Below are 288,358 nucleotides of genomic sequence, written 5' to 3'. Positions count from 1 at the left end.
AACACAGGAAAGTGCTTTGAAAACATTGCCGGGTTCCATTTAGGGATTTTTGATCTGGTGTAGCAAAGAAAAACTGGCTTTTGGGGGTTGCGTGCAAAGTGATAACGGCTGCTCGACAATGAGTGACAGCAGTGCAAAAAACCTGACCTAGCATGCCGACATTCAAGGGTGTGAAAATGAGCACTTTTCTGGCTCCCAAGCATTGTTGCTGAACTATATATATTTGTAAAAACATTAATATTGGAATGTGTTCTTTTTGAAAAAAAGAAAGACATTTTGTATTTAAAAAAAAATACACGGTATTATGAAATGAAATGTTACTTGTTAGAATCGCAAGTATTTTCCCGTATAGAGGCAGATTCTTTCCTGCCTGGAACTGGGTGAATCACTTCTGTAGCTACGTCAAGACCCAGGGTTTGTCATGACCTTCTCTCTTAGTCTTCCTCAGCATAACAGCATGGTTCATCTGGTGTTCCTGAAGGGCTCTCAGAAAAGCTGAAGCAGCCTTAATTTTGCTCACAATTGTACACCGATATTCTCCAAGCTGAAACTATGGGTAGGTCAGCCGTGCTAACTCGACTGATGTTTCTATTCTTCTGAGTCCTTTCATGTTTTTTAAGAATTGAGAAGTTGTCTCTGCAGCTATTAGTCTCAGTCCATGCTTCCCAGTTTTCCTCACAGTCACGAAAAGGAGACAGTTTTTTAAAGCAAAGATTTCAGTAAGTTTCTCTAAACTCAGGAACTGCGAGAAGACACGTACGTTTGAAATCCGTAGGTTTTATTTCTCCTTGGTGAAGCTGATGTAATTTCAGGATTGCTTGCTGCTCATATTCCCCAGGATGTTTAAAAAAAAAATTACATTTTTTCTTTATAAAGTATATCCTGTGAAACATATGAGATCTGCTTAAATACTTTTGTGCAATGCAATTTTCATAGCATATGTTTAGGAAGAAGGTTTACACATTGATTCTCCTCTGAGTCAGACAGGCGTGAATACATGATGTAGATTTAGCCGAACACAGGAAAAGCATCTTTATATGTAGCATGGCTTTACATTTTTGCAGAAGAGATCTCTGAAAGATTTCCATCAGAACAGGTGCCCCTGTGCACAAAAGCAGCTGAAAGATGTTTCTTCAGTCCGTGAATTCACCAGCTGAAAAACAGCAGAGTCCAGAGTTGGGACAAGAAGAAAGCACGCAAGCAAGCAAATCTCATGTTGAACTAGCACAGCTTTATTGTTTACAGGGTCTATTATTAATGATTTGGGGAGAATATTTATTAAATAAATTAAAATACTTTAGTTACAGACTTTATACTATTATGTTTCCTTTGGGTGTGTTTTCTAAATAAGCACACATAAAAATGAAAACTGTAGTACGACAGCTATATAAGAAAGAACTTTTTTGTCCCCAAATGCTCTTTATTTTGATAACAATAAAATAATAATAAATCTCTCTTACCACCATCAGTCACACTTAAATCACTGTGAGTATTTTTATTAAAAGGAAAGACTGCAACAAAGTAAATTTAAGGCAGCAGAATTTAAGTCAGTTCTTGAGGGAATGGACTACTGTTCTTTCCTTCAGTCTGTGATTAATTTTTAAATAAATGAAACTACACAGGCATGAGACCTTAGAGGCTTCTGATTCTATACTCTCTGAAATGTTCAGATTAAATAGTAAGACAGAAGGTTTCCAAGAAGCCAAATTTGAAAACTATTGTAAATATTGCAGTTTGTTTTCCACTAGCAACTTCTGATGTAACGGACAAATGCCGTGATGTATATTTTATTCCGTGCTATTATCAGGACTGGCGTGATACAAGTGATCTGAACCAGGGAGGATCTCTTAAGTGCGTGCTGCAGAGTGAAGTCGGGGGACTGTAATGGCATTGTTGACAGCTATATGCAGCAACTCTATAGCCTGTATCCTATATACCCACGACTCGGCTCCTTTGCTCACGCAAAAGGACAGCTAATCAACAGATTCAGCTCCAAATCTTCAGAATAACCTTTATTTTTCTGCTATTTTATGACACATGGCAGGCAAAGAAAAGAAAATGTGGAAGTGTGGCTAATATCGCCTCACTGTGCGACATCTCGCTGTTATGCAGTTTAGCAGGAGCTATTTGTCATGATCAGGCGTACAATAATACTGGTAGGGTAGCATTCATTAGGGTGGCTTTATGTATTCATTTGGGGGGGCAGTTGAAGCTTTGATTTAAGCTCAAAGTCAGGTCTTGGTGAATCAAATTGGTATCCAAGCACTATAAATTTAGAAAATACAGTCCATGATCCTTAAACCAGCAGATGTTTACTATATCTGATGAGAGTCTACGGTGCACAGGCTGGAACAGCATATATAAAAAAAACTCCCAGCCTTAAGTGGCTTAGGTAATTGTGCCAAATCTTGTTTGATTAATGCCGTTCATCTCGCCATTACTTCACTTACAGCTTTGGACCATTCTCAACAACAAAAAAAGTCTCAATAGAAACTAATTTTAGTGTGTATGCAACACCTCCTGACAGGAGGTTCATAACAGCCTGATAAAGCTTAATTTACTTTCCTGTCTTAGAATGCTTATGAAATCTGAAGACCCAAAGTTGTCATAGCGGACTTTTTTTCCCAGGAAACAATTATTGTACATGACTAATTCAATCATATTGTTTTTAAAATTCTGATGCAAATACGTAAAGCAAAATTGAGCAAAGCCTTTTGATTTATTGCAGTTGCCAACTGTCTGTGATATTTTTCATCCTTAATCATCACTGCATGAAATCAGGAATAGCATGTAACTGATCTGCTAAATGAGTCAAAGTGGTGCAGTGCTCCTGGACACTGGATGAAAGCAGTGTTATGTGACAGCTGATCTATTTTAGCAGACTTTCTTTGTGGATTATAGACTATAAATCTGTTATATGGTATGTTTTGTTCTGTTCAATATGCTTTGCATCTAGACTGTATTATTCAATGTGCCTTCTATCACAGATGGTATCTGATTCATTCAGCCTAATGTGGTTTGTAGCCATTTGGCTATCTATTCAGTATAGATTTTTTTTAAAAAATATTATAATTTGTCATTTTACGGGATTAATTAGATTCAGACAATTTGTCTATTGAATTATGTGGTGGCTTTGTGTAACTGTGATAAGAACTGAGTTGGCTCAATATTAAGAAAATTTAAATATCTACCCCTTAGGCGGCAGAAACAATACAAACTTCTAAGGGCTCCCTACATGGATTTCGTGCTTTAGACATCTGCTCTGATAGCAGAAAAGCCTGGATAAGTGATTAATACTGTGTCAAGGATTTGGAAAGTTTCTGCTTAGAGTAGAGCACTTGTGACAATGAACCCACTAATCTGTTTGCTATGTTGGAAATAGTAGAACAACCTGGAAAAAGGGTAATGCTCATAAACCCCAACCTCAAACCCCAAAACTGTGCTACTTGAGAAGTTACTTACAAAAACTTCTTAGTTTTTACCTCTTTGGAGGCTTGGAATGGCATGAAATATGTGATGTTGATGGACAATAGTTCCACCACGCGCAGGCTGTGAGTTAGACTTTCTGGTGTCTCAAGTAGGAGTAATGGCTTCGAGATTTCTTATCTTAAGATATACAAAATGTTTCAGATAAATCTCACTGTGCATTAAGTACATTACTAACAGATCATTTCAGCTGTTGATAGATGGGCAGTTCTGCATTGCGAATGGGAGGCACTGACCCATATATCACACGGGATTGCAGTAGCATCTCTGGTAGTTACTTGCGTAACTCAGGAAAATGGGATTGTCAAACTACAGTCTGTTGATAATGTTGCAACAGGTTGCACATAATAAAAAGGAAAATGGAGTTAAGAAAGGTATTTGAATTAAGAAACAGTGGTATCAAACTGGACATATCTGTATTACCCTCTTTTAGGTAGCATCTGAGAACTTCTGCACAGAAGGCATCATCTGTTGGAGCATCATCTCTGCGGGCTGCAGGTTTGTCTCCAAACCACCCCACTAATGTCGACTCTGCGTTGCACATGGGTGCCATGAGTACAACGGCTACCACAGAAATAGCGTAGGTGATAAGTCAAACTTTCACTAAATGGCGAAAAAAGTGGGAAAAGTTGGGTTGTGTATAATAGGTGCGTATAATAAGGCTGTGTGGATGGGGGCAGCCAGGAGAGGGGGGTACCTGGGTGTGGCCAACAGCGATGCTGCAGGCAGACTGGAGCTATGCACCAAAATACAGCTCAGAGACAGCAAAATCAAAGAAGCGAAGCCATTGATGACTGCAGTGATATTTGTAACTAAAAAAAAAAAACCAAAACCAAAACAAATCTACAAATCTACTTGATATAAGCCTTTATTATGTTTACCAGTAGCTGTTAAGCAAATACCATCAGAGAATATACAAACTGTGCAGGCTATTCAAGTGCTTTTTTGCCAGCATTCGATGAGAGACAAATCGAATCCAAGAATCTCCAGTTGAGAAAATGATATGCCATCTGCTCGTCATTCATTTGTGAAGTCTTTTCATACTGGGATGGGAGAGATAGAATTCAAATGATTATGATGCTATGGACAGAGAAATACTCGTGTGTATTTTTATCCTTTTAGGAAATCACATGGAAAGCCTCGTACTTTGAACTTTGTATAAATATAGATTTCAGATTCTGAAATACAGTATTTCTGTTTAAGGTGATGAATCTTAAAAGGAAAAAAGGCCATTTTTCTTCCTTGCAAAGTCTCTCAAGTTAATCAGCTGGATCCCTCTACTGAATCTGGGAGTATTTGCCGTTGACCAGCAGTGTGTTGGCATTGACAGCAAAGGACTGGTTGCCTAAAAGAGAAGCAAGCGGATGAGTCAAGGGAATTAAGTTAAACACAGACTGCTAATGAAAGGGACAAGCACTTTCCTCCTCCCCACAGCTCTTCCTTGAAGCGCCTCTAGAGACAACTTCCAAAGCAGCAAAAATTCAACCAGCATAATGAAGAAGAGTGATTTTGTAGAAATCATTAATATGCACAAGGAAATGCTACATAATGCTTTTTGTAAGGCTGTTGATTCGAAGGCAGTAAATTACAGTTGTGGAGATGCATACATTTGCCTTTGCTCAAGCTTGGTAAGTACCATGAGGCATTAGAAATAATTTCATAGTTGTTACATCTGAAATTTTATTATAGTTCTGATTTTGTTCCTTTCTAAAACATATCCAAAACCAGAAGAGATACCAGCTTTCAGCATAAATTTTGAAGGATTAAGTCTTATTGCGATCAGATTTGAAATAAAATAGGTAAAGAGTTTCTGAACTCCTGGTAAATCCCATCATAATTAAAAAAAGGAAATTTACTTTAAGCCTAGTTCGAAAGATTTCTTTAGGATGATACTGTTGTAGTTTACTATCCGCTTCTATTGCAATTAATAATGTAATTACAATCAAAAGGGATCTGAAGTAGGAATACTGGTAAGAAGTGGTGACTCTGAAAAGCACCGTGTATCATGGCAAAACCTGTTGGCATATGACAGTATCAAAGACTTTTGTCTCTCGCTTTTGACATTGTTTGACCAGATCCGGGAGGTGCAAGGCCAAGAGGTTAGAATAAATGCCCTTGTTTTATAGAAAGTGAAGTAACCAAGTGACTTTACAGTTCACGTCAGGGCTGCCAACTCCAACAATGAACCAAATTTAGAAACTGTTGCACGAAGAATCTACAGGAAATTAAATTTAAATGGTTTCCATGAATAAATATCTTCTAAACCAGGTATGTATATAGCTTGCTGAATTGGTTTTATGATACCATTGCCCTGACTTCCTTCTGTTTTACAGAAATAGCCTTTTTTAAGGAAGGTTTCTGTTCAGTGATTACTATGAGCCCTGGTCTCCAAAGAACACAAATTGCAAGGTCCAAGTGCATCTCTGCAAATCAGGATTGATGGACAAGGGAATAAACTCGAGCCCCCACCCTCAGTAGGGATAACAGCTGAAATCTTGAAAGGTGAATTGTTTGCTTTTGGAGACAGGACGGATACAATATGTCAAATGGACCAGCTACCTTGTTTTCCCTGATTTTTGTGAATGTTTGCCGTGCCTATGTGTTTGAACGTAGCTGGTGGATTTCGGTGAATTATCGAAGTCTTGCTCAAGTACTGAATTCAACAGAAAAGATAATTTGTGTTAGTAAGGAATCACAAAATAAAATATATATACCTACGTGACCAGAAAAGTCAGCAGTGGTGGAAAGCTGCTCCTTTAGATAAAAGAATTGGGCCGGGTGAGAGAGAACTAGAGAAAACAAAGTCTTGAGCAAAACGGCACATTTATCGGTAAAAAGGAGCTCTGTTGGTGGTCAGAAGAGTAAGAAAACAAGATTAGAAGAGAAAATGGCATGGCCTTTTCCTGTACCTCAGCTGGGTATCCTTCTGAATTTATATTGGCATTATCTTGGGACAACTATGAGTTACTGTAAATTAGAGGTGATATTTAATTGTTGGTAAATTTGGCACAAAATATGAAATGAAATCTAATTCGCAAGCTTTCTTTGTAATCCATATCTTGCTGTTTGTTTTTTTTTTTTTTCTTCTAAATAAGCTCATAATTTGTTCAACATAGATCTATGAATTTATTACAAACTAGTAAACTTTTCACTGGATAATTTCTTTAGCAAATAGGTTTTAGCAGTATTGGACCAGCTGTCCAACTAGTAGAATAATAAACAAAAGCAAATTCTGTCTTAATTGGAATTAAATGCTATGGGATTTGTTTGTCGCAACTGCCCCATGAGTAAAATATTTGAAGTAACTAAGATTGTTACATACGAAAGTAAATATGAATACAAATCTGTTACCTATACATTCCCGTGCTCTGCTCCCAAGGCAGCTGCTGTATTTGTTAGATACAAGATCTGTATGCAAAAGAAAGAAAGAAAAAATCAATGACACAGTTATCCTTACAATAACTCCAGGCAGGAGCTGTTACACAGAAGGGCATTGCATTGTGAGGGAAAGAACACCGAGGACAGATGCAGTGAATTAAGACCCATTTACAAACCCCCAAAATGCCATTTAATGATGTCAAAATATTCCATCAGCACACATTCCAAAAAACGTCTAAAGGACTTAGGTGCTGTATAATATTTTGTGCTCCCGAGTAAGGCAGGAATCTACCAAAATATTATTTTCACCTTTGTAACGCCACAGAAGGGATCTCACTCAGATATGCAGAATCTGGTTTAGATACAATACTCTATAAAGATATTTCCCTTGTATCAACTCTCTGATAAGTTTGTCTAAACTATGGTTCTGTAGTTCTAAGGTACGTGTTAATGTATGTACATGTGCAGACATATATGGGAAAGCTGATGAAACTCAAGTCTAAACTGGAAAGCGTCAGGTAGAAAACCCTGCCATTGGCCAGTTACTGGAAATTATTAGAAACTTGTGGTATGAATTGCAGCATTGTCTAACACAAAACTTGTGCTATCAAATAATATTCAGTTCAGAACAAAATTCTTTTCTGTTAGCATAGCCATGTAGAGCGTGTACAGAGTATCTGGGCTTTGCAAAGTGCTGACTGGCGAATTAGGAGGAGTGCAAAGTACGTCCTCAGTTTCACCGATTCCTTGTCTGTATTGCTAGCAATCTGACGGTAAATCTAATGCTGGAAATGTGGTGATACCTGCAGAAAAGAAGTGCTTGTAAGACAAATTCTGATAAATTCTGCTTGACAACGCAATATGAGACAGGAGAGGGAACGGTCTCTCTCGCTCTGGCAGCAATAAGCAAGCGTGGCCCTTGCCACGGAATCGAGGCACTATTAACCGGAGTACGAGACGAAATGGGTCCTCTGAAAAAAAGGTTATATAGGAATTCTTCATTACAGAGCTGTGTCTAGAGCCAGTCACGTTATAGATTTCCATTACAGCTTAATGCACATGGCTAGAAGGGAAGTCAGAGTAAAACAGGGCTGGCAGGTCACAGGCTGAAGTGACCCAAGCGGACCGTGGTACGGTCAGTACTGCGCAGGAGGACGGGGCTGGGCAGGTGCATCCGAATGCTGTGTTGGCCAAATGGAGACAAGCAAAGAACCCAAAAGTGAGTTTTTCAGTGATCACCAGCCCTGTTCCCAGCCAGCCCTGCAGCTGGGGCAATGAGAGTAAATACAGTGCCCGAGGAAATGCCGCAGGGTTAAGTCTTCTTCTGGACAGACCTCACCAACGGATGGGTGAAACGGGCCAGCAGATTCATTCTTCTGTATGTACAGCACCTGCATGAAACATCAAAAGGAACAGAAGGACTTCTGTAAGCAGTATTATTTTTTTCAATTAATTTAAACCCTTAGAAAACTTTATAAATTCGTAAATGCGTGTATCTATAAGGCTAGGAAAGTTATAATAATCAGGAAAACGTGTTTTCTATTACTATAGAAATAAGGCCGATATCTAACATTCATGTCCAGATGTTAAATGTGTCTTCTGTGTTGCTGTAACGCTGGTCAGAATGTCAAGGGAATTTTATAGGATTTATTAAAATGTTGTGTTTCAATACAGATCGCGTTTTTGGCATCTGGGGGAGATGTCACGTGGAAATCTTTCCCTGTGAATCTCCTGTGCCCCGTTGCCACTCTTAAATGAATCTCTCTCACAGGCAGAGGAGATGCTGCCTCCCAAAATATTTAACGGTAAAGAGAAATTCGTAACTACGCAAAGAGAAGGAAGCAGTGAGCTGGACCGTGGAGTTCAAACCGTGCTTATAGAACCCTAGCAGGCAGAAACAGCGGGACAGGAATACGCTGACAACCTTGAAAGAAAAGACTTTGCTTTTATGAGGTCAGCTGAAGCCATTCTGCTCTTTATGGGTTAGAGTGATCTGAGGGAGGGTTTGGGAAGAGCAAAGATTGCCTCATGGTGTTCACTGTCCTTTGATCTGCACAAAATGTTCCCACTGATATCAGTGACGATTTCCCTGGCAGGTTTCTCGCCCGTGCTATTCGGCGGGCCGCCGGCGCGCAGCCCCCGCGAGCCCGGTGGCCCGAGCCCCCTTGGCTGGCTCCTTCTGCTCCGATTTAACCGGCGTCCGCTGAGATCTGTGAACCGCAGAAGATCAAATAAGCTATTTTTGTATTTATGCTATTATTATGGATGTTATCGGAGACCCGGGAGGTCCTCACAAGTCTCCCAATTTGATTTTATGGTAATCTTTTCTAAATGATAATTTATGTGAGAAGTCCTTTATCCGTGCCAGTAATAAAGCGTTGGCACCACATGCTCCTCTACTACATTTGCCCAGAGAGATGAGGCTCAGAGTGGTTTCCTGGGGAAACCATAGAGACGATTTATAGTTTCCAAATTTGCGTGAGAAGCGTTTTGCCCTCAAGTGCAATGCATTCATTATTAAAAATGAACTGCAAAGGTTCTGCTCGCATGGAAATGTTCCTTTTAGTATCACAAATACAATGGGGTGGGAGGGGGGGCTGTATTGTAATTCCCAGATAGAATTATTATTATACTTTAGAATAATTTGGGATACAAATCAGGTCCTAAATAGTCAAAACTGCAAACTTGCCATCTCTTCTGTCAGAGGAAATATCATTATAGCTTTTTTTTAAAAGTCAGCAGAAGTCCGGGTGTTCTAAATCTCCTCTCGCACCTCTAGGTAACTTTAAAAATAAATAAATAAATAAATAAAATCCTTGTATTGTGTAGCATCTCACACTTAATTTTAGCACAAAAATGAACTTTTGGGAAAGGTCTACAGATTTGGTTCAGCCACTTTTTTATTATCTTCAGAATATGGAAAATACATTCCATTTTATATTTGAAAGAGGTTATTTTAGGGACTCCAGTAACTCAAAAAATGGGCAGTTTTTACACTATCTAGGTTGTACTACATTTAGACCATTTTATTCTCACAGGTGAATAACTATGACAGATTTGAAACTAAAAATAGTGGCACAATAACTATAACAATACAAAAATTATAAGAGGGCCCTGACACGGATCTTTCTGGACGTTGACAATACCTCGTATCTGTAATTGTGGAGGAAGATGTTTCAAAGGACTAATGCCAAGTCCCACTGATTTTAAACTCCACAGGCATATAAAGCCCTCACTGTAGTAAAAGGGCGGTCAGTTTTCAGCCTAGCTGAAAACTTTTCTGCTTCATCTGAATTATTGCTTCATACTTTGAGATTTTGTTTAGCCTAAATTGTACCCTGATTTTTTTTTCTGTGCAAACATTTAAAAATCATGTATTTTGACTAAAGGTAATTAACATATATGGATTAAAAATCTCCTAAACAAAAATCAAAAGGCTTTTTTTTGTCTTGTAATCAGTATCACCTGCCTGTTAATATTAGGTAGAGCTTCTTGTTCAGGAATTCTCTGACCCAGAAATTGGTGGAGTTTATTTTACACAAGTTTAATGATAAGGCTATTCCTTACATTTTTTCATTGGCATCTGCTGTTAGCTGCATGGATAGACGGCACATTCAGTCTGAGCCAATGCATTCTTTTTCTTGTAATAGTATCCCTTTTTATGATCTGTTTTTCTTAATGTGCAGGCATTAAATCTGATTCTGGATAATTTTAGCACATTTATATGTATGAAATTTTACTATAAGTGAAATATGAAATTACATTGTACAGACAAACATGGCCCATTTTTTCTGTAGGGCAAGTGTTGCTTTACACTGCGAAGAGCATTTTTTTTGGCAAAATTTGATGAATTCTCCTCTCGTTTCCAAGAGAAGAATAAGGTAAGTGGGCAAACTAGTATGGGACCTTCTAGTAATGAGATTGTTTTCCTCTTCCACTCAGCCTTATTGGCTGTTCCACCGTACAGTTCACCTGTCCAATTGCCAGATTGAATGAATAATGCAAAATTTGATACAAACACTGTACATTGCTTAATCTAGCTCTTACATTCCTAATTCCTGGAGACTAGAGATGCCCTGTTTATTGCTTAGTTTGGAATGGCCCCAATTTAACCCTGTAAGGATCAACTGGGTGAAATATCTGAACTGTGGACAAACGAATCAAAATTCCTCCCTATACTGGGTTTTCTACGAAAATGTACTGCTGTACCTTGCAATATATCTCCTGCACCCAGATGGCAGTAACATGCTCTTTATAATAGAGGATAGTGCTTTGGCTAGCAGGTTCAATATTCCCACGTATGTTTATTATGATTATGCAAACCACTTAAACCCAAGCACCACCCACAAACTAATAACTGTAAGGCAGCTTAATGGTCTTGTAAAGGCTCGGTTAAATGCAGCTGTATATTTTCCCACCACAAAAATCTATACAGAAGTAGAATAGTTTTGTGAGTCCAATTTATTTTTTTAAAGAGGAGGAAGTATCTTAATGGTTAGGGCGGTAATATATCCTTGTGGGATTTAGGTTCAATTATCTGCTTTTCAGGAGGATTTCTTATATCTTTGCAGGTAATTTAGCTCATATCCACACTTTGCTCATGTCTGTTTAGTTATGGAGACCTTGATCTTAATGGACGGTGTAGTTGCCCAGGCAAGGACAAAGGTATTGTTGAGCCTTAAAGGTGCTGAGTATCAGCTAACTACTGGTTGTGTCAGTAGGATCTTGGCCTTTGGGAGGTGTTTAAATAGCTTCTAATGGAAATCTGAAATTCCGTGTTAACTATATAGTATAAACTATAGGAAAATTCCTTGCCGTTGGCTCCTCTGTAACATGAAATTAGGTAATGCGCTGTTTGGTTTACAAAATCTTTTTCAGGGGGTTGGGTGTTGGCGATAGGAACAACTGTTAATATTATGTGCACATATATTCCCTGAACTGTCTGCTTTGGGAGCCATTTTGACTCTGAGCCCAATATCATGTTGACCAACCCTTTAAAATTCAGCTGTGTTTGTGTATTTTAATACATTTTCAGAGCACAAAGAAATGATTGTTGTTCCCTGTTGGGGACTGCGATTTACAATGGTCATTTCAGGTAACCATAAATGTATGCTAAAGCTCCTTAAAAAACCCCGTATATTGTGCCAGTTCAGTTAGGTACTTCTAAAATTGAAGTATAGGATCTTCTCTTTCATATGTTCAGCACCAAAACCACCAAAATTACTTTTAAAAAATTTGAATATTACTGCTTGAATATTAACTTTCCCAACAGGAACGTAATGAAGATTCAAGAAGAATTTGGACAAGGCAGTAAGAAGCTTAAAAAGGATGTGTAAGATGGGTAAAAATGATCAAAGCAGACTTTTTTTTCTTAGCTAACGTAGTCTCTGATAAAAACACAGCACAGTCTTCCTAGCAAGAAAGAATGCAACGTGGGTGTTTGGTGCACGGGCTGAGAAACCATATCAGAAATGTCACCTCCTGCTACCACGCTGTGATTCATGGCAGAGCTAGTCAGTGCTAAGTATTATGGACAAGGGGAGCGATGGCTTTTTTTTTTCCTCACTGGCTGATAGGGTCCTTTTAGGGCATGGAGAGACCGTCTGCTACAGGGCAGCGAGACGCCTTCCTCCTTCCCACCATTGCACTAGACGTGACAAGACAACTTTGCTTGAGCTTCGTGTGCAAGGAAAGCATGACTGCTTGAGCACCAAAGAGGTCCAAAGCATTGCAGAGGGTTGCCTTGTATTTCTTTTCAAATTAATGACCCGAATATTGATGTGAAGATGAATTCTTTCCTACATACTATTATTATATTGTGGCATAATAACTGCGTCTATTTTGCATTCAGATTCTATTTATGCTTCTAGCCTTCTTATCTACTGGACTTCTTATCTCACTGTATAATTTTTTTAGGATTTAAATGTATGAGTGACAAGGGGCGTGAGATGTCTGAGGCTTAGTTTGCCCCGTTGCATCTGAATTTTTGCAAGAGGAACTGGTCTTTATGGGATGGTACCAGGGTCTGCGCTGTTGCAGACAGCGTGGGATAGCTGGAAGGAGCCAGGAAGGGCAGCTCCTCTTCCTTCACCTGGTTGGGGAAGAAAGTCACTTCCTCATGAAGTGAATTATCTCACCTGCTAAAGGTTTAAAAAGTTTCAAGGCCACTATTAAAAAACCAGAAGCATAAGTAATAAAGGCATATTTGGAGAGCAGCACTGAGATGATCAATCATTGATGACAAATCCAAGTTTTCATGTTAGGATGTGCAAAAGCGCATAGTAGACATCTGTTCTGTGTGCAAAGCGAATAGCAAACGCTTATTTTCTCAGCTCTTTTCAAGTGAGTAATCTGCTAGAAATTGAGCTGAATTACATGGAATATAGTCATTTTAGTGTACATAATCTGGAAAAGAATAGATCTCTAAACAGACGAATTCATAAATTATGTATTTTTTTACATTTAGATACATCACAGGGACCCTATAAATCAGGCTCTCTTTGAAGTTATAGTGCATGCAAAACACTTTCAGACCTTGCTGATGTTATTAAACCAACATGTCTTGCATTCCACCACTGAAAACCACACTCCAAAACTTCAACCTGCCACACTGCCCTTAACACCATTTAACTTTCAGCAGTCTTTCAGACTTGCACCTATCTACCTGACCTGCTGCTATGCTGCTAAAGCATTTTACCGTTGAATTCTTTTTATAAGCCAGCATTCCTAGTTAGGTCTCCTATTTTTAGATGCTGAAGTTCGGTGCGTATTCAGTAGTCAGAATAGTTCTCTCTATATAAGCTATATATAGTTTATTCACTACATATGTATTCTTATATTCTCTCTGTGTGTATTTATATATGATTTATATAGATATTCTTTCTATATATAAACTATTTTTATAAGTGTGATATCTATACGTTTATCTATCGGTGTAGAAATATGTAACATTTATATCGATCGTATTTTTATATGAAGGTAGGATGGTAAGATCGATGGTATGGCTCTCGGGAAGGACGGTCTCAGCTCCCGGCCAGAAGAGTGTCACCTGCGACCCGTGGCCGGGCGCATCTGGCGACGCGCTCACCTGGCACACGCAGGATCCCGGCCGGTCTTTGAGTCTTCGTGTCCATACAAAAGGCAAGTCTGGTCCTGGAGATAATTTCAACCGGTTCAGGATTTTATTCGGTTTTCATTAAAGGTCTGAGTGCGGTGGGGATTTGATTTCCTTTTCCGCAGCCATCTGTAAGACGTGTGAGAACAGCTGCTCCTACAGCGGGTGCCAACTCCTCGATTTCCTGGGAGAGAAGCTAACAAGGTTTTCGGAGGTCTGTCTTTTAGACCAACCGAGGCTGTCATTGGATATTGCTGGTTTTGCTTTATTAAACAGGTACTATATTTATTAAAAATGAGTAGATAAGCACCTGGAACAAAATACCTTCCTCAAAAAAAAGTCTGTGTAGAGACTGGAATTTGCCACGGAGAAGAACCTGTACTGAAAGACTGTGTCATGACAACAGAGTTTCTGATTGTATTTTTACTAGTTTATTCATAATTTCATCTCGGAAGCAAGAGCAAAAGCAAATTGAATATACAAAAATAGATAAACACAAATAAGCATGAATATTCAAAACCAGTCTAAAATGAATGGAAACCCAGCTCTGTTAATATAAAGCATGAGCATGTATCATTTTACATGATAGAATCCAGTATCATCATTCAAATACTGCAATTACGTATTCAGGCAAGTCCCAATAGTCCTGTGTATGTGAACAATTTAACAACTTCTAGAGTTAAATTTCCAGTGTTGACCCACTGCTTCAGATCAGAGCAGCCTTGTGATGTGAACAGGACAGCCCATCATCTGACGGTCCTCACAGTGGCTTAAGATCTCCATCCCTAACATGCTGTTGATGGTTTTTTTTTTTTAAATAAACTTTCTGACAAAGTGCTTTGCTTCATAATGCTTCTGTTTATTAATGTATTCAGTATTCTATTTATGTTTTCTTTTCTTTTGTAGAGGCAAACTTTTGTTATGGCTTTCTCTAATTCAGGTATTATTCCAGTTGTCTTCCAGGTTGAAGCGATCACCCTGACCAGTGTTTCAGATCACAACCAGGTAACTGAGGTTATCAATTTCCACTACATGCAATGCTCCAAACTATGGAGTTCAAAGACGAAATGGCAAAATAGCATATTTTATCTCCAAAAATTGTCCAGACTGCAGTGAAATAAGATGGTGGTTTGCACAGAGAAATTCTAGGCTGATTGTTTCACAGTTAATGGACTCCCCAGTCATAGAAATCTCATTAATTCTGAAGGCACTTCCAGTTTTCATTCTTACATGTTTAAGTAGTAATGACAATAAATATATTAATTTGCTATCATAGTAATTCACTGAATCGTTGTATAATTTTACTAGGTCAAATCAAAGTTACTGTGCTGAAAAGAACACGTGTATTAAAATTTGACATTTAAGTGTTGTTGATCTTATGAGAAATATATAGATGGTAAACATTGATGAATATTCTGTCTATTTTAATCATTGTACTCAGCTAGCTTGGACGAATATTTCAATGACTACCATAGCTGAAATGCAGATACCAGAAAAAAAATTAATAATCTCTCTGGGGGTTCATAACCCAATTGCTTAGGGCTTGGAACTCACAAGACCTTCCCATTGAGCTCTTCTAGTTTCCATAACAGAAATCATGCAAAGCTGAAGGTCTGTATCAAATGAGTTATACTTGTATTATATGATATATGTTGCAAGAGATTTTCTGTATATTTTTACCATCCTTTTTAGACATTAGGGCTAATTTCTCTTGTAGTTCACTTATAAAATTATCTTAGAAATAGTTGTAACAACAGTGTATTTGATACTGAAAGTTGCCTGGAGGCTTGGAAATGATTCAGTGGAGGCAGTTTCCCAAAAGAAAAGAAGCCTTTTTTCAAATAGAATCTAAAGGTCAGACTATTTCTGAAATATTTTAGCTATTAGTAGAGATGCTTAAAAGCTTGAAGAAAAAATCTGAACCTGTCATTCCCAGTTTATAGTTGTCCTACAGTTCATTTGATTTTAAGATGGTCTCGCTTTCATTAACATATTATTCTACAGAAGACTTGAAGATAGAAATGTTGCAGCCAAAGAAGTTAATTATCTATAACCTTAAATTTGAGAAGGATTCCATGCATTTTTGCATTCTAAGTAGGGACTATTTGAACACCGCTTTATCTGGTGAGAACATTTGAACAAGTAAATATGAGATCAAAATATAGCTTTTGGGAAAAACAGTTCGTATTCCTATGTAAGAAACTACTGCTGCAGTGTATTGTGATATATCAAGGTCATTGTTTTTTCATAATTTGTAAGAAATTCAGCAGAGCGCTAATTACACACGTGTGATGAGCCTGAACATACACTTTTCCACAGCTGGTGTTCTGTAACTCCATTTTCTCTAGAGACATTTGAAATTATGCCGTACTTGAGGTTGAATTAGAAGCCCTCTGGGGAATACAGACACATTGTCTGAGAGTAAATGAGACTATGGCGAGGGTTTCTTCTCCAAGAGCAATAGTCTGAGGCGGTGTCAGATAGGCTCTTGAGTTCACTGGGCTGTGGTTAAGAATTAATTTCTTAAGAAATAATACTTAAAAAGCAATGCAAATAAACAACTAACTGAAAAAATGTTTTACCTGTAACTAGAATTATATCTGCTTCAGTGAACCCGAACAGGTTCTTTTGTTATTAATGCCTACTAATTTAGTTGCTAATACCTGCTAATTCCATTTTTATCAGCTCAGAAGAAAAACCAAAACCCATCACGAAAACACTGCCCGTAGCCAAATAAACTCTCTTATGACACATTTAAAAGTGGTTACATAAAACTTCAGCCTTGATGGATATTAAAAAGAAATAGGAAAACTGTATGACAGTCAGGAAAGGTTTCAGCTGCTCACTGCTTAGCTGCACTCAGCCAAACAAAGCTTCTGGAATAAATTTTGAAGATTAAGGCCAGAGGACGATGGAAATCTCTGATAGTCAAGCATGACTGTAAAGACTCCGAGTACAAAGGACAGCCACGTGTATGGAGTTACCTGCCAAGCCTGTCTCTTCAGTGCAAACCAAGAAGTGTCTTCGCAGCAGAGAAGCACACGGCAGCTCTACTGCAGGAATCGCAACTGGAAAGTTAGCGAGCGGTCAGCTTGGTGTTGGGGAGCTTGTACACAGGCAGTCAACACGTGAGTACGTGTTGTCACTGAGCCATCTCTCTGGGCAGGGCTGTAACTGAGCAAACGGAGGACTTTGATTGCGGTGGCCCTTCTGACACAGGGATGCTTGCCTCCTTGTGGTTTGGATGAGGATGATTGATTAAAAACCTCCATCTAATTAGTTCATGAAGGCAAAAGAGAAATCTTTATCCACATCAACATCTTCTGCAGTTGAAGAACTGTATTCACTGCCTTTTGAAAGCCACTACAGAGCCAAGAATTCAAAATCAGCAACCTACTGTTCTGATCTCTTCTGTTTCTTGAAGTGTAGCATGCAAGTAATACGATTTGGTCTTGGAAAAGGATGAACAGACCATGGAGCTCTCATAATTTTACTGTTGTTTTTTTTTTTAAATTGTTCTTTTATTTCCAGAGAACCATGCAGCCTATGTGTTGACACAACCTGAACAGGTGGTTCTGAACAAGATTCTGCTGGATTTCTTGTGAATGCTGCAATATAGATTTCGGTTTCATGTTTTCTGTATTCACTTCATTGATTTGCTTTATCTTGTTCCAAGGAAATGCAATTACCTGCCAAAAGCATGCATCTGGGAGTGTTTTCAGATGATCCAATGCTATCTCCTTTACATTTTTTTCTGCTAATGCCAGGCACTAAAACCAAAGCTGGCTCTTTTCAAAAGCAGTGCCTATATCCCTATCCACACGCACTCAACCGTAGTTTTAAGATCACGAAGGCAGGGATGGTGTTATCATGTCCCAGTTTTACTTGTCTCACAATCTCTGTGTAAATTCCTTTGGCATTTCCACAGCTGGGCAAGCTCCGCTCTTCTCAAACTGAGGTGCGGAACGACCTTGGCCAGGCTTGAGCTTCTTCTTGCAGCAAAACACCAAATGTGTGCTTGCAAACGTGGCTTGGCAGAAAGAACGATTTCCAAAATACAGTGTGACTTTTACACAGGAAGGCTTGAGACCAGCATGGTCACTGAGCTACCGAGATCATCGGGGTTGCGGATAAAAACCTCCGTACCATCGGCAGGAACGAGACAGTGTGGTTTTGCTGAAATGACTTTTCACAACTTTTTCCCACTGTAGATAATTCCTCTGTAATATATTCTGTGCTACTTATTGGCACGAAGCAAAAAATGTTAAGTGGGAAACTTAAAGAAAAAAGATGTCGGGAAGACGTCAGGCCTTTCCCGACTTTTCCACATGATGCTGTCATAGCTATTCAGAGAGACCATGGCTAGTCTTCTAAAAAGTAAGTTTTTCAAAAGTCAAATCAGGCAGCTGTGTTTATAGCCTGCAATTACCTTACTTCAGGACCCATAAATTTGAATGGAATTATGTGTTAATATCTGTCTATATGAGTAGTGCAACAGGATATCAACAGTGGGTGTTATTTTTTGAAGGTAATTGTTGACACAAGCCTTTAGCTAGATCTTAACGTATTTACTAAAATTTCTTTTTACAATCACTGTTGGTCTCCAATGACTATAATTTTGTTCCTTATTCAGCTGGTGGACTATAACCTTAGAAAAGATACTTAAAATAACATACTTGTCACATTGTTTTTTAAATACGTTACACACATTTAAAACATGTCTTATTAATCCTAGCACTCATCAATATAGATTTTTCTATGAAAGATAAGTAATTTCCCTCATCTGATAGTACAGGAATAAGAGGTGAAAAAGGGACTGGATATTTTTTAGACATTTCTGTGTCACTCAGGAAATTATCACGTTTTCTTCATTCCATATAATCAGAAATGAAAGTGCACAGAGTTTGCTAACAGCTAAGTAGCGAAGGTTATAATAATTTCTTTGGAAGCTTGACTTGTAAAAAAAAGGACTTGGTGTCAGAGAAGCACCCTATCATGAGACAAATAAAGCCTTTTTGCTGAAAACCAGAGCTGAGGAAGCGAAATCGCACAATAAACTTCCCACAGTCAATAAACAATAAGTAACCTGTCAAACGTAAGTAAAAGGGGGAAAAAATTAGGCAATGTTGGCATCTACAAACATCTACCGGAGCAACAAGGCATAACAGCAAGAAAATTAATGCCAACACCTCTTATAGAAATTACCAGCCGCTTCGGTTTGGTTTCTCGCAAGTAAATGTCAACTGAGTCAAAGACAGCAAACACCTTTGTAGCTGGAATATTAAAATAACTTTGAAGGCAAATGCCTCAAACATGGAAAGGAAGGTGCTAGACTTTAGTATCAGTGAGGCAAACACTAATGAGTAACATCTGCTGAGAGGCAAACTATAAGCCTAGGAGTTCTTTATGCTTATGTGCAGACCCCTGGGTTATTATATTACTCTCATTTTAGGCAAATTCCTTGTTGATGGCTGGATCCACCTCTGCTATACATTGGTGGGACACAGATGAGAGCAAGATGGAAATCCACAGTAGGATGACCAAGCACGGTGGAATTAGTTTGTGTTTACTCTCCTGTAACTAAGTTAGGGATTTGGGTTCCAGCATTACATGAAACAAGATTTAATTTTCATTAAGTTCCGTGTTGACAGAAACAAATCCTCACTAGGAGTCCTTTCTAATTCATATTTTGTTAAGGCAGGCTAGGGCCCACAAAATAAATTTTTCCTAATTCATGTGCTCATTGTAAAGCTTTTATTATGTTTAAAAAAATATATTTCAGTATTTTCATCTGTATTGTCAACCTTCTTCCCCCCAAAGTTGTTTTCCTGGAAAATGTAGGTGATGAATATTCACAAACCCTGGTAAGAGCTGTGCCAAAGACGTGGTTCAAAACAATAAAGCTATAGCCAGAAAGCTAAACAGTGTGTGAACAGCTTGTTCACCATTTATATGCCTCTCCTCCATCTCAGACCTACTCAAACCTTTGTGTTTAATTGCCATTGTTTTCTTTTCCAGATTCTGTTCGTTTTGCTGGATAAAACCAAAAGGGAAAGGGTAAGACAGCAGCTTCTATGCTCATTCTCAGCAAGAGATAACAACCAACCTCTCCATTTTTTCTGGAAATCAAATGTGGAGGAGTTAAAGGAAGAAAAACAGAGTGGTTTAAGCCATCTAGAAGGTGCAAACCAGGACCTAGTTACACGTTGCCCCATAAGAAGGGATAAAAGCCATCGTCTCATGGAAAAACTCTGGATGTCTGAAAATCTACAAACACGATAAACTTTTGTGACTAGTTTGGGCGTCTGCTTTCTGGTAAGATTGGCTGGGTGTGAATATGTGGGAAAGAAAAAGTAGATATTTTTCCACTGCCAGAAAAGGCTGGGGTTGAGCTTTCTCCATTTAAAGATTGATGTATATAGGACTTGAAGGGTAGAAATGCCATTAAGATTATACTAAACAAATAATAAGTATATGTTTTAGTCCTGCATCTACAGCAAGGTGAGTTGGAGGACCAATTTTATGCTAATTCCTACAATACTGTGTCTTTAATTATTGTGGGCCAGCATCATCCACACTATAATCAATCAAAATCATTGGAAATATGACGCAAATTAATATGCTACTGTGGCTGCCACTTTTCACTTGTCTGTATGTATGAGTTTATATAACAGAATTCTCATAATACCTTAAAGGAAAAAAAAAAATAGCAGGCAAGAAATAGATGTGTCTTCCTCTTTCATCTAAATTTAACTAGAAAAATAGTTGCAATGAAATTAGAGATGTGCTGAACTATCCATAGGAGATTCCAATCCATTATTAGCCTACTCACCCTGCTACTTATCTTCAAATGCACACACCACGAGCAGAAAGGATTTAGGTTACATTTTAGTAATCCAAATCTTGTAGGTAGTGGGTTTTAGTGAAACTGGAGCACTTGTTACTATAATTTAACTACAAAAACTCCAGCATTTAGTAAAGTAAGAGGTCTGATTTTAATGCACAAAAGCAAGGAGTTTTGTGGCAGTATCAGTAAGGTTGGAGTGTCAGTCTGGATTTTCAGCCTTAAATCTGAATTTCCTTGCGTTTGTGGATTTGTCAAATATTTAAGAGTGCTTAAATGTAAACTTTCCTCTCAATGATATTCAAACGTCCATAATACAGCCTTTTAAAGAAGAAAAAAAAAAACAAACAAGAAGAATAAGTAAAATCAGTAACATTGGTGCAGCTGTGGTAAGGAATAGGTCCTTGTCTTGTGGTTGTATGTACTTTATGTAGTTGAAGTCAGACAGACGCGTTCCTTCCTAGGCATTGAGTGAGGAGGAGCTGGGACCTCTCGGGAGGGCTTTCGCCTCTCTCTGCCTCAGTTTCCCGAACGATCAACTGAAGATCATATCTCCAAGTCTCAGAAGACCTTCTAACTAATCAGTCAGTATGTAATATGCGTAAAGTGGTTTAACATGCTTGGATGGAAAGTGTTATGGACCATTTCACATGGGATTTTAATGGCCGGTGACCGGACAGGACCCTGATGCAGAGTATGTGTCAGCAGAATTTGCCCTTTCCGAATATCTTCAATTAAAATTGTCCAAGGATGCAACTCTGAGATTCTTATTCTTGCCAGTGTGTTATGGAAAAGGTGGATCACGCTTCTGCAAAATGCATATTGGATTGGAGGGAACATATCTTGTTTTGCAAATACATTGCAAAATATATGTGTGCATGTTTTCTGATATTCTGGTGCCTCTTGAAACAGCTGTTGGGTTTTGGTCTTGGTTCATGCATAACCAAAATATAAGTGCAAATGTTGCCAGCTTTGGGGCTCTCTGAGTTTTTCATCTTCAGCATAAATTTAAAAAAGGAAAATATACAGGCCTACTTGTCTGGTGGTAAAATTGCCATTTAACTGAAATGAAGCTATATGAATAATATGATAAATATGGCCCAGTATGTCTGAATCTGACTGATAAAAACTAATAACTGTGATGGAATATTTAATTGGAAAATTCATTATCAGCGATACAAAAACTATATTTATTTCTCTACTTAATCTGTGGCCTCTGTTTTCCAAGTAATCCACATTATTCTCGGTACAATTTCTTCTATTAATGGTGCTATATGGATGGAGGAAACATCACTATGTGCAACACAAACGTGTTATGAAACGTTGTAAAATTACACCGTGTGGTGTGTGAAAATGTTCAGGCCTGGCTTTAATTCTGTAAAATTCAACAAATACTGGACAACAGCATACTTTTACATATATGGCTTTAAGTGAATGCAGAGTCCTCATTTGTATGTGTCCTCTTGACAGTGTGCTGTGAGTTGCTCAGGCACTGATTAACAGAGGTTACTGTAAGGGTCTCCCAATTAATAAAAATAAAAATCAAAATTCAGTGGTCCGGCTGTCAAACATGGAGCTGCATTTCTGATGGCATATTCATTAGTTAAAGCACCGTCAGTTACTACTTTCTATGTTATATCACGCTTGCTTGCTGAGCTAGATTATGAAGACAAAGTTCACTCGTTGGTGGAATAAGTTACTCTAATTTGAATTTGAAATGGATGACATCCCATTATTCAGCTTAATCTAAATTCAGAAGAATATGCAATTAAAAGTGCTATGTTACCTAGAAAATTTAAATCCTGAGCTGCCTCTAAATATCTAGCTCTGCAAGGTAATATTTGGACCATATATGAGAATATGCGAAATAATCACTGAGGGCGGTTAGACGGTAATTGTTACAGAGGATAGTAAAAAGCATGAGAAAGTCTTTTATTACACTTCCACCAGGATAAACAAGTCCTCAGAAGGGGTAGGTCTAATAAGAAATGATGTAGGCTTTGAAATATATCACCATAATTAACTGACATGCAAACCCTTTTTTTTATTTATTTATCATTGTTCATCAAAAAAGCTATAGCGAGGAAGTCTCGAGACACCGCTAAGGTGATGATGTGCTGTGAGATGCGTGACCCCTGCGTGTTCTTCAGAGCCACTACAATTTCCATACGGGTGTGCTAGTGTCAGAAGTAAAGAGGACAACTACGGCAATGCCTGACTTTTGGTGTGTATGATGACAAATTATGTTATAAATACTTCTTTGGGAAGCTTTTCGCAGATTTATATCCTATGTACAGACTTATTTCTTCAGGTCAGGATCTTATTAGTTGCCTGAGACTCAAGATTTATATTATTTTTTTCTCCAAAGTTAACCACTTTTGGCTAAATTAAATCTGTACTTCTTAATTGAAGCTTGTATACCTAATGACATAATAAACCTGTTTGTTATCAATAGGTGCATGTTTTTTCTCCTCCTTCATGTACTGTGATGAACCACAAAGACTCGCTGTGTTACATTTCTTCTAGAGAAAGTATAATTTTGAGTATCTTTGAGCAGGTAGAAACTTGTGTGCGTACTCCGTGGACAGGCACAACACCACAGGGTAATGGTAACATTCACTTCGTGGACCTTTAAGACCTGTTACTTGCTGCATATCTGGATATGCAAGAACTGGCTCGGTGGACTCTAATTTGAAATCATTGCTCTCAATTTTCTAACAGTAAGCTTCACAAACGTCAGCCTTTGCAGAAATCTCCCATATATTTCCACACCAAACCAAGAGTTTAATAAGCAATTAATTGCTGAAACGATGCATAGCTATCTGCAATAACCATTTATAGACATTGCAACAAATTCACTTCAGAAGAAGAATAAAGTTGAGCTGGCGGATGTTTCTAAGTGTACCTGTTTAAAAAACAATAATAATAAAAAGCTAGCGAGAGAGATTATTTGTAGGAGGTCCAGAAGTGATAGTAAAAAGGGCAAGCCGTCACTTTTTAAAGTTAACTTTTATAACTCCCATTTGTAAACTTTCTGCACCTGAACAAGCTGTAACTGAAGGCCTGGGGAAGCTTTTCTGGAGCGGAGTGGATCGCCTCGCCATGAAGGCACCGAGGGCAGCGGCAACTGCCTCCGCAGCTCCCCAAATCCATCCGCCACTGAGACTTTCCTAGGTCGTTCCCACGGAGACCAAGCGATAACACCCGAGCAGCTTCTCGAAAGTAAATGACCAAAACAGGCCGCTAATAAACCATCGATATGTAATGGCACACTATACGTATGATATTTTCCTTTAGATACGTATTTATGTAAGAGATTATTGAATAAGCCCATTGGCATCTGCTGCAGCTTAGCATGCCAAGGAATTTGCAAGGAATTTTGTCTTCAGACAGCAGTGTCAGAAATCAGTTAAAAGCCCCAAACAAGTATATTTTTAGAGAGAAATGGCAGCTAGCCCTTTGTTGGGAAGGACAGGAACAGAACTTTTCCCACCATATTTGTGTGCGAGAGGATGGTGGGAGACAACTGATGCCCACCACTAGATGCAGGACAGCATCTGTTGCCCCTGGAACATCCTCTCCGGTTCCCAGCAACTGGGAAGAGGCAAATGACTGTCACCACCCTGCACTGCCATCTGCGATATATTTGCTTATAGACGTTTAGCCGTGTTAGAAGCTAAGGAAGTTTGCAGTCAGTGTTTGCAGGTTCAGAAGCAGACGGAGGGTTTCTATTTGTTTTGGCTTGAGTTTAACCCAAAGAAACAAAACACATTTTTCTTCCTCTACAGCTGAAAAAGAGCTGAAGTCCAGGAAAGGTGTGCCTTTGCAATAAATCCACCGACTCATAAATCTTTCCTGATCTTGCTTGAAAAATTTTAATAGCTTTGGAAAACATTTTTATTGCTTTAAAATTGCCAGAGGTGTGCATTTTCCTCTCATTGCTCAGCCTTTGCTCCGTGAGATATGGTAGCAACTTATACCTTTAGTTTATACACAACTTGTTAGTAAGCAGAAAGCCTTTGATTTGTTTCAGATGGCCAAGAAATAATGGAAACTCTCCATTGATAATTACAAATTGGTCATTAAAAGGTAGTCTTGTATGTATTCACGTTCAAATCTCTAACTGCCCTCAATTAGGCTTATCAGCACCGACTAATCCGCCAGCCCATTCTGCAGTGTAAGTGTGTAGATTTTGAAAACAAAGCCAAAGTATTTAAAATAAACTGTCCAGAAAGGTTTGGAGCGTGTTTATACACAAAGGGAATGCTAAGTAGCTCTTACGGTAGATGCTTTATAGCTAAAGGCATATTATCTAACAGACCTATTAGGCACTTGTTGATGTAAATTGCTATGGTCTTTAATGCTACTTGTAGTTCTGGAAAAGTTCATTAAAATTAAGGTACTGGCTTTATCTAATTAAGCAACCAATATCCATCTCTTTCCTTCAGTTTGTCTCCTGTGAATCTGGCTTTAAAACAAAGATTTTTTTTTTTTTTTTTTGAAAACTGTTGATGACATTTTTATATTTTTACTCACGTCTCTAACTATATTTATCTGATCTTCTGGTAAATCCTTTAGGGCTGAATCTAGTAAATCCATTATCTAGTCTACACTACTAGAATACAATTCAATAATTCAATACCATTCAAAAAAATTAAACCTATTTTTAGACACCCAGTTCCTCATTCAGCTTTTTCTGTATAGCAAGTACAACTAACTGCAGCTGTGGCTAATTCTTCATATTTTCCCTGTCAATGTTTTAGTAGCTATTTCAGTTTGGATTTTAATTGAACTGAATTAATTCTTACCAACATACTGGGAACAAAAAGATAAAAATTACGCCCAGAGTTTTATAAATGTTACTTCTATAATAAGTGCCATTTTTAATGAATACGTGCCATCCTGGATATAATGCTTGACCTCTAAACTAAAAAGAAAAAAGTAGGTATTCAGGAGGGATTCATGTGGTACGAGAAAATATACTTTAGTAATACAGCGGGAAAATGATACTGATAATTTGTTAGAAAGTGTTTGCACATGAAATGTGCTATGTAAGTTAATTTTATTACTAAATTGGTATACAGAACTGAAAGGCTGAATCCCCAAAGGAGAACTCAGCTCTCAATTTTTCAAGCATAATGCTACAACTGAAAATAATAAATTCAATGTTCGCATGAATTTTCTTGGCTTAAAATGTGCAGAGCAGATTGTGCTACCCTTCTTGCTACTGAATACTAATTTTACATGTAAACATTTCACTAATCTGGGTGGGATTTTTTGCAATGCAACTACTACTTAGTGTGACTCCTGAGGTCACAAATACCTCACAATCACTTAAAACCTAGAAATTACAAAATTGTACTTCCTTGCAAAGGAGATCTGAAAATAGAATAGATATGAAACTATAGATGAAACAGTCTTAGAAGTAAATCATGTGCACAATGATGACTATCAACATCCCTAGTTATCCTTTGCCAGTGATTCCTGTTACCATGGCATTGCCTGCACTTCTTACGATAGCTATAAAGTCCTCCTGCAGTAAAGTTAACCCTGGGTGAACTGGGTCCATGTGGAAAAATATTGTAAGTTCATCTGTGTTGTGCATCAATCTAAAAATAAAAATGCCCACGCAATCAGTAAGATTAAAAAAGGAGATTGTCAGAGCAGAAGTAGGTAGGTTTATTTTCCCATCTGCTACAGGAAAGATCAGCCTCTCACTAAGGGTGATCTTTTCCATCAACAGGTTACGAATGAAAACATGCTAGTTGTGTATAAGATTTGGGGGAGAGAAAAAAAAAAGATTTTTATTAGTAAAGTACCTCTAGTATAGTGTCCTTCCCATGGATAAGAATTACAGTTTTCTTTTGGCATACTGTGGGGCTGTATGAAGGTTTCCCAGAGACTACAGTATGTCACAAGCAGGTACTGCTCTATGCAAGTCCCTTTAAATTCTGGGGCCCAAAAGAAAAAAAAAAAAAAAAGGTCTTGTCACTCTCTAAGAAGGGGCATTCATTCACCTTGCAAAGTTCTGTGACTCCCAGCCAAGTCTATATACTCACTGCATTAGATATCCTTGCCTAACAGCAACAGCCATGAAGAACCCTGCAGCTCGTAGTTGCTTCAGGCTGACACATGTGATTTAGATTGTCAGAGAAAGACTTTTTCTTTGCTGTTACCCTCTGCAAAAAATGACGTCTTCATGCAGCCATCCTTTATTAAATCAGATGGATCTCCAAAGTCACCTCCTATCGGGTGTATGCATCTCTGCTGGTTGGGTTTTCCTTCCCATTAAAAAATAAACTTCACTATTTTCAGTTCAGAATTTATGGTTGATTTGATGCGGGTGCACATGTATTTGTGTAAATGAAATTGTGCGTTAGCTGGTGGGAGTGGTCAGCATACTACATGCATATTAAATCACATACTATGGGGACTGTTCTATATGCAAAGGCACTTGGTGTGGTATATAGCTTACATCCACCAACCACCAGCTCCACTTCCCTGCCTCTTCTTGAACACCGTCCTGTTGTGTGCAAAAGTGGTGTTTCAGGTGAGATTTTTGGGTTTGAAGGGTGCAGGAGGACTTTGCTGAACACACGGCCATATTTTTAGATGAATTTATGAGTCTCCCTCCCAGCTTTTGGAAGAATAATTCAGATTAATAACTGTTTCAGTTTTTCACGGGATGCGGAAGTCGGGGAGATGTTTCATATGGCAGTTGAAAACAGAAGCAGGTGCTGCACATCCAAAGAACATCACAACACAAACAGCAAAATGTTCTTTCCTTGCATTTTAAGGTCTAGCGAGCAAACTTCTTTGGTGGCTTATCAGACACCATGAGTTTAGCATTTGAGCATTTGTAAGAGAGAATTTAATAGGAGAAACAGCATCTTTCCACAGTGTCATTAGGAGATGACATTTAGAAAAGAGAGTCAAAAACTTATTAAAGTTTGATGTGTGCTTCAGGATCTTTTTTAAAGTGAATCATTCACCCTTCCAGCGAGGCTTTGTGCAGACTCCCAGGCTGGCACACATATTCCCGAATCCTCAAAGCTTTATGAATTCACGATTACAGAATGTCAGGAATTCAAGGACCAGCTTGCAACAGAGCATGATTTGGAGGGAAACATTTTAAATTCCTGCCTGTACATTGTTCTGTGCCCACCAGTTTGCAGCAGACATGCTGGTGGCTGGTGGAGTAGAAAGCAATTAGAGAAGCGACTGCTGCTAAGAGCTCTTGCCATAGCTGAACTTGGTAGTTGCAGGTTGCAGGCGTGCTGAGGACTGTTTATTTGAGAAGAGGCTTACTAAAGGGAATGATATTCATACATTTGGTTTGGTGACGATTTTATGAAGAGCTGTGAAACACTGCTTTTTTTTTTTTTTTTTTTTCCCTCTCCCTGGAAACATGGTCTGTAGCAAAAATAAAACCCTGCAAACAGAAGAGGCTGCCGGAAAAGTCAAAGAGTAATTTCTATGACCAGATATGATCAAGTAGGGTTGACAAAAAGCTGGGTAAGGAAGGAACTTGTGCAGTCCCTTTGTTTCCACAAGAAGAGCTGATTAAGACATCAGCTTATTCTGCTTCCGTCTTCATTTATTAAATTGTCAGATTCTATCTACCCCATGAGATCTCCCCGTAGTGAATCTTCACTACAGAGGGAGATTCCTGGAGCCGTGCATGATATTTCAGGATTAACTTCCCATTAAAATCATATTAATTTCAGGGGCTTAAAAATTTATGGTAGAAAACACATTCAATCTCAACTTTTGTCATTCATCATATATGATTTTTCTGGGTCAAAGTTTAGAGACTAGTCCTTTGACTTCATGTTCCATCTGCACTCACACTGTCATGTGCAAAAATGTACCTCAGCAACTTTTAAGTGACTTTGGCTTCCCTCTGAGCAGCTTAGGCTGACCTGGGGTCTGGGAGGAATGAGGAGATTCATGTTCATGTTGGAGCCCTTCCTCCTTCTCCAGGCTGAGCTGGACCCACTCTTCTTACAGGCACACACCATGGGTGACCATATCCTACCTTGCCCTAAATTAGCCTCAAAGTGTTCTCCTGGTGCACCCTGTGATTTCTAGCTACCTAGGAGGGTTGTACATAGATGAAAAATGACTTATCGTGTGAAGATCAAATATGGAGTCACTGGGTCTCATGGTACTAGAAGTGTCAACGACAGCACTTGAACTGAAGGAGAGTTTCCCTTCGCTTTCTTTTTAGTTGACCTGCTTACTCCTTTCAAGGTGAGATCACAGCAAATGTATATAAAGTCTAATGAACCTGGATGCGTGAAAAGGTGCAAATCCTGATTTAGTTTATTGAATAGTCTTCAGTTTGTTAACACCTTTATTGCATTCAACAGAAGCCAGATTCAAGCCCACATTCTGGAAATAAAAGGCCCTAATTTGTGTTACCTGCCCCCTAAGACATATTTGAATCTGTAGCTGTCTGGTGAGGGAGGTTTCGCAGTAGACCTTTTCAAAATAATACTACAGTGTGCTCAAAGTCACAGCATCCTTGAGCTTTCATTGCCTCACTGTTATTATTGTTGTTATTGTTACTGTTATTAGACTTTGTAATGCATTGAACTCCCAAGTGCTCCCTGCTATTGCTAAGATTACACAATACTTCAAGGAATTTTAAAGACAGCTGTTTCGTGCAGGCTCCAAAGAAACAGGGGAGGGGGGAGAAGTTGCTTTTTACACTGACACGCAGCATTACTAGACACAGAATTAAACTGTGAGGGTAGATGAGCCCTCCCATCATATGTAAGTGATGGCGAAAAAGCCTGCAAGACCCCCAACTTCAACGGGAGAAGGTAGGGACAACTGTTCACGGTAAGTCTGTCCTTTGTGGCACAGCTGACATTTTGATAGAGATTGAATGAGTTGATGCTTTGGGTCAGAAACCCGACTGGAGAGTACAGAGTCGCAGTAACATGGCCAGAAAGGTCTCAAAAGGTCAAGTGGGCCATCCCGGTCCCTGTCCCACAGCAGAACCACGCTCACAACATTTCTCGCTAGAAGCGCTTAAATAGTGGAGGTTGGAAAGAGGATGGACTAGCAAATAATGGAGACCAGAAGAGGAGTAAAATGAGGAATAATTTTAGCTACAAGTTTTTGAGAGGAGGGAATTAAAGACCTGAATTAAAGACCTTTATGTTTGCAAACCTCCTTTGCATTTTAAAAAGTTGCTCTGCCTGTAACCTGAATTGTGTAGCAGGATACATCATTGATATTACTACTAAAATTTTCAAATTCATTTGAATTCCCAGGGGAAGGTAGTTTATAACACCCAAATGCTCCCTTTCTGTCTTGAGCAGTACGTCCCTAATTTCTGCCAGGAGTTTTGCTTAAGGCTGAGTCTGGGCTTGGACAGGCTGTTGCAGCCTGGGACACCTTTCCTGCATTTGCTTTTGGAAGAAATCTAACAGAGCAATACACAAATTTTCTGTGTATTCATGAAGTCTGAAGGCTCAGAACAATTTCCACAGCTGGGATATTCCAAGAAGAGTTTACATGAAGAAAAAACCCTCTGACTCATTATAAAAATAGTAACCTAATACAATATTCAAACAATTCAGTTAAATATTTAAGGCTGAAGAGCAACTCGCTTAATTTTCTGCCTAGTACATCTAATAGCACGGTTAACATACAAATAGGCTTACTTAAGAAGGAAAGGGTGTGGTGGTGAGAAGAGCTCCCTGTGAGCCCGGGGAGGTGGGTACATGGATGAGTTATTGGTCACACCTGCAAGGTAGCCCTGAAAAGGTGCTGCAAAGCCCAGGTGAAGGGTTGCAAAGCTGTAGTTGTAAGGGTAGTGACAGCAGCAACCAACCCTGCCCGGGAAGAGTAGTTCAAAAACGTTGCACAAGAAGGAAGATGAGAAATGTGAGCCACAGGTAGGGAAAATATGTTTAAATCAAGTTGCATTTCCTTGGATTTCTGCTGAGAAGATTGCTGCTCGAAGAGGGGAATTGAGGAGCATATGCTTGGTGGAAACCATGCGGAGTAGGACTGCAGAGAGTAGAAGGAAGCAGAACGAGCACATCTGTTAAGCTATAGTCCGTTTAAAAGAAAGAAGCTCTTGTAATATTGTAGTGGGTAATGTGAAGTGATTTAATCACAAAAAATGACAATCAAACTGAGCACGGTGAAACCCCAAGGCCACAAGGGCCTACATGGGTCTATCTCAAATGAATGACTTTTGTTATTTCGTTTTAAGCGGCTGTCTGCAAGTACCGCTGGCACCTCCTCTTGAGGTGGGAAGACCCTGGGTGTGGGAGAGGGCACCGAGCTCAGGAACCTTGAGTGAGAGCCTCCGAAAAGCTTCTGCCTGGGGTGTTTCAGGGGAGGAGCGGTCCGACGTTACAAAAAGCAAGTAGACAACTCCAAGTAGGTGTCGACATCCAGCCTTGAGAAAAAGGCAGGTAAAGTGAATTACGATGGAGAATTACGGATGCTTCTGAGCAGACACCTGAATACCAAAACTTACACGAGTGCTTCTGCTTTCCTCTTGACAAATCTGGTCCTTAGAAATCGGTAATCATTGATAGTCATTATTTTATAGGCATGTTCTGCTCTGTCAGAACAGACTGTGAGATATCAGCGGGGGGGGAAACAACTAAAAGCCCTCTCTTTGTGCATGGCAGAAGCAAATTGAGGTCTGAGAGCTGCTGTCGTTTTATGTTTCTAAGCTTAAATTTTCCAAAAAGCATCAGGAGGCTGAATGGTAAAGAGGGATCATAAACCAGGGATGAAGGGGTGGTGATCGCAGAGGCTAGGATGAGATAGCAGTCTCCCAATAAATAAATAAATAAAGGTAAAGAGTGTCAAGGAGAACAAAGGATTATTTATTGTGATACTTGGGGCATTATGAGAGGTGATAGGCTGAAAAAAATGAGAAGAAAAATGTAAGCTTTATAGCAGGGGAAAAAAAAAACCAAACCCTTGACAGAGAAATTTATTAGGCTGTGGAACAGCTCTCCGAAGGAAGAGAGACTGACCTTCTGGTTTGGGAAGCTAAAAACTATACTGGGTAAAATACTAGTAAAATGCACAGCAGGGAATGACCTTTCACAGTCAGAAATATAGTAGAGATGATGTATATGGTTGGGGGTTTTTTGTTGTTGTTGGGTTTGGTTTTTCTTCTGAAATTCCTATGGAGAAAGGACTTGGACTTCATAAACGAGGACTTTTCCAAGCTGAGCCCTGCCCTCATTGCGATGCAGTCGGAGAACAGCAGGCAGACGCTGCATGGCGGCGTTTAATGCAACGGTGGCAGAACTTTGTCTGCACTGTTCTGATTTACCTCCCGCCGTACAGAGCAGAAACCGCACGGCTCCTTGCTCTTGGGGCTTTCGGCTGTCGTACTTTACTCTCAGCCACCAGATCAGGCTGAAGTCCAGCTGATTGACTAGTATTTGGGTGTAGGATGCTGATGTGGGTGTCGGTGTCATGTCAGGGACGATGTGCCAGGATCAGTGGAGCAGTTTTAACGCTGCAGTGCCTTCAGCTTCTATTCTTGTGTCCAGTGGCAGTTAGGCAAAGAGACTCACTCGTTCCCGCTGTTTGGCGTTTCCTTTATTCCTCTTAGTATCTTAGAACTCAAAACAGTTGGTAAATGACATATAATCAAGTAAATCAGTGCGTTTTGGTGCTCGTGCTATGTTTTCTTGGATAATAATAATTCCCCTTTCTTCGCTGTAGTTCCTCATGTAATCATTTGTATCATCATCATGTACCATGATACAGATTTGGGTACTTTGTAGAAAATCCGACCAATGATAGGGCATCTATCATTAATAAAACTATACATAAAATGTACATACCTGTATATTTAAATAACAGTAATAAAGAAAATTTTTCAAAATTTTGTACATTAACAAGAATTAAAAAACAAAACAACAACAAAAAAAACCCAAAACCCTGAAAAATAAACATCTTGTTCAGCATAACTTTTTGTTCTGCTACTACTGAGTTTAGTGTAGCACAACAGTAGGAGATTGGCTAGTACTGGTTTGCATTTTAACAATGTGTATTTTTCTAAGATGCAAACTGAAATAAGGTCATAGTCTTAGTTTGAAAGTCAATTAACTCGGGGAGCAGAATGAAAGTTCATACTAATCCACTAATGTGCATCTCGGTGGTAATTAATTCAGGTCTTTGTAGTGGCTTCAGGAAAGCAAATTACTATTCTATAGGAAGAATTTACAAAATGTTTTCTTTGGTTCTAGGGCTTTCAATTATGATGAATAAATAATTGGCATAGTTTTGTTTTACAAAACCATTATATAGTCTTGGAAGACTGGAATTGATTGCTGTTGTGAATGCCCTCCTGCACAGCAAGGGAAGCAAGAGGCAAAGAAGGATCAGGCACTTTTTAAGCTGTGTACTACCATTTAATTTAGCTATGATAATCGCTTACCTAGATTTACTACCTTACAAAGCAAGGTCAGTTGCCCAGCTGACTTGAAGACACAGTAAATGTTTTAAATATCTTAAAAGATATTAAGATGCTCCTTCCCTTTATGTTAAAGAGAATATTGTTGACGACATACTTAATTTCAGCATGAAATATTTACTTTGGCTCAAGAATGCCTTTCAGGCGCTAGAAAGGACTGTACAGTCAAGGGTAAACTCCGAGGGTGCAGGGGGTTCACCTCCCTTGTAAAGGAGCAGGGAGACTCAAAGTGGGATAAGGATTTTTCCTACAGTAGTAGGTATTATCAACAAAAATATAGTGACAAATTAGATCATTTACAGAAAAAATCTTGAATGGGACATAGAATAAGAGCTGTGACTCAGTCACCCAAATGTACAAACTATATGTCACTTAACACAACTTGCTTTTTTTTTTTTACATACTTATGGTCTACTGAGTTCATAGCTGACTTAGGTTATTAAAAAGATGGCATAATGACATGAAATCCCTGCAGAGAAACTAAATGTTTCCATTATATGGTTTGCATGTTTTGATTTGAAGTTGATATCCTATTTCACAAATGTTAATCCATTTTTTTGTAAATTAGCCTATTTTTTTAGTAGAAATCCACTTTGAAATACCGATTAAATATTACATAAAAACAGAATGTAAGAGTTCTACTCTTTTCATGGTTCAAAGAATGGAAGATTTACAGGTTGCACAGTTCTGAGCCCACCAGCCTGTAATGAAGGTACACAGCCTTACGGCTTGACAATAAGCCTTCCAAAGAGGGTGTAGAGAAGATGGTGCCAGTCTCTTCTTGAATGTGCCCGGTGCTATGACAAGAGGTGACAGACACACGGTAGAACACATGAAATGCAACTAGGTATAAGGATTTAGTTTTTTTAACCATGAGCGTGGTCAGATATTGGAAGAGGTGCCCAGAGATGTTGTGAGAGCCCTACCTTATGAAGCAGCTAAGAAAATTCAGAGTGTAAGTCTTCCGGAACAAACATTTGTTTTGCAAACGCTAGTAGAATACATTAGGCTATTATATTGGGCCTTACGTCTAAAGGCAATCAAAGAGAGAAAGGAACTAAAACCATCCGCTATGGCTCACTGCCAACCAACCTGAATCCTGGCTCTGTACTAACAGAGGAAGATAATAATACCAATTGGCTCATTGTCTTTTTTAAAAAGCCATTTCCATTCATTCTTTTCTCTAATTGCTACCCAAGCTAGCTTTTCATTTACATGTTACTGTGTTTGGGCTGCACATCTGAATTCTGCATTGCTATCTGTTTCAACTACTGGTTTGAATATCAACATGTAGGACCTGTAAGTCTAAGCGCAGCAGTACACCATCCATGAAAAACCACAATAGCAGCATGATGGTTTTGTACGTAGTGTTTTGCTAACGCGAAAATCTGCAGCAAATTATAAAAAGGAGCATCTAAACTAATGATTGGAAGTGATCTTCAAACAAAGGTGATCCAAGAAGCATTGCGGTGCACAGTATGTGGGGCGATAAACCGGGCATCTCGGTGGAAGACTCTTCTTTCCTCTCTAGGCTCTGAAGAGTTGCCTTGCAGCTACTGCTGCCGTTTCAGAGGATGCTCACATCCTCGTGTCATTGTCTCTAGCATGCATCTCATCTAATAAGAACAGTTAAATGTGCAATGAAGGGGTTTTGACTAGGCCACTCTCATCTTTTGAAGACCAAGTATTAATTCCCACAATCTCTCTGACCTGAGCTTTGATTTCACTTCTCTTTTGCTTTGTAAGACTAGATATTTAGTCTTTAGATATTTATTACAAATTAATTATCTGGATGTTGTTTAAAATCAGCGGATATATGAAACGATCAGAAATGAGTTCTGCATAGTCAGTTCAGGGTGGTTTGAATGACCCACTGGATAACATGGCTCTGTGTTAACTACAGGGGTGAACTAGACCACTGGGTTATCTTAAGTATTTAAAGTTAGGCGAAGACTAAGCCATCACTAGTGTCTTAGCCTAACAAGTTTTGACACCATGAAATTAAAGTTGGGTGTGAAATCAGGGTTACATGGTTGCTTACCTCTTGTTTGTGAAACCCACAAAAACACTACTAAATGTTACTCTCCATTCTGGACCCTGAATGGATGTTGTGGTCAAATTTGGCTTCACGAATGGTATATGCAACCCAAATATTTCATAGATAAAGGTAGCGTGAATCTACTATTTGTCACAGAATACTGCAGTACTTGAATATTTCCAGATATGTCTGATCTCTATGTTCCCCTCCCGTCTGCAAATAGCCATTTATAAAATAGGGATATGGTATGTCTAGAATGACTCAGTTCATTATTAAAGGATACTGAGCCTGAGAGACTGGAGATAATTACTTTTGCATAGTATTAAAAGTGCTCATAAAACCGTGGCATTATTTTAAGGTTCAATGAGAGGTATATGACTAAAAATAGCATTAAAATTTTATTTTTTACATTCTACAAATATAATGACATTTAAAATATGACATTTAGAAGCTAGAACTTCTAATATCAAATAATGTCAGCGTATGTGGCCGTATTTCTTTCCTGGAGACAAATGGCTGTCAATGTCACCTTCAGCACCTGCCATTACTTATTATCAGTTGCAAAATTCTATTTGTAAAAGTTTTGTAGCATTTTATAGCCATCAGCAAAGTCAATTAATTACAGTCTCCACTGCTACGTGAACAGTGCAATTACTTCACCATTTGCTTTGATTTTGTTGACCAGCAGAGTTTTCAGGCAAATGCTTGGAGTCCAATTAACATGTTGTAAGACTGCACAGAAGCTGCAGCTCCCATTCCTGTGTGGTTTAGGTTCAGTATGTAACATGTGTAACTCTTATTTTTCCATCTACTTTATTTTTGTTCTCACGTGCTACCATCTGCATTGCTCTTTAAGAAAATTCCTTCTTTTGGGTGCTCTTCCTTTTAAATCTGGCACGCACAGATTTTGAAACACAAAGAGCAATTTGGAAAGTGAAGGGCTTCAGAGTCAAATCTTGCAGAGTTCTTATTTAAAAATTATTTCACCTAATTATCCAGTTGTAAAAATCTAGATTTTACTGTGTTTACACATATTTTTTTTTCTCTTTTCATCAGCTATCTGCAATCATGATTGCATATCAGACCAAACTCTGAAATTCTAGTTAGCGTTTAGTCAGGGCCCCATTCGACAAAAGTCCATATAAATAAGCTAAGTGAAGAAAGTTGTTTGGTTTTGGGGGGTTTCTTTTTGTTTTGGTGTTTTGGTTTGGTTTTTGTTTGTTTTTTTTTTTTTTTTTAGTTCTGACCAGCCCTATGCTGAGTTCTCATGAAGCTCAGGCAAGTCCTTACTCGGTTTTTAAAATGATTGCTGAAGATCATGTCAGGACCCTCGCTGAAGAAGCTAATACTGCTATTCACAGCGTCTCCATCTTTCAGGAGCTATTCTTTTCCCAATGTGCAAACTATGACTAAAATACATTTTTCTGCATGAATTAGATCTCTCAATGGTGCTAAGTAAGATACCAAAGCTTTCTGTTCCTTTGTAGGGTTTTTTGGGGGGGTGAAAAACCCTACAAAATGTCAGTAATATTTTTCTACTGTTATTGTAGCGATCAATGAGAACTTAATGGGAGGGTAGAGAGAAGTGACAGAATCATATGTTTGGGGAACTGCATATATTTAGAATGCATGGATTGAATATAGTAAAGAAAAAATAAAAAATCATCAGCTGTACAACAGAACTGCTAAATATAGAAACGCTGTTATCTAAATAAGGGAAGAACTAGGGCTAGGTCTGTTACCTAAATGCCTGGTGAAAAGATCATGGAAATTAGAAATACAGTGAAGTTAAAAAGCAACAGCAATGAAAGGCTTCGATTACCCCAACAGAGCGTGGGCAAGGGTCAGAGAAGACCAAGAAGCAAAAATTACATTTTTTGATGCAATGACTACTACTTCAGTCTTTTTGCTCCAAAGTGGCAGATCATCTAAACTGAACCAACTAAATCTAGTGATTTCTTTTCCTAGGACTAGCATGGGGTGGCGGGGGTGGGGAGGGGGAGAATTGTTCGTGTTTTTGCAGCCTCTGTGGTTCTTCTAAGTTTTGTGGAAATTCAAGTAAGCAATAGAGAATTAGTATTTTTCAATAAGTGTCACAGCCCTGACAAAATACCATTTCTTTTCTTTTTCTCTAGAAAGTTAACTGTGTGTGAACAAAGAATAATAAAAATCCCTGTTGTTCTTCAATAAGGAAATTAAATCAGTAAAAAAAAAAAAAAAATAGTAAAAATTAAAATATACCAATAACTGGCAAGTTAAAAATCCCATTGAAGATCAACATCTTTCTTCTCAGGTGAATGCCATGCAGATCATCATTTTTGCAGGAGTCACATGGCCCACAAAACTCTTCTTTTGCTTGCTCAGGAGATACCACGAGTGGAAGTACTCACAGCCTATGACACAACTTTATTTTTCCATTATTCACTAACCACCTTGTTTTCAGTGGCACGCCATTTTAATATGCTTCCTATAGAAATTCTGTGATACTTTACAGGTTGATGCAATCCAAACGGGGTAGCAGGGAACAAACGGTTACTGCGAGTTACTGATCAAACTTCTTCTGTTCCAAATTGGTACCAGCAGGCACTGAAGTGTTTCTTGGGGTCATTCTCACTAGTCTGAGTTTAGTCTCCTCTCACCACATGAGGAAATAATGCAAATATTGCAAGAGCAAATACTGAAATATTGCAAATTTGGTAGTAAAGGGAACTCTGAGCTACAGCAGTGATCAATCAGTCATCACAGCACGCCTTTAGCATCACTTTCCCAAACTTGCTTTGAGTTGATTCTTTCTCTCCTCATCACATGTTCCTCTTTAAGTCAGTTTAGTGGTACAGTTCCTACTTACTGTAGTTTTGTAAAAAATTTTGCTATCAGATATTTGTAACTCCAGATGTGAATGCAGCCTGGTTCATCATACTGTTCCCTGGGTCACCTGTTCTTCCTAGGAAAAGGTTTGTTGTAGAAGGCGGCAGATTTAGCAGCAAAGGGGGTTTACAGACCAAAATACTCTTCTCTTTATTAAAGCAGCACTCACAGTTACTTTTTGTCTGTTTTAAGAGCGAAACAGCTCCCTGAATGTATCAGGTGGCCCCAAATCATGTGTGCTATCTATCTGTGAAAGGAGACTCTCCCTGGGAGAGCTGAGACATTCACCATTTAAAGGTTCTAACAGTCAAAGCCAATGCATTCAATATTGCAGTGCAGATGACCATAGCAAATTCAGAAAAAGGAAAAAGAGGCAAAAACTTTGTCTTTATAGTACCCTTCATGTGCACATCAAAACAGCTTTACACCTAAACTCCTTTACTGCACGCAACAGTCTCCGCCATGTGTTTACTGAGCTTGGGAGTACCCAGGCTTTATTGGAAGATTGGCTATCAATTACGAGTCAAAGTCTGCTTTACCCTAAGCTGAAACCAGTTCAGCAAGAAGAGTACAAAGACAATAATTTAAATGCTGTTGTCCTTCCATATCTTTTGCACAATATCCCTCTGGCCATGCATCAGCAGCAGTTACCCAGACAAAAAAAGATGCTGTTTGCAACATCTGTTGAGCATTATGTACTATATCTATTCAAACACCTTTTCATGGATCTTATCCTTTGAAACTAAAACTTTTCTGTTTTCCTGATATTGCAAGAAATAGCATATATTATAAAATAGGAAAACAACAACAACAAAACCCCTGTTTGTTGTTAATTTCTTTTTTAATTGTTCTGAATTGTTTTGCTGAAGTTTTTTCTTGGTTTTGGAGGTTTTTTTTTCACTACAGAGCAGGCAGTTGTACGAAAGAAGAAAGAAGGCAGCACCTTCCTTCAGATCAAGGAAAAAAAAACAACTCAAGTGGTTATGTTTTGTTGGTTGATTATAAACATTCTGCTGCTTCCCATACTAACGTGAATGTTGAAACATATTCTCGAGGGAATACGCTTTTGAGGGATTTGTGTGGGAAATGTGAATTCTAATGCCTCAAAAATTACGCATTGAAAAGTAGAGTTAATATTTTTACCAGCTGTGGAAAATAAGAGACATTTTGCCAAAGTTATGAGAATGGGAGAATTTTTAACAAAATGTCATGAAAGTGGCTCCTCTTTCATTTTCTTGAGTTTTGGTGGGGGCTTGTTTGTTTGTTTTCTTTATATACATCTGACTTTTATTCCCAGTGAGGGAACTCCAGTGAGGGAGAGCAGCTCCTAGACTGATGCCACAGTGGCTCATCAAGGGAGATAGATGGACGTAGCATTAGTGAAAAGCATCGTTATGAAAACAATGAAAACTTCAAGGACTGATAATTAGCTTTAAAGTTACAATAGACTTAGACTTCAGAAAGGGAAGCCAGTTTATTTTAAGATTGGCTGCAGTCTAGAAGCATAAAATAAAAACAGAGGAACCATGTTCAGATGTGTCTTAGGAGATATGGTCCTCATATATAATCTCTGAAGTTGGGCAGACCCAAATTTTGGGAGGTAGCAGCTGGGCTCACTCATAAAGGAATTATGACTTGGCTTTTGAAAAACAATATACAGGGCTGGAGTCCCAAAGAAGACTTGGAACGTCTATTCTATTGGTCTCGCTTCCTTCTTAATTTTATATGTACGATTATCCCGTGGTTTTAGGCATAAATATCCTGTGCGTGTACAGGTATGGTATCACATTTTCATTTCCCTTCTTATATCTTTAATTGCTGCTGGATTTGTGCACATTTGAGTTAGTTAGTCTGAAAGCAAGATATGGCACAGGAAAGCAAATTAACTTCTTTCCAATTAACTCACCGAGACATTATCCTTCCCTGTTTTCAAGCACTTGTTTTCTGTCTATATGATGAAACCTGGTGTCTTGGAGGCACATGGGGAATTATTTAAAATATACAAATAGAAAGTCACATGTCATATATTTTGACAATTGAATTGCAAAAATTAAAAAAGGATAACCAAAAACCCAGCTCAGTATCGCAGAATTTTGTAAAACAGAAGGCTAAAACAAGTTTGGAATAGCCATGAAAATGTGCTTGAAACAGCAAAAAGGAAATCACAAAGATCTTTAGAGAAATGCTATTGCAAGTGAGAAGGTAGCATTTTCAAAAGCAAAGTTCTGTTGGTAAATGCTGATTTCTGGGCTTCTAAATAAGCAGGCTGATTTTCTAAAGTAATTGCACATAAAGATTTTCCAGTTAAACTACTGCTTTGTGCTCAGCAGTTTTGCAGAGAGCCCTACTTCTATTTAAGACCATGGATGCCAAATCTGGAAGGCACTTGGGCACATGCTCCCTCCCCACTGAAATCAGCAGTCCTGAATGTGCAATGAGCTGACGCCTACGTCAGGAGTTAGGAGGCTAAAGCCAGGCTCCTCTTTTAGGGGAAAAAAGTTGCTGATTGCTGCATTTTGTCACAGGAGGAAATATTGGCTAGCAAGGAATAAACTATATTTCTCTTTGAATTCTTTTAACTGAAATTTTTAAAAGGAAAGCGGTGTTTTCCACAAAACTAAGCAAATTAATTGTGAACTTCATATACATACCCATCTAATTCCTTCTAATCCAGCTTTTTAACCTGGGAGACTTCAAGACCCAAATTCTGTACTCCAGTAAATGGAAAAGCAGGCTTGAACTGCTGGCAGATCTTCTGCGGCTGTGGGAGGTTGCTGTAAAAAAGGTGAAATTTGGTATATTGGAATATTGAGACCTGAGCTCTGCAGGGACCTGCCTGCGTGTGGCCTTTGGGCGCCTTTCTGTGACTACAAAATCATGTGGCTATTTTTTAAGCATTTATGATCAATATGGGATATAGATAGATAGATAAAAATAAATAAAATGGCCTGTAAACTATGCCAGGACACTTTCACTTGCAGACACGACTTCAGTTTTACTGCTTTCCAGATTTAGGGTCCGAGACTGTTTCTGGGAGCGTATTTCTGGTGTGAGGGAGGATTAACCAGAAGGAGAGTTAGGAAATGCAGAGCAAAATGCAGAATCATCCCTGAGGAGTTTAGGCAAAACTTTTTGACTTGCAAGAAACTCTTTTTCGCCCACCTTCCATAAACCAGCATATCCTGTTGTCCCAGTCCATCCCAGTGCAGAATCCAGACCTTTTGCCTACTTTCTCGGACAACTTTAGTATCGTCTTTTGCAAATCCCATCCTGTCAACGCAGATTGCGTTACCAAGTGCCTCGTCATTCAAACAGGCCCGTTCCTTCTTGATTAACGAAGGTGGTGTGCCCTCCTGTAACAGCAACCAAGTTTTAACTCGGATCGTTTTGTCTTCAGTACCGTCCTACAGTTTCTCTTCTCTCCTGGTTATGGCAGTCCACTGGTAGATCCATCATTTGAACTCACTGAGCTGACAACCCAGCAAGCAATTAAGCGAATATTGAAATGCTTTCCTGTGTTGAAATGCTTTGGCAGATGCTGAGTTTGCTTTGTAATCAGACTCGGAACATGCAAGTTTTGTCTAAGGACACCTTCCTGAAAAAGTGCCTATAAAAGCTTCTTTGTGTCTCTGATGCTGACGGTATGGGTAGCACGCCACACTTCCCTGTCGTTTCAAACAGAAAAATAACTAGCTGAGCATTTTACATGGCATTTTTGGAAGACAACAGAAACACTTTCCTCTGTAGGTGGAAAGCCCGTCACCGAGCATTTGAAGATTATACAAATTCAGTCGCAAAACCAGATACCGCTTCAATTGTCTTTCTCTGCCCTTGGTTTGGACCCAGGTCAGGAAGAGTGTGAAGCTTAAATAAATTAATTCATTCCCATCGCAAGACTGCAGCAACAATTACTTTGTTGTAAGACATTCAGCATGTTAGATGGATGCTGGTTTCTGTGATTACTCATCTCTCTGCACAAACTAACAATAGTGGCACCTTCAGAGCATAATAGCACACATCCGAGGATGTTCAAGACATCCTTCCTCCACGGCATATGTAATTGAGGTATTGAGCTGCAGACAGGCAGGAGGCACAGCAATTGTTCAAGGTATTTAATGTGGATGTTCTTGGGAACAGTTATCCTGCATTCAAATAAGGATAATACACTTCATTGTGTAGGTGTTTGGTTGTTGGGGTTTTTTTTCTGTTCAGAAATCTTATAGCTGGGTGAAATCAATGCTGTCATTTTATTTTGTAGCCTTGAAGCTTGAGAATGTCAGTGGATTTATTTATTTCTGCAGACAGTGCAGTTACACACTGGAAATGAGCAATAAAGTTCTACATGCCTTAAAATTTTAAAGTATGAGCAATCAAAACAGTGCAGAAAGTGAGTACAAAATAGAAAATTCAAGCTAATTTATATTCATAGCAAAATAAAATTTAAAAAAATCCATGCATACGTGGGTCAGCTAGAACAGCTGCACCAACTCACCTCCTCACAGCGGTCGGGGATGCTTTTCCCGTTTGTATTTCCCACATGCTGGAGATCAGCGAAACACCGATTTTCTTTGCAGGAGATTTGGCCACCTGTATGTTTTAGCTGGCGTCTCAGCATCGTGATTCCACACTGCAAAAACACTTGGAAATCTGCGTGATCCCTCCCCGGCCTGGAAAGCGTTGCAACACCTTTGGTGGGAAAACTGCGGAGATGTGATCTCTGCCATGCTGAGACAGAAGCTGAAGGACTCCTCCAGGGACCAGCCAGGCAAGGTTAGGCAGAGAAGCATTCAAGAAATGATAGGAGAGGGAAATAAATGGAAAGGAGGAATAAATGAGCACCCATTTCTGCAGAAAATCAAGATAGTGGAAAGCAAAATGTACAAGCGAAGGATCAGAAAAGGGGAAAAAATCAAATAGATTATGTTGAGAAAGTAATGAGGAAGGGTAATAGGAATGACTCACTTATAAGTCTAAATTCGACCTACTTCATCTTACTGGGACCTAGCAGGAAGGCTGGCATGGCTGGGATGATAAAATCAATAGAGAGCACCTATTTAAGGTGAATCAGTTAGGGGAGGAAAAGCAAGAAGAGTGGCATTTTATGTAAAATTGATATTAGTTATTTCCTATCTCAGGAGTAAACTATTTTCAATGTTTATGAATCGGTGACCTCAAAGAGAAAGTCAAAATCGCTGCGTGCAACAGGTCCCCAGACCACACCTGAATAGCCTGAATCTTTTCTTTACACCAGAGGCAATAGTGCTGGGAAAGATGGAAATATAAACCAAGAGCCAATGCATCTTCCATCATCATGTGAGGCTTCAGAGCGAGTGGTACAAGGCGGGGAACATCACTCTGCCCATATTCCACTGAATTCAGTCAGCTGATAAGGAAAAGTCCCAACTCAAAGCATGCTGCATCTTCAAATTGAATAGCAGAGTGTTTCTTGGCATATAGAATGAAGTACACCAAGGAAATGAAAAGTTACCTCTTAAGTTTACAAGTCATCTTCAGCTGATTACATTTACGATGCAAAACCAGAATGAAGTCCAAGAGCTTGATACTTTAAAAATTTTACAAAGCTGGAAAAAAATATGAGCCAAACAAACTGTGAGAAAGAATTTATACTGAGAAAGATGTGAATGCTGTTTGCCGTCATAAACAACAAAGAGGACTTCACCGGATTGATTGGTAAGCTGGGCTCAAACAACACTTACTTCAGTGTCATTGAATGTGGTCCTACAGCTGAAAAGAGGAAGGTGCCTGATCCCATGAGATGGGGAGCTCGCTCCTGGGAATAAGAAACTCAGAGGACTTGCATCTCGTGGTGTGAGCTGGACGAGAGCCCCCAAAGAAAAAAAAATCCCCCCCAAAAGGATAGTGTTAGTCATATCGGACAGAGTGCAGAATTTAACTATGGAGAAAAATACAATGTGGTCGATGGGCCAGCAATTGATCCAGCCACCATCATACACAGCAGATGCAACTGTGAACAAAAGGGGCAGTTAACCTGTGGAGTAACTTTTCAGGGATCGTTTTGTATTTCTTCTCACTGTGAATGTTTTGTACAAGACAATACATATTCTAAGAAAGAATATTCTCACTCAGTAAGCATTACGTCTTGTGTTGTAGATGATTTGATACCGTAATCCAAATCTTGTTTCTATTCAGGACATGTTTTTTTAAAAAAATGAAAAAAAAATGATGCAACTGCACAAGACACTGAATAGTGAATCCAACCTTTCATCAGGAAGCAGAACGTGATTCACATATAAACTCAAATTCATTCACATGAAACACATTACTCAAACAAAAGTCATTTCAACCTATTCTAAAAATGGAACACATAAATAACACCCAAATAATAATGAATACCTTTTAATGCCTAGAGCAAAGGCAGTGCAAAAATTGCTCTATGGCAGAAAACTGTTCCAACCTCTATAGGTTTTTGTTTTCACCAAGTTGTATACCCAAGGTTGTGCTTCTTTAAGTGCATGTGGTTCAAAGAGTGTATTCTTGTGAGGTGTGCTGGTTTTGGCTGGGAGAGAGTTAATTTTCTTCATAGTAGCTGGTATGAGGCTGTGTTTTGGATGTGTGCTGAAGAACGTTGATAACACACTGATGTTTCCAGTTGTTGCTAAGTAGCATTTACACTAAGTCAAGGATTTTTCAGCCTCTGATGCCCAGCCAGCAAGAAGGCTGGAGGGGCACAAGAAGCTGGGAGGGGACACAGCCAGGGCAGCTGACCCAAACTGGCCAAAGGGGTATTCCAGACCATATGACGTCATGCCCAGTATATAAAGTTGGGGGAAGAAGAAGGGAGGGGGGAATGTTCGGAGCGATGGCGTTTGTCTTCCCAAGTCCCCGTTAGGCGTGCTGGAGCCCTGCTGTCCTGGAGATGGCTGAGCACCTGCCTGCCCATGGGAAGAGGGGAATGAATTCCTGGTTTTGCTTTGCTTGTGTGCGCGGCTTTTGCTTTCCCTATTAAACTGTCTTTACCTCAACCCATGAGTTTTCTCACTTTCACCCTTCTGATTCTCTCCCCCATCCCACTGTGAGGGAGGTGAGTGAGCGGCTGCGTGGGGCTCAGTTGCCAGCTGGGGTTAAACCACGACACGAGGCAAGTGAAAGATAGATGTTTCTGGACTCGGATTTCCACTGAATAGTGAATTAATTTGAGGACTTGATAAGATAGGGTAGGATACTGGTCTCCATCTGCACTGTCTGACCCAAATTAGATCAGAAATCAGTGGGCTGTCAAGAATGAATCACACTGAAGTACCTAATAATATAACTGGGTCCCTGACAAGGAGAGGTAGGAGGGGTTTTCATATTTGAAATGCTGAAAGGACACCAAAAATGAAGAGGAGATTGTCACACTGAGACAATTCCTGTGGCAGTTTGGCCAAAATCAGCCTAATTACAAGACTAGCATCTCTGGCTAAGTAATTACCTAGATTTTAGATCTTGTATGGCTGAATGCCACTTATTTTTTATTTCATTTGCACTTGTGTTCGTTTCCTAATAAATGTTTTAAGGAATTTTTAGGAAGGGTTTGAGTTGTCTCCAGCTGAGCACTCTCAGAGCAAGGGAATGAGCTAAGGGCAGCGGTGGGATTCTGCAGGCAGCCGTCCAGCTGGAGCACCGCGGACAAGTCCCAGAGGAGAAATGCACTTGCTCCTGCAAGCAGATGACAGCCTTCACTCCATCACTACAGGGACTTACAAGGGTCCCCCTCCTCCTCCGCATCTGCTCCTTCCCTCCAGGTGTCGGTGGCACTACGCGCTCTGGCCCGTCAATGCCAGTCCTGGTTTGACAGGGTGTTGAATTACTCTTAGACCACCTCTCTAAGGGGTTTTGGGGGGTTTTTTGTTTTTAAATTTCATCGGGTAGGGTCATATTCATTAAATCCAGACATTGAAGCTATTCAAAGTGCCTGGATCCCCTGCCATACAAATCCAATAGGAACAGTCTGTTGTAAAGCTACCAGGGAGGAATTTCAATTCAATGGAAGCAAACAGGCTGTATTATTTCAGGCGGTTCTGTTGTCAATAGGTGGCAATAATAGCCTTCACTGCAGCTACTTAATATATGTTACAGTTTTCCTCTGCCCCAGTTGGAAATTTTATAACTGAGTCTCAAGTTATTTATATCTGCAAAGTTCTGCATTTCCACCATTATAATTTTTCATGTCAGTATAGGCCAGCTATGGGGGAGGTACAGCATGACATTACTTTATTAAAGCTGACACTTTGCCTTGGATTGAATGAGTTTTCATCTTCTGTATATGCAGCCAAAAATCATTAGCATTCCAGCTCTGTTTTGCTATCAACTAATCTGCTCCAAAATATTTGCATGAAATCAAATTTATATACCGGTCAGATACGTACAAAAAATAGAATTTCAAGGCCCAGGTTCACGTTGCTGTTGTTTAGGTATTTAGAGCATCGAGGAGTTACTGCTCAGCCTCATTACTGGGAAGAGGCAGGCGATGCTTTCCGCAAGAGCTGTCACTGTTTCTCTCTCTGGTGCTGATTTATACAGTACGATTCCCAAGCGTTTTAAAACACGTGTTTTCTTGTGGCTTATCAGAAAGGGTGACGACATTAAGGCTTCTTGCAAATTTGTCATCTTTGAAGTTTATGGAGTGAAAATGCATCTTTTTATTTGCTGAATCTATTTAAACACGCTCACACAAAATACGATTGAGTCTGTAAAACATTCAGACAAATACAAAAATGAAACAGGCTGGACACTGTCAAGTGCTTTTTACAGTGGTTAATCTGCTTTCCCCCAGTCTGTTTTTTTTAATCTCTTAAAAGATGAGAACACTATTTTCATAACAGTTTTGTCCTGCTTCAGCTTGACAGCTGTGGATGTACAATATTAGTGGTTACTCATGAAACACTTTCCCTATGGAGGGTTTTAGAGATTCTGGCATTTTAAGGTTACATCCAGATCATAGTCACAAAGGTCCAGTTTCTAAAGTTGATACACAACATTCACTAATATTTTCCTGACATCCTTCTGCTACGAGAAACCATGATCTTGCCCACGCTGCATATGACTATCTATTTATGTTCAGAATGAAGTTATCCTGAGATTTGGGAGGAGGGCACCAAGGCCAGGGTAATATTAGAAGATGCATATCACTCTGTCTGTAGTCCTCATGCTGTTTACTTGATTTTGCTGTGACATTTCCAGAGGAAGATTCAAAAAAAGGTTTCTCCCAGAGTATCCTCACAGCGATTTCTTTCATCACAAGGTGAAAGGATTTTTATTTTTTTTTAAACGAACAAAAAAAAATCCCCTAGATGACATTATCAGATGAATCATACCTCTTTCTAGAAATAAATGTAATCAGTTTGCACCCAACTTTTGCCTCGAAAGAAAAAAAACATCTTATTTCTGGAGACTGTAACTGTTTTTTAGAGCCTTAACATGGGCGCTTTGGAAGCACAGAGTGTAGACACTGGTTTGTGCCACATGAGCAATTTCTCGGTGCTATGAAGAAAAGGTACTGGTGATCATTACCTATCTTTATTTTACTTTGTGCTCTCTTTTATCATTGAAATATAAAATTAAAAAACAAATAAACCCTCAACTTGCTAATATTGGTAGAAATAAATCAGAATTAGGATCGTATAGCAACTAGTAAAAGAGGAAAGAGAGATTAAGAAAATAGCTTCGTCAGGGCTCTTTCTCTTCACTCGTTCCTGCTCATGATGATTTAATTCTTATATCACTGATGTGAACATGGCAGGGCAACATAGTGACTAGTCTTGAGTCTTTCCACACTACAAATTATTTCTTTTATAAAAAAATCCCTCAAGTAAGGGAAGATGAGTAAGGATGTGATAGATACTTTTAAGACTTCTAGCAGTATCTGAGAAATTTTATTTCCTCTATATATATAAAAAAATAACTGCCTGATTTTATAATGTGGAATCCTTCATCTACATTTGCTATTAAACTCACAGCTTGTAAAGTAAATGAAATTAATTCCAGGAATGACTTAAACACTACACACTTACAATCCGTCTGCAAACTCTCTCCTCCTCCCCAGCGGAGCAGCAGGGCGGCCGTTGGGCGCTGGGATGGTGCGCAGGGAGCCCAGTGCAGCCCACTGGTCCCTGATGGGCCATAACCTCCTCCTTCCCCCCACACCCACCTGGGCTCTGCTCCCTTCCCGCCTCTAACTGACAATCCAAAAGCTGAAATTACTTTCAAAGAGCAGGATTTCCAAAGAAGGGGCAGAGATTTAGTTAGTAGGCCGGCGGTTATGCCTACGGAAGTAGAGCAGATATTTCGTAATTTTTATAATTTATCCTTAAGATCTGTAATAACCATAGTACATTTTTCTCATTATTTTTATTAGGGAAAATACAACAGATTCCTACAAATATTTAAGTCCACAACTATAAAACGTAAAGTACCACATTACTACACGCTCTTATTTTCCTCCCGTTGTCACGTGCGATAGAGTTAGATCTTTATCTATCAATATTATCCATGCTAACCTTGCCAGATTGAGTTTGTGAAAACTTTTTGGTATTGATCTCTTCTGGTTTCATCACATCTTCTCGAGCAGATTGCTTTTGGGCTCGGCAGCGAGGGAATGCTGATTAGGGAGGCCTGTTTATTGTAATACCGATGAAGAATGACAACGAAGCTCCTGTTAGAAATGTCCTGCCTGGAGAATTACGGTTACGAGAGAAGCGAAGGTTAAATGCAGATAACAATATTGGCAAGCTGGTGCAATAAATCTAATTGTATCGTGGGAATCAGACTAACCCTTTGGTTTGTGATTGCTGTTTTCCACATGAGGGCTCTAGGGCTGGATATTTAGGGCTGGACCCAAAGGAGTAGGGGACTCCTTCCTTGCTTTCTGCAAGGTGGGAGACAGGGGTTTGGGCAGAGACAGAAGTTGAGCCTGCTGCCTGCCCGCTCCTCTGACACCCAACTCCTGTCCAAGAGGTGCAAACAGCCCCTTCCTTACAAAGTATATGGAGTCCGGAATAATTTCGTTGTTTCCATGGTAATGCAGCTGAGCAGAGATTTTCAGGATTTGGCTTGTAGATTTAGGTGTGTAAATTCTGCCTAAATCCATTTCAGACTTCAGGGCTAGAAAATTTATTTTTAAAAGCACCGATAGTCCACGCATCCTGGGAGCTAACCCTTTGCTTCGTTTTGGAGTTACCAGTGCAGACTGTGACTATGAGATTGTACTCGTTTCTTATTGCTTGTTCTCCTTTCCTCTTGGAGAAAGAGTTTTTTGGGAAGTTTGGGCTGTCCCTTCCCTGCGGCAGAGCCTCTGGGACCGGCTGCCCAGAGGAGCTGTGCCGTCTCCATCCCCCGAGGTTTTCCAAGACCTGGTCTTGAGCAACCTGGTTGGATCCAGTAATTCTCCGTGCCTTGAGCAGAAGGATGGGCGTAACAAAATACAGGTAACACCGTGCTGCTCCGATGGGTGAAGCACGGTGGCAGCTCTCTGAATTTTACTTTTTGGTTACGCAGAAGTATATCAACAAGCGGAGAACTGAGGAGCTTTGGTAGAGGGAACGATCCCCAAAAGCGGAGGGCGGCGTTCCCCGGCCCCTGCCCTCCACCCCCCGCTGCGTGGCACACGCCAGGCTCCCAGCACAATCCATCTGTGCAGGCTGGTGCTGCTGCAGCATAAATGCAATGTGAAGAACGAGACCAAAATTCTCCTTTTTTTCAGCTGGAAAAAAATAGAGAAAAGATTTTACTACTCTCTGAAATAGTCCTTTGGAAAAATTGCTGTTTATCTATAACAACTGAGTAAGGAAAACTGAAAACACAGGTGGTACTTTTTTTTTTTTAAAACTTTAGATCTTTCCACATGGGCCCAAATCTCCCTGAAGGTGCCAGATTAGCACAGCTGTGGAAGAAGAACAGTTCTGCTGTTCTTATGCTCATAATAAGTGATAGATAGGAAGCGGAAGAATTACGTACGAATGTGGAGGTAATTACATGGAAAATAGTAGCACAGGAAAAATAGAATGAGAAAGGCAGCAGCAATTAAGAATTGATAAGAGAGCTACAACACAGAGATGAGTGTATTAGTGCAATAGATTTTAAGTTTTAGGTAAACAGCGATGATATTTCAGGAAGAGTGTAGACAGCACGATACGACAAAATGAGAATACAGTAGGAAAAGAAAAATGCAGCGAATGAATGAATGTTAATTACTAATTGTAGAGCAGCAGCACATAAAATATGTACAGCTTGGTACATAGCTTAGCAAATATATATAGCTTAGCTTTGTACAGAGCTATTTCCATTACCAGCTTTGCTCCCCAAACAAACCAGAAACCATTTGCCACACACTCACAGACTGAACTTTAAAGAAATGGTGCAATTTAGTGCAGAATCAGGGTCAATCACCGTTGCTGCTTTTTAACCCCAGTAAAGGAATGTCTTTGCACTTGCTACGTCAAAAGTATTGTGACTAAAGGAAACACTGACGTTCAGAAAGTACCATTGGATTTCTTAAAAGGGCAGGGATAAGAAATGATGACAGCGGGTAGAAGAAAGGCAAAAAAGTGATACGATGAGATGTGGAATGTAATAGAGGATGCAATGGTCGACTGCAAATCACAAGAAGGCATCGTTGTTTGGTTTGTAAGAGCAGTAAACCCCGCTGCTGCGATCGGCTCCTGGGAAAAATGTGGTAGAACACGGCGTGTACCTGGCGGCTGGAGATGTCAGGATGTCGCTCATCCACTTTGGCTTAACGAAACCTCAGGCAGCCTCCAGTCTCTTGCCTTGCCGGAGCACTCTGATCTCCATCCACCCCCACCCCACGCCTGGGGACCCCCCCCAGTCCCACCAGCACGTCCCAGTGCAGGTGGCTGCAGCCCAGGCTGCTCCCGAACCACCACCTCCCTCTGCAACCTGCCCTGCACCCGGGCACCTCTCCCCTGCAGCGAAACACAATATTCCCACAGGTTTTATGTGCTACAAGAGAACAGTTTCTGGTAGATTAATTCAGGTAATTGTTAAAGAGCAATCCCATGCACTCTGCATAGGAAATGGCTTCTTTCCAGCTTGCACACTACTTCAGATATATCGTTACTGCTACCAATGTAAAATGAAATTAGTGTGCAAGATGTTCCTGTGTCTCATGGAAACCGATTTGGTCACTTCGGTGCTCTGCAGTCCTCACGGAACCTGTTGAGCTCTTGGGTTAAATAAATGTTTAACGATTCATCGGAGGAGAAACACTTTAGAAGCTTGACTGTACAGTCCACTACAGGCATGGGTGCATCTGCTCACTTTTGCATCCACTAATATATTAATGTCACTAAAAGTGGCAGCAGAAGTGGAAGAGTAGAGGCCACATTGCAGATTTTCCAAGGAGAGGTCTGACTATTGTTGAAAGAAATTCTAAGTTCTATTTTGTTTAAAAAAAAAAGAAATCACTGTAATTTCCATTAATTTCTATCTTCCCGTGACATTCGTAATATGGGAGGATTATTCTGTGATACTTTTTGTCTAACTCTACGTTTTGCTTGTCAAAACAACAAAAAAAATCACTTTTCAAACCAAAACAGCAGGTAACTGTGGCTGCTTTTACATTTATACTATCATCTATTGCGGTTTTGTTAAGCTATGATGTTATTTAGCAAAGTAAAGGTAGTGTTTCCAGTAGAAGAAGATGATATCCCACTTCAGTAGAATGGCTGTGCAGACAACAAAATCCCCATACTTTCATTTACCGAACCTCCAAAAAGCCACACCAATAGCACAGCTGCTAAGGGAATGTGAATAATATCTCACTAGACACCTTGAGCTTGGAGACTTCAGCAAACAGTTACTTATAGGTCAGCTCATTCCCTGCAAAAAGAAGAGTGCACGACAAAAATTTTTCAAATGCGTTGTACAACTGGTGCTGTCAGGCTTCATAAAGATTAATTAAGCTGGAGTTCATGATTTGTGTGGTAATGACACAAAACTCTGTAATCCAGTGTTTTAAAACTTAAATGTTTTCAGAAACTGGTCACGGCACCTAAAATATATCTAGATGATGAAACAAAGATTCCAGAGTAAATACAAACAGCCCCCCCCAGTGCACATCCATAAATGGGTCTATTTTGGAGCTATGCGTTTTATTCTTGAGTTTAACTCCTGTGACTCTGCCCAAACTTCTTGCAATCGATGGGAATCAGAAAAAGAGAAAAACATTTTAAAAATCAGCAAAAGCAACTTATACCATAAAACCCCTCTTCCCTCTGTTTTCTAAAGCACCTGTTGAATTAGTGGCTCCCTTCTCTGCATGTCCAAGTTAAAGCACTTCAAAGCAAGCTAGTTTTCAAAACCTGCGTACTCAGTACGGCTGGCTCAAGGGCTTCGCGAGGTGCTGCAAATGAAAGCACCAGAAATTAGAAAATGCCACTCCATTTGATTTGAATGAGATTCATCTTGTATGTCTTTGATATCTCCAGGTGCTGAAAATCTCATGTGCTATGTGACGCGCAGAGATTTAAATGCTGCTCAGAAACCTCTCAAAACTGTGGAATTTGAATGAAACAAAACAAATAAAACTGAGGTTCATACTTTCTTTATTGTCATTTATCTTGGAAGGAGCAGATCTGACTCCGCATATGTTCTCTTGACACATATTCTCTAGCCATCCCTAACTTCAACAAACCTTCGCTGAACCTGCTGAAAGAATACGTTTGGGAACGAAACGCTACCCTTTGTTTTCCCCCTTGCTTAAATCACCATTTCTGCAGCTGAACGTGTGGCCGGGGGATGTGGAAATCCTGGGGACTCTTGCCAAACTGGCGCTCGGCCCGCGGTGTGCTGTAACATGAGGTGCCAGCTGATCCATTTGCTCCGTTTGCAAACATCACTTTTCTGATGTGGAATCAGGCTAGGTCTGAGAACTTAATTAAGGGGGAAATATGTTGTGCTGGCTGTGGCAAAGAAAACAATTGGCTTTTACAGTTTTTGGGCTGCAAGTGCTAGACATTTGTTGCTTCTCACGTCAAAACCTACACAAAAGGCAAATCTGTCTGCGGGTCGCTGCTTTTCCTACCCTGGGCATTCGACATAATGGATGGAAAACTGGGGTTACTGGCACCGATGAAAGCGGCACTTTGTCAAGGATGCCAAGCTCCAAGATGGTTTCGTTCTGATGTTTTGGATACTTAGAAACCTGCCAGCCAGCTGGTAGAGACTAGTTTCGTGGGTTTAGTTTGTGTCGTGTCCTGCTTGACCGCAGGGACCCCAGCGAGTGACCTGCACCAGGCAGGCAGCACAGCTGGGGGGAACCCAGAGCAGATGCACACTCCTCACAATCAACTTAAGGGTTTCTAATTAGCCTTAACGAGGCAAATGCACGGACTCCACTCCATTTTCAGCTGCCCCTCTCCCTGAGCAGCTGAAAACAGTTAGAGGAGGGAAAAAACATTCAGGTGGAAGCAGCCGCTGGGTTTTCTAAAAGGAGGAAGAGAAGGAGGTTTGGCTTTTTGTCTCCTGGTAGCATCATAGCTTTGGGGTGTGGGTTGGTTTGGGGCATTTCCATCCTTCAGCATCTGTCTTAGAGAAGAGAGTGCCTTCTGCTATGAGCGAGGAACACAAATGTTTGTGGGGTTGTGTCTGTTCCCCTCCTTTCCCCTCTCCAACCCATCCAACTGCTGGAACTAAGAGAGGAAATCTTACTTCTCTCTATTCCCCCGTTGTACAACAGGTAAGATTTGCTACCAGGACACTACTTGGCTCAATACAGCTTATGGGAACTAAAAGAAACTTTAAAGTCTGTAACTTACTCTTTTCTACTTCTGCTAAAGGGAGGGTAAATAACTCACTAATACAGTTATTTTTTAATGACAAAAGTTATTTTTTGTTTTAGTTGGCTTTGCAGCTATTGCAAAGCTTTGACTTTTTAAACTATTGCGTTTATAATGTATGTGCATTGGAGTATTGATGTTAGAAATTTGTTTTTAACATATAAATTGCCTTCCAAGTGTGGGTTTTTTTTAAATTGGCTTTGAAAAATCTAACACCCCCCCCCTTTTTTAAAAAGTATTTAATTTGTCCACTTTCCTTGTCAGACCCACCAATACTTATTTCTTATAAAAAAAATTAAATGATTTCATGGCGCAACTTTTGCCTCTAAGTAAACAAGAGCATAACAACAGTGTTGAATGAGGCGGGCGCGGGCGATGAGTAATTACTAGACAAGGCAGATGCTGTGTTTGATTCCTGAAGAATTTTCTTCAGCAATAAAATGCACATTTCTTTCTCATCAAGGCATAAGGCCCCAAAACTCTGCTGCTTTGAGATTGCATAGCTACAAAGAAAACACGTTCATCCTTTTCTCATCTTTTTCTGACTTGGGCTGCAGGAGCAGCATAAAGATATTCCAATTATCGTATTCAAACCACACCTCCTTAGGAAAGGACAAAGAAAAGAGGCTCTGATAAAGCATGCTGTAGGCACGGCTGCTTCTTGTGTGCCTAATCTGCAAAGAGGACAGGGCGAAGTCTGCAGAACAAAACCCCCTTAGAGCGGGGAGCTTGCACGCTCTGTTTGTAGTCCGTCGGCGGGACCCGCTGCAGCCAGGGTACCAGAAGCAATACCTCACTCTGAAGATAAACTTGCATTTATGGTAGTTTGCTCTTTGGTATTATTGACATCCAGGCTACCAGATGTTTTCTTAAATTGGCGTGTGCAAGACCTATTTATGCTGGCTGAGGACTAGGTGTGCTGTATATGATGGGGTAGCCAAGCAAATGCATATAAGGAATAGATGTCATTTTGTAACAGTGCTTAAGCCAACCAAAAGCTTTATTTATTTTTTTCTTCAGGAGGTTTTAATGTAGCTTTCTTTATACTTCTGTGCTCAATGAAAGAGAATTAAAAAAAAAAACATAAACAACTTACCAACTAATCAACAATGTGTGTTTTCCTGTTTGATCTGTTAAAAGAAAATATTGGCTAAACAAAATTCTGTCTCTTTTACCACACTGTTTACTAGGAATATATGGCCTTCAGTAGAACAGTGTTCTATTAAATTAATACTCCTCAAAACTTCGAGCTGCCACATGTGAAGGGGTAATTACCAGCTCTGGTACAATCTACACTGTGCAATATATGGGCTATTCTCCAAGATTTACTGCGAGCGCAGTGAATGAACAATGAAAGCTGCCTGAGCTCTAATCTTAAACAAGAAGTAGAAACACAGTGCTGCTTACTTCAGAGTTCGTTAGGTACTACCTTTTCCAAGACGTCACTAATCTTAACTCTGAAGTGGCTAGAGATGGCAGTTGAAGGTTTAACTATTTAAATACTCAATCCAGATAACCTTTTTTGCTTTTTCCTTCCTTTCCCCACCCACAAAATATTAACTGGAGTTCAAAGAGAATATGTAATTTGATCAAATTCAGGGAGGGACTAGTAACTGAAGTGATGTGACCTGTGGGCTACATGATCTTACCCAACAAGTCATGGGCAGATTTGTAAAGGACTTTGTTATTGCTTCCTATTCTACTACTTATTTTCTGTAGCAACCACCATTTAGGCTAAAATCTACACTGAGCTATAAAGTGCCTGGTTTTTTTACATGGAAAAGTTGACTTGCCATTGTCAAGCGTTTGCATTGTAATCATGGCATGGGAATTTAAAAACAAACAAAAACCCCGCCCACCACCGCCAAAACCCCTTTTCAATATTACATTTGTCTTGGAAAAATTGAGATGATTACCAAAAGGTACTGACTTAGCAATACTGACATATTGTGCTTCATTGGCTGTGCTCCTTCCCTGCAGAGGTTTGTCCATGTGGCTCCAGGCTGCTGTGCCCACGCTGTCCCCTGAGGGGGTCCCTGGAGGGCAAGCACTGTGTGAGACCCACCTTTCAGCAAATAATGCGGAAAGACTGAGTAGTTAGAGAGGGTAAATACTTCTTATTTGTCATAGGAAAGTGCATGGACTCATTGTGCATTAGTTGCTGTAAGTTTTTACTTCGGTGGCTTTGGGGTTCTTTTCCTTATTTATGTTGTAGCATCTTATTCACGTTCTCAATTCCTCAGGCTCTAACTTTCTACTATTTTTCTTTCAAACTCAGGAAAAGGAAAGGCATATAACTTTGTATTCTCCTTCCCGGTTCCCTCTCAAACGTATCATCCAAGGAAGCTGCATGGGTGAACTAAATTGAAATATAAATTCTCCTTGTCCCATGTGACCACCTTCAGGACATAAAAATGGTTGCAACTTGCTTCTTGAAGAGTGAATGAATGAATGCATCTTTTTCTGAATAGGTGAAAATAGTGCAGAAAACTTTCAAGTGTGTGTCCCAGGAGAAAAACTATTTAGCCTGTGTTTTAAGGTGATCTAGAAGAGTAACAGATGAATATGGGAAAACCTAGGGGTTTGATACCTGCCAATCCCTCCAAAGAGACAGGCTGTGCTTATTCTGTACACTGATGTCTTCAAGGAGGCAGTGGGAGAAAGCAATTTCAGACATAGTTTAAAACTAATGTGAATGAAAGCACCGGGAAACAAATGATATTACTTCTTTTCCTTTTCTTGTAGGCCCATTTTATAATATTTTAGAGGCATTTTTATTCTTTACAGAACTACTAGATAATCCTTCTGGTCTGTTAGCCACATTTAGGTAACTTTTATGTGCTCCCAGTTTGCTTGAGCATGGGAAGAGCATACATGCCATACACACTGAAAAGATAAATGGGAAAGGATGAGCACTTTTTTTCAAGTTCTTTTAATATTCAGGAAAGTTGTACTCTAGAAAAGTGAGGATGTTCTCTGTTTAACTTCACACTAATGTATCAACTTATACTAATGTATCAAATGTATGAACTTCCTGAGCATTAGCAGGGTATTGCAGCATTTCACTTAAATTTAAATATTGATTATGCAGCTACTAGAGCACTAACTAGTCAAAAACCATAAAAACTGGGTACAAGGTGAAGGTATCTAACCACTAGAGAGTAAGAATAAGGATGGACAGGTAAGTGTTGGAAGGCAGAGCTTTTAAAAAACTATAAAAGAATTAAATAAATTATTGCACTGATTTAATCCTCATATTTAGTGAAAGATTCTGCACCAGTGAGTCCAAGATCTCTGCTGAAGTTATCTGATATGGAACTGCTTGATGCTACTGACTGCAACGTCAGAAGCTGAGGATGTTCTCGGCACGTAACTGACTTTCTTATTTCATATTTTAAAACCGTCTTTCACAAGAAGTAATGTGTGCTGTAGGACTTGGGGTCAGTAGAGCTGAAATGATACACAACACGAGTGGCTGTAGTGAAAGAACTGGGGGGAAAAACATTCCACCTTCCCTGGGGGTTTTGAATGTAATTTCTGACTCTTCTGTCTTGGAAAGCAAATCCTGCTGTGTGAAATCAGGAGGTGTAGTCTCTTTTCTTTCAGGCCATCAATTACTAATGCCTAAATAATCTCTTAGGCAGTACAAAATCCCATGTACTGCTGTTTAACCCTTTGGGTTTATACCTTCTAGACACTGAAGTATGGTGTAACTTTGATAATTTTCCTTAACTGGCTCGTTAAATTGAGAGTGGATCCCAGGTCTGAGAAGTTAAGTTGGCACAGATAGGTCTTGGGTATCTTCATCCTTTAGTTATATTTGCTTACCCCAGAGGAATCCAAAAAGGAGACGATCCCAGTTTCTTCAAAAGTCTGGATTTTGGAGTCTGCCAACCCCAGCTGCAATCTTTAGGTCTTTATTATTCCACAGGCACATCTTGGTGGACAGAACAGACCATCTGTACGTGTTTTGCCATGCGGTTTACAAGGTGCATCCAATTATTCACTGCAGGAACTGCTGGGACTTACCCTAGAAGAGAAAGTGAAATCCAATGTTTCTAGCCAACCCGGAATAGCTCGTCTGTTGTCTTGGACATACCTTCATTGGGAATATATATGCCTAATCACATTTAAATGTGTTTGGTTGCTCATTTTAAACAAGGAATTAATCTTAATATTTTTAAATAAATAAATAGGGATACTTTTATGCTGTATATCCCAAAGAGATGTGGTAGTTCTTCTCTCTACCTAATGACAGTGCCTGCTGAGGAGACCAGCCCACCCTGGACAGAGGGTGTCTTGATACCTGCCAGGTCTAGATACCTCGGAGCGAGTCCCCAAACAGCCACGTCCCGCGGGCAGGAGCCACCGTGGACTGTGGAAAATGCTGAGCTCGGTGGCACGTTTGGGGCTGAACAGGGCAGGATGCTCCCGTGGTCTCGGTCAGGCAGCTGCAGCCCTCCAGGGACAGGAGGAGCAGGACCTCCGTGTTGGCTATCAAGTTCTGACAGTTTTATATACCAGGCATTAATAACTTTTCTCCCCCTCCTTTACCTTGGCCCTTCAACAGTTCAAGCATTTAAACAGTTTAAGGTAATTTTCTGCCTACGTAACTATTTAGAGGCTAGCTGCACCACCTCCTGTATGTCTCTCAGCAAGCAGGCACAATTATACTGAAAATGTGTATAGAGTACTAGCAAAGCTTGAAATTACAGTGTGCGTGTCTACTAAAATACTTGAACTGATTAATCCGGTTTCCAGATTAATTAATTACTTTCCCATTGGTAAGAATAAAGAATGCCTCCCATTAAAGGGTAAAAATTCAGAGAAAGAATAGCAGCAGGAGAACCTACACTAAGCCAGGCCATAAAAGATACTTAGGTAAAACAGTTTGTTTCTTTGTCTGATTTTTACCTTGCCAGGTTTCCATGGCTCGGGACCAAACAGAAATTGGCTGTTAAATCCTGCAATATAAGTTATTCCTTTGGTGAAATGCTGTAGGTTCGGTCTCTGCCTGCAATGGCTTTTTCTTTCAAACAGCCAGACCATAAAGTGCAGAAAGTAGGGGTTTAGAGTGGTCCACAGTCCCCTCGATGTGGTACTCGGTGTGCTCGTTCTGCTGTAATGTGCTCCTGGACACACTCTCTAAAGCACTCTTGGACACATACTTTTCAGGCTGTTTCTTTTTCCAGGAGTACATTATTAGAAGAGCAATGGCAGAGGATATATCACCAGAAGAATGCTATTGTCCTGAAGTAAACTTGGAATGGAAGGATCAAGGCTTTCAGCCCATTTATGAATAATAATATGAAATAATTTTCTTTAACGTTATAACATAGCACGGTAAAATCACCTTGCCTATTCTATTACTAAAAAGGAAACATGGAGATAATTTATTTTACCGAACAGTTAAAGCCATGTTATAAATTTCATACATCTATTATTTGTAGGAGTCAACCACTTTGCATTTTAATTATACAAAATGCAATAACACAGCTATATAAATTATCGAGCTTTTTTTTTGACTGTCTTAAATTAATGCAGCACTTACCTCTTCTGCAGTTCAGTTGCTTTATGCCCTTTTAGGACTGGTCACTTTAAGCACTGTAATTTTTTTAGCATTTAAACTGAAACCCGGTGTGTACCCAGCCAATCATTTGAGCACCCCTCCGGTAGGATGGTCTGAACAGGTACCAAACTCCATTTGCAATGTATAGAAGAGGAAAGAAGGAGGATAGTGGCTCTGGGGTTTGGAGCAAGATCATGGCTTGGTGAACAAGATGCTTACTTTGCCTGGGACTGCCTTCCAAAGTATGACACTAACTTTAAAGAAATTGTTGAAGATGTTGCAGAAGTTATTACATCTTGAGTTCTGCCTATATAGTGCCTTGTTTTACTTAGTTCTTGGCACTCTGCTTGAGGAAGATCTCATGGCAAAGCCAGCATTTAAAGCATACTGGTATGGGAAATGTCTGAGAAGAAAGGGGAGAATAGCATGGTTTAGATAATTAAAAAAACCAAAACAACCAAACAAGAGGAATAGCAGAGTCCTACAAAACAACTAATAGTGGGAGGAAGGCTTATCAGATGCTCCCACTTATGCTTTTAGATGGGAACATGCAGTTTAATGGAAAGGTAACAGGCTTTGAATACACTGAAATAGTTACTGCACACAATGCGCAATTAACCTTTGGAGCTTTTTGTCACTAGATAACTTTAAGACCAAGAGCTTAGAAGGATAAAAAAGGGATTATATGATATTCATGTGGATAATGAGAAGATCAAAATTTATTACAGAAAATCAGAATGCGTAAGAGAAATCCTCGTGTTTTTAGGATTTAAACTGACAGGATCGCTAAACGTTAACTGACAGGAGTAGGTAAGAGACTTCCCTGAGGGCAGGTTTTTCACCATTAGGATTTTTGCACCCTTGTTTTAAATTTTTTATTATTACACTTGCTACCACTAGCCCAGATAGGATTTAAGATTGAGTAGTCTGTGAGACTAAGATATACACCAGAATTTTCAAATCCCTAGTAGCTTTTAAGAGCAAAGAGTTGTTCTGGGCATTGATTTGGAAGTATTTACAACACTGTGAAGGTTTCTTTGAAGTATTTTTAAAGATGCGGTAAAATTGAAGTTCAACCTTTTCAAGATGGAAAACGCACACTTTGGGAGGGGAGGGGGATTTTTCTACAAAACTTATTGCCCTTGCTCTCAGCACAGAGCCGTGGGCATGTATCTGAGTACTTTGACTCCTAAACACCGGCAGTAACTGCCACGTCTTCTTCAGGGGGCTGCTTTTCACCTGAGACTCCAGCACCGTGAGAAATGCCTGCAGCGTGGAAACGCTTCAGGTCTTGTCTCTGAAGCTTCCTCCAGACATTTTTACACCTATTTTTGCATGTTCTTACATCTGTTCTAGTCCTGACGGGCTTTGGGAGTTCAGCAAATATCTCTCAACTTCAGGCGTTCAATTAACCAGCAGGTAGTGACCAAGCCAGTGAAGCACCGAAAGAACATTTGGCCAGGGTGGGATCCAGGCTGGCACCGTCGCTGATGGAGCCCTAAATGTCCAAGGTCTTCTCCTTTACAGCCTCCCTTGTCTTTCCGAGCCTTCACAAAGGATAACCCTCCATTAAGCGTTTTGCTAAATGAGCTTTACAAGACTACGTTTGCAACCTGCAGAAGATTTAAGAAAGAAGTCAAGAGTTCCCGACTGCTTGTGAAAATCCAAAGATCTCACTTAAAGCTCTTATGCCGTTATGTTTGTCATTGAAAATATTTCATGCTATTTTGGAGGTTTTTTTAATCATGGATCATGATTATTCATCATAATGAATGATTATTATTTTTTTTAAATGAGGAATAAGTGAAATCAGACCGTAATCTTAAAAAAATGAAATCTCTATCTTGTGAATTGCTGTCATCTGGGCTGGCAAAAGGGGAGGAATACCCCAGAAACAAAGGATTTTATAGGAAACTAATGTACAGGCGTGGCTTTCCAAGTCCAGTTTTGTTTTTTTTTTTTACAGTTCTAAGTCTAGGATTTTGAGATAGAGTAATAACAATATAACAAAAAAGATGCAGTGTTAATTGTGGGACAAAGTAGGGAATATTTGCTTTTAGTCATATTTTTTTGCCAATCAAAACACACATTCTGAAGTAATGAATAAATAATCTATTCAATGATTTAGCTCTATTTATTTCCTTCAATATTATATTGTCTTATGAGGCAATTTACAAACTTGGTGAGAAACTGTGCAACATAGTGTGAAATGATATTAGTAACTGTGCCTAGGACCCAATCAAAATTGATAGATTTCTGCTGGGCAGATCATAAATTCAGTGCTCCCTTTAATACAGTCCTTTTATTATTACTTGCATATTGGTTGTTGCTATGCCACTGAAAACTAATTTAAGAGTATATAAGAAATTTTGCTGCTAGAATGGGGAGATCAACACATGAAGCAGTAAACACTGAATTATTATTATCATTCACTTGTAAGCTTTACTGGTCTGATTTAGGTTGCAGTAGATTCCAACAGAGTTAAGAAGGACAATCCTTTAAAAAAAAAAAAAAAGAGATAAATTGTGAAAGGCTAAACAGCGAACACGAGTTTAGTTCAATAAAACTCTTTATGTATAAATAACAGCAAAGAGCCACTGATTCTTGCCAAGGGCTGTTATTGACTTAAAGAGAAATCTCACCTATATCAATCAATAGGTAGGTTTGGCCATAAGATATTTACTACTAAGTGAAATGAACTGAAAAAATGACCTGAAGTTAACTATCTTAACATGCTATGTTTTACAAAACTGTGTTTCAACGAGAAAGTGGAGTTGCAATAAAAATGAAGGTTTCCTTGAAACTGGAAATACTCAGTGGTACAAAAATTAGAAAGAATATATTTGTATATTACTTGGATACCACAACTAAGCGGTGTAGATTGTATTACTGCTGCTGCTCCTGGCCTCTGTAACCAAATTAATCGAGATCCCATCTATAGTGAAAGATGTAAGGACAAAAAAGACTTACCCAGGTTTCAAGAAACTGAATGAGAATGAAATGGCGTGGACTTAAAGCAGGTAAAATACAGGCTAAGAAGGAAAGGGAAGCAGAAGAAATGTGGGATGATATAAAAGCCCTGACTGAGGGCTTATTGTGTATTTGTAACCCTTTATTATAGGGCATAAACATGGTCATATCTTACACCAGAGCATTTGGCCTTGCAGGAGATGCTGATAACTCCTGAATGCCCACGTAATGATTCCCACACCTTCCTTTTTTCTTTAACTCTTCTGGCGCAGTTTGAATGCTGATTATATTTATAGAAAGAGTCGCTGAAGTGAGACGGACTAAATCCCCCTGTGGACTGGGGGTTTGTGCCTCTGACTACAAGAGGGGGACGGTCATGGCTCTGCCAAGGTTGACTTTGTGCTCCTCTGGGGAGGAGAGCTGTTCATTCAATACAGAACAAATGTCCTTGTTTTTCCCTTTTATTAGCTAGAAGCTGGCTACAATCTAGTCATTTCTATGACCTGTTTCTTCTAGAACAAAAGGTTAATTCTGAACACTTAAGTTTCTAAGAGAAGTTCTGGTATCTGTTTATTTTTACTTTGGGAGAGCAAATTCTCATCTGTAAGAGAGCTCTAAAGGACCTGTTCAGAAAATACGCTTGATGTTAAACACCTTTGAATAAACAGAGCTAAAACAATTAGAAATGTCAGCTTAAAAGTTTTCCTACTTAATAGCATACGCAGTAAATCAATCTAGCAAACGAGATCCTGTTCAGAAGAACACCAAAATCTAACTGCTTCTAGAGGGGCAGAGCAGCTACTACCTTTTATAAAATATATGAGAAACTGCTTTTTGAATTTGTTGGCATTTTCCCCATGATTCTTGGCAATTTTAGGTCATTGAGAAATATTAAAAAGGAGTTTTTAATGCTGTCTGCATGTAACTAAAAAAAATATGCCTTTTATGTATTATTTTAAAGGATTGAAGAGTAATAACAAAATGGTCTTACACGAGGAGGTGTTAAATTCTGTTTGCTTTCATACACTTAAGGTGATTCAGTAGTTCAATCCACGTATCAAAATATGGTCTGTTTTACTGATAGTAATATTCAATACAGTTTAAATTTTCTGACCACTTCTTTCCAAGCAGTCCTTCTGCAAGGGCAGAACCGAAAAAACGTCCAAAATGGATTATCCTATTGACTCCTGATTTGTTGGTTCTTTTTGGTTGGTTGGTTGGTTGGTTTTGGTTTTTTGTCATTTTATTCCTTCCTATTACTGAGGTGTAAAGATCCATCTTTATACAAAATTAATTTCAAATCAATTATTTTATCTCTTTGATCAGTCCCAAACCTTCCACTAAGTACTATTAGTTTATACACAAATGTCTTCTGTAACACAATATAATCATATTACCAGAAGTTCTACAGAAACAGTAGAAGATAAACAAATTTCAGGATCAAAACCCAAAGAACCGATCTTTTAGTAGTCTAGTGCCAGGCAACAATAACTTCTTCTCATTGGGGATTTTCTTTGTCAGTGATGATTATTATTTTTTTTCTTTAGTTCTGTGTAAATACCAAGATGTTCGTTTTTAACCAGTAGGGTTCATTTATACTTATCCAATGCCTGTTGCAAGGAGCCAGACTCTGTATTTGCAGATGGAGCTCTCGTTCGCCTTCCTTGCCCGTACTCCACGGTATTTGCACATTTCTAAATCACCGTTAAATACACAACCGTATGAGTGACCTCTCATAAAAGTAACTACCGTTTGTAGCGTCAGATGCAAAAGCCCTGCTGAGCCTGCGTCTACAAATCTGGGATGGGATCCCGAAGGAGCCGGACAAGCCCCCTTCCCCGTGCTCGTGCCATTTAGCCCTGGCTTTTCTGGGGTCCCAGGCTGTGTTGCTGTGCCCCTTGTAATTATTGTCTGTGCCTTTTCACTTCAGAACGCCTGCAAAACTGATGCTGTCGCAAGCTGCTGGGATGGTTTTTTTGCAGCGTGAGAGTGAGGTGGTGGGAATATTCGAAGGCACGGGGCTCGCTGGAGGTGTTGGTAGGCTGTGTAAAGCAGTCCTGATGATATTCCTTGTGCAGACTGATCTCTAGAAGGCAATACCACCTTCTCGGTTTGCTCCAAAAGTGTGGAACTTTAACTAATAAATGTTTATTGTGGATGATCAGGGACCAGACTGGAAGGTAAGGCATTTTACAGGGTTACCATAGTACCTTCTAAAAGCTTACTGTAGTTAAGCTGTTAAGACACAAACTAGAGCTCTATGGCTATGCCAAGTAACAAAAATAACAGTAATAGTGATCAAATTGATGAATAGCAATTTCCAATTCAGGTTTTCACACTCTCGGCCTGTCCCGAAGCAAAGTAACAACAGTAAAGAGTACATGGGCCTATTAGGCACCTGTCTTCCATTGCTAGAGTAGTTTAAATACTCAGTGTTACTTTAAGGTTTTCAGGTGTTTTGTTTTTTTTTTTTTAAATTGAGATGGAATCATGTTGCCCTGCCTTGCAATGGCAGAGGTGTAGTGAACTGCTATGGTATTTCACACAGTACGATTTACTTATGGTGACCTATCAACTGAGTATAAAAAGACACGGAGCAGGTAAGCTAATGTTTTATAGCTCTTTAGTTTTATTGTGCTGTGATTCAAAGCTATAACAATGTATATGGAAAAATATCACTGCAAACACGGCTACAGTGTACGCAGTCTAAATAATAGATCGGATTATCTGAAAACAGGTACTGCTCTATAGAAATAATGTCGTTGTAATTAAGTCATTGTAGGTGACGTGAGAATCTAGCGCAAACTAACTGCCAGGTCCTTCCCAGGAAGATCATCTCGGAGAGGACGAGCCCACCACGTACCGCGGCTCATTGCAAAGGCTGCTTGGCCACGTACGGAGGAGAGGAGATGTCCCGAGGGATGAGCCGCTCCCTGCAGCTCGATTTGGTCGGAGTAGTAGCACATTGATCTTGTTTCCTGCAGCGGTTCGGCTTTGCAGATAGCACAGCGGCTTCGCTCCTTCTGATTTTCCTTGTGTTACCGTTCAATGCTATGGTAAATAATTAAATATTAAAGGGACGTTAAACTTCAGGAAATAGGTAAGAGCCTAAAATTATTAGCAATTCCTGTCCCTAATGGCTTCCCAATCAGGTTGTTATTGTTGTGTCTCTGCCTTGCCTCCTCCTCTGTCACACAATGCAGTACGACGGGGATCTATGCTGGCTTTGGGAGCTAGCTCAGGCGAACGGGGCTCGGCTTGAGCCACAGGCTTAAGTGAAAATCAAATATAACGTTGCATTGTCCAAAGGGCAGACCAGGAGGAAGAAAATCATGGTAGTGGATTGATGTTTGACCTCTCTGAGGGTGCTGATAGACATGGAAACATAAGCAAATGCCCACTCCCATTCATGCATGCAGAAGAGCTTGGGGCCATTCAGGGAGGCTCTTTCCTTGCAATTGATCCCACAGCTGGTAGTCAGCAGAAAGAAATAAGAAACATCTCATCTCACACTCTCTCTTGTGCCCTGATACGGGGCAAGCCATGCTCCAGTCCAAAATACACAACCAGAATAATTATGGACACTCATGGAAAGAATGGATAATTTTTTTCTTAGGTATACTGTAGTATTTGTAATGCCTTCTCCAGGAAATGTAGTGAAAATGTAGAAAAATGTTGTTACAAAGTCACTGTGAAATCCCGTTTTCAGTTGTACACGTTCTGAATTTTTCCCTGATGATTCTGTTTCAAGAGTAGCCTTTTCTGTACAGTGAAGCATGACCTTTCTCTTCAACATGAACTTTACAGTATGCTTGTTTCCCTGGTAAGCTAATAAGGAAATAGATAGACATAAAAACCTCCACAAGCCTCACTTGTAAATTCCTAGCATGTTCCTGTTTTATTCCCTGTCCTCCAAAATGACCTTTCATCATCCATGTTAGGGAAAATCTCTTAATGTTGTAACACGTCTGTGGATGAAATTATGGTTTTAGCTAGACATGTTCTACAGATATGCTTAAGACAAGCAAAAAATAGAAAGTGCTCATTTCTGTTTGTGCCTTGCCCGCTAAGCACGGGTTTTCCATCTAATGGGCACTGAAGCATACTATTGACCTCTGCAATTCGCTGCCAAGTCACTGAAGTGGTAATGAGCCATCTCTGAAGGGTGAAAGATTCCCACCCATGGTTTTGCATGTCTTAAGTGTGTTGTAACTTTTGAGGAGTAATTTTTGAGTGTGTCCCAATTTACGCACAAAACTAGAAATTTGAAAGTAGCTTTTATTTCCTTCAGACCCTGCTGGAATACCAGACTCTTAGAAATCCTTTCAAAACAATTTCATCACTATTACTGTAATCACCGCACAAGTGGGAAATCCTGCGCAGGATGCCTCTTGTCGCTATGGGACGTTGTGGTGGCAGTTCTGCTCACAAATTGATATTATCCATCACAATTTAGTCATTATAGGTTTGCAGTAAGATTGCCGGCCTGCAAATTTTTGCTACTTTTACTACAAAAGACCAATGATCTACAGCACTGCAGAGTTTGAAAACACTGGGTCTTTTTTTAGGAATTGCAGGAATGTTTGGATTATTTGACTCTACAGGGCATTTTTTTTAATAGAAGTGTTTCCTTGCTGGGTCCCTATAAGGAGAGATATGAAAATGCCCTTTACTTTACAAGGCCTTCTTGAATTAGAGGACTCTGTGCAACTGAGGCAGAAGGTGCATTTCAAGGGAAATCTGAAATGTTTTATTAAGCTGAGTGCTATTTTCATTGCAAATTACTAGTTGTTTCCACTGAAAACAGGGGCATAGTCTGTTGACATATTAGCAGACATGTGCTGATTCGGCCCAGTGTCAGATGGAGGATGACAGCTCCATGCAGAAGCTGTAAAGTTCCTGCTTTATTTCTGAGTTGAGTTGGGAATTGCATCTCGGTGCATTCAGAAAGACAAGAAAATCATAATCCAGCTCAGACAAACCTCCAGCACCAAATCCTTCTTTATCCTCTACCTCTGCCCCAGCACGAGTGCCATGCAAGCAGTTGGAGGAAAGCACAGAAAGTCTCGCTTTACAAGCCTGGATAGTAAGGAATCTTGTGGGACCCAGCAGCACTAGTCTATATTAGGATTTTCCAGCAGGAATGTTAGAGGATTGTCTTCATATCTGGCCTTCCTGAGCCCTCTGGTGATTCCACCTTTGTTTGTATGCATGTGACTAATAGGAGAGCTACACAGAAAAACTCCACTGCTATGCAAATCCCACCTTTAGGCATGAATTTCCAATTATAAATTACTGGTGACACAGGATGGTTACAGTAGAGACTTTAATAATGGCTAATTAATTGTATAAAGACTTTTAACTTTTAGTAAGGAGAGAGAAAGACTGGCTTGTGTGAGTAACAATTAAAGATAAATTATCAGCCATGACTCTGTAAGCGTACCCAAATTGAGAAATACTGATTTTGTCTAATGAAACACCTCTGCTGAGATATACCTGTACACCCTGTCACAGCCTGCCTTGCAAAACTTGTGGGGAAACTTATGCAGAACTGAATGCAGAAACAGTTCTGAGTTGGTTTTCATCCTGTTTTTCATATCACTGATTGCTCTAATTCTTGTTTTAAAACTAGAACAAAAAAACCATTATCAGTTATCATGTAGAAGAGAGCTCCTCTTGTCACAGAAAGATGCTTTGTGATTATGTATTGCACATCCCTCACATTTATTTAGCTCAATAAACAATACAAAGACAGCTTGTAGGAAATGAATCCTCTCTGCATTACCTTGTTATCTGAAACTGCATGCATTTCCTCTGGAAGAAAGAGTGCTGGAGTTATTGTGTTTATACTTTGAATTATAATATAAATCAACTCACAAGAGGAAAATAATTGGCTTCCCCACACCAAAATCCCACATTTCTAGGTTCTGTATTTAGGTTGCAGTATTCAGTACAACTATCGAATTTCCTTGTACACAGTGTTAAAAGCTGACTTTATGGCCAGACGTGATGAGTGGTATCTCTCAGATAGTGGGGAATTTATCAGCTCTTTCCATAAAAAAATCAGATCCTGAAGAACAGATTAGTAAAAATGTTCATGTGATGTTTCCCCTGCTGAAGCAAGATGCTACTGGCTTTTTCTTTTTTTTTTACAGGTGGCTCATTCCTGAGCATGACACCAAAGTCTTCTCGGTATGAAAGTACTCATGGGCTATCATGAAGGATAGGATTGGTGTATAGAAAGCGTCACATTACAGCAGAATGAACACTTTGTCCTTTTACAAGTGCCTCAATTTCCTCAACCTTGAAACTCTTTGGAGAAGAGATTGTTGGGAAATATGAAAATCATCCCGTCCCTGGCTTGTGACTGTGCTGCTTGTCAAGAGCGCAAAGAAGAAATACAAACTGATACCTGGAGGCTTGGACATATTCGGTGGTAGGCAGTGTGTGTGTATGGGTGGGTTTATTGCCTTTTCAGGGAGGTGGGCTAAGATAAACAAGGGTAGGATTTTTTTTTTTTTTCTTTAGGAAAATGCTCTGGGAAGTCATTTAAGATTTTATTTTAAAAACAGAAGTCCTTCTTGGGAAATTACCGAAAGCCTCAGTGTCACTACAACTCTGTTCGCTTTGTTATTGAACCTGAGGGCAGGAAGGATTTTGGGATCCATCTCCTTAAGCCTTCGCCTTGCTGGGGAAGCCGACAGCCCATCGTGCTTCACCAACTCCCTGTGCACCCTGGTGGCAGGCAGGACTTGGCAAAAGGGACAATCTGTGCACCCAGCCGCTGCGGACAGGGACCCCAAACCCCCCCTCTGCGAAGTCACCTCTTTACGTCGCAACAGTAATGTCCACCGCCGATGTACGGATTCATTTTGTCACATTTGCTGGCCTAAGGCAATGTGTTACTGTGGAAGGAGCCAGGGTTAAAACAGCCATAAGTTATCCTCGGTGAAAGGACAGTGAATATCGCACACAGAGCTTTTAATCTAATGGCTGTTTTATTTATTGTGGAGGGAGGGTTTTATAGTTTAAGTGCTAACCTGTGCTCTTTCTGATACGAAAAATCAGAAGAGTGTCTGCTTTCAAAGAAAGTTTTGCCTGGCTGAGAAACAGAAATGGACCGAATAAAAATTGAGGCGGTTTCTCAAGACTTGGCACTTATTTACTTCATCTTCTAACTAATAATTACTACACCGTGAAGGTTTGTATGCAGGTAAACATATAAAGGTGACAAGAATAAACTCATCAAAACAAAGGTACATGAAACATTTGCATCATATCAAATGGGCTCAATGTTTGTTTTATGCACCCTGGCAGAGGGAGTATTTAATATCTGAGCAACCGCTTACAGGGAAACACTGGGACTAATAAAGAGTCTAATTCTCAAAGTGCCTTAGCACTTCTAAATGTCATTAAAAGTCACTCCACAAGATAAGAGCTAAATATATATTCTAGCTATCAAACCCAGATTGCTGTGGGATGTGTATGAAACTGTGCATATATAATGTCCTACACCTAACATTAGAGGGTAAGTTACATTTATCACTAGAGGATGCTTCTGCGGATGCTTGATTTTTATTGTTTCCAATTCTCATGAAGACATGTGTTTCTTTTAACCGTTTTCAGAAGCCATGCCCAGCCATTTTCATTTGAGGATGCAGGGAGGCGTTCTTGCCCTGCCGTGCCTCGGCACAGCCGGCGTAACAACCGCAAAATACGTCTGTCTGCGTGAGCTGGGGAGCACCTCAGGGTTTTCCTTCCCTGGCCTGGTGTGGCTGGGAAAACCAGTGCTGGGTTAATCACAAAAGTTAAAATTTGATGCTTACCTGAAACTCGGGTTTAGCCTTTGCAGTGCTTTGTCTGGAAAGTGAGGCACCAGAAGACTTAAGAAACTCCAGATGAGAAAATGTTTGGGGAAACAGGCCTAACCTCTCATATCTAAATTACTATTTATGCCTAGATCAGCTTGATGGATTAACGCTCCGTATATATAATTTCTTTGCCGTGAGAATAGTGCATAGCTGAAAACCGAGAGGTGAAATCTGCAGCAGGGCTCTCCCAGCACAGTCTCGGCTGATGGGGGGCACGGGTCAAGCATCCCCCGAGTGCGGTCCATCGGTCTCTGCCCTGGCCGGGGGGGACAGGCTGCCCTTGGGGGTCCTCTGCCCGTTTTCCCCATGCTCCTGGCTGCCAGGGCTGGGATTAACTGGTTAAAGATAGGAAAGTGGAAGGGAGGATCCTCCATCCTTCCTTTTTTCTTGGAATCTTCCTATTAATAAACAGGGACGATCTAACTTCATAGCTTATTGATTTGCTAAGAGGGCAATCTGGATCTTGTTTTATTTTGAGGAGAAAATAATGATTCTAAAATAGATATTTTTATCCAGATACGTGTAATCATTTCAAGATTTAAAAGTACAATTAACTTCAGTAAGGAAAAAAGAAATCAAAGCATTGAGGCGCTTTCTGTTAATCAAATATGATGTCTGACCGGGGTACAGTGACAACAGCTCACCACACCGGCGCGGTGTGATCAGATCAATGACTAATGCATGTGTTAACGCAGAGGAAGTTTTCAAATGAAATATTTGCTATCTAATCCATTACTTCTCTCGTCAATTTGCAGGGTCTTTCTTGAAGTTAATGCATATTCACTGCAATTATTGCCTCCTCAAGATCATTTATGTGAGAGCACAAATAACTAATTAGCCATACTTCACTCTATGAAGGCCATACAAGCGATTTAATTCACTTAGTCGTATTGAGAATACTAAGAAAATACTCCCATTAACAGTAACAGGAAGAGAAACAGGCACAGCACATCTTTGGTTTGCAGTTGTGATAGTTTACACAGATTTCACTGTGAAACTGCTCAGACCGTAAAAAGAAAGAACTGCTTTTGTAATATGAAATTGCATTAAACTATGATTAAAAATTAATCCAACTTCTAATTGGAAATACTCTGAAATTAATGGTTAAATCATTATAGCAATATATTAAAAGGTTACCCCTGTCAATTTTTAATGAATTAATTTTAATTATCAGATAAGGACATCGAATCAACTGGTTTTAAAGATGTAAATTTCTGTCTTCCAGAGTCTGGCCATAACTTTTTCTACTTTGTTTATTCCTTGATGTTTAATGTTGATCGGTCAACCTATGTTTGCCTTTGCAAAAGTCTTTGAAGATGCTGCTTCCTCCTGTCCTTTTCCCAATCCTTTTTAATTGTTGCTTTCCTTGATCTTTTTTCTTCTTTCTTTTTTTACTCCCTAACTTTTCTGTTCCTCGGATGCAATTTTTTAAATACTTGTTCTGCATTTGCCAGGCTTCTATTTAACTTGTTCAGAGTTCACTCGGAAAGTTTACTGAAGCAAAATCTTTTGATTTTTATATGTTGTTTCATCTGACCAAACAAATACTAAAATGTACTTAAATGTAAGCTCTTGTTTCAGTACAGTACACTATTGAGGTCATGAGGATTAGGTGACAGTTCTTCCAGATCAATATATAGTATGGCTTTAAAGATATGCGTATTTGTTTTACAATAGATTAAATATAATGTCAGAGGTATGGGTGTGTATATATATTAAAAATATAGGGCATAAAACTTGGGCAAATAACCTACTGCATATTTTAATTGCATCGTTCCCTCAACCCCTGTTATTAATAACAATCCCTGTTGCACTATTTTATAGATGAGTTTTGCACCTGCTATGCTGAATGCCGCTTTCCTACTAAGAAATCTATAAATAATAGTCCTACCAATATGCTTATGAAAATTACAAATGAGAGAGACTTGAGCCTAACATATACTTTACTAGAAATATACTGTAGAAATCCATGATGATGTGAGTGAGGCTTCTCCCCAAGTTTCTGCTTCTTTGTCAGGAGCAAGGGATGTTGCAGAGGAAGCGTGAAGGCAGAGCCGAAGCTGGCAGTCTATGGTTGAGAGGGATTTTTAATGTTTTGGTTTTTTTTTTTTCAAATTTGTCATGACTGTGTGTGTGCGTGTGTTTATGGTGGGATAGGAGAACGTGTTCTCAATCTTAGCTATTCATAACCTTAGCATAAGTAAGTAAAATACAAATCTATGGTGGTGTACATAACGCATTGGGTTTTGTAGAAGAATTTTACCGGGCTAACGTTAAATGGTATTTTAGGTTTGTGTACTTCGGCTGTCTTCCTGACTAATTAATTGGCATTCAGGAATACAATAAGACATTTTTAAAAACATATTGTCTTCAAGCATATCTCAAACTTCTCCACTTAACAGAAGAAAACATGTTAAAATTCCCAACAGCCATATAGTGTAAGCTCTAACTTATCTATCTCAACAATGCCAGAATTACCACCATCAGTGTTGTTGTCTGTGCTTCAATTATATTTAGAATAATAGTACAATTACATTTGAAGTAACTGTTTCCTCCTCTCTGAATGAAAACAATCCTTGATATATGTCTCCTATGTATATTGAAAAATACCAATTTTTACAGCAATCGTTCCCAGGCCTGTGATGTAGTTGTGTGAGGAGGAACCCTTTAGATGGTGTGCTCATGCAGAAACTGAGTAATTTCTCTGTTTTTCTTTTTTTTTTTTTTTTTTTTTTTTTAGTTTAGGTGTATTTTTTAAATTATTTTATAGGGTATTTAAAAAACATTTAAGAAACATAAGGAGTAGCACTTGAAACAAATAGCTGAGCCTAGCCAAAATATTTTTTGGACTATTAATGAGATATACAAGATGCAAAGGTTTGCTGTGCTATGAATCTTGAAAGTGTTTATAATAATAGCATGTATTTGTCTCTCAATTTCTCCTGAATCAGCATTTTATGGTAATTAACACCGAGTAATGGTGACTTGCTGAGTTAACTTTCAAATTTTTCAAATTTCAAGTTACATAAAACTAAATTTTAGTTACTGATATTCTTTTCTCCTGAACTATTTACATGTAGAATCTCACAGTGTTATCCCAAATCCCTGATGACTCTTTGAAAACCACACAGACAGACTGCCAGAGTGAGGGAGTTCTTGCTGTCGGATCAAAGCGAAGGATTTACGAAGAAGCTTAAGAGTTCTCTGTAAAAGATGGGATGGAGGAATCTAGCTGTTGTTACAGAAATATCAATAATTAAAATAGGGTTTTTTGAATTGTTTCTGTAAGCCCTGGGAACCCAAGTTACAAATTTAAATTTTAATGACATTATGTGCCTTCACTGGTTTATTACTGTAAGGTGTTGTCTTCATCTTACAGGATGCAGGATATGCTAAAAATCTGCATGAGTTCAAAAAGTGACTGGAAGAAAAAAAAAAAAACCACTACACTGAAGAAAATCCCTAGAGGAAAAAATCTGTCACATGCAAAGATTTCACCTCAGTTTTAGGAAATCCTTGAACCACAAATAGCTGCAGGCTGGGAAGGTATTGTGGGAAATATCGTTGAGTTCTTGGCCTTTGCTTGTGTTCTTCTCTAAACAGTGGCTGTGGGCAACGTTGGAGGGCGCTGGACTTAACATGCACGTTCAGTTTGAGCAGGTCCAGCTGTTCTTATTTTTCTATGTTATCTCCTCATGTGTGTTTTTGTAAAAATCCCTAAAAGACTCTAACCTGTACTTTTTCTACCAACTCGGTCTCTTTTCTGCATCAAACTGGGGAGGGAAATGCTGGAACACCTTAGTGCTGGTGAGGTTTTCCGAAGTCAGCCGGCTGCTGGCAGCCGAGGGGAGGAGAGCCCGTGGGTCCCACACCGGCGGGTCTCTCCTCCGGACCGATGTAATCCAGCCACCTGCAGCTGGGAAAGGCACAGAGCTCATTAGCGAGGTAAGTGGGGCAGAAAATAATGAACAGCGTTAGTGTAAATAACATGGAATTGAAAAGAATTTATTTAGGGGATGTTCAAAATTATATGGAAAAAATCCTAAAAGGCCATAACAGGGAGACAACGTATCATGACCAGTAATATATTAAATAAATTTGAGTTTATAATGATCCTTCCAGCCTTTGGTAGCTTCCAACGTGACAAATAATGGTGACCTGGATATACTAAGGGTGGTACAGGCATGGCTCCTGACTTCTCCTGCAAACTGAGCTTTGTATTTTTCTTCTCATGGTGGGGCTATCTGTGAAGCACTCTCACTCCTTTGGGAAGGAAAGTTGCAGGAACGAGCTGTATTTCCCCCAGCAGATCAATTCTTATAACTTAGAACAATAAAAGAAGCAGTAACATATTATAAATTTAAATATCTCGCATGGTCTTAACTGTACAGATGCAAAGGTCATTAAATAATGTCATTTTTAGCCATACACCATGGGGAGCTATCTATCATATATTATCTAGCATTCTAGTGGAAGTAAAAATGATTAATTTTTACTGTGTCTTGTATAATTTACTTATTAATGTTCCTTGCGGGACAATCTGGGCTTGATTATTTTGCTAATGCATACTGAAATGGAGCTCTGTATATTTCATTGAAGAGAAACTGGTTCCAGCTAATACACGATGCTAATATATTTTAGATGTAAAAACTTGCTTTCAGCTAACTGTTTAGAGAGGCTGTTGTTTTCTGTGAAGTGTGTGTATTCAATATACCGAGTAACAAAACAGCTACTGAATAGCATCCTGTAGGAAAGAAAGAAAAACTAGAGGCTGAAGCGGGTCATAACTAATGAGGATACTGATGAGTTCCCCAAACGTCCCATCTCAAAGAGCACACAGTATCCTTCCACCAAAGACTAAGCTGAAATGTGCAGCTGCTCCACATGGAAAACAACCAACAAATTCCAACAGCATGAAGAAGTTATCTGAAGAATATGTTTATGCTATTAATGGTTATTTTTAAAGGGGTAATGAAAAAGCAATACTACACCCATAACTATGTTTACTTGAGAACTTTGTGATGTACAGAGTTAGAACTGGAGAGTGATGAAAGCTTCTGCCCCAAACTTTTTTTGCAGTAGAAAAATACACTCAGCCCAATTCCTTGTTCCCAGTTTCACCTGCCAGGCTGCTCTGGGTTGTCTTGGGGGAATTCGAGTTCCTCACCGTCCCCTCCTGCCCCTTTCTGTGGGCATTTCCCTGGGCAAGGCTTTTCCCTTCTTCCATCTTCTGGGAGTTCAGAGCCGGACTTTTCTGGCCCTGACCGATGCCGATGTCAGTCAGGTGTTCTCCCTGAATGTGTCTGATTTTTTTGTTTCTAAAGCAATGTAACAGCTCACTTCCGATCCTCTTTTTTGACTTCTTTTCATACCTTATCGCCAGTGCAGTCAAGCCAGTGTAGGACTGGTTATGCACCTCTTACAGCAGAGACATTTTTTTTCTGTTAGTTCAGTATTGGGCTATTTGCAAGGAAGACCCTTTCGGGGACAGCCATCAGGCTTTTCTTGTCTTTTTAGCCCCAAAAGTATCTCTGCGAAGAAGTTTATGCATCCTGACTGCATATAGCTCAATCCTGTAACGGGCAAGGTAAATGGAATCACATCATTTCCGTACAAATCTTGCAGATGCTTCCACAAAAGCCCATTCCTACGCATGCATTAAGTTTATGACTCCAGATTTAGAAATATGAGTGGTGGGGGCCAGCTCGCAGTAGCAGCATAGGGGACCTCGGCGAAGCAATTTTAGCAAGGTGGGCAGCATACGCAGATCAATTCTGCTGCAGACCTAATGGAGAGAAAGGAAATTGGGAGTTTGCAGATTCAATGATTTCTTCTTTTCTTGCCAGAAAATGGCTTCTGTGTTCCCAAACTGATTCAGCCATAATCAGGCTGTGTTTTATTTTGCTTATTTCCAAACAGTGCACATACCTAAATACACATACGTTTCTGTCTAAAATGTTTTAATAAAAGCAAATGGGTTATAAAATTTTTCTAATAGGTAATTTCAAGCCACCCGATGAGATACTAGCAAAGCAGAAAGCAAAGTAAGCAGCTTCTGATACCAAGGCAGAAATGTTTGGCTAGACCTAAAGTGAACAGACATAGGACTAGTGGTTTAAAGTCACCTTTTGGCCCTGAATGTTTATGTCCATTCTCATACCTTGTATTTTCCTAGCAGATAGGAGGACTTTGATAGTATTAAAGATATTTTTTTTTATCCTGAGCTTGAATACTCTAAAGTAATAGATTCAGCAGCCTAGAAATATGTTGCAATTAGGCCACCTGTACAGCAAAAGACATTTAGAGAAACAATGTTTTCTACACTTCATTAATGTTCAGGTAGTTTGTGGCAAAAAGATCTTAATTAAAATTCCTTTCGACAATTATCCTGTGATGTGAAAATGCACACGAGAACTTTATTTGGTGCCGGTGCTATCAGAAATGAATTTAAAATAGAAACAAATGTTCTGTTGGACTTTCTGTATATTGCTAATGCTTTGAATTGGAAAGCCCGACTTTTTTCCCCCCCTCTAAAGGTTTGGGAATATCCCTTTTCTTTGAGGTCTCATCTTGCTACCCCCCACTACCCCTAGAAGAGCTAGGTTGACTTTTCTGTGGAATTGTAAACAATTTATTTAGGGTATATTCAAATTTCTGTTGAAAAATGTCAGGTTGCCGTAATGTATCGTGACTGACAAAATAGAAAATAAAATTTGTATTAAAACTGAAACTGAGTGGAAAAAAAACAGCGTAACATATTAAACATAGGTATGGGATCACGTTTACACTAACCCATGAACGGCATCTTTAAAAACACTCACATTAACGTGTCTCAAATCAACATGTAAACTTCTCCAGCTCACTTAAAACAGTGCCCAGTATCTGAAATCATACTCGGAGTACTGGACCTCAGGTTGAGCTCAGGGTGTCACCACCCCTACCTTGTGTTATGTGCAGGAATCAATAAACCCAAGCAGGATTATCTCCTAAACAGTTTCTGCTCATCTGGAAGATGGGTCTGCAAGCCAGCCTATTTTCACTAAGCCCATGGACAGCTTCAGCACACAGGTACTTATACATCACAGATACAATTTATTTTATCCTTGAACAGTTAACGGGAACCTTAGAGTCGTATAGGACTATTAATAAGGTCTTTGATTGCAAGATCTGATGCTTGCAGAGAATACTTCTTTGAGTGAGATGAGTTGACCTTTTACAGTGCAAATCATTGCCTTATGTGAGGAATCTTGCTAATTTTGTGAGCAAATATTGATAGTAATAAATATAAGGTGATGATAAATATTTAGCAATTGGCAAGCTACTGTCAGGTAAGGGAGGAGCAAAAAACCCCACCCTGATCTAATTAATATTTTTTCTTTTTTTCTGATAATACAAAAAACAGAACAAAAAAATCATTTTTAAATTACTCTATTACAGAGCTGTAATTTACAAGTGTCGTCTTAAGCCAGATAGTTATGCACCTGAATATTTCCTATGATTTTGACAATGGTACATTCCCACGCACTAGAAGCATTGTTTATCTCTCCTTCCTTAGATAAACATGTGTTACAGGAGCCTAAGTTAAATTTTATTTAGTACCTTTTCCTTGAAAACAAAAGAAATTAATATTTTCAATGAAAATCAAAATTCAGTAGGATTGTTTACCATAGTACTTGCTAATCGATCTGCTAAGGAGGCTGAGCCTCTTGATCAAAGGTGAGAGACCATTGTATTATAGAACTGTGAAGTAGATTTAATGTTTTTTATTTTGTAAGTATCATTTGAATTAGCGATGAGGATGAATTTGTTCAGAGCAGAATTTGAGCTCCTTATTGGTACCACTAATACAGATACCCTTTTCATCAGTTTTGCAAAGGTCTTTGCCTTTCCTTTTTATGTATTCTCTTTTCAAGGTGAAAACCACTTCATTTTAAGCTTCATTCTTAGCCATGATTTTGTCAGATTACATGAATTTTGCATCAAAATGAGCCCATAGTCCTTTTCATCTTAAAGCCTGAAACATAGCCTGGGTAATATAAGGATTATATAGTTTGCTGAGATATCTTCTCAGTTTTTTGCCTTCTTCAAGGTCTAATTTCATTCCGAGTTAAATGCTGCTCTTTGAATTACTCATTTTAATGAGTACTGCGAGTTCCATATTGTTTCAGTTAGAATCTATTTGTAAAAAACAGGAAATGTCTTAAATTTAGTACTGCTTATTGAATTATAGCTAAAATAATCATAATGCAGCTTTTGGGGTCATATTGAAGGTTCTTCTGAGCTCTGAGCTAAATTTCTAACCCATAAACCAGAAAACATTTTATTTTTATTTCTTACATTTACACTGTAATAAAATTTACTGGAAAATTAGAAGAAACACATCTGTAAATGAGTAAATATGTGACCTCATATCAATACCACTGGTGCACAATTTGTCTCATTCTGTTTCATATTTTCATCTTTCAGTTTTGTAATTATATGGGCCTTCTGTCAAGCCTGGCAGATCATGCTGCTTGTCCATGAGGTTTAACTTTGACTTCCACCCAAAGTTACCAAGTTTTTATATTTGTTTAGCACTTTGCCTAATTCTTGATCTCACTACTAGTAAAGCAATGAATATCATGCTCCTTTTGTTTTAATTACCACTTTTGGATCTCTAACCCTTAAACTGAAAAAAATAGTCTTTCTGCTGGATTGCTGTTCTAATAAATGTATCTAGTTCTGTGTCAGTAAAAATATATTTTCACAGCTATACTGCATAATCACTAATGCCAGCTTGTTTGGAGAAGAATCAAAATTATGTCCCTCCAAATAACACAAATCAGCAATGCTTCAAAACCAGAATGTGTTGAATTTCTACCAAGTTGCTTCATGTGTCTTTTGAAATACTTCCCATTCCTTAAATCAAATATTAGCACAACACCAAGTTATGTCAGCCCCAGCAAGTCCCTAAGATGAAATAAAAAGCATAGTTATTTGCAGAACCTTCAAAACACATGAAACAAATGTTGTGGCTGAGATTGTTCAAAGGAGGCTGAAGGAAACAAGCACTGAGGCAGAAGCAGGTGGATACATCATGCTCTGAAGATTCTCATCTACAGATTATAGTACTTTTAATAATAATATTTCTCCTTCTCCAGGAACCGACCAACCGTGTGTATTTTCTGTAATTATTCCTTACTGCATCCTGGAAAAAAGTTTGAGTCATTGGATACACTGTGGTCATCTGATTTTTATCAATGTGCAAAGAATATTTTGTACTAGGAGCAGTGCTTATCTGAAAAAAAATGCAGTGTATAAAAATGCATTAGATTCCATCTTTTATTGCTCTGTATTTATAAAAGGAAATCTTGAATCTCTTAGTGTTGCTATGAATGTTTTCAAGTAAAATTATGTTTATCCTCAATTTTTTACCGATAACTGTCATAAACTGCGCATGCAGAACAGGTTAGATAATATAGAATTCTGGAAATTTTTGTGGGTGTGAAAACTTTATTTCTGTGGCCCAACATTTTAGTCTTTATCTCATTTAGCTGAGCACTGACCTCCTTTTGCTGCCATAGAGTTCTTATCCTTGCTATTGTAACTAAGGAATATTCAATCAGTGATTGCTCACCGCTCCAGCACATCTACATTTACACATCTTTCCTTCCCATTAATGTTTTTTTCAATTATTTTTTTCCAAAGATGTTATTTTCAAGCATTTGAAGTTCAATCTCATTAACATTTCTAATGTCTCTTGGTTGCTCCTCGCTGTATTTGATTTCCTAATTTCAGCTGGGTGACATTCGCCATTTGTTCCTTTTTCCCATATCATTACTGGAGATACTAGAACTGGAAATAACTTATCTGTCTCGAGTACTATATTGCAGTAGTTGTGTTTGTGACATGTACATATGTGATGTTTTTGTCTCCCTTTTGGGGCCCAGGGAAGGTAAGGCTCTTAGAACAAAAAGCCTGGAGAATAATTTGTAACTTGTGGGCTGCTTTTGGGGCTTGAGGAATGAGGATTTTAGTCCCAGTTGACCGCGCGTATTTGTAGTTAACAGTGTGAGTACTGTCTAAAATATCCAGGGTGTTACAGATCCATTAAAAAAATCCATTCCTTGTCATTGTTATATGTAATTGCATTCCTGCTTTAGTATATATAATTACCTCTTAGGTACATCCCGTTGTAGGATATTTTTATTACCGACACAGAGAAACAACAGCAACCAGTGGCAGCAAAACAGGATATGAAAGCCTCATAGCCTGATCCTCACTAGAAGGAGACTTAATTATAGGCTGACATCATAACATCAGAAAACAGTATTTTCACGAATGAACCACAAACATTTAATTAAAAATGTTCCCAATTCATATTTATTTAATACATGCTCCTGAAGAAAGTCCATCACCCTATAATACTGACATCCTACTTGCCATTTCTCAGCTTTGTAAGGCAGCTCCTGTTAAGGCTCGGCTGGAGCCTACAGCCATATTATACAGAGCACCATCACATCATTAGTGATGTGAACCTGTACGAACATTATTTTAGTTACCATGTTGATAATGACCTTAGTGTATAGAACTATGTATATCCCACAGGTCCTACAGAGTCAGAAAACATCTGCTGAGCATCTGGATGGCAATCCAGTGTGATGCCTCCTGAAAGATGAAAACATAATAGATATGTTTTATTCAAAAGGTAGATACTAGATGTTTAATTTCTTGTAACTGGTCAAAGTGCTGGAATTTGGGACTTAAGGATGAGAATTGGAAATGGGTCATGAGAAAAAAAGTTTGTCTGTAATGAGCAGCCTGCTGAACTGCCTTGATGCCTAGGAGGAATTTGCAACTTTGGAAAGCGCTAAAGCCATGGTTTAATCTTTTGCACAGAAAACTGTGATCACAGTGATAAATCTGAGTTATTGTTATATAACTGTATATTTTGCTTAGAAAGGATAAAAAAGAGGAAAGAGGTGCTGCACCGGAGATTAAGACTGCACATGCAGTGCGCTTAAGGAAGTTGCTAAATCCAGACTTATATTGGTAACTTATTCCATGTTATCTTTTAGAACTTATGAATAGAAAAGATTTCTCTTTAGTTTACTACAAAATGGGTATGCATCCTTGGAAAAAAAACCCAAACAAAACCCCCAAAACCCTTAAGAGTGAATATCCATTATTGGTTGTAAAAATACATTATGTCTACAGTCTGTTCTGATGGGATGTGTCAGAAGAACTTTGTCCATTTATGAATTATTTCTGGAAAGCCTCTAGTGCATTAGGCCTGTTGCTCAGGAGGGACTTGGTGGAGCTCTGATCTCCCCGATCAGTGTGTGCTCCGGGGCTTTGGTGCATGTGGTGTCTTTCTGCCAGGTACACTTATTTTGTATTTGAACCAGTTTTCTCTTGGCCTTATAACGTGTGTGGTGGGAACCATTTATGTCAGTACCGAGTCTGCAGTGTCTCTCAGAAAAGTATATACGTGAGGAACTCACTGATAGCTCTGAACAGCAGGCAGTTTAGGTTATGAGTCTCGTCTGCTTTAGTTATAAGGTTGCTGTATTTTATTTTTGCTCGTTACCTTCAAATCTTTTTTTTTTTTTCTTCACTTTCTCCTTCTGTCTTTCTCCCCCCCCCCCCCCCAACAGAATTGCTGTTTTATTAGTATTCTCTTCTTCTCAAATGTCATTGTAAATCAGCCCTCCAGCTGTCTTCATTCCTTTTTTCTCTGGCTGCTTCTACAATATACTTATTAAATATAATTGCAATAATAATAACAATAAATTATCTCCATTTCTCTGTTTAAAGCAGAAACACTTGTATTGGGCAGGTTTTGCCCACAAGCCCTGCAGCCTCTTCTATTCTGCTCTCCAAAATGCCACTGCTGCTATCACCTTTCTCATCTCCCTTTCCACCAAACATTAGACCTACATGACATCCCTGCTTCAGTCTCCTCCTCCTACCGCTTGTTTTCCTTCTTTACATTCAGCCTTTAGTGATTTAACCTGTATTTCAGGCTCCATGTCATCTACAGTAAAACTTTTTTAAAATTCAGACCTTCTACTGTGGCTTAAAATTGCTCTCCTCTTGAAAATCTTCTGGTGACATTAATGAGAAATGTTGGTAGCTATGTGGTTGCAGTCCGAAATATGAAAAAGTTGCTATCGTAAGTTGTCATGAGTTCTAGTGAATAACCATGATTAAATTTAAAGAAAGATAAATCCAGCTCAGATATCCCATTTTCTTTATCTCAGCAGAGCAAAAACCTAAAGAAAAGACAGCAACCTAGGCTAACAAACAAAAACAATGGCATTAATTAGAATAATTCACTGGAATAAGAAATTCAATGCACATTTTGTATGAAAAAGGAAACAAAGTCAAAAGCAATGCTATTTTCATTCTGAAATGCAATAAATGCAAAGAAAAAGTAGTGTATAAAATTTAAATCACAACATTCTTAAGAAACTCCAAAACCCCAACTTCCTGCAGTGCTCTGTGCGTGTTGCAAAGGATGGCTCGTTACATCTCCCAGTTTGATTCAGGTATTTGCTAGACTACTTTTGACTGCTGATGTTTAGGCTTTAATTTTAATACAGACTGCTGTTCTGGAAGTGCCACTCCGAATCTCTCTGTAGTTTCTTCAAAAGGAGCTGACACCAACACCAGTAAGTATTGGCTTAAGTCTGAGAAAATCATCTGCTTTTTTACTTTTGCCAGTCTTATTTTTACATCGGCTTCTGAGTTGAAAAAAACCCACAAACTAACAAAAACCCAGTTTGTTCTCTGTCTGCCTCTGTCTTTCATGTGTGGACACAGCCCTTCCTTCTGATCAGCGTTTGTGAGTTGGTGATGGATAGAAGAGGTAGACTGAAGTGACAGTCTGTAACTTTGTGTCCTACATATCCTTCCACTATTCTCATTTAACTAAGTTCAGTGTGAAGCTCCCGCCACCAAGATGAGACCCGTGGATAAATCTGCTTCATCATATGCATAGGAGTTTGTCCAGTTTTTATCGGGACCCAGCTGGCGCCTTGAGTTCAAATTTCCTTGCATGGTTTGTAAACATCTATGTCTCTCTTCCACTTGTTCCTGGGCACTGCCCAGCTTAATTTCATCAGTCAATGGCTGAGATAGGCGCTGGTCCTTGGGCTTACGCATCTCCGATCTGGGGACCGGGATCCCTGGACTGGCCGTGGATAGCAGCTGCCGCGTGGTATAGAGGCAGCCAGCGGTGCTGGCAGTAACCAGGTCTGCACGTGCCCCTTGTTTCTTCCTATTTCAGTTATAGCAGTAGTGCAGATTCATCTAAGACACCTTTGCCTCTAATTAATGAACTCTTGCCTCAGGTTTATTGAGTTGAATCAGTTGATGAACAGGCCAAGGCAATACTGGGTTATCAGAGGAGATTAACCACTCCAAAAGCCAGGTGTGGGGATTTTCCAGTGTGCAGTATAGCCTGGAAGTTAAAAGCTACCTCAGAAAAGCCTCTGCTACTTAGCAATCGCGGCAGTGAATGTAGCACAGACATGCTATCAGGTATTTACTTTTCATGTTTTACCATGTTTTAAAGCTAAATGCAGTGGATTTAAGAGGAAAATGGCCTTCTGGAGTGCTAGGAATTAAGCACTTGCGTTGAATTAGTTAAAAGCAAAGGATCTTCTTCCCTATTGCTTTGCATTTGTGTGGCTCTTTAGACCAAGAACATCTTAAAGCAAACCGTGTATAAAATGCTACAGAATTAAGATACTAATGTTTATTTCCTTTTCGTGCTGATATAAACTATCCTTCAGTGCTAAAGGTAATGAAGTAGCAACTTATGAATTATAAACAGGAGGGGAATGGAAACTTATTTTCACTGTGTGTATTTATTCAGGCCATATTACTGTCATGTCTGAGAATCTCTTGAGGTACAGTTGTATCCTCACAGTCTCTCTTAGCAGGTTGTGTTCTTCCCATGATGCAGATGGGACTTGAGATACCATGAGGTTAAATGACTTGCCTGACATGACACAAGCAGTCTGGAGCAAAACTGAGAGCTGAACTGAACTCATTTGCCTCTCAGTTCAGTGCCTCAATTGCAAAATGATCCTGTAAAATAACTTTGCCAGGGAGCCATGAAAATTGGAAGAAATACCAAATGCTTTTTGTTGAAATTATGAGATTATTGGAAACTAGAAGGAGAAATCGCTAGACCAATGTGTGAGTATGTCCTTTCATCTGCTGCTTTGTGGCTGCATCGTTCCCGTGGGTCGCTGAGGTCCTGACCCACACACTGCTGTGTGCATAAAATCCTATGCTCACATGCTCGGTCAGGTAATTGAAAGTGCAAACAGGCTATTAAGTTCAAAATTATCCCATTAGTAAGTGCATACCAAGGATCAGACCTACATTCCTGCATGCCTAAGTCTGAAGGGCTGGCCTGTAGGAACATCTAGCTCTATCACATACTAAAGCTGCTGCCATCGTTTTTGCCAGCATTTCAACTTTAGAGACTATAGTTGAACTATAAATTTGCTAGAGATTTAAAAATGTTCTACGTTCAAAGCTGGCACGGAAAGCCATGCCAAAATACTGTATCTATTATATATGTAAATAATTTGCATTTAAGTGACCCTTTAGAACAATATAACTTTAAAGAAATCATGTTTAAAATGCTTCCAAATTGAGATACTAATGTTTCTATCCTCCTTGTGCTGCTACGATTTACCCTTCAGAGCTCAAGCTAATGAAGTATTAACCCATGAAGTGTGAGTAGGATAGACATAGGAAAACTATTTTCACTGTTGGTATTTACATAGCTTGTATTTTTGCTATTTCAAAGTTAAAACTATGACTAAAAATAGAAATCACAGATGTGTCATCTTTTATGCTGAAGGAAGGAGCTGTAACCAAAAGTAAAAATGCTTTAGGTTCATAGTTCATTGGAACAGGCTCGATCAATTATCTTATTTTAATGTATGAGGTAATGGGATATTCAAAGTGCCTTACAGCCATTTTAAGAACTGTTATTATGTATTTTACAAAACTGGATGCATCCATTTAGAGAAAATGGAGCATAACACACATCTTCAAGGTTTTTGACTTCTAAAGCGTAACCACAACTACAGAAGTACAGGATTCACTCCCGTAAGATGTGTCAGATGTGCAAAACAAGGGTCTATCTACATGTTTAACCTCGGCTGGTACTTAGGATGGTCTACTGCTACAGTATGAGTACTTATTTAAATCGGGCTAGTCCAGCCACAGGACAGAGACGACTGCAGCAGCTTGTAAACAGGGTACAGCAAACAGCAATTCCGGCAGCCGTGGGGAGAGCCCCAGCTCAGGCAAGCTGGCACTAGAAAGCAGCAAGGCAAGACGCGCGAGATCCACGCGTATGTCAAACCTAACACAGATTTTACTGCTGCGAGTACGTGGCAGAAGCAACGCAGCCTTTGACCTGTCTGTGTGTTTTGGAGATCGGGGCTCTGCTTTGCCTGCCCCTGCTCAGTTCTTTTGTAAAAAACCTGCTTCCACAGCCTGACCCAGGGGGAATGACTTTGACCTTTAGATGACAATTTAGAGTGCTGGGGCTTCAGCTGCAGCACATATTAAATGCACAAACAGCCCTTATAACCATTATATCAGCAATTCATTTTCAAGCAATTCTTTCCACTTGCTCCATCATTCATTGGATATAGTCCAGCTGATCACCTAAATCAGGCAGTCTGTCTTTCCTCTCGTGCGTATTTTCAGGCTCCCATTCACACAGGAGGCCAGATTCCCCAGATCTCGCAACGTTGACAGCTTGGTTCTGGGTGGTGATCCCTGGTCAGAAGCGGGGCTTGAAGTGGAGCCGTGCCGATGAGGGGCAGAAGCTGGCCCAGGGCAGGCAGAGGGATGAGCAACAGGCCTGATGGCAATGGAGACGGGGACAGCTGGATGAAAGGTGGGGAAGGAAAGCAGTGTGGAGCTGGGGCATCGCGCCCGCAGCCAGCACTAATGCATCCAGTTGAGGAGGAAGGAGGCTGTACAAGCAGGACAGAGGAGAAGTACAAGCAACGCCTATAAAGTACATCCCTAACAGAAAAAATCAATGACCATCACACGGCCTGGGCTCCGTGCTGCACAAGCCAAACTACAGCAGTTACCAGTTTTAATAATTCAGACTGTTTTCTGTAAGTGCCGATGGCTCTCCCTTGGCACTGGAAAAGCAGCTGTGGAACGTGGGCATCTGCATGGAGCTGGGGCTGCGGCATGGCCAGCCTGACCACACAGTTGGGTTTGGAGGGAAACTGCCATTATTTCGGCAAACACAGACCGGGAGCCCAAGACGGGCAATTGTAAGTTATGATACTGGCTTTTTAGCTTCAAGTCGAACTTCGATATGTCTACGTGGCACAGCGGAGGTAGGTAGCCAAGGGTAGCGGGAGAAGTCATAGCCATCCTGGAGGAAGTCAAACTAACTTAGTCCTCTTCAGGAGGGTCAGTTAGCCCAGCGAGCGCTAAGGTGGGCTCCATCGCAATACCTGCGGTAGCCAGGTTGCTCCCTTGGGGCTAGCTTGGGTACCTTTGCGTGCAGCTGTGTCGTGCTGGACGGGTGTCATTGCATGGAAGCAGCGAAACTCACAGTGTGCAGGCCATCAAGAAAGGTTTGAGCCACTGAACAAATAGAGAGCTATCAGAGAGGTCACAGTACTGTTACTTCAAACCAATTTACTATTCATTATGAAAAATTAAATACTTCTTGTATGTTAGTCGGTCTTCATGAGACTTGTTCCTCCTAATTTTGGCAAATTGTGAATATGCTGCTCTGCTATTTACGTTATGTAGTCTCATGTCATTATTTTTTATTAAAACAAAGATTTTTTTTTATGGCAAGAAATTTGTATATTCTCTTGGGGTTTTATTTAAATATTTTTAACCCGTATTAGGTTAAAAATTACTGCTCCAATGTGCCATGCAGCTAGTACTTAGAATTTCAAACCTCAAACTTTATTGTCCAGATGAAATGAGGACCAAGCAGAGAAGAAAAGCTTATTCTTGACACGCTAAAAAAAAGGAAAAAGGACTAAGCATTTTTTAGTTGCTTGATCTTCCAATGATCTCCTCTGACCTCAGCAAACCTAAAATGATTTAGAGCCCACATTTTAACATCTTTTCTAAAAAGCTCAGACTTTGTTTTGGAGGAGTTGTGCCACAGTGCTTTCAAAGGGATTAATCACTTCTTTCAGTGAGAACAGGAAAAGACTTGCATTTCTAAAAATTTGACCATATATACTTCTTTTCATTTGCAGTGCAGGAACAGGAGTATTACCTGCCCTCGCTCTAGCCTGGCATTTTAAAGTGTGACTTTTATGTTTGTCTCTATGTCTTTTTACAGGACCTTGTAAAATGGGGCTCTTATCCCCGCTAAACTTTCATTACTGAAATACTGTACAATTAGTACATGTTTGGAATTAAAAATAATTTCAAATGAAATTTTAAAAATCTAAATGTTAATTGAGACTTACTGTACAGCTTCCAATAATATGTGAAAATTAAGATTATGAAAAATAGCTATGTGTTTAGTCAATAATATTGTTTTTTAATGTGTTTTTCATCAGGTCACAGCATAAAACACTGAAATGGTAATGAGTACTCTTCATTATTAATGCAATTCTATATGTGGTTTTCAGCAAGTTTATTAATTCCAGTGAGCAGTTTATGCAACTGTAAGCTAACATGCAATGTTTCTTCCTGTGACATTTGAAAAAATCAGGAACTGAATCCCAATAACAGCTGTCTCCTCTAAAATAAACAGCTGTTTGGCACAAATTTAGTATACACATCCATATATTATGTATAATAAATATACACTTTTGTGCACAACAGTCTGACTCTTGCAATTAACCGCTCAGGTGGATAATTGTATTGTCCTCATTGGGATTGTAATGGGGCTACCAGATGAATATCCAGCTGTTTCCATTCCTTTTAAGTAAAGAAACACAAACCTTCAGCCTTAGCTCCCACTTCTGCAGTTGTGGCCAGGTTTCCAGAAGGGGGTTAGCATCCTGTGTGGTAAATACTATTTATTTACCCATTTAACCTGGTGCACCAAGGGATGCTAAACATTTTTTCTGAAAGTGGACCCTACTCTACAGTTCCTGGAAAACCTCCCAAGATGCTGCCTGAGGAAACTGGCTTTCTCACTGAGGAGATGAACTGTGTTCTAGCTTAAGTTTGGGTGCTGAAAACTTGTGAAAAATCAGTCATTGCTCGAGCTCCATACCTGCATATGTGACAGGGCTGTATTACGTGCAGATGCCGGAGTGGCAGCAGGGATGCGGTGAAGAAAGGAGGTGATTGCACCATCTTCTCTCCCAGAGAGCTGACGAAAATAAAGGGCAAGAGCTCTGTCCTTTCTTCCCTCATTCTTGTCCAAATTATGAGCATATCGGCTCTGGTGCTAAGCTAATACAATTCTCAGAGTGACTTCAAATAAAAGAAAAAGTGAAGGCACTGAAGTGAAAGAGGGTGAAATTTGAGTTAGGAGGACAGTATGTTTATACCTTGCTGCCGTTCCTATGTAAAGTAGTGTCATGAGACAGATTCTGTTTCCTGCTAAATTACATAAAAGAGCCTAATTTAGTTCTTATTATTGTTAACTTAATTAAAGAAAGAAAGAAACTTCACAAAGTTTCCTGATTTTTTTTTTTTTCAACTTTACTTTCAAGATGGGAGATCTATCACGTGGGAGAGAATCCCGTCATTTCAAGACAGACTTTCCTTTTAAGAAGAGATGACCCCAGAAACAGGACTATAACAAATGTGCTCCATCCCATCCATTTAGGAGTGGTGATCTAAGGCGTTATTACCCCAGCTGCCAGCGCAGTTGTCTGCTGGAGAGACGGCACAAATCATCCTAATTGCGCATTGACCAATATAAATCACCATCCTCCCCCAACGAGGCATTTCAACAAGGAATCAGTCCTATCTATGTTTTAAACTAAAACACTGGATGGTCAGCTGGATAATAGGTATACAAGTGTGTCCAGTTTTCTGGTGTTTGCTATAATGGAGGTAAACGTTAAAAGCGTTGCAGAAGGACCGCTGGGTTAAAAAAAAATTCTCGATGGTCACAGCAAAATCTTCCTCAGATCTCCCGTACCACCTTCGCATACGTGATTTAAGGTACCAGCTGACAATTTTAGGCATTTTGTCTCTTTCTGTTACTTAGAAGGTAATAAATAAAACTTGTGTATGTCTTTATTTCAGGCCAAGGGTATTTCATGACATTTATAAGGGAGCAATATCTGGTTTTTAGAAAATAATTTTTTAAAAAGGCTTCGTTCAGACTTCCTTTTGCTTGCAGAACAATTAATATAAGGCTAGTTTTTCATCATCATCCATAGTTCATGATACCTATGAAAAGAGCATTTCCCTTCTTTGTATATGCAAGGTTCACTAGTTTCCAGTATTTAAAAAACCTGCTGCTTCAGTATATCATTCCTAAATGAAAATTAAGTGTATGTAGTATTCAGAAAATCAGGACGCTATTGTTTTGAGGCCATGTTATATCATTTATGCAAAGTGGTTTCAGGAGGAACAGGAGTAATAAATAGCCAGTTCTTCTAAGGATTTTTTTTCACTGAAAAAAAAAATCATACTAAAAGATGTGGGGTTTCCCACTGGAATTAAACTAATTTCATAAGCAAAGAAGTAAAGGCTTTCTTACATGCAAGTATAATGAATTTGAGTGATATGCCTGTAATTGATTGCTTGTTCTGCATTCCTGGTAGGTGTAGCAGCAGATTGGCAAGGTGACATAACAAGTATTTGCAAGTCTACATGCTGTCTGATGTTACTAAGGTAACTAAATTGCACAGCGATCTGCCTGAAGTCCCTATGAAGATAAAGTGGTCAGCGCTGCTGCGCTTTGAAAATGTCAGGTACCGACCCTTTTCCATATTACTTGGGATCTAACGTGAAGCAGAAATCATTTGGTCGCAATATTACAGATAGCTTGCAGAAAAACTATAATATTCTATATTTCTCCCCCTCCTCCCAGCCCTGCTTTTTTACAGAATATTCCTGACCAGCCGAAATGTTACACAAGCAAAATTCGGTCTTCACTTGTACTTCTCCTTCATTTGAAGCTGCTCAGAGGAACAAGGCAGAGGAAGGTATCTCGAAACCCCTTTTGCAGTCTCCCAGTCCTAGGCTAGCCTAGAGGCAAAACAACTCCCTGTAATGTAGGATTTGTGCACCATGATGTGAAGAAGAGTCTGCCCTAGCAGCCCCTCATCCTGACCTGGGCACTGGAAGAAGAAAGAAACATCCCAGTGTGAGTGGTAATGTCTGCAGCTGGCATAGCTGTAACTGGGAAAAGGCTTTGAACAAGCCTCATGCAAGTGAAAAAAAATGTCAGGTAAAGTGAACTGAAGCCTTTCTCTTTCAAATGGGTTTTATACTGTGTGCCATGCTGCGCCATGCATTGAACATCAGTCCTTGAAGACTATCTGTACTATATATTGAGTTGGAGATCAAGGCTAGTTTAGCAGACTGTAGTCCTGGATTGGGCATCAAGGGAATTTTGCCTATATATGTGATGCCTCCTGCCTTCCGTTGGGAGAGCCATCTCTCTTCTCCATGTCCTGACTCTTTTGGGAGCACCGCAGCAGTTCTCGGCCATAAAGACGAATTCAACATCTGATAATTTCAGCAGACAGGGAGCCAGTTCACAAGCTCCTACCAAGCCAATTTGAGTAACGTGCTATAGGAAGGACTAGAGCGGCTGCGGTGCCAGCTAACCAGCTACAGCCATGGTGACACCGAGTGCTCTGAATGTGCTTCTGCCTTGCCCCGGCACTTGTGGTGCCCCCTCTTCTCTGTTCTTGGTCAGTAGCTAATATGCCATTGATCTGCCATCTAGGATCCCTGTGTGAAGGGTTGAGTCGAAATCAGTCGAATTAGCAGAAAGTGCTTAAAAAATCGTAGCTAACCTGGCCGGGGGTAGACTAAAAAATGCTGGAGAGCCCTGGCAGAAGGTGCTTGGCTGCTCAACTGGGGAGGGAGGTCATGATGGCAGCTCAGAGCAGCTGCAGCAGCGTTGCTGTGGCACAAAGTCAGGAGAAGAAGCCCTAAGTGAGCACGAGATGTCAGGCCAGATCAATCCTCCTTCCCTTTTAAAGCATGTTTCCCATGAAAAGTCCCATGCTGCTCCAGAGATTTTCTCTCGGGGTGTCTGTGATGTTTACGCAGGGGTCGGTGTCACTTCGCCTGTCCGTGAGATCTGCTGTCATTAATGGCGGCTGCTTACAGGGTTCAGAAACCCAGCAGGAGTCTGAAAAGACATGAGAAACCACCTCGTAAATGATTATGTAATAGCGAAGATGAAAATCTGAACAGCAGTCATTTAAATAATGACCAAAGTCATTACGTTTTGAAAAAGTCACCGTGTTAATGCAATGCACTTTATCTGGGCAGATTGCACATCCCAAGTGTTCGGCTTTATGGCATCTTTCAGTGCAACAACTGTTAGTACCCACAGAAAATCCTCTACGGGCACGTTTTATGGATAGTGGTATAAAATGGTCCAGTGACATTATTTACGCAGGCTGATACCCAGTAACAAACTCCAAATGGGAGTGGGAAAACCAGCAAGTGTACGCATGCATTTGCTAATTTTTCACCCAGAAACAGATTCTCTGGGGAAAAAATTGGGGAAAAATGGGGATTTCTAAAGAAACACAGGATATTTCTCTAGAAGAACAGCCACGACGCAAAAAAAAAGATGATCTTAAAGGGATCTGGGGGAATATTAAACTTTTGGGTTGTTGTCTCTGACTGTGCAAAATACCTGGCAAGCTGTTTGTCCCTTGAGCTGCCTCTGCGTGCTGTGATCGGCCGAGGTAAATCTGGTTTTGGGTCGGTATCGGCGATGTCCCTGACTCTGACAGGCCACAAACTTCCCTCCAAACACGCGTCCTGCCCGCTTGGTTTTTCCTTTGCTGTCTTTTACGAGTATATAAAACCCAGCAGATGTGCAAGGGGGCAATTCTTGCCTCTGCCACCACCACAAGAGCAAAGGGGTTGTTAAATTTGGGTGGTAATTTACTTAAATGGAATATTGCCAGGCAAAAAAAAAAAAAAATAAAAGGAGCTGCCATTTGGTTCTTGGAGGGGTAATGCAGGGGGTGAGGAAAGGGAGGCAAGGCCCAGCTGGGGGGTACCTGGCAGCGGGGGGGGGTGGCAAAGAAAGGGCTGACTGGGTCTTAATGGTGGAAGGAGAAATTAAAAAGGGACGGGCCTGCTTCACGGCGAGGTGAGGGGCTGCCCCACCGGGCCCGCCTCAGCCCTTAATGAGCTCGTTAGCAGCTGCCGCCTCCCTCAGCCACCCCCCCGGGAAAGCGGAGCGGCAGCGTGCTGTCCTCCTCTGAGGGAGAAGGAGCAGCCCTGAGGGGAGAAGGTGCGGTGTCTGAGGGGAGACATGGCGGGAAGCCGTGCCCAGGAGCCCAGGTAGGCTTGCCCCGGGGCCTGCCAGCCGGCGGGGGGGTTCCCGCGTGTTTTGGGGTTTGCTGAGAAATCGGATCGTTTCGGCTTTTGAACCCGAGTAGGGTTAGTACAACAAAGGGAAGAAAGTAAATAAACCCTGAGCGTGAAAGAAGGGCGAGTCTGCTCCGCGGGCGCCGCGCTGTTTCCCTCTCAGCTCCTGCGTCACCAAGTGCCTCGTCTTAATATTGGAAAATAAAAAGAACAACACGCTTATCTGAAAAGGACAAATGAAGGGAAAACAACTCCTAGGACGCTCGAGTAGGAAGATGTTACAAGGCATTATGTGGCGTGTCTGAACTCCCTCCTACGCGGAGGAGAGCGTGTTGGTGTAGTGGTGCAAAACAAGTCAATAAAAACCACACGAACAGGAGGTACTTGCTCCAGCGTGCTGTTACTAAGCAGGGTAATTTGCATAGTGCCTCTTTTAGAAACCCTAAAGTACCGTGAAAACCTAAATAAGTCACAACTCCTGTATGAAAACAAGTTAGGATCATTATTCACATGGATTACTCCTAAAGGATGTGCTCATTTAAATTAGCTCTTGCTTACTAAATTAGCTAGGAAGAACAACCTCGTGTTAATATTTAGCTGCCCAAGAGAGGTAATCAACGGGAGGATAAAGTTATCATTAGCATTCTGCTTAATAAATATTTTAAGCTACATAATGCGCGAGTATATGGAGATGTAGATGCTCCTCTGTGGTACGGCTCCTCTGGACTCAGGGCGGTTTGGGCTTAGGCCTGTCCTTTCCTCACTAAAACTGATAGTTGACCATCTTCTTGGCAAGGTGTGGTTGGTTTGTTTTGGTGTTTGTGTTTGTTTTTTTTCTTTTTTTGGTCAGTTTTGTGCGTTTGCATGAAAATAAGGCTTGTAGCCTTGCAGGTATGCTGGGCAAGTGGCTTCCTCAGGATGGAGGCCAGCTTTCCTTCTCTTGGGTTTTTGGAGCAATCCGAGTGCTCTGTCCAGCTGGTGAAGCAGCAGGCGTAGCTAGAGACGACAAGCTTTTACCCTGGCTGTTTTGCTTGCATCTCCTTCCTCTCAACTTCTGAATGTTTTCTGTAGTCTTATGAAAGAGGTGGAAATGACTCCTTTCTCCCTTTAGTCCTTCAGAGTTGCTCTTGCCCTTTGCACAACGATTTCAGCTCCTCATTTCTTTCTTATTTGACTTTTATTTTCATCTCTTAAAAAGCAAGTTTCCAGAGCCCTCGGGCTCCCCCCCCTCAAGCCTACTTGCTTAGGCTCTCAGTAGATGATCATCTGCTTAAGGCTTTGTTTTTTAGCAACTGCCTTCCCTGGGGATTTCCATCTTTATAAAGATGTTTGGATCTCTGCTATTGAAAATGGGTAAATGCCAAGCTTAACAGCTCATTGATTGGTAGTTAGGTGCTAAATGCACCTAACCCATTACCTCAGCTTTACCACAGGATGGAGCAGAAAAGCAGGGAAGAAATCCGCTGCGCTTGGATTGTGTTTAGCAGTCTGATACGGATGTGCAGAGTATTTCTGATGTCCCCCAAATCCTCTTAAGTTCCGCATAGGTGGCTTTTTGCAATGCTGATTTGGACAAGAGTAAAGCATGGGAAATAGAATGAAAGGACACCTTAAAAATAAAAGTATGTATTTTAGAGGCTAAGAGGGTTTGGAGGTAAGCTTTAATCTTAACCACTGCTGTTAAGTCTTTGTCGTAATTTTTTTTTTTTCTTTTTTTCCCCTATATGGAGGCAGACTAATGAGTAAGCTGACTTTTCCACTGACAACTGGCTGCTCGGTGTATAAATCTGTTTGGCTTCTACAGGCCCTTTCTTGCGCTTAGAAATTTTTGCATGCTCTTCTACAAGAGACAGCCTATGAACTACTGCTTGAGTGCAGGCTTGGAGGAGAAACTCAGAGGCAGTCTTACTGATTTATAGTTGTCCGTGCATATGCAAGTCAAAGTATTTCTCTCTATTGCTTCCCAACCGAAGGGAGCTGCTGAGCTCTGTCCTTTATGGTGTGTGAGCCACAACTATCCATTTATTCATGAAACCTTTGTAAGCACCTCAGTAGATCTGCATGATGAGCAGCTGGTTGGTTTTTATAGTAAAGGTTTAGCGCATCTTGAAGGGTCACTGTCTCCTGAAATCACTTGGAGCTATTTAACTCACAGAGGTTTTCAGGAAGGCTGTTGCTGGGAGATGATGATAAAGCATATCCTTCTGGTCTGATCTACTGACAGGCTGAATTATTTACCCCCTTTTAACGATGCTGGATAGTAATCGTGATGTGATTATAAGTCATGGGTGTCTAGGATGTTGATATTTTTCTTTCTGTGTCTCTACTTCAGCTGTAGTTCTATACTTCTCTGCCTCTCCTGTATGCTTTAAAAAGTGCTCTTCAGAAAGTCATGGAGTGCTTTACAGAGAAACACAGTTGAAATGTTCAATAGTTAACAGTTGAAAGAACAGGAAGTATTTTTGTTTTGAATAGAAGAACAGTTTGGTCTTTCCATATGTCAACTGTGGAACTTGCTTCCTACTGAGGAATATAATTATGAAATGCTTTGAGCTCCTGTTGTCTCAAGGTTATGTTTAGGACATATTAAACAGCCATCAGTGTCTCATAACAAATGATAAACTATACGAATTGGATCAGTGGTCACTGAAATGCACTGGCTTATAACTGTAAAATAATTCAAGTGCAAGTATAATTTACTTGAAAGTGATTGTAAAAAATCAACTGGAAATTAAAGTTCACTTTTTCCTCAGTACTGTGAGAGATCAAAATGTTACAGTGCAGTTGTGGACAGCTGGAGAGCTGGATTACTGCACGCTAGCACAGTGCAGTTGGAGGTTTGAGCTTGACTGCAGTTGTGATCCCCTTCAGAGGGAACAAAGCTGACCTGCTGCACCCCAGATATGTTGAAGATGTAATGAATTAAAAAAACCCAAACGAACCAACCTGAACCCCAAAAAACTCAACCATTAATCTGATCTTGGTTTAAAAACTTTGGATTTTATTATGCACTGTTTGGCAGAGTTGCTTGTGTATTGAACAGAGCATCTGCTTAGGTACTGTTAGGTCTGGTGAAGTTTTACCATACGAAGTTGTAAGTGCTAATGATGTAATCAGAATATTATCAAACGTAACTCTTGGCAGGAAAACTACCTTTCTCTCAAAAAATAAAGTCCTAGTAAATTCTGTGTATTTGTTTTACTGATTGATTACTGGTTTGAATTACTGATAGCAAAGGCCTGTTGACTGTGGCTGTTCCTCCTGTCCCTAACAGCCCTGTGATGCTTGCTCAGGCAAATATCCCTCTGTTCAAACAACTTCACATGCCCCTCTGTAAAGCACTGATTTTCAGCATTGTAGTACCCTGAAAACTCTTTCCTACTGTCACAGTCTGTGCCAGCACCAATAAAAAGCTTGTGATCCGGAGTTAGGAATGAACGTTCAGCTTGTGACCAGCCATCAAGTGTGTAAGTAGTCGTTTGGCATATTTACGCAAATAGGCAATTTACTTCATGTGGCTCACTTAAGTGTGAGTGTCTTTGTCCAAGAGCAGCAGCGTTTGGGGAATACATGTTTTCAGCCAGTCCATTATTCCATTGCTTCTTTTTGACAGAAGTGAAATGTTTTTTGCCCCCTGCTATTCAGAGCCTATTATGAAAAATGGTTGTAAATCAATATTGAGGAGAAAGAAATATACTTTGTACAAATGCTTAACTTCTGGATGCCGAGGAGATGGTTTGAAAACATGGAAAGAGCAAAAAGATAGGACTGTTGGAGTTCCTCTTCCAGACTTCTGTGCTGCCTGTCATATTACTACTTCAGGGGAAAATCACCCCAGAAATGCTTCTGAAACTTGCGTTGCAGGTCTTTTTCTGATTATCCACTGCTCCACTTTGTGGAGCAGAAAAATAGAAGAGAAGACTTCTGCACTTGCAGTGGGTTCAGCAGGTGAATGCTGACAGGCAAAGTATTTCTGATGCCTGAAAAGATCTCCTAAGTTCAGCATAGTTGCATCCTGCAATACTGACTTGAAACAGAGTCAAGTTTGGGAAACAGGATGAAAGAGCACTTTAAAAATAAAGAGTATCTGGCTTAGCACACTTTTTTTCACTCCTTCAAAAATCCTTTTAAATGCAGTTTACTTTTTTTTTCCTTGTTGCTCCAGTGTCTGGGTTTTGACTGTTTTTACTCCTTGAATTAAAATGAAACCATTGAGTGGTCAGGGGACAGCTGAGGTTCATACCTTTTATATATATATATATATATGTGTGTGTTTTGTAGATTCTGATACCATTGTAGCAACATAAAACACTGTAGGAGTGTGAGATGAAGGCTGAGAGGTAGACAGCTGTCTTAAGTGTACCTCTTTTTTCCCTGGTAACATATGGAAGTTAGAAGTCAACATATGGATGTTAGAAGTCATCTGAGTTTTTCTACAGATAGTCTACTGTTATGTCCATGCAATGTGCTACGTTTATCCTCTGAGGAAAAATTTGAAATGCAAATCTCTCTTTTTTTGTGTTAATGAATGTTTGGACAGGTAGAAGACTTGCCTGAGGAGTCTGTTTGTGGTTTTTGTTGGTTTTTTTCCTCACTGGAAATTGTCATCTTTTGGTAAAAGGGGAAGGGGAAAGTTTTAATCTGTTTTTGAAACACTGATTAATAACAAAAGTGAAAGCAGATGTTAGATTAACAGGAAGGCACAGTAATAAAGGATTACCAGCCTTTATTCCAGTTGTTATGAATTTCTTCAGCTAGGATGAGCCGACACGATGCTGTGCCTCAAAGCAGAAAAATATTGCAATATTAGATTGCTTAAGTTTCCCTTCAATATAAAGAAATATTGGAAACATATATTGTCCTCTTCTTTTTTTTTTTTTTTTTTTTGGCTTCTTGATATCCAGTGGTCAGTCTGCTGTATTTGTGAGTTATTAAAGTTCAATTAGAGCCGTAAAGGAAGTATGTTTATTTCAAAATGCTGTATGAAGACAGACGGTGTGGGTACTACAGCTGCATTCTTGGTTGCTCAATAGTAGCTCCTCCTGCAACTTGGGGGCATTTTTGCCAAGTGCATAATGCCAAGCAAATCCCCTTGCTTCAAGAGGCCTGGCAAAGCTAAAAGCTCGTTCAGGGATTCACGAGAGTGTGGCAGATGTGCTGGCTATCTTTGTGATCCAGCTGTTCTTGTGCTGGCGTATGCTAGTGCGTGTCCCAGCGTAATGCGTAATGCCCGTAAACACACACTCTGTGAATTGGCAACAGGAATGCATAGGCAGCAGTACTGCATTAGAAAGGAGCTAATTTATGTTGATGAAAATATCTTTACAAACTCTTTGTTGTGTTTAGTATTTAAAGACTGGGCTATCTGAGTGTAGTTCATCCTCCTTAAATATCACAGGTCTCCCAGATGCTGCACGAACTGGTGAACTATTCAGACTGAAGGTGCACCGAAGTCACCCAAGAACAGCTAAATTAAGAGTTCCTATACATCATGATCGGGTAAGAAAGAAAACCAAAATACATGTCAGCATCAGCAGAAAGCAGATATTTGACTGTGCCAGGCAGTTCCCACTCTGCCCAGTAACAGGGGGAAGGGGAAAAAGCAGACATCGAGAAGAAACATCATACCTGGGTTTGCCTTTTTGTTGTTGTTTGTTTAGTTCTGAACTACTGATAAAAATTTTGTAAGGGGAAAAATATGGCAAAGTTAGAACTCCCTCTAGAGTCTGTATATGTTTTATCCAACTCTGCACAGAAGTTTCACCTCTGTGTAACTGCATTTCAGTGACAGCAGTCCTGAGATACTTCAGGAGTCCAGGAAGCTCACACTGGTAGCTCTGATGTGTGTAAGAGACCACAACCTGCAGCTGTTTCTTACGATTAGGCAAATAAGATCTTTAGTACTATATTTAAAATTCCTTTCTATTTTGCCTGAAAATAGTTAAATAGAGAAGTTTAAATCGTTGGAATCGTAATACAGCTTTCTGAAATTGTTTGAAGGTGTTTAGTATCACATGTAGTGAAGAGGGGAATATGTTTCTATGTTTTTTCCATATAGACTATCATTATTTTTCTTGATTTCACGGGTGAAAATGTGTAATGTTTGAGAAGTGTGACTGAAAGCAGCAGGGACACTGTTTTCCAAGTCGTGATGGACTGTTCTCTATGTGGTGTAATGGCAAATATTTAAAAGGTTTTGAATCAGTTTAAGTTGGAAGAAAAATAGTCCTATTAACCTCTAAATCTTTACTTCTGAAATGTTTGGTTTTTTTTTTTTTTTAATTTTCTGCTTTTAGTATCTCCTTTCTACTCCTTCATAATGTCTTTATTAAAAGGGCAAGCTTCTTTATGGCAGCCTATACTGACTTGGGAGAAAAAGGTCATGGAGTTAAAATAGCATTGTGGTGGGAAGAATGGCATATTATTGGTGGGAAATCATGAATAGATTTCTCAAAGTCCAGTCTTGCCCGTGTGAACTTAGTTTACAAAAGAAAAGTTCATTGCTTTCTGGAAAAGTACCAGGTAGACAGAAGCAAATCACGACGGCTAAGCTTTGTCAGTTTAGTTTAAGCGTAGATTAGATCTGCATCCAGCAGAAATTCAAACCCTGCAAAGAATTTGAGACTAAAACTCTACAGTTCACTTTGTTCCATCATACTTGTCTTTATTCACAGAAGAACTGCATCTTTTTATGTCTGCATGAGTTTGTAAGCGGTTCCTTTTTCTTTGATTTTTTTTCTTTTTTTTAAATTTCGTAAAATACGATTGGGCAGTTGCACATAACTTATCTTCCTGTCTTTGGCACCTTTATGACCAAATAGGCATCTGTGCATGTAGAGAAGCACAAAAATGTCTGGTTACATAAATCAGGATGCAGTATCCAAAACACTGATGACAAGAAACTTAGTTGCAACTGGATTCTAAAAGATCTAAAATCACAGCAGGCAAGTTAAATGTGTTAAATTGCTTAGTATTCCTGAAAAATAGCCATAGGTTGTAGTCAACTACATCGAATATTTGTAGGTTAAAAGGAACTTGGTATACATGTTAAAGCTTTTCAGCTTTGAATCATTTGAAAAATCAGAACATCTGAAATGGACAGCATATATTTGTCTTGTCAGGCATACGCGAATGAAATGTTTGGACTCAAATAGTAGTATCTGATAATGTGTATATACTTACCACTGTAGCTGTTTCTGACAACTAGTGTACAATTTTAGTTCCTTTCCTGCGTGCGCCTAGAATACCTCTTAATCTGTCATCAGGTGACCTACTGAGGTTCACACTGAAGTTGTATGGCATGACTTAGTTACCAGGTAGCTTGAAATATTCCCATGTATATTTTACCCAGTTTTCAACATCACTTATGCTCTTTTCCCTTTTTTTGTTTTGCTGCTCTCCAAGTTATTCTACTGTTCAGGTGAAATAACAAAAGGACCTTATTGTTGCTGTGAAATTGCTTCTGTCTCTTACTTCAATAATATGGCTTTGTTTTTCCATCTCTGAAATACATTCTAACAGCCTAGAGAAATGTGGCACATATGTGAGTTGATGGTGACCCTGGCAATGAGGTGGTTTTGGGAGACGCTTGTGTGGAGTCTGTGAGGTTTTTTTTCATCCCCTAATAATCTCTCTTAGTAATGTATTATGTAATGAGACCTGGAATGAAAACAAAGCAATATACAGGAAATCTGTAATCTGTTAAGGTATAACTTACTCTAAGCAAATTTGAACTGTGAGAAATATTTTTTGTATTTCTTTATCAGAGAACAGATCCTCTCAGTACAGACTGGGGAATGCAGGCACTAAAAATACTTCCTTTTGTTAATGTGTAATCCTTGTAGATCAAAACTCTTCCTTTACTGGCTTCATCTCGGTAGCACGCAAAGCTATTATGCTCTTTTCCTCTTGTTGTGGCACAATTTTCTTTGTCTAGTATTTACTACAATGTGTACCCCAAATGCATTCCAAAGGTGATGCAATTAGAATGAAATAACTAGTAGCAGTAGATAGGAAAGTTGGGGGTTGTTAAGAAGTGAGAAGAGATTTTAGGAGAGATGGAGGGGAGAGATGCTGCAGCTGTATTAAATCAGCATGAGCTGAGGAGAGAAGGCTGTCAACCTAAGCCTGCAATGAGGGTATAAAGGGGTAGAGAGATTTGTAGTAGGCAAGTAGCAAGAGTAAGGAGACAACTGAATTATGGGTATTTATCTTGCTGTTCTGCTACCAGAATTCATACGTGTACATAAAATACAATCTGAAGTATGGAGCAGATGTGCAGTTTTTAAAATAACACCTTTCTGCCCTCATTTTGCATACATGCAACTTTGCTAAAATCAATCCGGTCAGTGAGAGAAGAAAATAAAACCTGAAATATCTTCTGAATTAAGAGAAGTGGTGCATGAGCGTATGTTACTTTTGTTTTATGTTTTCTGAATAATGCGTTTCTATGTAGAAAAAAACTTCTGCTTGCCTGATTTTTCTTGGCACTTCATAAGATGAATTGCAGAATATTGGTGTTTGACGTGAATGGTTCTATAATGGCCACTAGAGTCAGAAAATAATAATCTTCAGTGCAATCACCTTGTAAAGCTTTCTCTTTGGTCAGATTTTATAACAGTCCTTACTGGTATACCCTCTGAAGAACAGCAAGGGTTTTGTAATCAAGTCTCTCATTCTGACTCATTGTTTGTATTCCTGGTTGTTTTCTCTCAGCTAGTTGATGCGCTCTGCTGTGCATATTTTCATGTCCTCCAGCTGAATCATAGTTAAATTAAAATGTTTGCGGCTTTTTTAAGGGTTTTCTTTTTCTGTTTTTTGGGTGTTTTTTTTTTGTCTTGAAATCTTAGTTCTTCTGCAGTATTTGAAAGCAGAGCTGTGAAGACTGAGAAGCATAAGTCTAATCAATATTTGCTGGAGCAATTTCCTATAGTTATGTTAAATCATGTGGTGTATGTTCTTACTTTCCCAAGCATTGAATATTATTTGTTTGCTTGTATTTTTTTACTAAAAGTACATGTGAGTTATGCGTGCTTTTTCAGCAACTTTTTTTCTGTGTCTGTTCATAATTTCAGGCTTTCCTTAGAAATAGGTTTAGAAGCCCCATATATTGTCTTTTGTCTTCTAGGTTTAATGAAAACTTTCCTTTTTGAGAGCAACACAAAAAACTTAAATATTTAATATCTGGATTAGAACTGCAACTCCATAGGTATATACCCTAGTATTTCAGTGTTGGTAAATAACCCTAATAAAGATTGATGTTCCTGAACTTCTTGTAAAGCTAGTGCCTTGTAAACATTTTGATCAAAGTACGCTCTGAAGAGTGCTTTGAAAGTTGTGTTATGAAGACCTGTGTGATCATGGTGTTTTATCATCATGCTTTACAGATGACAGATGACCTCAGCTGCTAAGTACCAAAAGAAACCAGATACCGTTTTTTACAGAAAAGTTGTTTGACTGTTGTGGTGATATTTCTAAACACTAGAGGTTTACTTTTAATCACCCATCTGGGAAAATGCTGCAAAAATCTCCAATGTTCATTTGAAGCCATACACAAATGCTTTCTGCTAATATAATAAATGTGCATTCATAAAAATCTTTACAGAGAAAGAGACTGCAAAATATTCCCACTGGTGGGACCCCAGTCCAAGCATGCATCTGGTCAGACCTGACCTGTGCTGTTTTATCAAGAAACTCATTCAAAGCAGCCTCAAACTTTACCTTGTGGTTTCTCACCTGGCATTTGTTGGCGTTGTAATGACATGGCAAAGATTATTCAGTTGCTGTTTTTTTGGCTGTCTTCCATCTGTTTTCAGCTAATATGCAGATAGGAGGAGGAAGGATTTATCATAAATTATTATCAGTTTGCTCAGCTGCAGTCATGAGGATTGCCTGTTTCAAGTTGCTGAGTGGGTTATAATGGATTTCCTCCTGCTTGTTTGGTTAAGATCCTTAAAATGCTGAAAATCTTGGAGAAAGTGATTTGCTTTTGATTATTTCAGGCAAGAATTAAAATAAATTTGAATACTAGTGCTTTTTTACTAATTATAGAAATAGAAACCTAAGATCCATGTTCCCTGTAGAAATCAAGAATGTGTCTGTTTATACTGAATAAGAGGTGGAAAGGATGTCTTAGGTGCTAGGAATGTAGAGTAGCTGTGCAGGGAGACAAAACCAGGGGAAGACATCCTTAAAATAACGATGGTCTGATCTTAAAAATGCAGCTGGCTACTGAGATACCTTATGTCAAATGTTAAGAGTGTCTGGTTGTGTTACATAGTTATTTGAATTTATTCCTGTCCTCAAGTCTGTTCTAAATCGGTCTCCCCATTACAGAATACCTTACACCTTGGTTCCTGCTTTCTGTATTGGAAGGCAGAATCCTAACCCAAACTGAACTCTCAGACTGGCTGAAGCGGTGTCCTCTTTGGGACATCGGGGGCAGGATGGTTGATGAAAAATGTTGTTGGGGTGCAAGGCTGTGAAGTTGGGCATGACGGGCCTGAGGCGCGCAACCTGCGAGGCTGGGGGAGCTGGGCGCGTTTTGTCTGGGGAAGCCTTAAACCTTGGCTGAACGAATCCCCTCGTGAACATCTCTCTTGGCGATGGCCTCGTTTCTGCCAGGAGGCTCTGCTGGGTGGTTGCCAGAGACATTTCCAGCTAACACCTCTATGATCTTGTCATCTGGGAAAATTCTTGTTAGTGTGAGTAGCTGGATACACAGTGCCGCTTAACAATGTTTATCGTCTTCTTCCACTGGCTCTCAACCATGGAAGCGAAGGCGACGTTCTAAAACGTTCTCCAAACTTGGCAGCTGGCATAAGTTAATGCTTCTTTTAACGTCTCTTGGGGGTCCATAGGTTCCTAGTAGTCTATGAATCTTGAGCTGAGAATCTGTCTTTTGAAAGAATCACTTTCAAGGGAGAAAGCTTTAAGGCAAAATAACAAAAGCAGGGCTTTCCCCATTTCTATTGATAATGACTGTTAAAACAATTATTTTTCCCAGTATATGTATGACTGTTGAACAGTCTTTAACTTCAGATGATGGTTGATCCTGTCTGAAGAGAAATAAAGGTGTCTGCATGTTCTTTTGCAATGCCTGTGAATATACAGTTACATTCTCCTATGTGGTTCCAAATTACAAAATGGAAAAAGGAAACTTTTAAATATGAATAAATAATCAAGAAAAGATTAATGCACTAATTGGAATGTAAAATGCAGAAGATGTTTTCCTGCAAAGGTGGCTCAGTGGGGGATACAGCTTTAAAAAATCAAAAGCATAGCACTTCATTTCTTGCTTGTTTTGATCTTGCCTTAATTTCGAAAAGCTCAATTAGGCTTTTCTCTTTAAAATATTTTCTTTCTGTTGAGAGTCAGCCTAATTATTTTTTCCTCACTTTTCAAACCCTCCAATGGAATATTATTTTGGTGGTGTGGTTTCTACATCTAGGAGCTAACAGGAAGGTATACAATTTTCTTTCTTGCAATAATTCTTTAGGAGAAACAGGTTATGGGAAATTTTGTGTGTGGGTTTTTTTTTTTTTTTTTTACACTCAGCTTATCTGTGCTGTAGGCAGGCAGGGTCAAACATGCTAAAAATCTATTAACAGTGCTCTGAAACTCTACAGCTGTTACAGGAGAGATTTATGCTGACTTTACCTTTTTCGGTCTGTGGATGGGGTTCTTGTATACAAATATGCATTTACAATGCTTCTTGCTTCTGCCTTCAGCAGACTTAAAAGTCTGACACAAGCATGGGATTCTGTTAATTGAGCTGGAAAGTAAGCTTTTATTCTTGCCTGTGTTATGAGAGTAGGATATTCTGTAGGCTCCATGCCATCAAGGTAGCTCATATGCAGGGCTTTTCTTGGGCACTTGTAGCCTATGTTAACTAACACGGAAGAGGACCTAAACTATGAAATTATCTTTGCTTCGTAGACAACAAGCCACTTTCTGGTTTATGTTACCTGACACTTGCAGTCTATTAGAGAAAAATACATCAACTCCTTTCTCCTTTCCCCTTCTTCAACCCACCCCAGCCCCCAAACCTTTCTGGAAGTTGGAGGAAAATTTTCTCTGCAACTTTTACTCTCCAAGAATTTGTGGCATCTGAACATAAAGAGGCATCCTGGTATTGTTTTATCAGCAGGGATAAAACAGAGAAGAACAAATGGATGTTTACAGAAACTACCCCCCCCCGCCCTTCACATCAGAAGCACTTAAGTGAATTTGGAGGGAGCTTCTAATTAACTTAGTCAAAATTAACTCCCCTCTCTTTTTTCCTTGTTCTTGCTTATTGAACTGGGATAAGGTTGTTTGTTATCTTTCAAAATCTAAATTATTTTTAATATACTGCCATATAACTTTTTTTTTTTGAGCATGTTTTGGAGTTTCTCCTTAGCTTCTATGATTGAGAGCTGGAGGAAGAGGAGGATAAACCTCATGTTGTGAGAACTTCCGGATGAAAAGCAGTTCTATGAATTACAGAAATGTAATTTCTGTTGCAGGATTGTCATCCGATGCAGGATTAGTAATACCAAAGGAGCTTTATTGACATTGTCACTAATTAAAAATTCTAGATCTTTCTTTGCAATTGGAAGGTGTGATGTGTTAGCTGTTGTGTAACTTTATTAAGAAATTCACAGTGACTTTAGCCAACCAATCTGCCTTACTTCACCATGAGTTACTCAAGAGTGGTAACACTTCTCTTCACACTTGTTAGGCTGATTCAGTCATGTAACCAGGCATTTTCATTTGTACACAATCAGTAGGTAAGTGATAATTTTCCAATCTTTTAAAGATAAATGTAGGATAAATGAACACAATATTAGTTTTTGTATTACGTTACTTTCACGAATATTGAATGTGAAAACCATAGTTTATTGGATGTATTGAGACCAAAGGCTTTGCAGTGAATTAAAGTAGAAAGAAGAATTACTTCCAAGAAAATGTGAGCATCATAAATCCAGTTGTTCTTTTTTTGTGCTTAAATCAGATCTGATTCACTCAGATTGGTTCAGGCAAATGTAATTGTTCTTTCTGGGCTTCCTGGGGCTTGCCAAATTATAGAAAAAGGAGCTAATAGTAAGTCAGGGCTGGCCCTGAACTCTTCAGCTATTGTATTGTTTCAGATTTAATTCTCTTTTCTTCACTTAAAATATATGCTTCTACCGTGGTCTTACCACAGCTATTGAAAGGAGTATCAAATATTGAGAATTTGGGATTACTGTCTCTCATTTTATCTTCTAGGATACAATAAAATCCCGAAGAACTTAAAACCAATTCATTTCTAGGTGCTGTGTCTTTCTCAATTACTGCAGTCTTGTGTTAGTTTTCTAATGGTTGATTATACTGTGACTCCTTGGGGGTGAGCAAAAATTGCTGTTGAATAATTGTTCCTCATATAGCTGTCACAGTAATGTCTTGATATTTACCAGTAAAAAAAAGTATAGAGGAGCAGTTGACTTGTGATAGAAGGGAGTAGTTATGGCATTTGAAAGTACAGTTCATTAAGTTGCATTTTCCTGCAGTGATGCCTAGTGACTGACACTTGTGGATGTGTGGGGCTGAAGGGGCTCTGTTTATATGAAGCTTACTCCCAAACTTCTGAAGTTTTTAACATCTTTAGGCCTTTTTTTCCCCAAGAGCTAGGAAATGAACTTTGAGGCTACTAAACTATCATGTTTCACTTCTTTAACAGGAAAAAGAACTTCGGTACATTTTTTGCCAGTTGTCGCTATTTTGCAGTTGGGTATAGTATTTGGTATTGTGTGGATGCTGTATGTAGAATTTTGATGTTAGCAGATTTTTTATTTTTTTAATTTATTTTCTTTTTTTTCCTAGCCTGTCTGTCTGCAGACTTGGCTGTGTACTGTGTATTGCAGTACAGGAAGCTAGTTGAGCTCCTAAAGAACTAGAACTGTGTTTTGGTGACCTTCTAGAAATGTGCTCTGTGTGCTACTGCTGTAAAAGATGAAACTTTAGCTACTGGGAGTAAAGGTGGCTCAGTGACTGCAAAATGTGAAACACAATTCTTCATTATATTGGCTTTTGAGCTTTTTTATTTATATAAATACGCACACATATATGTAATATTTATATTATAAAGTGAAAGGTAACATTGCAGAAGCAAACCAAAAAACTCTTCCCTGCCCCTCTAAAACTCCAGGCAGTTTGTTATAGAGGTGGTTACATGGAAAACAATGCTGTACAGGTAACTTAAGTAATAAGATCTACATATAAATGTAACATAGGAATGATAATTAAAAATAATTCGAAAACCAAACCTATTTTAATTATTTTTAGTCCAGAGTGAGGATTAAAGGGTGTTTTAAGTAGATGTCAAACAACCATTACTTTTGCAAATTCATTATTCTTTGTTAAGATAACAATTAACATGTATATAATGGGACTGAAACAAGTTCACCACTCATAAGAACAAAGCTAATTAGAATTGTGCTGAAAGTGTGTGAGCTTGTTTGAAATTGCCTCAAGCAGCAGGGAATGATCGAGAATTCCCTTTGAACTGAAATTACAAAAAAAAAAAAAAAAAGGCAAGCAAGCCATGTGAAGCAGCCAAGGCTAACTTCTGTTTCCAAGGAAAAGGCAAGAAAAACTAGTAATTTGAAAGAAGCAAATTTGGTTTACCATATCCGGTCTCATTTATTTATTGAACAAGAGGTGTTTAAATGTGCCGTTGAAATCTGTATTCAAGCTCATGGGTGTCTAAAAAAAACCCCTTGCCTATCACTGCCAAGGTATGTGTGGATTTTTTTTTTTTTTCTTTTCCCAACCTGGTTTAACTTCCTTCATAAAGCAGCTTTCCATAGGTAAGGAAGCAGGCTTCTTCCTCATGTTTGTGCTTAAAACTTGTTAAGTAGTAAGAACTGCAGTTATAGTGCCTGTGAGCTCAGAAGAATCAGTAGTTTTTCTCTGGTCTGCTTCATTTATTACAGTAGTAGTGAATGGATAGAGCTGTACTTGGAGGATGAGTTGTTGTTCCTTTCCAAGTCGTGTGTAAATAGAATTAGTCCTAAAGAAACAAGGTAGCCAAAATCAGTGTTTTCTATCTGTAGTGTCACACATTACAAACACAGTGCTTCTGCTGTAAGAATACTTCAAGAGATGATATCAGATGTCTTTTAGGGAGGCATAATGGGGTTGTTAAAACAGACCTGGGAGTAAAGTATACAGAAATTTGATCGAATAATAAAAATGTTCAAGACATTTAAATAAAGTGTTAATATCTACTAGGAATTAGTAAGATGGTACCATGACAAACTGTGAGGAAGGGCTGTTCATTAGGAAGTTTTCTGATTAATTCTATTAATATGGTAAAGGATTGGTCACTTGGATTTTCGCATCTTTGAAAATTCCAGGAGTACAGGCACTAGTATAAACAATAATAAGAGGATAAGATGATGGTGTAAAAAATAAGATTAAAAACCCCTCCTTTGGTCTGGATGAGGAAATATTCAAAGCAGTATTTGGCCTTCCATATTTGCCTTCTGGTTGCTATTAACTTAAGGTTTTAGCTTTTTAGAACTTGAGGTAATACTAGCTGGGGTGTGGGAGGCAGGAGGCTCTTAATCACAGATTGTAGAAAGACATTATTGATTAAAACTTAGAATAAATATGACTTCTCATGTTAGAATCTTTATGAAATTGCTAGGCAATATTATGGATATTTCAAAGCTTTCTGGGTTGAAAATTTTTTGGACCCCCATTTTTGGGCACAATTATGAGGACACATTTCTTGTGTGTGTATTAAATTCTGTGGAAGGGGGCCCTGTGGGGGTTGGTCTCTCGGGCTGGTCCCAGCACAGTGGTCTTGCTGGTGAGCCTGCAATGCTGCCCTGGCCTAGCAGCTCCATAAATGAAAGTTTTATTAAGAGATCTATGGTTCAAATTCAGTGAATGTTTTCTTTTTTTTATATTCATAGTGAATACTTTGACTGAAGTAAAGTAGACGAATTCTAATGTAGTACTAATCCATTTAAACTGGTAGACCACATAGAGCCTACATATAATTTTTTTTTTAATATATCTGCGCTTCAGTCAAGCATTGCAATTTGCTGACAGATTTTCTTTCTGCATATTGACTTCAATTATTTTTGTGCCAAATTGCCCCTTAAACTTCACAGTAGACACATTTCTTCATCTGGACCTACATCTGCTTCTTATCTTTTATGTCAAGCTCACAGACTGCATATATTGAAATATAGATTGTTTTCTGTATTATAACATTGAACCTGCTTTTAAAATAGGAATATCTGAATCTACAGAACTGAAGACACTGTAAATGGACCAATGAATGTTTGAAGAAAAAAACCACAACAAACAAGAAAGCCCCACAATACAATATATAAAACCAGTTCTCTTGTCTGCAGTCCTTGTACATAGAACGCAATATTTAATAGTAACCTCATACCTCCAAACTCTGAAACGCCATATGGGCAATTAAATGAAACACTTTATTTTAAAAAAAAAAAAAAGAAAATCTTCAGTGAAACACTATTCTAAAGAAAGTTTATTACAATAAAATCAGGATCAAATCTTGATTTATGTAGTTTACCACAGTTTTTCCTGCATTCCCAACTTTTGTTACTGAAGTATTAATGCTAGATTCCCTTGATGTAATACAATGTAGAAACCATCTTCTAAGCATATTTGAGCTGAACAAAGAAACGATTTGCTCTAATTCACTTTATGGAGACCTCTTAGCAGCATCTTGTGTTACACAAATTGCAGCAGCTGAAGAGTCTGATCTCAAAGTTAAAATGCTTAAATTGATTTTTCAAGTCTTTAATAATTTCTTACTGTTCTACATCTTAGTAATAAATGAAACTGACATTAAGAAATCTGTTTTTGTGCTGGAAATGGAAGCAGGTATGTATACACAAAGCACTGGCTGGTTGCTAGTTCTTGCAGAAAAGCATTAACTGGTCTTACGTGGCACAGTGAGGTTAAACTGTTATTTTATAGTTGTGTTTCTAACGCAAACTGGGTGAGGAGATGCTGCCTGGACCTCATGTTAACTCTTGGAGAATGCTACAGGTGGAAGCCTGCTTCAGCACTGTGGGGATTTGGAGAGGAGGTCTGAGGAGCATGTACTGTGGAATAGAGACGAGTTACTTAATATGAGTTTTGAATATTTTCTGGACCTATTAATACATTCTTGACTCGACATGGCTGCCAAGTCATCACCCTTATTTAATGCGTCTCAGTAATAAATTTAGCTATCTTGATTCAGTAAGGCACTTAATCATGCAGGAAATGTGAGTGGAAGAGCTCATTCAACAGATTTGTCCAAAGTTTGGCATATAAATCCTTGGAGCTTTAAGGACAGACCCACAAAAGGCAGAGGTCCTGCTGAACCCTTCCAGTGGGCACATGAATCTCCAGAGACTTCTGTAATAATCTGTCATACCCAAACTTGTAGCTAGTTGCTGCTTGACCCTGAATGGGCCAATGTTATTAAACTTGCTGGTAAAATTCTTGTGTTTTTAAAACCCTGCCTCTTGGCTTTTGGAGATGTTCCTGTAGTACGTGGCCTCTGGGAGCCAAGTGCTGCTTGTCAGGGTGCTCCGCTCCTGCCTACTCCGTGCTCGCTGCGTCGGTCAGGGGTGCATCGGGGAGTCCCTGGGCAGAGATGGTATCGCTGCCTTCGCCAAGTCCCTCTGCTCTTCCAAATCTCAGTGCTCAGAGCATTCATCTGCACTCAAGTATGGTTCTCGGTGTCCCCCAGGTTGTTCATCTGATCGGAAAATTCATGGAGAAGTTTTCTCGGTTTTGCCTTCTGAAGATTTTTACTCTCAGTATGGAAAAACTGAATATTTGTTGTCTCAGCACAATAAAAAAAAATGACCTTGTAGTCTGGCAGTCTTGTCTAAAAATTGTAAGAGTTTAGGATTTAGGTGCTTACTGCAAGTAGCATTTCAATACTTGGCATTCCCTGGAGTAGAACCAAAATGCAGTGATCTTTTACTCGTTCTCCCCGCCCCCCCCCCCCCCCCCCAGCTTTTCCCCTCCCCCCTGAAGATTTGGGATGTGATTAAAAATTGGAGGAAGGTGTCTGACTAGGCTGAAAATTGTGTCTAAGCTTCTGGGAAAAATTTCTTTGTGGCTGTGCCTCACTGTGTATATAATCAAGGTCCAGCTTGTGGTTTTCTCTGGACAGGGACATGTCCAAAGCCCTGGGAGCAACACTGATCCTGACCTGCCTTCTGGAATCGTGAGTCCAGGGTGGGCTTGCTTCCCACCTGGGGCTTGCAGGTACTGCTCTAAGATGGAGACCTGGGAAGAGGGAACTCTTCTGAGAAGCTTTAGTTAAAAGAATAGTAAAATAACCATGTTCAGTCTATAGTTTTTTAGATGTTGGTGGCAATATAATTACAAACAGAACAATTTGGAGCTATTACTGGTCAGTGTCTCAGATTAATCCATCATTTCATACCCTGAACTCACTGGTATTTTACATCCATATTATGATTTGAAGAATCCAGGTCTCATTTTCCACGGGAGTTAATGAAAACTTCATGGAACAAGAAAGATAAAGTAATACGAAGAAAAAAATTGCTATGAAGAATTTGTCTAAATTAAGTCTGTAACTGATCTCCTCAGATGTCGTGTCTTGAGAAGTCGGCCAAATTTTATTGTGCATTTATTGCTAAATGACTGATTACCAGATAGATGGAACATAGCAAGCACCATATGTTTTGTTTACCTAAAGGCTCATAAATTCAATGTCTGTTGGGTCTCTCCAACATGATATGTTAGCAGATTCCTTCCAGGAAAACAAAACCCAACTACAAAGTCATCAGGTTGAAGTATTATCCTTTCAGTTGCTTTTTCAACCCAATTCATTCTTTGGCTGTAAATACAAGCCAGATGCAGTACTGAGTTCTGATTAATTGTTTGTCAAAATATGTGTAGCACGCTGAGCATGGAGGGATCGTGGGCATCTTGGGTTGCTAATGAACTATACCCAACAGTCTGCACAAAGTCTGTGTGTGGATAAACAAACTCTCAAGAAGAGCGTATTGTTTGATAAACTGTGTTCTCTTAGAGTTAGCAATGTGAACATCACAGGGATGTCAGGTCAAGAATTTTATAGAAGAATGTATATGTATTAAATTGTTTGAGTATTTATTTTAAGCTAGTTTGTCAAAGGTTAGGAGAGGAGAGTGGGGTTATTGTGCTGCTTCTGCTTAGAGCAGGCCCTGGAAAATGAGAATGAATGAATTCTTATTGTAACAATGTCGCTGCAACCTTCTGAGGCAAACAAATAACTCTTCAGGTAGATAACTTGAAGCATATATAATGACTCGAGGCTGTATGTCAGATCACTAATAGAGCACAATGAATCACTTGCTCAGGCAGTGCCTGTGTTTGGACCAGCAATCCACTTCTGCTTAATGTACTTATTCTGAATGTAACATGTATGTAATTTCTCTGTCTGTAGCAGTTACCTCTTCTATTTCATCTTGTTTGATGCGTTCTGTTGCAAATAAAACATGAGCCTATGTTGTGCCCTTTTGGGGCCCTATGGCAGTATATACTCCCCACCATTCCAACTTCCCTGCTCTACTGGGGAATCTTTCTGCAGAGCTGACAGCAGCTGTATGAGAGCTTTGCATCCTAGAGAAATAAGCAATGATCCAAATAAGCAAATGATGTCTCCTAATTTATATAAATCTTTGAATTGCAAAGTGTTAACACCATTCAGATGAGATGATATGAAGATTTTTTGTTACGCTAGCTGAAAATCAGATGAAATCTGAACTTGTAGAGTACTGCAGTGTAAACATACATGATGTTTGTATACCTATGCTTATTTTCACAGTCCTGTTTTATTTGCATTGAAGTTGGGGGGGGCAGAGGGGAGAATGTTGCTGCTTTTTTCCCCTTACAGGTAATTACTTGGAAAAAGTGTTCCCCCCTGCTCCCTTCTGTGTGTCCCCATGCCTCTTAGCCAAGGATTAGCACATTGTTCCGAACCTCATTATAGATCCAGTCTGCTCTTAAAAGTTGTAACTTAACAAGGATTTCCATGCATGGTGAGGGTGCCACAGCTGTGCAAACCTGATGAAGTTCCCTGTAACAGCCATCACCTTATAGACTCCTGTAGTCATTTTTCTGACCAGAGAATATGGAGGAGGGAAGGAACTCCCAAGTATTTGACCTGCTGCCTTGTTTGTTTAACAAACAGTCCTCACTTGTGGTAAAGTGAGATTTCAGAAAGGCTGTGTGGCTTAAAATTTCCTGCAGAGAAGGATGGCTTTTTCCGTGGTTTACTGAAACTTTTGCACATATCACTCCCATTTACTCTTACCACTGTTAGAGAGGTGAACGAGGTGAAATATCTATTCCTCTCCACTCTTTGAAGCTTTTTTTAGAGACAACGTTGTATCCCTTCTGAATGAATAACTCACTGCCAGGTCAAGCGGAGTGTGGGGTTTTTTGTGTGTGCGCGCAGATAAATCGTAGGATTGGATCCCTGCTTTCAAATAAAACCAGTGATGTTAAACCTTTCATGAGTCTGATTCAGTTCTTGCTAAGCTCAGTGGGAGTTTTGCCTAGGGGAAAAACTGAGAACATTCACATTAACTTTGATTTCATTCAAGCTCATTTTTGGAAAAAACAGCTGATCCACCAGAATACTGTGAATACCACATCTGTGAATGCTAACGGCTGTTTCTACTGTGTGTGATTACTGCAAAACAGCTTTGAAAAATCTTAACAGTAGAGAGTATGAGCCCCTGATTCCTCTCACTGGAATTAATGCAGTTCACACTATTAATTGCAGCTGTTCCTAACATCCTGAGTGCTCTCCTGTCACTGGCATGGTGTGAAGGGGAAGTATTTGGACTGCAACAATTGGAAATCAGGAGTTCAACCTAACTCCTTACAAGTTGCTGTGTTAATGGGGTGAGAGGAAGAAATAAATGACTTCTAGGAAAATCAGCGATGGCATACTTGATTAGCAGAAGCTCCATTTGGACATAGCAAGGTTAACTTGGATACGTCCTGTAGAACCACCTTTCCCACCAGCATGCAGCAGTGAAGAAATCTCGGTGCTGCTGCTGCAGAGAGTCATGATCTCCTGGCTTGTGTGATTATTCAGAAAGTAGCTGAAAGTGATTGTCCAAAACTTGTTCATAGAAATAAATGACTCTGCAGTGAGCAGCATCATTTTTGCTCATTCTGGTCCTTTGATATATTGGACTGTGTCTCTTGCAGAAGAGATGAGGCAGCCAGGCTAGGAGGTAAGTCTCTGCAGGCTCCAGACAGTGGTGAAGAAAGGGGGATGAGAGTGCAGTTCAGATCAGGCGTCTAATTCAGATGTTCTAAAAAATCCTCTGAAAGAAACTTTTTTTTCCCAGTGATTATGTAAGAAGTGCGAGTTAGGGAATGTGAGTCCTCCTCAGAGTATTAGTCATAACACAGACACTGTCTTGAAACATCTCCAGTTGATACATCTGTACTTTTAACTTTAAAAAGGAATTGTTTGGCTGTGGTGGGACTTGTGAGGACTGTAGATCCTCACTGGCTTTTCTGGATTTTTCTTATGTGAAATGTTTTCAGTCCTGTGTTACGTATTTCTCCTAATTGCTCAGTATTGGAAAACCTGGTCAGTGGGGACTTGTTTTTATCTCTCTGAAATGACAACTACAAACTTAATTGAAAGGGAAATGATTTTTCAGATTTATAGATTTCTAGGGCTAAGAGTCTGCATGAGTAACTTTAATTAAATTCATTTTCCTGCAGAGCTGCTCATTGTTTCAGTTACTCAAATCTCTACACATGTTGCTTCTCCTAGCTTTTCAATTTGCTTGCAAGATGTTATTTAAATGCTTGTCAGCTGCTTGAGAGAACCTAGAGGTGCAGGTATAATTCAAATGTTGCATGGGGGAGGGGAAAAAAATTGCGGCCTTTCCTATTTTTGTTCTACTTCATGTGGGCAAATGTAAGTCAACACCTATGTCTGTGAGTTGAGTGATAAATCAAAACAAATAACTGTCCTGTTATTTTTCTTCAATTGTCTTCTCTTTGGCATTTGGCTGTGTAACCAGGACACTACAAGGTAGTGACAAGAACACTTTGAATACTGTTAAATAGGTAATTAAGAATCCCTTGAGAAGATTTTTCAGATATATAAGGTTAATGTGAGGGCTTCATGTATGGGGAGTAACGTGGCCAAAACCAATGGAGAGGAAATGTCGTATGGCTACTGAGAAATAGTTTAGCTGGAGAGAGAAAGGTGAGTGGCAGGTTTTCTATCAGGGCTACAGAGTACTTTCACAAAGTGGAGAAAAATGGCTTGGAAATTGTGTAGACTGACTGTTTTATGGAAAGGAGACGTGACATGAGTTGTCTAACTATGACGTTAGTGCAACAGAAAACAGTCAAACACAAAGAATTGTTTTATCAAAGAAGCAGCAGGATCCCTATGGAGATTAAAGAAGGAATTATGATCTCTGAGCTACTGGAGATTAAGAGGCAGATGCATGAAACTTGCGCGAAGAGAAAAGCAGTTTTGTTCTTGCACAAAGGGTGTGCGGGGTACTTTCATTTCAGTCAGCAGTGGCTCCTTTTTGATCCAGGAAAAATGCAAGAATGAGGGAAATTAAAGTTCTTAATGTATTTTCTTGTTTCCTTGTTAGGCTATTCTTAGAAAACTTGTAATGAAAATATTGTAGCTGTGTGTATAAAGCAAGAGGGTGCCTCACAGAGAGTTGGAGATCTTACCCATAGTCGCTGAAAGGAAGAGAATGAGTTCCTGAAGCTGAGGCGCTGAGGAGGGCAACAGGTTTGGTGGTGTTGCATCAATGAAAACAGCCAAAATGGTGCTGATGCTACTGTGTTTAAATAGGGGGGGTGTTTGTACTCTTAGGCCTTTACTGCTGAGCCCTCACTTTAAAATAGGAGACTTGGTCCAATTTTGGTGAAAATGTGCTGTGTGAGAGTGTGCATATCGCTTGTCCCAAATGCCAGTGGACAGATTGCTGGAAGAAAGCCCTCTTTCTCAGTACATGGAGTTTCAAAACTGGCAGCAGGTCAAAGCTGTGAGTTAAAGTGTACAGGAGTCATGGCAAGGATTGTTTGCTTTTCTTTCTTTTTTTTTTTTTTTAAATTATTTTACTTTGAAATGAGTTTTTTTTTTTTTTTCTGGTTAAATGCCTCTAAAATTTCTGCTCCATCTGGTATGAAAATTTGAGGGGAGACCAACAACAAAACACTGGGTGGAGGTGATTTTTATTTAAAAACAAACAAACAAAACCCCCTTAGTTAAGTTCCTGAATAAGTCAAAGGACAGTTATCACTGATGTGATATGCAGACTATTTATCTAAGGAAGGACAAAGACATCAAACTGTGAAGATAAGCTCTGAATTATCATAAACTCCATTTCACATGAGAAACCGGTATTTTAATTCAAAAGAAAATATTCATAAGCCATCTTAGTTTATAATTTGAATATAATACGATGAAACCTGTTAATAAGAGACTAGCGGGATTTCTTTTTTTTGCCGTCACAACAGGTGGCTGTGTAATACAGTCTTAACAAAGTAGCCCTTCAGAAATAATAACCTCATGAATTTTAAGTGGAAATTCAAATGCACATCAAGGATACAGAAACAGGATCTTACCTTGCATGGTGAAGAAGTAAGAGTTTGTTCCAAAGGCCAGAGAAGCTTGTGAGGAAACTTGTATTGACTTTGGTCGATGGGTTAGTTTAGTATTGAGTAAAGCTGCAAAATTCGTGCAGTTTTAAGCTATGGGTGTTTGCATCTTGATCAGTGAAAATGAACGTTTATGTTGTGAGAAGATGATTTGAACTCTTGTGGTATGCATCTGGTGGGAAAATCAGTGTTTATTGGTGGGGTGGTGGGAAGTCAGATACTAAGTAATGTCATGAAACTGTGTTTTAATTGCAAGAATTTACCGTATGCTTTTATCTAAGCTTTATCATACAGAGCCAAAATGAAAGAGTAAACAACTAGCTGCACAATGAGCATAAACTTTGGATGAGAAATAGGTATTCTCATTCAATTTTGCATAAATATTTACAGAAAACCTTGCCTGAGTTATGACTTTCTGACTGCATTTTATTTCAGTGAAGTTCTTTCTAAATTTGTGGCTGGTGAAAGAAACTCTGTCCCTTGATCTTCAATTCCTGGTTCATCTTGCTTCATTTAATTAGGTGATTCACCCACAGGGTAATGCCACAGTTGTCCTTGTTGAGATGCCCATTAAACACATGGCACAGCCGCTCCTTTTATGCTTTTCAAAATAATGATGCATTCAGATGTGGTGCATCAGATGGTCAAGGTTTATGTAATGTCTTTTTAAGTGAGATATTCAGGTTGGAGCAATCTAGGGGAAAGAACACTTTTCAAAACAATTTTTTTAGCCGTTTTGCCAAATCTCTGATTGAAAGTGAAAATTTGAGTTTAAAACTGGGATTTATATTCACCTTTGTCTTTCAAAGAAGTTTCAAGTCTCTCTGTGATATCTCAGTTTCTGCTATGTTGGTAAATACACTGATGAAGCCATTCTGCTGCATCTGATCTACAGTCAGTTAAACTTGGCGTGGGAGGTAATAGGCTTTTTTAAATTTCATTCTGCAATATATAGCAGTGCTGTTGGAGAGGGCTAGTGAGTAATGAGTAATAGTAAGAAACAATCTGTGCTTTTGACTGTTGGGGAAGGAATATTGAGTTTTGAAGAGGCTTAATGGCTTTGGTGGTGGTTTGGGAATGGTCAGTATGTTGGACCTAAGTACTGAGGAGGAAAGGTCAGCAAAGTTACAGGGCAAACTATGATTTGGATAAACAAATGGTAGGAGGAAGCATCTGCTGCCTTTGTCTCTGCTGGGTTCCTGTTTGAGCCCAAGCCCTGTAGAGCTCGTTCCTGTATGGGCTTTACCCAGCACCCACCAAAGTCAGCTGGGAAGTCCTCCAGCCTTCTTCAGATCATGTCCAAGGTAGTCTTCCATGGTTGCCCTATGGCTTAGCTGCCACTTCTGATCAACCAAATTCCGAGTTGTACATCACCCACTAAAGCTATAACCGTATATTCCAAGGCTTTGAGAGTTACTTTTAAATGATGTAAACAATCACTATGTGGAAGACTTTTCCAGATCCTGTTCTTCTTAATTTCGGTGTTGATTCAGTGATTTTTCCAGTGTTGTTCAGTGTAATTCCAGTGTAATGGTTTTGCTAATGTGTTAGTATGCCTCAGCAGCAAGCTATTTGATGTATCTTGAAATAGTGTATTTTTTTGGTATTACAGAGGACATGGAATTCTATACATTATTCAGTATGTCCCCTGTTATTCCCTAAAGAGTATAAAAATAGAAATGAATAAAAAGTGGTTTAAGTGGATGTCTGGTTATGAATGAGATTAAGACTGTGTGTACACACAGGTTTGTCTTTTTCCCGCTGTGACTTTGCTTTCTGTGACGTAAATGAATGAGATGACCTTCCCCTTGCAGAATAAAGACAAAGTGGGTTAGGAAATTTGTATAATTTATAAGGTATTCTCTATAGATAAGAATGAATATCCTATATAAATCACATCATTGCAGAAGTCAGGAAGAATTTTCAGTGCTGTGAGATGATGCAAACCACAGACTGTCAGTTTTGTATCTTCTCAGAAGATGTGTGTTGGATGAAAAATAGATCTGCCACAAAATGAAGATATCGCAACATATTTTATTGGTTTTGGGGCCAGAGAAACACTGTGGGGGGAAGTGATCCAGCTCAACAAGCAGCACAGAAATCCGTAGTTTTCCTTTCCTCCTGAATTGTTTCTAAAGCCTCTTTGTGTCTCTTATTATGCAACTTGATGTTTAGATGCTGACTTTCTTATTTCAGTGCAGGTCACTGAAGTATATAATTTTATTTTTAATGCTCACAGTTGGCATCAAACCTCACAGATTTTCAGCACAGGCCAGATATGTCCTGTTTCTCTAGAAGCTGTGGGCTTTAAGCAGTGCTGTAGGTAGGGCATAGGAAGTGAGATGCAATTTCAGGGGAACACACCTGAATGGGACTAGTCGTAGCACTTGTGTTGCTGGCTGCTGTCAAAGAGTGCAGACAGTTGCGGGAACTGGGCAGGGAAAGCAGCAGCTGAAGGACCCCAGAGGTATACGTGAAGGAACGATGTGCTTCAAGCACTGGGATGTCTTGCTAAATATGTTTAAGTCTAACCCATATTCTTCAGAGGCAGGAAAATAAATGCAAATCTAGGACAGGCTTATAAACGTGAACAATGGGAAAACTGGTGCTGGGCCATCTCATGCAGTTTACAGAGGTGCAAACTGTTTTATTGATATTAGCAGGGGGCCTGTTGGCTGTAATTACATAGCCACAGAATATAGAATATTTTTCCAAGATGCCATAGCACTTGCTGGTTTGCTCCAACCCACTGGCATTCTTTTCTTCCTTATTCCCACAGAACCTGTCTGGTGCTGTTTCTTGCTCCATAGAAGTAAGCAAAAGGAGTTAATTGAATTAAATCCTGGATCTGGGCAGGTAGGAGTAAGGCAGACTGAAATCTGAAGCCTAAACTGCATTGGAGCTTGAAGAGAGGCACTAGGAAAGTCTTGGAGTGCAAATCTATTTAGGCTGCTTGGAGACCAAGAGGGCTCATGAGAGGTAAGGATTCAAAGGGCTGCGGTGGAGGCCACAAAAGACTGAACAAAACAATTGAGGGGTGATCCTGTAGTGCACAGGGTTTTGCAAGTGGTTTCACCACTGATAACTTAAAAGAACCCCTCCCCGCCCCCCTCATTCCCAGTTGTGTATGATGAATTGTGTTACAGTAAAAATCTTGTAAGCCAGAAATAATTACCATATTCATACTTTGCCATTTGATGGTTTCTTTTGCAGAAATGTTTTATTAACAAATTTTGTGCTAGAAAATCTTTGTCGAGGAAGTAATTATCTAAAACCGAGTGTGAAAATCTGTTGCTTGTAACGAATTGGCTTAATTCTGAGCAAATTAACTAAATGGTCAAAATGGAGTATCTTGGACTTTGCAGTTATTTTGTAAAGTACTGAACGCTTTTTCTGTGTTTTGTTCTACCATGCGTACTTTTAAGGCAGTGAGTATGTTCCCATTAGAGTGATAAGAAAATAAAAGCCTGGCAAGACAAGTGGGCTATATAACTTTTATAAATCATGACCATTGAATATGGTGAAATATATTCATACAACAGCAAGTGAGAGAACAACGTCAAGGACAAAAAAATTGTACAAACCACAGAGAAGTTGAGAATTAGGTCACGGACAAATGGTGTTTACTGGCAAAGCAAGCATGGGCGGGATTAAGTACTAGAAAATAAGGAAGTAAATCATTGCATCATTATCAGTAGTTCTTCATATTTTCAATACCTGAATATATACCTTTTTTTTTGGTGACAAACAGTATTTTAATACATGTTTTTCAGTATACTCTTATTTCTCTTGATTATCCCCAGCAGGGCAAGAATTTAGATAAAACAGTGACCAGAGGAAAAAAATCATGAGGCTTGTCACTAAATGTTTCTTAAATTGCTAGGGACACAAACTATCAGTGTGTTAGTAATGAGTGGGGTTTTTGTTTATCTGTAGTCTTATGTTTATGCTGCATTGGTAACATAGTTTCAGTGTTTGCCCTCCTCACCTAAACATTCAAGATCCTATTACTTCAACTAAAACAGAAGCAACTGATTAAAATTTGACTTGCTGGCTGTGGGGAATACAGTCTGTGCATAGGTCTTTATCGCTACAGGTAAAAGGCTGAAGAATTTGCTTCGCTGCATGCAAGTTACTCGGTATTGCTTATGGTTCCTTCCCAAATTTGACACTTAAATATGTTGTATTGGTTTTATGACAGTTCTGACCTAAACTCAGATTTTTATGGTCACTTTGGAAACAACAGCCTTCTACTTAAAGCCTGCAGTTCTGTGCTGGATGTTATACAAAAACCACATACGTGCCAACTCTGATTTAAAGACTGTGTTTTTAGCTTGGGCAGACACTAAATAGATAATTGCTAGCTGCTGTGAAATAGAATATGTTGTTATTTAATGTATGCAGATTTGTAAAAAAAAAAAAAGCTTGATGAATAACTTCATTTTCAGGAACAAAATGCACCTTAATTTGGGACTGAGCTTTTAAAAATGCATATTACTACAACCCTGCGTATTAGTGTTGTGATGGTACTCTTTCTCTGGTTTCTCGTTCTTTCTCATTCAGCTGGTAAAACAGGAGGCTTGCTTGCTTGCTTTTGGTTACAGGAAGAGTGTTGGGGTTTTTTCCATTTTTTCTTTTTCTTTGTTTATTTTTTTTAAATCAGTTTAGCAACAAGTTTGTTTTTCTCCTGAAGTTTTGTCCTTTAACTTCGTAAGGGCTTCAGAAGGATTCTTCATCTGATATCAGATTCCGTGTTTTACACATGACCTTCCTTTCTCCTCATCTCTGCTGCTAGGCAGTGGATATTGCACATTCTCTCTTAACTCTGCACAAAGTTGGCAGCTGAATGGAAAAAGGCCATGGGTATTTTTCTGATTTTATTAATTCATACCATTTTATCACTCTGTCTGAAAAGTGTCCCATCATTGTGCTGCTATCTGTTTTTCAAAACTTAGCAAGATGTATTTCTGAGGTAGGGTGGTTCAGAGTGTGTTTTATTTACACGGTGTCACTGTGGAGAATTTCAGATGTTGGATAAGGAACAAGGTACACCCCCTCACTTCCCATCTGTTACACGGTTGCTGTTTTGCTCAAGATGTTGTCTTAAAGAAAAATTATGGTAGCTTCTGATATTGGTATCGGCTTGTACCTCTTGGAGTTTTAAAGTTTGGTATCACTTTACCCTTGTTGCTTGATCTCTGCCGGCTTTTTGTAAGCGCAGTGCATGTGGCAAATGTTTTCTTTTTCTGGTACTGATTTCTGTGTGTAGGTTGAGTACTTAAGACGTTTGAGATCATGGTACGCTGCAGAGGTTGGCTTTTTTCTAGACAGTAGGAATGGGAAGTACAAAGGGTAAAGACATACTGGGTTTACCAAAACTTGGGAGATTTTTCCTATCATTGAGGAGAGACACACCCTTCTCTTCCAGGCTCTTGCCTAGCTTCCCACCTCACCTCCCAGCTTGACCCCTGAAAGCAATAGTGCGTGTGGCAGGTGCCAAGAGGTAAATCAGAACTGCACAGCGCAAAGTGATTTATGTGCGAGAACATTGTTGGGTTTCTGGAAATCCACAATTATCTCAGTTCTTGAGCATCCATGAGGTATTTTCCTTCAGTATCATGATCTTTGTTTCCAGAAGGTGGAGAGAGCTTTAGGTTTTTCTAAATCGTTAGGAAGCCAGCACCCACTTTGGAGTATCAGCTCAACTGCTGAGGGCTGCATGCTTTCCTTTCGGTGTCCCTGGACTGCTCCCAAATCTCCTGCCCGTTGCTTCTTAGTAGCTGGTGCCTGCAAGCTCCATTCTGCGTGGTTTCTGCTGCCTGCTCTTGGCCTGTGTCTCTGGCACCAAGAGCCTCTTCTGCTCCCCTTCATGGTGCCGTGCTTCCCGAGGCCCTTGGAAGATCCTTCTCACAGCTGTCCCTGCGTGGCAGAGCTGGCCGAGACCTTTAAAATGAACACTGATGGCAATGTCTCAGGCCATTCATGAGATGGTGTGCAGAGGGGATTGCGTGAGTTTTGTAAATCTGGCGAATGCTTAATTTTGTTTTGACCCTTATGTCTTAAAGTTCACATACCTGAAACACCACTGGTTTTTGGGGAGGGGATCGTATCCCAAAATGTCAACAGATTGTCTTAAGTAGTGACTGAGGCAAACTTGTAGTGCTGTTGAGAGGAGGTTTTAATCTTCATGCTGGGAAGTATTGTCCCTCTTAGCTAAGAGTTCCTGGCACAACCTATTGAATAATTTCAAATACCATTTTCTCATCATCTTGTGATATTGTAGCAGTGTTTTCCTGTATAACTTTGGCAAATGAAATGCTGTGGCAAAATAAAACTGTCGCTTCTGGTTATTGTTGTCTTCTGTGAAGCAGATAGCTTCCTCATACGTGGGCTGGTACTGGGTGTCAGGCAAAATTAGAGTCTAAATCCTAGCAGCCCCAAAAGAAAGTATGTGTGGAAAAGCAGGGCAGAAACAGCTCCTATAAATCACTGGCTTCAGTGGAGGTTTGTGCCAGGTGAGGAGCTGGGCTCTACATCTGTTTTCCATGCTTAACTAAATAGGCCTTGAGAGGTACTGATACAAGTTTTTAAACTATAACCTCTGTTTCCAGCTGTCATCTTCAACCTGTGGTTTGGCTCGTTCTTCCTCTCACTTGACTATGTGGTGGGGAATCTGAGAAACTATTTTCAAGGATCCTGGGGTTTCCCTAATCTGCTGCTGAGTCACAAAGTTGTCCCCTGCAGTGAGGAAACCTTATTTACGTCTAGGAGCTAGCCCTGTGGCCATGTGCAGATCTGGGGGAGCTGAGAGCTGTGTTTCGGCTGTGGTTGTCTCTGTCCCGTTGGGTTTGTGGCAGTATCCTGGCACCACAATGCCATCGTTACTGCCTGGGGAGCCCGGGCTGTGACTGGAGAGGTGCCCCAGGCTGTGTTGGGGAGGGATGATGGTACCACCAAAGGAGCAGTGCCTCCAGGCCAGGATGGTGGTGGGTGCCATTGCACCCCCGGTGCAAATCACTGCTCTGCACCAGGTGGCAGGGGCTTATGTGTACCTACCTGTTCTGGTCTTTCTAAATAAAATAGGAGTATTGCCTAGAAACAGGTAAAAATTGCAAGCTACTGTTTGGATTGATTAATTTGTGGAGCTTGTAAATCATTTTCTGTAATAATTACACAGGCTGAAAATGATTAAAATTCATCATCAGCTGCTTCTTACAGTCAAGCTTGTGCTGTTTTATGTGGTAGGTGGAATAATTTATTTTAAAAGCCCATTTAAAAGCTTTCTTGAAGAGATTAGCGACTGTCGTCTTTATTTCTACTATTCTACTTTTCTAATATTTGTATTTCTACTCCTACTTCTACGTATTTGGACTATGATACTTTGTAGGGAGTGAAATCGGATATAAAGACTGTGAGCACAGCTGGCTTGTTCCAGGAACTCCAGGCCACTGCATGACCTTGAAGCGTTCTGCAAATGCAGACTCTTTGAACTAATTCAAATAGCTGTGATTCATTATTACACCTGAAATTTGGGGATGGTGTAGATAATTTTGTGGGGTCAAGGTTTTAATCCTGGATTTTGTAAAGAAGGGGCCGCTAGCAAATTCAGAATTGTTTTGTCACAACAGAAGAATTATAATGTTGTTCTCAGTCAGCAACCTGAAGATAAACAAAAAGGAGTACTCTTATTACAAATCAATCTAATTTGTGAAGCTACTTGTTATAGGATGACCTAGAGGCCCTGCATGTGGACCTGTGGACTAACCCTTTGCTGGCAGTCCTCGTGTTTTGAAGTCAAACTTTTGACTAAAGATCAGCACCGAGCTTGAAAAAAAAGACAACATCCCCAACTTTCTACATCATGTGTTTCCAACTTCAAAACGTAGAAGAATAAAAGGAGGGTGAGGGCTGGACCTGCAGAGAACTTGCATTTTTATATTTGTTTTCTTGAAATATAAGTAGGTTTGTTCAAATAGTTGTTTCGTGCTTCTTGCTGTATTTTCTTTAGATGCTATACTAAGCAGTACTTTCCTTTTCCACCTTGTCACCTGCATACCTGGAATAAATCAGCCTCCTGACTGAAGAAAATGCTGGAATGGGGGAAAGTGACTGACACAATTCCAGTGTGGTGGTTCAGCTGATCTCTGCGACAGCTTTTACTGTCTCTTGCAGAATTAAAAGCAGTGACTCTGTATTTTTCATTTGCCTTGCGATTACAGCTCTCGTTCTTAAAGAACCAGAGATCTGCTTCTGCTTGCTGTTGTTGATGTTGCATTTTATGTATAGCACAGACACTCACTTTTTATTGCCGGGGGGTGGGCGAGGTACCAACTCAAAATCCAGTCAAATTCTCCAAGTGAGGTGTCTGAGGATGTGGGAACTTACACGCTGACCTATTAAAATAATTTAACAGTGTGCTGTCTACAAATGCGGGCTCAAACTGAACTTGGAGCAAATTTAACTATTTGCCAGAGCACACAACATCTATTATTACTAGAGAAGCTTAACTCTCCTGAGCTTTAATTAGAAAGACCCTATTGTAGGTTGTCACAAGAATGCCAAAGTAGCCGTAATGAGAGTTGCTGCCATTCATCATTGTTCTAACTTCTCCGAACAACGAACAGTAGTGGAGCACAAAATTATAGCTAACCAAGCAATGAGAAATGGCAAGATGATTCACAAGTACTATCCCCATGCTTGGAGATTAATTGAGTGAAAGATACTCTCTGTGCAGCTTGAGTTAATGAATATAACCAATCATTCCAGGAAAACTCATAACACGCACACATCTTGATTGCTTTCCAGGGATGAAGAAAATCTCAGACAGCTTTTGTTATGCCTCAGCTAGTTACCTACTGCTAGCTAGTTGTCTGTGTGCTCAGAGGCGAGGTAGATTACACAGACTTAAGGAATTTGGGCTTTTTATAATTATGAACAGTATTACTTGAATAACCCGGTAAACAATCTGGTGGCATCTGATTGTTATTCTGTCGAGTGATTTCTAAATCAAATGGGTAAGTTTGTGAGTAACATAATTTTTCTTACCCCACTGATTAAACTGAATAAAACTTAAAATTCATGCTAACATTCTCCTTTTAATAATGAAAAAGAAGTGAACTTGACATATTCAAGTTTCTTCTGCTGCTTTCAAATTTTATTGTGTCTAAAAGTTTCATTAGAACAGATGTTATCCTCGAGTCTGGTTGTTAATCCTTTTTTTATTATTATTTTATTTTTAATAAGGAAGTACTGAAGAGTGCAACAGGAGTGTTAGGTGTGCTTCGACAATGCAGCAAACAGGCTTAGTTGGCTTCAAACATGGATGAATGGTCAGGTAGGATTCTGTTTTATCCAAACAGCTTTGTTTGTATTTCTAGGGGTGTTTTCAGTTGCTAAAAAAAAAAAAAAAAAAAACAACAAACCCAAACCCTATCCAGTGTTTTAAATCTTTCCTCTGAGGTCCAAGGCAGGGTATATTGTCTCTGCAGAGACATTTTTTAAATGAGAAAAAAAAAAAAAAAAATTTCAGTCTCCATCAGACCTGAGGATTCCCAGTTGAAGAGCACTCCTTGTTTGAATGTGCCTTCCACGGCTTTTAGAGTCATAGCAAAAGCCCTTTGCTTTGGTTTGATATATTGGACCCTGTTACCCCATCTGCTCAACTCTTTTTGCTTTTTTTAATTTTTATTGTTGAATAATGTGTTGAATAGATTGGGAGGGAAAGATTTATTAATTTTCAAAATAGCAGGGTGTTCCAGGCTCCTGTAATTACTTCAGAAAACAGTGAAGTAATACAAAATTGGGAGGATGTAATCCAGGTTTCTTTGATCAGTTGGCTAAGGAAGAGCTGTGAAGATACTGCTTCTATGAAATTAGTCAACTGATAGTGCTGTCGGTTCCTGGGGGAAAAGGCAGCGGCCCAGCAGTAAGTGGTGCGGGGCAGGGAGAGGGGACTGCTGTCATAATTTCGGGGGGGGGGGGGTGTTGTTGTTTTGTAGCCAGGTATAGAACAAAGGAAGAAAAATGATTTAAGATAGAGGCTATAAAATTGTATGTCAGTAGAGACACTTGCCTGTTCTAAATGTAGGTGTGCTTCTTCCTGCCAGTTCCTTTTTGTTTGAAAGGGGGTGGTTTGTGTCCTGGCATTTGGCTTTTGTCTTCTCCAGGTTTGTGGATGTGGCACAGTGAGGGGGTACCGCTGTGATCATGTCGGCTGTCCTGTGAATGCAGCAGGCAGGACTACCCTGAGTTACTCATATTTACTTCTTACCACATTTGGGGTTTTTTTGGGGTGGGGATTTTGATTTTTAGGCTGTTCTGTCATTAGAGCATCCATCACTATCTTTGGTAACTATTAAAAATGAGTTTGCTGTTTAAAAATCAAACCCCCAAAACTTTAGTGATGTTTATTGGCACACAGTCCTTTCATGTCAGTGTCAGAGGTGTGCACTATTTCAACCTTTTGAAGGTAAGGATTACATTTGGTGACAAACTTGAGTCTTTTTAGGACTCCTCTTTTTCCAGAGCTCTGCTTTTCTTCCCGTTTATATGAAAGGCAGTCATTTTCCTCAGATGAGTGTGGTAGGCTTCTCTTAGTACTCATGGTAAAAGAGCTTTCTTCAAAGGACCATATGAAAAAGCCATTTTCACAGTGCTAGGAGGAGAAGAGTGAAAGAAGCTACAAAAAACCCCAACAAAACCAAACAAACCAGATACCTTTTTAATATGTTGGTTCCATGCCACAGATGAAGTTTACACTAATTAGAAATCATCTGGAGGCACTGTAGCAGATTGAGTCTTCGGCTGGAAGTGCTTCCTGACAGGTGGTTTACCACAAAGCAACATTACAATTACCTAACACACTGTTTGATTTGTGTAAACCCTCATTACTACTCACATTATTTAATGAACTATGTGCATTCTCTCGCCTCCCTGCAGAACACAATGCTCCCTTCCAAATCTGCAGTGCACGCGCGCACTCCTGGTTTAACCCTTCTCTTCCAAGGTAAAGAAATGTCACCATTAATGAGGAGGTGAAAATTGAAATTTAAATGCAAAAACATGTCACGTTAAAAAGGTGTGTGATACTTGGAAATTTTAACTGTATAATCTGCGGTTTCATTTTAGTGAAGCAGGTAGATTGATGGTGTTTTAGTTATGCTTCATTGCAAACCTTTTTGTGAACTGTAAAAAGTACTTAAATGTCTAATACAAAAATCGAGATGATCCCTTTGAGATTTTTTTCTAATATTTTTTAAGAAGTCCAACACAGATTTCATGGTTACTATAACCACACACAATCAAAAAGAGAAAGATAAGGGTTCTGCTGGTCACGAAGGAATTCCTCAGCTTATCAGAACTTCATGTATCTCTGCAGGTTTTGTATAAAATACCCTCAAGGTTATGGACTCTCTGTGTATTTGCAGTCCTCATCTTGCTGTTTTAGCCCCACGGGGAGGTATTTCATAAACTGAATGTATGTGGAGTAACACAGCTGCAGAATGGTCTGTGACCCATAGAAATATCCTCTTTCATGTAGTTCAGAGACTGATGTGATTACACTCTCCAGCAAACCCGTATATTGAAAATCTCCCTCTAAGTGAACTTGGCTGTTTCCTGTTTATTACGGGAAGACCTCTTAGTGAAGCAAATGAAGTAAAAATCTTAACCCCCAGGCATGGGGAGATATGTATTTTGTGCTGTTTGTTTACCTCACAGACTTAGGTTAATCAGTCACTATTTCAGTTTGGTTCCTTTTGCAAATAACTTGAACCTTAAATTTTTCATAAAAAAAAAAAAAAAATCAGAATACTGTCAACAATTCCAGAGTTATGATCTCCCTCTTGACTACAAATGATGCACTATACAAAATAATACAGAAAGGTGTTTGTTTAAAAGCAGTTATTATCACTGGGTGGGGTTAACTAAATGTGCATATGTGTTACTTGCTGTGTTATAAAACTCCTGGGTTATAGTTTTTCTTACGGAACACATTTGCTGCCTCAGCTCCCGGTAGAAATACATTTTAACAGATTAAGTAAAAAGGAAAACAACTGCACCACCTCACAAAATAATGTCAACTAAGTTTATAGTTTTGTGCTGTATGATATAGATGATAATTAGCAGGTGTCCAGGGCACACTTAGGACTGAATACTGGTGTTGGACTAACTTGGAAGTGTCTATCATAAGGGAAGAATAAAGTGTAAATGAGCAGGAGAGGCTGAGTATGAATTGCACAGGGAAGAAAATAGGTCTGTGAAAATAAGAGAGGCAGCCTTGTCGTCAGTCGGCTGACAGGTCAGTGCCAAGGGTAGGAAATCATGGCACCACCCAGGCGCATCTCTGCCTCTCCCGAGCAAAATCCCAGTCCCTGAGTTACGGTGCTGACGTCCCCACCGGGAAGCTGTGCAGGCAGGCACAGGAAAAGAGGCGAAACCCTAGTGTCACGGAAATAGAATTTTAGTAAACATCATCATCCGTAACGCATGTCAAGCAGTGATGGTCCGTGGAAAACAAATGGCTTCCCCTTGTAATCCTCTCTACAGAAATGTTCCTGTTGCAGACATTTTGGCTACCTCTAAGTAATTGTCCTGTCTTCAGTGAAAGATTTCAGGGGCTCTTGACCCAAGGAGGAGTTTGGGAGACTGGGGAGACCTGATCAAGACACTGTGCTTGAAGCAAGCCGCTGAAGCTGAGCTGCAGCTGGGAAGGGCCACGGCTCGGAAGGAGCATTGAAATGATCTTTCCAGGATAACAAAGCCTGTGAGGAGGGAAAATATTGTTTATCTTTAGTGATTTTTACCAAGTCCTGGTGAACTTGGTCAGAGGAGGACTATGACAGAGCTCTCCTTGCAGCAGGCAGAAAGGGACGTGGTGGTCTCCCTGGGCTGAGACTGCTCAGGTAGTGTTTTTATTCCAGGTCTGTGCCCTCGCACCCCTTGCCCAGCTGGGGCTCAGGTACACGTTTTCCTCACACATTTCACTGATGTTAGCAAAGTTGCCACTGCAATTTTTAAGGCCAGTTAGGAACACTCAAGCTTTGAAATATGAACAGTCTCAGACTGTCCCTGAGCTATCAGAGGGATGTGTATTTTGAGGCCCTGAATCTGTGCATCTGTTTAGCAATATTGTCTGAGCCACCCCTGTGAGTCAGTGAAATTACTCATAGTGCACACAAGTACATTTATAGACCTCTGCCAGATTGGAGCCTGACAGTGTGGTGGGATGAGCAGCTTCTCAGATGCTGGCTATAACTTTTATTGTTTAAAAAAGACCATGGCATCTTTAATTATTTTCCAAATCTAAGTCAATTGCATTCCTAAAGTAAAAAGATATTTTATAGCATTAAATTACCTTTTTAATGTATAGTCTTTCCAATAAGAGATGCATATATCCATATTTCCCATGAAATAGTAGTAGTCTATTTTAGGGCAACAAACACTCAAGGTGTGGTGATACAGAGCTTACATTCTCAATCAGTCTTTCCTGTGCATGTTGCAGTGGAGACTGAATGAATTCATGGAAAGCTGATCTCTTCCAGTATTTTTTTCTGATGGGTTGTATTGTGGAGGAAATTGCTCTTTGATTTTTGCCCTCTTTAGCAGCTGCTTTTCTCACTGAAGAACTACTGCCCATGAAGTGCCAACACCAGCACAAGATCAGGTTCAAGGGCAGCACTGCTGTTAATCAAGCTCAGTTAATTTGTCTCACATGGAGCCTAATCCACTGCCTATTGAAGTCATTGGAAAAATTCTCTTTGACCTAGGTAGGCTCTGTAAAAACTTAAGTCTGGCTTTCATAACTAAAGCGACTTACAAAATCCACAGTGGACATAAAAACTATGTGGAATTATGCAGCTGGCAAATCTACTTGCATTTGCTTCCACAAAATGAATGATTTTCAAGAATAGTGAGGTTTAAATGCTGGCAGTGTTTGCTGTCACTTTGAAATTTACAGTCAGCTGGTTAGAGCGTGTTTTATTTTAAAAATCATAAAAAGGTGAGGCTTTCTTATGCCAATAGGAATGGGATATAACTTGTCTGATCAGGGAAAAAATGACACTGGAAAAATGAGAGGAGTTTGCATACTGTGTCAAATGGATCTGCATAAGGCTGGGCTTTTTTTTTTTTTTTTTAATGCTTTCTTACTTATTCATGCTTATGTGAGCTTTGTGTTTGGAGGCAGGTGAGCAGCTGAGGGGGTGGGAAGGCACCTGTGGGCTGGAAATGAAGTACACAGGTGGAAATTTCCTGACAACATAATGCACAGCGGCTGAGCTATGGCAGTTAGCTGCAGAAAGACCAGGGGAGGCAGGTCTGTGATCAGAACCTACCCTCCATGGTGGCTGAGCCTTCTGAAGACAGGCTCTCGCTGAATCCAGAGAACATTTGAAAGAAATGCCAGAACAAAATGTTAACTGTGCTCTGCAGATTGCACATAGCTCATGGTACTGAGATGAACTGTTCAAACCATAATAAAAAAAAAAAAAATCCCAGCCTGTGATGTGTTAGGAAGGTATAAGTAATCGTAACCATCTAAAAAATTGTGGCGTTCTACAAAAATGTTGCTATTTCTACAGGTTGCTGCTGGTCTATTACACAAAGTTTTGAAACAGAAGTAGATACTGTGAAATGCCCAACATGCATTGTCATATAGGCTTTCAGTAATACCTGATAGATATAGCAGGGAGTTAGCATCAGCAAATATCCATGCAAAGCACATTCAGTCTTTCTGAACCTGTAGTTTATGCAAACTGGTGCCGAGTCCTGAAATGTCATCCTCCCTTCTTTAATGTGGCATTTAAGTGACTAGCTCATCAGAGAAGCTTCTCAGCTGCAATATTAAAGGGAGGCCTGTCAACAAGATGCCAGCTAAAACAAGCTACTTTAGTATTTTTTATCATTACTCATTGAAGAACCTGTGCAATCAGATGGACAAGTAGTGACTGAGGAAATCCACTTTTTGGGCTATGTGGCTATACATGCTATACCACTCTGCTCATTCAAATTTTTACAGCTACCTGTTTGAGGATTAATTTTGTCCCGCTCTGTTCCCTATGGCAGGACTGTTTCCCACTTAAGACTCACAATTTTTTCAGTTCTGAAGAGAAATACATTACTATGTCTATGCTTTTATTGTTAGGTCAGTAGTTTGATTTGTCTATAGAGTTGTAAGTGCTGAGAAGCTCTGGTTCTTTTCCCACCCAGTGATTAACTGGGAAGGCAATTTTGAATTAAGCACCAAACTCTCTGTACTTCTGAATCTCTTCACCTTTTGACTATTTAAATGAAAACAACAACAACAAAAAAACTTTTTCAGTGTGGGTAATTTACCAAGAAATACTTTGTTAGTAAACTTAAAAAAAAATGTTTGTGAAAACCGGTGCATTCCATGTACTTCAGTGTGTTTCTGCAATACCATTTTGGGGTTTGTATCTTCTTTGAGGCTTGGTAGGAAAAGCGTTTTGGTGAAAACGTGATTCTATACCAGGTTTTATGATGCTATATTATAAAATCATGCAACGTGTGGACAATTTAGGAAAATCTTGATTTAGCTGCCCTGCCAGTATAGAATGCTATTTCAGAAGAAGTTCTTAAGAGGAAAAAAAGAAAACCCAGTGGTGTATTACTAAGTTCTTGCAAAAATAACTTTCGTAGAATTTTCATGCAGATACCAAAAGCATGAAGTCAGTGACTGCAGAATAGCATGTTTTATTCAGTTTGTCTTCGTCTGCCATCTGAGACAGAGGAAGGAAGTCAGAGTTGGTATTTTGAGCTTTAGTTAAGAGATTGCCCTTATCAGAAACTCACACCTTTAGCCCAGAAGTGAACACAATCTGAATGTAAAGGTGGTGCTGCTGCAGCAGTCTTGACAGACAGCATGACTGACGCTGGCCAGGCTCCAGTATCGGGGAAATGTGTGACAAGCAAAGGTTTGTAGTGGTAAAAACCTTCTTGCTCCAGGCTGAGGGTAAAAAAAAATCAGAATTTCAGATGCTGTAAGAAGTATTATTGGACTCTTAAAATATGGTCGTCAGAGACAAAATTAGTAATGAATGCTTCTGCGTTAACTAAGATGCAAGCAAATAATCTCAAGGCGGTTTCTGGCAAAAAAGCTTACCAGTTGAGTGCAAAAGAAAGGGAAGGAACCAACACCTGTAGAAAGAGCAGTCTGCAGAGCGTGGGTCCCTGCAGACGGCCCGGCACACAGCACGCTTCTGCACAAGGCTTCGTCGTGGAGCATGGCAGCCCTGTGCTGCCTCCCTTCCAGCAGGCAGATATCTGAATGATGGAGGGTCAATGATTCAGTGACCCTTTAATGTAATGAGAGCTGAGAAACCAGCTGTGTATCCAGCTCTGGAAAAATTGCCTTAGACTATTCAATTGCTGTATGTAATAAAAATTTAGTACGTGCTTTGTGCTGGATAGCATGAGGAGTCCTGCTTAGTATTTAATATAGGGCATTGTGCTGTTTTCATACAAATTGATAAAATACTCCATGAAGCATTTTCTTGGCAGAAGTAGTAGAATAGGAGGGCATGAAGGAGAACTGTAGCTATGGACTGTTTTTGGGTTTGGTTGGTTTTTTTTGTTTTTTTTTTGTCTTTTATATCTTTGTGATTTACTTCAAAACAGCTTGGAGAGCCCATTTTCATTATCTGGTCCATTTAAAGGTGGTGTTTGGTTCTCCAGCTCTGGATAGGGATATTCTGCTGAAACAGCAAATGGCCATGTAGGAATGTGTGGTGCAATGGGAGTCTTTCTTTACAAGCTGTCAACATATCACAGCTAAAAGCAGCAGAGTGCAGGGCAGTTTAGTCTGTCATATAAAGGCAGCATGCATTCAGGAATAATGGAAAATATGTCTTAAAAAACCATATATTCATGACAGTCAAAAGGTGTATCTTTGATTTTCACCCTCCCCAATGCTGCACCTTGCTGGTTTTGTAGGTCGATTCTAGAATTGGCACATCCATGTTTATTCTGTCCTGGGGCTGAGTTACTGCAAGGGTTAATACGCTTGCTTGGCAACAAGCAGATCTGGTCTTTTTCCAGCAAAAGCATAAGATAACATTGTAGGATTCCAGATATCAGTGCAATTTTCAGGTTCAGTAGCTGTGCCAGTACAAGCCAGATGTCAGGGACAACTCGCACTTTACTGTAGTAGTAGCAGTAAAGACAACGTAGTTAAGCTGCATTTAACTGTGAAAGTTTCATGCCCTCAGAACTGTAACTGTCACTGTTTAGATTGCTGTGAATCGATGGGAATGCCCCAAATAGATGGAGTGGAGGGATGGACTTTCTCATTAAAAATCAATGGCAAAATTTTAACTTGCATTAGGAACTCTCTGGAGCAAATGTGAGTACTAACAGATTTTTGGGATGTATTATATATTTCTAATAGTTTTAAGAGATTATTTCTAAGAATTTATGCATTTGATGTCTCTAGTTTTATATGATTCAGTTCTTAAGTCACATTCCGTTTCTTTTATACTAAACTTTTATGTATTTCCAAGTGATGGAATTTTTTTCTGTAATAATTTCAAAAATTCTCTATAGTCTTTAACATTACCACAACAACTTGCATCACAAGTTTGGTAACGAGCTTGAGAATGGCTCATCAATTAGAACTATTATTTGGCATACTAGATGAGAAAATTAGTAAATCTTGCATGCGTGATACCTTGAAAAAATTCATGTTTAACAAGATCAGCTTGCTAACCCTAAATGTCACAATTTGCAGGCCCACTTTATGTAGTTGCAACTACATATATACCCGAAGGATTCTCCAATAAAGCATAGCTTCATCTGGTTCTTGAAAAAGGCGTTTGTATAAGAATTTGATACAAAGTAATATAATGTGTTTACAAACCCACTCCCCCCAGCAAATATCTTACAAAAATAAACAGAAGGGGGCTATACAGAATGTAGTGCAGATGCTGAACCAGGCTTACTCTTGCAATCTGGATGTAAGGGCAAGATTTACTCACTTTTAAGACATGAGGTGCCATTTGCTTTCAGGGCTCTGCTGTCCTGGAGTGCAGAAAGAGCTGAGTTTGGCCAACAGTTTCTGATACAGGTACCCATGGGACTGATAAATGGATTTACTCTTGGTGAGATGAAAACAATGATAAATTAACTGGGCATGTAATGTCTGCTGGGCTAGACTATTTCTGTATGACTTGTTGATAAAAAAAATTACTGTATTTCAGTGTCGTAGTGCTGAACTAAAACACTATTTTGTTCATACCACCGAATGACAATATTAGAGAGGCAAGCTTGGTGTCAGCATCTTCTGTTGAAATTAAGTTGTCTTACTTGGTACCCACAAGCTAGAAAAGAAGACAACAGTAGATCATGGAGTAGCAAGTAATTATTTCCAGTATATGCACATGCAGTGTAGACTTAAAGGATAGCATTGCTTTGCGCGCTTAAATTTCTGAAGAACATGTCTATTATTGTCTTGGATTGTCTTGACACCCACCACCAATTTCCTTTCCTGAAGAATTCCCTGCACCTGAAATTCCTGTTGTCAATTACTGATTAGTAAAAGTGAGGCTTCTTGTTTTGGAAAGCAAAGGGAGAGGGGTGGGGGGGAAAGAGATTATTTCTTTCAGGAACTTTTGCCTACAGAGTAAGGCTGTTTTGGTTCAAAATCTTGCTTTGGGCCATGCGGTACTCAAAAGTTGGCTGAGCTTGTTTGTAGTTTTGTTGACTTTGCTCATCTTTCTTTCTTTGCCATGCTTCATTTAAAATAAATAAATAAAAATGCTAATTTGTGGGGGTAGATTGTGACTCACATCTCAGTGACTGAGGATGGTAGTGCAGGCAGCAGTGTGAATGGAGCAGGATGCTTCTGAATAGATCCGACTGGCCATGCAAGTAGGATTTAAAAAAATACCCTTGGAAAGACATTCCCTTGCTCTTGACCCAAAGTGCAGCCAGTACCATCTCTAGTTTGCTCCCAAATGAGGTGCTTTTTCAGAAGCAAAATTTTATGCAACGTTTCACAACAGGCGATCGTTCTTCCTATTCCTTGCTCAGTTGCTCAATAGAAAACTTGCTGCCATTCATGGGTTTGGAAGGGTTTTTCATCACACTGTTCAAAGTGACTGCTTTTGCCACTGCTAAGTACGACCCTAAGGAAGCGGTGGCATCATGTCATGAGGCTGCTGTTGCTGCTTTTCTGGTGGCTTTGGGGCAAATTGGGCTGGTTTTACCATGTAGTAGGACTTGGTGTTGAGTAACTGCAGTTGTCCAGGTAAGCCAGGACTTTCTTCCAGCTGGTGGGACCAGAGGAGAGGTTGCCACGGCAGGGTTGTGGCTTTTGTTTGTCTGTCTTAAGTTTTTTGGGTTTTTTGCTTGTTTTTCATCTTCTTTAAAAAATATTCTGGAGATTCTCCTTCACCAGAAGACATATTCTCTTTCAAGACTGGTATGTTCTGAGAATTATGACTTGAAGCTGAATCTGTGTTGGCATGATGCAGTTACTTGTATTCACTGAAACAGTGTTTGATATGTGAGCTCACGTTCCTTCCCAAGGTCATGTTTTTAAATTGCTTAATATTTGAAGAAAAAACAAGTTCAGAGGTATGCAACTGAGTGTCTGTGCTTCATGAATATCAGGGTAGGATGGCTAAGATACTGTAGCACCACCTTCTAAACTTTTAATTTTTGTTTCTTTTTCAATTAATAAAGTATAGCTAGATGGATGTGTTTGTTTCTCTCTGGGATAGATCGTCTGATACAGATGGAAAGAAGGGGAATTAGTATTCTATTACTTATGTAAGTGATCTTTGACAGGAATTAATATTTATCAATGAAAGATAAATTTAGAGAGCTCACTGTCTTCAACCGTTGAACAGATGTGGGCGAGGAGAGTTTTGCCTCCTTGACTCATTCTAAAATTGTTTGAGATCTGTAAATTCAGCCTATAATCTTACTACAGGGAAATATTACTGTTAATATCCAAAGCCTATTAAAAAAGGATTTCACATCTTTGGAATTTATTATCAAATCTCAAAGATGTGAAACCCCCTTTTAATAGGTTTTGGACTTTATAATCTCGCTGTCAGGAAATAACATTGTTGATGTGGTTTAAAGATTGTGACATAAATTTTTCTTCACTTTCATGACAATTGTTTTAAATTAGTGTTCTACCAGTTGTTTGAGGAGGTTGGTTGTGTTCTCCCCCCCCCCCCCTTTTTTTTTTTTTAAATGAACAGATTTTTATGCAACAAAAATTTCGTAAGCACTTGGGAGCCCGGAGATCACCTAATTCGTTAGAGAGATCTGCTGTTTCCGTAAGAATAACTTTTTTTTTTTTCTCCCTGCCAGTCCCATGAGTGTTCAATGGCATTGGCACCCTGTTTTCCTTACTGTCTCTTCATAATAAATTCTGTAATACCAGTAATGTACTTAGAAATACACTAAATGTACTTATTATAGCAACTGCAACTACGATTCATACAGTTTCAGTAATTAGCCATGCTAATTACAGTTGGGATGTACGATGGGAGATTGCGTGCTACATTAAAACTAGAGAAATTAAAACAGAGCCATTTTATGGAACTATTATGTTCTTTTGGGGACTGCAGATCTTAGTGAAGCATTAGCTAATTAAAAACACCAGGATAGTTCCTGAATAAACCATTAAAGCTAAAGGTTACTTTCACACTTGAGTGGTATATGTCAAAACATTTTTTTTCCCCATTTGTAGCCTTTGTGGAATATAGATTTAAAAATACTGTGCACAAAAATCCTTCAGTATTATAACAGCACAAATCTATGCTGGTTAAGGGGTCTTGAAAAGACTTTTTCTGTGTTGTCAATTCTCGGCTTCTGTTCCTGAAGGGTGGAGATACCTTTCAGGCATTGGCCCTGCAGTTCTGTCCCCTTCCTGCTTGCTTCACCGCTCTCCAGCCAGGCTGAAGGACTGGATCCCCAACCTAGTAAGCAGGGCTGCCGTCCATAAACGTGGTCCTGAGAAGCTGCTCTGAGATACTTGCCAGGGTTTTGCTGCTCTACAGCTCGTTCTCCTTAGCCTTCCTGAATCCTGGATACAGTCGCTTATCCTCTATTACTGGATTAATCCTCTCCTCGGCAACAGGAGGCAAGCAGAGAAATTCAGGTCTTTGCGGAGGATTTTTAAAGCTACGATGATGACGTTGACTCTTAGGAGAGGACTGCGATGTGCAAGCCGTAGTGTTTAACAGCTCGTTGCAGAACAAAATTCTTTTGCCTTTACAAGACAATACATCAGTGCTGGGACTGTGTTTCTAATATACATGATTAAAAAGCATCAGATTTAGGAGACGAAGTGTACATGCAACAGATTTTTTTCACTGGCATCACGTAGGGGTTTAAAAAAACAGATATCTGCCAAGATGAGGTCTGCTGCTTCCTGCTTATGGCCTGACTGATGATGTGCCTTTCCCTATGTAATCAGTAGGCAGTAATCAAATCCCACCTTGAAAGGTTTGAGTTTGCTTCTATTTGAGCAGTACAAGTGATCATCTGTTCAAAGGTTTGGGGAAATCATTGATACGTGACTCAGGCATGTTTTAGACCTCTGTAAAATGAACATCCCTCAAATGCTGATTTATCTGCAGAAGTTCCATGACTTTATTGTTCACATTGTGGAAAAATCTGTTCCTACAATCTGGATACTAAAATACTCCTGCCTATTTTCATTGCTAATTCTTCTGTTCTTGCTTTAAATTTTACTCGGGCATAAATTTCCAACTGAGCACAATGTGGATGAGTGAGTAGGAGGGGCAGAGTGAAGGCTGTGCAGGTGGGGGAGTTATTTAGTTGCCAAACTGTCTTTCATGTCTTTAAGATTTCTCCACCTTTTTCAAAAGGACAAGTATATCTTTAAGAAAAGTAGAAGGGACTTTGCATTTGGAAGGGAAAGGTAACAATTAAAAGCATTAAGAAGAGGTGTATTGCAGCAAAAGAGATCAGAGCAGAGGTATCTGGAGATTCATGTTATAGGAGAGAAGAATCTGTTACCAGAAAGACTTTTCAGAAACTTACTCTTCCATCATTCCAGTGAATATTCTCTTTAGAAAATACATGCTACAGATTACTTAAATTTACAAACCAGTGTAATTGACGCAGAGATGCTATTTCCACATTGCTGAAAAGTCTTTTGTTTAATTAGCCTTAATACTTTTTAATGCCCTTTCCAGCAATGGTAATGTTGTTAGAGGTCATATTGCTAACTTCTTCGATCTAAGAACAAGTCTTCTCACATGCAGAAGTTGTAGTTCGTGATTAATCAGCTTTGCAACTTTTCAGGGTTTCAGCATGGAAGATTTAGTTTTCTCTGACAATAGTTATTTTCTGTTAGAACTGGAAAACTGGCAAGAGGTCAAACTAGTTCTTTGAATGTTTTATGAATAGAGATAGCAAAAGCAGCGTTAGCCATCTCACAAGATACTTGCCTGCCCAGCAACTGACCAGAGCAGGGCACAATTTTCCATCCTTCCAAAAATGTACAGAAAAAGCTTTTGCAAGTCGTGTCTGCTACTGATAGCTTATGGTATTCAGAAAGCTGACAACTTACGCCTGGAGAAAAAGCATTCATGTTATGAGACAGCATACAAAGAGCATGAATTTCAGTTGTCTTAATTCGGATTTGTGTAATTAGGTGTTATGTATTTTTCAAATCATGTTTATAGAAGGAACACTCCAAGGAAGAATATTAATGATTGATCAGATTAATATACCAAGTCTATTAAAATAATGGGTGAAAATTCTATGGAAAATATTCCAAAGGGTTTGAATAGAGTGCTGTAGTGGAAACCTTTGGAAAACTTTGTTTTATTCTGAAGAAATTGTTGGAGGAGCACATCCATGGTACTCATTAGGGTGTTTTGATTTTCAGCCAAACCTTGTACCCAAAAACATAACCCCTCAGCTTCTGACGCTGCCTGGCAGGTAAGGAATTGCAGTCTTCTGATGAGAGAATTTCGTTATCTTGGGATAGGAGATGAGATTGCTTGCTGGAGCAGTGGCTCTGAGTAGGAGCAAAACATCGTGAGAGGGGATTTACAATGACATTTGTGCGTGGGGAGGTCACGATCAGCATGGCTGTGTAATTGTGAGGTTTTTGTCCGTAGGGTCTTCTGTCTGCAGGTCAGCTGGCATCTCTAAGAGAAAGAGTCAGAGTTGAGAGATGAGCAAGAATGTTTAAAAAAGGCAGGCGGAAAAGAAACGTAATAAATCTATAATAGTCATAGCTGATGAAACAGGTCGATGTTATTTCTGAGCTGCAAGCTGGTTGTATTTTTCTTTACTTTTTTCCTTTGTTTGTTTGTTTGAGGAGATAAGTAAGCAAAGACTGTTTGAGGAGGGGAAGCAATTTCTTGTTTGAAAAAGAGAAGTGATATAAAAATACAGATCTGAAGTGCAATCCTCCTCCCACGCTATTTGAATAGCAATTTTGGAGTGGGTTTCCACGAGGAGCTGTAGATGGGTATTAGTATTTCCCGGTTACTGTCTTTCATGTGTTGGGCAAATGAACGTTAAGAAAGGTAATACACTCAAATAATCAAGAAACTTAAATTTGGGGTTTGAGCCACAAAATTTCAATCGGCCTGTAACTCTGAGGCAAACTCATGATCTTGTTTCCGGTCAGTCTCTGTAAAGAAACACCCGAAAATTATCAAAGAAGTATCACATATTGTTGACTGACTCAGCATTATGAAGCAGAAATTTCATTGCTGTCATCTGAGACCTGCCACTTGGTATTTTTAAGACAGATCACTTAGCTGAACTGAATTAACTTTCTGCTCCATGCCTTCCGCTGCCTGTCCTTCAGAGACACAGAGCGGAGATTGGATGGCAAACGTAAGGCAGTGGAAGGTGGCAGAGTGTTTTAGTTCTGTATTATACAAAAGGATAAGACAGTGGTTCTGTTAAAAACTTAAACAAAAGCCAACCCCAACAAACAAACAAAACCAAAAAACCCACAACGCAGAAGGGGTTTTGTCAGAGGTGCATGAGTGAATATCTAATGCTTATCTGCCCTTTAGGAAAGGGATAAAGGTTAATTTGTAAGAAAGCACACATAACAATTTAGAAAAGTTAAAAAAAGCAAGCAAGCAACCAAAACACTTAAAAAAACCCTCCTGGGGCTTTCCCCCCTCTTTGCTTCTATTTGTTTTTATGCAACTGACAGATTTTATCGCAGTTTTAGTTCAAACCCATCAACCAGGTACAGAAGAGGAGTAGAAATCTGGCATGGGTGGAGAATAACTAGTAGGCCAGATGGTAGGAAACATAAAGCTACAGTATACAAGCAAAGAGAGAGTTTAAAAGAGATTATATTTTAAGTCCATAAACAAATTGGCAAAGGCAAGAGTCAGCCCTTTAAAAATAGAGTGACATTTCTTCAGAGAAGGTAGACGTTGCTTAAAAAAAACCCCCCATTTTGTCTGTCTTTCTAAAGACAAGCATCAAAAGGCATCACTAAATCTGAATTTCCAAAGGTGAATAACAATATTTGAAACAGAAATGAGATTGTGATAGGAAAAGGGATCTAAAAATAAAAATGACCCAAAACTATTGAAATATCTGCATCTGGCCAAATTTTATAACATTTTGGGGGAGGCGGTGGGTCTCAAGAAAGATGGGGGGTTCTATATTCAGCGGGCGAGAGAGAGAAGTCCAGTAAGGGTGTTTCAAGAAACACTAAACTTTCTATCTTGACATCTGAATTGCGAAGGCTCCAGCACTAAGAGGCTCAGGAAGAGGATTATCTTCAAAGCTGTGATTACCTAAACATCCAGTAATGTATTCATAACTGGTCATTTCTAGAGGAGCCAAACCTTTTTAAAATAAACACCAGGGAAGTGCCAGATACGAAGTCCATCACATAGTTTACCTGCATGTTGCAAAACTGTCACAGGATTGTATAATAGCCACGTGGCTAATAATTATGAGGAGGAGTTCAACTTCTTGATTAGATAAGTAATTAGTTTTAGGATGAAAGACACAGATTTTTCAAGTGAAAGCAGATCATGAGGGAAGAAAATAAGTAGGTAGCCAAATACAGTTCTAGAAGTAATTGCCTTCTGTATAATAACGGCTCGAATTTGGGAAGGAAGTTTATTGCTCCTAAGATGTCAGGACACTCAGCATTGGACTGAGGATAAAAGGAGGAGGAAGTGGACAGGAGACTGAATTGCAAATGTCAGGGAACCATGAGGTGGAAACAAGGGAAGGAAATGAGCAGTAATTTCACTGCTTACGTGCTATGAAATGTTCAAGAGACATCTGGGGCTCTGGGGACTCAAGCAAAAATAAGATCTTTAGAATAATGCTCACGTGGGCAGCGGGGTGAGAGGGGGGAAAGAAACAAAATGCTTTTTATTAGCGAGATAGTTATGGACTGTAGTTGTCATGAGTTTTTTTGAGCAGGGTGCAAAGGTCTATTAATTTGGGTATGCACTGTAATTTGCAATGTTCAGTTTATCTCACCTTGTTACAGCAAAATAACTTATACCTCTGGGTGCTAAAGGCCTTTGGAGGGAAATCAGCCCTTTACAGACTCTCTGGAGTTTACTACTTCTAAAAAGCAAAAATTTTCTTGTGATATGGTGGCATTGTCCTTATGAGTAGGCATTTCAAGGTGCTTAATCCCATTCTTAGCTCAAACATGTTGACAAAGGAAATACATCTTTTAGGAAAATGAGGTAGAAACGGGCCTTTGGTTTGACTTTTTGGTTTTATTTATTGACTGAAGAGGATGAGTTGGAGAAAGCTGAGAAAGGCAGGAAAGAATCAGCATGACAGCAAGTTTTGATTTCATTAACACAAATAAAGGCACTGCAGCAGGTGACCTTGCTCTTTTTCTTCCTCCTGATTTTTCTCATTCTTTGGTTTTCTCATGTATTCTTTAGATAGCAAGAGAAGGAGCGGGATGCAGAAAGAGTTCCCTGGGGTTTTGTTGAGGTAATGCAAGTGCCTGTGCTGAGGGACACACGAGAGAGATTCTATCAGGAGATATAAAATCCTAGTGTAATCTCACCACTGGAAGCCCAGGGATTTCTTTAGACATGGGAATTTGTCATGAGAGGAAAGATGAGGAAACATTAAGCTAAGAACAAGCCAGAGGGCAAGGGAAAAATGAAGCTTCTTTAAAAGCAAAACCAAACCACCAGGTGGAATTTGTTCTTCAGGTTTTGCAGCCAGGTAGAATATGATGGCTCTGTCAGTAAAGGGCTCAAAAGAAAAGCAATCCAACCTACTGATATGAAAAAATAAGGCCTAATAAAACATTAAATTGACATTTGGAAGATTATAAAGAAATGCATCAGGGATTGGTTAAAATGGGACTGTTGCTGTAGAGTTAAAGGGATGCTGACATTAAATACAAAGGCTGGACTGATCATTTGGTGCAGAATATAAAATTGATTTTGTAGGTAGAGCACAAAATACCTACTTTGATTTACTCATCAGAATTGTGATCTGACAGATTAAAATGGAGTGATAACAAGATTGCTTTTTCCAACGCAACATCCTTACTTCCTATAGGAAAGCTTGAAACTAACCTTTGTCAAATGTAATTCCTGGTATAAAATGTGGGGGTCAATAATGGAGCATGAAGAAGGTGCATGATTTAATATTGCAAATGTCTGAGATTTTAAGCAGGATTTAAAAATAATAGAAGGATAAGGTAATCTGGAAACATCAAATTAAACTTCTTTTGGAATGATCGGAACCCATGGGGTTAAACCACGGTGGAGCTTAAGAAGTGATGGTGAAGAAAAAGGGGCCTAAGAAGTCTTCTCACTGTAAAATGGGAGTGCCGTCTGGTTTAAGGTTTACGACTGAGGTAGTGCAATCCTAAACTGTATCTAAACTGTCAAAGTATTTAGTTTGGAGTTTATATCGGTATATTAGTGGAATGAGGAAAGTTGCATGTGTACTTGAATTGGCTTGCTGAAGTCCCACAAATTGTAATATCTGGGAGGCAGCAGACCATAAAATTGGAGAATTGATATTGCAACTTCATTCAAAGAATGCAGACTTGTGTGAGGAAATTCAATGTTTCTATGGGGCTTGTTTTGAAAAGAGAACTAATGGCCTACACTTACTTTATTGGGAGAGAGCGTGCAAAGCATCTTGGGGCAAATCGATGAAAGAGGCTGTGGTTGTCCCTTCAGTGCTCACAGCCTTATTGGATGAATAACTAGGTTCAGCTTTTAGGCAAATCAGCAGAAAGTTAACTCCTTAACAGTGTGAGTAGAGGGCAGGTATGTGTATATTTACATTTCCTTAAAAAAGAAAAGAAAATGAGAATTAAATGACTGGACTTCAGGCATCCGGGTAAGAAAAGATAATTATAAATGGAATTTTAAAGAGCGATTCAACCTGAAACAAAAGCTTATGCTGCAGGGGCTAGCTGTGAGCTCTGGAGCACATCTGCAGCAGTGTAGTCATCTCAGTCTCTGGGCTGTGGCAGCGCTTGGGTCACTCTGCTGACTCCCATTTGTTTAGGTAAAGAGGTCAAGAGTACGAACACATCTCAATAAATTTAATCTACCATACAAAGGGACCTGGAGCATCAGTGTAGTCTGCTCTTAGCAACGAGAATGGGTTATGAAGAAGCGTCTCTCTGAATTCATCGCAGTTTAGCCAGCTGGCAGTAGAGCTGCCACAGAAAGGGAAGCAGAGAAGTGCCAGGGACTGTCACAGACCCAGAGCTGGGGCTCTCTCCCCTTTTGGTTAAGAAATTGGTTGGACTGTAAGAGTAATTAGGAGTCTGAAACGTCCCAGAGAATGATTTTGCATGAGGTGTAAGTTGAACCATACTGAGTTTCACACCATGTACAATATTTCTTGTTGGGGAATTTGTTCAGCTCAGCTCAAAGACAGTGCAACAGATCAAAGTTTGATGTCAAATCTATAGCTGGTGAGTTGGTTTGGTGGGTCATCTATAACAGATGGTGTGGCAAGTCAGTAAGTTTCCAGCATTCTGACAGTAGGTCTTATGTCATTAGGTGGATTCTCTTAACAACTTTGCCTTGAAGATTTAGCTTAATAAGAAACAATTGGGGGTAGTTTAAATACGACTCTTAAAAGATGTGGATTTTTTTTCCTCTGATGCTCTTTTTCTGAGATTAGCTGCATTTTTAATTCCTCTCTGTCTGATGTCATGGCTTCCAAAGCAGAGGGGAGGGTATGTTGGTGCATTCCTGTGCTGGAAAAATTAGGGCAATTTCTCTCAGTGAGGAAAATTATGTAGATATGAGACCCTCCAGGGGAGGAATTGAGTCCAGGTATTCCAGGGTGAGTGCTTTAACTATTAGATTAACAGCAGAAAATATCTACAGCATTTTTGAAAGAAAAATGTTCTAAGTTATTTTGAGCTCTAACTCGAGTGCATAGCTGGATTTCTGCCGCTCTTCTGTGGTGTGAGTTTGGATAGGAGTACCTGCATTGCTCTTCAAGTACACGCAGGGCTTTGCTTGTCTTCTGTACAGAAACGTGGCTCAACCCAACAAAGCAGTTCCCTTTTAAAGAAAATCTTTGGGATTTCATGGACTAGGACTAGATATTCAGGAATTATTGGACTTGTTACTCAAGCTTGTGATAGATGCATAAGAAAAAAATTCAGAGAAAAAAAAAAAATCCCCAAGTTGCATCATGTTATATTAGACTAATGCTTTATTAGTGACACACTATAGGAAATTCATTTGTTTAAAATACAGCTATTAAGTTTGACTCTATTCCATAAAAAATAGATTAATAGCTCTGCTTAAAGCAGCTTAAAAAAATGTGTTAATCTTGTCACTTACTCCTCCCCCTTGCATTGTAATGTTTTAATGTGTCTGCTATGAATATTTTCATAACATTTATTTAAAATAATTTGATATGATATAGCGGTCAGCTGCCACAGCAGTGGTAGCACTATTTCTGTGTTTTCAAACTTCCTTTTAATTTCTGAGGTACACACCTGGTTTTACTCTCTCTCCAATTTAACAGTCTAATGGTCATTGTAAAATGGTTGTGCTTATTGTAACATGTAGGGAGGTAACTTTGTCATATGAAAAACGTGTTTCAATTCTCCCTATAAAACAGTGGAGTCATCCAGAGCCTAATCCTGGAGAGCGGGCACAGCGCAACCTGCTTTTCTGTTCAGCATGGTCTCCAAGGGGTATATTTAGAATTGTTGCATGTGACAATTCTTGCAAGCGTTGTCCTGAAAAAAAGGGGAAAAAGACAATATTTTAATGCAAACTCCGCCGTGGTTAAATATGTAGTGTCTGGTAACACCTGTTGTCTTTAATGCAGTTCTGAAAGTTCACAGCATTTTCTGACATGATAAAAGAAGAGAATCCATCAAAACAGGCAGGTAGATACGTTTTATTTCTACAAGTTTTTTCTCACTGAAAAGTAAAACATAGCAAATGACAGGTGGGTGGAAAATATCAGTAAATCATGCAAGGCCGTACATTAGCAGGTTTGTAAAGCTCTGCTTTATATTTGGACATTTCCATTAGCATTTTCTTCACATAATTGTCAGGCTGTACCCATCTGGAACTAATTTGAAAATCAGAGGTTAATGGTCACAAAAGATGACTTGTACCAATTAACTGTAATATTCGTAAGTTCAGTCTCTGTGTGAGTTTCTATTATAAATACTGTTTTCACTTATCTGGCACTGACAATAATGTTTTAACTATTAAATTATTAACTTAATTTATATAACAAATACAGATACAATCAAAATTTTTGAAGATTGCTATTTGTCAAAGGATGCCTATTGTCTAAAACATATTCTTTTAAACTTGTAGGAAAAAATACAGATTATTTCAGGAACATCAAAGCCATTGTAATCTCTGTGTATGGGGATTTACTCTCCTTTGAAGTTCCTGCAGTGGAACTCCCTGCCTTTGTTAGACTATCTGACTATTTGTAAGTTTAGAGAAAATAATAAAAAAACCTGTGAATCATTCTCCTTCCATTTGCACTTTTTTTAAGTTTCATTTTGAAGCGCTAAGATAGCAAATTAATTGGATGTATTTATTGATTTGAAAGTCAATGTCATAGTGGCAATTGGTAATTTGTTAAACTTTCCCAAGTGCCCTATTGCTGGAAAGTTTTGAGGGTTTCCCTACGCTGACATGATAAAGAAATGCATTGAGAGGACTAGAAGAGGACATCATCTCTCCTGCTTCAAACACTTGTTTTGCTTTGCCAGCATTTGCTCTTCTGCTGCAGTGAATAGGTGTTACATGCTGCTCCTTAGTGTAATCAAATGTGTGTGCTTTATGAAGGAGATTGATTCATCACTGAGCCTCTGAAAGCTGCACTGAGCAGCCTCTTAGGATGTTTTTCTGGGGGAGACACAGAATTTCATTTGACTTTCTCACATTTGTTAGCTGCTAAAATGTAGAAAACAAGACGTGTCAGCCATGGCTCTAGGCAGATTTCTGTAGTTAATAGAAAACCTAGATTTCGCAGTGTTTACTGAAGCACTGAATTAAAGAAATCTAAATAAATGGGTTATTATGACAGGGTGAGGGGAACTCTTAAGCCTAGGAAAAATACTTCAAGTGGGTGTTGATACTCTCACTTCACATTGATGATCAAGTGATGCATGAATCTTTTTCTACTGCAAACATAACATTAATTATGTTCAAGGAGGAAAATATACTATATATGTGTTGCTTTTCATTCTCTTAAAGTGTAAACAAGACGTATTGAACTGGAAGACTGTGTATCTTCATGTTTAAACCAAGCCTTTGGGATTTGGCAATGCTGTTAAATGACTTGGGAAATGCAAGAGGCATATTTTATTCCAGAGGGGTCAAATTACCCTGGTTTGAGGTACTTCTTATGCCTTTTCTCTGCAATGTTGACTGCCTAGATGCATTAGCATAATCATCATAGAATCATAGGATCATTTAGGTTGGAAAAAAAGCTTAAGGTCATCCAGTCCAACCGTAAACCTAGCACTGCCAAGTCTACCACTAAACCGTGTCCCTAAGCACCACATCTACCCATCAAGTCTCCAGGATGTGTGCAACATGCTTAAATTTAAACTGCTTGCCATTAAACCTAGTTACTTCTTGGAAGATGTTCCGGAGGACTGACTCCTCAGCGTGGTGCCCTAAGGATGTGAGGCTGTTCATTTTTCTTCAGTGTAGTGGTGCTGTAAGGTGGTTTGCTTCCTTGTTCCTGCAGAAGGGCAATCTCACAGGGATTAATAAGGCCTGGAAACTGGAAAAAATGTGGTGGGATTAACTGAATCTTTGTCAACAATTTGCAGACCTTGCTCTAGCTTGTGGAGGATGGAGGATCTGGCCAGTTTAGGTTTTTCCTCACAACGGAACAGGATCTTGCCACCTGTGAGGCTACCCGGCGGCTCAGGTTTGCCTTGCTGCAAAAGCTTCGTGTTGGGGATGTGTGCCTGAGCTCCTGGCGGAGGGAGGACCCCGGTTGCTGAGTCAAAGCAACATGAGTGTCCTGTGTGCTGGTTAAATGATCAGTGCATTGATCTGATCGATCATCTGATGCTGATTGCTCAGCAGCATCTGGCACGTAGGCTGTGGGAGCGGACGAGGGGTGGCAGTGCCACGCTGCATTTCAGTTTGGTACAGACAGAAGGAGTGTGAAACTTGTAAGAGACCTCACAGTCCTGCACGTACCTGTATTGGCCATTTTTGGGCTATTGTATTTTGCTAATGATCTGCGTGCAAGATTTGTGTGTCTAGGTATAGAAATGCACGATACGCTTACAACAGACCTAATACGCTTGTCAACAGGATGAGGTTTGGCTGGAAATCCGTCAAGCATGCACAAAGATTTTTACATGCACAAAGTAAAATCTTGAGCCTGGGCCCAAATAAGAAAATGTCCCTTTATTGGCATAGTTTAATCAAGTCAGCAGGTCTAAAAGTAGAATGAAAGTTGTCGGGTAGATTGGAAGGAGCTCTAAGCGTGGCCATTTATGATGTAAATATTTACATAACTTCTGATACAGAATTGCAAGAGTTTTGCATTTGTAACCAAATTAGGAGTATCTCAGGTTTGTGGTTTTGGTTATTTTGTTTGTTTGTTTTTTTTAATATCAGCCTTTATAAGGGATTTTGGGGCTTCATTTTAATGTTATGATGACTTATCAAAATTGACCTTAGTGAGTTGTTAAAGTCCACGTACCTGAAATACACAAAGCAGCTAGCAGATCAAGTCTGTCCAGTAACAAGGGCAAGCTTAAAATATTGTAACACAGAAGTACCATTACTATGATGCATTTTTACTATCATGTGCAAATAGCTGTGTAAAGCACAGTGCTGGGTCACCTTTGAAGAATTTCCATTGACTTTCATGGGAGACATGATTATGTATGAAGGATTCGAAATCTCTTTATTTAATTTCTAAATATTAGAAATATCTGTATGTTGTTTCTTATTTCTTTGCTTTTCCAGGCTCATAGCAACCTAATGTCTGTGGTAGGTATTATTTGGTCTGATTCTTTGGTTTGGTCTTGATCTTGTAAAGACGACTATTGCTGTTAACAACTGTATACATTTGAAAGAACTGCGTGCACGTTCTTTTTGCTGACAAAAATTTGGTACAGCAGTATCATGTTTTTGTACAGGTATAGCATAATAGACTGGGACTTGAAGGTATTATGACAATGCAAGTAGAAAATCATAATTTATAGGAAGGAAACTGAAGTATTTTTGAGAGTTCAAAGCCCATCATTTGTCCATCAGTGTCTTCTCCTGTCTCCCTCTATGTCATACTGGTGACAAAACCAAGGAAAACTTGTAATGATTCTTTTGATGCAGTAATTGTGAATCGTGGCATGTGACACCGTTGGCTGTTACTTGTGCTTAGTGACTTACACTGCTACCAGTAAGAAAACAAAAACTGGTAAGAATTTCTTGATTTGCAACATGCTTGCATTTCTCCTTAGGGAAGAAAATCTTGTTGTAATTACTAAAATACATAGCTTTAAAGATGCATGATTTATTCATGATCCTTCATTTCACCTGTGCACGCTTTCCCCTTGCTGTTTGCTAACTGTGCCCATCGGTAGCATTTGCAGCTTGCTTAGGAAAAGCAGTGTAGCACACACCAGGTCTTTTGCTGTACCTCTGTCCCTCATCTCATATTTACACACTTCCTACCCAAATGCAGTAGGAACAGTTTTCAGGTGCAAGTGGTGACCTTGATTAGGAGTATTAAGTTAAGTTTATATTTAACTTCAGTTCTCACTTGTCAGTCAAATACAAGATTTGGGGAGGAACCAGCATGTGTATCCCTACTTCTGTCCACCTCACCAAGAGAAGAGCAACTATGCATCCTAGAAAGCACTGCGATACTGTAAATTGTTATATATACACAGTGAGTTCAATGTTAACATAGTGATTAACAACCAGCTGGCATTTTGCCCTTCAGTTTTGCTGCATAGACTGTTAAGAAAGTACAGACCAGATTAGGCTACTAAATTATTGAATTCAAAATATAATCCAGATTCTCATACCATTTGCTTTATACTGCAAAGAAAACCACAGGGTGGTAAATTTTGAGCATGTAGAAGAAAAAGTCTGGATGAGTACCAGAGAGGAGATACATTAAGCTACATTTCTTTTTCTGTGTTTCTTTGTGTATAATGTACTTCAGTCAATACCAAATAGCGTTTTGAATATAATCTAGAATGTGTCTTGGTTTTTGACCTTGGCTCGTATTTCCAAAGATGACATCATGAGCACAAAATAAATTGTGCAGTGGTCTGGCATTAACAACCTCATCTTGTGAGTTAAATAAACCAAGAACGTTTTATTGGTTATTCGGTTTAGACCTTTTCCATTTGAGTTCCAGTAAGGTACAAATGTGTGCCTTTGCCTGCTAAACTCTATATTGTTTTATGATGTCTCCAGTTTATACAGTCCTTTGATCTGTATTTTTATTTAGTAAAATTGAATAGAGCTAAGGCAAGTTTAAAAAAAGAAAAAAAAAGGGATAAAAAGGGAACGAATTCCCCTTTCTGTAGCATTTCAAGTAGGTCGGCTTCTCACCCAGGTTTCCTATTGACTTTGTTAAAGATTGTGTCATGGAGAGCTGTTACCTGTTTTTAGGATGACCTTAATATTTCAAACTCGTAGGTACTTGAAATTCCTATCCAAAACAGAGCAATGTCTCCCTTCTGATATCACTTTCTTTTATGGTCATTTTACCCAAATGAACTCAAAGTTTTCTGCTAGATTTGTGTAGCTGGAAAAAGCAGGTTTTCCTGCTGAATAGGTAAATCCCATTTACTCAGACTTTCACACACAACTTTCTGAGCTGTTATTTGAGAAACAATTTGAATTATTCAAGCAGGATGGAGAAGTCGTACTCTGAACGTTGAAACCATGGCTAAATTCTCTAGTTTCCCAGAAATCGGTGAAAGTTTGGTCACTGTCAGGACCCTGACTGAAGATCATTGCAGTGTAGAACAAAGATGCTTTGGGGATAAGTGCTTAAATCACTGGAGTATTTAAACTCCTGCCCCTGTATTATGCCTCAGTCTAGGTGGTTTTTTTCCCCATGTCTTATTGTAGGTTTCAGATGAACAAGGACATAAATGCTTAGAGTCAGCTGCTTGTCCTTCTGATGTGAGCTCTTTACATCAAGTTCATTCTCCTTGAGCATATTTAAACAGCTGAAAACCACAATTTTACAACTCCCTGCTCCAACCTAACCAAAAACACTGCTGTTGAACTTCATACATATTTCACCTTTATTTATAGAAGTTATTTTAGAAAGGAAAAGGACCAGGGAAACATAGACACAAAGAACTTGCTCACTTAATACTTTTATCATTTTCAGTGTTGTGAGGGCCTGGTGTCAGCAAAGACGTGTTTGGAGATTGGCAGGTCACCAGGCAGTACAGCATCAGTTACGTTTGTGATTTTATAAGCTGTAGGGTAGGTTTTACTTTGTGTCATTTCACCTGAGGAAGAAACTTCTTCCTTGTCTTGCTTCATTCTCATTTGAACAAACCCACGCATTTGGTGCTCTGTAGCAATAAGCTGATGCTATTTCTTACAACCTGTTCTGCTGTCTGACCCTCTCATATACTCTCTTCCATTTGCACTAATTTTCATGCTTTTGTTGTAAACTTTTGCACTACTCTTATGTCTATGACATATAAACTAGGCTTCTTGTTTCACAGCTGACTATAAAGCTGTATCTTCCAGTGTCTTCCAGAATATTTCATGGGGTGGTCTCTTAAATGCCATCTAAAAACTACCTGTAGTTCAGAGGAACTGCAAAACTAGAGCTATCAATCTCTCAAATACTTAGAGAGAAACAAGTCAAATGTATTCTGTTCAGGTAAATGCCTCCCCATGAAAGTTGTTACAGTCGTCAAGGGAACTACTCAGTAGTTGAAGGAAATTACTTTTACTAAACACCTTGAAGATCTTCAGTGACTTAGTCACAAAAAAAGAAAAAAAAAAAATGCAAGCAGTAGTGAAAAGTCCTTGCACTATCTTTTTAGCAGATTTCCAGAGTGGAAAAAAGAATGTGTGTCAAAACCTAGAATTTTAAGATTCCAGCTCAAAAAAACCACTGAGGCCTATCCCTGATTTTAAACCAGAAGAGTAGTCCAGTTGAAGTTGGTAAATCCACTCTGGCTTAGCAAATCCTGCAGTTATAGAAAAAGGCCTTAAAAAATACAAGCCGAGAACTCAAGAACACTGAAATGGGGAACATAAAATGTTATCAGTTGCAAAACTATTACTTTACTATGTGTTACATGTTGATTTACTGAAGAGAAGAGAAAAAAACCGCATTAGATATCAGATAACATCCTACTAGTTACTAGAGAAACTTCACTTTTTATTGGAAACAGTTGATGTAGATATTCCTTATTTTATAGTTTTCAATCCTTAATCTAAAAGGAAGAAGACGGTGAGCCAGGGAGCAGGCTAGGGTGTTCTGGCATGGCATTTGCTTCCCACTCTCTTCCTCTTCCTCCCTGCCCTGATGAAGCAGTAGTTGTGGAGAAAGCAGAGGGGAAAGCAGTGAGACAAGGTGCAGGGAAGAACAGGGTGGGTAGCGCAGGGAGCAGAAGGAAAGCGACTCTGCGCAGAGCTTTTAGCTGTGTGCAGCACTCCAGCAGCTTGTGCGGGAGTGGAGTATTGAAGCTATTTTTAACTCAGAAATATCACAGTGAAATGCATTTAATTCATCAAAAAAAGGAAGAAAACCCTTTTCTCAAGCTCCATATCCCAAGTAGTATTTTAGGCAAGCTCTAGGGATGGAGGTATTTTGCCTTGGAAATGGCAGTTGTAACGCAATGACCTCAAGAAACCCTATCTTCCTGTAAAAAGCATTTGCCTAAGCAAAAAAACCTCCAAACAAACAAAAAACCCCCACCTCAGCAGTTTTTCTTCTTTATCTAAATGGTTATATCATCTCCACTACGAGTAACTTTTTTTTTAATTCCATGCAGCTGCTGTAATATTCCAAATAAATATCCACGGAACAAGCCGTTATCATTTGTGTAAGAGTGGTCATTGACTTCAGAAGGAGTTACAAACTAGACACTTGGTGTGTTATGTAGGTGATCGTAAGGCTGTCTGAGGGCATAAATGTGTACAGAAATGCAAAGAATATTTGCTTTTATGGTTGTGGGAGCAAATAATATTGGAGAAGTATTTTCTTCAAAAGTGGCAAAATAGAAGAGCTCATGAAGGTTTACATTGTTCTGGAAAGCTGGACATATGTGGACAAAAATGTGGCTTTTAAAATGGAAGATTGGTTTGTCTTTAAAGCCATTTTTGTCTGAGTGGTCAGTTTATACAGGGAGTTGTACCCTATGGATACTGTTTATTTTCCTGGTGTAACTTGCAAATATGTTTTGGAAGCATATCCTTGTGTCATAGCTGAATTCCACAAACTGCTGAAGTTTTACCTGTAAGGCTGAGACGTTTGCTTCTTTGAGGTTTGTCAAACCTTGGTGTTAACATCAGACTCCCTGCCTTGTAGCGGCTGTCACCGTTGCCTTGTAGTGTGTGCACAAGAAGCTCCTGCAACCCTGCTATGGAGCAAACCTCAGACTGATTAGACAGTGTAATGTACTCATTCATTCTTATGTTCAGAGAAATCCTCAAGCAGATGGGAAAGATGAATGGGATTAGTCACTTTAAACAAAAAGCACTAATGAAAAAGTGTTTTTTTCACAGGCATGAATGTAACGCCACCAGTTGTAGAATTCAGAGTGTTGTCAGCTCAGGAAGAACAACTGATGCTGTAATTTTGCTTGAGAGACCAGGGAAAAGAAAAATTGATTAAAATAATGCTGTGGGGATCCTGGTGTTCTTGCAGTAGGTCAGAGAGAGACGGAGTCTTCTGAGTCAATATGTTTTCTCTTTGCTCATTCCTAAGACATCAGACTGGTTTTGTAACAGACTATTTGTTCTACACATTTGTGGAGGCTGAAAGCTTGGCATAATATATATACTGCAAAATGAATATTTTTCTATGAATGAGAACTTTTTCTTTAGCCTTTCTTATTCCCTCTACCTTTCCTTCATCAATTTGTGCCGTATAATCTGAACCAGAGGTGTGCAACAGCATCCTCATACTATTCCTCTTTTTAAATGACTGACAACCCTTTTCTTTGAAACTTGAACACGTAACAGCCAAGCCCTGCTTGCCCTCCCCAAGACTCTGCTGCTCCCCAGCGTTTTCACTTTGTGCAGTGGGACTCTTCTTGACTATAATAACTCTTCTGTGGTGTTTCAAGAGCATTGCAGAGTTGTTTTACTGAGAAGATTTGTTTGCATAGTATTGATTTTTGTTGTTGCTTTTAAGCTTTGGGAACTAGTTTGATAGTAGTTTGTTTTTTTTTTTTTTTTAAACGCCTGTAAAGATAACGGCTGTTTTCCCAAGCCTAGTGAAATCCAGTTAAAAATAGGAAAAAAGGTATCTGTAATAGGATTTAGGCCTCTAGTGTCTTAGGTCTCAAAACTATAAGAAGAGTTGTGCCTTTTGTAATATTTCTATAACAACGGAGAAAAAGTGATTCTTACTATCTTACAAAAAAGGTTTTAAGTTTGAGCCTAAATACAAAGATAGGCTGGTGAACTTCCCTACAATTACAGCTTCAGTTTTGTATTCTGTAGGTTTGGGGAATTACAAAGTATTACAGCACTTGGCCAATTTTTGTGCTAGTTTAAACTACAACTAGGATATTCTCCCCCAAATCGTTTCCAAAATGCACTTAGATGTCTCATTTTGCCAACACATTTTGTGAACCTGTAGAGTTTCCGTAGTGGAAGTCCAAGTTAGAGACCAATCTTTGAAATTGTGGCATGCACCCCGAATCAACAAAACAGGTACATTTTAGCTGCTTCCTAAATGTAGCATGTACTACAAGTACTGTGATGAAGAGGGGCTGCAAGGGATTTCCTGTGGTCTCTTCTGGAATATTTTGTTGTTTCTTTGAGATGATACTTTATTAAAAAGATGACTACTATCTACTTAGGAAAGAAAAATCCTTAAATCATGGAAAAAGGAGTTTTACGTTACAGGCTGTAGTATAGGATATTGGTTATATTTTAATAGGTAAAAACAAAGCCTGGTTGGGGTCACAGTGGAATAATACTTCAAAAAATGTCTGTCAGTTTAAGGTTTTTAGGACTTAGTATCCAGAAATAAAACTTTGTTGTAGAGATTATACTTCCAGAATAACATCCTCATGCATGGGTAACATTTCAAACAAAATCTCAATTTAGTGATTTCTCCTCAGAATGACTTCTTATTTTACTGGCTCTGGCTCTTCTGCTTGTAATAATTTCCCTTTGATTCAGTGGTGTACCTGTTAGTGTTTACTTCAGATTTGCTCTCGGTTGCATACCCAGTTGGAAAATGAAGGCTGCTTGTGGAAAGCAGTCCCAGCAGGCAAAACCGTACAAACCTGGTACACTCTGAAGGTGCCTGGGCTTGTTCCCCTAGCTCTGCAGCGTGACCAGCACAGATCCGAAACGTAATTTCCAGCTAAGAGTGTTTTTGCAGTCTTGATGTCCAGTGTGAAGTAGAAAAGACCAAAGCTGGACAACTCATTCAAACTTCAGCTCTCATTCAAACTGTCATTAAGTTTAGAGGTAAAAAGCATCAGCTGGGGAGTGAGACAGGGTTTTTGTATGAGTCTGCATTTCCCGAACATAGAATCATAGAATCATTTCAGTTGGAAAAGACCTTCAAGATCATGAAGTCCAACCATTAACCATGCCCCCTAAACCATGCCCTGGAGTACCCTGTCCACTCGCTTTTTGAATACCTCCAGGGATGGTGACTCAACCACTTCCCTGGGCAGCCCATTCCAATGTTTGACAACCCTCTCAGTAAAAAAATTTTTCCTAATATCTAACCTTAATGTGCTTCAATAGCATGCAGCAGCCAGGAAACATAGTGAGCAACTGGTACAATTAGGAATATTTTTTCAGTAGTGACTGGGGTTTTTGGTTTCTCTGTAGCTTTTGGGGGTGCATCTTTAATTTTAATGCTTCTATATAGAAATGCATTTAGTCAGCGTCAGTGCTGTCCTTCAGCTGCCTCATTAGCGCTGGCTGTTGCAGAGATGCCAATAGCAAATGACCAGTGATTACAGCAGGGAGCTGAGGGCTCTCACTGCTCTCCACAGACATATTGCCACGTTTTCTCGTGCAATCCTCTCTGCATCCACCTGTTGGATCCTGTCTAATCCATAAATTATAAACTACTCTGTGGGATGGGGACTCTGCTTTGCGCAGTCTATGCAGTGCTTTCTACAACAGGTCCTAATCAATTATGAAGATTTATAGACGCTATTAGAATTCAGGTCCATGAGTAAAGTAACTTCTTTTGAATAAAAACTGGGACAAGTATGCTCAGTGGGCAATACTGAGAAGGCTAGGCTAAATTCCTGACAAATAGATTATTTCAAATATCATCATGTCCTGATTTTTTTTTTTTTTTTTTCCTCGGAATGAAAATTCATAATGTCACCAGGCACTCATCCACCTTGTCTCTGTGTAACGTACACACCCCTGTGTGCTATCAGCTGCCTTACGCTCTTTGGCCTCTAATTATGCAGCTACAATAATGAAGATGATGAGCAGAACAGAGGGTTTGGTGCAAGGTATGAAGCACCAATCAATTCATATACTGACATTACTGGCATTTCTTTCAAGGCTAGAGACAGATGAACTGACAAGCCAGTTGCATAATGATTTTTCCCTCCTCCTGCCTTGGAAAGCTGATGTCCAGAAACTTTTAAATTAGGCTGCAGCTGCCTATCTGTGATGTGAAGCGTCAGTAAGTTTTCTCGCAGGTTACTGCGTATGCTTTTCAAAGAACATTATCAGGTTTTAAAATATCCATTGTTTTAGAAGACAACATCTATAGCCTTTGGGTTAAATGGCTTCTGGTTATTTCTCGTGAGTTGCCTTTTGATTTCACACTACTGGAGTGAGGGCATTATGCATTAATAGTAAAGCATTTATCTACTATGTCACTTATGCTTTGGTAAGCCATTGTATTTATGCTTTACAAAATCACAAGATAATTTATATATGTCACAGAGGAAATAAGCTTTTGTGTCATGTTATTTCTCTGATTAGATCATGAATTACACCAAGCAGGCAGAGATTTTAGACAGGATGCTTAGAAAATAAAGCAGAAGATCTTTATCAAGGAAATCAGTATAACATTAGAGATATTACGTGTTTTCTTCAGCACAGGAGATACTATAATTTAAAGCTTTGACCATAGGCCTTAGAGCTGTAACTGTGGAAGTGTGATTCATACATAGCAGAAACCATCAAAATACTGGAGAAAAGGTCCATGTCCAGCAGCAGAGTCTGGGGATTGAAGACTGTAAGTGTGCTCCTGTGGGAGTTTGCTCCCTTTCACTTCAACACTGTTCGTTTGGCCCTGGAAAGGCACTTAGGATTAATCTGCTAGTAATACTTTATAAACAAGGGGATTATTTTAACAACTGAAAGAATTAGAATGAAAGGCTCTTTCTATTGCAGTCCTAAATTAAACGAAAGGAAAAGAAAATCCTTGAATATCATCGATACATTCTATTTAATTATATTTTAACCAAGCTGAACTTTTTAGTCACTTATGAGGACACATTCAGAATATCTTTACAAAATAGTAACAGTTTGTAAAATGTGAGCACAGTATTTTCTCTCATAATATTGCATGTAAATGTGCTATTGGGCTCAGTTAGAACATTTACTTAGTTCATGTGGTCTCAAAATGTGGCTTAGAATATTGATACCAATAACCTTTCTGATTTAAAAGTTTTTTTCTTTTGTTTTTGTTAAGAGGCTTAACTACTGGCAAGTTTAAGGTATGAACTTCTAGCATCAAAGAATATAAAAAAGTCTCTTACTAAAGTCTGATTTTAAAAGCCAAAAGGGATTAAAAAAGTCAGTTTTCTTCAGAATGATGGTAGCCCATTATCTGAAATAATTTCCCATGAGCTTGCTTAGAAAGAAAAATAAACTCAATCTGCATTACCCCAAAATGATAAGTGTATAATCCTTTTTGACATCTACATGGAATTTTAAAACAGTGAAATCCCAGTTTGTGATAGATACGAAACCTAACGCTCATGTTATCTTTTTTTGGAAAAAGTCTAGTAAAAACATAAAGGTTTCTTCTAGCTTTGACCTGAAAATACGTGACTTTCAATCTCACTGCTGTCAGTTACATTAGTACATTAAGGGAAGAACAGATCTGTAATATGTTGAAATGCTTAAAGCTCAAACTAAAATGGCACGGTGGGATTGAAATCATTTAAACTTTCAGTAAAGGTTCCCCGAAACAATGTTAAGGCCCAGTTCAGAGAAATGCTGCGTCAATGTCCTCAGGAGCTGAGCCAAAGTCAGGAGGGATGGAGGCTCCCCTGGTACGGAGAACCTCTGCTTTTCTTTGCAATGGCTGCTTGGAGACAGTTACTGCTAGCTTTGCCAGCTTTTTAGCCCCTCTTCAGTGATAAAACTTCTGGGAAGAGCTTCATCTTTCCCTGGACTGCAGACGAGGGACGCGTGGTCCCCTGGATGCTGACTGTCCGGCAGCTGGGAAAAGCTTGATTGAGGGAGGACAAAGCAGCTTTGGAGATGGAAGCAACTCCTTGAACGACAGCTTCGTTCTTGTCAGGAAAGTGTGTGTTGCATTTAATCTTCACTGTCCCTGTGACTGCTGTGAGGAAACGGTAAAAACCAGTCACGTGTGAAAAGGAGAAATTGTTACTGGTGGTAAAACCTCATGCATAATCTATTGATACTAGGAAAGGGAGCTCCTTCCCAATTTGCTGTCAGGGATTCAGCAATAGGAAAGCCCAAGAGCTGCTGTTTTACCTCCCAAGTAAAACCACAAAGCCCAGTTTCTTCAGCTGTGGGCTTCTTGTACTTTGTATGGCCATAGAGAGGGAGAAAAGGAGGTGGCGGAGTGCCATAAGCTGGGTTTGGCCTTGCAGGTGGGAAGCAGTTACTTAAGCTGTGCCTCATCTCATTACATGCTCTTCTGCTAAAGCTTTTCTCACAGCCAAAAGGAGTGGGTTTCAGTTTCAAGCAGGAAAAATGATACCGTGCTCTAGGTCTGAACACGAGAGACTTCTTGAATCCCTGGCTGAGCTGAAGGTCCCTCAGATTTCCTTTACTCCGTGTCCAGTCCTTTTCTGGCATGAACGTGATTACACAGACATTGCGCAAAATCTGCTGGTTTCAGGTGAAACCACCGAAAGGCTCTGGTGAGGGAATGTAGGAGAGGAGTGTGGAGGAGTTTGAAGAAGGGAAGGAGTTAATTGCACCATCTGATCTTTGGCACTTGGCTGTATCTGGCTACAAGCAGTTGGTTGGATTACACCTAGCGCTGGGTATGTCGGTACAAACTCATTTATTGTATGTTATTCTGAGCACGTAGATGACTCTCCTGCCTGGAGCTTTTAAGCACAGAAGTTCAGGATGGGGATTCAGTTGCAGAGGAAAGATTTCAGCTTCACTTTTTCAATTCCAATCACCTCTAACCGCTCAACTGCATTATTATACACAATACCCTCACAAATGCTAAGGCTACTATTATTCCCACTGCAGGATAAAGGTGTTTTCCATATATACTTTATCCTCTGTGAGCAATCTGGCACTCTCTAAAAGGCTCTCAGCTGAGATGAATGCATGCTAAAGCTTGTACTTCTCCTACAAGTCATGGAGGCCTTTTGCTCCAAGCCGTAGATCAGAGAAAACCAACAGTGAATCAAAGTTGACAGGTGAGAAGAAATAATTTTAAATTCTCCACATATGTCAGAATACTCTGTGGAACTAAATTTACTGAACATCATCAGTCAGATTTTGTTTCTTCAAAAAGGTTGTTAACAATGTGCATCTTAACAATACTGTTCAAAATCTGCTTCTTCCCTCTTGCCCATCAGCTATGTTAATTTATTATTATTTACCATAGTGTAATTCTAACTTCAATTAACTTATAATTAATAAGCACTTGACATTTTCAGAGTACTTCAGAATTAATCCTCTCAACATGCCTCTAAGTAGTTGTTGTTGAAGATGAGAGAACTAATTTCAGATTATTTATATTTATTGAAATGAAATATATCACAAGAAGAAGAAAAAAGAAAATGCAGCAAGCGGAATCCCAGTTTTACTGAACTGAAAGCTGCACAGAAGTCAAACAAGTATGAATTAAAATGGTTTGAGCGTGTTAATAAACCTGGAGCAAGTGATGCTGGCCCTTTGCTGCCGTAGCAGGTCTGGGGTGCAGCGGGAGAAGCGGTGCCAGGGTGCGAGGGTGCCTGCATGCACCCGGGTTGAATGCGGGATGGGAGACTGCAGTAGGATTTCCAAGAGGGAGCTCTTATTGCAGAGGCAGGGTGCAAGCTGGCTGCAGGACTCTTGGTTCGGTGTCTCCAAACCCTTGTTTACCCTCTCCCGCTCTGCCTGGTAGAGGGGACCATTAACTCACCCAGAAGGCAAACGGCCGTGCACAGGCACTGCCTGTTGGACCTGGTTTAGAAAGACTTCAGTGTGCCCGTCCCTTCATCTTAGAGCAGAGGGTCTGAAAGCCCAAGTCAGGAGGGCCCAGGTTTTGCTGGAAACCGTAGCAGTGAAAACGTGAGTCTGAGCCCTACAGTAAGAGCAGACTCGTATGTGCATCCTTGGATGCTCCCAGCCATGCAGCGCCCATGTCCTGCGCCAACAGTGCTCCGGCTTTGCAAACCCTGGACTATGCTGATTTTAAATGTTAGCCTCCCATCTTTGTCTTTCTCAGTGTTGTTTTTGGCTAAACACTGGTGATAGCTTTTGCAGCCAATATTCTAAGATTTTATTATTGTTGTTGTTGTTGTTATTATTATTATTAGGGAGTATGAAATAATTTCTGTAATCTGTTCTTACCTTCACACTCCTTATTACTCTTCATTTAGAATAAGCAAGACAGTTACTTGGCACGTTCGAGCAACGCGGTATTTGCAAACAAACGTGAAGGTGGGTGCTGAGGTGGAGTGGTCCCCTGGACACTGGAGCCGTTAGCAGGCACGTCTCACTGGTGACGCTGGTCTTGGGTTAGAAAGGGTCGAATGGGTTGCATGGGAATACTGCAAGTCATTTTCTATTAACACACTGCATAGACACAGATCTCACAAGACAGCTAGAATAAAGGAGTATTCTGAGCTGTTCAGCTGTTAAATAAATTCCAGCTCTGTAAAGTAGTCTGTATTGTACAGACTGGTAATCAGACTCACACAGGAGATGTGTGCCTAGATACCTGCTCCTTGCAGTGTGGCACTCAGGTGTCCAGTGGGTCGGTCCTGTCACTTGCCATTCAGTGGGCTACTGAGAGGAAAGTCTTCATGCATACCAAACAATGGATAAATTATATATATGCTTGTTCATTTTTCTTCCCTAGACTCTGCAGAGGTATTTCTTCTGTTTCAGCTACTCATCTCAGTGTTTTGCTTTGCCCTCTGACTGTCTGTATGTGAGAGCCTTGATGTATCAGCATACGCTGGAGTGAAAGTCACTTTCTACCGCAGCCCAAAGACAGATTTTCTTGGTGTCTGAAGCATTCCCAGCTCCTGTAGTACAGGCTGCAGTTCAATTCCTTTTGTGTAATGCTGCTACACCTTTGTAAAATCCTACTACTCTCCCACCCGTCCATTGTTACTTATCGCAGGTACTCACCAGGTAGATAAATGCATCCTGTGGCTGCTTTCCAGGCCATAACCTAAGTTTTAATGTCTTTTCTGTAGGAGGAGCAAAACCGTTTCCCCACCCAGGAAAGAAAAAGGACCCTAGGAAATGGGGCACTGCAACTTTCAGCTGAAGCACTAGGCAGAATTTTCCAAGTGGTAGTGGTGAATGCCTGCTTTACATGTGCTGTGCCTTGCTGCAGGGCCAGGAGCTGGACCCAAGGGCTTCAGCTTAGCTTAGCCTTCATACGAAACACATGCATGAATTTTTCCCATCCAATTCTTATTACCAGTAAATGTAAACACAACCTGACTTGACTGTGTAATTTGTTTTCTTTGAGTAACTGGACCTTAGAGAGGTGCTTTAATCTGTAGGTCTGGATCTTGGAAAATACTCTCTCAAATCCTTACTTTTAGCATCTTAAGTTTTGAGTGCTGCGTTGCTTATTGGAATTTATAGGTACAAACATGATCTTAGGGGGTTACAGAGTTGTGGGAAAGTACTGCTGCTGGCAAGAATTTAATTTTGGATTTTTATATGTGTTTTGAGATACATCCATCAGTTTGGGGCTTTTGCTGCCTCCTATTTCTCCTTACATAGGTGAGTTCTATTCGGTTTTGGCTTCAAATTACTGCCCTAACTCTGTTTAGCTGTAGTATGTGTGCACGCGCACCAAATCCAGTGTCCCCACTGCGGTGTGAATTCCTAACTGCTTTTCCCTACCCTTTAATGGATGTTTCAGTAGATTATGAAAAGTGGAGCAGGTCCGACGCTGTACTGGTTCCAGCAGTGCCGAGAGATTGCTGGTGTCATTCGGGTCCCTCTGAGGCAGAAGGTGAGATGTTGCCCAACCCTCCTGTCTGGGTGTGTGTCATGCCTGGGGTCCTCTGCTCGTCTATCCCTTTGTAAATGGTGCCTCCTTCAATCTTCTTCTTCTGTTGTTTCCCACCATTAAACATTCCAGAAAGAAATTTTTTTTTTTTTTTTTTTTTTTTCATGTCTGTGAAGAAAGAACAAACCACAGAAATCATTGTATATTTTAATTGAAGTGGGTAATTTTCCAATTTTTTGGTCAGGCTATAATTGACAAATCAGTTTTTCACACAGCCTTAACTGAAAGACCAATATATCACTTGGACATAATAGGAGGGGAAAAAAAAAAATCCCTCTCATAAATCAATTTTAACAGGTCAAAACTGTAATCCTTTCACTTTTTCATTCTCTGTAGATGCCCAATGCAGCTGCTATTTAAAAAACAAGCAAGCAACCTGCTATTGACTTCAGTAAGGACTAGATAAGACCCTATCTATGCATGAGCAAGAAAATTCTTGCAGGAGATGTAGAATATAAGACAAGTAGATTATCTCCTATGCAGAGTTATTTCTCCTTTTAAATAATAAGAGATTAGTATGCCAGCTTCTAAATCAATAACACAAGTTTAACTTTCTCCTGAAGTTCACTTACCAAACCTTTCAAATTTTTTTCCTGTCATGCTAAGCTAAAACATTCCAGTACCAGCATTTAGTTTATTTTGAAATAGTGCTTTTATATTTGTTTTATAGGACCTGCTTAAATTATTCATATCCTTCAGAGTAACAAATGCTTAATTTATTAACTTACCCAAGTAGACAGCAAATCCATAGATTTGATAGGGGTTTTGATATAATTCTTTCACATGAAGCTCCAAGCTCACAGGTACCTGCCTAAAATGAAGCTAAGAAACGTGTAAGTGATGTACTGAATAAACCTCAAAAATTGCCCCCTTCTTTTTCTCAACTAATTTTCAATTAAATTGATTTAAGGTTTAAAAACAAATAATGCTCACCCCACTAAGTTTGGAGTGCACCTGTCTATACCAGCACGAGCCTTAAAGGTGAGTTTAGTGCCTGGTCAGTTATTGCTTCATGCACTTCAGGTATGGAGAGTCTTAATTTGCTCAGCAAATTGTGTTTAAAAAAAAAAAAAAATCTGTGTTAATGAAAAAAAAAAAAGGGAGTTAAAAAAATTTCTCCTATTGAAGTCCTGAAATAGGAGTTTCTTTATTGTGAAAGACTCCCTCATTCCTGATTCCTCTTCTGATTGCTATAAGTGACTTAAAACCAAAAGCAAAACCACCACCACCACCAGAAAAACCCCAAACACAAAAAAATCCAAACCAAACAAACAAAAAGTCAAAGAAAAGGATTTATTTGCAATGCTTCACTTTATATAGTAGGGCTAAATATGCACTTTTTTAAAACTCCAGATGTATAACAAGCTGAAGGTGTAAGTGGAAGCTGCTAGAAAAGTAAATAAATTAAACAAGCTTTTAACTGTTGAGTCGTCTTTTTTTCTTTCCTTGGTTCAGTAAATCATTTTTTATGGCTGGCAAAGATCCAGAAATTTACAAAAAATAAGCAAGCAGGAGTAAATACAGGAATGAAATCCCCATCATTGTTATTATTTCTGTTTTTTTTTTTTTTTTTTTTTTTAAGTCAGTTGATCTGATGAAATCATTTACTGCAGCATTTGAAATAAAATAAGGGTTCTTACAAATAGGTATCTTTAGGAAGAATAAATTAATGGTTGGATGGCAAGAAGTAAAGTAATTGGATGGCATTGATTTTTTTTTAAGTAAAATAATACTGGGATGCGTTGTCTATTTAGGTCATATTAAACTGTTTCAAAAGAGGAGAGCCTGCAAAAACCCCACCACCATCATAACCCATTGAGCTTTCGGTGTTTAGCATACACAACATTTCATGTAAGGGAGTCAATCTGGTGGATCCCTGAGGGAATGGGGGAAGAATTAGCTCAGATTTATTAGGACTACTTCTCCATTTCCTGAGAAGGTCACATTGGAAACTTTCATAAAAATTTCAAGCCAATCTCTAACTTTTCCATGTATAATTCATCTTTGGTCTCTTGCATTTCTTTTCTTTATGCTAGGTCCTAAACCTTTCAACTGATATTATAAAATCCAGGATGAAATGAGTGTTCTGAGGTGGGAACCAATAAGACATGCTTGTTGCTGAGATTTGTAAAGATCAGCTTTTAATAGTTGTGGCTATTACCAGCTTTGATGTGGTCACTTAAAAAATAAAGCTGTCTTTCTCAGTGGATGTTTAGACTTGCTTAATGCAATGCAGCAGGCTTCTTAAAATTACAAGGTTTGTCAGGCAAAAACTTTTTTTAAAAAATCTGAGCTCATTCACATGCAATGTAAACTGCTTGAGAATTGCAAGGTATAAACAGCTGCCAATTTCTGCTCACCTGAAGCCAGAGGGATGTCTCCAATGTACAGGAATGAGCCTGTGTTTTCTGTATCTTAAATGTATAAAATGAGCCAATGACTCAGAGAAAACTATTGATATTGCTTACACAGCTGTGTTTGCTTGATTTCCTACTATCTATATTGTGTGTTCCCACAGGTTATGTTTTACCGTGCTGGAGAGACTTTAAAATATGCAGATATCAGTGTTAGTGCAAATTTGGAAGTAACCATAGGTGCTTAGTCACAAACAAGTATAAGACTAATTGTCTTTTCTAAAAATAGCAGAATATACAATAGGTGGGAAGACTCAAAGGGCTTGTTGAAACAGGCGCAAGCTAAAGAAAAAAGTTTCATTAAAAGGAGCCATATTCAGCACCTATTTGATGCGTGCCCGCATAAATAGAGCATCTGTGCTACCAGGGCATTCTGAATCACAGTTACTTTTGCATTTGCTCATTTCAGACAGAGCTGCAGCGCTGTATTTTACAATTTATAGATTATACATACTATATAGTCATTGCCGAGGTACGCGGTAAGTGACAGCTCTTTGATGATAAGTTGACAGCAAAGCTGAGCAGCAGGCTTTTTGTCTACAGACTCAGGTGCTCCTCAGAGATGGAGATATCAAACATGTCAGCAGTACATTTAGCTGTTTGCTAATAACTGATGTTGTGGTACATTTCAAAACAACTTTGAAGAGTAACTTCCATTTAGTAGTCAGCTTAGAGTTTCCATAAAAGCATAAAACAAAATTAGAGGCAGCAGCTCTTATGAAGATGAGGTATGTGTTTGGCTTAAACTCTGAACAAAACAGGAAAGGTGTTTACCAAAATGCAATAAAAGATCTTTGTGAGTGGTATGGGAGATGTAGAAACTGCAGTCTTGTACCTGCAGAAATGAGCTGGGCGAAACTATGTCACTTGGCTGCTGGTACTGTTGGGTCCAGATAATATAACTAAAAGCAAGATGTCTCATTTTCAAAGTGCGCTACCTAAGCCTGAGAGACGAGTGCTGTCTAAAGGGATGGAAAAAGTATTGCCATTAAGTAGTATGATTTCGTGACAGTGGGCATTGTAATGCACCACAGATGTTAACTGCTTTTGCACCGAGAACATAAAATAGAAAGCCCAAGGTCAGTTTGGTAGGCAAAAGGAGTTTCTCCCAAACTGAAGAAATGATAGCTGGTGTGGTGACCACCACCGTGTACGGTGATGCTCGGGTCACCGCGGTATCTGTGCGTTTCTAAGAGCTCTGGAGCATGACTGGTTTTAGTGGGACCTCCTTAGATGGACACCCACACTTGCGTGTTTTGGAAATGAATCTTCAACTTGAATGCTTCAGTACTTCAAGGTTTTTAATGTGCCTCTGAGTGAGCAAAGTGAAAAGTCGTACTCTAGGTAAAGGTGGTTATTCAGAGACAGATGAGCTCCTTAGAGATGCACAAGCCTGTGCTTTCTCAGTGCAACTATTTCTGTTGAAAAACTGGCTAAATCATAATGATTTTTTTGTCTTAATTTTCCCCACTCCAGAGGTTTTCTGCTACCTGATCTCAGTTCAGCACTTCCCTTGCAGTTTTTCAGCTACTGTGGATACAGTAGTTGCAGATGAATATGGTGTGGCATTATAGTTAAAAAGACCTTGTTCCTAGCACCGTGGTCCCTGTTGTGGTACTCCTCTCCAGAGAAAGTGAAGCCTCCACAATGATCGTGTGTCATATAATATAAGGAAATGGTCTGGTAGGTTATTCAGGAGAAATTCTTTATTCCTGGCTTTTCTTTCCTTTTAAGTTCAGGATCACTCTTTGAGGCTGTCCTTTGGTTCTCAAACATCTTAATCAACTAGAAATGGAGAAGCTATGCCACATTTTTTGAAATGTTGGCAATTCAGTGGATTGTAAATCGGCAGTGTTGAAATTACACTTTCAGTTGGTTAAGATTTAGAGATACTGTGTGTCAGCCATAGTTTTGCATCATCCAAATGCAATTTCCAGTACGCTAGTTGGTTTTCATGACCAGATAGAAAAAACCCCAAACTGATATTTGTGTGTTTGCTGCTGATGGTGTCCTCCTGTTCCTGCATCTCGGTGGGATGTAGCTCCTGTGAACATGGGACTGTTCAGGTTGTTCTGGAGCTCAGCTGAACTGTGCAGCTGCAGAGGAGGTGGTGAGCTGAATACTGCACTTTGGAGCTAAATATGCTGAACCTTTTCAATTGCAAAGATTGAAGGAATTGCGAAGAATTCCCTTGCCCCAGGAAGAGCATATTGGTTCATTCTATCATGGAGAAATATTTGGCAATTAAACCTAAAATTTATCCACAAAGGAAATAATTAAAATTATTATTATCATCTATTTATGCTAATACTTGTAACTGGAGTATACGTATAAGTTCTGCTCTGCTCATAATGATTATCTGTTGTGCAAAAAAGAACAAAGTTATACTAATTAATAAGAAATATGAAGTGAGATGATTTGCTAGGGAGTTTTTTACTGTATTTCAATGTTACAAAGTGTTTGAGGTTGAAAATTAATTTGCTTCATTTATGGTTATGTGGTACACACATGGATTCCATTACAACTAACATTAAATAATGAAAACGCAGGTAGTTAAAATACAACTTAACTAGTAAGTAAAACTTGAAATGTAAAATAATGTATTTTTGTAATAATGCTCTTAAGTGGCCATTAGTGTTGTACTAGTGTTATGTAGAAACACGGAGCAGATCCATATTATTTCTGGCAACCAAATATGTAGACCATCAAAGAAAACAAGTAGGAAATGTAACGCTCTCCTGAAACCAGTTTGCTTGTAGCGTTTCCCACTTTTGCTGTAAGCACTGTCGGCCCCAGGGGAGCAAATACCCCCCCCTCCCTCAGCAAAGCCAGGCAATGTTTTCCACGGGTTGTGTGCTAGACGTTTTGGATGGTCTCCCTGCACTTTAATTAGCCTCCAAACCCTGCACAGTAGGGAATTAATCTGAACCCAGTATCTTCTGAAGTGCCAAGAGCCGCTCTGCTGGCACAGTCCATACCAGGGTACTTCATGGCTACTGTATACTGGCATCCCTGTATTGATAAAATGCTGCTAAATTAGTTATACCACTTTAACTGCACCTCAGCTCAGCCCAGTTACACAGGTTTAACTCCTCTAAACTCCTCGTCTCTAATCTTAATTTTAAGCTGTGAAGGAGTGTTGCTAAAACCAGAAGGTCGGTGTGCAAAGTTCTCATCAAAGTTTTCCAGGGGAAGGTGGTAAATGTTGCTAATAGCTAAAGGAGACAGTCTTTAGTTGGTACAAGGAAAGACCAGCAGTGTCATAATCGTAAAACAGATTTTCAAGATCCTGGCAATAAGATACTTTGTCTTCATTAATAAATTATTATACTGAATTGCAATGTTTAATTATTTGCAAGGGTCTTTATTTTTTCTGTCTCTAGAGCAATGCTCCCACTGTCGTATGGGGGGGGGGGAATCTGAATTTCAGCTGGTCCATATGTTTAAACATACCAAGTCAAATTCAAATCCTAATGAATTTTGTATTTAACATTTTATATTACCTGACTATATGTTTAGTATTTCAAGAATGTGCACTAAGGGAAGTGCTGTATTGGAGGTTGAGAGCACAGCTGAAATGAGGCAGGGTTAGGTTCTCTTCTGCACATTATTTCTGATTGGCACAGAAAAGTCATTAAAGGAAAGCTTCAAGATCTGTAAGCTAAAAGTTCATCTAAAAAGTTGTTCATCGGGAACAAGAAGTGTCTCCTGAACTCTCACCGAATGAGAGTTATGGGGAGGAGAATCATAAAGGTGTCACAGAGGAAAGTTATGGTTCCTAATGTAACTGAGATGCCCCTGTTTAACATGAATTTTAAGAGATGCAGCATACAAAAACTTTCCCAAATCACAATACGGTTTTCATTCAATGATTTGGGAAAATAAGTTGATGACTTGAGAAAACTGCTGCATAGTTTTGATACTATTATACTGAGAACATATATACACACATATTTTAAATGGGATATGCATGGATAAAAAGCCAATCTGAGATTCCTTTCTGAATTATTTAGAATATTGACAGGAGGAGGAAACTGCTTAGTAGTTTCCACCATGTCCATAATGCAAGACGAGCAATAAATACAAGCTCTTCCTAACTTAACCCCCTGATTTATGACTTCATTAATAAAGATGGATGAAATTTCTTTTATTCATTACTTATTCAAATAGTTTGGAGAAAATATGTATTTTAAATCAAATGCAATGGAATTTCTAATGAAGCCTCTAGAGAAACATGGAGTGAATCTGCAAAGAAAGATTATATATACTGATTCTAGAATAGTTTAATATCATAGTAAGTGGGGAAAAAAATCCCAGCTCAGTCATACCATGTAGGATTTCTAATCACCTAATGTGATGGATAGAACTAGTGTTCAATTGCTGAAATAAAAATACAATGTAAAATAAAATATCAAGAAAAATACACAAGAGTTGTTTTCTGTGAGTGGTACATGTTGTGTAGTCAGTAAGAGCACCCATAGGATTATGGAAAGTGTCAGCATTAACAAGTCCTGAAGGTGAGATATCTGGGGAGCATATATGTGATTTGTGGTTTTGTGTTTGGTTTGTTTTTTTTGTTTTGTGTGTGTTTGGGTTTTTTTGTTTGTTTGGTTTTGGGTTTTTTTTAACTTGACACAGGAGCAGCAAGCAGTGCCTCTGCAATCCATCTGCTGATCTCGGGTGCTTTGCCTCAAATGGTATTAGGTCTCCTGTACCTAGAATAGAACTGGAACAGAAAATACTGTTCCCTAGCTTCAAAATGAGGAATTTAAAGTCTGAGATTACGGTTGTGCCCTCGTCTGCCCAAAGGGAACCGTGTCTGGGGAGATGGGCTGCAGATTTACCTAGGCTACATTTCAGCTGCACGTGAATGAAGGCTTATGCCTCCTTTCATGAAGAGCTGCACAGATAATTCTCCTAGGCCTGAACTAGTGCTACCTGGCAAATAAAGCCAGACTCCAGCGAGCGGTGAGCAGACAGACATATAGTAGGAGCTGTTGGAACACTTCCCATTTGAGGACATCAGTTTGTTACTTTTTCAGAAGAAAATGTTTATGATTTCTTTTGATTAATTTATAAAATTATAGACAAATTCAGCAGCGTTAGTTCAATCTGAATTAAAGAACGTGATTTTAGAGTGAGGTGCGTTTTCAGCAATCTGTGTTTGCCAAAAAATATCTTTTTAATTTAAGACATGAATGAGAGCTCTAATGAACTTATATATCACTTTGTCAAGAACAAAATGGGAGGCTAAAGAAAGAGAATGTCAAACTTTTTTTCAGCTTTTGAGGAATAAAAATCGCTCTTCCAACATTTTTTATAAAATAATATCTGTGGCAGGAATAAGGGAGGGAGTCAAAAGCAGGTGGAGAACTCCTCTTCCCATGCCCACCCCGCTGCACTGGTTCAGTGGGGAAGGCTCCTCCGGCTCCTGAGCTAGGAAGAGCGGGGAGGTTGTACCTGGAAAGCCAGGTTCCCTCATACTTGGGCTCATATGTAGGCTATCGGGTTGTAGGAGGAAGGAGGAGAGGAGATGAGGAATTTCAGCTTGTCTGGGCTGGAGTCAAGTCCTGTTCCTGTGCAGCTCCTGGAGAGGAGTGTCTTTCAAGTGACCTGTGACAAATGGTTTCTTATGCTGTCCTCTGCTTGCATGGGAAAATAGTAAAGAAATGTTTATAGTTCTGGTAGTTTCCTTTGCTTCCTCTTTTCAGTGAAGCTGAGCACGAGCCATACGTAAGAATGGAATCTATGGTTTCTGCATGTGGAAACCTTGTTACGCTGAGCTTGGGAACAAAATTTTCTTTGGCGTGAAATAAGCTGAGATTCTGCTCTAATTGTTCACTGTTCAGTGTTCTCCCTAATTTGTCATCCATGTCCGAGTTGTATTTATGTATGTAACGACCTGTTTTTATTAATTAGCAAAAAGCTAGGAATGAAATTCACAAGAGAAATTAGTGTCATAATCAGTTCATAGAAATAACTTCACCTTCTGCTTGATCCCATTTCTGTACTGTTTTAAATGTATACAGTTTAATTTTGAAAAATTCTGGCATTGGATTTTTTAAAGCTTAACTGAAAGTCTGTTCTGACATACTGGCAATGAAAATAGTTATTTTTCAGTGGAGCAGCTAAACTGACTTTCCACCTAGAGAGGGATCTTCAAACAGGCTGAAATTCTATTTTTTAATTACATTTTGACTATTGAAGGTGTCTGTCTTTGTTAGGCATTAAATGCCAAACCCAAGTAGCAGCTTTACAGCCGGTGTTGTCAGCCATGCTATGGATGCCTTCTATGCTTGAATATAAAATGGAGCCACTGTATTTTACTAGCGAGGAAGGAATTCACAGTGGTTTTGCACTGCAGCTTTTAATAAATGAATGGAGCAATATATATAAAGGTTTATTATGCCTGTTTATGACTTTAATAGAGAATGTTTCGGTATTCTGAGTTCCTGCTGGAACTTTCCTTTATACATTTATGGATGTTACATTTGCTTGTTTGTGGATTATCATCACTTCTGGTGTAAATTTCAGCATATATTAGCCAAGGCATGGAAAAATGCAAATAGTGTCTCAGAAGTGATGAAAGTCCATGGACATGGGGGAGAACTCCTTGGCAGCTTGTTGGAAGTACAGCTAGGACGACAGACAGTGGAGTGGCTGTGAAGACTGGAATTCCCTTCCTAAATACCTTTTGCCAATATAATCTGTGTCTCTGCCTCAAGTAACGTATACATAATCATCTTACCTGTGTCCCCCCCCCCCCCCCCCCCCCATCAGAAGAGGGCTGTGTTGGGCTGTGAGAAGGCTAGCTTCATGGATATTAAATATTGCAAGGAAATTACTATTAGTTTGGCCATCTTTGTATGAAAATAAAAGCCTAAATTATAATCTGGATCAAAATTGAGATGAAGGTCCCGTACATTATTTGTAACTTTGAATCTGACCCAGCTGGCATTCAGGACATTTGAATGCTGTGAAGCAGATCTGAAGACCAGAGATGGAAGTCCCCATGTCCATGAAGGCAGTGTGGGGAAGCAGAAGGATATTTCCATTGCCTGTAATGAAGCCCAGATATTTTTTCTTCATTGCAGATTGCTCTCATTTTTCATTCTGTAAAATTTGGAGGCATATTAATTTTAGATTCCTTACACTTCAATAAACGAACCAATAAGAATTGCACCGAGAGAACTAGAGCTTCCAGAAAGAAATGCTATGATCCATTTTAAAAATCTTTGGTAATTTTTGAAAGTGTTTTAAATAGTGAGACTCAGTAGAGTAGGACAGTTTTATTTTTTGTAACTGCTAATTTGTGCTCTTTAAATTATTTCCTTTTAGATGGCAAAGCTCTTTAAGGATGATTACTTCATTCATCTTCAGTCTGTGAGAGCCAGGCACTGAGTGAGAAATTAGAATTGAACGTTTTTTTTGTATATAGCCTATCACCATGCTGATCCCAGTCCTCCCGCATATGCCATCAGTGGCGAAATAAATTTACAAACTTTGACTTGGTTTTTGAAAATTATTTTGACAGATGGCATATGCATGGGCAATTTAAAATCTGACTTTTATTGCGTGTTTATGATTCTTTGTAAATAATTGCATAGTTCCTTCTGAAGAAATAACATCTTAAAAGATGATTACATCTGAGGATGTTCTGCTTAGTTCAGTATATCACAAATCACAGTGTCTTTCTATTAAAGCAAGTCTTCCTGCTTATTGTATTTTATTGTACAGCAGCATTGGATATAATGATTACTTCCTTTTGTGTTGTACTATAGCAAAGTAGTTACTGAAATCTACTGTGTACTTACCACCTGCCAGATTTCATGCACCAGCATTTTTTTTTTTCCCTTTTATTTTCCTCCTTGGCTCCCTGTACTCCCCCTGAAAGGACTGCACAGCTTGCTTTCCCATCTACTCTGTTGCTTGAAAGGAGAGAGTGGAGAATCAGGGAGAAACTGAAGCTGTATAAATCCAGTAAAGCATCAGATGTTTGTGGGCAAGGCGGCCTTCATGCATATTAAAGAGAAAACTCCAAATACACCCACAAGGGTGGCTCCTGGCACTGGGCATTAGCCGATGCCTGCTGGATGACCTCACTCGCAACTGTTTGTCCTGTGGAATGGTCTTACATTGACTAAACATAGATTTATATTAATTATTAGTTTCATTTATTGCTTATTATCTGAGCAGTGCTAAATCTGTTTGCTTCATAGCTCACATCTCCATGTCTTTGCTCTCCATTTCTTCTCTTTTGATCAGGCATAACCATTCTGAATTATGATACGCATTTTCTGTGACAACACATGCTTTGCAGTGGCCTTGATCGTGCAAGGTCTCTGCCTTCAGAAGTACCCTCTGAAGTCAATGTGAGTTGTGAAAAGTTCATGCACGTAGGATAGATTTTACATTATTAGATGTCATTTACCATAAAGTAGGATTTGGAGTTTGGTCTTGCATATTAAAACATAATAAAATGATGCAAAATCAATACTGGAGAGGAAATTCAAACCCACTGTGCAATGTTCAGAGTTAATATTTCACCTTATTTATGTGAGTGCTACATCATATTGAAGAAAGAGTTATACATTACCCTACTCAAGTATTATATAGTGGGGGGAAGTGATATAAGTTATTTCCTTGTCCTATGAAACCAGAAAAATTGCAACAATGGTTTTGGAGAGTCACTGAAGAGAATAAGTAATGTTTTGGTTGAAAGTACAACTGGATGTTATCTGCCAATATTTATGTCTTGTAGGACCAAAGTTCCTTTGCTCCTCTCTGGAAATGTGGACTGCAGGTAGAAAATCAGAGGTTATCATTGTCTCCCTTTCCTCTAAGCATAAATCGAACTGAAAGTTAAGCACCTGCAACTTGACTTGAATGGCTGCATAAGTTGAAGTCCATTGCCTTAACTTATGGTTAACATCAGGTACTTCTCTGATATTTTCCTTTGGCCCTTGAGATTACCTAGGGGCAAAAGCTCAGTTGTTGCGAAGTCCCTGAAATGCCTCAGTCTTGATTCAGGAGCTGTCCCCCTCTCAGGCCGGAATGCTGGAGAGTTTCCCCTGCTTACCTGCCTCTTGGCACCTGCCCCAGCAAACAGCGGGCTCTGCAAAGTCTGCAACAGGTAACAGATCCCTTTTGCACCTGCAAAAAACCATCAGTGTCATAAAGCTCTCCTCTCTCCTGAGGGATGTCAGGGCCACCCAGATGCGGGCAGCGCTTCAGCGGCGTGCCGTCAGTGGAAGGGGAGGATGCCGTAAACGTTCTGGAGGTTGTGCTTTGCGGGGTTCCTCTGCCTCCAGGGTTTCCTGTGGTCTCACAAAAGCATCCGCTGGCTCCGCTCCAGGAGGTCAACGCATAGAGGTCATTTGGCTTTACTGCCAACGACAAGTTATTTCCACCCTGAGCATTGCACTGCACTTCACTCTAGAAAGCTAAAGACAACTTAAGCTCTCCTGAGATTTGCATAGCTGTTAACATGTCCTGTGAACTGACTTTGCCTGTAGAACGTGGAAGCAGGGCTGCTAATTGAATTTCCAGGACAGAAACTGTGTTAATACGTCTTCACTGATGTGCTGGAGCTCCCAGACACAATCAAGAGCAGAACAAGCATGATTTCAACTGTTTCTAAACTAAGTTCTTTGCAGCATATGACTATTGGTACTTGTGAAACCCAAACCTCAGCAATTACATTCGAGTGCTGTTGATACTGTTCGGAGCTGTAAAGCACTGCTTGAGTTTCTGTACATGCATGGATTTAGATGTCAGTCGTGGCAAGGGGTTGGCAGTTCTGCCTTTTATTTTGGGCCTTCACACAGCTCCCCAACAAAACTAGGTTATTACATTGAAAATGTGACCACTTGTGGTTTGTCTTTACTAGGAAAGAAACCGGAGAGCTTGGCTTTAGCAGGTGTCCCGGCTCTTATTTCAGATAGGCTAAATTGTGCTGTAAATCTTGCCTCTCGAGTCACAGTCTCTTTTTGGAATATCCATATGTTTGTATCTGAACTTTCTGCTCATTCAGATGCTTGGGGGGGAATTGAGTATTTGCAGGTTTTCCCTCATCGTATAAATGCAACAGCTGCTCACAGAGCCCACTTAATCTGCAGGTGATTTAAGGCATTCAAGCAATTCCGAAGACCATGGAAGCGCATAGATGCTTTCGAATTCCTTGTAGGAGTTACGGTGCCTTTTAGCCATGGCTGCACGCCATGGTTTCCTTGACACCAGAGAAAGAGTCCTGTGTGAAAACACTATGAACGACAGGAACGTTTCATTCAGAGGTGGTTGGACACAACAAAATTGTTGAAGCTATTCAGCAGCTTTGTAAGAAACTGCAATGTGATTTAATGGTATTAGAAAATACGAAACAAGAAATAAATCTTTGCGATGTTACGTCTTCATGGCAGAGGTGTGTAGGGCGCATATATCACCCGGGTGCTTAGGTCAGCTTTGCAGTATGTGCTGAGCTCCAGGCTGGTACATCTGTGCTGCTAGCAGCATCTGACTAGGCAACTTAAAAGTGGCCTGGGAACGTCTGCATTTTCATGTTGTCATACCAGTCCATACATAGACATACTGTTAAATGATGACATATATATTTAATTAAATTTCTTTAAACTTAATCACATCAAACACCCTGATGCATAGTGGTCAAAATTGGTGCGAGTGACTTTCTGGGAAGATGAAAGGAAACACCAGCTAAGTGCGAGTGGGCATGAGTGAGAGAATAATGCAACTTCTAATCACACAGCCATATAATCCAATAACTCCTTGGATTATTGTTTTGTGACTTTACATCTTTTAAAATCCTCTCTTATCACAGAAGCACTCAAAACATCACTTTATGATCTGAGAAGTCCTAAAGGTGACTATGAGTTATTTTAAGGTGATTAATTTGCATCCACAGATGTATGACTTTGGACTTTGTCCCTGTGCCTTCTCTGATTGTAATGATGAAAACATACTCTTCTTAATTTGTTTCATGTAGCACAACTTTTCTCCCTAAAATCTGATGTAATCCTTGACTGCTGATCTGTAGAATCCTACAATAATCCCTTTATGATAATATTATTTCTTGAACTGACCATTCAAAGGCCTTAGGAACTGCAGAGTGCTCCTAATTAACTTCTCTGAGACACTGTTTATTCCATTTGTCTTTTTTCTTTCTTATTTTTCAGTGTCACCATGGCATCTGTGTGTTCTCATCCTTTCTTCTGCCCCCCACTAATTATAGATGGGCGAAATAAAAATCTAACCTTGCTGGAAATTCATTAATATTAAAATATTCCCCAGATAAGCCTGTAAATCTCTAAGTTGCATAGTTTGTCAGTACCTTACTTGACAATTCCCCTTTGGAGTGAATGCAGATCTGCAGTACAAATTAGTAATCATTTCTTGCATATTTAAATTTACTTTTCAACTTGGAAACCTGAACAAAATTTCTGTTTTCATGCTGAGAATTGGCAGGGATGAACCGTTCCAATCTTAAGGTAAAATGAACAAATAACTTTTAAGAAATTATAGTGTGAATATGTCCTTTTAACAAGAACTCAAAGTTATTTGCTACTGTTATTATAATCATTATTAAATATACATGTAACACTGTACAAATACAGTGGGTACAGAGGTTGGTGTTCTAAATACTACAAATTAGACAGCGGTATCCTCACTCATGGGACTTTTCAAGATGATTTCTTTGGGACTTTTTGAGTAATACGAGATGGACGTTTGACCCTTTGCTATAGGTCTGTCAGCTTTTCTTTTGATTAAAAAATACAAATTTAATAAGAAAAAATACAAACAAAATAACCCAACTGAAATTACATTCTGAATTATTTAGAATTGCACAGGAGGTGAAAGCTGCTTAGAAATTTCTAGGTTGGAGATAATGCATCATGATCGATAAATGAATACTACCCTTCCTAAACCCAAATATATTTGGCATACATTATTAAAAAGGTATAAAATTGTCTGATTTCATTATTAATGCAAGGTTATGCTACAGCTTAGGTGGAGGAGGTCATACAGTACATTTGGTTTCATAGTTTTTATTTTTAAATTATTTTAAAGGACTGTAGAAGACCGTAGAACACTAGATTTTGATCTTCGCCTTCCCTTTAGTCTTTCTGTCTCAGTTAAGTCCTTCTCTTTCTTTGGAGAGAAATGTGGGATTGGAGGGGTACTAAACAGTTCTTAAATTTAAGAGTGCTTAGGGAGCATGCCTTCATAAAGACCATCCCTAAAAAACGTTCCTTCCATTACAAAGGAAAAGGAGAACAGGCAGATGAAAAAAAAGGGTTGACGCTGCACTTGCATTGTTCATGCCTCAGTGCATTCATATCAATACGCTACATTTTCTGAATTTACAAGCTTTTCTTTAGCAGCTCCGTTTTAACATCTTTTGGATGCCTTGGTTCTTTGGGTCAAGCACCTTCTAGCACTTTCTGTATGACATGTTTTCCTCCCTAAAACACTCTGTTCTTTCCCTTCTCTATCTACCCTCACCTCTTCTTACCAGAGACTGTAAATGTCAGTATGTCTTGCTGATAATTTGCTGTTTGAGGCTACCTGACTCTGGAGCAAGATTCTAATGCTTGTTATGGCACGGCCGTGTTATTTCATTGACTTTGCTCCTGTCATCAGCTAATTCACTTTAAAGCTGTTTTTATAGCAATATGAGAGATCTGTAGATATTTCTAAAGTTTTGGATATATTTTCAACTCTTTTGTCTTGCACTAAGTCCACAGACGCAGCTGTAATGGGAATCCCACTGTGCCAGCATTTCTTGACTTAAGTCTGCCCAGACAGACAGTGCCTGCCCTGAAGACATGGCCTTGTGAGCACAAATAAGCAAGTCACGGCATGCTGAACTTAGGCAGAGAATGGTAGTTCATTATTTTCAAAAAGGATCACAGGTTGTATAACTGTACATGCAGCTGAAACTCTGACTTGGGCTCTGTGCCTTGTTTAAGGGTTTCCATCTTTACAGGTTACTGTTACTTTACAGACTGTATCTTGTGTTTTCACTTGATTTTTACTTCCTCTGCCAAACTGTTGGAAGTCCACATGTTTAGTGCCCTGAAATATGTGTTTTCTTTAGTTGAACTGTTTGGAAGAGTACTGTGGAATGAGAGTGGAGGAATTCTGTGCATCTTTGTAATTGAAAATGACTTTTTTAGGGAGAAGAGGTATAGTTCTATATTTCCTACTTCTAAAACAGTAGGTAGGTTACTTAAATTTTTTTCACCAACTTTTTCTAAGTTGTAGTATAATCTTCAGTAATGTATCACTTACTGCCAGCTAGATTATAGACATGTCCCATGGAGTTCAAATCCATCTCTAGAGAATGAAGAGACCCTCTTCTAATGTGTACAATAGAGTTTACCCTCTTACATACTCCAAGCTGTGAATTTACTTGATTCTTTCTACTATGGAAATACTCACTGTTGCGTGTCATTCCAAGAGGGACTGTCTTGAGATTCCAGTACCTTATAATCAAGCAAGAAATATTGAGAACTGTTTTTTCTATGAGTTGTTGATTCATTTGTAAACTTTTCTTCTTAACTTTCATGTCATCTTTTGTGTTTTGAAGCATGCCTGTTATGCTCTGCAGAAAAAAAAAAAAAATTAATGTTGGAGTCAAATTGCTGAAGCCTTGTGAACTTCTCTGAAAGATCTAATTTCCAGGTCACTCTTAGTGATAGCTGACAGACAAAATGGAAGCTTTTAAAGCTTCATAATTTACTATGAAATGAATAGGTACAGTGAAGCCTTCTGCAGATTTAAAAGTGTTTTCACTTCCTATATATTGTGTGAATTATCCTCAATCATTAAAAATAACTGTATCGGTGCTAAAGTTTTCAAAGAAATTCAAGAAACAAACTGAGGTAGAAACATATCTTGTTTTACTGTTATTTATTTATTAGAATATGCAAACTGATGCTTACTGTGTTAAAAAAGATTATCAAAAGAAAACAAGAACCGTTTATATGTCTGTATATGTATATATAGCATTTCAGGAGAGATGGAAAACATATAAAAAGTGGCATCTCCACCATTAGCCTGCTTCATCACTTGTCAGTCCCAGCAGTGGTGTCTGTGTTCCTGTTATTAGGTAGGTGCCCAGGCCACTTTGAGTATCTTCTCTTTTATAGTCTTCTTGTATCCTTGTATCTGTCTTGTTTGCTAGAAAGTTGAGGTGAGGTTGGAATCGCCTCTTAACACTGGTAAAAGTCAGTTTATTGAAAGTCAGTCAAAATGCTGCGATTATGTATAATAGGAAGATTAGATATATCTATATGGTTGTTTTTCTCTATTTAACTATGCAGATTTAAAAACAATTATTTATCATAGCACAATGATTAGATCATTCTTAATGCTTTAGGTAACATCTGTGTGCTTTTACAGGGATAGTTTTATTAATAGAAGTACCAACACTAGCAGAAATAAAGAAGAAAAGATGCATCTTTCCATTATCAGCTAGCTCCTTTAAAGTACTTTCAGCTGTTCCATCTTCTCAGTAGTCACTGCTGTCATCTAAATCAAACATAAATACAAAAGAAAAAATAAGCAGCACTTAATTATCTTTTTCACCTAATTTATTTTGTGGTTCCTTTTTATAGCTGTGCATCCTACTTTTTATTTTGTATGTATTATTGAAACTGTGAAGTCATTGCTAAGCATGCGGATGAAACCAAATTTCAAATGTGATGGGTAAAATTGATTAAGTGTTCTTACCAGTGATAATCAGTTCCAAGGTCTCTGGCTGTTCCAAGGCCACAACCCTTGCTGGAAATAGAATGCAGCAATAAATTGAAAGAAACCAATGATTCAACCTTAAAATTCCAGAAAACCTGAGAAGAAATACACTTCAAGCTTGCAGCAGTAGTGTGTGCACGTAAGTTCCTTTTTTTCATTAAAGTTTAAGAAGATTTGGAGTGGATCTTGTATAAAATATATCCTGTTCAGAATGCAGACACTGTAATCCTTATCTCTGTCAAAATTCATCCCAATCCTATCATCTATTAATCTACTGTGTACACCATAGAATAGGATTGCCATGGTCTGTATTCTTCCATCTTTGCCTACGACTGGCCAGTCAGCAAGAGGACATTAGGGAGACAGACCCTGGTACAACTCTTCCTAAGTTACTCAAACCAGGAGGAGTGTGCAGTAGAGGAAGATCCAGTTCTGGGTTTCTTGTCCGTATGAGCTGCTTTTTAAAACTAAAATAAAATAAGCTGGAGGTTCAGTCCCTGGAAAGCTGACTGTCTCTGGTAATCCATCTCTCTACATGCCTATCTCTATATGTAGCCCCATATGTTTTTGGTATGAGAATCCTGTTGGAAATATATTCTAGGAGCCTAAATAAAATGGGAGAAAGATCTCTATACAGGACTAATATCAACCTTTGTGTAAGGACACCTTTTAATTTCTATGAATGCTGTTCCTTTCTGCTCTTGTCTTTCACCTCTTGGGATGCATAGGTTTAATTGGTTGCTTTTAAAAATGCCTACTGGCATCAAGGTCCATAAACGTTGGCAAAAAATCCCACTTAGGTTCTATTGTTCTAAGATTGAGAGACTAAGTCTGGCAAATCTGTCTGCATAGCTAAAACACCCCCAAATTCTGAGTGAATTGATAGCTCTGACCTGCACCTGCTTGATTTCTGCAATGACTTTATGTGGTAATCAGAATTGCACATAATTTTCCAGATGGGCTTTCAGTTGCATCTTTCCCACTGCCAGGGTGCCTTTCTGTGATTTATGCTTCATTCCCTTGTTTGCCCAGTGTCGTGCTTCTTACTACTGGACAGATGGTTTTATTATTTGCAATCACCACAAGATCTCCCGTATGATTTCTGTATTCAACAATGATTTCCATGTTTATTTTTGGTACCTGGATTATTGCCTTGCTTTTGCCAACACTGGGCCGCCTGTATCCACCCAGAAACCAAATCTACTCAATCACTGTGTATCTGGTGGTATTTTACTATTTTTGTGTTATCGTTAAAAGTAGTCATTCTGGAAACTGAACACTTCTCTGTCTTGTTTGTATAGCTGATAATTCCAACATGCTGACCCAGTGGCTTTCCTTTAGATGCTTATTTTCCCTCTAACATTTTGCTGTTTGCCAGTACCTCTGGCCTTGCCTAAATGCAAGAATATTTTAATTTATCCATGGAAATTCATATTTTTCTGCTTTATAGTTGCATAGCATATACAGCTTTTTTCAAAGCGCAAATAGGACTCACCTGATAGCCCACCACCTTTTTATCCTTTTGAATAATAAACTAGTTAGATGGACTAGAGAAAATACTTTTTTTTTTCTTTTTTTTTTTTTCTTTTTTTTCCCCCCACCAGTAAAACTATGCCATTCATCAAGTGATGTGGTTTTATATTTGTGTTCACACAAACATTTTCTCTTTTAGTACCGATTTCTCTCTTAACGTTTGGGGTTCTTCTGTAGTACAAAATCCAGTTAGAGCACTGTCATCACTTGTAACGGATAATGTGATTTAGTCTGTTAGTGTAGATGGGTACCATGTTATAACGCTGCCCTTGAGTCAAGTTACATTTTAGACATAAAAATAGGGATGATTAGGTAACATGGTTAAAATGCGATTTAGTTATACCTCAGTTACAAAACATTTTTAGCCTGGGCAAAATGCGACCTTTCTGGTGCTCAGGTAGAGTGTTTATTTTTGCAGCAATGCTGACCCACGTACTGAGGCTAGGATAGCAGCACCCCTACAGTCGCTGTGATTTATCAGATAAACATATCTATAACTACTTCTTTGCTCCTGCAAATGCTCTGAAAATTCTCTATTAGCAGCCTTTATGAGTCCTCATATCCTCAAAACCAAATTTAATCTAGATCTGATGAACGCTATTGCCTCATTCCATCTACTGTTGTCTTCTGCATGGAGTGGAAATGACTTATGCTTGAAGAATAGTTATCTACCACTTACCTTGTCTTCTGGAAGAGGCCTCTGTAAATCATTGCCTTTCAATATAAAGGCCACGGGTTGTTTTATACGTAGTCGAGAAACTACTAGTAATTGAGAAAGATGTAGGATTAACATCCAAGCGCACTATCACTAGAAATTATCAAAGAAATGAAGTAGATATCCTATTTCATTTCTCTATATGTTTAATTTTTATGCTAAGAACCTCCATTTTCTCATTCTGTCAGACTGCAAAGTCTTTATTTAATAAGTATTTGCAATGACTTGAATAAATTGCTGCTTAGAGTACTCCCCCCAAATTACTGTTGTTCTTCAATAGGAGAATACAGTCTCACTAAATCCCAATACGTGTTTCTTGAACTGAGATCATGAAGCACTTGCAGTCACCTTGGAATTGATTTGATAAATACACTGTGCCAATTAGTAACCCTGGTATGTCTTTTTAAAAATTGAATGAACTCTAATCCATGTAAATTACAGGAGATTGATGTCTTTTCCTGAGCAGTTCAGCAGTCATTTCTGGAGCGTTAGCAATGATCAGCAGTAATGGGAGTGCTGGGAAGTGGGAAAGAAAGACGGACAAAAGGGCAGTGCAAGGACTGGGTAAGGGAAGAGTAGTGTGAACTCTTAGGATTTAGTTGTCTCTTTGGATTTTGTGTGGTATGAGATGCTTGTAGACAAACCTTTTTTTCAGCATGAGAAATAAAGCCCTGAAACTTGGCTCTCGCTTCAGGACAGTGAGGCTGGCATTTCTGTCCTGCTGTGAGCAGGCTTGGTGCGATTCACTAGCCATAGGTGATGGAACAAGTGAGCAGAACTATGAAGCGTGTTGTACGATGACACCAGCCCTCTCTGGTTTAGCTTTTTTCATCTCTATGATATGCCCGCAGTCACTAGTCGTGCTGTCTCCAAACTTGGGTTGTGGCATAGACTTCTGAATGAGTGTTGATTCAGCAGCGCACAGAGACGTCTGTCAGCTGATGTCTTCGTGGTGCGGCTCGAGGTACATCTTAGATGACACCGTGTTTTTTTTTTTTTTTTTAACTTGTTGCCTGTGTGGGGTTGATATTCTGTGAAGTATTTCTGGCCTGCTCTATATCTAGCTCCAGAATATGGTTCCAGGTCTTTATTTTCAATTCAGACATCCAGTTAACTTGTGTTCATCATTGGATGTGCCTGTCTTTTATCTCATGTTTTTGGCTTTTTATCCGAGCACCATGATTAGATTGCTTTTTGAATGAAATCCAAGTCTTCTGCGCTTGACAGTTTCCAATAAGCCTACATTTCTGATTCATGGATACCACAGCTATAAAATTTGGCACAGGATAATTTTCCATAGCAGTAAACAAAATGAAAATCCAGAAATCAAAAAGACTCTTATAGGTAAAGGTTGTTGCCCCTTGTGCTCTTTTTATTTCTTTTCTTTTTCTATTTTAAAGGCATTTGCAGAACTCGGCTTCCCTGTTACATTGTACTACATCCCAGTTTCATTTAAGTACAGAAAATACCTTTTCATTCATTCAACCATGAAGCTACTGCTGTTACAAATGGATTTTTCTATAAACATCATCCCATGTAGTCAAGTCTGGATCACATCAAAACAATCTGCTTGAAAAGAGCTGTTGTAATGCTGCCTAACCTTTTGTTTCTCCTTTGCCATCAGAAGCTCTTCTACCTATTAAGTGCCTCTAAGAAGTCCTTCTAAATCCTCAAATCTTATGTCTCTTTATATCCCTTTTTTCAGTGTACATAGTTTGCAACTTCAGCTGCCTCTGATGTCTGTTTTTATATAGCTGATCACCACTTCAGACAAAAAGTGTTTCACAGTAACATCCATGGTCTCTCCAAATTATCCATCCTCTCCACTCCTTTTGGTGGCTGCTTACATTTTCAACTCCCTCCATGAATATGCCATATTTCTCCTTGGAAAGTTTCAGTAGCCTTTCACAACTCCTCTTCTGCCTGAACTACAAACCTCTTTTTGATTTCTCAGCCTTTTTATTCCTTTGCTTCTTTCTCTCTCCTTTATAACCTGTGTAACCAACTTATCTTTTCAGAGATATACTATAATCCAAGTGGTATCCAATCTAACAGTGTGTGTGGCTGTGGAAGTGCCTTTTTTTCCAATTGCAAAATGCGGTATAGCGTCCAGAGCGAGCTGCTTTGCTTTGAGATTAAGCACTAATTCCAGTTATTTAAACTTTTCTTCGAAACTAACAGGAAGAGTGATCAATGTGTGAAAATAAGGTATAGTTTTCAGTTTATATTACATTTCCATTACATTAACTTCATGGTGTTAAATCAAATAATGTCACTGTGGTAAATGTAGACAGGGAACATGGAAACATAAAGCCCAAGTACAGTGGCAGAGATAAGGGCAGAACGGGGCAGGCTAGTGAAGAAAGAGACTTCACTCTGCCCCACCAGGTGAAGTTGGTGGTTTAATCTTCCCTAGACTGAGACAAGCATCAAAGAGTTAATAAACCACTAAAAGACCTTGGGCCTGGCAAAGGAAATAGAGATGAATGAATAGGCAGTAGCAGGCTGGTGGAGCAGTAGGAGCTGCTTGAAGAACGTGCTGCTTCTCTCAACACAGCGGTGGTGCACAGTCTTTGAACGAAACTAATCAAGTCTGTCTTGCAAGGAAAAATTAAAGTCTAAGTAAAAAAAAAAAGAAAAAAGCCTTTGTTGTGTTTTACCCTTTGTCTTGTTCAGTAAGCACCGCACTCTGCCAGGAGAAGAGGACATTAGGGGGGCTGTTGCAGTTGGTGGTGCTGAGTTAAGGAGCTGCAGCCAAGGGATGTGACTTAGGGTTCGTAAACCCACGTGTTCCCAGTAATCGCCGACTGGGCAAATGGGCCGTGTCTGCAATGAGAGCTGCAAATGGCAGTGGCAAACATGGGGCTTGCTTATCACTTTCAGCTCTGTTTAAGGTGCTAAACTGAACAACTGGGAGTGTAATAGTAAATCAGAAAGGAGAATGATACGGAATTACGTTACAGTTGTGGGTTGTTTTTTTTTTTTTTTTTAGAAACTGTTGGAAAGTTGAAAAGTAACATCTGCCTTCCCAAACTAAGATACCACAGTTGTCAATTTCTATTAAGACAATTAATAACTTTTTATACATGAACTTGCTTTCTCAGCCTGTTAACATCTCTTCTTCCTTATTCTTAACTATGTAAATCATCAAACAGGATAAAACTTGCATGATCCGATTCAGTGGAAGTTCTTGCCAGCTGCTACCATGTTATTGAGTAATATATCATCAGGATGGTAGTGCATTTGTAATGATGTATTGCATTGATGAATCGTGAGAGGAACTGTATTCTTTGTTATATTAGTCAATAAACATCGTAAAGAGGAAAATACTGTGATAAGTCAAACTCCAAAATCTTATTTTAAAAGTTATTCATAAATGCACTGTAAATGGAAGATATTGGCAGCTCATGTTCTTACGTTATCTTTTTGTGTGTGAAAGTCTGTATACCAGGTGACTTGTGAAATCATTAGAATCTGTTTTGCACATTTTCCTTACTGCAGGCTTTAGTATAAATAGGTATACAAGGAAATAATGGTAGAAGGAGAAGAAAACATGTCTTCACTGAGCTAGGGAAAAGGGCAGAGAGAGGTCCCTCACAACCAAAAGGACGATGTTTTGCCAGCCAAATTCAGGTGTCTGGTGGACTGCTCTCATGGAAGATCCTTGCAGGTTTTAGACTTGAAATCTGTATCAGACTGCGTAATGGTCCTTTTAACTTTCTGTTTAAGTGATTTTTGAATAGAAGCAATCTTAACACACTGTCATCATCTGTCCCCTCTCTCTCTAATTAACATCCTGTGCTGATGATTACAATTTTCAGCTGTGGCACAGCTTTGTTACTTATGTAAGTAATTGCTATACCTATAGATGCATCTATTAGAAGCAAATTGAAAGGGATAAATGGGGCTTAATTTAAAGCAGTTGTTACTTCATGTTGAGTGGATGTGAATGTATGGGTGAACAATTACAAGTGTCAAAAAGTACACATAAATGTGTTTTGTTTACCATTCTTGAAACCCTTGTCTGTACTTTTTCCAATTTTCAAGGATAGACAAAAATACTTTTTACTGTATTGAGATAAGAATTTAACCTTCAATATGCAAATTATTTAATAAGCATCATGACCTTATTAAAACAAAGTGCTTTTCCTCCATTCTTGGCTCTTTAAAGAAACTCCATTTAAGCAAGACTGACAATAAAATGATTGTTCCTCTTTGGTTATGCACGCAGATAAATAACTTAGTACATGACTAATCTCATCTTAGGCAAAAATCTTTTCTAGTGAGCAATTTTTCAAATAAGTTTCTTAATTGGCAAAGATGTATAAACATTTTTGTTCTAAGTTGGGTAATAGCTAGTGAATAAATGGGGAAACATGAAATACCAAAGAAGATAAATATTTGTGAAGTGCCAAAAGGTTAAGTTAACATTTATTTGGGACTTTTTAAGCCAACGTTTTTACAGTGATTTGATAACTATGAATGAAGATTTATAAGCCTTTCTTGCTATTAAGCATTTTGTAGTGCACAGCTCCTTTTGCAAGCTGGTTCTTTTCCAACACCAGCGGTAGCTGCCTTAGTGTTCATATATTGAGTGATATCCAAATCTGCAAGGTTCGTAATTTGGCGATATTGGTGTAGACTTTCCATATTTGGTGTCTCAGTTTGAAGAGCATGAAAATGAGCTTCCACGCTACATTTTGACCCTCATAATGTTAAATAAGAGGAAAAAAAAAGTATAAACTGTATCTGCATATTTATTTTACAGTGATAAGACCTTGAGGTTGTATGTAACAGGTGTTTAGGCTGGAGAACATCTAATTTTATTCAAACCAGTTTTCATATGTCTGTTCTTCACTAGTTGAACCTGAACCTATATCCAAGATGCACAACAGCCTTCTCACAGACAAGAAAGGTGAGGTCCAGAGCTAAATTGCAGTGATCCATCTGCCTTTAAAATCGTATTGAAGTGGTCAATGGTTCAAAATTATGCAGCTTTTCTATTTCTGAGGATTAATATCTGATATTGTAGCCGGAAAGGTGACATCTAGAATAAATTGAGTCCTGCTGCTGATTGAAAACAAAAAAGTTTACCTACCTGTGTCAGGTTGGTCTGTATTTTCAGTGAAATTATTTATTCAAAAAGAAACAGAAAAGGAAGAATAAATTTCTGTGGTTAAATTGAAGGTTGAGCCTTAGAAGCTGCCGGCAATTTTTATTTGCAGTTTGACCACAGCAAACTTCATGATCCTGTACCTTAAACCAGTTTAGTGTATAATCTGTGCAGCTGACACAGTCCTTTGCTTACATGGGAATAAAGAAAAACATGACTGACCCCTCTGTAGAAACAGGTGCAAGAAAAATATGAAGCTGCATAATCTGATACAGTTTTGACATGAAAGCAGTTTCACTTTGCAAATTTTCTAACTAGTATACTACGACATGTAGAACATATATTTAGTCTGGAAACCCACGTACAGTAAGTCAGGTGGACTTTCACCTTTGTAATTGATCTCTCTGGTCTGAGAACCCACTCCAGCCCATTGGAATAAGGACTTCTTTTCAGCACATCTCCCTTTCTCATTCACTACATTATACTTCCCATGAATTTCCTGGAATTATCATCTCCTGGACATAGAAGTCATTAAGAAACCTCAAGCAATTCCTCAAATCAGAATGAAAGACTGAAATCTCAGAAAAAAACAGATTGATAAACAAAAGAAATCTCCTCAAGTCATATGTGTGACTTGCTTCAGTTGTCCAAGAACATTGCCATTCACTTTTGACACTCTTGTGGTTGCTAGAATTAGTGAGATTCCCAAATTGAAATGTTATTTTACAGAAAAAGTCTGAGAAATTTGTCAGAACTGTCATTCTTGCCAAAAGTTTTGGCTTGATAGCGTCAGCATTTTCTGACTAAAATGATCTGTAGAAACAAAAAAATCCTGACACCGGATTTATTAATGTTTTCCCTCAGTATCAAGCCAACAGGAAGAAAATTATGATTCAGAGAGATGTATTTGAGACACAGTAGTTCTCAAGCTATCCCTGAGGACAGTGTAGTTCTGCATTGGTGCAGGTCTTTCCAAAAAACCCTAGTGCTGCTACTAACATAATGGGTCACATTTTTCTCTCACCTGAAGAACCACTACAGAGTTTTACTCAATAATAATGAAATTCATCTTGGTAAAACTGATTTTTTTTCTTCTGTTGATTACTGACCTCATACCTTAAATAATATTTGAACTAAACTAACAAATTCTTTTAATCTACTTTTTCTCTATTTTATTTACCATTTAGCAGATGAGATGCAAAAAAATTTTCATCAGGTTAAAAGAGAAAACTACATCCCTGATCAATGTGTATCTTTCTGTTTAATTTTGAAATTATCTTTAGTGTCTTGGCTCTCGAAAGCAGATGGGCTGTAGGCTTGCTGTAAATCAACCTTGAAGTAGCTGTCTCTTAACACGTTGAGTTGTAAAATGCAGGTTCTACTGGAATCGTATGGACTCTGCACTGCATCTTTCCCATTTTTCCTGTCGTTTCTTTATTACTTTTTCACATCACTGTTTGTAATTTCAGTGTGACTTAATTTGGTTTTCCTAATAACTAAAAATGTGATCCTACGTTGTTTGCTAAATATTTCACTCAGTATATTCCCATGACTGGTTCTGTTGCAGTGCCTGAATGCACAGTGTTTACCTCCTGCCTCTATCTGAAGCTCTTTTGATTCTACCTTGTTTCCACCAAACAGTCGCTGTCATTGCCACGCCTAAGTAGCAAACAGATGCTATCCCAACTAGATCAGTAAATTGTCTGCTATTTAATAATGCCAGAAGATGACAGCACCAATACAGCACAGGACACACAAATCTGAAGATGCAGCTAGAACTGTTCCCTAAGTTATTTATAATTTTACTAATTTAAATATTTTTATTGTGGGTTTGTAATACCCTACTGTCCCTGTTCTTGTCACCCCCGTTTTTAGCACTTTTTGTGTAGCAGTAAGGTACTTTGTATAACCTGCAGGCTAAAAAACAGGCTGGGAAAGGAAGATCTGAGCTGCAGATGGATTACATGAATAACTTGGGACAGAACAGTCTGTGAGTTGTACAAAGTTATCCATCTCCTGATTTTGCCAGGAGCTCATCATTCGATGATCTGTTACAGTAAAAGAACTGTATATAAAAACTTTGATCAAATGAATAAGAAATTTCTCGGTTTCCAGCAGACAGAATGCAATCCTTAGACTGTATTTAACTTCCTCATTTTGCTTTTGTTTCCGTTGTGCCTTTGGGTCAACTTTGAACTTGATGGTAAAGATTCTAATTCATTCTTTTTGGATTTCTGAGGTTGTGCAGTAATGTTTCTTCATCATGTCAACAAAGTCACCAGTTCTGCAAGTAGGTCTCCTTTGGTATTTTTAGGAGGGGCTCCATATGTGCAGTGTAACTGCTAGAACGTATCAGGAAATAAAGAGGGAACTTAAGTTCAGATCTGAAATTAGCACCTTTGAATTTTGCCTGAATTAAAGAAAGAGATTCCTTTACCTATCATTTCCTCTGCTTACCTTGGATGTGTTTCACCAGTAGGCAAGGAGCATCTTGAAAGGCTGAATTTTACCAAAACTGAGAAAAATACAAAACAACAAATAAGGTTTGTTTTTGTAAATATAACTAAGAAGCAGGAATGAAACTAAATAATTTTGGGGAAAAGTCACAGCTTTGAGGTAACTGTAAGGGAGAAAGTTATCCAGATCTCCAGCAAACTAATACAAATCAATCCTTTGCAGGCAGCATAGGAACTGGGAGGAGAAAAAAAGGAAAACGTGTGCTCAGCCACTATGAAAATGGGATTAAGCTGCTATAGTTTAGCTATTTTTTCATTGCAATTGTTCAACCATATCTAAAACCACCAGGGTCTTTGGATTTTTTAACTTTCGTAGCTTTCTTTGAGGAAAAATCATAGTGTTTCTTCCTAACAGAAAGCCTCATACTGACATTCCTGTCTTTTTCCAAAGGTTTACCTGTTTTTACTTGCTCATGCGTTGAGCCAATCTGCAGGGAGAATTAATATATTAGATATACCAAGCCAGCTCATTTTTCTTCTGTCACTTTTGCCATGATTAATGATAGCAAAAGTGTGTTTAACTCTGTTCCAAATGACACTTCTGGTATTGCTCAGTGCTTGGATTTTTTTCAGTCTGTTATCATTAACTAAAAATAAATTCAAGTTAAACTGCAAAGGCAGATAAAAGTATTTCCTTCTCTTTCTTGTTTATTCTTGTTTTGTCCTTTTGGAATGACTGCATTTATGCATTCAAATATTTTGAACATTGCCAGCAACTGTAAAGATTATGCAATTAAGCAGCATTTAAGCTTACTGTATTTTATAAATATAGGATGATATAGTGATATCTTCTTTAAGTGGACAGTTTCAAACTCATAATTGTTAATGTACTAAAAGAGCTCTGGGCTCTGAGGTGGCTGGGAGGTATAAATCTGCCTCTCATCTGATAAACCAGCTTTAAATAGAATCAATACCTAAATCTATCACGTGCTTTTGTAACAATATGCTGCCCTATAACGCCGCACAAAAAGTAGCCAGGAAACCATTGAGTACAGGAAATACTTCTAACCAGGTTTCTCGTAAATCAGAAAAAAGGGTCGGGGGAAGAAGGATGGAACGGGCTTGATAGAATTGCAAAGAAAGAATTTTAAGGCTCTGAGTGCCCTTGGGTTGAATGTAAATCCCCTCCTTGCAGAAGGGCCCGTCTGGGTCCCCGGGAGCTCTTGGGCTGTATTTATAACCTTTAGATCCTCTTAAGATGTTAACTAATAAGAGCGATGTAATGATTATCACTGATTTTTTCCCTTCTTTTCTCTCTCTTGAATGTGAAATGATTTTAAATTGTATTCCTACCAGTAGGTGGGGGTAGAAATGTCCACCACTGATCAGTAGGAGAGTGAGCAATTGCCAGTATTTATTTAGACAGTACTGAAAAGCCTTGAAAGAAGTGCTCGGTAGGTGTATACTTTCAGTGCTCCTCTTAACAAGACCATAGTAGATTGATAGATTTTATCTTTAGTGGGCATTTACAGCACATCGTGAGTCTCCTGGTTTTGAGTCGCTGCAGAGCAAAACTACCTATTATCAAAGCATATTATTTCATAAGCAACCTGCCCATCAACCGGCTAGAAAGAGGAAAAAAAAATGCATTATTAATGCAGATTGGTAATACTGTGTGAAAACTGTTCAGCCACTGTGAAAACTGCTCATCCACCAACAGGGAGAAAGAAAATTTGAATTATTAATGTGTATTATTAATTCTACCCAAAGTCCCTTAAAGGGAAATGAAAGGTTTCAGCATTTCTTTTGAAGAGATTTGAGAGTGGTGAAACCAGTATATGCATAGCAGCTGTCTGCAGCATATTAAAAGAACATAAATAATGAATGAATTACGGAGTATCATCCCACAAGAAAAGCAAAATATGCATTGTTAATGTATATTATTTGTATTAAATGAAATCCCAAGAAAGATAATTTTAGGAACTGGAGAGTGACTGTCTTTTGCAGACTTACTGAATAATTAGTGGACAAAATGAAATCGTATATCATGAACATGCTTTATCTGTCTTACCAGCTTGGCTTCGAGAATTTTAAAGTCCTGTTTGGAAATTGATTTGACTCAGTGGAAGTTACTGTTTGTGTCACAGTGATGAAGGGTCAGAAATGGAATCTGGTACGTTTAGTCGTCCCCGCATTAAACGTTGCCCGTGGGGTCAGGAATGTATATTGCTGAAAGAGGAAAGAAAGGGAAGAAAACCAGTGCGGGTTGGCAAACACTTAGATCGCTTGTCAGATTGATGCAAAACTCAGCCGTTTGTTCTGTTAAGGGTGGACAACTATATTTTTTTTTCTTTTTTTTTATGACAAGATACAGGAAAATAGCTAAGAAGTATGGAAGTTGGTGTGAAAAGATGAAGGGTAAAGCGATATACCGGTTGGACTTCATCCTTCATTAGTTTGTGCTTTTACTCCAAAAAGCTTTTCTGTTTTCCCTGAGGTTTAGGGATGTGTCTTTGGCTTTAGTCGGAAAGCAGAAACAAACATGCACAAATGTCCTATTTACGTCATCTTTGACACTGTAGAGTACATAGCCCAAGAGCTTCAGCAAAGCTGAAAAACTATAATCTATGTCAAATATGCTAGGTCAATAAAATAAATTAGATACATTTATGTCACAGAAGCTCTTGGTTTCAGGTCACCGAGCCAATGTCTTAAAACATGATACCCATTTAAGCCCATTTAATAGGATTTGAACACATTATGAGATGTACTCTGTAGATCAAGCCTAACTTATCTTGATGGTTTACCAAATCATAATGTTTTTATTGCAACGTCTAGTCTGTTCTGTCAACAGGAATTTTGAATGGGAAATCTTACAGGCCAGATTTGTCTGGTATTTGGAAGCCTAAAGGTGGCAGTAAGTACGTCAGGCGATTTTTCAAAGCGTGGTTGCTGTACCAACGCCGGAGTCCATGGCAGCTGGTCCGGGTGCATGGCCTAAAACCCCACTAGAAGCATATGGGAGTAGGTCTGTGTGAAGCCCAGGTAACAACTGCACGGACTGATTCCTGTAGTTACTCGTGTTGAGGTGAAATACGTTCCTCGATCTGGAGTGGTAGGCGTCTGCGGTGCCCCTGTGCGTTGCCCTGACGCTGTACCAGCTAAGGGCTGGGTGTGACACTTCACTGAGCTCTACCTTTGCCTGTAAAGTGGTTCTATTGATCTAATAAAAGGATTATTTTGAGGGCGAACGTGGTCTTATCCAGCCTTGTGAACTTTTTACTTATCTGCGTAGTCCCAGAGGAGATTATCTGTCTTTCTGTGGTACTTTCATGGTTGTCTCCCATACTGGCTGAGCGCTCGCAGTCTTCCGTGCCTTTATCCTCTCAGCCTGGGGAGACCAAGGCACAGGAGGAGTAAACGGCTTTTGGAAGGTCGTTGAGGAAGTTTGCGTGGGGGAAGCGCAAAACCAAAGTCTCAAGACGTAAGATTAACACTGCAGTCGCTGCCCTCTCTTCCCTCTCCTATGAGGAGTACCTGTGGAGTAAGGGCGGGCAGGTGAGGGGGGACCCAGCGGTGGGTTAGCGCAGAGGGATGTGAGAGGAGGTGCAGGGCAGGGGCAGCAGCACGTGCCTTCTGTCACGTACTCGGGGGCTGCAGAAGGATCAGGCTTTCTTTGAAGCTGTATTCAGCCATCAGATCTTTTAGCTTCATCTTGTATTTGTTTTGCAGGTTTATTTCGGTTACATTGTTAAAAACCAAAAATTGATTATTATTTTTAAATATAGACACAAACTCCTTTACCCAGCAGATTCTCTAAGCTTTAAAAGACACAACACGTTTTAGTTTACACACTCTTTCGCAGACCTGAACAACTGCAGAACAGATGGTTCAGCTGGTAGTGGAGGTAAAAGGCTCTGTAGATTAAAAAATTGTTGGCTATTTTTATTCCATTTCTGCTTTGGCATTTTGCCTCACTTTTGCATCATTGCATATCATATAAAATGAGGCATTTCTGAACGTTCTCAACTTTTTAAAACTCCTTCTAATGATGCATGGTTTATTCTGTGTGGGAGATGAGACACCATCAAAAGTGAAAGATGACCCAAAGAAGTAAAGATACAGAGTTAAAAGTAATGGTCTCTTTCTGGAATTTCTGATTACATGAATATTTTGGCTTAGGATTGTTTCTTCTTCCATTAAAGTCACTTGCCCTAAACAGGCTGTGATAAGAATTTGCTCCTTGAATATATTTTTGCCTCAACACATATTAACCAGTGTAATATGGACTTCTATGCCAGTTAGTTAACTTTTGTTACCAAATTACGATTTAAGGGAGTTAAAAAATCGTAGGTTATCTTTTTGCTGTCACAGTTCGTGGTCGGTGTCAACTTAAAGAACATTTGACTGTATTTGTTGTGTCTTGCTGCTAGTGCCATCCTTCAGAAGAATGTTTTGCTCCTTTCAGGCTTCTCAGGTGGCTCCTTGCAAGGTACCTGTAAGTAGTCAAAAATCAAACTGTTTACATATGTGACAGTCTCACCAAAATCGGTGGGACTGCTTATGCATTTAAGGTGAAACGCCCATTTCAATGTTTTGCTGAATCAGTGTCTTGATCTGAGAAACGATGAGGATGATCTCTGTCCTGGCAGTCCTTGTGTGCAATGTTGTTCCATATGATGAAAAAATGACAGCCACAAAGGAAGGGCTTTTCTGCAGCATTGGCTGCTCTGAAGATTGCACTGATCTTTGAGATTCGTCAAATGTTTCTTTAATGCATTGACCTAAGTGTTAGATTTTCTTGGTGTAGCCACTGCATTAATGCTAGAAACATGGATAGATTTGGCGGTGATAATCGATTATACCAAAGAAGCTGCTCTTAAGTTCTGTAGAGATTAATTTTAAAAATAGCTTACAACTCCCTTTTTCTATTGAGAAGTCTTCAGCTGCCAGTCTTCATCTCTGACTGTACACCAAAGAGACCCTTCTCGTCTGCTGTGCTTGGAGGCAAGGAGCTGCTGGCTAAAATTCAGAGGGGGTCTGTGGTTGGAGCAGTATAGGCTAGAGATCTTCAGAAAAATGCCTGGTTTTCCTTGCGTGCCAGCAAAGAAGTTCTGGCTTGTCCTCAGTGCCCCTAGACAAATCTTTCACTTCGCTCACATCTTTTTCCCCACCATCTGTACTGTCAGTTGTTTGTTTCCTCTCTTTTCAATGGGTACCGTTCTTTAATAATCAATGTGATATCCACAGGGACAGTATTCAAGAAATCTGAATACTTGCAACCTTCTTACCTTAATTGAGTGTTTATCTCGGCTATTAAATATTCTTGAGAGTTCTTTTATAGAAAAACCTTGAGGTACTCATTAAAATTAATGTGTGTGGTTTGTTTGTTTATCTGCCAGAAAAGGAAAATGCACAGAAGTGTTGCAAGTCTCCCTGCTAATGTGCAAAGGTGAGAACTAGGATGCAACTGTGACGGGTGCGATGAAACTGGGAGCAGGCAGAAACTGTTTTTCTAATGTTACAAGTGTATATATACTTCTATGGGTACAGCACAGGCTGACTTACTGGCTAATGTGAAGACTATTTTTATCAAAGATATTCTGCAAAATTAAGGAAGAAAGGAATAATTAAGGCAAATCCTCAATATTGAAACTGTAAGGTTGGCAGGACTTTTGAGTCATACGAAGCAGGCGCAGGCAGCTATTCAACTTGGTTCTGGAGCCCTAGGTCACAAAAGATTTGAAACTGCATTAAATTACAGTGCTGACATGGTAGGCAATAGAAAGGCCAAGAAAAAGTAGAGTCTGTGGGTAGGAATGAAATATTTTAGACAAGCTAATTACCTCATGCAGAAAATGAGTTACCACTACTACTTGCAGCATCCTTATAAATTGTTTCCTACTTTTTGGATTCATTTTCAGTTATTTTTTTCATTCTGGATTAAGGCACTTTGCCTTATGAGCGCTGGCTAGTGCACAGGAGTTAAGGTTGCCAGTGTCAGAAATCAGACTTGTAGGTGCTGAAAGAACATAAAATTGCGGAGATCATAGAGCCTACACTTTTATCTAGAAAGTGCAAAAGATGAAAGTGGAGGTCTGTAATCTTAAATGTAAGATTCTGCCTAGGAACTGCCAAAAGGTAAATATGAGAACTAGGGTAATGGCATGCTTCTCTACCTGCATCACATTGTGCGTGCACGTGTGTGCGCGTATCTGAGATTGCAGTATTTAGTGAGGAAAATCTCAGAAACAGTGAATTAGACCCTGAAATGAGAAAAGACTTCATAGCACAAGGACTGGACAGGGAAACTATGTTTCAGTGGTTTAGCTGTGCTGGTCCTCAGCTAATAGGGAATACTCATTTGTGACATCTGCATTTCGGAATATACAGTGTAAAAATCACAGTCAAGATCATTAATAAAGCAAGTAGAAGGTATCTGTTATTAGCATGAATCAGGGTTAGGCAAAATTTTATCACTTTTTCCTGCTAAGCTTTTGTCATGATATTCTAATATCTCGGTGACTGCAATTTGTTAAAGCGCAAACCAGAGATGATAACAGTATCTTAAGGAACTGGACAGGAAAAAAGAGGATATTAAAAACTGCCTTACAGTTGTTCCTAATGTACTGGTTTGTCTGGGTTCAAGGGTACTTTTTGAAGGAGTAATGTAATTATTACTGGCACTGATAATGCTGACAACAAGGCTGATTCTAGAATGATAGTGGAAGATAAAGGGAATTTGGCAGTCATATGAATAATTGGTTTTGAGAAATGCAAAATAGGCAACCAACAATTTAAGTAAATGCAGATTATAAGTAGTGAGTTTAGGGATTTCCATTAGAATACAGAAGAAAGAGTAAAAGGTTGAAAAGGTTAATTATTATTTAGAAAAAACAGTAAATGGCCTAAAAGAAAAATAGGATGAATAGGAAATTATTAAACTTTTAACTTAGCAAAATGATCTTACAGTGGGTAGGTTGAGCTCTCTTTTAAACTGAGAATATATGTATTTCTTTTGGATTCTTACACGAAATAAGCTTTACTGTTTCAGGATGAATATATTGAATTGTTAGCAAGAATATGGGAACTCAAGTAGCATGGTAAAGGTTTAGCAAAAATAAATACAATGGGGAAAGTTCACAAAAGAAAAGGTGCTAGGAAGGAATAACAAGAATGTTCAGAAGACATTGTCACTACAATTCCAAGAAAATTCAGTTGTGTAATCTGTGCTCCCAGTCAGTTGGACATATGTTCACAATAAATAAAACTTTATCCTCATTTTAAATACTTCCATTGAAACTGCTAGAGTGGAAATTGTGATAGGGTCATTATTGTCAGTGCTTCCATTACCTGAACAGATAGAGACCACATCCTTATTCAGAAGGTAGTCTCTCCTGGTTGATGGTGTGAGTGACAGATCCAAGGCCTTTGGGATTCATTTAGGGATGTTTTGTGGACTAAGACTTCAGCTCTAGTACACTGACATAGTTCCACTGGCTATACCACTTAAGTCAGAATCCTGAGCAGTGAATGTGGTTTAACCTGTCATCTTCCAAGGAAGAACAGACGAGTTCCTTCCTTTGACTTGAACCATTGATTTTCGGAACTCGAGTCTTTGTTGACCCTCTCACTGTATTTCCCCCCCCCCCCCCCCCCGCCCCCTTTAATTATAGTTGGGATCTAACTGTAAAGGAGTGTAAAGCAACTACAAAAGCAATGATAAAAATGCTTCCTCTACTGTATGACTGAAAAGTTGTTTGAGATCCTTGCAAGTCCATGCTCTGATTTGCAGAAAAGTAAAGGGACTAATTGTATAGGTGAACTGAATAGCAAATAGCAATGTTTAGTTTGCTGAAGTTCTTATGGCAACAGAACCAAGACATTAGTAGTTGTTGTTCACTTGCTCTTAGTAAACAACACCTAAAAGGACAGAGATGAGGAAGGAGAATTGTCATTAGAGACAAAGGTTTTTTTGTCTTCTGTGTTCCAGTCCCTTGTTTCATCCTCTGTTCCTCCTTTCCTTCCCTTCTCTGCTGCAGTAAATATTGATTTGTGGGCAGGAACAGCAAAGGCTTTGCCTGTGCACATTCTGATCTCATCGGAGAGAGAGGTGAACAGGAAAGGGCAATCCTTAATGACATTTTCCTGAGCCCAGAAATTACTCTGATATTTAAAAAAAACAGCATTATGCTGAAAAACAAAAATAGCTGTCATTGGGAATCAGAGGTTCTTAAAGGTGGAACTCTCAAAGAAGCTCCTTAAGTGCTACATAAACTGTCTAGTACTACTAAGAACAGTTTTATTTTATTTTTAAAACACAAATGTAAATAATGGAGTTGCGTGTTAGTGTGGGGTGGGGAAGAGAGAGCAATTTAATTGGCAGTGTAAAACTTGGGGATTACAAGTATGATTCTGTAGTCCTGCCTACTGTGGAGAGCTCCAAGGTAGTGTTCTTAAAAGGTCAGTGGCCTGACACCACTCTCAGCAAAGGTAGAAATGACAACGTTATTTTTTTTGTGGGGCTATTGCATTGTTTTACACCCAGCTGGCCTCCCGGGTTTTTATCTTATTAAAGTACGTGGCAAATAGACCGTTCGAAGTGTGAGCTACAGAGAGTGCCCGTGTAGAGTGTGCTGTGCAGGGAATTGCTCATCTGTCATCAGCTGGAGAATGATCCAGATCAGACCTTGACACTTCAGAATTATGACAGCACATGCTGGATAAATGAAAAATTCTTGCTTACAGCAGAGATGTATTTCATCTATTTAAATGTCATACCAGTGCCGTTAGTATTCATGGGTTCAGGGAAGGTCAGGTTCTCGGCTACTTCTTGTCTGACCTCACAAAACGCAAGCTTGAAGTCAGTCTCACGGCTCAAATGCTCAGCATGATTCACATAGCCACACACACAAGTTACAGTGCTCTCAAGACCTTCATGATGAAGTACATCATCTACTATGTGATTTCTTTCCAAACCCATCTATATTCCTTAGAAATCTCAGGTTTGTATCTTAATCAGTTTTCTTATCTTCATCAGTAATGACAGACTGAGGAAGCTTTCTCAAGAGAACCAGGCCAGTTAGCTTACAAACAGCTGCACATCTCATTTTAGTGTCAGATCAGAATGCACAGTGCAACAGTACTAGAAAGATGTATTTGATTTAACCAAGACTTTAGAGTTATATTCACGAGAGCAATTAGGCCAGCACTTTACACTGGTACTCAATTTGTTAGAAAAAGGAAAGATTTGATTTAAGAAGGTAGTTAACTGTATTTCTAATTTTAGGTACGCTGACATTGTTAAAGTTGGGCAGATGCCCAACTGCTTTCCTTATCAGTCCCCAGCTGCCATCCGAGTTGTTACACTTCATTGGTTTTAATTTTCTAAGAAAGCATGTACCTATCTTCGTGCAGATCTGTGCTGTTCGGTTGTAGTCTGTTTCCTTCAGTTAGTCTGAAACCTGGGCCGGTGTCCATCTTTGTGTGTGAACCATCTCAAACATTTAATAATCCAAAAAAATCAGAAACCAACTGGGAGAGCTTCCTTACTGCCTAGATCAGGAGCTCCAATACTCAAAAAGAATAGTCAAGGTATTGGTGACTTAAAAGGCAGGTGCTGATATAGCAGGTGGTAGGATCTGTAGTCCAATAACCTTGGGAAATTAGTGAAGAAGTAAAGATAAAGCCACTGTTAAGGAAAAATTCATTAGGTAACGTTTTCGTTTCTGATGCATCAATGGATGCAATTAAATTTTTGGCAACAGCAATGGTATTAAACCTTTTGTCCAGAAGGTTATTATAGCTTGAATGGAGAGGCTGGACAGCTAAGCAGCTATTGTCATCTAAACATATGGGAGAAAAGTTGGCTGTTTAGCAAAGTGCAAGACGAAGTGCTGGCCTCCCAGTGGGATACTTCACGCTGGCTTCCTGTTGGAGACGGTGTTCCCGATCCTACCCTGGGTGAGGGTAGAAGAACCTGCTTGCACAGCTAGGATAGAGCCTGACCTGAAGAGACAAAGTGCAGACACGGTATACCGTTATTCCTCTATCAAGTAAAACATTTCATTCAATTATCCTGCATTCTACAAAAAAACCCCAAACAAAACAGTCAGGGAAAAAGGGAAAGGAACACATTATTTCTGCATGCAATTAAATCAGATCCTTTTTATAAAATACAGATTCTTCATTTCTTATCTGACTTCAGTGACAGAGACCTTAGATAACACATAAATTATGCAGATTTGCTTTTGGAGACTACTCTTTTTTTCCTTTTCTATACCACAATTGTGTCTTTTAAAGAAAGCTCATTAAAATGATACGTACTTTGAAGAGAGGATGCAGTTATAACTGTTTCACACCCTCTTTGAACAGCCTGAAGAGTGTTGTTTGTTGCCCACCAAAAGAGATGGATCTCTACGGTGATGGTTTAGTGCCACAGCTCCTTGTGCGGTTGGGTGCAAAGTAAGTGAATTATGGAGCACAGTCATACTTCTTGTTATGTGTTAAACATTTCAAAAGGATGCTTGGCTGTTTAGTGTGTGGTTTTGTGGCCCTTGCAAGAAGAAAATGTTCCTTGTCTTAGGTTCATGTAGAGTAATTAGTTATTTTCAGACCAAGGTAAAGGATAATTAATCCACTCTAGTTTGTCTAAATAAAGGGCAAAACAAAGACTTTTCTGTTTTGTAAAAAGAAGTTACAAAGTAAGACAAATAAATACATTGTTCAGCTGAAACAGGTCTTTGTTTAGAAGCTTCAGGACTTCTCATGAACCTGAAGAGTAGGTCCAACCCCTCCGCAGAGCTTTGGTTAAGAGCTTAGCTTAATAAAATGAATCATCAGGGTACTGCACAGTGGTAGGTGGCTCTGAGCCTGATAAACATGTATTACTTGTCCTTTAGATGTGGTTTACAGAATAACATCGTGCTTTCCTTTCAGTGTAATAAAAGGAAAGTATCAAAGTGTTCTTCTGGGGATTTCCCCTGGCTGCCAGACTAATTAACCAGAGTGGAACTCTTTGTAACATGACTTTAGACTTTACTGATTATATTTATCAAGGAAGATCAGCAAAGGGTTTTCTGTTGTTTTATTCTGGGACTTTTTACTTACTGAATTAAGTGAGATGAAAATTAGACTTGTTCTGGTTTGGGTGGCCACCCTCCTTCCATATGCAGCGATGTAAATCCTCTCACCTCTCTGGTACTCCCCCTGGTAATCCACTGTTTATTTTCACTAATCTTGCTAAATACTATTCCATACAGCTAAACTCCCAAAAGTTACGTGAATGTAACTTCAGAAATACGAGTCTGTTCTTAAGAACACAGAAAGAGTCAGGGAGACCTAATCATAGCAGGGAAAGGATTGAAGATTGACCTGCCAGGAGTGTTTCTCACTGAAGGAGTTGGGCAGCCATGTCATGTGTCACAACTTTGCTTTTCTGAGATCAAAAGAAAAAATCACATATGAGTAGGTTTTTGAGAAGGGCCATACTTGATGGAAAATCCCTAAACCACCACATATTCTCTTACTAAAAACCTAGCATTTATTAGACCTGCAGACAGACGTCATCCTCATTTTGTCCTGGTTGAGGCATACAGACTGTACAGTGCTGCAGTAGCTCTCTTTTTTAATGTAACGGGCAATGTAACTAACCAGTCACTGTGAGCCATCACGGCTTCAACTTCTCGAGTAGATTGTGTGATGGCTTTACTGAATTGCCTAGAATGAATCCAGAGTTACAACATACACATATCAACAAATGCACTGAGGAAATTCAGCGTGAAATACACTTGCAGAAATTTCAGTTTGTTCCCAAATGTTTTTTGAGAGAAAAAGAGAACAAACTGACTGTCATGTAATTTATATCCTACCTCAGTCGTTTACAATCTAGTACGGAACTCATCCCAACAAATCACAGGGCCTAAAATTTTCCTTCTAGTTAAGTCTCTCCTAAAAGAAGATACGCCATCCATACCATCTTATCATCAGCCAAATATATATACAAAAACCCGTATCTATTTCTTGGAAAGGTCATCTCTGCTGAAATGTTCATTAGATGTTGATGCTGTTAAATATTAATAAGCTGAAGTTTAACTACAAAAAGTCTTTATCTCAGTATCAGTATAAGTAAGTATACATTTTTTGAGGCTATCTGTGTCCCAAAGATTACTGGGGAGAAAGAAATTTTTTTTCATTTTATTTGGGTTTTTTTAGTTTTCTTCTTCTCAACTTACTGCTCACAAGAAAAGCAGGCTCATAAGTTTATGAAGAATGTAAGCGCTCGTTGTAATGAATTTAAATTCTTGTAATCATGAATTTAAACCCAGCAGTGCTGCTGAAGAAACTCTTAATAAATTAAACACATTAATTTCACTTTACCGGATTATTAGAACACTTAAATATTATTAGCTAGATAGCCTAAGAGCAGCAGGCTTCTGTATGGAAATATGTGCAGTGTAAGGCTTGCAAAAAGTCCCAGTAGATGCAGGAAGCTTAGTCACTCTTTCAACTTATTCCTCATTCGTTTCTGAATTCTCTGTGTAGCAGTCTGGATTTTTCTTGAAATTAATTGTTTTAATTATGGCAAATGGCTTGAATGGCTTCTGTGTGAAGGAAGAATTAAAACTCTGGGACGGTTTAGTGCGGAGAGGGGACATAAAGAGGGCACACGATGGAGATATACAAATAATGAATTGCATATACAGAAAGTAAATCTGGCACTTTCACTTATCCTTTCTTATAATACAAGAACCAGGGGACTTATAATGAAACCAAAAGGCAGCAAAATTAAAACCATTAAAGAAAATAAGTATTTACACAAATGCATAATTAACCTGTGGAATTAATTCCCACAAGAGTTCAGTGAAGCTAAGAGCTTAGTGGGGTTCAGAAAAGGATTAGACACTTGTATGGATAATGGAAACATCTGTAGTTGTATTAGATGGCGTGAGAAGCGTACGGGGCATGCGGGACCGCAGCTCCTGCTGAAGCCGGTGACAGGGAGATGAAGTGTATAAACCCTCCGGCAAACGGCACCGGCAAGCCAAAGCTGATACAGGGAGGAAGAAAATGGCTGAGGTAGGGAGTAACCCTTCAGTAATTGTTCATTTCACTTAGGTAAACGCGACTGTTTCAGTTCCTTTTGAAGGAGATTACACTGTGATGAAGTGATGTGAAAATGGCATACAGTTGTCTACTCGTTTTACCGTAACCGAGCCAAAGAATAGAGGTTTTAACATCGGGGAAAATTAATTCAGAGCGAAGTGATTGTTGCTATCGTATACAGTTGTTATCACAGCATTCCTAAAGAAATGCGTAATAAATAAATATAATTGATCTTTGAAAAACAGATTAGTTTTCCAAGTCAGATGAGATGTGGTGTGATGGGAACTGTATGGTGGTAGTATTACTGGTACTGAATCACTGTGCATGCTGTTTTGCCCATCCAGTGTTTTAGTGTATTGAATTTTTCTGCGGCACTAATATTTTAAATCCTGTAACAACATAATTTCAACAGACATAAGTTGTCCACAGTTCATTGAGTTCCTAAAATAATCCATGTTAGCTTTTCTTGTCAGGGATCTCTGCCAATATTCTGGAGACCAAGGCAATTTGATGACCTACATGACATTATTATTAAACCTGTTTTTCCCTTTTACTAATACTAATATTATCCAAACTAGGTTCTCGAAAGCTCTCTATCCAGTGCATGCAGGGACTTGTTCACTATAAACACAGATGTTGCAGAAATGTGGCAGACATATGGCAGGTTGGAGGTGTATTTCCATTTCTATTTCATTCATTAACCTTTTCAGGATCTCTGCCAAAGTATTTTGACCCCTCCATTGATGGTCTTCATTAACGCACTTGTGCGAGAAGACTTTTTTGGTTGATCATCGTTATTTTGAATCAGAGCAGGAATTCCACCTCAGCACTGCTAGGCATCGCGAAAGGCTTCTCATTCATGCTCAATTGATTTTGCAGCAATCTTAAATGTTTTCCAGACCATTTATTTATGACTTGTTTCATTCTAGATGATACTTGAAAGCTCTGCAACGTGACAGGTATGATCTCAGGTAGGTCAGTAGCTTCCACGCTGCCAGATGTCTAAACTGTAATTTACGTTACTCCTCGAATAACACAAACTCTGAATGCTATCAGCATTTGTAAAGCAAATTTTTTAACTTTGAGTAACAAATAACTTCTGTGTTGGAAATTAAAACAAAAATCTGACTCCCAACTTTAAAATACTCTAGATTTTTAAGATGGTGGGGTTTTAAGCAGTGTTTGTATTTTTGATTCAAATTGTTCGGGTAGTTAGAAATGATGACTGTTCCATCGCAGACCTCTCCCCCGTGCTTGCTGGCCCCGGGCTGCCTGCCTGCGCTCCGGCGCAGTGACCGTCACCGTCCTGCCCGGGCAGGGTCATCTGCCGGCTTTGTCGTCTGCATTGCAGAAGCTCGCTTCTATGTCTGGAAGAGGTGCCTTTAAACTCCAAGGCGTTCTTGCTTACAGCTGCCAAAACCGTACCGGTAACACCTCATTATAAGTTATATTTATACACAGACTGACATTGTCTGAGGGAGCATGCACAGCTGAGTACTCCTTTAGAGCATTGTCTTCTTTAAACTCATCTTTAATGTGTTCTTTGTTTGAGAGCTCCTTTTGTAATTTACTTGAAGCTGAACTATGAAAGAATCCTGATCTAAATGAGTCACTGTCCCACTAGAAAGAATGTGACAAATATTAAATATTCTTATGTAGCTTGCAGATCTGAAAATAAAATTCATTCTTTTCCTTTAATGCTGTCTCTTCCTTTATATTCTGATGACTCATTCGCTGAAGCATTATGGTGCCAATTTTTTTCTTCATCCCAAAGCTAACAGGTGTTTCTTGGATTTGCCTCATCTGTTACGAATCACTGTTGAGTCCAACTGGAAATTTTCTGTTCAATAGTCAGGCAGTGCCCTGCACATTGGTATTCTGCACCTGGTCCCACCATACCCAGTCCACCCCCAGCATCATAGTTGAGTCTGGCTGGTCAACGCTTGACAGCTGGTTCACCAGATCCATATCGGTGTCTGCACAGGGTGGATTTATTGTACAAAGAGCCCAGGGCACCTGTATCACATTATGTAAATGCAACTGCTTCTGCCTTAAGATGTTGTTTACTGTGGGAATGTGATTAAAAGCAGGTACCACTTCTGAATTGTTTCCTTTTCTAAAAAGACCAACGCTTGAAAACAGTAACATCAACATTATCCTTAGGCAAGAGTTTGCTTTTTGCAGTACAGTGAAAGCTTATTTTAATAAGGTTATATTGTCCAAACTCTCATCTTTTTAAACTAAAATGCTCTGCCAGAATGAGATGAATGAGTAGATTATTCAAAATACAACACATGTACAAGTTCACAAGTTCTCATCTGTCTTTACTTTGGCAGACAGTGTTTACACACATCTAAAATCATACGGAGCAAAACTGTCCCCATTTGGTAGGAAGTGCCAAATGGCATTTTACAAATATTAATTTGGTTTGATCTGATTGTAGTGCAATATTTCATTTGCAAGATGCTCAGACCTAATAAAAAAAATGTTTTTGACATATTAAAATCTCATGGAAAACATCAGACTCCTTTAGTTGTGATCTCATAAACCAAGAACGCAGCGTAATCAGCCCCATTTTAATCTGGTTCTGGAGCAGCAGTAATTGCAGTAATACCGAGTAAAGAAGGATTAAAAAAAAAAAAGATTCGAGTCCACTTTCTATTCGCATCTCTTTGGTTTTCTAATTTATTTTTTTTTAATATTTAAGTTGTCTCTACGAAATGTAGGGAAAATTATTTCTTTCAAAACTTACCGTTATTATATTTTATATTTTAGAGCCCTAAAAAGAGGGAGTAGTATGTCAATTTACTCTCATCTTGCGAAACTGATAATATGATAAAAATATAATCCTGGTTTTGCTGTTACTCATCATTGTAACAATTCACCTCTATTTAATAAAGCAGTTAACATCTTGACTTTGTCTTACATACCATTTTAAAGAATGCCCAGGCAAAGTCTTGACCAAATACCTCTTTTCTCTTTGAAAAAGAGGTGTATAGAAAAGTTAGTAGTAGTTTTAAAATTTCTAAAACTGTAAAGGTTTCAGAAAACCAAATCCACATCCTTTGGATGCATTATATTTTGAGAAGGCTCAAAAAAAAAAAAATTCTTGCATCTTCCATGTTTTAAGTAGAGTAATGGGAAGACCAGACTGACTTGAAAGAAGTCTAGTGCGGCAGTTGTGAGTTGAACAAGTAATTTCCATGCTCTTGGGGAACCAGTACGAATTAGGCTTGAAAACCATTGCTGTACTCCCTGAATTTCGTCAAGCAGCAGAAAGGATTAAGCTGGGTAAAAAACCTGTGTAGTGATATGTTTACTACCAGTCCCATGGACAGCATAATTACTATTTCTATCGTTTTCAGTTTTTTAAGTTATTCCTATTTTTCATTTGTTAATATATGGCTGATCTGCAACCCCGTATTCTCCCTGGCACTGCGAGCGGAGGCAGCGGGCTTAGTCTCACGAGTGCATTGCTGCTGCACGGCAGTCGCTGTGACTAGTACAGGTGATTTGCAAGTTTCTTTACAAAATAAAAGCACTAGCAAGGTTAATTAGAAACAGGAATATTTCACTGTAGGTTTAGCACTATTGAAATGTGCTGATTCAGATGAGAACACTGACAGGCTTACTACTATGGCTGATTATATATACCTTAATTATTATATAATTCAATTCAGTATAAATAAGACCTTCTTGGTATAATGGCTCTCTGCCATTTGTGATTAATATTTCATTAGGCATGAAGCCATGAAAGCACTTAAGCAGGTGCTCAATTGTAGCCACTTTAGTCAATTATCCTTAGAATTAGGCATATGTTCCAATGCTTTGCTTGACTGGACCACTGTTCCCCAAAGCCGAGCTGACCTTTATGTATGTCATTTATATCAGTGAACATTTTTTGCGTTCGTTATCACTAAGGATTAAAAATAAGACATTCTCTTATTTCACCCACAAATTAAATGTTGTCACGATTTCTAGGAGGAGGTTGAATCTTTTTTTACAGTATATCATATGACTGAAAGGATGGTTTTCCTAAAAACCTTGTTTCCCTTGTATCCTTTGACTATCCAGGTGGCAATCACATTAATACGTTATACGTTATCAGTCTGTAGAGAGCCAAGCATATGAATGGTGTGTGCCTGTTGATAGAGGGTAAAGTTTTCTAAATATTTTTTTCCTTGTAGTAAATACTTTAAAATAGTGATGTACCTTTTCCATAATCTAGCAGACAAATCTCACCCATTATCTTCTTCATGTGCTGGTCTTTGCATCACCAGCAGGTTTTTACACCTATTTTAATTAATTACTTTTGATTTGCCAGTATTTCAAAAGATACCAGAAGGAGGCAGTTAAAAATCATAGGCTAAAAATGCAAGCCCAAAGTCTGTGGTCAGTTCGATACATATTTTTCAACCCTTTGGTGGGTCCTGCTTCTGCAGAAGTCGGTGGCAGAAGCCCATTGCAGAAATGCACTGGACCAGGGGAGGCCTTTAATTATTTGTCTCATAGCACGATACTGTGCAGTCTGATGCTTTAGCTAGGGCTAAATAAACTGGATTCACAATCTGCAGCACTACAGCCATGCTGGTGGAGCTGATAAATTGGGGAATGGCAGACCTCGAAGAAACCAGTTACCCAACAACAAGGTGAAGTGGCATGTACATGGCAGAAAAACCCAAATGGGTTTACGAGTACCATACAGTGTAAAACAAAGCGTAAAACCCGTCGTGGTTGTGAATTTTTACTTTTTTCCCTTGGGAGCTCTGCCTGCTGCCCACGTGGTGCCAGCTCTGCCATTGCTCTGTGAGTGATGCTGGCCAGCATGGCCAGAGTGTCCACAGACTGGAGTCACTCCTGTCCTATCTGCTGAACTTTTGTTGCGAATGAAAAAATAAGATAATGAGGGTATCTTTGTAGAGTGAAAAAGGGAAATGTCTCAATGTTGAGCGAAGAAGTATTGTCTATGGTGAGGCATTGGCCTGAGGTCTCCTGAACCCACAACCAGCCCTCGCAGGGCATTGGCCTGAGCAAAAAAAGTGAGGTCAGGGTGTGCAGCTTTACTACGCAGCGAGCAGGGCTGTAACTATCTCCCTGCTTGGAGGCGGCTCCCTGGGGCAGGGGTCTCCGCCACGTTCGCAGAGGCTCACGCTGAGGACGTACCCCAAGACCTAATACCCCAGCGCCACTGAAATTCGGCGGTGAGACTCCCATAGGCTTACATTAACAGCAACATCTTTTTTCCACTCTGATGATGAGCTAGTTTGTGCGGTGATATTTGTCTGAACTGCAGTTTATTTTAGTTTTATTTATGATAAAATTCAATAAATGGACAAAGATGGCTTGGATGCTTTTTTGGATAGAAATCCTGGCTTAAGTTGTTAGACAGTCATTGACCAGCTCTCATGGAAGCAGCAGTTGGGCGCTCAGCAGAGCTTTCAGAGGGGAAATAAAAAAAAAATCTGCACTTGACTAGTTTTGGAAAATGCTTTTTCTAATAGTAATTTATATTTCTATAGCTGGTATTTCTTCCCTATAAAAGCTGTTTTCCCCAACATGGAGAACTACAAAATTTAATATTAGTATCGATTCCAGGTTTTCAGCTCTTTATGGATGTTGCTGCCTAGAGTCCTGTAGTGTGCCGGTGCGTAGTGGGATCCATACAGCAGAACGGGGAATGAGGAAGGATTGAGGTGTCTCCTACTCATAGCCAGGGAAACATCGAGTTACGAGACAGGTTTGTGAAATAAGAAAAAGTCTTTCTTAAACTTATTTATGATTACATTCAGTTAAGTTTCTTTGTTACCTTTCTCATTGCAGATGAATAATTTCCAAAGCCTGTGTTCTCATTACTGATCTGATTTTGACTTCTTTTCGCTTTGAAAATTACAGTGTTGCCACATCTCACTTTTCCTGATTTTCTCTCTTCTTTCCAGAACAGTGTATTAAAGGCTTGTCGTCTGTTTGTACTTCCATACCCTGTGGTTCTGCTCTGCATCTGTTGTTACAAAAGGAGGAATAGAGCCTTTTGAGAGACCATCATTAAGTATATGGACGGTCATGTCCATTTTAAAAAGGAATGAGGTCTAGAAAAAGAGCATAATTGACTTGTAATTGTATTGCACGGGTGAAAAGTGAAACAAAAGACACAGATCAAGTTGCAAATGGACAATTTGTCCATAAAATCATTTCACTGTGGTAACAGACACAGATAGTACTACATGGCTCAGGATGTCTTTTTGCAGCATTAACGTTTTTGAATCTTTACGGTAGAGAGGATGGCTCTATGGAAATAGCTTTTGAAAACAGGGTTTGACTGGTTTTATTTTCAAGTAGCAAAATCCCTAGAGAAGTTCAGGTGAATCTGAAAGGGTAACTGTTTTGCATCCGCTGGAGAAAGCAAAGGGATTTATCTAGCCTTCGCATAATTTGTAGGATATCTGGACCTGGGATTCCCCATCATATGCTGAGGACTTTGCAATCTGAAATGAAATATCAAGATGCTTCTTGCTCAACAGGGAAAACCTTGAGCTTTCACGGCAACTGTAAATAATGGAGAGATATCAATCACAGTTTTCAAAAGTGTCAGTCTACTGGAAGTTTATATCCATGGTAGACAGGATTGTGTAACTTATATTAAGCCATTGTTGAAATGTATTTGTTTGCCATCATGAGTTAAGAGATGGTGGCTCAAGAGAAGAAAAAGAAAGTAGGAAATCATCTAAGGTGGCATCTAGAGAGTAGCCAGAGAGGCAGATAGTTTGATCTGGGTTACCTGTTTTATTTTGATTTTTTTTTTTTTCCCCTCTGTCATTAAACTATAGGAAAATGGTATGGTTTAACTTACTACAAGTTTCTAGGTTATATTTGGATTATGTGAGAGATCATGTATTCACATAGATTAGATTTCCACATGTGGGATGTTGCAAAGCATTGGTGTCTGAATGGACCACAGTAGGTAACCAAAAAAATGCCTAGCAAATGTATGGCATTTTTGTTATTGTACTATTTTGTTGTTATTGTATTGCTTGTGTTATGAGAATGGGGGTTTAAGAAGTATTTTTAAAGCTCACATTGAAACTGTAAACTGCTGTTTTCCTCATTTACATATGCTATACGTACCTGTATAGCAAAAGGTAGCCTAACAGAATCCATACATCTGGATAGTAACAAAATTTTGCTGGATTCCAGCTCACCTTGAAAAGTGCTTCATAAATCCCTTTCCTGAGAAAATCAACTGAGAATTTCATGGAAATTAATGGAAAAATGGAAAGAAACGATTAGCAAGAATAAGCACAAAATTCTCACTTGTAGTCAATATAAGGCAGAATTTTGTGCTGGCTCCTGCAGACCGCAGCTGTCTGTTCTTGCTGAGGACATTGATCCTTTGATATTCCAGTCTCAGGAGCTGTCTCTTTGTCTTCCTTTTTCATCTCAGAACAAAGTAATGTGTTCTTCAACTTTGACCAATGAGATTGGCAATATTACAGGCGGACTAATCTTATCTGTCCAAGACCCATTAATACTAACAAAAATATGTTCTAAATGAGACATTTATACAAATCAATATACATTAAAATGTATGGTGTGCCAAGGCAAGCCAAGCAGAACTTGTTCTTTAATCTTCATTAAAAATAAAAGATTAAAAATTTATCTTTTCCTTCCTAATGCAGAAAGGTATGGTGAAGGCAATGTGACTCGAAATTTTAATGTAACAGCACTTAAATTATATTCTCTGTACAAAACAGGATTTTCAAAGTGAAGAAAATGGCTAATGCGTTTTAAAAAAACAACAACAAGCAAACAAAAGTGTTCATGGTCTGTATTACCCTATAATGGAAATGGCTTTTTAGAGTGAGATAGAGCGGCTATGGGAAGAATTAGGCTTTTTAACACTGGACAGGCTGAACTGAGGACTATGTCCCCACAGCAGTATTTCTCTTTTTATCTGTGCACCTGTAATGTGCTCGCTTCCATGCCTCGGATTCAGTTTGTTACAAATGTCAGGGAAAATTCTATGCATAAATATGGAAACTGTATTTTGATGGGAAGAGGTAAACAAAAGAAATTGAGAGGATGATTAGGGACATACTGATATCTTACCGCTGATCAGCTGCCAGACAGTCTCAGTAAAATGAAGTGTTTGAGGTGCCTGCAGCAGCAAAGTGACCAGGAAGCTTTGGTTCACTCCAAGCAGCAGCCGTCTGGATTATGTTCTTGCTTGCAAGACACAATAATCGAGAGGAGCGGTAGGAAGCTTGGTGTGTTCACTGTTACCAATTTGATGCTGTATATGTTTCTAGTACATGGATTGACATTCATGCACTCGATATTAGAAAGGTAGCATGGGTCCCTTCCAACTTGGGATGTTTTGTGATTCTATGATTTGAGACTACTGACAGACCAAAAACATTAGCGCCCAAGAAAATACCGCGCTTGGAGGCTTGCAGGAAGCTAATGTTGCCTTTGTCCTTTCCCTCGTTGTACGCTCATGTTGCAGACTGATTATATATATTAGTGCCACCGATTGCGTTTCATCGTGTAAAGTGGCATTTGCAATAAAACAACAACAAAAAAAATCAGAGCTTGAGTAAGGTACTGAGCCTAACCTATAACCTCAGGCAGTTTGCACCACGTTACATTAAATAAACTGACAAGGTAGGCAAGATGGAGGCTGCGTGTATTTGAAGCCTTCATTAATAATCTTGAAGTATTAAGTAGGAATAAAAGCATGCTGCTGATTTCCATTCCCACCTCTGTGCCATTTGGGTGATTTTTTTTTCTTTTTTTTTTTTTTTTTTTTTTCCTCTTTCCCCTTGACAGCTACGTGAATTATTTCTGCCTGCACTGTGTCATTACGGTCACTCTCATTGCTTACTGTGTGTCAGCCAGCATCCCTAGGCAAGTGCAACGGTACAAACAGAAATGAATCCTTCTGTGGGCCCCGTAAGGAGCAGAAGAGGCCTGCAACGCTTTCTTTTCTTTATTTATACTAAATTTTTAAGTGTATCTGCTCTTTTAGATGTGACCAGCTAAAGTACTTTACAGTTGTTACTGTTCTCCCTTTTTTATCAGAGCAATTGCCCGTGGGCATAAACAGTGTGGAGCAGGGCTTTCATATCAAGGTTCGAGGACCTTTTGTATCAAAAAGCAAGCTGCTCATCTTACCCATTAGTCTATCACATTGCTTGTTCTCTTGGATGCACTTTTTTCTTCTTTTCTGCTTCTTAGGACTTGCAACCTTGCAAGAGTTTGCAGGAATTTTAGGGTGAGCATTAAGAATACTGCGTCAAAAGGGCATAAAGTGCTTTGTAGACATAAGATAAAACTGCTTTCCAACTAGTTTATTTTCTATAGAGATTTAAACTGAAGAGAAGAGAGGGCAAAGAAGTAATGATGGCAAATCGGGACAAATCCTCAGTAACTCTGAGGATTATAACTGATTACAGTCCTCAGTAGCTCTGATTGTAACTTCCTCAGAAGTTACAATCCCACTGATGGAACTGGGGGCATATATAGGAGGAGTGTGAGGAGGAGCAACAAAGTTTCCCTGGGGTTTTCGGGCAGAGGAACAATCCCACTTTCACCAGTACATTGAGCGAATTTAGAGCTCGATTGGCTCCTTAGGTTCATCTACTAGGAGCTTGATCCATGTTTTTTGGGAGTTGAAACAAAGACAACCACTAAAATATGGTCAGTCCTTGCTAGTCCTGCCTGGTTAGCAAATGAAATCCTGACCTTTTGAGGAGTTTCACAAGGAAGGAAGGCTTATGAATTTCATCTTCCAATTGCACAAAGTGTTTTTTTTTCCTGTTTGGGATGCACGTTATTTTCTGCTCACCAATTTCTCTACACCATGCTCTTGTTGCAGTTAGGAGTTCTGGTTCCTTCCAGTGTCATGGGAAGCCAGACTGCAGCCCATCTATCAGAGGAGCGGATTGCCTGACAGACCGGGTAAGGAATCTGGTTGCCCGATGCTATAATTACTCAAGCAGTTACCCTAGTATTAATTTCTTTCCCAGGTCGCAAGGCAAATCCATCCTTGGATGAATATTGGGGTAGTCCTGCTTTCCTTCCTTTCTGGCTCGCTCTTGCTACAAATTGAGAAAGCCAAAGAGCTTAGCATATATTTTTTTGTTCTAACCTCTTATCACATAGCTGGGTGCAGGTTTGGATTTCCTCTACCTATCCATTTTCTTTCCATGTTTCTTAATTTAAAATGCAGTATTAGCCATAGGTTTAGCAACACTAAACCTAAGGAAACTAGAAAAGGGAAAAGATGTTCTAGCCGTATTTTGCATACAAATGGACAAAACCATCAGTACATCCCTTCTTTTAAGTGCTGGATTATTTTTCAAGGTTTTTTCACTGTCAACAGCTAATGCATCCATTTTTTCCAGTAAAAGGAAGGCTTGCACTGTCACTGTACTTTTTATCCTCTAAAAATCCTAACTAAAAGCTAAGCTAGTCTGGCTCTTAGCAGGAGGCAGAATTGAGCTCAACTTGTAAGGAAAATTGATAGCAAATTTCTGTTCTGAAGCATGCAACTGTGGTGCACTGCCCAAAATGTTACTTTTTAAAATGCGCAGTTAATACTTAGCACACTGGAGTAATCTTAGCTCCTCATTACTGAAGGCTAAATAAAGTCGTCTCTTCCCTTCTTGCGTGTTTTGGCCAAATGGATTAGAATCTTTGACCCAAATAATTTCTTTCCTCAAGCTTATTTAGCTGCCACAGTACTGTATAAGACAATGAGTTCCTCTTATTTTGATTGTTCTGTCTATCATTTTGATGGAAATAAGAGATCGATTGTGTGACGAACACAAACCGTGGTGTATTCCGTAGAGTGTGGTAACAGGGCTTATGCTGTCGATAACGGCACTCGTAATTGCAGCTTTCGTTTCAAGTGGGGGCTCCTTTCTTTGCCTCATTCTCCCTCCCATGGCCCCCTGCCTCGGGTCCTCCTTAGGGCTCGCAAGCCCGATGACCCTCCTGAGAGTGGTGAGCGATGTGAGCAGGAGCTGCACCTGAGGCTGAGAAGAGGAGAGAAAGCCAAAGTGTTGCTGAGCACTTGGAAAATTCAGCCCCTTCCAGGAATTTTTAGATAATTCTCAAGATCTCAGGCCCTTCGTTTTTCAAAAACAGCGAAATGATTATTTCTTCTCCTGTTGATTTCCCCAGGAGTAGGTAAAGGTCAGTGAATGTAAACGTTACTAAATGCGGTTGAAATTACTCCAGTTTCTTTGAAATCCAAAGAGATTCAGACTATCAACATCTTTTAAGGGTTACTGAAGATGAATTTTGAGCAATTAAGATGTGAGTAGTCTGATAAGTTTTTCTTCAGATTCAAGAAGAAGGAAATGTAGGTGAGTGCTTGCTGGGAACTAGAGCAAAAGGCAGCATGCGGAAAAATGGACTTTCTCTTGGAAGTTTAGTTCTGAGAGAGGCAGGTAGACAAGATTATCTCGGGGGATATGAATGAAACTCATGTGATTTGCACGAGGCTTCAGAATTTGCTTTAAATACACCAATCGATTGGGCTCCCCCCCCCCCCCCCAAAAAAAGACATGAAATATTTGATTTCTGTAGTCAAACCTGCTTATCTCTGCTTAATGCTAAAGATGCAGGCTAGCAGAGAGATGATGCTTTGCAGTGTATCTTGTAACTTTTCATAGGGAAGCACATCGTTCTCTCAGTGCACAACTAGCTCAAACTGCAGTGCTTCTGATTTAGTGCATGTGAAACATATATATGGGTTTTTTTCTTCAGAAAATCTATCCCCAAGGTGGGCAGAATAAAATTAGAGAGCCACTGCTACTTTAAAATCAGTATGCTAAGTATATCCAATAGTCTATGCATGCTAAGTGATGATTTGAATTTTATGTGTTTACTACAATATGTTGACATTTGGACACTAGTTAGGATGCTGATATCCTAGGCCTAACCACTGCAACTACTGGGGTAAGAAGCAATTTTCACACAAGATCAAATTTCAGAGTGGTAAGCTATCATTTGATGTCAGGAATTTTTACTAAAGAATGTTCCTTGTTTATTGTTTTCCACAGAGCTGGTTCTGCATGAAGTACTGCATTAAAAGATAGTAACATGGGAATGGAAAAAATTAATAACCATTTATATCTGTATTGGCAAACTGTGATCGTATACCTGTGGGGAAAAATTAAATTTCAACATTAAACTGTTCAGATGAAGTAACAACAATTTTAAGCATTGACACAAAACAATTACTCCAAAATCTGATAAGAATTTTTGGAAGAGGGTAGCAGAAAAGCACTGAGATAGAGATGTTTTACCTCAATTCCTTTAGAGGGGCTCAAGGGCAGAAAGAATAGGTAACTTAGCATATCTTTTGCATACAAATAATTTCACGTTCTGCATACAGTTGAGATATTGCAATATGAAGGAGCGAATTGAAAACATGGCACTTACATAAAGATACTGTGTTTCCTTGAAGTAAAATGTTACACATCGTCCTAAGCCCTGCAGTGGAAAAGCCTAACATGCATTGCCGAAAGCTGAAGTAGAAAAGACATTAAACTGATAAAGAGACTGTGTTAAATGTCAGTAAGGAAACTCATAATGCTTGCTGGATATGGAAAAAAAAAAAAAAAGTGCTCTCTATTACCAGTTAAAAAATAGGAAAAGTTATTATTAATGAGAAAGACTTTATTATTACTAGATAATAAAAATAAATTAGAACTGTTGAGGTGTAAATTTTGTTGTGGGTACATCAGTGTTTGCTGTAACTGCTAAGTTATGACTCCATTATGCAATGTAGCATGATGGTCCACTTGTAGAGTGTTTCATGTCAGTTCTTACATTTACTGTCCGTTCTAATACTCAGACTAGTTGATTTAAAATATAGCTTAAGTTAATCAACTATTTCAGCATTAAGATTATCTCCAATAGCCAAAAAAGTTACATTTCGGTGTTAAACACAGTGAAGATAGAGCTTTTTAATTTGATTTTTTGTTACTGGTGATTCAAGACTAGTAGAATGCCCAGTAGTGCAGAGCGTTACCAAGTTTTTCATTTAATCCAATCTAGTAATTACCTACAATTCATACTGAAGGCTAAACATATAACAAACGATGTGACTGTACTAGGCTTGTAATTGAAAACCGATTCCAAGACAAACATTATTATTTTCAGTTTAAAATAAAAGCTTGTGTTCAATAACATTATTCTGCTACTTTCCTGCACTATAATTTCTTCTGAAAGATTTTTGTGCTCTGTGATTTCACAGTGTTCATCCTCCTGGTTAGATTTTTCTCTAGATTGCTATTAACGATACTGAGTTTGTTCTTTTTTTTTTTTTAAGTAAATGGAAAGATATCTCTGAATCCTGTGGTAAGAGGAATAAATCTGAGAGCTGAATTTCTTTCCCAATGCAAGGACTAGTTCTAAATCTGTCGTATTCATAACGGTGGGTAATAATATTTTAATATTGCACAAAACAATCGTCAGCGACCAAACACTTCCAAAAAATAACTGTGCTGGGTCTGCGCTGATCCCATCGTCCTGGGCTGAGCAGTGCCGCCAGTGCTGCCGGCAGATCTGCTGGTATTGCACAGGGTTCACCCTCCCAGTTAAAAAATATGAGTGTTAACAACCTGGATCCAATCTTTGGCAGCGGCTTGTTTGGGTCGGAGCAGATGTTTGGGAATCGATGGTTTGCTTCATGGCCGCAGGGCAGATCCTGCTTCTTCTCTCTGTACTCCCCGTTACTGCAAAGCATCTCTCTGGAATTTCTTCCTGTTGAGAGCAATGCTTTGATTACCTGCTATGATTTCACACAGTTTGAAACACAGCTTACTGTAATCTTCGTTTAACAGCCTCTTCAAGACTGGTCAGATTTCCAGCTAAGCAGCTCTTAGAAACCTCAGCTAATGCTTTTTGTCTCAGAGTGAAGCAAAAGATTTTGCCACCCTTGATTGTAAGATAAATGGATCAGATATTACTTTTATGAGAGAGTTCCCATTTTTTTCACTCACATCTTATCACCATATTCCCTTGATTTCAAAGATGATGCATTAGCCTATGTATTTTATATTGCTCTATGTTATCTAGTCAACACATTCTCTCCATTTCTTTCTGGTTTTGTTTAATTGTGATTGCACATCTCTTATGCCTCTCGGTTACCTGCTGTGTTTTTTTTATCTAATCACAGAAAGATTTGATGGTTTTCAGGAGCACTGCTGCTCTTAAGAAATATCTAAAAAGATGAACTTGCTTGTATGAACACACATGTACCACTTCTGGCCCCGTTATTTTCCTGAATAATGGTCCGGTCTTGCAAAGACTTTAGAGCACGTTAAGTTACAAACCACCCGTAGTTTGTGGATGCCGTGTTTAATTGTTTGCAGTGTTGAGACATAAAATGCCTAAATACATGAAATAATCTTTAGGGCAGAACACATTTTCCTTCTGTGTTCACTCTCTGAAAGCATACTGGGGTCAAAGTAGGTCTTTAATTCTTAGCCTAAAGATGAGGCTAAAAGATTAGTCTTTAATTTATTTTAGACTGGAAAACTTAGTTTTTCAAAACTGTTCAGAAGATACACATTTCCCGCTGCATGATATCGGAGGTTTACATGTTCCCAGTCTTGTGGAAGCTTGCTTTCTCCCTCAGACTTGTAAGCAGCCTTCAAGAATACTTTTTTTTTTTTTTTTTTTTTAGTTTATCCCCCAACTTTCAACATAGAGGTGGATGAAGTTGCATAGATACCTTAGGAACCAACTCAGAGCTCTGTCAATATTTTGAGACTTCAAAAGTTCAATTTCTGTTGCTGGGCTTCTTTTCCCCATGCGTTTGCACATCCCTGTGACTGAGACTACTGTCAAAGTACAAAAGCACTGTGTGAGGCTCTTTCAAGAGTTCTGGCTTGGCATCTGTTATAAAGCTGTTCAAGATAAAAAGTTGCCTTCTCTGGATACAGAATTCTGTAAGCCCAGAGTATGAATCCTATTTTCTGTGAACAGGAAAACTCTAATGTTCTGCAATTACATGTAAACAACTGTACAAGTAACAGTTCAGTTAGTAAAGAGGGATTTTGCGTGACGTATTCTTTGTTCTTGCAACAGCTCCTTCTTCAGAAACGCCTCACAGCGTCCTTCACCCCGTGGCTGTGGCCGGTGGCTACAGAAGTACAGCACGGCAACGGCATGTGGAAACTTATTTTCGTACCCTTCTAACTGTCAAGTACGTTTTCAAAATACTGACCTTCACGCTAGCCTCTCTGCGAGAGCTAAATTCACCTTTGGAAGGAGGTATGCGTGGCTCTTGTATAAGACATCTCTGTAAGCATTTCTTGTTCTTCTGCACGGAGAGGAAAGGAGGGCTGGATTTCTTCATCCTTCAGTGTAAGCCCAGCATAAAGATAGCTATTTACTTCAGTACGTGAGGAGAGGGACAGTGCTGTGAATATGACAGGGATGGAGAGGAATGGCAAATGACAATACAGCAGAAATAACAGAATCACTCCACTACCAGGTGGCAAAGCTGATCGCACCCGAAGGCACCGGCATGGCTGTGGGCAGTAGCTGCCCTGCCGAAGGGCTTGCAGGCAGCGAGGCAAACCTCATGGATCGCTTTGAGTCCTTGGTTCTCTCTCTCATCTTTGTGCTGCATCAGGCTTTCTCCCACTTTATTGAAAAGAGATTCATGGTTTGTTCAGGGTTTTGTTTATAGAGATTGAAATATCACCTCTCCTGTCCTGCTGTTTTTAAATGCGAGCTAAAAACCAAAAGATGATGGTCAACTTATTTTAAAATATATACCAGGAACAAAATAAGAAAATACTCAAACTATTTAGCAGCCAGCAGCTTTTGGCAGCAGTATATACCTCCGCCAGTATGAATCATTGCAAACATAAAGAGAAACACATTGAAACCAATACAAGACCAGATTCAAATAGTGACTCCATTTTGGCAGCTACATTTTATTTTTATTTCCTTTTTCATTTTTCCTGAGGTTGCTGGCACCTTGCTAACGATAGACAACACTGATTTAAATTCTCCATCACAGAAATGTGATACACACTGTAAAGAAGACAGTGATTGTGTTTTGGCAGTGTATTTTACTTTATCACATTCCTCTGAACTGATAAAACCAGAAGAGTTAGACCTGGAGTGGTAGATACTGGAAGGCTCCATTGAGCAGATGTACCTGGATCCCGATTCTTAAAAATTACAGAACTTGGTAAATAGGTAAAACAAAGTTTGGTTGTTGTGGATGAAGGAAGCTGAACCAGGTATGTCTTAGTATCCACTTTAATTTTGGAACCAGTAAAATTCTGTGGGCTAATTTGACATCGATATCTAAGCGTTCCTTTAGAGTGAAGGATGAAACTGGTCCAGTATTCTGTTGTTTACGTTGCAATGAGGCAACGTCTGCACTTCTCCCCTATATGCCAGCCACAAACTGCAACGTAACAGTATTAATGTAAATTCACAGAACATTTTGTGGAATAGCATTTGCAATTCAGGGTGCTTTGAGAAGAGATTTTGCGTGTATTTCCATTTTGGTCATGCAATGGGAGCATGAGTTGGGGTTATGCGTCCCTGATCACTGCAGACTGGACGGGTCGTTGAATTAGACTGCGGCTCCTCCGTTGCCTTTCTGCCTCAGGTGGCTCTGCAGATGGGCTGGAGGGAGCAGTACTTGCTGCTGACTACCCGTAGTTTTGTGTGGCCTGTACAAGCAATCTGTGCTTTAGTAAGGAACATTTTTAGAATCAGATTTTGACTCTGCGTAGTCTGTAATAAAGAGAAACAATTTCTGGTGAGGGATTCACTGTGTATGTGCCTATGTGAGCGTTCACATTCAGCGTAATCTAAACATTCAGGAAATAATCCTTCCTTTTGACAAACAGAATTGGAACCACAGAGGGGTATTGACGAGGACAAATACAGCATTTATTCAAAAACTCTCTCTCAATTATCATTTCAGTTTTGTTTGCATGAATTCTCCCTGCCTGCAAATAGGACTTGCTTGCAGTTCTGAGCCAAATTTTAGTTCAATGGAAATCATAGTGGAGGTAGCCATGATAGAATTGCGGCTTTTTATTCGAGTAGAAAGTGTTGAAAGAGTTTCACAGCCAAGCCAAACCATTTGTTTGCTGTTTTGTAGTCAATGTTTTACAGCCTTCCTTTAGTACAGGCTGTTCATTTAAAAGAGGGGGGAAAAAAGGGAAACTGGTCATCGAATGAGTGCCAGTGGTTATCTGCTTCCCTCGGATAGAAAAGTACCTTTATCTCCCCCTACAAAAGGTTGTTTTAGAAGCCTTCAGATAGTCTGACAAAAGTTACCAAATACTTTAGATTTGAGGTGAAGGAGTAGAGAAATCTGTGCTGTTGGGCTGGAAAGTTAGTGTTGACACTGCCGTTCCTATCGTTGTATCTTCCTGAAATAATAAGGTAATAAAATGTTTCCTGAAATGGGAGTCCACTGAGCTGCATTTCATAGGTGCTTGAATGCTGTGGGGATTCACCAGAAACTGGCTAATTAATTTGTAAATTCATTACCCAGCCCTGTTGACTCCAAGGAAAAAGTCTTTGGCATACAGAGGTTCAACTTCTAAAAAATGTTTAGCTGGGGATCACATTTGAGACGTGAAGAGCGCTAAGTCATCTCTGTGGTAAAGACGATGCACATGCCAGCACCGTTAAATGAAGTAGGAGAAAGTGGTACTCACATTTTTTCTTCCTTTATAGCTTTGGTCAAGCAATCTAGATTTGGCCGCTGATGAGGATTTGCGCCTCGTAGCCTCCAAGTGAGCAAGCTGGGGATGTCCTGGAGAGCGAGATGTCGGTGTGAGACAGATCAGGTCACCTAAGCAAATATGTGAGCCTTCTGGCTGCAGTGCCTAGCTATTAAGAGGAGATGAGTATCTGGGGGCTACTTTTCAGTGGCTGGAGATTTTGCATAAATGCCTGGGCTGAGATGAATGTTTGAGATACTTGGGGATTAATGGGTCTGAGGAAGCAGGGCCAGCCAAAGACAAGGAACAGCTCTGTTCAGCAGAACGATTTCTGGAATAACCAGATCCCACATGGAGCTTGGCTGGGTTGCAGTTGCTTTGTTTTGGTTTTTTGAGGGGGAGGATTTTAATCCCTTAAAGCAAATTCAGTGGTTCATTTTTAAAGATGCTTACCAGACCCTGTTGATTTTTTTTCATTCCTGTTTAGTAGTGCTTGCATCAGTCTTCACTCTCAGGTTTTTTACACATTTTCCTTCTGGGACAAAGTTGTAATTGAATAGGATTGGGGATAGAGGTTAAGGCAAGGTTTACTCAATGCTGTTCTGCAAAATGAAGCATAGTTATTTTTTAAAACTTCTGTCTTTCGTAGTCCCGTGCTAATGCCCTTTCAGTGCTTGAAAATATATTCCATGTTGCAAGATGTCATACTTCTGATGGTACTTCAGTTTACTATTAGTTTAACTTTGACTTACTCTGAAAATCTTCAGCATTTTTTTCTGTAGGTTTCTTGCTTAGCAATTTTATAGCATTGCAGAGAGAAAGTCACCAAAAGTCTTGGCACTTCTCTTAAAGATCATGCGTTAGAGCACTGAACTGCAGTGTGGTTAAAGGCTTTCAGATTATCAGTAAACAGACGTATCAATGCTTTCTGTTATTACATTTGAAATGTTAGAATATGTCTCTAATCTCAGTATCAACTTTCCTGCCTGCACACTTTATTATTGTTTTGTAATAGCGATTAAGAGATAAGTATAACAGAAGTGTTTCAGACTTATGGAAGTTTCCAAAGAAAATTTAATTTGACATTAGTGGTAAGAGTACTAAAGCTACATTATTTAGGGTGTTGGATTTCAGTTTTCAGCTAGCAGCTTGCTTTCATGCTGAAATTCTCCTTTTTGGGGCCAATTATGGTGGTGTTTATCTGTTTTTTAACAAAAGCTACCCTCAGCACAATTGGAATGACTTTCACCTTCTTCTCTGGATCCATGTTAAGGGCAGTGCGGTTAGAAAATGATAATGGCACAAGCAGACAGCAACAGAGAGTGTGAGGGTTTTGATGAGACAGCACTAACTGTGGCACGGGAACCCACGGAATAAGTAGGAGCAATGCAAATGCCCTCTCTAATTTATTTCCGAGTCTGGTCTGCACTGCTTCCTCCCATGCTAATCAGACTAAAAATGTGGGGCATCGTTGTTCATTCTTAGCACCTTTTGGCTTCACTGACTAAATAATACGGAACTGATAAATAGAAAAGTGATTTTTTTGGGGGGCAAATCGAGGATTGTCATGTGGTTGAAATAAAAGATATGTAGAGGTTTGCCTATTACTACTCTTTTTGCCTATCAAGAAAGCAACAAAGTTTCATGAAATTGTATCTGCAACAATAATAAGCCTAAAAAAGGATAATAAAAAAAGTAAAGAGAATACTTTCAGGTTTTGGCAGTCTGTTGTGAAAGCAGGTGGCTAGTCCTAAATCTAATTCCTGGGGTTTTATAGCATAGCAGTAAAGAGGAAAGCAGACAGCATTGTTACCCACCGAGTTTGAATTAAATTCAGATTTGTTTCAGCAGGGTATTAATGGGGTTCCTGTGAGAGACAATCTCTGGCTTTGAGTTTGTTACTGGGTGGAAAATCATCTGGACAGGGGTTTTTTTTAGCTGTGAGAATATGTTTACAGTTCAAATTTTTACAAATTAAATTCATTATGGCCCTTAACTCATTTCCATATGAGATGTAGCATCAATTGTATTTTTTTGTTAAGCCTTTCATAATAGCTAAGGGGGATTTCCTTTTCCTTTACTTCTCATGTATGTGTGGTTCACATGCATACGCTATAATCACTCATTACTAAATTAAAAATCCAGGTAGCTCTACTGAGTTTACCTTCTGGAAAATACGTTCTGAAAAATGTTCTGAAACATAGAACAGATCAGTTCCAGTTGTTCATTTCCCTGACAAAATGCCTTCTGTAAAGATGTTAAAAGACAGAATTTTGAGTCAAAAATACCGATACATCAAAAAAGAGGGCCATCACAAAGATGTGTCACAATATTATGAGCTTGCTGCTTTTTTTAAAAAATATTTTTTATTCATTTGTTATGGGTTTATGTAGAGTAAACCCTATTTACAGGTGTTCATAATGTTTTCTAGACGTGTAAAGGCTGTAGTATTTAAGTAGAATAATCAAAGTGGAAATATTCTGTACTGGCCCTACCTGGCACTGCAGGAACCCAAAAGCACTGGTACAAATAATGTTTCTGTGCTACCTGACTAACCCACGCTGTAGTGGGTATTTAGTGTCTGATATGACCTTCTGCATCTCCTTTTTCTTCTGTTAAATTGTTTAATTTCAATATAGTTTCTGGTTTAGCAAGAAGACTCCTTTAGCAGCACAGTGGTTTTCTGGCTTGAAGAGCAAATAGTAAAGGTTTGGTCATACAACTCCAGTGAAATTCTTTGTGGATTTCTGAACCTTGTAGCTATTTACTAGGATTCGGGGCACATTGAAGTCAACAGTGCCCTTCAGCAGCTGCTTGTAGAGGCTGGTCATCTATATTTTTAGCTTTGGCCTTCTTTAAGGTTAAATTATTTGTATCGCTATGCCAATATACTTCCATTCCAGCCAATGACATGAGCTTCTAGAATAATTACTGTATTTTTGTCCTCTCACTTCCCATTTTTTAAACCTCTGAAAATAGCATATATCTCAAGAGCCAGGAAGGGACACAAATGGTGAATGTACTGGAAACTACATTGGTCCTACAATAACAGGAGTCGAGATGAGTGTAACACTGATAAATATTAACATGTGGATAAATTGGTCATTTTTAGCTGGTATCCCATTTTAGTCAATCATTTTAATTTGGTACCTAGTATCCAAAGAAGACTGTGGATGAAAAAAAGAAGTGAAAGCTTAATCATAGTATTATTTGAGGGAACTGAATTAGCATGGATGCAGAGATGTATGTCCTCACAAGGGTAACTGGATAGCACTTATTTCATTCCATCAGCAAGACTGATAACGGTAAAATAATTTTACAAAATTCAAATACACACCAAATGTACATGAACCTGTTACTTTATGCAGATACTTGATTAAAAAAAACAAAACACCTTAGTTCTCCTTCTTACTTTTACTGGGCAGTGCCTAATTTGGGTTATCTAAATATGCTTAAAATGAACAGAGTACTGAAATTAATTTTTCTGTTTCATTGTTTCAGACCTCTGCAATGGAAGCAAACCATTTCGTAATCCTAAACCAGAAACTCACCTGGAAAAGGTAAGTGGATTTATGCTCAAAGACAACACTTGACTTTAGATGTTATGGAAAGATTAATGATACTTCTGTCTCAGTATCTAGTAATAAAGCAGATATAGAAGAGAAAATAGCCTGTTACTTTCCTTTTCTTTCCTCTGCTACAGAAATATCATAAGTGTGTAAACAAGTTCATTTGAACAGTAACGCAGTCTTTTCTTTTTTTTAAGAAGGGATATTTTAAGAATTTCTAACTGATTGATAGAATTGTGATCTCTTACCATTTCAAAACCGATGCATAGCTCTGATAGAACTTTCCCATTCTTAGAAATTAGCTATTTATAAATTTACGTATTTTGGATTATTTAGCATAAATGCATGCCTTGTCTGATGTCCTGACATACTTTCATATGCCCTGAACATCTGGCCTGATGTTCAAGTCTATTGGTTCATTCATTTCAGTGGGTATTTCCGACAGAGAGGAGTTAACTTAATATGGATTTAAGTGCCAGTCATTTCAATGCTGGATGATTAGCAATAGCTTCTATTAATAAGAATTCGGGTGGTTTCTAGGGACGACTGTGTCACTGGAATGTGTGATATGACATCACTGTCACTGTTGTTTGTCCCCATTGTTTGTGATGCTGCTATGGGCATGCCACTGTTGTTTGTGATACCTGAGATGTCCCAGTACATCTGCGGTATTTGGTTTATCTGGAAAAGGATCACATACGGGTGGAGTTGCGTGTGAATCTCTTACACACATGGAACTCTGTATCTGTACATAAGTAGCAAAATGACTTTAGGTTTGGAAATTTGATAAATGGATGAGCAGATGGCAGTTTGTACGTGTGATGAACTGATTTGCAGTGATTAAGACAAGTGTAAAATTGGATTTTGAGCATCTTAAGAAGTGCGTGGCTCACTTACTTTAAATTTCATGTAAAATAACAGTAAGTTCTGTGACAATTCATAAATTTGGCTGGAGGAAAGCCCTTGATAATTCTGGTAGCTCTCTCGATTCTTGAGTGATGTAAATGTTACAATCTCCTGTGGTGGCAAAAGCAAGGGTTTACCAAAAGGATATTAGTAAGAGTACTTTTATCTAACTGGAAACAGGAGTTAAAAATGAACTTTCATATGCTTTATTGTTTAAAATTTTATTTTCAGTGTTACGTGAAAAACTAATTCACAGAATAAGGATTCAGGCCCCGTCTATAATTTATAGTTTCAAAAGTTAAATGTTGTATATAAATACGAAAATTTCATGCCTGTATGATTGCATATGACGGACTGGATGGATTTTCAGTATTTAATCAAGTGTGCCTTTTGGTTTCAGCATTACTTTTGTAACTCTCTGGACTTTTGAATTCAATTTGACTGATGTATTGTGAACTTCAGCTGTTGTTCGTACCCATTGTAATTTGCATAAAGGCTCGCTGTTTAGTTAGGACTGAATTAGGTGATGCAAACCAGTCTTGACTCCTAAATGTCACTATCTCTGATTCCTTCAAGACATTGCTGTCAGGTACCGTTTATGAAGTCCTATGTATAGGATTTAGGTATAGCTACAGCGAATACTGTAAGGACACCGGCATGCACCTATACCAGTATTTAAAATTCTGACTCACGAATGTCAGCAATTGCATATTCACCTCAGATCTGCTCCTGTATATTTATTATGGCTTCTCTCTGAACAAACAGTTCCAGTAGATATTATCAAGGGGAATGCTGAAATAATATTACATAGTCAACACATATCTTAACTTGACCTTTTTTTCAAGTCCAGAAATATAAATGTAGCCAGTCTGCAGTTAGGAAAGTAAATTAGGCAAACCGTTAAGCAGCCTTAGCTCTGTGTTGTTATAAGATTTTTGATAATAATTTTCTAGTCTAAACAAAACAATTTCCTGTAATCCCAAACTCCCACTCCCATCTGCAGGCCAGCTTGTGTGCAACACAGCTTCCCAGTTTAGGAATGGGACAGCCCGTGCCTGAGGCACTGAGAAATAGTTAGATCCCAGTAAGGCACCAAGTGCTTCTTCGTGGACATGGGCTCTGAGATGAAGTGCTGTTGATGAAATCTAACTTCAAAAACCCTCTCAGAATTCCCAGAATTGTGGTCAGTAGGGACTGGATCTTCATTTTAATTGTGCAGCTAAAAAATGCCATTCTGGCCTTTACAGTACAAAGTCTAGAAATTCAAGGTTTTTAATGGTAATCACATTACAATTATCTTAAGATAGATTATGGAAATGCTGATTGAAAGGGACCTCTGAGTCAACTACCCCGCCAGGCTGTCTGAACACTGCTTGAACTGTCACTAGATCAGGTCAGCTGTCTGGCTGAATCTCGAAATCCTTGAAAACCTCCAACGATGGAGATGAGTTGCCAAGCAGCATTTCTATATTAACAAGCCAAAAAAACCCCCAAACTAAAAAGTGATACCAAACATCTGAATTAAAAGATATTTTCACTTTCTATTTAAGCTAACATCTGTGGCCTTTGAAGGAATCCAGTGAAAGGGAAACTAGCAGGATTTTGCGTAAATAAATTCATTAAATCTTGTCTCTAAAATTCTGAAGAAACAAACAGATGATGAAATTGGTATAGCCTGAAGTGCCAGCAGATGAAATAATGGTAAAATACACATATTTGAGAAAACTACCTAATTTCATTGTGCTACCATCCTAGCAAAGGCAAAATGGAATTAATGTAATGATCAGTTGGAACATATTATTCTACATTTTGCTTATACAAAGGCTGTCGACTGCGTGCTACACAACACTTACCTTATTCACAAATGTGAATTTTAATAGAATGTTTTTATTTGGAAAAGATATTTGCATATGCACTCATGGTTTTTTTTGCTGGAAGATAAATTATTCTCTTTAATACACAGGAGAAATAAACTGACTTCCCACCAGCATCCATAGAAACGTAGTTCAAAAGTCTTTGTGATGTAGAGGGAGATTAGCATCTCCACAGAAAATAAGAGGCTGTGATTTTTTCCTTTGTTTAAAGCAGTCCTCTTTTTTCTTTGCTTTTCTTACCTATAACTTTATTTATTGAATTTGCAACTAATTTGGTTTCGAAGAAAGTGTAGTAAACGGGTGGAGAAAATACTGATATATTTTGCCACCACTAAACATCTTGCATCCAGGAAATATTTATGCTTGTAAATAAGACAACATTTAAAATTTCTCTCTCGAAAGCCAGGAAATGTTTCTTATATTTGGAAAAAAATACCTTTGGAACGAGATGTATCTGTACGTGTTGCGTGGGATATTAGACAATAATTTATACAGCTGAAAGTGTGTTCACCTATTTTCAGTTTATGAGCACAGATATACTGGGAACAAAGATATACCTTCTGAGAAGATAAGTGCTTTTTAGAGATGTCTGGGGTCTCTGGGGTTTTAATTAGGGATTTTTATAGCTTTTGTATACTAGCTTCTAAGACCTTTTTACTTCAAAATAAAATTCAGATTTTTTGTGTCCTCCCTTGATCAATTTTAAGGCCAACAATAAAGGTGGAAAGAATCTATTTCTAAATACTAATGAGTGCCCTTCTGAAACGAGAAGAAATCTTTGACAGTGTGTACGGGTAGGTGTGTAGATATATATACATGGGTTTTTATATATATCGGAATAACTGTAGAGCATTTGTAATTAAAGGAATCATTTAGTTATGCTCCCGAACGTAGGCCCTGGCTGATAAATGCTGTATTGTAGGACATCCTGTTCCATGCAAGTCTTACAATGTGAGTGATGTGTGTGTATATATCTATATATCCTGCTGTCTAAAATTTATCCCGTTTCTTGTGCTGTTGATTAAATTGTTTTGGTTGGCTGTTGCCGAGATGGCGGTGGGTTTTAAAAAAAACCCAAATGTGCATAAGGACCTTGGCGTTTAAGCTATTAAAGTATAAATGAAGACACAGCTTGCTCCCTGAACGGTTGTAACAGCCTCCTGAGCCTCATCAATCACGCAGCAGCCCATGCCGAGACTGAAAAACGGAAGAACCTGTAACAAAATGTGTAAATATATAAACAGCGCCTGCTTTATGGGAAGGATTCATGCTCTCCTGCCCTTCCCACCCAGCGCGCATCAGTACCGTGCCTCTGCCTCGGGAGCGCTCATCCTCGCGTGAGAACCTCCGCGCAGCCGAACCCCCGTCGGCAAACGTCCCATGCCACCGCCGGCGCGGTCGTCTTTTCCGCGGAACGGGAACCGAGGCCGGTTGGATGGCATGCAGGCTGTGCCGCGCTGGCCAGCAGTGGCCACCTCTCATCGGCCCGCTGGGTGCTGAGGTGGTGTGGATGTGAATTGGCTGGGGTCGGGTGAATTTAATTCCTCCGAGTTTCCGACGAGCGCTCGTTTAGATGTCTGGAGAGCTGAGAGCGATACATCCAGTTAAGCAGTTTTATAAGGGTTGAAATTAAATGTCTCAGAATATCATTATCTGCCGCTGAAAGCTTGTGCCAGCGATGAAACTGGCTGCATGGGAATTACGAGAGCTGAATTAGATCACATGCGAAGTGACAGGTGAGCTTAATAGGTTTTGACTGACACAAGCGGAGCTGACACATAAGACTGCATTTCTCAGCCGTGTACTCAGTCTGATTACGGGCAAGATGGTATAAATTCTTTTTTTGTGGAAGAGAAGTGGCTCTGCGAGGTCTCAGCTATTAAAACTGGCCTCCGTCGAAGGCAACAAGTGTTCAGGGCAGTGCAGTCACCCTGAAAAATAAAGTTTGTTCATGTTCCCCGTGTAATTACAAACCTAGAGACGTACCAGCAACCGCGCCCTTCACGCTGTTACAGAGGCAAGTAGTCAGGAGGAATAAAGGAATAGGAAAGGGAAAAAACTGGCTGTACTCGCAGGTAACTGTAACTTTCAGAACCTGCGGTTCTGTCCAGCACTAACACAGACTCAGAACAGCTACGGCAGCAGCAGTGTGAGAAGAAACAAGGAGATGAGGAACAAAAGAGAGAATGAAGCCAACAGGCACCTCATAAACAAGAATCCATTCTCTGTGGCTAGTGCTAAGGGCCTGGTTTGGGCTGAGAATGTCAGGGAACCACTATTAAACCACAGTTAAATTGTAAATTACGAAGGGATTTTTTTAACGGGATAAGAAAGGTGATTTAGCAAGCTCGGGTGGAGCAGTTTTATTGGGCTCTGAGACTGATCGGGCACCTGTGGGTGCCACTGACAGGTACCGTCCTGTTCCATTGAGGAAGAGTTCAGAAAACTCAAGTTCAGAAAAGGAGGAAAATTATGGGCAGCTGCAGAGCTGATAAAGGATATTCTCAGCTCTCTGATGTTCGGGAGTGAAGGGATGCTCAGGGAGCCGGAGGTAGGTCAGCACCACCACCAGCACAGCCTGATGCCCTCCCGATACCTTCTGCGGCTTGGTGAAAAGCGTGCTCTGGTCCTACCACCGCACTCGGCCAGCTCCAAAGAAGGACTCGCAGACATGCTCTGCTGTCAGAAGCTTATTTAGAGGTTAGAAAGATGTAAAGTTCCTTTTGCTACAAATAATTTATGGTCTTCAGTTTTCAGAGCTATTTTGAAGTGTTGTCTTCAGCAGGGGTTTAGATGATAGCTCTGTCAAAAGCTTTCTTAGTCAGCAAAATATTAATAAATAGTTCATGGCAAATATCATAACCCATATATTATAAATATGACATATCCTTGAAAAAGAGCATAAATCGAAGTAATTGTTGACAATCTAATTCAGAAAGGCGTTTTCTTTTTTTTTTTTTTTCCCCCCACACTTCTGTGCATCATCTGCTGAAAGAAACCCCCCAGACTGTGGAAGTTAGACTCAGCGCATGACACAATAGGAAACAGATGGCAAACTCTTAACAGATTTTAGGTTTAGGCCATGTTGGGTGTAACCCTGTAGCAAAATTCATTTTTTTAAAATATTAGTGACCTCATTTTTGAAACGGCTGGCAAAGGGTGTTTTTCTTCAACATTTAATACTTTATTTAATGTAAATAAATACTTAAAAATAGAGATCGTGAATTCCCTCGCTCTTCTTTTGTTTAGTTTGTCTTTTGAATAAAAAAAGATTTGTTCAGGAATTTTCTTTTCCAAAAAATAATCCAAACTCTTTGCTCAATTCCTAAATGTTCTTATGACTATTACTGTAGGATATTATTGCAGTTTCTACAACTTATGTTCTATAATTGTGTCTTCCCTTTTAGAGCCTTGTATTTGTGTTCAGGCTTAAAACAAAGGCTCTGGCATGCATTGTGGAAAAAGGTTGGGACTTATAGGATAAACCTATGATGACAAATAGAAAAAAGTAGGAAAATAAGATACTAAAATGATTTAGTAAGTTTTGTTAGATTCAAAGGAATGTTCTTTTTCCGAAAAGACCTTTGCACAAAAATATTTATAGCTGAATTTTCTGAACAGTCGTGAAATCAACAGAAGAGCTACGTGTAGTATCTTCAGCCACAAGTACATGCCAGAAGTCTTTCTGAATACAAAAAGAATTCATGTTATATCATATTTTTATCTTTTATATTTGACTAAATTATAAACTAGGAGACAGCTGTAGATTTCCTGGCTAAGCATTCCTTGCAACCCTGAAAATCATTTAAGCATCTCATCCTAAATCTACATACAGTTAAAATCTCATTTGACTGCAGTATGCATTGGGCCTCACAGTTGCTGACATCACCTGCTGGTTCTGACAAAGAGTGGCTACTTAAGTGAACTGAAGAAAATGTATTTCTTAATGTTGTAATGGAAATTCAATCTTCTGCCATCACAGAACCCCAGAAACTGGTACATATAGAGGTGATGTTTATAGCGAGATCACTATATCTGATATTTATTTTAAGTGTCATTTCTTTAAGAGGTGTGAATCAGCCTCTTTACAGAAAAAAAAACCCAACAAACTAAATGACAAAAGTTACCTTTGTTGATTTTTTTAGTCTTCACAGTGGAATTTCTAAAATGAGGGAGGAGGCCCTGATGTGATCTAAACTTCCCACAGAATATTTTCCTCTAGTAGAAGCTGTATTTGTTGTCGCAGAGAGAAGTCTTTGCAGAGATGAAGACATTGGCCATAGGAAAAAAGTGAATACACTTAGGTGGGAATATCATAACTTTTCATATAATCTGGTTTTTTTCAGAGGGTGGAATTCATTTGTGGGAAGAGCTTTCTGTATGATGCTGTTTCTGCTGGGGCAATGGTACACTCTGAAATTCAGAGTGGGCCTCCAGATCGGTTGTGATGTGACACTGGCATGCTTTATCTGTGTTGGCTTTATGAGCTGGGAAGTCTGGGAAGCATGTGTTGTCAATAAATCTCTGCTTTTCCATTTTGTTTCCAATCTAAACTTTTTAGACTTGGCAGCAGTTCTGAATGAAGTGTTTCTCGGGTGACCCAGGACCCTTGCAGATGCTGTGTCTGATTTGCAGCTCCATCCCTGATGCATTTGCGGTCATTTTTGCTCTAACCTCTGTCTGTCTGGCCTGATCTTGTCTGTCGTGTCAGTACCCACCTGGCTTTCGCAAAGGTCACTGCATCTGCTCTAACGGGACTTCGCATGCTTTAATTGAGGAACTTCTAAAATCATGTTATTTTAATGAAGCCAAGGGTTTCCATTTGGCTTTGGGCACATTTCTGTCAACTTGTAAGCACGTACTGCAGTTCTTTTTATTGAATGACAGGTGATATTACAGCAGTCAGTCAAGTGGCTGTTTTAAGATGCCTCGGATGATTTGTCTACGCTGTGATGATTCATAGCTCCATTTTTATTTCATAATAAAGTGAGAAGGATTCTGTCTTCTACTGCAGTCCTCACTGCGCTGGATTGCCTACCTGTATCCATGACCTCTTTTATCCTATTTTAAAGTTCAGCAAAAAAATAAGTGTGAAATATCACGACTTCTTTATAAAATACATCTCTCATTTGTTTCTGGCAATTGGCTCTTTGCTGCTTGCAAGTTATCTTTAATACCTGGCTCTGTCTAGAATAAGTTTTTGGCATCTTAAAAGAAAATGTGGTACAGAGCTGCCAAAAGCTTACTTTATCCAAACTTCTCAGTATTTGAACCATTTTTCTGTAGTATGTTTCTGCTTCATATTTCATGCCACAGCATGGCCCCTTCTTTGGAAAAACATGCTGACTCCGATACATCAATAGCATCCAATAGCTAAGTATGCTAATGAAATTTCTTGTCCAGAACAAACCATTACTTCTCAAAAAATATATCTCTGTATTGTGAAACAGCAAGCATAGTAAAATGGTGATGGATGTGAGACATTACATACAATTTCACACTTCCTCAGGTTCTGATTTGTGGGTGTTACTGATTTTACCGGACAGTTACGTGTTCTGAGAAATCCTAAGGTCTAATTATCAAAGGTGGTGCTCACGTACAACTCTAACTGAGATGAAGTCATAACCTCTCTGAAAATTGTCCTGTAAATGATTTGCCAGGTTCTACCCACATTTATCAAATGAACTCTTTTGGCAAAAAGAAAAAAAAAAAGGATTAGTGGTGTGTGTGCTCAGGACAGTCCAAAAGACCATAAGTGTGGAGCAATATGTGAGTAACATCATTAGATCACTTAATGCAGCATCAAAAGGAATATTAGAGGGCAAATATCAAATTAAAAATCCACTCTGAGCTGTAGATAACTCTCTAGAAGAGATAGAGGCAAAAAACGGGAGGAATGCTAAGGAGCTTGTGTACAGATGTCCATGTTTAAAGTCTGTATACATAGGGGGAGTAGGTGTATTCTCAGTCCATCAGGAATTCTGCCTCTGTCTTCAATCAAGTTGGGACTCTAAATAGATCATAAAACATGAAAAAACTATTGTTACCGTGTAATCCAGCAGCCATGACTTAATTTTCTGATTTAAATTAACTCATGCCATTTAGAAAGTGTTGTCTGAATTAGAATCTTTTCAGCTCTAAATAATCACTAGAGCATCATGATTAATTCAGGTCACTGTTTTAAAAATATCTCTAGTTTTAAGTATATTTTTCTATACCAGTGTCCAAAACCTGAGTCTTATCTCTTTCTGCTGGCCTGAATAATACATTTTCAATCTTGTTCACCATGTAGTTTCTGGTAGGCTTTTAAGTTTGTTTTGATTTGCACTGTGAGACTCAAATGTGGAATTTCTGAAGAATCAATCTAAGAACTGATCTTATTTGATGTTTTCTCTAGTGCTCTGGAGAAAAATGGGAGGATGCTAATGGAATTGGTTGAAAAAATGGGATATATTGTAAAAAGAGGAGGGCAGCAATATCACAGAGAAGTTCTTGAATGACATTTGACAAATAAATAGTAGACACTATTTAAAACCTAAGAGGATGAAGTGCAGTGTAACACATTGAAGGATGAACAATTTAAAAATGAACAAATTGGAAGACTTGATAAAGTGAACATGATTGATAAACATGTAGATGCATCGCTCAAACTGGGACAGGTGTAGGAGATAAACTATAGGGAGCTCAGAAAGGGAAGGCGAGATGGGGAATAGAGAGCAAATGAATATGGGCAAACATTGTAAGTGATCAATTTATAGTGCCTTAATAAATTACCACTCACCGGCTTAGTCACAGGACCTGTGCTGCATGTGTTCCCTCCCTGCTCTTGTTGCATTGTAGAGATGTTGGTTCAAACTACCTCATGTGTGGTGATGACCCACAAGAGCCTCTCAGACATACACCTTGGGCAATCGCATCCTGACTGATTGTTGACAGTTGTTAGTCTTGGGAGATAATCGAGCTCGTTCTGTTGTTTACCATGTTCATTTCTAACTTTGCTTTTTTAAATGAAGTAGCCAGGACTCAAAATAAATGTTTCTTATGTTTTCACCTTTCGTTAATCAACCTATAATCTTACAAAGAGGCACCTCGTTAGTTGGGCAATGATCTAGTCTTTATAAACTTGAGTGTGATTGGCATTAATTACACTTTTTTAGTTCTGTGCTTAATGAGCTCTGCATCAGTCATTCCCTTACTTGGCCTGGAATTATTGTCAGACTCATAATCATATAATTACTTTGTCATTCTGTTTATCTGCTTTATAGGTTGGCAAAACATGGTATTTCTTTTGCTAATCCAGAAATTTTCTAGTTTTTGAATAGGCATTAAAAGTCAATGATAATAAATAAGACTTGTTTGAAACCTACAGAAGGAGCATATTTTGGTCCTCCTCCTTTTATGATGCCTATATTTAATAGCTGCTGCTTGGCACTTTCAATTCATTTTTGGAAAGAAAGTGACTCATCATCTCATGGAGTAAATCACTTGGCTTTTAGCAAAATAACAGGTAAGCTACTATACAGTGAATTTATCACTGTTAATTCTTCTACCATTTTTGTCTAGTAAAGGAGAAATCCCATTGTTGGAATTCCCTGCATCTCTACCACACATTACAGAGTTTTCTGAACATTGGGAAGGATATTGTAGTTTGAACTATGTTTTTTTTTTTTTTAAGGGTCAGAGGCTTAACCCTATGGCCTTTCCCTATCAGTTTTCCAGTTTCCAGCTTCTGCTTCGAATGCATTACATTGGTTACCAGTTTCTTCTCACAGTCACATATGCTGTATAACCGCTTTTGCTTCCCAAGCTTCTTTCCACATCATTATTTTTTTTCAGGTTTGGTTCTATTTTTCTAATGTGACCTGTTTTCTTTATTATTGGAGGCACTTGCAACTTCAGTCTAAAAAAATTAATCACAAATACAGCTTACTGCTTGAGGCTTCATTCATAATGGACAGAAACATTTTAAATACTAAACTAAAAGAAAAATCCTGAACCAGTTCTTATGCTTTGTGGTTTATAGTCCAGATCTGATGTCTGATATTGCAGGAAGTTGGGAATCCAGATGTCCAGTCCTGGAACCTACTTGTTCAGCCCTTTGCTCAACGCTTTGCATATCAACAGGCTGAGATGAATGACCTCTTCCTTCCAGGCTACAATTTTTTTGTCTTTCTCTTTTGTATTGCTGCAATGTTTTGTCTCTGTAAGCAAATTTTACTTAATTTAATCAAGTCTGGTTTTATGGTACTGTTGAAGAACTTTCTATTAGTTTATAAACTGGTGATTATGTTTTTCCTCTTCTTTTATGTGATTTGGTGTCTAAAGAACAGCAGCTGTGAAGTACTCTTCTTGTGGTAGCACATTGCTCCATAAGTATGTAGGGGCATTTTCTTAAGAGCTGTGAGTTACAAGATGCTATTTCCTTCTTCCTTTTGGCTCTCTGATCCTTCCTAAATTATAAATTTATAAATTTGAATCAATGACCTTCACTATTCCCATGAACACTTTCCAGGAGCGCTTACTAAAACCAACTAGGTCAAAAATACTCATTGAGGGGAAACAAAATGGATCACATTACCGAAGCTCCTAGCACTGGAATATGTGCACCTGAAGCGCTCTGTAGCCTTTGCTTAATTTTATTTCTGTCATTGTGATTTTGTGCGTAATGGGCTTATTCATTCATTCCTTGTTCAAACCATTCTGTGTACCAAGCTTTGTATGGGTTTTGTACATCTCTAAGCAGTCTGCCTCCTAGGAGGTTTTTCAGTCTGAATCAATCCTTATTATACCATATCTGTTTGGCAAAGATGGACTGATAGCCCCAAAACCATCCACTTACGTCACTCATCTAGCCACTACTTCATGTTCCAGTCTTTAGCCTTCTGCCTGCCTTTGTTTACAGGAGTTGAGATATTGCCACAGAAGTCACTTAAATATTCATCTTCTGCTGCTACAGAGTTACTCTAAAGTCATCTACAGCCATTTAGGCTAAGAAATCTTTTTTTTTTTTTTTTTAGTTCTGGAAACATAGCACACCATCCCGCTGCCATCGTGTCCCCATTGAGGGCTATCGCCGTTTGCAGTATGGCATCTCACAGGCACCGCGATGCGTTCCTGCCTGCCTGCGTGTACCTCCACGCCTGCGTGAGCATCTCAGTACTGCGCCTTTTGGCCCTCCCCAGCCATGTCCTGGAAACCGCTCCTTTCTTTCCAAATACATCCTCACAGGTCGCTGGGCAGGCTGCTCACCAGATGACCTGGAACTGACTGAATGTGTAACGCCCGTGTAATTGCCTCGCGTTCGTTTTTTCCTCTCGTGCTCTTCCTCGAGTACTTCCACACACAGACGGTGCTGCTGGTCCCTCAAAATGATTTAGCAGTGCTTCCCAAACCTGAGTATCTCACTCGGTTGCCTTGCTCCAGGTCTGTCCTTGTTCCTTTTTACAGAGCAAAGAAAGGAAGTGAAGAAAACATGACACATCCCTAGCTCGCAGCCACTGCCATCACCCGACGTGGAGCAAAGCTGCCACAGAAAAGAGTCACTTTCAGTCATTTTTTGGACTCCTTTGTTCATTAGTCACAGTTTTGACAAGCTGCTAACTCTCTCTAAGATTCACTCCGTCTCCATGCTAGAAAGAACTGACAAATCACTCAAAGTTTAGGCAACAAGTTGATCAAAGACTCGGCAGCGGTAATGCTGCAATTCTTCGTGGTGGTAACAACCCCAGCCTCCTACCAAAATAGCTTGTCAGCTCTGCTTCATTCAGGTATTCAAACCCCCCAAAACACAGACAGTTAAATAAACTGGCAGGGAAATAAAATGCCTCAAACATGAGTGTGTTTGACATCAAAGACTGAGCTCCCCACATCTGCCATTACACATTTTGTTTGCCTCACCCATTTGCTGCTCATGCCACTTGCTGATTCCCTATCCCCGTCTCTGCAGTGGTGCACTGACTCAATATTGATGACTTTGAAACTGCAAAAAAGCAAACTTTATAGCCTTTCCAAGTGGTTATAACTTGGTTTTTAATGCATGTATAGAGCCAGATTTTGGCTACGTAAATTCTTGAGTCCCAAAGTCACTTGAGTGAGTATCCACATTTAGGAGATAACGGCTTTCAAAGTGCGTTTGATATCCCTTGGCAATCTTTTTTTTATGAGGATACTTTTTGCTTGGTTTTTTCCACTGCTTGTGTCATGCAGTGGAGGAGACAGCAGTGGTATAAAAAGAGAAGGTAATGCATAGTAAAATGGAGAGAGCTATTAAGTGATTCTCTTCAAATAGGAAAGTTTACCTAGGAAAATTCGCACACTAATCATCGCTCAGGGACACACACTGTTTTATTAAAACGAAAACACGTTACTGTTGAGCATGAACTAAAAAAAAAATAAAAATCATCTTGTGCTCCAGTGACCAGCCATTATGCTGTGTAAATACATGAATCCTGTATGTGCAGACTATTGTTAGCAAACATTTGTGTAGGGCTTTTTTTTATAGCAATGTAAGAAGACTTAAAAAAAGACTAATCTCTCTTAGCTAATAAAGAATCTATCTCATTTTTTATGGACTCCAGTTGAAAAAGATTAGATATGCATATATTGGTATCGCTGTCAGTACCAGCATGGGTTCTTATACCCATCAACAATTAACCTTTCTCTGCAAATAACCCTCAAACCATCAGAGTGAAATTTGGATTTTATGTCCTGCTACAAGGCTCTGACATTTCAGTGGTTATTTTTAATCTGGAAATGTGAAAATGCTTGCTTGCAATTCCAAGCCAGAGAGGACAGTGGATATTTCTGGAATAAAACTCTCGGTATTGTTCTGTTGGACCACCTTTTGAGGTAAGCCAGTGTTACACTTTATTCTCGCGTTTTATTGTTGTGGTGTAGGACAGATGCACTCAGTCTTGCACAACACACTGTGGACTCTCCCTCCCTTCTTGCAGTGTTTGCTATTGCCTTGACTCGCTATCCTCCCACACTCTGAACTCAGCTCACCAAGTGAGCTATAATAATAGCTTTCTTCTTTAAGTGAGTATTCATTTTTCAGGATAATCATGACGATTAAATCCTACCTGTGTTTTCCACATGAAATAAAAGAAGAGTCAGTGTCATAAAAATCTGAAGAATGTCAGCATCAAAACTACAATAAGCAATGAAAACAAAATCGTAGGCTTCCGGTCCTCTGTTTCTATCCTTGACCTTGCAGTATCGGTTAAAATGCTGTGTTTATGAACTTCACTGTTTATGTAATTTTAAACTGGATTGGAATTTTTTAATGAAATCTATTCTGTTCACTTAAACTTTCATATATTTGGTGTGTTTCTAATGCCATATTAACTAATTTTACCCTTAGAATAAAGTGGTAATATAGTAAAGTGACTATGAAGTGTGACTTTGTGCAACAGCACAATTCACTGTTGTCTTACGGTTGTTGAAGTTTTGGTGTGTAGAGGTGTAGATATAGCCTTGTAACTCTTATGCACTGAGGGAGAATAATTTTTTTTTTTATGGTAGAATAGATAACTATAACATATAAGATGCACACTGATTAATTGATTATTTTTATAACGTCACAGAAGGTCCAAAATTCAGTTAAGAGTTTTAATTGCAGAAGTTTCTAGAGGAATTTAGTGTAGCAGTCCTCAGTTCCTTGCGATTTATTTATCCAGAGAAGGAGAGGGGGTGAAGTACCACTACAAGATTGTATCATTTTTTACAATCTGGACAGCAGTGGCTTGGATATGAACTCTGTTTGAAGACATCCTGTGTGCCCATGTACTTGAAGATGAAACTTCAGTAACTATATTGTAAATCAAGGTCTAATATTTTGAAAATCTAGTCCAGGATTTCTTTGAGTGCCATAGATTCATTATTTCAGTATCTTTTTCAGAACAAAGCAATGCAATAGTAAATCACCATTTCCGCAGACACTTCTTGATGTTGTCTGCTGCACTTGCTGTTTTGTCACATGAATCAAAGATGTAGCATTGAAACTCCAAATGACAACTCGGACTCATTCAGCTAAAAACTAATATATTGAAGAAAGAGGAGAAATCAAAGAGAAAATGGGGATGAATTGGACTGAAATAGCAGAACTCCGTAATGAACAGTCTGGTTTCATACATTCTGAGCAAATATACATCAAAGTTAGCAGCTCTAAATGTAAGAGTAGCCTTCTCATCTGCCAACCATTACGGCAAAACAGAGAGCGCACAAAACACTTCTTCTCTTTATGGAGATGTTAATTAAATATTTCTATTTTTATCCATAGAATGCCATTCCTCAGTGATTGAGTGAATATTCTATGAAGCACAATCCAGTATATTTCCAGTCAATATAAAGAACTGATACCTAAAGCAGAGCTAAGGTGGAATTGAAGTATTCAAGTCAAAAACTGCTAGCTGCAAAAATGCATCGGTTACCATTTGTATACTGAAACTGGGTACCTTCCCTGTGATTTTCAAGTTCTGGGGGGACCTGGAATTACACTTTTGTGCACACCAAGACTGCTCTGGTGTACACAACTTGTCACATAAACCTGCATAGACCTGACCCAGAAATGAGACGTTCTTCTGTTGCCTAGTGTCACTGGAAGTCATTCACTGAGCACAGCCATCAGGACCAACTTCCCTGTGGTTACAGTAGCTTTCTTTCCAATCACTGCCGCTGCAGAAAATGTAGGTGATTGCTCACAACTTCTTCTAAAAGCGCAGTGATTGAGCGGTCTGCCAAGCCGAGGGTGGGCACGGTTCCTTTCTCCCAGGGAGCTGTGCTCACTGCTTCACAGGCTGTGCTGGGTGGAGGGCGTCCTCCCATGGAAGTGTCTCAGAAAGCACCATCAAACTCAGGTCCGAAATGGTTGGGGAAGTCTTGGAACCTGAGCCCTCTATTTCCTTAGTGCCTGATCCAACCGCTGGCCTACAGTATGAAATAAAGGATGAAAAGTAGAAGAAATTACAACTCTTCCGCCACTACTTTTTTGCTTTCCTTCTGGAGGAAACCTTGTCAAAGTGTGACACTTGCTGAGTTGCTAGGAGACGTGCCAGTGTCCATCTTGAGGAGAGCTTTCCAGGTACCACATTTACCTTTTGAATATCGGGTTCCTTCATTTGAGAAAGTGGCAGCAGTTCGGACAGCTGTCGGCATCCTTTCCTGACAGAACACCTAACTCAGTGACACTGTGTTTTCCAACTCTCATCCCTTCTGACAAAAGTCTTACATCTATATTTGAAAGTTACACCTCGATTTTTAACTTCTCTACGTGCAGAACGGGGTTTGAATTGATTGGACAGCACTTGTGAGCATCGTTATCTGGCTGCTGAACCAGGTTCCGTTTTTGCAAAGAAAGCTTAGAACTGCAACCAGCCAAACATTGCCTTAGCGTTTGCTACATAATTTTTACTTGGAAATATTCTTTTTCAGTCCTACTGTTCACTCTTGTAGGGTCTGAAAGGCCCAAATCTGTCTTTAGTTTCCCTGTTGCTTTAGGTATTTCTCTTTCCATTGTCACTATATTCATGATGCTTTTTCTTCTTTTGAAAAGATTCTGCATCATTCTTTCATACTGTGATTTTGTAATGCTTCCCCATTTACGTTTCTCTCCTTCAGGTCAATCTCCACTTACGCAAACAACAGCTTCCCTTAAAATCCTAGTGCAGCCCTCTCTACATGCAGATAAAAGAATTTATCTTTCTGATAGACCTGAAAAAAACTTTTATTTTCTAATCACATATTTAAACGTTATCTCATCTAAAAATAACTAAAGTACTGTATGAATATACAAGTTGCTAATGGATAATGTTTTTGAATTATTCTCAATTTCCTGTGTACTAAGCCAAGTCCAATTTACTTAATTATTGGTTACATCTTATTCTGACTGTGCTACATCTAAAGAAGAAGAAGAAACTGAGACTTTGATTAAACTTCTGTAATAACTAATTGCAAACCAAAGAGAAGTAAAATTCAGTGTTGGAAAAGAGACAAATTGGATTTTGCTGTGATAGTGTTCTTGTTTGGTGCATGCTTAATACTGTGAAATCACTATGAAATTGCCATTATTATTCTTCAATACAATGCCCAGAAATTCTTTAATACAATCTCTGCAGGTACTTTACTCCTAAGAACAAGTAGGTGTTACAACATGATAAAATGAAATTTCAGTTAAAAACTGTTTGCTATTTCAGGCCACTCTTATATTCCCAGTGGTTAGTATGGCAGCTAAGGTTTGGGTTTTCTTTTTTTAAATAAGAGTGCGCTTGACCACCATACCGAGAAAAAAAAAAAGGCACCAGCAATGTGTATAAATTTATCTTTAATTTTGCTGGAGCTACAGCAGCTTCTAGCTCACACTGAAGCTAGTTTTTGAGGCAGGTAATTTCCATTTAAATAAAGGTAAACTATTTGTTATAAATTAGTAAATGTGAACTGACAGTGGGAAAGGAAAGGACAGTCTTACTTATCTTTGTGTTGTGCTTGAAGCTGACTGAGAAATTAAGGAAATCCAGAATGGCTTATCTATGTCTGTAAAGAAAATCAGCTTTTTAAGTATATCGTCAGCACATGTTAACTCCCGGCTTACTGTTAATACCTCACAGAAGTTGCGTCTACATTCCATTCATGCTGGGATGTTTTACTGGTACAATCTGTAGACCTGTACTAGAAAAAATAACTTTCTTCTTTCTGGTCAAGAGTACGGCATTCTTAAAAAAATGACTAGTATTTTTATTTCAATGTAAATAAAACATGATTTGATCCTGATTTGGCATTATGTTGCAACAGTCCTGCTAAAATCAAAGGAATTGCACCAGAGCAAAAACAAAATGGGGAAACAAGCCCACAAGGAGGTAAAAAAATTGTTTCAATAAACCAGAGGAATGTCTTGTGACATAACAGAGCCCAATGTGACAAGTATGAATTAATAGAGCCAAACATTAAATAAAATCACACGTGTCAAAGTCTCGTGTCCTCAGTGCTGCCCAAAGGGACTTTGCCAGTTGCCGAAGGGCTGGGGCTGTTCGGAACGGAAAGGCGGCTGGTGAGACGGACGGACGGATGGACGGCGAGCGAAAGGGGAAACCCAGGTGAGTGACAATTTTATTCAGAACTCGGGAGCCGAAGCTTTCTTCCAAGCTCATCTAATCAACTGTCCCTTCAGTCACTCGGGGTGAAGAATGACAGAAGGCTCTCAGCTCCCGGGGTCTGTCAGAGGGTTTAATCACGCCCAACCAAGCCATTTTAGTTCAGTCTTTCCCATGGATGTCTGGCAGGGTCAGACGTCCCGTTCCCCCACTTTTCTGTGCTTTTGGTAGAAGGTGTACCCGCCGAGGAGTGTGCAGCATCGTCTTCATCCTGCACCGCTTTCCACGTCATGTGGTTTTTGCAGGTATCGTGTTTGTTGCTGAGGTTATTAAAATGATATTTTATCCTGGGAGTGAGACAAGTACTTACTGAAGCATATTTAATATAGTAACATTGTTTCAGGTACATGGTAAGGGAAATCAGTCAACAAGTTATGTTAATCGCATCACTTGAGAGGGGTACAGGTTATATTTTTGGAACAGCGTGTTTTAAGTCTTGATGTGCATTCGTAATGCTGGAAGGAGAAGAAGCAAAGAGGCTTTCCGCCTTTGCCGATCCCCACAGGAGCTTTACCCGGCGGAGCAGGGGCAGCTGCGGCAGCACCGGAGAGTTCTCTGCCGTGCAAGGTGAGAAAGCCACGCTGCACACGTGGTGGGGAGCTGCCTCACCCCAAGGCAGACTTTTGGAGGCTCTCTGTGGAGCAACACCTCCACGAGCTGTGGCGGTTGACTCCGTGACATCTTCCCCACTCAAAAAGTCGTGACGTCGGGGTATGTTAGGTGGGAGCTGGTTCTAGAGCAGCCCCTGAGCTCTGACGTGCTGCTGCTGAAGTACCGGGCGGGTTTGGAAGAGTGGAGTTAAAATGTGTTTCGGTCTTGCTCAGCACCTCCTGCCTGCTTTACTCCATAGACTGTGAAGGTGATAGTTTGCAGACATTCCCATGCAAATACTGCTTTTTTGTTTTGTAAATACAGGCAAGTAGTGGTGTCTTTTGCCATCAATATAGGCAAGTAGTGGTGTCTTTTGCCATAAATACCGCCTTTATATAGTGGATTTGTTTTTGTGAGCTTCCGACTGTGTGTGCTGGTAACAGGGTCCCATCCGTGCCAGCGTTGCGTTTTCGCAGAAGCACTCCGAAGGAGGGGAGCAGTGCCCAGGGCTGTCGGGGAGTAGCGTGCTCACCTGGGAAGGGCTCGGACTCAGCTGGTCTTTGGTGGACCATGTCTCGCTCATACTATGTTCTTTCTCCTGTACTTGTGGATATGCTCTTGAATTATTTACCTGTCTCTAATCCTTTAAATTCCTTAAGTCTCAGCCTCTCTGATATTTGTGGCTGAGAATGTCACAGGTTACTGATGTCGCGCTGTGTATATAGAGGCACGTAGCAAATTGCCATTTCTGCCTTTAGTATGTTCCTGGAAGTTTAAACACCTTTGACTTTTCATCCCCCTTCTTTCTTCCCCTTGTCCTTTCTCTCAATTCCCACTTCTCCACCCACAGTGAAACTTTAACTTAAATGTTCAAGCATTAGGGGGTACGGTTGAGGACAGAAAAAGATTCCTGAGAGACCTAAGTTGAGGTATGGTGCTAAGAAAATAGAGGGAGGTATGCTTGCTATTTCTGCCTTCTTGTGCCTTTTTGTAAAAAATCCACCAACAAACCAACCTCTGGTTCTCTTGAAACGCTGTTCTTTACTGAGTGACTTAAAAGAAAGAGGGAAGAAGAGAGCAATACCTCTTTCTGGATTTCAGAAGATGTGGGAAAAAAAAAAGAGAATTCTCTGTAGCTTCAGCAATATTGATAAATTCCTCCTACAGCCCAAGGAGATGCCATAGCTTAGAAAGCAGTTGAATTTAAATTTACCAAGGGCTACTTTCTGGAAGAGATACTTTACTTTTCTCTTTTTGTATTATGGTTTGTTGTAACTGATGAGTGTTTTTCAATGCAAGCATCAAATTTTCATCACACTCATGAAATGCGTGTCTCTTCATGTACCTGTTGGTTTTGATACACTTCAGCAGAAGATATTTGTAGCCACTAAGGTAATTTAAATCTGCTAGCTTGTAGTACTTCTGGATGCAACAACAAAATTATTTAGAGAGACTAGACTAGTTTAAAAAAAAACCATAAAAGTTATCAAGTGTCGGGTACACTGTAACAGTTGTCTAAAGTGATTTATATTTTCCATATTTGCTCAGAAAAGCTAAAAGGAAAGTGGTAGGAGACTTTATTTCAGTCTTTCTAATGATTCATAATTAACTTTGCAGGAAAACGATATTTTTAACTCCAGATTTGCATTGCACGTCAAAACTGATCACTCGGTTATTCTAGAACTCTATTATCAAAATTCTACAAAGATAGTGGCTAGTTTGCTGCAGAAGATCTGAGGCTTGGAACTGCAGTGGACTTCCATGAGGACAAAGAGTGAAAGGTGGATCTCCCTGGTATTTGATTTCCTTGTCCCCAAACCTTACCAAGAGTAACACTTAGATAAAATAACCACCAAGGCAGCAAAACGTGTCAGGTTTCTGTGCAGAGGCAAGCAGGTACAGCTAGTTCTCCCTGTAAACACGCACTCTTAGGTCAGGATGAGTTTAAATCCTGTGCTCAGAGGATGGGAGAGAGATATACTTAATTGATCACATATTTGGTTTATTTAACCCCACTGAAATGAACAGATTTACTCCAGAGGAAGAGTGGATAACATGGGGTTTAATCAAACTGTCTCTCATTTCTGCTTGAGCTCACTCCTGATTTTCTTTTTTAATACTGAATGCAGATAGTCTGCTAAAATAATAAAAGGATGTGTTATTTAATACAGAGTTGTTAAAAGCATTTAAATCCTGTCTGCATCATTGTGCACGTTATTATTATTTTGAATATTACGCAAGTGTATCTCTTGATACAAACAAATGAAATTGCTTTCACGTATATAAAATATAATTATACTCCACAAGGGATAAAGCAGTAAACACCATGTTTCAATGGTCGATATGCATTGTTTAACATTCAAACTATTGATTAAAGATGCAGATAATCTATTCTGCATCATTTTGTAATAATTGCATTTCTTCCTAGGAATATAGCCCTATCACCTATGCTCTGTGCTGTTGGCACACCAAGGGATTCAGTAGATTAAAACTAAAAAGACAACTGGCAGCGTTATTAATGTATATTCCCTGAAATGGAGGCAGCTCTTTCTCAGGGTTTCTCCAGAAACTAAAGAAGGAGTTTCCTGAACTGCCTTGTTTTTAAAATCTGGGCAACCAGAGAGAAAAATGTGTTCTCTCTATCTTTAAAATACATGCTAAGCTTGAGCGCAGGAGTTATAAACCAATGGGCCTTACTTCAGTATTTAGTAAATTAGCTGAAAAATAACTATAGAGTTACAATGAGCATGATATTATAAGGACAGATTGCAGCGCTCCCCAAAGGGAAATTTTCTTTCCTCCAAGGTGTCAGCAAGATAACAGGTAACTGAGAAGCGATACATATAATTTATTTGGAGTTTTAAAAAGCTGAAGAGACTATTAAGGAAACTAAGAGTAATCACAGGGCAGGACATAATGGACTTTCATGGACTAGAAACTGATTAAGGAAGGAAACAAAAAATGGAGTAAATGGGTTTAGCAAGTTAAAAATTGGACTGAAGACTTAATTCTATTTTAATACCTAATGGATTTTTTTTATGGCATTGGGCGATATATTGTCATATATACACTCAGGATTCTGATAGATGGGCAGTCAAAAGTCCTTTCTGTCAATCAAAACAAACTGCTCCTCATCTTGTTTTTTTACAGCTTTACTCAAATGCCAAGAAATGTCATTCCCAGAAAATCTAAATAGCTGTAGATGGGAAAAGTTTTTATTACTTGATAGATGGATAACATTTTCAAGTCTACAGTTTAGGTGTTACAGTCTAAAAACCCCACATTTATTTATTGGCTTTTATTATTAGAATAATGAATTTGCATTTGGATATAAACCTGTAATTAAAAAAAATCGTAGATGTTATGGGGTAAAAAAAATTACAGTAGATCATCCAGTTGATGTTCCTGTCCAAATAGAAAACTTTTCTCAGGAATGCTTTTGTGTATTTTGTGGAGGCAGCTTCTAAGTGACAAGCATTGAGCATTTATTAGACTTGTTCATATTTGAGCTCTTCAACTTACCTGGAATGTCAACAATGAAGTATTGTTCTCAGTCTGAACACAAGGATGTGCTTTGTAAAACAAGTTTTCTTTCATTTTTAGTCTCTAGGCTGTATGTGTGCATGTGAATTCATGCATATACATGCATGGAAAGAAACAATACACAGGTATTAGTAGGCAGAAGGTGTTTCGTGTGTTGAATGCACATTCCAAGGGCTGTCACGTCTTGCGAAAGTTGCAGGACAGCTGTCAGATATATGAAGGGCTTTTATAAAAATAGACAATGATACATTAGGGTGGATAATTTTCAAGAAGAAATATTTTGACTGAATATTAGGAAAAAAGGCTTCTAACCCAGGGTAGCGAAAGACACAGAAACGGTTTACAGACAGGGGTTAAAGATGCTGCTTCACTGGAGATTGTCAGAGCTGGAGAAACGTCCCTGAAGGTAGATGCAACAGCAAAGCTAATTTAATTCAGAACAGTGTCTTGAAATTGAAGCTCAATTATGTTAATTGGCGAGACAGTTCAGGATAGGGAATGGCTGGAGTCTCTGCTTTGAGGGTTATCAAAAGAGGCAAGTGTGCTCTTTGGGACAGTAGTACCTGTCTGAATTTCTGTTATCAGTGGACTCAAGAGATTTATGAATTTCAGTTCCTTAATGAGCTTCTCAAAAGCATTTTTAAGCCTCAGAATCCCCTGTCCTAAACCCTTCCCTTGTTTATAGACTTGCATCGTCACAACAACTCTGTTACTCTTACTCAGGACTCATCTAGGTCTTGGAGATCCTGCGTCAATGGAAAGGAATGGTTTAGGCTGGGATCTTGGCGACTTTATATAGCTGCAATTTTTTGTATGAAGCTCCCATTGTCATTAGTATGGAAGGGATTCATTCACTCTGTTAAATTCCACAAACGTATTGATTTTTGTCCTATGTTTGAAGGTGCTTCTTAGTCTCATAGATCTTTTTAAGTTTAATATTGGACTGTCTGGACTTCTGTTTGATATTGTATAAAATTACGTTTCTGTGTATCTGTGAGGGTTCAACAGAGGGTGAACGTGTTCCATCACTGTCGCTCAGGATGTTTCTATTTAATGATGCTAACTCCCTTTTATGTGATTAGGGACTTAGTGCTATCAAAACAGTCATGCAGATTTTATTACAGGTGTACAGAGATGCTGTTTCATTCTGTTCTTTGGATGGATGAATAGTTTTTGACATAAAGCTATGTGAACACCTTTATTCTTCATTATTTTATAAAGAGGCCACCCAGTGAGCTATTTCAGTGGAAGGAAAAAAAAAGTGTTTACATGTACCTAGGGAGGATGATTTGATGTAACAATAATAATAAAATAATGCTGATGCGATCATAATATCATTTTCATTGCATGCGGGTGGAAACTGAAACTTCTGTTACTGATGAGATACTGATGATGAATAATCAGCTTCACATCCTAGAGAGGTAAACACAATCTGTGTCTGAATGTATATCAAGGGAAATCCTTCATGTATTTTCATGAGTCTTTGTGCACGCATGATATTCTTAGATTCCTTTTCAGCATGATTCTTTTTCATTCAGCCCACTCATTTTCATTATAGTGGTCGTGCTGGAGCATCCCTTTCCCGTGCACAGCTCCAGTTTTACCACAAGTGGGGAGGTGGCCACGGCAGGGGAGCTGGTCATGGAGCATCCTCACGGCTGGGCACTGGAGAAAGCCAGAAGTGATCTCAAAAAAGGAAGGTAGAGGAGCAGAATCAAATGCAAGGGGAAAAATAACTGCAGAATTTCACAGTGGGGAGAGATACAGCAAAGAGATATTCCAGCAGAGGTCATGGAGAGGCAGTTCTGCCCAGGCTGGCAAGGAATAGATACAGAAATAATGTTTGCAGCTAAATTTTTAATATTAAGAAAGCAACATTGTAGAACTGGGCACTCAGCTGCCGCTTTACCTGGAAAAGATTAATGGCTGCAATGATGCAGATACAGGTTAAGCAGCATATCATCCCAATTTTCAAGAGAGGCATGTTTCTGGAAAAATGATAGATACTTAATGATGCATGTTTCCATATGATCTTTTTCAATGCTAATTATTGCACTAAGCATTCAATAAATAAGGCAATTTATCTCTTTATCTCACATCCTAATAAGTACCTGAATTTTATCAGTGATGTGTAATAAATGAAATTATGTCATATTGTAGCGTAACGCAAGAAGATAGTATGTCTAAATAGATATTTTAAGAACATGATGAAAACAGTTTGAACGGTAGAAGCCGTTTATAAAGATCAGCTCACTAGTGACACTTTGCATAACTTTATTTTTCCCTCTCTAACTTTCTTGTACAGCTGTGTGGGCCTTACCTTGTGTTTAGCAAGTGAAGCCCTCTTTTTAGTAGAAATCCCTAAATGAGATCTGGTGGGTTTAAAGTTCTGAGGTATCCACTAACCAAGGGTGTAAAAGGTACCATAAAGACAGAAAAAGACAGACCTGAGAGTATCTTCCTAGTAATGAGTCTACCACTAAATGCTGCTGTCAATATAGAAACTGGATTAAGTTACAATAATGTGCAGGTTAACTACAAGAAGTGTCATAGAGACTTACTTGGTGTTGGAGAATCAGTTCTTCCAAAAGGAACTGTTCATTTTAAACCATATCAGTTCTAGTTTAGGGATTACTAGGTAGAGTTACACCAGCTTCAGGAAAATACTGGAAAGTAGGTCAGAATCTTTGTCACAAAAATGCTGAAAAACTGCCAAAAAATTTATATGTTAGTTTAATTTTCTGTTTCATCCTATACCTGATAGTCCTAAGGCTTTTTTTTCAGGGCTACTATTATGCAAATAGGCATGCACTCCTTTAGTTCAAATGAATCTATTTTTCACTGTGGGAAGACTATGGAGTAATAAGAAATCGGCAAACCAAATTCTTGAGTTGTTAGTGGCATGGGCTTCCGCTTGGATTCTGGAGTGCTGATTCAAAATAAGATTTTCTGTTTCAAATCAGTTGAGGTTTTCCTAGGTGAATGTGGTGTTTTCCTTTTTAATTACATATTTAAAAAGAAAACTTTGCTTGTTGACTTACTGCAGCAATATTTGCAGCTAATAATACTGCTGCTGAAGAAATCTCTCGTGCTTTTTATCTAGTTGTTATCACAGTGTTTAGAATGTAATTAAAATGTTAATATTTATGGATTTATTTGTTTGCTTTTAGTTATCTGTTTGCAAAAATGTTGGAATTTGGCCATTTTGTTCTGATGCTGTTGCATAGCTTAGCCTAGAGATGAAAAAATTACTTTTATGGGTATCATAGGCTTCTTTCTTGAATTATGTATTAATAACTTAACCTCACTTTACTGGAAGGCAAGGTTCTAGCACTTAGGATGCAAAAGGACAATAGTTGAAACAAGTGCTAGAATTAAGATGATGTCAAGTGTGTGTTCACGTGGTTAGTAGTGGATAATTAGTGGTGTATGGGGGCATTTGGAAGATACCAGACAGTAAAAAGTAGCTTCATTTCTTTGCCACATTAATGATTCACCATAGTCAGGATATTTTTGTGGCTAGTGGCCAAATTCTGCAGACCTATAACTCTTAGATGTACCTTGCATAAACCTAAGCTGATAAAAACAGCTTCACAAGGAAAGCAGATATCAAGCAATTCTTCCCTTTGACATTGAGTTTTCAGTTTTTTGCTGGAAAACCACAATATTTTGGTTTCTTTTACTGGAATGTACTGTGATTTCCCAATAAAATGCGAAAGAAAATTAAACAACGTAATTAAAACATTAACAAGGCCATCTGTAATATGTAGAACAATTAGAGTTTACCAGTGCAGGATAGCAAAACTCTCAACAAATTCTGTAGCACGGCTTTACCCCCAGTGGTGCCTCCTTCAGAAGGCAAACTGTAGTCCTGAAAGAGTTTGTGGTGAATGTTCACCTTCAGGCTGGCTAACAGATGGCATTTGGCTACCTATGCCTAATACAGGTAATTTTTTCCTCTTGATACTGTGAGTACAACATACTCAAGAAAACCATTCTGCCTAGGAAATTAGCTGTGTTGGACAGAGAAGCAGTTCTTCTGCAGACCACTAAGCAATTGGTGTTGAGTACCCTGCTTTAATCTCTTTTCTGCCTTACTCCATAGGTGTTTGAGTTGGGCATGACTTATTCCTCTGTCTTCTCTAAAATCCATCCCTGATCATGGAGAATATCTAGAAACCTGGCGTACACAGAGATTTTGCATAGTCTCCCACAGCTCCTTAAAGCCAGTCCAGTTCAGCAGTGCTTAGGGTTTTTTTCCTACATACTAGTCAAATGAAAAACATCACGCTCACTTAAATCCATTCTGTCTCATTCCTGTAAATCAGAGAACATACCTTTAAATTGCTTTCCGGTATTACTTGAGAAAGTAAGTGCCGACAGTGACGCTACATAAGTTATATGTGTCGTATGTGCCAGCAGTGATGCTGCATATGTGGCTGTTATGGGAAGAAGATGAGTCAGTGGTTGGTGGTGAATTTGGTTTTAATGGCTTTGCAAAAGCAAAAGGATCATTGTTTCAGTGTAGGTAATGTCAGTGTAGGGTATGAACCAAAATCTTCTGACTGGATCTTCTGGTTTGATCCTTCACGTCCACAAATGTCAAAACTGTAAAAGACAAAATGAAATTCATAAAAGCATAAGGTCACCCTAAGCATGCAAGATTTCTTGTATCTTTAGCCAACAGCAAATTTATGCTTTACACCAAATATTAAATCTTCAACAACTTGTACAAAACTTTTGTGCAGAAACAGTGTCATACAAAAGTCATGCTGAGAAAGTTACATTAAACCTTCAAAACTTTGTCTTTTGTGCAATTGTTTGTTATCAAAATTGTTTTGAAAGGCAGAGGGTTGCGATTCACCTTGTAAAAAGACCTTATTCTCCTCTGACTGATACTAAAGCCTGTGATGGTATTGTAATGTGAGTACAGAATTATGTCGATACAGTATTTTTGCACTCTTATTCTGTCCTCACTTTTGTATGTCTTTCATCAGCTTTTTTTTATTACGTTAGAAAGAAGATTTCTGTGGGAAACAGTTTGGGATTCTTTTATGGGGAGGGAGAGGGAGAGAGGGAGATGGAAAGCTGCTTTGTTTTGTTTTTATCCTATTTACAGTTCTTAGTACAATCAAACTTTGAGCGGCGAATGGGCACACCATAAGGATATAAATAGTGTTATTGATAACTGCTGTTCTAACAAGAAGCACTAACAATTGCTTCATAACAGAGCGAAGGGAGGACAGAGAATACTTCCTGTAATAACTGCTTTAAAATGTAAGGATAATTAGCTGGAAAATGGCTAAGAAATTAAAAACAACAAAATAAGGAAACATCCAGTTGTTGAGATATAATAGCTAGTACGCTCGAATGAGGCAATCTGCTGCCTTTTAACAGCTTCTCCTGAAGGTTCACCATTACCAGCTGAAACTCCTACCAGCCACCTGAAAAAAGGAAAATACGGAGCATTTAGCCATTTGCCTCCCAGGACAGCTGTGTTACATAGCAGCTCTGCACCGCTGCTCGCTGCTGCCCCAGTTCGTTCTTCTGGTAGCAGCTGTCTCCGCGCCGGGCTGGCACCGGCCGACATCTCCCATGTGCTACCGTAGCGCTGAAAGCTGTTGTAGGATCCCTGAAACAGCTTCTGGAAGATGTTGTCTGGTGCTGAGTTCCCGCTGAGATGGCTGAAGTCAAACGCTGCTCAGCTGCATTTAAGAATTACCTTCTTCATTAAATTCCTTTCCTAAATTGGTCCGTAATCTCACCTTAAAAACCTCCCGGTAAAAGCTCGTGGCTGCTGTCGGCTATGAAATTATACAATCCTTAGTTTAAATTCATTAAATAGTTATGTGGAAAGGGGAGCAAGCCATCTGTAATAAGCTAAAATTGCTGACACAGTACTCATAATAGGTTCTTTCCCAGAGGTTTTATTGCAGTTACATAAGAAATCATCGACTTATGAAGTTCAAAGAAACTTTCAAAATAGATCTTTTTTTGTTATATTTTTGAGCGATGTAGCGGGAGACCATGAAGATATTGCTCATAATAATTAGAGCTGTGAAACCTTGGGAAAATATGCCTAGGGACAAGGGAAACTTTTTTATTTACGGAAAGTTTGAAGAATACTTTAAAATGGAGGAATGTATTTAAAATCCAAGTTAAAGTAGCCACCGACTCTGGAAATTACTGCAGTTAGGTGCATGCCTTTTCTTTTAACAATAATTCATAAAGAATAATATGCAGACCTCAGCTACAAAATTGTGATGTTCTTGTGCAATGCAGTCTAGGTTTTGGGTTCTCTTTCATCATACCACAGGTAACTCCGGGATGAAACCAGTGGGATTTACAACATGGATAATTCCAGGTTGTAACTAAAGAACATGGAGTTGCACTCTGGAGTAGGAGACGGCTTCCTCAGCCTCCAGCATGGGCACCGTGTCCCAGTAAATAACACAACTGACAGTTTCTCACATGTTGGAACAACAGAATTATTGTGCTGGCCGAGGCCGTGGAAATGAGATCTGGGAGCAGAAGAGGCCTGGAGGGTTTATTGGAGTTGTTTCAACTTGAGATAGAGGACAACATTTGAAATGAGCTGGGGAAATGAGCTGTTTCATAACTCTTTTACCTTTCTTAGGGAGCTAGCCACAGAAAAAAATACCACTCTGGGGGCTTGATGTACTTTGTTTCATTATTCTTGTTACAACAAACACTTAAATAATGTCTTTTTTTTTTTAGTTCAACTATCTCCCTGACTTCAGGCGTTTGTTGCCTTATGTTCCAGTCTATACTTTCTAACCTCTTGCTCATACATCTATTAATATTCACGCTGGACCAATGCTACAATTCAATGTGAATAAGCGCACTGAGAAATTATTTCTTTCACGGTCTGCACAGTACACTACAAATGACATCCTGACCTCTAGAGCAGCAGATTCGTTAATTTTGGCAGAAAATCGCAATTTCTACTTTGAAACTATTGATTTCCCAAGAAAATACTGAAATGCCTTGTCATTACCACCTATTTAGACAACTACAGCAATGGTACATCTAGGTCATTTGTACAAGATTAACTAATTAATGCTGGGGTTTTTTTGGTAAGAGGAGGGGCCCTGTGAGCACATACATAATAACCACTGAACATCACTTAAATTTTTTTTTTTTCATCAGCATCCATAAATAAAACTCCTAGCCTAAGGGGAAAAAAAAAATCCAATTTTCTCTGTTTCAGGAAAAAGTCTGAATAGTCAATGAACCTTGCACCATGCCAACACATATTCAAGATCAGTTAAACAAAATCCAGTAACAGTTGTATTTTTACTACTTTTTTTTTTTAAGTTCGAATCTAGAAATGGAAGCAAGCAACTTCACAGGGAAATCAGGATCCAATAATAGTAAATATAATTTAAACAGCAGTTACAAGAACACAAGAAGTCAGAGTTTACATAGAAAGGGAGCTAAAAAGATCTATAGTCATTTACAATTGTAATATTTTTGAAGATTTAACACAGATACCTTTTTTTCAGATTCTTAACACAGACTTGTGTTTAGAAAACTGACAGGATGGAGATTCCTCCAGGCACTTAACTGGCCTGTCCTGTAAAATCTGGCAGGTATTTTTTGTCTGTAGCTTTTGACTCTGCTATGGGATCCGGTACCTACATCTTGACTGTTTAAACTTAGTTCCAGCCCTGCCTTGCCGTTATCATCACCCGTGGGCAGACTCGCCGCAGGAGTCCATCCTTGCTTCTTCCTTCCATCTCCTTGCTGATATAACTGCCAACTTCATTCCTGTTGAAAATCTAATAACTTGGTACGTGCATCCTTTTTATCATGCTCTTCTTCACTGCCTACCACTGCAGGTTTTTAATCTGGTGTAGACATCGTCACATTTATTTTACAATGCACTTTGGCTAGCTGCTGAATGACTTTATCCCTACTGCTTGGTTCCCACGACACTCAGCAAGCTTAACGTGAATGCAGAGGCATGGCAGGTTTAGTCAAAGACTGTAAACTGTTCCTTCTACAAGCAGTAATGCTCAATTGTTACTATTCTGTAACAATGACTTAGTTACAGTTCTTTTTTATTCATGAAATTATTTCTAGTTCCATTCTGTAATGAAACCATAGGTAACTTAGTTTTAACCAGATCTTTTTTATTTTTTTCCTAACCAATTTTAGTTACTTTTAGTTTTTTCTAGTTCCAGTTACGAAGTTACAATTTTTAATTTTGTGCATTTCTGGTGTTTATGAAGTTTTGAGTGTGCCATCATTTAACCGTTACGTGATAACGAGTGAAACCTCTGTAAACATGTGCTTGTTGATTTATAATTGTATTTGTATGAAGAGTTCAAGTTTAAAACACACACAGTTGTAATCAGTGTCACAAAAATATCTTCTTTTCAATATTTTGTGTCAGTCAGTATCAAGTACTAGCATCATTATTCCGTAGATTAAAAATTCTTGGCATAAATTTTGGGACATGCTGAGTTTCTGGAGAAGATAATCTGTTTGATGTTAGCTCTAGGCCTGCATTATGCTTAATTTTAAAAAAGAGAAGAGGACCATTGACTTCAGTGGGGTTCTTTGTAGTGCTTGACATTTGAAGGGGTGAAAAAGTCTTTGAATAATTGGAATTGCAGTTAGCAATAATGTGCGTGTCCTGTCACTCTTATTGACGAGCAAAGATTTGAAGGACAGTTTTCTTATCTGTGACTCCAACGTTTACAAAGCAACTGCCATTTATTCTTTCCAGTGTCTCTCCATACCAACCTCTGACGTTTTCTAAGACCAGGAAAGCTCTTTATATTCCGCCTGTCCTGACTCCACAGTGAGACTGCTCACGTATGTGAAATAAACCATGGGTTTGGGTATCTTTCTCAGCACTGTTACACCAGTTGTACAAACTTCCCTCCTCTACAACTCAGAGTTGTAAAACCAGAATGGCCACAGTGGGGATGCACAGGACTTCGAAGCGCCAAAAAAATGGCTGACTCTATCTACATTAAGGCATTGAACAGTGTAGTAATTTTAATCCTTCCCACAAGAATTCTCGAGGTGTATAAAGATAACTTAAAGTTAGCTTCCCCAAATTATTACAATCCTGCAAAGTGGACGCGAAGATTCAGGGGGTCTGACTTCTGGGGAGTGTTGTACACAGCCAATGCCAGGTGGTGTGATGTGAAGTACCCTCTTGAGCAGAATTCAAAAGGTCTTCAAAATCCATCGTAACAAAGATGATCTGTAGTGATACTTTCTTGAAGAGTCATGTTAAAGAAAACTGCACCACACACTAATGTATTTCTTTTAGCTACATGTTTTTCAGAAGAGGTATTTTAGGAATACTGAAACTATTAAAATCTACTTTAGGTACCTGTGCTAAATACGTTTAACTAGCTCTACTTGTTCAATTTCTTTTCATTTATGACAGAAGATGGGGAGGAAAAAAGGGAAAGGATCTGTTAATTCTGTAACACATCTTGTTGAAAAAAAAAAAGAACCTTTTTCATAGACATTTTCTTATTAGAGAAAAAATGTCAGTTGCAGTATTTTGAAAAAGGTTTGGCAAAATACACGAGAAGAACTATTCAAAGATTAGGTATACTTTCTGTATAAATTGAGATGGTATAGATGGAAGGCCCCATATATAAATTTGTCAGCAGCCTGTATCATTCTCTGGGTCATAGACTTATATTAACATAGTAACTCACTAAAGACAGGCCATTTTGTTTTGCACAGAATATTGTTATGTTGAAGCGTAGCTGTATTTGCAAACCGAGCAAATCCCAAATTTTGGAGATCCTCGTGGAAGAGCAGGCAGCCCTTGGGCAGCATGTGGCCGAAGCTGGCTGGTCGGTGGGTAAGGACAGCTTCTGGGGAGCCGGTCACACAAATTGCTGTGTGAACTCTGCTGGCATCAAGGACACCGAAATACCTCCATGTAATAGAGTTCAGTAAACCCCAACAAAATGGCTTTATCATAATTTTTCTTATCTACTTTCTAGTCTTGACAGAAAAGAGAATTAGATTGCTAGATCCTAAGGTATTATAAAATAGAGATGTCACTGGTTTAGGGCTGCATGATGTAGTCTTTGTGCAGGTATGCAGTTAGGGTATTGATGTAAAATACAGCTCAGGCCATTAGTTAAATTTCATTGAAATACAGTGTATTTATGCTAAAAAATGTGAATCGAAATACGAACGTGTACAGAGAAAGACTGTTAGGGCGATAGGGAGAACAAAGAACCTAATTTATGGTTTGCTTAGCCTGCCAAAATGAAAGGTGAAAAGGGATAAGACTTTTATCTGCAAATACCTCAAGGGGTTAAGAGTTGGGAGAAAATAATTTACGATGCTGCTGCTGGCACAATAACCAAGGGGTCACAAATAAATGGAGACTGGAAGGAAGATTAATTTTAATTGCCCAAGGAGAGAGGTTTCAGATCTGTCTCCCAGTGATTGTGGTATTGTAAAGGTCTCAACGTTTTAACTGATATGTTTAGCAAGCTTATGAAAGCGGTTATACTCTGTAACTGCAAAGTCGATGTGGGGTTGCAGGTGCTGATATGCAGTAGGCAGAAGGGAGAGGTTGCACCATTCAGCCGGGTGTGGAGTTTTATTTGGCACCCTAACAGCAGAAACAGCAAGGTGATGTAGTGCTCGTAGAAAGCCCCAGCTTCTCCTGTAATGAGTTTACAGCAGACCGAGAAGGAAATTTGTCTGGAAGAGCCACCCCAGGGAGCCAGGCAGTGGTTAGAGCAAGCCCACGTGGCCCTGGTGGGACCGCTGGCCCATGGGCTCTCCTCACTAGTCCTGGCCTCTGGAGGGATGAAAAGATTTGAGGTTTGCTGTGTTGAGCAGGAAAAAGTCTTGGCTTGCCAAAGAGGCTTTGTGTTCAGAGGTGGAGGCAGGAGAAGATAGATCCTGGGGGTGAAGAACAACAGCCCTGGTGGATTTATGGCTCAGATAAGGAGAGGGAAGCTTTTCTTTGAGAGAGAGATGGATGCAGATAGCCTTACGCATCTGTGTGGCATGCCACTTGTGCTAACACCCGAGTTGTCCACAGGGCTCATATTTTGTGGCTAGCTGACTAACTCCAGCTTCGAGCCCAGCCCTGTTCATACAGGTTCAGTTTCTGGATGAACCAAGTGGGTGATCTACTGCTATTCCTGTATGGTCCAGCTCCTACTGCAGGTAAGAGCTGTCTCAGCACTGCAGAGTAACATCTTGGTCTTACATCAGTCTGGAAAAAAGATACAGCCTTGTCCGGTTAGTAAGGAAGGGAGAAGCTCTCTCAAACTGCGCTATCACCCAAATGGTTAACACTCCTGACGATGCTCCATCCGTGGCGTTTCTTTCCTCTCAGAAACATGCCTTTTGCAGTTCAGAGGACTTGCGGTGGTTATCCGTGAGGTTTTGGTGCTGAGAGTGAGAGCCACCAAGTTTCTGGTGGGAATGTAGCGACAGCCTGCACATAGCTGAAGAGGCTGTGATTAGTAAATGTCACTGTGACCTCTGCTATATTTGTAAGTATCTTCTTGGAGCATCATCCAGATGGGTTGGGGGCTCCTGAGATGCTGCCCAGTATGCTCTTTTGTCTGCTGAATATAGTCCTACAGCAATTGAGATCAGTGGTGAAGCCTGAAGCATCAAAGTGCAATTGTAGTATCACGCTCAAGAATGGCTCTGTAAAAATGAAAATAATGTCACAGCATTCTGTATTCCATTTTTCCACTTCAAATGCAACCACTTTATTGATTAAAAGAGTTATTTCACTAAAACCAGCCCTGCTAACTCAGGCTTAGATCTTTAGCTCACACTTGGATCTGAAAGTCAAAAGTTTTCTTTCTGGTGCCCTGTCATCAGTAATAAATGTTTTGCAGCCCCTAACTTGCACCTTTCTTGGCCTCATTGCCTTCACTGGGTTGATCAGATGTAATTAATTCACTCTGGAGTTGTTTAATGGTGCATAAGAAGGAACAGACTCTAGCTCAATCTCGTAACTGCTTTGGCTCTGAAATCTAACAGGATTAAAGCACCATTAAAAAAAAATCCAAGTAGTTCAGTGAGCAGTGAAGCTAATGAAGCCAGGATTCCTATGGATTTGTGTCTCTTGGTTGATTGACTATTTAACTGATTTATGTGAAGATTATGTTATCTCTCCATATACCTATAATCCCTTTCTGCTGAATATTTTGGCAGTTACATGCTGGTTGCTGCAGAAATTCCCCAGTAGGATCAATAGTTATTAGGACAAAATTGTTCAAAACCTGGTTTCTCTTTTACCTAACCCGCTAGTTTTACAAAATTGGAACAATTTGATTTTTTTCTTTGCATCTTTTGCTGCTACATTTTGTTGGGAAAAAGCACGGAGACGTAGTCGTGAGCTTGATAAATCATGATACCATAAAATAAAATAAAAAAATAAAAAGGGACCCAAAAAGTAAAATAAAGAGTATGCCCTTCAATATAATTTGCAGGACTGTGAGAATAAGAAGAAACAATCTAGAAACATCTCACAGAGCATTCTTGAAAACTGGCAAAAGGATAGCAGTATTAGGAAGAAAATGCTTATGACTAAGACAAAGAAAATTGTTGGAAGTCAGATCAAGGATTTGGGCTAGAGAAACACACTTTTATTTTTACAAAACCTGATCCTTTACAAACCTTTGGAAAATAGTTGTGCTTAAATGGAAGAGTAAGACTTGAAGTCACATTGCTCATGAATAGGGGAGAAGTATAGACGCTCTTTTTTTGCTCTGAGCTACCCACAGTACAAAATTTGTAGGAAAACAGTTACTGGATCTTATTCAGCTGTCAGATTCGGTTCAAGTTGGCCCATGAGCTCCAAAGCCATGATCAGAATACTTAACGCAAGTTCTGTTCATCGAGGGAAGGAGGCTAAATCCAATCCCCAAAAAACCTTTGTAAATACTTTTACTGTGCCCTTGGTCACACTCTCTAGACTGCGTTCATGATCTAGTCCATGCCTACCTGTCACTGCCGCGGTGTTTGAGGGAGCGACATCTTGATCTCCAGTTTGGTAATTCTTTATTTTAAGTAACTGTTCATTTCTTCAACAGAGGGATTTTTAGTAAGGGCTGATTTTGATTAATTTCTCATATGCACGTATTCAGTCAGCTAATGGTGTTTGAAGTTTGTGGAATTACGTATATGTCAAAAAGGAATTTCACCAAAATCTGTAAGTCCTAGAAAATACAGTAATATTCCTGGCTAAACAGTTACCCAGGATGACAAAACCCTCTATTAAATCTTTGTGGGTTTGCCAGTTGTAAAAGTAATGCATGTGTAATTCAGGAATATAATAAATCGTATTTTAAATGTCATGCCACTTACTGCTCACTAAGTTTTAGAAAACTCAAGCTACAGTAGTTCAGAAATTTTCAAAGCATTATAATTTATGAAAACCAAGAAACAGGGAAGTCAGGGAAAAGTCCGGTACCTGGGAATTAAAATAATCTACCTAATTTCACACAGACAAGAAAAGGAGTAGCATTCATGTGTGCGTTCATTACAGCTTTTCTACAAATTCTGTATTATTATTTTTTTCTGTGTTAAAAAGTTCTCGTTTTTTTCTGATCTTCTTTTGTAATTCTAGAACTAGTCTTAAGCAACACTTTTCATATCTAAGAATCCCAGTCCCTGCATGTTCCATAACTCACTAAAAGAGCCTCTCCAAGTGTAACCATAACTATAAAATTAATCATATCAGAATAATATACTTTATCGTGGATGGCATGGATATTGCTGCTGCATTGCAGTAACAGCAATACATGCATTCAAACTATGTACATCTGATGTAATTTGGGGAATATTATTTTTGCAATCATAGCTGAGATTAGAACAGACAACGCGTCTTAAGTTCAAAGTCATTTGTCCATTTTGCTGCTTCTGATTCTTTACTACCAGAGAAGTTTAGATTGCATTAATGTGCTTTTTGTTCAGCTAGAGGAAAATTCATTACAAAAGAATTCAATAAAAATGGGTAATTTTAATCAACTTGATATATTTCTCCTAGGCTACTATATTATGAATCAATAGTAGTAAATCCATAGTTCAGACTATAACTTGCAAGCCGTTGCATAAGGCTCCAATGACTTCTCTGTCTCAGGGTCTTGAAGAAAAATGCAGAGAAAGAGTAATGAAAGTTTAATGTCTGAAATCCTTCCAATGAAAATATATTTTCTGTTTCTTTTCAAAATCTGTGATTAATACAGGAATGCTATATAGAATTTTTTACTTTAAACATTCCATGTAATTCATTTATTTATTTATTCCTCCCTGATCATTTTTCTGCCCCTCTTTTGAATGACCCTGCCATCATGCAGATTTCTGTGAATGAAATGCAGTGGCAGCATTTGTGGACTGGAGGTGGAAGGTGAGGTGGTTGTGAAAGGTGGTTGCATGATGATGAATTCATATCCTTTAACTCCCCTGCTTTTGGGAAGCTCAGAAGAGCGATAGGTCTCCCTGCCAGACAGAGGAGGAATTGAAGGCATCTTTCAAGGTAAATGTAAATACGTAAAATGAAACATTTTGGTTTATCTACGAGACGATTTCTGAGAGAACAAGCCGAGTATATTTCTTTGGTTGATGTAAAGGATGAAACCTAAGGTGAAACTGGGAGAACAGAACTTGACTAAAATACATCTCTTACAGAGAATTTCCCTAATTAAATTGAGAAGTTGGCACATTTGTCAGTCTTAAACATTCAAAAGAGAATAATTTATGAATCATGGCAATCCCTGTTTAATGGTACAAGTTTCAGATAAAGCATTTCCTAGACTTTGTGAGATCAGATCTCAAGAACTAGGACCTGGAACTCTTAAAAACAAGTAACACAAAGTTATTTTAAGGTTGGCAGCTTTTAATGATGATGATCAGGACAGTACAAGACAGATGATTTACGTTCCATTTGTGTGTCTGTCCAGGAAGTACTAAATGAGTTGGATTTGTTGCTTATTGCTCATGTCTCTTCCTGTGTGAGTTAATACAAGTGATAGCAATGTTCCCAGCTATCCTGAAAATATAGGAGAGCCAGATTTTCTATGCTTTCCATACAAATCGTCAAAGTTAATTGTGTAAAGTGCAACATCCCCTGGTTTAATCCACGTTCTGAGTTTATTTAAAACAGAGAAAACACGTGCACTTGTGAGATGTGAGGTAGTTTAGGATTTTTTTACTCAATTCTTTGATACTGAATGCCAAAAGAATCAGTCTACATTTTGGTTTTGGAATAAACTTCAAAACAATTTCTAGACAATAGTAGAAATTTGCTTTTTTCCTAATTAATGAGTACTAGAGTCAGAAACTATTGCTGATAATTAAAAAATAGACAAAGAAACATGGGGGGGGGGGGGGGGCAAAAAAAAAATTAAATTGAATCAGAAAATTGCAGCCACCCTGATTTTTGGTGGTTTTGGCTTAACTGTTCAGTCAGCTGTGAGAGGAGATCCTCTCCAATATTAAGATGAGACACCTGTTTTTCAATAGCTGGCTAATATTTATCATTGAGATCAAAATTTTTCTTCTTGTAAGGGGAAAAAATCTTAACAGATTCAAAGATCTATCTCCCTTTAAATCTATAAAAAATTGAAAACTTTAGCCTCTCTTCTTCACCACATATGAAAAATATATAGTCCTGGACATGAAGCTTGAGAAATTTTGTGTGACTCAATACAAGTAGTCACATTGCAGAAATAGAAATATTGCTTGGCAGCTAACAGAAAACGAAATGGTTTTGGTCGTTTTTAGTGTGTCTGAATATTGTCAAAATCTCGCTTGTAGTATTAAATACGATATAGAGCAGCAGGACCATGTTTCTCCATATTTGGAAGAGTAGCTAGTATGGGTGAGTGTAAGGCAGATTTCTTTGGGTTACCCCTGAAATGATTTTCATTGCAGGCAGGGTGGTCTCGTACCAGAGAATCAGATAACACCACAGTCACAATGTTCATCTAGTCCTTTAATAAAGCCTCACTGGCCGAGATGAGGCAGTATTGTTTTCAGCCTAGTAAATCGTTCGTGGACAAAATGTTGAGATCACAGTTTATCAGCAGAATTAGGTAATAACAAAAGTACATACTGGTAAGTTTATCAAACTCCCAGTAATTGGAAGGAGCCGTGGTTTGATAGGTGGGTGGCAATATTTCACCGCGTCTTTGGTACAGACTCAGTTCTGCTGCTCGAGTGGTAGTGATTTTTACAAGGTTTTAATAAGGGGGACATCTGTGACTGTAGTCTTAGCAGAGTTCATGTCCTTTTTAGCATCAGTAATTTACGATAATTTAATAGGGACTTGCAGAATATAAAGCAACCCTAGTGGAAGATGACTTCACTGAAACCATCTTCTATGGCTGAAGATTCCTTTAAGTATCTAGTTTCAATGAATCATTAAATATGTCTCCTTTATACTTTTATTATTGCACAAGAAAGAAACCTTGTTCAACAGTCTTCTGGTGAAGAGAGTTATTACATTTCACTTGTTTTAGTGTGAAGAGAACAATTTCTCATCTGTGGTCTGCTTCTGAAAAATTGCTGTTATGACTTGAACAGAAGAGCATTTAATAATTTACGTGATATCTGGTTTAAAACGTGTGCCTAAAGAAGCCGTGTATATGTTGTTCACATAGTGTTCAGTAGAATGCGTAGACCCAGTTCTAATCTTGGTCGCATCCTCCAACCTCCTAAAACCACCAGATTACTGCTAGTGATTTTAACAGAGTAAGCTTTACAGGGCTAGAATTGGGAGCATAATCTGCGTTGCAGTACCCTAGCGTACGCTGAGTACGTGACGTGGCTGGAGGCGCAGCCTGTGTATTTGGATCTCAGAAGTGCTGAAACCACTGTTGTAACATCATACTTGATTTTATCCTGGTTGCTGAAGACTTGTATGATGGTACTCTACAACGGTTTCTGTCTCTATCGATAGGATAACTCCCTGCCTTCAACAGTTTTGAATCTGTTTATCAATGTTGTCTTTGTCAAAGAGAGAGAGCTAACAGTATTTTCTGAAAATAAAAATCCAGATAGAGGAGATAAATCCTTTTATAGATTCCACTGTGATGAAGGCTGGGGTTGCATTCACCCTATTTTGTTCATCAGATAATCTACATGGGAGAGCATCCTCAGAGAAGTGCTTGGAAATTAGCTTGTGTTATTTCTACTGCTGATACTGCTCCTTGCTTTATGATTCTCTTAATCACTCATTTTTAAAAAAAAGAGTAATATGAGAAAACAAATAACGAGCAAAATGTTTTCTATGGTCATATTATCCTTAGTTATTTGACGTATATTCTAATCTATTTTGGATCTTTTTCATCAACTTCAACAATAATTCAATTGTCTCTAGACCCTGCAGCCTTTGAGGAGGCTTTTTTTGGCGTTAATTCCCTCTGAAGTCCACTGAATTTGGCTAGGGAATTCTGAAGGTTATAAACCCATTTCTAGTCTCCTGGAAGTCTTTCCATTTTCATTGTTGTCACAAGACTTTTTCTACATTACCATTACATAAGTTAAATTAAGAACATAGGTCTAGTCATAGTCATAATCAATTTTCTGATTATGTAGAGAAGGAGAAAATGCTGAAGCATTAACAATTTTTAAAAGTACATTTAAATCATTATTCATTTATAGGGTTGCATTAATTTCTGAATAATGCAGCACTGTAGATGGATGATTCACAGCGATGTAAAGTCTTTTGTAGTCATTTAGAGCCTCATTATATGAATCTATCACTCACTGTTTCCACCCACAGACACTTCTTGAACTGATGAGGCAAAATCATTATCATGCAGATAAAAGGGAGAGCCTGACAAAACAAATACAACAACAGTTTTAATTAGGCTAATGTTTTTAAATTCCCACAAGGTTACAAAAGTACACTTCCAGCCATTTCAAACACAAATGGATCAGGGCTCAATTCTTCCCAGTTTTAATAAGGGGCTGCATCCAACCGCAGCACCCAGCAGCGAGCACAGCTCTTCCTAAAGTGGTTCACCAGCAGCAGGAAACGTGGCATATCCAGGCTGACAGAAGAATACACTGATTTAGAACATAAGCCTGCCATAAGTCTTATTTAGCCCCGGAAAGACTTCAAAATGAAAAAAAGGAACCCAAAACAAAACAGTAAAGACAGAAAGAGTAAAAACCTAGAGACACCTGCAGACACCAGAAACCGCAAAGGGATGGAGATCTGGCTCCAAACTGCTGACTCTCACGTCGCTTTGCTTTATTTCTATTTGATTAGCGGAAAGGTTTATTTTCTATTTACTTCCTCAAATAATGTCACCTATGCATTGATTTTTTTCTTTTTTGTTTTCATGTTTGAAAATATAGTCTTTTGTTAGAGGTAGCACTGTGTTATTAATGGAAAGATGAGCCTGTTGAGGGAGGCTAAAGTGCTTCATCAACCAGAAACAATGCATTTGGTTTCATTTACCTCCCCAAGGATAAGATTAGAGAGATGAACAAGTTCGGGTAAAGTACAACCAAGGGCTTTGATGAAAAGAAAGAAAAAAAAATCTGATAAATTTAATATGAACATTTTTTAGATCTTTAGGAGTTATTTTATGAGCCATTTTTTTAATTTGCTAATTTGTGTGCAGTTATCAGTTTTCATATTGAAACTACAGAAAATGGGAATTTCTGTGCGACTACCTTCGGGCAGTTCTTGTTTGAAAGAAATTTTATATTCCAGCCAGATTTATTTTTTTTCAATTTTCTTAAAAAGTAGAATTTTTAATTCTTTTATTTCCGAGTTAACACTTCACCATGTCTTCCTTTTACATTTAGAACATCTTGATGCTCAGAATCTGCCATGGTCTGTGTCGCTAGTGTTTGTTTTGTAGCTGTATTTAATCTTACGTAGCCCCTATATCTACTGGTCTGCAAGGTTTCATACCTTCTCCTGCACTTTTTGTCCAAACAGCCATGTTAAGCAGGGAAGCACAACTATTTATTTTTTTTTTCTTTTATTCATCAGACAGAGGAGAACTGAGGTGTGAGAGATGCCGGTGGTCAGGAGTGAGATAAGGAGGTGGGTGTTCAGGAGGCTGAACTCTGCCACTGGAGGTAAGGATAGAAACGTGTTTGTTTGCTTAAGATAGCCACAGTAGCTGTGAGCACAAAGGTCTTGTCTGTATCCGTTTGGTATGAAAATGCATTGGATCTCTTGTTTTGAAAGTGTGCATCTAGCAACAGCAGCAACTCCAGGCCAGAAAGGTACCATTAAAGGGAATCTGATATTCTGTCCATGTTCAAAAACATTTTCCGTGTCAGGAAGTGAGCTGGTAATTGTGTAACTAAGGTTTCACAGCATAAATCCCTCGCTGGATTAACCTTTGCTAGACAGAAGCTCTCTCACTGCTGTGCACTTCAGCACCTCTCTCCATGCAAAGCCTACTGTGGAACCATGGCTTCTTACACGAAGAAATCCTTTCTCCAGGCATTGTTTTCTCCAAAGTACAAAAAGGATATGCAGTAAAGCAATGTGGCAATTTGTGGTGTCTCCAAGTGACTGCAAATTTACCCAAACACCTGCTCCACAAATACGCTTGAGAACCTGCACTACACCTTCTTGCAGCGATTGCTGTAAGGACTAACTCCCACATCCTTGGACAGTCACGAAAGGCAATCGAGAGACACATTGGTGGTGTTACAGATGCTAGCAGTGTTTAGGGAAGAAGCAGCTCTCAGGGGCCTGCTTTCTTGATATGGTGACCTTTTAAGATCAGGAGGGATCAAATCCACCACGTTGACTATAAGATGTGCAAAAGCAAACAGTGCAGGCTCACTGGAAGTAGCTATTGATACATTTGTTCTTAGTGTTACGCGTACAAAGGGTTCACGTTGTTTATTTATTTATTTGCTTCAGGTAATTGGGCACAAATATGAAAAGGCTGCATAGTACAACTCACTGTTAAAGTCTCACACTCTGGAGAGCATCAGCAGTGCTGCTGAGATCAGCACCGAGGACCCCACATCTTAATTCAAAGGTTCTCGTAAATAAAATTCCCGCCTGTTTATAATTTTCCCCTGGAAGTTTAATTTTTTTAGAAAGGCAAAGAGATTTTTGGCGGCTGGACTGAAATTAATATAGCACAGCTTGCGCATTGAGGGGGAGTGTTGAAGGCTTTGTGTAACGCTGGGCAGAGCCTCTTCTTCCTTCCCACAGGTAGACCCTCAGCGTGACATTTTGGACCCCAGACAAAAAGGAGAAATCTGGCCCTTTTTAGCCTGAACCTTGCTGCGGCGTGTCCTGCAGTCCAGCGGGAGTGGGTTATTTGCTTCATCAGCAAGACTGTACCTACTCAGGAGATTACCAGCTGCTTTGCAGATCGATGGAGACAGCAGAGGTGCTCTCTGCTAATAATTCCTGTCCATTATTATCCCTGTCTGCCATTTTTTCACTTCCGAGCAGGAGGGGACAAGCAGTCTGTATGCAAAGTGCCATACCTCGCTGTGAACAGGCCAGTTTCTCATATTTTAGCCCCAAATGGTCACCGAGCGCTACAACCTTGACATTCCCTGTTGAGATCAGGGAATATGAAGCACTTTGCAATTAACTGTTCTACCAACGGTCTCCCTCCTAGCTGTCATCATCTTTTAAACATTTTTTCTGAGTGGTTTATTAAATAATACTACAGGGGGTGGCATGGCTGATAAGGTCTGTGTGGTGTTTGTCCCAGTTACCTCAGATTATTGAATCTGGCCAATGTCAGTTATTGTGTAAATGAGATTATTATTGCTCCTCCAAAAATAATAAAGTGTGCACAAGTCAGAAGCGATACATGAATATGTAAATGATGCAGAAGGCCATTAATATCATAAAATTTTGCAGCTTAGTGCTTTGCTTGGAAACCACAGTGGTTTTATTTTGTACATATCCAAACACAGACAGCAGATTGGTTTCCCCAAGGAGAGCCAGGTTATGGAGAAGTTATATTTCTATTACGCAGCATTTGCATAGAAATGATTGCTTCCTATGGGGCTTGATGTACTAAGAGAGCAAGAGAAAGAGGAAGTGCAATGGTAAAACACCATGATACCGTGATTATTTTTTAAACATAGAAAGGAGGACTTGTTATACCCACTTGTAGTGGTAACGATGGTATCAGTATGAGGCTCCTTTAAAGATAGCCTCGGATGTAATCATCTTGAAGTAATGCATGTTATTTGTCTGCCACTTAGAAAAACTGATAATGGTTAGCAATATATTTTAGAAAAAAACACAAAAAAGTTTATTTTCTAGTTCTTACGGAAAACCAAACTTACTTTTACATCCCTGATGAAACGTGCAGTAGAGAAGCCAAGAACAGAATACAACACTTTTACACTCAGGAGCCACTGTTCTCCTGGGCGTTAGTAAGGAAACACTGGGAAGCTTTAAAAACGCTGCTTTTCACGTGGAATTAAAATCATTAGGCACGTTTCTAACAAGGGTCGTTAAGTACAGAAAGGCCATCCGGGACTCGGGAAGTCCTTAGTGGAGCTCACCGAGAGCCGGCCGAGGAAGCTGCCAAAGTCACTTTGGTGCTTGCGGGGTGGGTGAGTGGCAGCCGAGCCCCCGTTCGGTGACCGCCGGAGCAGGACGGAGCCGCGCTCCCAGCACAGCCCGTCCACGGCTCTGCGGCTCCTGAGCGGGAAGGGATGGGACTCACGACTCCAGGGATCTCTGGCCAAGGGCAGTCCGGGTTTTGGAGTGTTACAGAGGAAAAATACAATCTCGTTCTTCTGATGGTTTCGCTAATGGGCATGCTTTTAATGGTGGATTTAAAATCTCGTCATTTAGATAGGCTTGCTTAGCTTTTATTTGTAATTGTTCATGCTTCTTTCCTAATTACTCCTTGCCCACTAGAGAATTTGGATGTGCGTTTTACAGACCAAGTGGGAAACAGGAGTCGTGGCAGAGGGCAGCTGGAAGCCATGCCAGATGATTCAGCACAGTTGTTTTCATAATGGAGAAATGACAGGCAAATCAATTGATCATGCGAATTTCTTGAAATGTATAGTGTGCAGACATGAATCAAATCCTTCACAGTCCTGGTACAGAAGCGTATTTTCCCTCATTGAAGGGATTTTAAAGAGGAGGAGAATATTCTCATTACAATTTTTGTCGTGAGGACAGATTGCTTTCTCTTCTTCCATTCTCATTAAAACCTCTGTCAAAAAGAAGCCATTTGGAATTTTAATGCTTTATATTTCTTGTAATTCACGATGTTTAGGCTGTAAGAATCTGACCTTTCTACTACTCTGTGATTTGACTGACTAATTACTTCTTCTTCAAGTTACCACCCGTTTTTTTTCCATGTTACAAAGAGAGGTAATTAAGGAAGATTTACATGTCTGCTCATCGTTTCTTTCAGTGGTGTAGGTCAGACATGTCCTATTGTTGCATTGAAGTTCAGAGGTATTAATCACTTTGGGTAAACTTACAAAGCATCCGTTCCTTTTTTTGGCGTTTATTGTTCTCAGGTATTCTAAATGAGAATAAAATACGCAAGTCTACTTTCAGGCATGAAAATTAATGATCAGGACAGAAATTCACTGTAGTGGAGACTTTGCGTGGAGCTTGGGTGTTGGCTGTGATTTCAAAATAGCTGTTTTCAACAACTTAATGGTCTTTTCACTGCAACAAGAGATCCCCTCTCTTTGCTGAGTAACTCACAGAGAAATTTAATGCATTTTATAAACACCTTCTAACTGAGTTTTCAATTTATGGAAGTTGCTTTTCATGATTCTCTGTTGCGGGTGTTTATATAGCCATTGTACCGGCATTAACAATGTATCTCTGTTGACATATTGTCCTAACCTTTGAATATTGCTAAGGTGAAATCCTGTCCCTAGCTGACATTTCTTTTAAACCATTTGTAGCATGCGTTCCTGAATAAAAGTCCTGAATAAAATCTATTCCTGTTCAGCGACACGGCATCTGCTTTGGAAACAGCAGTATCCTAATAAAAACATAAATATAGAAAGGAGATTATAGTTTACATGAACCTATTTTTGAGCTTGCCCAGTTTGTTAGATCCAAGTGCTGTAAGTTAATGTAAAACACTACCAACATTCTGTGTGGACAGAATTTTTATTAATATAGAGAAAAATTTATTGTGAAGCTTAGTGCATCTTGCATTTGTCTGATACGTCCTCTCTTCAGTGCTTTTTGTTTGACAGAGAAACACTGTGATTTAAATGGGGCTCTCCTCTGTGTTTGAACAACCTGATTTACTATTTCACTGGCCAAAGGTATTTTAACTGCTTCTTTTTTTTAATTATGATTCTGTTAATATTTTGGTACTAACACATCTGTATGAGAATAACAGAAGCAAATGTAAGCAGAATGGTGGCACGTCTTGCGTCAGAGGAGGGAGAAAGCCCGGTTTACTGTTTGGCCCCAAGGCTGAGCGTGAGACCAATCTTTCCTGGTAATTATGTGGGAAATTTTGATGTGTGGGCTGGTAAACATGTCTAAAGCCATTTCTGTGGATAGCTTCTCAGATTCTTACCAAATCTGAACCCACGGGCTCTGCACAACCGCTGTGACGACCACCACAACGCTCATCTGAGCTTCAGCCTAGACCAGCTTCGTGTATCTTACATCTTCTCCAGGATCACATCGCAGAGCTACTTCTGCTTTCTTCATACCAGTTTTAAGATTTGCTAGAGAGATAAGTGAAACGTTTTTTGTAGGCTGATTTAGTACTGTATTGCTCTGCCTGCAGCTTTTTGAAAACTGCTTATTCACATTTAAAAAACAAACGATCTCCCTCATTCTTGCTCCGTCTTTTCCCAGAGTTGTCCGAGGGCTGTTGTCCAGGTCCGTGACTGTAGGTGGGCAACCTGTTGCTAAGCTGTGTCTTACGCCGTGCCTTCATGCCTGGTGCGTAGGTCTCCTGTGTATTGGTACCAGTGCTGGCACTGGGTGTCCTGTGCTCAGCGATCTTTTATTGGCTATAAAACTCTGGAAAGGCAACTTCTTCATATGTAGAGGTAGGAAAAACTTCAGTCTTCCTTCTGTAGGATCCTGTAGGTTTGTGAAAGTCTGTTAATGACGAGGCTGCATTTCAGCTGCACTTCGGAAAGCTGCAGGTGTGACGTGACATTTCTTTTCCCGTGACAGTCATTGTCACAAAAATAGCTGTGGGCTATCTGCAGAGACTCACGGGGTGCCTTTTCTCGTGGCTGGCTGGTGACATTATTACAGACAAAAGGTCTAATAGAGCTCATGCCGGGCACACGCTTGAATAGAAAAATTAATTGAATAATCGTTAAAGTTTATGGACCAAATTTCTAAATGGCTCCATGTTCAGGGGGAATCTAAACAGAAGTAGCTCGTAACTCATGCCTTCCGCTAATCCCCTCGTGCGTACGAGAAGTCAGCTTCCATTTTCATAGACAGGTGTGGACTCACTCTCACCAACACATAACCATATTTAGAGTCACCTGGTTTACCCTCTTATGCTAAAAGAATCTAAATTTAACTCTGCTTGAATATAAAAGGAAGGAGCATAGTTGCTGAGGCATTTAATACGAGTGTGAAATGTTTTGAAAGTTTAAATTGGTTATTTTAAATGTAACTTGCACATTGCTGTGCTCTGCTACATACAAGTCCTGGCACTTCAGCACCTCTGTAATGCTGACATCTCTGCTGGTGTAAAGTTCAAGAAAAAGGTGAAGTGTTGTAATTTGGTCTTAAATCTGAAGGTTTCTAATTTCAACCACTTTATCTTCTGAATTTATTTTACCCTATAACTTCTCTTCAGAATTCAGTGAAGAAGCTCTGAGACAGATAACAAGAATGATCAATCAGTTTGTCAGGTTAGGAATGAAAATGCTGTTTGGGAAGTGAAAACACAGCTTATATTGAGGAGAACAAATTCAAAATTATTCAACAAACTCATGGACTTTTGTTACTGAAATAAAATGCTGCTGAGGGACCACCTTCTTTGGACAGACTTGGTTATGAAAGTTTCTTTTAATTCCTCTCTGGCCCAAAAGGATAGGAAAAAACTGAATTAAAAGACCCTTTTGGATAAGACACTCGCTTTGGGCACCAGAGCTGTATGTTGCCGGTCCCACTGTGTTGGCTGCTCACAGGGGTGAGGGCTGAGAAGGGTGGTAGGGCTGAGGTATCTGCTGGGGCTGGTAGGAAGGAGCAGCACAGGGAAGGGCACCGGAGCTTTTTACCTGGGGCAGGAGATGGGGTTTTAAGTGTATCTTTGGGTATACTTGTGATTCTAATTGACCTGAGCCATCTTCTACCTGGCATCAGGTAAAAATCCAGAAATACTTAGAAACCAATGTTTCCAACCAAAGTTTTGTTTGCCTAATACTTTCTTTTCTCTCTGATTGTGTAGCTTTGATGATAACTCCTCTTTGGGTTACTCAGTAAGTATGATCACTTGAAAGGCTTCTCGAAAAAAAACGTCTAGATCACTGTATCATCTGAAAATTCAGGAAGAATTCAGACAAGTGAGATATCTTGCTTCTGCTTCGGCTCAGGAAATTCCTGATGAAATCTGGCTGGGGCAGGTTTGTCACCTGCACTTGTACTGAATCTTCCTGATAATCTGAGAAGCATCAGGAGAGATGACTTACCAGTTTCATCTCACTCTTGAGCATCTGAAGAGGCTTAAGATTAAACTGCAGAGGGAAAACTCTGCTATAGGCAAGGGAAAAGCATGAAATAGTAACTGGAAAAGGTGAATCTTTTGGCAGATGGAGTTTCAGAGACTTATGAAGTGGGACTGAGATTAAACTTTTGTGTAAGATCAGGTACAATATGTACTATTTAATTCCTGCCTTGGTGTAGCAGTAGCTTTCTGAAAAATAAGATTTAGTGTTTTCATTGGTTGACTTACATGTTTAAAGCAGTTTATTGTTTAAATGGCTACAGCATACATCTTTTCTCCCCTTGCTGATGTAATTTTCCTAAATTGCTAGCTGGTTTTGGAAGCCTGTGTGTTCATGTTTTTCTTTAAAGTTTATATTTCAAGTCTGCGTAGAAAATTATGGATGAACTAAAGTTATTTTCTCTGGAACTTAGAAACTTTGCTGTGTCTCGGCTCCTGCAAGCCACAGCAAAGACTGTTTCCCATTTAAATGAATGAGAGAAGTCATCGTAGAAGATTTATTTCTGCTGCCCCATTTTTCTTATTTATTCCTAACATTCTGCCCATTTGCCATGAGCTTCTTCACATTTCAGAAACAGCTAGTCTTCTGTGAGAACAAATTGTGCTATTTACTTCTGTCCTCAGAGGAAACTAATGGTTTACTGGGTGAAATGTCCAGGACAATAAGGAGAACTGGTGCTGCGTATTCCCAGCCGAAGAAATACATCTTAAGTAAATTGCTCTCAGCTGAAATCATGGGATGTCATGGAAGTAGGAACTGATTTGTATTCTGCTCTTTGTGTTTCTGAAGCATCAGAGCCTGCCCGTGGGGAGGAAAAGCATGGCCTGGGCATCGCTATGCAAATACTTTGTTTTTTGTGGGGGGAAAAAATCGCAAATGGATTTTTATTACATTTTTCAAATGCAATGTTTACCCTTCATCTTTAAGAGGGTATATCTCTGTTATGAACCAAGAGGGAAACAGCAAATTTAAAAGGAGAAAAAAAAAAAAAAATAGAGTCGTTTGAAATTGCAAGTATATCTGTGCTGTCAGAAGCTTAGCTCCCTGGTTTGGTCCCAAGCCCAAATCCTCCACACTTATCTGTTAATATTCGTCATTTTGCTCAGCAAGGCTTGGCTTGTTTCAAAGTAAAATAAAATCCAGGATTTTTTCCCTTCTATTTTTTTTATTGACGGACTGCGTAGTGCTCCAAAGCTGTGCCGAGACTCCTCCACAACACCCCGTGCTGTTGGACCCATGTTTTGAGCCACTCTAGACCACCTCGGAGCCCTGCCGACGGCTGCCTGGAGCAGCAACCTCCCTATGCATGTAATGCAGATGCCCGTATATGTGTCACTGAAGTTATTTCACTGTTCTTATTTTAAATGGGAAAGAAGGTAATACACGAATGACGTGGCATGAATCCTAAAGGTACGTGTCTTGCCAGGAAAGGCCTGTACCAGCAGCCAGAGCAAAGCGGGGGGTAGATTCGTAGAAATTCCAGTTCTGCCTCTTTTTAAACCTGGTCTGAAGGCAGCTCAAGTCAGAGGAGATCTGTTTTAAATGCTGCTTTAATCTGGAATATGCAGAGATGGCATAGCTCCTTGGAGTCGCCGTGGTTCGTTCCGCAGCTTCGGAAGGGTATTTTTTCGATCTGAAGACAGAAACATAACCTGACCGTTTCGAAGGTAGGTAGGTGCAGCGAGGCACTTCCCACCGTGTTTCAGTACTGCTAAAAAGGCAGTTTTAAAAATCTCATCAGGCGCCTCCAGGCCTTTGAAGTTCAGGCTTTTAGTGTTGCTGTGTGTATTTAACATGATTAGTAATGTCTCCCAAATGATCTTTCCTTACATTTACTTTGCACGTTGCATAATTTCACTTGACACTTTGTTGACAGTCACTGGTATATTCTCACACCGAGTCTGGCAGCAGGTGAATCCTGATTAGAAATTTGCCATTTCCTTTGCAAATATGTACATCTGTACACCAACATAAAATGACTCCTGATGTCACTGATACATAAAGAATGTGATAATCAGGAAAGCAGTTTCCCCCATGAACACGGTTATTATGAGGGTCTTTTTTTTTTAATTGTAGGAGTAAGTTGTGGAGGGACTGTAGCTCTAAAGACCTTTCTTTTGAACAATTTCTGTTTGTTTCTGTTTCCTTCAGCTTGCTTTGCAAGAGCAATAACCTGTGTGGTAAATAGAATTCTGTGCTTTCCACAGAGCAGATACCCCATAAGCCTAATGTGGATTGCCTGGATTTGAGGACAGTCCAGGAAAAATTCATTTCCTAAATCCAAATAGACTTCTGGATGACTTGTGGTATCATGGTGTATCTTTGAGAGAAGTTTAAAAGTTGAGGGGCTGAGTTTTGCAGTAAAAAATAAACAGGCTTTCCTGGGTGGGTATTGAAAAGGAAAAAATTCCTTGTAGTTCCACACAAGAAGTGTGATTTACTGCCAACGCAGAGGAGCAGGAGGTTTCAGTAAATGGTTACTGTGCAATACACAGTCTAAGTCTAGATTTTCATTACAAGTTCACCCATGATTTGAAGAAACTTGCAGAAAACATAAATAGCAAACTCAAATACATTTTTGAGATTTCCAGAACTCCGTAAGTCGCAGGAGTTCATTACACCAAATGCTATACTTTTCCCCCAACATTTAAAAAAGAAAAGGCTGCTGAGAAGTAGCAAAACCAGAGTCTTTTAATTAAAGTTGTGAATAGTGTAATTATTTCAGTTCTCACAGCATTTGGGAGAGAACTGAGGTGTGATATTTATATATGTACATATATATGCACACATACATACACATATATATATAATCTAGCCTCTTCAATTTTTGGTATCATTCATCTGCATCGTATGGTATAAAACGGTAAAAAATCCCGTCATTTGAGCTGGTGCTGGTCTGTTCAGAAAGCTGGCGGAACACCTTCTCTGACACAGCCAAGGTTCACTGTTGTGTGCTTTCAGAGCAATGAAAAATCACACCGCAGTAGTACTGGGGTCCTGAACTCCCATACCCACAAAGTTCGCTCTGATTTATACACTCTGTCGCTAAGGCCGGTGTTTTCCGGGAATGCCTCTTAGGTAGCTGATACTTGCAGGGCTCTCACTGCTTTAAATGTTGGAGGATGGGGTACCCGATAAAGCAAAGCGGTCGTCTCTGTTACTCAGACATTGCAGAGCACAACACACCGCTCCAGGCTGGGGTTTTGCCGTGCAGAAAGACGTCTGAGTCTCGTTGGGTGTAGGTAAGATCAACTGATAAACTGTCCTGCTGTCCCGCAAAAATCAGCTTCTGTGCTTAGTGTGTTCTGGCCGTTACCCTCCCACTCTCGTACTTGCACCGGGAGCTCTGGCTCCCCAACGAACGGACGCAGCTGACGGCACCGACCTTGTCCCATCAGCCTGCTCAGGAGAGAGCAAAGCGGCTGCTGGTCCCTCAGATCAATAACAAGCACCAATAAACTAAGGGTAATAGCTGGAGGCAGTATCAAGATACATCCCGTGAGACTCGGAGAAGCGTTGGCTAATATATTAGGTGACTTCACGAGCTGCGGCTTCTTTCATGAACTGCTCTGCAGCAGCAGAGCCCTGCCATCCCCGGCACCTTTCTAGTAGGGCTGGGAGGAACGAAAACCTAGTGGCAATTCTCATTCAGAAAGGAAATGTTCCTTTCTGAAAATCATGGGTTAATGGAAAGTGCATCTCAACAGAGAGATTTTAAACTTCTCACCAACCTCCTCCACCAGATTATTCTGTTGCAAAACACTGGCCGGCGAGGGTAACGCTGCAAACCTTAGGGCAATGCTGCAAACCCCGAGGCCAGTACCTGCTGTTGAACATGTCAGCAGTGCTGCTGGCCTGCAGGGGATTGATGGATATTGGTTACAGCTGGCTTATTCAGAGACTCGAGTCTCCGCTTTTTTGCACGGTGGAGCTAGATTTCAGAAGGGGCAGCGCTGGGATTTCAGCAAGGCCCTGCTCTGCCCATCCAGCTCTTGGGCATCCCTGAAAGCCCCGCGGCTGTGCCCACCCCATCCACCTCCATGGCTTGATGGCAGTGGGGTTGTGTGCAGGTTGCAGATTTTCTGGATTTTTTCTTTATTCTCTTGGGCTTGAATATACAATCAGATGTGTACAATTAGTTCTCTGTCGTTTAACTGTTTTCTGCAGCTATCTCTATGTAAAGTGGCTGTAAGAAAGGGAAAAGGATCCCTCCCTTGAGCTGTCAGACCCACACTCGACACTCTCAGTTTCATCTTTTGCTCAACCGAAAGCATCTTTTGCCACTTTTAGGATGAGAAAATAGCAATTCCAGTTTTTCATCATGTTTTCTTTCTGTTCAAATCACAAACTGTTTGGAACAAAGACTGTCATTTGTTACGTGTTTGAACAGTTGCTCCTGTAATGGAGTCCTTGAACATTTTGGGGGGCTATTTAGAACATAAATAGTAACTGCGCATTAGGCAGAGGGAAGAGAAGGTTTTATTTAATTTTGCATATCCACAGATCTGTAAAATTAAACAAACTGGAAAACAAAACCAGGGCGAGCCTTCTCGTGATATTACAAAACAGTAAGCATGCCATCTGTTACCCAGCACTCTTCTGTCTGCTGGAGTCCCACAGCAGTTAAGAAAAATGGTCTTTGTGGGACCCTCAGAGAAATACGTCCCCACGACTTGAGAAATTGAATCAGAATAATATCAGAATGTGGAGATTCTGCTATGGAAATCCAATTATGATCTGTTACAGGATTTATTGTGTTGCCTTGAGAAGTTAGTAGCTCTATGGAAACACGTCCTTCCCAGGGAGCTCTGTTGTTGGCCTGGTTTCCCATTCTCAATGTAAATATGACTGAGAACTTCAGTTTTATTTCTTTTTTTTGGTTGAAGTGCTGCTTTTTCCTGTGAGCTTTAAGGAACTCTCCTTACAAATGCCTGAAGTATGGTTTAAGGTTTTGACCTGTTGTAAAGACCCAGTTATTTTTTTTAAGGTCTAATTCATATATTAGGCTTAATCTTATGGACTGTTACTTAATTTTCTTCTGTAGTGCACTCTACTGGGAATTTTAGTTTTATTTCATTTTATGTTTTCAACGTAGTCATACCACTCTGGAATTTGTTTTCTCTTTCCTAGATTTGGTGAAAGATATTTACCTATTTCTTATTTTTTGTAAAGTTGGTTGTTTTGTTTTGTTTTTTTTCCTAGGATGGAATTCTTACTCATTAGTCCATTTATCCTTCCTCTGCCACTGAGAAGCAGGAATGCCTTTTTATCCCTGTTTGACTGATGGCCCATTAAAAGAAGAGTTTGTTACAAAAAGTTGCTGGTAGTTCCCAGTCCAGCACCACAAACACAAGAGCATCCTTTGGTTGTGGTTTTGTTCACAGGCTTTTTTCAAAGAATAAGTATGCTATCAGACTAACTTTTTGAGGTTTGGAGAGATGGTTTGAGATTATATCTATCATTAGGCAGGAGTCATGAGGATGAATGACGTTTGCTATACTTTTGAAACACTTAGTTGTAGAAAACAGAGGTTTTATCCAGGCAGCTTTTCTTCTGATCGCTAGCTAGAGTGCAGGCAAAGTGATGTTTTCCAGGTTTTGTCCCAGTGTTCGACAGGGTTTGTGGACTCTTCAAAACAAAACCTGCATGTTGAAATTGTGATCAGGATGGGGGAAAAAAAAAAAAAAAAAGCTGTTAGTAGTACCCTATAAATTCTCATAACATTGCTTGAGAAATTCTCTTAATGGAGGTGACTGATTTGAATGGTTTGTTTCTCTTGTGTGAAGAATAATAATGCTGAAATCTGTTTCCCAAATATTCTTGGTTTGGGTTGTGTGGCTTAGAAGTAAAGAATGATGGGATTTGTACCTCCAAGGTAAATGTTTAGAAACGATGCGACATAGAGTTTCTTATGTGCTGTCTAGCTGGGGAAAACAGCTGCATCTCCTATGATCAGGCTGATGGCTTTGTTCGAGTCAGACTCCTTCCCAACAAACAGGTAAGCTCTTTCCTTAGCAAATAGGTCACAGAATCTTTAAAAGGAGGAAGAAATATATAAAAGAAAGGAAATAAAAAAGAAACAAACACCTTTCAACTCTTAAACTATGCCATCTACATTTCTGGGACCAAGCCAGAGAAGCAAGCAGGAGCTTCAAAAATGCATATTCATTCTCAGTACTTCAGTGTCTTTATATAAAAAAGTTTGTATGAAATATATGTAATTATAATACACATAATAATAACTACACAATGGACAAGTAGCACATATACTTGCGCACACACACGAGCACACCAGAAGCTCTGAAGTTTCAGAATATACCAGCAGGCTGTTGTTTGCATGGAGTCCTGTTGACTTGAGTTATTTGATACAAACTCTGTAAAAAATAAGAAAAATGAAACTTTATTAAAAGTATACTTTGAGGAACGGGGACACACACCCATTATAATATGATATGACCATTTGACTGTATTTTATTTATCAAGTGATGGGGCAGATACAGTTTGTCATAGTTTCTAATTTCAATTGAATTGTGAAGTTATGAATTGATAAGGTTAACTGATACTTGTTTTGCTAGGTGAGCCAAAACCACCTGACAGCTAGTGGCTTGGTTTATGTTAGTCTAAACTATTTTCATTAGCTTCTCCAACAAAACAAAACAAAAATCTTAAAAATGTCTGTATGTTTTACTCTTTAAAAAAGAAGTACTTTGAAATGAAACATTGAAAGTAAAAAATAGAAACAATTCTGCTTTGAAATGTTGAAACAAAACAAAACACTTTGATGTCTACTAAAACTTTTTTCCTCAGATGAGACGATTTTTCCCTCAGATGAGACAGTCTTGTGAATTAGATATAAATAGTTCTGTTGACCTGAATCTGCATTTTTCCACAAATACATTCTCAGACCAATACCTCGTCCACCATTAGCAGTGTTAAGAGTACCATCTAGCACAGAGGGAATGGCACATAAGTTTATAAGACCATGCATATTACTGTTTAAGGATCAGATCTTTTAATATTTGTTTGTCTAAATATATCTGAACCACTAAATCTTCATGTTCATTGCTAGTGAATTGGTTTGCTACCGTTTCTGTCTGCTTTACATTAGAAGTTATTTGAAGACATCTCAACAGGCAAATAAAATCCTGAAAATTTCTGAATGTCCAAAAACTGTTCTTCATTCCCAACATCAGCGTGGAGAGTAATTCAATTTTTCCATTACTTTTTAATTAATACAAGCAAACTTGGATTTCTAATGCAGTACTTCCAAGAAAATAATTTTCCATCATATTTTGTGCCCAAATATTTCCTTCTCACTGGTAGTGATTTCCGTTATTGCCTGATTCTGTTTAATTTCTTGCAAAGCCACCCACTGAGCTCTAATGGCAATACTGTGTGATATTATACTGAAATAACCTCACGTGCTCGTAGTTATATCAGTCACTGATCGTTAGGTGATTGTTAGGTTTAATCCTGACTTTTTAAAGCCGTCAGTGGATGTGCAGTTTGAGATGTCCATTTTCACTTGAAAAAATGTGTTGGGAAGGCAGGAAGGTGATTGGGGTAAATGTAGGGGTGTTCTCCTGCGGTTTGCCTGCTGACTTAGGCAGCCAGCGCTTTCAACCTTATCAATTTGAAATCTTGGGAGCTCCAAGTAATCCAGGGTGCTTGGGTTCCTGTATTTTCCTTTTTCCTTTTTTTTTTTTTCCCTGGATCCTCTAAAATAGTATTGTAGCTGAAGTTAGAGGTGTTACATCTCTGCGTGTTCTGCAGCACTCTGCGAGTCTTCTGGTTGTGACCCCTTTTCTGGAAGGACCCAGTTCTCAAATCAAGATGTGTAGCAATGCTTCTCTCTGTCTGTCCTTCCTTTTCCGTCTTTCTTTTTCTCCCTTTCCCTTCTGCCAGGCCCATTGGGAGATCGGTGCCAGGCTGTGCAATATGTGCATGAGTTTTCCCAGGCCAAAAGAACCAACCAGCTTCATGGATAATGAGGACATGAGTGTACCAGAGGATACCAGTCTACTGGGATGGTAAAAATTTCTTCCGCTTAGATGCTGCACTAAGTCAAATAGGTTTCAAAATTATTTTAGGTAGATACAATGAAAAGTTTATGGGGAAAAAAAAAAATTATCAGATAGTGAGCGTACTCATTTTAGATGGTCTCTTCAGGCAATACTTAGTGCAGAATTGATTGCTTTTTTATTTTTTAGTTTGTTTTTAAAAACAACATTTATAAATCCGTTGCTGTAAACAAGCCTCCACGTTGTTCTGCAAAAGAAATTGCTGCACGCAGTAGTTTCTTGCAGCGTGACTATTCAGGTGTACATTGTGAACTATATTGACAGATCCTCTGTAGTTTTTGAAAACTCCTGTACATACACCTCTAATTAAGGATACATATGCCACAATAAAAGAATCATTTGTATTTATGTATATGAAAGCAAATCTCTTATTTCAAAGTGAGATATTTGCTTACTTTCTATTTTTTGATTTATTTATTTTCTTCTATTTTTAATACCCTTTTCTTTTGGTTTTATATAACGTATGTATCCGACAACATACTCTGGCTGAGACTAATTTAGTGGGAAATGCAGACATTTTTATTTTTAGATACTTGATCTGAGTAAATATTGAAAAATGTACAGTAAACCAAAGTTTCCTTTCTCTTAAAGCATTTCTATTCTTGTGCTATTTCATAAGGTTTTTCTTTTTCTTGCTTGTTGTGAAGTCAACACACCTTGACATTTTGACAGCTCACGGGGTTTTATTGTCAAGGGGGACACCAAATGACAAAAATACACACTCAGATCTATCTTCTAGTCACTCCTATTAACCTCACAAAGCATATTTTTAATCTGTCACTGATTGTATTAGAAGATTTTGATCTGCTGGATTTCTTTTCAGTATATGCAAAATGACTTAAAAAATAGATTCATCAAAATAGCCAAAACCATGCATAACTACACATGAAAATCTTGATTTGAACTGACAAAAGGCATGGGATCCCAGTTAAAGCAGCTCCGGATTTTCCCATTTTGTAGCACATCTGTTTCTGCAGCCATCACGCATTTCTGGCCCCATAATACCTGTCCTAAATTGGATATACATAAGGTAGAATGACAGTTTTGCACAAGTGACCCCAAATAGCAAAATTTTAGTTCAGTTGAGGCCAAGTCTTGCAACAGCTTTGAGGACTCAAATTTTTTGGAATCCAACTATGTTATCCAAATAATAGAGTTATTTAAAAATATTTCCATTAAAATATTTCCATTCACAACATTTTTGTACTTTCAGGGTCCTCAGCAAAGCACATCCAACTTTTTGTGCATGTAGAAATGGAGAGGGAGCAGATCATTAATATTACATATGATTTGCTATGTGTGAAAAGTTGAATTCACAATGAACTGTGAGGAGTAAACAAAAATTTTGCTGCTTTATCCAGTAATGTGTGTTTGGTTATTTTGGCAATCATAGCTACTGTCATCCTATTATCCTCTTCTTTTTCACAATTTATAATAGAAAAGGCATGTTAAATCCATGTCAGCCCATGTTGGGCAATGTCAGTGTGAACTACTCGATGCCCCACGTTTTAGTACAAAGGTATAGGGAAATAGAATAAATGGGATTCCTTATCTCTATTCCTTTCTCTTATTAATTTTTTCATATAATTTTGTGAAGAATATTACGCAACATTTAGAAAATTGCATCCAGGCTAGATGCGCTCCATACCTACTGCTGCTGGAGAAGCAGCGCGATTGCCTCTGAGCAATGTGGAGAAGACAAGCCACCAGCAAAGAGGGGGGGGGGTTTAGCCAATGATTAGTTTTAGATTCTAAAATTCTCATCATACATGTATATTCACACATGTGTATGATATTGACGTCACCTCTTATTTGCTTTTATTTGTACAGGTATAGATTACATGACATAAATAGTCTGTTCATATATTTAAATGACCTGGCTAACCCGAGTATTCAGCATTTTGAACTCTTGCTGAAAAAACCACTGGCTTATGTTTTTAATTTCCTTGAAATGTCCTTTTTTCCTAACAGCAAGAATGTACTAAAATGTTTATCAAGTCTTGCTCTTTTCCCTGAGAAACTCAAAGTATAATTACATTTCATAATTATCCGCCTTTGCCTATAACAGCGTTGTTCACCCTCTGGACCTGTTGTTCTGTTGCTTTTCTATCTCGTGCAGTGAAATTCTCTTCAGCTTACTTAACATTAATCCCATCAAAAGCGACTCAGATAATGTCATCAGCTATGACACAGCGTTCTCAGAATTTCTTGCTTATGCTGTGGTATAGTGTCCTCTTAGGTGTAATTAAATTATGTCAAGAGGATTTTCTTAGTGTGAATAGAAAGAGAGCATTTAGGTACAAGATTGTTTAATTTCAGCCTAAGCCTGGACTGCCGCTGTTAGATGACTGCTTTTCTCCACCTCGTTGTTCGGCGTGTTACGATAGCTCTTTCTTCTCCGAACTGAAGGTGCTGATGGCCGGGACGAGGGGCCGGGGCAGGGAGGCTCCCGCGGGACCTGCGAACGCTGTCGTGCTCTGGGGACGGTCGGTGTGCCGTTCCTAAAGACCTGACCGTCTCTCCTCATTCACAAAATCAGTTATTCTGCACAAACGGGGAGTAATAGAGTTTTGGCTTATATTTGGCTCTAATGGTGTGAAGTTTGCTGTTGTCTTATTAATGGGAGTAGCCCCACTAACTTCAGTGGGAGATTATCACCCAGTGGAACCAACCGTGTGAGTAAAAGAGCCGTAATTTGGTCATCTGTTAGTTTTATTGGCATACTAAATTACACTGCAGTAACCTGTTATTTATGTAGTACTGAGTGCATTAACTGCTAGATATATTGCGTCTAGTTGCTTCATTATCTGTTTAAGATGCAAAGCAAACCATTACGTTTGTTGTATTATTTTCTTCAAACTTTATTACTTTTGCAGTTGGCAAGAGCTTTAAATGTGTTACACCATGTCTTTGTTAGCAATAATTCTTCATGTTTCTTCTAGCCACCTACTTTTTTTGAAATGCTGTGGAAGCATAATAGCAGCATAGTCACACTTACTAAGTCATGAATTTGATCTGAAATATTATAGAAAGATTGTCTTCATTTTAACAAAGTCTTTGTCTTTTTTTTCTGTTGGCAGCTTTTGTTTAAAAGCATTTTAGAAAGGAAATACACATTTATGAGAAATTAGGTCTGTTTAAACTTCGCTCTGCAAATGAGAGCTGTCTTCTCGTGGTTGTCTTTAGATGCATCCAAGTAAAAAAGAAAAGAGGCCATGAAATCTAGATGTGGTGTAAATAGGTATCCCCAGAATTTGAGGTAAATCTGTAGGTTGAGTTCCTTCCTGTCCATGTTATAGTTAGTCTTTGTGAGTGAAATGGGTCTGTGCCCGACACGTTCACCTTCTCAAAGTCAACCATGATTTCTGTTATGAGAGCAAGTTTTTGAATTTGCAGTGAAGGCAAACAAAAGTTGTTGGTGTATGATAGGGTCTGTCCATCTCCTTTTCTGAAAGAGAAGATTTTATTCACCTAAAGTATTCAAGATCTACCTGCACTTCTGTGGGTGGCATTTAAAAACAGTGTGCTCAAAACTGAAGTTAGCTTTCATTATTGTTAATTGCCTCCCACAGAAGTTCAAGTAGGTTTTGAATTGTGTGAAGAAGGTACAAGAATATCTGAAGTGTTCTGGTATTTCTTTTAAAAAAAAAAGATTTACAAATTGCATTTGTACATCGAGAGCCCTAACGTTTCTTCATCAGTCACGTAGACTTGCTCTCTATTGTGCTTTTCAGAAATGGAACTTCATTTTCAACTGTGAGTGTAATATTGCTTCATCATCTAAGACAATTCATAATTCTTTCCTTTCAGAATAGTTTATTAGAATGATGGAAAACAGTCAAACACTTAGCATATTGTGACTATGAATAGGGAAAAACTATTAATATTTGATGATAATATTTCTGCAGTAGACCAAACAAAATTCTCTGCAAAGTGAAATAAAATGCCTAATAGCTGAGCCTGCAAAGGAAATGCCCAGAACTTGGTATGCAATTGTCTTTGTTGTTAATAATTTGTTACATTGTGTGATCACTATGGCAAATAACGTACATGGCAAACTTGAATGCTCCATACATCATTTTTGGATGCAAATTATATGATCTGTTGGCCTTTTCCTTTAAAGTTTCTCATAAGTCTCATGGCAAAATCATCAAAGCTGCTCAGTGCAGCTGTGGTCTACAGAGGTTACAGGCACAAAAAGATTGTGTCAGCTTTCCCATAAACAAGGTATATTTTATAGTATTTCTGACGTAGCCATAAGGGTTGGCTGTAGCTTGAAACTTAGCACCAAAGTTTCCGTCAGTGCATTTTGTTTTCTATTATAGTCTTCAGTGGGGATAAGTTCATGGAGAATTGGTTTTATGGTAGGGAGAAATGAAAGTGCAAAAAAAAGCCACCAGACCAGTGTTCTTGCGTGTAAAAGGTACAATTTTTAAGAGCCTTCTCAATACAGATGGACAAGGTATTACTGTTAAGTTCAAGGAAAAGAAGTAGAAGAGCACAAGGACACTGACTCGGAAGATAAAGTTGTACAAATCTACCTCATTAAAAAGTCTGAAGAGAGAAAATGCAAGAAGTTAGAGCAGAAAATACAGCCTCATTCAGAAAGGTCTGTATGCAGGTGTCTGTGCAAACGTGCCACTGCCCGGTGGCGAGAGGCTGGTAGGAATAGTCCCTGTTGCCATCGACCGAGTAACACCACACCTTGCGCAGCTTTCCTGCTCAGAAAAGGGCTTTTCGCTTGTAGATTTTTCCCTACTCAGACTAATAAACATTGCATCTTTCTCCAGGAGAATTACTACAGCCGTCAGCAAAGACTCTCAATTTGCCAAGTGGGCTGGTGATCTCATGGCAGGAGCAGGAACACAAGTGTGTCCTTGTGAAGCAGCCTGGTGACAGGTTTTGTAGATAAAAGGTCTGTAGCGTGGATAAAAATTCAAATTTACTTGTAAAAAAATTATTATTTCCAGCCAGATTTAGTTTCCCCAGAGGGTCGCCTGTTCCATGTCCTTTCTCTTTATTATTTAAGAATATCTAGTAGGAGACAGCCTTTAATCTTAAATTTCTTTTAATCTGATTTGTAGTCATTTTAGCCAAAATTTCTAGTGTAGCATATAAAACCTAAGGCTGTTTCATGATTGCATAGAGAATGGACTAGAAGAGGGTTAATAAAATACCCGGTATTTTTCAGACTTTGTGTTATTTACAGAAGACAAAAACTTCTGGCAGCTGTAATAGTGGAATGATTAAAGAGCTCTATAGCAAGCATATCAAACAATTGCTGATTTCACAATACTGAGAAAAAGAAAAAAAAATCACCATATTTAGGAGAAAAGCAGTAGGATTTATTACTACCATAACCAATGAGTCGGCATAATAAGCCCACACAGATCTCTTGATCGCATAACCCAATATTCCTGTAAGTAGATGTGTACTCCGAGGTCTGCATTCTTCTCGTGATGCTGTTGCCAGCTGCAAGTTCAACCTTTTTGTGAGATTGAATTTAGGTTTGTATTACTAATTTGTTCCACCGATTCTCTAGCCCGCTCAAATCGCTTGGCTGCTGACTTGCCCCTCGCCAACAGGCCAGGAGAACGGCTCAACTCTTCGTACCAGCCGCTGCCCGGGAAGCCTTTCTGCAAGAGTTACGGGGAATTGACGGAGGATCTTCAGCGCTCCAAATGATGTTTTATCAATATTTACCTGCACATATTAGAAACGCCTGAGGACAGCCGGGCTGTGTGATGGATTTTGCTATAGGGGTTAAGCACAGGTCCTCACTTGTGTACATAAGGGATTTGAAGCTGTTCTGCAATAATATGTGAACACTGTTGGGGTTTGTTGTTGTCTGGTGGGCTTATGTGTGGCTTTTTTTCTTTATTTTTTTCCGATTTTTAGTGGTAACTGATGTTGGCAGTTATTTATTAACTCTGTAGAAGTTATTTGGAAAAGTGAGAAAAGGCTAGAGGATTTCAAGACAGGCTACTGCTTAGCCAGTGCTTGGGAGTTATTGAGGGACAGTGGTGGAATGATCTTTTCTTCCTTCTTTGCCAGTGGAAAATACCATTAAACTAAAAGTGGAATATTCCCACAAGAGAGAAAAGGAAGTTGTTCGGAGAGGAAGACTGATGGAGATGGAGGGATGCGTTATATCCATCTAGAGAAGCTAAACCAACTTGTCACCATCAAATGTGCATGGTTTTCATTCATTCCTGTAGAAAGCTTTGTCTCTGCTCTTAAATTAGACAATAATTTTGCTGTGGAAGGTTTTGCCGTTAGGCTGTCAAGCGAGCCAAGCGAAATGGCATTTGCTGTTATCTGTTCTGATTGCTTTCTGTGGTTAATTCTTTTCAGTCATTTTCTAGTAAGTATAAATTTTGAAGAGAAGGCAATCTCTGACTTGAGACATACATATTTTTAGATACACTCACATTGAAATTGGTAATTTGGTGTGTGCTCCCTTCTGCTAAGGAAGGCTCTGATACAGCTACATACCGTCTCTGACTGTGGGCACAAGTCCTCAGTGATCCCTCCGTCCCTTGGGGGCCCACCATGCTGATTTCTGCTAAGCCAGGCTCAGCCAGACTTCACTTTAGTCTCTGCTCATCAGTTCACCTCTTCACCACGGCCGGCTGCGTAGCCTCATTTGGGAAGCCACCCCATTACCTGTACGGGGAAATAACTATTGCGGTAAAGCAGTTGCTGCTGGAAAGTAGATGGGAAATTGCTCTCTTGCATGGACTTCTCTCTGATCAAAGGCACCTCCAGTTTTAAGCAGCAGTTTGTACTTTAATGCTTTGTTTGGTGAGCATATCACCATTAACTTGTGTAAATATGCATGAAAGTCAAGGGAAGATTTTTTCTTTTTAAGATGTGTCGGATGCCGCAGTATCATGGTGAAGGTTATTGCTGAAGTAAATGGAAGGTGTTCACCAGTCCATAAATAAACCAGGTGTTCCTGACTTCAGTGCTAATTTAATACTATCTAAGCAAGAAAAAAAAAATATGTTTAAGAAATATTTGTTAACATTGTAATTGTAATATCATGGTATAGAAATGAACAACGGACAATTCAGGTTTTGCCCATTGTTTCTCAAAATCAGACAAATGTCTAGTTTAACAGATAGTGTAAAGCTGCAGTTCAACAGCAGAAGACTGTCCACTGAGGACATCACAGGCAATACAACAAATGCTTGAAACCCAGGGGTTTTTGTTTGTTTGAACACAATTATAGACAAGTAAAAATAAAAAGGAATTTTGCTATTTACTTCTTTAAGTATTAGTGGTAAAATCCTTGAAAGTACAGCTCAGCTCTCAAGCTAATGTCAGTGGTACAGTTCCTTTTCAGATAAAGCTAAACATTCATGTATGGTTTCTTCATTTCAAACACCTTATTTTAATAGAATTATTATTGTCTCACAGTATTTTTTCTCTTCCCGAAAATAAAAATGTGTTATGGAAACAGAGACTTTTAACTTGAGTAAAGATCTTGGACCCAGTCACTAGAAGGGTTATCTGACATCAAGTAACACCGAGGTTTCACCGTCCCCATTTGTGGTGGTACTTGCAAAAATGGAAAAGGACAATTGCATCGAAATTTCGTTTATTCTTTCTGCACATTTTTACGGAGATGCAATCAACTATGTGAGAAATAAATTATACATGCGAATTTTTTAGCGTTTTAACATTTTAGTTCACATTTATTGAGGTTTCTAGAATTGTAAGAGAGAAATACGGAGCAGGAGACCATTTTCACAGAAACTCTTATCCCCCCCACTCCTTTCCCTATATTTGCACCATAGAGTGCTGTAGTAGGGGTCTGAAAACCAAGTCGTTAATGAAATTGAATTTAAGAGTGAATTTGATCTGATGCTGAATGCCCTAAAATCTGCACATTTGACTTCGGGGTGGGTGGGTGGTCATAAAGTTGTTAGGCCATGCTTGAAGTTAAATTGTTGTGTTTTCTTCTCTGCATTTTTTAAAGGAGTCTTATTATATTATTTTCCTTCTTTCCCATTTCTATCTTGTAGTAATACTTTGGCTGTTTCATTATTAAGTTCTGGGATCTCACGTTTATTACATTCTTTTGCATTTTCCCTAGTTCCTTCATTTTATCTTTAAAAATGGGTGCAGCGGGAGGACTTTCAGAGCCGGTAGATCTTCTTACGGCCAAACTGCGAACAATAAATGTGTTGGCAGGAGCCAGTAACATTCAAAACACACGTCGTTTTTAGTGGTTTGGGGTAGCGGGCTACTCAAGTCCGTGGCAGTCTTGTTTCCTCCTGCTGCTGGATGGCAAAATTGCTGGATGGCAATTCTGGGAGATTCCCAGCTCCACCTTTCCACAGGACTGCCAGGACGGTCAGACGAGGGAACAGTTCCGTGTAACTTGGTTGGGTCTGAAATACTTGACATCAAATGGTGGATTTCTGGATTTTTCTCCAAACACAAGTCTTG

The sequence above is a fragment of the Harpia harpyja genome, chromosome 12 (assembly GCF_026419915.1).
Source record: "Harpia harpyja isolate bHarHar1 chromosome 12, bHarHar1 primary haplotype, whole genome shotgun sequence".
Taxonomy (NCBI): Eukaryota; Metazoa; Chordata; class Aves; order Accipitriformes; family Accipitridae; genus Harpia; species Harpia harpyja.
Note: the sequence above shows the minus strand (reverse complement) of the source record.